The following is a 248,870-nucleotide window of genomic DNA, read 5'->3' on the forward strand; positions in this document are numbered from 1 at the left end:
AGGTTTTATGTTTTTAGTTGTAAAGTTTTAGGCTTTACTTTTTTTTTGTTCAGATAAATACGTTTTACAGTTGTTGGCTTAAATTTCAGGTTTAAAGTTTCTGTTTAGCTTCATAAGGGCATCGTTCTGGACCATTAGCAACATTACCAGTTCCTCATGAAACTTTAAAGAAGGGAAAAATAAGACCAGAAAAACAACAAACTTAAGATATACACAATGATTTTACTTCAAACACAAGAACACACATCATTCATGAGAATACAGATTATAGACATAAGAATCTATGGTCTATAAAAATGTAATAGAAAACAAATACATGAGAAATAAAATACTATAAAGTACGTGACTTGTTTTTGCATTTTGGGTTTAAGATTTTTGTTTTTCATTGACTTCTTTAGAGGATTAGATTTTTGATGTTTTAAATTTTTTACAATATGTTTAATGTTTTGCCTTTTTTAAGTATTAGGTTTTTAGGTCTTTAAATTTGGGGTTTTATGTTTATGGGTTTTTTGGATTAGTTTTTTTTTTTAATATTTGTTTTTGTAAGTTTTTGTTTTTGAGTTTTATGTTTGTGGGTTTTTATGTTTTTAAATGTTTGCAATGTCAAGTGTGGCTTTGAGTTTTTGCCTTTATTTAAATTTTGAGTTTTGGTTTCTAACTTCCTATTTGGTTTTCCAAGGTTTGTTTTTTTAAGCTTTTGTTTTATGTTGGACATTTTTGTTTTAGGTGTTTGGCTTTTTTAGGTTTTCGTTTTTAAAATTTTATTTTGTTTTTTTGGAGCTGATGCTTTTTAATTTTCAAATACATTTTTAAGTTTTTGTGTTTAAGTTTTTAAATATTTGAGTTTTTAAAGTTTTCATTGGAATTTTTCAATTTTTTAAAGTTTTATTTCTCATGTACATCATAAATAATATCTAATAAGACAGAATACACTAAGAATAACATAATATAAATCCAAGACCATGGAGGTAGGAGGGACCAGGTGCTGCAGCATTGTCGCATGTGATGGCACCGGGGGGCTGAGCAGGCATCTGCATCCTTTGGTTGGCAAGGCATCAGCTCAGGCCACAGTCAATCCTCCTTCAGTTTGGACATCTGACTCAAACAAAGACAGACAATAATAATCTATTAGCATCAGTAAATCAGTTAGTATCAGAAAAACAAAAAAGGACCAAACAGAAGTAAATAAAATATTTGGAAAAAGTAACTCATCTTAATCGGTGAATCGTGACATCAAGGCATCAATATCATCAAGAGGAGAATGGTACAGCTCAGATTTCCTGTCCTTCAGAGACATCCAGGACACAACTTCTCTGGGCCACAGCATCCCACCCCAATTGATCTGGCAGCACAAGAATCTGCTGAACCTACTGAAGCCTTGATCACCTCATGGCATCCTGCACCTATTCATCCAAGAAGTACAAAGTGATGTTTTCATTTCCATGTCATCTATCAACTAACAATGACTCAGGGTTCTAGTGGATTAGCCTAATTCGGCATAAACTCAAGTCCTTGTATTTAGAAATTAAAATCGTACCACTGTAAAATATATATATGTAAACGCATAGTGTGGGCCTTTGCATTGGTTGGACATCAGAGACAAGTATGTGTTCTTTAGTACACATTGAGAATGAGGGTCATTACAGGAATAGGGAGGTGGTCTAAAAACTATAATATACACAAAAAAACATTTTACTGCAGATTGGTCTGAAAAATAATCTGACATTACATAGACAATATTAGCTTTAACAGAGTTTTACTCACCAGTCTAGAAGAAACCAACATTTCAGCAACACACCATCTGCAGCAGCGGAAACCAATGCCACCGCACTGTTCTGACTGGCCCCTACATAAACCCACCCCCCCATGTCTGTCCATCTGAGATTGAATTGAAACAATGCCAAGACAGGTCGAAGAGTCAAACAGTAACAACTGTTTACTACAGACTCATCCATTCTAATCATCTGGACAACAACAACTGCTTATACTGGCGTAATACTTAGAGTACGTCACAACTTTGTCAGCTCTAGATGGGATTTGTCAATCTGTATGATGCAGTCGGTAAGAGACTAAAAAAAAAAAAAATGTTAATTAAGATACAGAAAACGCTGTCTATGTGGAAGGATTTGCAACAATCAAAAGACCACTCTGATTTTCATTGTAAATGATGTGAATATATCATTAAAAGCAAGTTGTAACAGCTAAAGTTGTATTCTCTGTTTCTATTAAACACAACACCTGTTAACCTTAAGAACTTCTGAATTCAGCCCACAGCATAATGTTTCTGTTGATAGGAAGTAACTCTGTAGGAACAAACTGTAAAATATGGTGTCAACCTGGTTCACTAGAGACAGGTTTTTATATGTCCTCATAAGTTAAACATACTCAAACTAAGTGTCCATCAACAGTTTCAGAATCATCTGAGTTGTCTCTGTCTGCCAGGCTTCCTCCCTCCCAGAGAATCCAGACGCACTCGTGCCTGTTAAACTTCCTACAGCGCAATAAACGGGTCCGAGGACAATCTAATGAACATATGAATCTGATCAAAATATCACAGGGTCAGTTGTTGCTGCAGTGAATATCAGCAACTGATGCTACTGTACCCTAGTGACTTAACGCTTGCAGGGGTGGCATAAATTCCCCTGCTGGGAGGCCTCCCTACACTCAGAAAAAAAATAAAAATCATACGTGTTCGAAATATTACTTCACCTGGACTACTAGAACTCAGAGACTCAAGATGGAATTAAACTTGGCAGAAAAAGACAAGACAGAGTTTAAACTCAAAATCCACTAAATGCTGAAGTTACAATTAATAGGAAACTATGGATGGGGATGATTTTGACAGAATAAAAAAATAAATAAATAAATAATAATAAAAAAGTACAACTATCTGAGTGTGTGTGTGTGTGTGTATATATATATATATATATATATATATATATATATATATATATATATATATATATATATATATAATTTTTTTTTTTTTTTTTTTTTTTTTTTTTTTTGGAGGATCTCAAATCTATCTATACCTAGCCTGTCCACATACCTCAACCATCTGATGATGGAATGCTGGAACCAGGCAAAACTACTGACTTAGAAGATTTCACATTTTATTTAGCAACATCACTCAGGTTTTAATGTATTCATAACAAAACATCATCTGTGGGCTGAACGACAACTGGAGAAAACCAAACTCAAACGCAGTAACAGTCAATTATCAGTCTAGATCAAATCAAGAGATAGTTATGCTCCATAATTTAAAACAATCATATAGAACTAATCAATAACATAAGAGCAGGCCATTATCAAACAGCTGAGGAGTAACAAGGGAACAAATACTCTACAGATAACATATTTAAAATATGAACAAATGTTCTTTGCATCAATTCTGACGTGATCTCAGATCAACTATAACCTAATGAGAAGGAAAACGTATCAACACCAACTATGTTGGTCAAATCACATCAAACAGCACATTTATCATCAGGAGCAGCTGAACGTTCAAATTCATTTCTCAGAGACAGAGGTGAGAAAAGACAATTCTAACCAGCAGTCTCAAACCAATCTCAGATGGACAGAGTTTCCCCAGAAATCATCACAGAAACCTCGACTGTCAAGATACCCGACTTAATGTAGCCGTTTAGGCTGTTTACCTGACCATGAACACCCCACAGAAACAGAGACAGACAAAGAGACAAACTGTCTGTATTCAGGCTGTGTTGACTGTCATAAAACAGAGGTAGCCTCCCTCAAGTTCCTCTCACTGCATTAACCCTGGTTTGGCTGCACAACAAACAATCCAACCTCACTGTCTCCAGGAGTCATTTCTCTTCAGGTGGCCTAACAACATTCACTGCTGCTGGTAGATCTGTAAAAGATCCATTAACTGATTCAGCATGACATATGTGTTTGGTAAGATGAGGCAACAGACTACTGACAAAGAAATAACCTGAAATGTTTGAACCAGATTCACCCAAATGATTAAAACAGATTCATCAACACAGTGTTTACAAGTCTACAAGTCTCTGTCTACACATCTGACTTCTGACGTGATTGAACAGCTCGTCTACAGAAGTAGTTCAGAGACACTGTAACCCAGCAATGTCACAGTCAGATCTTAAATTCTGTGTGTGGACACATCCTGACTGAGTAACCAATGTTTGGACTGAATTTAAAGCTACAGTTTGATCTACATCACCAAATCTGTCCATAAAACACTAAGATCATAACAGCATACCACAGTCAGCTGATTCACAACATCAGATGGATCCTTGTCTGGTTTTGGAAACAGCACAACTCAGTAGAGTCCATGATCTATACATGGACTAGAAAAACTAGGGTTTTTCCTTTTTCCTCTAAAAACTGAATAACTGTACTGACAGCATGGACTTCCTCTCACACAGAGAAGAAGGGGAAGGAGAAAAGCCTTGCCTTCTTATGATGCGAGTCGACTCATTTGACCTCGTTCTCTGTTGTGTTAACAAGTCCTGGTTCATTGAATCCAGGTTATGATTCACCACATTAGAAAAATGTGGAAAGGTTTGGTCCAAATATCACTGACTCTGTCACGACATGTGCACACAGAGAACTTAAGATCTGAATCTGACATTACCAGGTTACTGTGTCTCAGAACTACTTCTTCAGACATCCTGTTGACCACGTCAACGGCCAAATGTGTCAACAGCGACTTGTTGACGTGTGGACAGAGTGAAGACGAGTCTGTTGAAGCACTTTGACAAATCAAAGTCAAACATCTCAAATCATCTGCTTTGTCAATCATCTACGACCAAATCTCACCAAACACATACAAACATGTGGAATCAGGAAACAGTTCCTTTACAGATGTGTCAACAGCAGCAGTGAATGTTGAAAGGAAACCTGGAGAGAAAATGAGACCTGAGGACAATGCTGCCAACTCTCTGGACTGATCCATCTATGCTGAGAAAATAGGACTGATCTTTTTCTGAAGCGTTATAATGAATTTAGAATCTCACATCTAAAAGTTAAATTATCCTGCAAGACAAAGTACGCTGCACAAATCACAGCAAACACCACATTTATCAACCAGGAGCAAGGACAATAAGCAGCTACCTTCAGATCAAAAGCTTTTACCAAATATGAATGATAACTGATGTGAGCTAGACATTACTAACTTTCAGAGTATGAGCTGAGCAAGGAGAAAAACTAAACTGTCTAAAACCAATCAGACAGACAGTAATAATAGAAACCCTGACTATCAATGTGCCTGACTTTAATATTCTGAATGTAAATGTTAGCTGGTACATAGAGCTAAAGCCTTGAACACAGACAAAGAGACAAATGGAAGTTGGATGGATGAATCCAGGAAAAATAAAAAATAAAAAAAATAAAAAAAATCACAGCACAAATAAGAACACTGGCAGTTTTAGTTTGTTACTGTAAAAGACTTTGTAACTGACTTCAAGCTCTACATGAATAAAGTTTATTAGTAGTAAACCTCACCAGTAGTAAAGAAAGAAACTGCTTGTAGCCACAGTCACAGAGGAAACAGAGGCAGACAGGTGCTGCTGTGATTGATGGCAGCAAGGAAAAAGAGGGACAAACAAGAGATGGAGAAAGAGGAGCTCAGGCTTTGTTACAGCAAAGACACCTTCAATACACAACTGATGAGACTGACTGTTAATACAACATCACTAAAACATTCCTGTCATCATCAGCTGCAGCTCCCTCAAATCATTTACACTGGATCTCCTCCCTGTCTCACATGATTCAGAACTAATGATTTAAAGACCAGTGAACCATCTGTCCTCACTGAACGTAAACCCTGTCTGATCCTCCAGAGTCCTGAAACAGTCTGTTCAGACTCTGAACCACATCAGTCCAGCTCTGACCCAACACCTGATTCTTCCTGGTCTCACCATCACTGGCTCAGCAGATCCAAAAAAAAAAAAAAACGTCTTACTGCAGACACTGGTTAAATACACAGAATTTATGCCAAAGGACAGAGGACAGCAGGACTGACTGAGACTCATTCTGTTATCTGTATTAACAACAACCCTCAGCACTATTAAAACAGAAACAGCTCTTTGTAGATCTAAAAGTCTGATGTTTACAGGGAAAGATGAACAGGGGACAAACTTGGTCATGTTGGATGAACGAGGAAATGGATAGATTGTTAGATCGGCTCGATGGCCGAGACAAAGAGTGAGGGATAGACAGGAGATGGCGCTGTGGACCAAAAATAACAAAAAAAAAAAAAGTAAACAAAAGACGCAAACCTGATGATTTGTGGCTGAAAACTGTTGACCGTTGTATGTTTGACTGAGTTTCAGTTTGTGAATCAGTGACAGAGGAACAGACTGAGGGCTTTGGATCAACATGTTATCACATTATTGTGTTTGTAATTTTCTGCTACAGATACAATAAGTGAACACAGCAGTGTGTTAACTTGTGCAGCAGTAAACAGCCTGTTAGTTTTAATCACAGTAACACTGAGCTTTAAGTCTAACCCGAGCTGTCAGCTGATGTTTCTGGACACAGCTCATGTCTCTTTGTGCAGCTGCTGTTTATCACTGAAACAGGAGTTCATGTTATTTATCATGTTAACTGACAGAGTTTCTTTCAAAGGTCACATCTGGTTAAAAACCTCATTCACAGGTTTCTACACTTTTGTTCTAAACAGTGAAAATGATCAACTGTAACAACATGGTGGAAATGTTTTTGTGATGATGCATTGAGGAGTTTTCTACTCAGAGTTACAGTTAAACAGATACAACCTCAGATTTTATTACACACGTCTAAATAGAACAAGTCTAGAGTAGGACTGATCTGAAACATTTAAACATCAGGATTATTACAACAGATACTGTGATGAGTCATAAGGAATTTTTCAGTTTCATTTCTACTGAAGAAAACAAACATGAGTTTAACTAATATAATATTTAGATGAAGTGTTCAGAGGTACAAAAGGGACAGATGAGCAGCCTCCAACAACACCACCTAGGATTAAAGAGAAAGTGAGACTCACGGACTGTAGATTTGCCTGAAAAGGAAAAGTTAGTGTGGAGATATTGATCCAAGCTGATCAAACAGAACAGTAACGGCTCAGCAGCAACACACCTTCAATAAATACAGTTACCAGGCTGATTACAGAGACTCTGACTTTAACACAACATCAAACAATCTGCATTGATCATCATCAGATCAGTGAAGATAAAAACCCTCCTGTCTCAGTCTGTTCACTCTGAACTACATCAATCCAGCTCTGATCCAACACCTAATTCTTCCAGATCTCACCATCACTAACAGATCAAACTAAACAGAGACAGTCAGTCTTTTCTTTACTACACACAAAGAAACTGAATCTTTCCCAAAACTTTCAAACATTCTGCAGTCCTCTGAATAAACTCACTGTCCAAACAACACAAGATCACTACATGCTCTGATTGTGTTGAGGACATCTGTCCAACACCGTTAACAGCTCAGCTGTTGCTCACAGAGTGAAGACAAAGAGAAAGAAGACAGACAAATGAACGGGCGGCCATGTTGGACAGAGGGAAGACATGTTGTCAGAAGACAGACAGTAACATCACAGCAGCCGAACAAGGACAACAACAAACATCTGAAGCTGATTAAACAGAGACAGTCATGACACGGCAGCCATGACACCTTCAACAGAGAGACAGAATAAAAAGAAAAATGAGACTTACTGGTTCGTAGATCTACCTGGAAGAAGAAAAAAAAAAAAGAAAAGTTACTGAGTAAAGTCTGAAGTCTCAGACAGTTTGATCATTTCATCACCTTTAAATTCTCTCTGCACCATTAGAGATATTATATACAGACTAATAATTAATTACAGCTCTGTGCTCACTCTGACCACTTGAAATGACATTCATGTTAATGCTAACTGGTGGCTAACAGCTAGCTTCCAGGTGTGTCTTACCTTCTTGTGTGAGGTTCAAAGTTCCTCCTGAAGTTGGACAAGTTTGTCTCAGAGTCTCTTTTCTTTTCCAGTTCTATTCATTAAAAAGAAAAACATGAATTTAAGTCTGGTCTCAAACCTCTGTTTCCTGGTCCTGCAGCGACAGTTTGCTCATTTCTCCTCTTTGAAAAGTCACACTGAGTTTAGAAACAACAGAGTTGAGTTGAACAGAGTGGAAAACCTCGCCCGTCAATCAGCTGCTGATCAACAGTAGCAGAGAATTCATTCCTCACTGCTCTGACACGGAGCCTGTTCTGCCTGGCGTCCGCGTGGCGGCCGGCGGCCATGTTAACAGGTGAGAGCCGCTCACAGGCCGCGAGCCACAACGCGAGAAGCCATCAGGAGACGATCACACTGACGTCAGAGCAGCGACATAAAGCCAAATCAATCAATCAATAACTGATGTCCGTTATCAGAGTCAGAGCAGAAACATAGAGCCGCTGAACCACATTCACCTGAAGCTGCTGCTGCTGCTGCTGCACGTGCACAGGTGAAACACTCGCCTGTTTTTACCATCGTCAAATTTCTCCAGGTGAATCAGAGTCAGAGCTAATGAAGCTAATGAAGCTAACACAGGCTCAGTCGGACTCTCTGCTGTTACACAGTTTAAAAACACACGCTCACAGTTCAACATGACACAGAAACACGCTCACACACCTGATGTGACCTTAAAAAGGCGCACTCACCTGAGAGTTTTCTGAGTGGAGCTGGAACCGGTGTCTTAATCCACCCCCTTGTTCCGTCTGGACTCAGTCTCTTCCATGCACGATTTTAAATTCGAAGCCGCCTCCACACGACCAATTAACGCGTTTGGCGCCTGACGTCACGCACCTGTCCCGCTGTGATGCGTAGCCTAATTGATCTGTGACCGACTCGTGGAGCTGTTTCCTGCAGGAAACGATGAACCTGCTGTTTTTTTAATCATTAATTGATTTATTATTCTTGCGTCCGAACCTGTTTGATTATTTCCTGACATCAAGTGAACGTAGTGAGGAGGTGGATATAGTAAACAAGTACTTTGAACTGACTGGTTCATCTCTGTACAGATTAATATCTTTTACTGTTTTATTTATTTGAACTTATTCATTTTATTGTATTTATTTCCTCTGTGCTCATGTTCTTTGGTCTTCTTTCCATTTTATTTGTCTAGCTTTATTTTGTTAAGTAAAACACTTTGTAATATTGCTAAGAAAAGTGTTAGTAAGTGTATAAACAAAGTTTATTATTATTATATTTCATATAGAGCAGGTCTAGACCATACTCTTTAAAATAGGTATTTACAGAGAGAGACCCAACAGATCCACCATGAGCAGCACTAGGAGACAGTGGAGAGGAAACACTTCCTTTAAGAGGCAGAAACCTCGAGCAGAACCAGACTCAGCGGTGGGCGGCCATCTGACTCAACCGGTTGGAGGGAGGGGGGGTAATAGGGTAATAATAATGATAATAATAATGAAAAAATAAATAAATAAATAAAATAGTGATTACAAGCAGCAGTAATATTAGAAGCAGCACTAATTATAGCAGCAGAGTGAAGTTGTAGGAGCAGCAGGAGACTTGTCATCACAGATCAGACTCTACAGCTCCAGAGGCAGAAATACCTGCAGAAAGAGACAGAAGAGGAGAGAGAGACGGAAGAGCACAATACTACAGGAAAGCTGTGATATCAAGTTAGTAACATGTTTATGGGATCAAATGATCCTGTTAGTTCTCATCAAGAAAACTTGGTTCATTGAACACAAACACAGAAACAAATCAGCAGAGTGAAACTCACTGATGTTGACCTGTCTGAGCACTGCCTCAAACCTCTAATATTTCCTGCAGAGACAGTTTGGTAATCTCCTGACCTGGAAATTAATTCTGGTATCTGTGTGAGAGGGGGAGGAGAGGGGGAGGAAAGACACAGACAGGAGGGATGAGTCCAAACTGAGGTTTTAAGGTCAGATGTCTTAAACTTGCATCAGTCTGATGCTACACACATGTAAAGAGGACAGCTCTAATCCAGTGTTTTTGTTTGATTTCAGTGAAATTCATTTTGACCTGAAACTTGATGATGAACCTCTGATCCTCTGATTTTAACAGAGAAATGAAGAGTTCAGCTGCTATATCATTGATTGTTTGTGACTGGTTCTATATGAAACATCTTAATTTTACAATAAGTTATGTTGAAATTATACTGAGTCGTACTGCGAGAGTGAACCACTGTCAAACTCAACAGTAAAATAAACAGTTAATGTGTAAACTCTCACATCCTGTTAAACATTTAACTCTCAGTTCAGCTGTGAACTAAACTTTTCATCTGAAGATTTTTTTTATCAAATGACACAAGAAAAAAGGTTTCCTCACTGATATTTTTAATATTAAACTGGACACAAAACAGGTTCACTACTGGCAATAACACAACAAGTGACAACAGCACAACCATAGGAACTGAGGCAAAAACAAACAGGCTGGTGTGGAGAGAGAAAAAACCTGTAGCTCAGCCGGAAAAGAAACTAATCTCAGGTCGAAAACAACACAAAGAAACAAGCAGAGAAAGAGGAGGGAAACTGGTACCAACAGGTAAAGAGAAGTGGGCAGGGCAGACAGGTGGCTACAGACAGAAAACTCTGAATGTTAAATAAACTGTAAATAAAAGAAATAAAAATGACTGTAAGATGAAGATGAAAACATCTCGCTCTCAGGTTTAATGAGTTTGTCTCTGTGGGAACTGATGTTCTTAAACAGGAAGTGATTAACTGTATAAATCCAGCAGAAGAAAACTAAACAAACAGAAACATCCTGCTCAAACACAAACATACAAACTCCAGCTTTTATTTTATCTTCAAACACTTCCTGTTTGTTGAGAGCCCAGTTCAGAGAAACAGGCTGCTCTTATTTTGAAAGAACAGTGTTGCTCTGTCGAAGTCATAATAAATGTTTAAGTTGTGAAAGTGAAAATTTAAAATATATCAACAAGTGAAAGACATCCAGCTGTTGGTGCTGAGGAAGAGGAGGAGGAATATGATCAAGTCCTGCGACTCTGTTGGACCTGTTTGGACCTCTGCCGATACTCCGGCAGGTGATGGAGGATCCAGGCGGCTGGAGTCAACATGGCTGCCGCAAACACCGACATGACGAAGAAACTTTGCTGTTAGAGACAAAAAACAACCAATCAGAGAAATCCATCTGAAGGCTGAAACAAAACCTGTCTTTGATCATTAACTGTTAATTGATTTGAACGCATTGATTGTTTTTCTGAACACCTTTTTTTGTTCTTGTAGACCAGTATCTGGACCTGGTTTTGATAGATGATGGATGAGACTCACCACGGCTCCGATCTTGTTCCTCGGAGGTTTGCTGTAAATCATCTTCCTCGTCTCCGTCAGGATTTCTTTTGGACGAGTCCGTTTCATCACTGAAACATTTCCCATCATCCTCAGGACCCCGTTTACCATTGTCACAGCAACCAATACCTGCTCAGTCAGGAGAAACTGATTCTGATTCTGATTGGCTGATGTTTAGTCCCTGTTTGTTCTCAGTTTGATGTGATCAGTGTGAACTCCTCAGTCAGACTGAGGCTGAAGAAAGAGGAGGGGAGAGGAGTCGGGGGGGGGGGGATTAGACACACAGCTGACCGAGGTTTGTAGTTTGATGATCTGCAGATGAAACAAGAAAATAAACAGAGACAGAAAATAATTTATCAACAGAATCTGAAAGCCAACCCCCCTTCCCACCACCACCAGCTGCTGCTGCTGCTGCTCTGTTGCTCAACAATGAAGCTGATTAGATTTGCTCTGCAGAACAAACAGAGGAGAGGAAAAGCATTAAGAGGATGAAGGAGTGATGGAGGATGGAGGAGTGATGAAGGAGGGATGGAGGGATGGAGGAGTGGAGGATGGAGGAGTGATGGAGTAATGGAGGGTGGAGGTAATGAAGTGTTTGATGTTGCAGAAACAGAGCTGCAGGTTACAATCATCAGAAAACATCAAAGGATGAAAACGCAGAGCTGCAGAACTACATTTACTGTAATAACTTCAGTACACTACCTCAGTACTGTGCTGAGGTACCTATACTTGAGCATTTCCATGTTCTTGTGGTCTGTGTTACAACTGAGATTAATTCACAGATTTTATGTCAAACATTAAAAAGTTATAAACAGATTTTAAACCTTTAAATGTCGATTTTCATTTAAATGAACCTGTGAAGATTTGAAGCTCAGTCTGGTTGATTGATCCTGACATACAAGCAGACTCCATGTCGGTGTGGAGGTTCAGTTTTATTGGTTTTCATTAAAAAGAAAACACAAAAACAACACAAATGTTACTGTTGGTGACCTTTGACCTCTGAAACACAAACATTAAAAACAGGACGTCTCAAAGATTCAAAATAAACTGGTAAAAACTTTAAAATGTGCAGAAAATCCACAAATATCAGCTGATCGACAGGAAACAGGACAGGAAATTATGTGGGATGACCCAGTCAGGTGATTAGAAGAAGGTCAAAGGTCATGGTTAGTCGCAGGTCATCAGGTACAGTAGAAACGTCCAGCATCGACTCGTCGTCTCTTACGACTCTGCTGTTGCTCAAAGAACTGACGGATGTCATCAGGAGTCACGACCTATCAGAGAACAGAGTAAGAGTCATGTGACATCAGGTGTCAGGTCAGAGGTCAGAGGTCATGTCCAGGGTGAAACCAACCTTTCCTTCAGATGCGAATCTCTGCAGAAAATCCTTGAGTTCAGTCTTCATGTCGTTGTATCCTGAAACAAACAAAGTCATCAGAAAACAAACATGACTGACAGTAGTACTGCAGTACCACATCCAGTACTGCTGTACTGCAGTCTACTACGTCCAGTACTGTAGTATGGCTACGTCCTACATCCAGTTTTTATATTCAGCACTGTAGTTCTACGTGCAGTATTGTGGATCCATATGCTATTCTAGTTTAGCGTGTAGTGCTTGTACTTTTAGTGCGTATTACTTGTAGTTTAGTCTGTAGTACTTGTAGTTTAGCATACCGTGGATGATCTCGAGTTGCTGCACTCGGTTCAGGTTGTCGAGTGCTGACATCAGAGGATCGTGTCCTTGTTCTTTTTGTTCGTTGTTCTTTCCTTTTTTCTCGTAGGCGAGGACGGTGTCTGACTCGTCAAACAGGAAGGACAGATCGGCTTCAGACAGACGCTCCTGACAACACAAAGGTCAGGTACAGACAGGTGAGGTACAGACAGGTGAGTTAATTTGTGATTAAAGATGTGAGCTGTTGGTGAATGTTACCTGGCAGGTGCTGCAGGAGCAGAGCTTGGAGCGCCACGCTGACGGCCAGAACACAGCTCCTGATTGGACTCTTTTCTGACCAGTCTCCTGCAGTTCCTTCAGTCTGCAGCTTGACTCCTCACGGCTCCGCTTACAGCTGGGCTCGATGACATCATCAACCTGACAGATTATTGATCAGTTATCAATCACATTGATTAGAGCAAACAGCTCCTGTGCAGATATAAACAGATTGACTCATAATAGGTAACAGGTACTCTAACAGATACTTTATCACTTGTATTGTAACCACAGTAAACACAGGTGTGTCCTCATCAGCTCACCTGTTCTTCCTTGTTGGGAACATCTGTGTTTGAATCTCCTCCCGTTTCCTCCTTCACCGGTACTGCTGCACCTGGAACTGAACAGGAAGTACATCACACACAGGAAGTACATCACACACAGGGTAAGCTCATTATTCATTTACCTGCCAGGTGAGCAGCATAGGTCCAGAGGAAAGGGTTTTTGTTCATACAGGACTCACAGATCATCTCCTGCAGCTCCACACAGTCTGGAACCACACAGCCCAGGTGCTAAACACACACACAGGTACAGATACAGGTACAGGTGAGGACAGTGTGGGTGGACCAGCAGGGGGCACCAAAACAAGCTCACAGCTCCATCCAATAATCTCATCATGCAGTGCATCTTGGGAGGTAAAGGTGTTTTTTCCTCTCTCAAGTAGAGAGTCGTGCTCTAAGTCTGGACAGGTTAGCCATCTCAGTGGCTAACTGTTACCTCTGATAGTCTCTACAGCAGGTGTACTTCTGTTACCTGTGTTTGATGGACTCACCCTGCCATGCAGCCAGTCCTCACACACCACACACTGAATCATCTCATCCTCCACCTGCAGACAAAACCACAGTTTAGTTAAGAGACCAGAGTACACTTGGTGGACAGGTGAGCCTAACCTGTGTGTCTCACCTGATCATCTGGGTCTGGATAAGGCCGACTACAGGTACAGTAAATTCCAAAGAAGTTATGACTGTATTTGTTCAGACTGTTGACTTCATCTTTGTCCTGAAACACACAACACAGTGACATGATGAGGACATCTGAACACAACAAACACTGTGAGGACATCTGTTTACTTTGTTTAACTTTGATTTGAACTCACAGGGAAAAGTTTACACTGCAGCTCTGTGAACTTCCTGTTTCCACAGTCACAACGAAAGTTCCTGCAGAAAACAGAAGAAAATTAAAATCTGATTAAAAACTGCAGAGTCAGATTATCAGTGATGATACTGTGAGTTACACTATGTGTGTTACACTGTGTGTGTCTGTGTGTGACAGGGGAGCGCTCACCTCTTGGTGTAGAGTTCGAAGAGGTCATGCCCCTCATGACATTTATATGAACAGGCCAAACACACACCTGCTGCCTCTCCTCCCTTTGGTGTACAGGTGTTACAGGCGTACAGAGCCTGACGCTTCACATAGCCCTGAAAACACACACACACGCACGCACGCACACACACACACACACACACACACACACACACACACACACATAGTGTAACATGTATGAAGTGTATTTAAGACATATCAGATGAGTCACACTGATGATCTTGTTACCATGACACCTGTTGTCAGGTGCGTATGTTTTCCTAAATGAATGTTATGTCTCATCAGTGTGCTGACATCATCTGATTATTACAGGCAGTTCATCAATAATCACTCATGTTATTGATGATTGGCAATCAATTAGTCTGAAGATCAAAGAGACAGACAGGATCAGACAGACAGGAGCTCAACACGACTTTAACAGAAAAACCTGTTTTCATTTCCCAGTTAAACATGTCGAACAACAGAAACTGTCTCAGGGTAAAACCTGTCTAACTTCCACCTCTGAGCCAGAAAAAAATAAAACTACAAAAACTGACAGGTGGACTGGGGACAAGTGTACATCAACCCGTGAGGTCTGATCCCACAGAAGCTGAAAACCTTCAAGCTGCTGTGACAGAACCTGAACCCAGACCATCACAGACTGGTCAGAGGGTCCAAGTCAACTTTCTTTATATAGCACTAATTCATAGCAGAAGTTATCTGGAGGCACTGTACATATAGAGCAGGTCTAGACCGAACCCTTTATCTTAAAATTTAGAGAGAGAGACCCAACAGATACACCATGAGCAGCACTAGGAGACTATGGAGAGAAACAACTTCCTTTAAGAGACAGAAACCTCGAGCAGAACCGGACTCAGGGTGGGTGGCCATCTGACAGTCTATTTTAAGACGTAATAATAACAATAACAATAATAATAATAGTCCATGATGACCTCGGTCCACCACTGAGACCTCCTACAGTGGACAGGGTCAGACCTGGACCTTGGAGCTGGTCTGAGTCACAGCCAGGTATGTTGTTTACATTTCTTTGACTCACTCTACCTGAACCCTGTTCCAGACCAGATCCTCCTCCTCATACCAGCTGGACTCTCTGAGGACTCAGTCTCTTGGGATCATTGATCAGAAACAGTTTGGGGATCAGGACAAAGATTTAAAGGAGCTGACTCAGCCTCCAAATCCCCCAGATCTCAGTCTGATCCACGGAGGATCCAGAACTTAAGGATCTATGTTAACGGCTCCTGATACCACAAGAACCTTCTGGTCTGTGGAGTCCAGGTCTCAATGGGTTAGATCTGGGTGGAGGACACTCACCTGAGGGTAGGAGCAGTGGTCTGAGTCACTTCCTGCCAAAACAGCTGAAGCTTCTTCCTCCAACTCTTCATCTTCCTCCAGAACATCAACCAGAGACACCGTCTGCTCCTCACACATGGTTCTACTGATTAACAAACAACAAACACGGGTCAGAGATCAGCAGTAAACAACTACAGTGACTGAGCAGACAGAAGCTGCACACGTGTCTGTATCACACACCTGTTTGTCTCATAGGTGTTGGATCGTCAAACACCTGTTATTTAAAGAAAATGAGGCGAACAGCGGACCTTCAGTCTCTGTCTCTGTCTCTGTCTCTCTCTCTCTCTCTCTGCAGGTGACTATTAATCAGTCTAATCTGGTGATCGATCAGTCCGATCAGCTGCCGATCGTTCAGAAATCAGTTGGGGACAGTTAGCTGCTGCCTCCGTAAACACAACTGCTTCTGCTCTGTGCTCATGCTAATGCTAACGATGTTAGCTCTGTGAATAAAAACACAAACTCACCGAGTCGATCCGGGTCGTGAGCAGGAGAGTAACCGGACAGTTTCCACCGTCTGATCCGCCTGGAGAGCCGCAGATAAACCCAACAACAATAATCAATAGCTCTCTCTGTTGTTCGGCTGATCAGATCTTTGTTGTCAAATTGTTAGTTGCTACTAGCTGATGACAACTTCCGGTTCACTTCCGCAGGTCGTATTTGGCGGCATTCTAGGGTCCGAGGTCATCGAATAAAAGAACGGATTAAAATTAATGAAATCGATTAAAAACAGAATGGAAGAATCCGACAGAAGAACAGAGTTTAAATCTGATGACAAATAAACTTTATTAATGTAAGGATGAAAAATAAGTTTAACAACGTGATGACGTATATGTATGGCGGCTCTATGGTGCGTTTACGTACCTCAGAGAAAATCCTACAGTCGTTTATTTTCCTGAGATGAATAAACACTGATTAGTTATTTCATATTTGTAAAACAACACACACACACACACACACACACACACACACACACACACACACAGTTAAACAGTAACTGTAACAGTTAAAGAGTCCACTAATACCAATATTACTGCTACTATTGCTGCTACTGCTACTAATAATATGAATAAAAAGAAGAGGCGGAGGAAGAGGAGGAAAAGCACCCCTGAGACCAGAGAGTTGATCCTTGAATGAATTAAACCTTGGAAAGGTGACGTACGTAAGGTACTTGAAGGCAGCACACGGTGTGTGATGACGACAGCAGGAGGTCATAGTGAAGATGGCGGATGTAGCGGTGTTAGCTGAGCTGAAGTTCAGAGATGGACTGCGACAGAAAATCTGCGTCCAAATAGAGAATAACCTGAGTTCCCTCATCCGCGGAGTAAAAGAGCTGAACACGAACGTCTCACAGCTTCTCAGCGAGCTGGTGGAGCGGGAAAAAGCCCGCGGAGACAGAGCAGTAGGTGAGTTACCTGGTGGGAACTGTTACATATCACGTGTTATTGTTGTTGTTCAGACACGCGATTTGGCTAAGATCACCTGCAAGTTCATTCTTAGGGTTTCATGTCTGTTGTTCAGATAGACACACCTGAACATCAGGTAAACACACCTGGGCAACAGATTTCAGATTCACCTGTTTTACCTGTTACAGGTGAGGAAGAGGAGGAGGACAGCGATGAAGAGGACGAGGAGACAGGGGATCCTCAAAACTCTGAACTACAACCTCCAGCTAAAAGATCCAAGACCTGAAACACCTGAGGACACCTGAGAACTGTTGGAGAAAGAATGATGTCACAGTTTCACCTGTTGAACTGGAGATGATGATGATGTCAGGTGATCAGTCACATGAATCAGTAAAATAAAGCTGTTACAGCTCTGTCTCAGGTGAAGTCTAAAAATAAAATGTGATTTTTACAACATCTCCTGATCTCTGCCTGGACCCTGAATCCAAAACCAGTTCCAACCAGTTCAGCTGCTGGAGGTCTGGACTAGCATCTGTCTAATGTCCAGGCCCTCCTGCTGGGACAGGTACAGGTGAGTGAGGATGAGTTCACCCAAATAATAGGAAACATTTTGTATGAGAACCACATCAGGTGAACAGGTGTTTGTTTTAGTTCAGGTGAACAGAGCTCTGTTCCATGAAGCAGGATCATTGGTTACGATGGTAACTTCAGTCTGATGACGGTGGTTCACTTCTTGTGGCGGTAAATCTCGATGGTAACTGATGCTGAATGGCTAACCTGCTCCAGGTTCACTTCAGAGGATCAGATCAAACTACTGACCAATCAGATGACTGGAAAACTGTGGTCATCATTTCTGCAGGATCCTGACAGGAACAATAGAGTGACATGATAAAGATCAATAGATGTTTTTATAGATCAGTGAATGGTTTTGTTCCAGTCTTTGTCCTCAACAGAGCTTCTAACAAACAGAGAGTTTCTCCCACTGAATGATCACACACTGACTGTTAGATCTTCATGTTGATGGAACAAAGATGCTTTTCTCTTCACACTGTTGAAGATTTCTGCTGATTCTAAATGAACATTTCAGTCAGATGGAGCTCAGACATGAACTCTCTCCTCTCCTCTCTGCTTTGGCAGTAGAAACACTCTGACATTACTGTCACTGTTTATCTGCATCACATATTCACACTAACTCACAATAAACCACCATCACACTAAGGAGCACAAACACTCACTCACTGAAAACACTTGATGGACTTATTTACAATAAATCCTCAGCCTGACTTTGATCACTGCTGATTATTTCTACTGTTTCTATTCTAGTCATGTGATCATATTGTTCACATTTCACCTTGTTAAATGTCATGTTAGGACGTGGCTGGAACTGAAACTACCTGCAGCTCTCAGCCTGACTTTTCATAGAATATTAGGTTTCTTACTCATGGTTCAGACAATGCTGCTTCAACTAACAACTCCACCTCTTTACCATGAACCATCAGGAAATCCTGGGTCGACTGAACCAGGTGATAACCAGTGTCTGACACTCAGTCACTCTGTGGTTGTTATGTTTACTGAAGCCAGATAAAGATCCTGGATCAGTTCAACCTGCTTTATAGAACAGAGCTCAGGTGTTTGTCTGAGATTATTATAACAGCAATAAAAAGAGAAAAAAAAGATCAATTTAGACTTTTACAAGGATTTTTAATTAGTTTTTAAAGTTGTCATAGTAACCAGTGTATATCATGTGATTTGTGTTATTACAGAAAAGTATCACAGAAAATCAGACTCTCTGTTTGGCCAGAAACTATCAGGTTACCTCTGTTCTAAATGTTAAGCTGCAGATAGCCATGGTAACATCAGCAATGCTTCAGGCAACTGGTCAAAGTAAGTGTGGAGGTGCAGCTGTCACAGGACACCTGCTGATCCTGACAGTCAATGCTCAGGGTGGTACTCTTGATCCTGACAGTCCAGATTGAGGGCAGTCCTGTTCCTGACAGACAGAGTGGAGGGTTAAACATCCAACAGGAGTGTTTCTGTTAAAAAAGGCACACAGGAAGTGACATCACAACATAAACACAAACAGTCCAGAGCCCCGTGGCCTCTGTGATTGGTCCTCTCTACGTGTCAATCACCGACCCTGCCCTGTGATTGGTTGATGTCGGGGAGGCGTGGCGGCGGCTGCACAGCAGGGTGATGCAGACAGGAAGTACGCAGTAACCGACAGCTCGGGGGTCGGCTCTCGTGCACGAGAACAGGAAGAGGAAGAGCTGCAGGTACGGCAGCAGGAAGACCGACGCCCACATCCACACAGGGAGCGACGGCAGGTGAGACCAGGTGATGGCGAGGGGCGGGGCCGATGGGCTGAACCCACCTCTCTGGACCCGCTCCAAACTGAGCGTGTGCACCTCAAAGACGTAGTACACCGCCATGATGCTGAACAGCAGGTAGAGAGCCACGCCCACCCATCCCATCCTCTGACGGAAGTTCATCATCCTCCATACTGTGGGAGATAATCAATAACCAATCAGTAATCAGTGCCTTTAGTGCATGATCAATACATCTTCTATACCAAAAGAAGTAACAAGTGATCAATACATCATCCCATGTTAATCAATCAATATGTGATCATCCCCCACACAGTCACAAAAAAATCAAAAATCAATTTACGGTCAACTTTGAGGGTTCTCTTCCTGTTTCCACCGTCACAGTGACGTTACAGTGTAATGCCTGAGTTTCTCAGCTGAAGCTCATTCTATCGTTACATAATCAACACTAAAACATCAATAATAAATACATCCTCCATCAGTGTGCCAGACTCGAGCTACATTTCAGCTGATTTAAGTCTTCACTGTCGGAGTGTAAACCTGTTTATGTCCAGTGTGACATTACATCATAAACATATAGTTTCCGCCAAACTCCGTTAACTTTTCTCCTGATTTAACGCTGCTGGACGTGCAGCTGTCTGTGCATGACGTTACCAACATTCAATGTGAGCTGACCTCGGTTCTCTGTACCAGACTCCATTCAATTTCCAACAGTTTTAACTCTGATGAATCTCACTCTGATGTTTCCTGCCGACCTCCATCTTGTTTGCTGTTTATTTACACTCAGACTGTTAGCCTGTTAGCAGTGTGTTAGCCTGTTAGCAATCTGTTAGCAGTCTGTTAGCCTGTTAGCAGCCTGTTAACCTGTTAGCTCATGTGTTTATCAGCTTCTCACCTTCCTTCGCGCTGATTCTTTCAAATTAAAATTCAGCTGAGCAGACTCGTTTCTATTCTGCAGTGGATCCCGGGAGATCCGGGAGGTCTCGCTCCTCTCTTCTTTTCTTCCTGTTTAGTCACCTGACATCCCGATGACGTCACACACACATACTGTCGCCAGCAGGTGGCGCCTCGGTTATTAATTTTAATTTATTTTAACATCGGTGTCAATGGTTTAACTGTTTTTCCATCTCTGGTGCTCAGAACAGCGCGAGGAGAAATTAAAACTAAAACTAGTAAAAACTCAATTGTCTGATAAACCTAGAAAAAACAGTCACATTGATTCACTGTGAAATATTTCTCCACATGGAGGAAGACTGTTCCTACGAGTCTGTGTTGGTCGTTCCTGTCGCACACAAACACTTTAGACATGAAATACATTCCTCCTCTGGTCTTCATCCTCTTCACCTCCTCAGTCTTTTCACCTCCTCATCCTCATGACCCAGGTGATCCAGAATGGAAGACTTAGTGAACCAAACAGAGCCAGACTGAGCTGGACTCTCTTCTAGTCCAGAGCCCAGGTAACACTGTGTGAGCTGCTTCTCTCCTCACTGTGAAACCAGAAACACCAGGAGCAAGATCTGGTCTGATGTGGTCTGATGTGGACTGGTCCTGTTTTAAAGAGGGTCTGGGAAACTTGTGTTACCATGGAGACGTGTTTTACTCAGGTGAAGGTGACTTTCAAGAGTCGGTTTATCAGATAAAAGCAACTTTAAAGTAGATTATCAGAAAAGTTCAGGAACACAAACACAGACTCTCACACTCCAATAACACTAACAGTAACACTAACATTAACGTTAACATTAATATTAACATTAACATTAACACTAACACTAACATTAACATTAACACTAACACTAACATTAACATTAACATTAACATTAACACTTAACATTAACATAACACTAACATTAACACTAACACTAACACTAACACTAACACTAACATTAACACTAACACTGACCCTGCCCCTTACATTTGTCCACCCAATCACATTAAAGAAAAATGAAAAAAACGTTCTGTACATAAAAAGAGCCGATTCTGCTGCACAAACATTAGCAGCAGTCTGGATGGGAGGACTTTGATTTTGGGGATTTTCACTGGTAGTTCTGGTCCCAGTGGTTCTGGTCCCAGTGGTTGGGGGTCAGGGATATGGAGCGTCGTCAGAGTCTGGAGGAGCAGCTCAGGTGTCCCGTCTGTCTGGATGTCTTCACTGAACCACTCATGTTACAGTGTGGACACTCCTACTGCAGGTAAGATGAATGGGTGAGGATGGAAGTCACCTGTCCTCATCTGTTTTGTCCTCACCTGTCCTCACCTGTCCAGGTGTTGTGTGCGCTCCATGACGATGGACCTGCTTGGCCAGTTGCAGTGTCCTGTGTGTCGCTGTGCAGTGGATGGAGACAGTCCTCCTCCCAATGTTAGTTTGGCTCGAATCATTGAAGCTCTGCAGGTAACAACACCTGTGATCAGCTGACCTCTGAATCACCTGGGCAAAGGATCAGGCTTACTGAGATAAAATTCATCAACACAAATATAAAACAGGTTTTAATAAAACATCTGACTAAAATGATTTAATTCTTTCAGTATTAGTGATATTTTCTACAAATAAAATCCATATTTCAGGTGTGACTACATTGATTTATTTTCATTAACACACTTGTTCATCCTGACAGGAAGTGAGTGTTTCAGATGGAGCTCAGCTGGAGTCGTGTCCTCAGCATCACAATCCACTCAGCCTTTACTGTGAGGACGAACAAACAGTGATCTGTGGTTTCTGTGGAAGCATCGGCGCTCACCGTGGACACAAAATCACACCTGTGAGCTCCGTCTACAGCCGCATGAAGGTAGGACACAAATCACACCCGTGAGCTCCGTCTACAGCTTCATCTGCACAATCAAAAGATTTGTGTGTTCATGAAGTTCAGTGTCTGAGGTTGTGTAAAGGAAAAGCGAAATGATGTTATTGTTTGTTAATGTAAAAGCACAGTTATTGGGTTTGTGTAAAGTTCAGAAGTGTTGACTGAGATCAAAGTTAAACTCAGAGCAGATAAGCTGCCATTAGTTCACATCATATCATTAAACAGTGAGATTAAGTTTAAAGTGCGACACTAATCAAATATGACCTCACATGTTGTTCAGAACATGGATGTCTCGTGACCTTCCCCAGTGTCTGCCCTCTACCAGAAAGTTTTTATTTCCTGTTTGACTTTAGGTGGTCACCATTTTGGGTCAGATCTGTAAGCAGTGAGCTTAAGAAAATGTGTGCCATGATTCAGCTGCATTTTCAGACATCTGTTCACTCTGAGAGCTGTTTGAAGGGAGGTTATAAATTGAAACAGTGACATTAAATAACAAAAGACATTGGAGAACGTCACCTGAAACAGGGAGACCAGGGTCCTCCTGGAGCCAGACCAGGGCTGATAGTCTGGTGTGTTACAGTAACGTGGCTCTGAGGATGTCAGCTCTCTGGTAGAGAGTCCAACAGGGGAAGAGCAGCACCAGGAAAAGATCAATGAACCAGCTGTATTCTTACAGGGATCATGGAGGGTGCCAAGACTGTTACTACGAGTCTGTGTTATGGGTGTTGGTTGTTCCTGTCATACATTCAGTTTGTGGTTTTCATGAACAGGATCTGAAGGAGGAGGTGAGTTGAGGAGATTGTCGGTCTGGAGGTTCAGGATCCTATCCTTGTGGTTCCGTTGGTTCATCAGACTGGAACTTCCAGTCTGAGGTCCTGGTGCTCTGCTGGAAACCAGTGAATTGTTCCCTTCAGGTTGAGAGGAAACACCTCAAGTGAAGGAGTCAAAGTATCTCAGGGTCTGATGGAGGGGAGATCAGGAGGCTGGTGCAGAGTCAAGACTGATGTGGACTCTGTATCAGACACTGTTCAGAGGAAGCTGATCCTGAAGGTGGATTTCAGACCTGAGCTGTAGTCCTGGTCTCTGAGTGGTGACTGAAAGAAAGAGATGGTAGAGTCAGAATGAGTTTCCTGAGCAGGTCGTTCAGTGTGACACAGAAACAGAGGATGAAGAGTTTCAACTGAAACAGTCATCCTGGTTTTAATGTGACTCTCTGTCTGTCTGTCTCTGTCTGTCTGTCTCTCTCTCTGTCTGTCTGTCTTTGTCTCTGTCTGTCTGTCTCTCTCTGTCTGTCTGTCTGTCAGGAGGACATTTCATGTCTAATGACAGAGTTTCAGCATCAGAAGCGTAAACTGGAGGATCAGATCTGTAAGATGGCGTACAACAAATCCAGGATCACTGTGGGTGATTTTCTGCATTTACACTTTCCTGTTGTTACTGTTTGTGTTGTTAAACCTGTTAAATAAGTGCAGACATTTTCTCAGCCTCAGTTCTCAGCCAGTGGGAGGTGATGATGTTTGCTGCTCTCTGTCCAATCAGAACGAGTCTGATGTGTTGAAGTGGGTGGTGAGGAAGGAGTTTGGTGAACTACAGCGTTGCCTGGAGGTGGAAGAGGCAGGGTTCATGCAGCAAGTGGAGACGTCCGCTGCCGTACTCATCTCTTCCCTTCAGAACCAGACGGACCAGTTAAACCAGAACCTGAACCGGCTGCAAGAGGCCCACAACACCCTGCAGGACCTGAGCAATGAGGGACACCTGGACTTCATCATGGTACCGTCAGTCCATCATAAGATGTTTGAATCCAGTCAACATCTTTCCTTCATCTTTGTCTTCTTCTCTTTGTTTACAGAAGTATGGATCAATCGCTCCGAGGTAACAAACATCTCAACATGTCGTCCTTTACCTGTCCCCACATCTGTCCCTGTACCTCAACATGTTGTCCTTTAACCCAGCTACAGATAAAGCAATGAGTAATGTTTACGTCTGCAGGTTCAGAGAGAGTCAGGAGCTCCAGCAGAAGGAGGAGAGGCTCTTCAGCTCCGTCAACTTCAGACCAGGGTTCAACCACAATGACATCAAACTCACCGTGTGGAAGAGACTGCACAGAAAAGTCCTGCCAGGTTCACCTGTCCACGCACCTGTCCCCATACCTGCACCTGTCCCTGTCCCTGTCCCTGTCCCTCTGTCTGTCTGGCTTTGAGATCACAATCAGTTCACATGGTTCAACATTTTATATTTACAGTCTCAAAATCAACAGCTCTTCAGATTCTTAAAGATCAGGTCTCATCAGAGTCCTCACATAAAACATCTGGTTAAATGTCTCAGGTATAAAACATCTGGTTAATCACCTGGATGATTCAAACTCGCTGACACAGTTGAAGAATGTGAATGGAGTCTGGTGATAATGTCTCTATATTTAAATATTGTTGTCCTCGTCCAGCTCCAGAGCTGTTGAAGTTAGATCCTCAGACGGCTCACCCGATGTTGGAGCTCCATCATGGGGACACGGTGGTGGCCTGTGGGGCTCTGCTGCGGAGACTTCCTGATAATCCTGAGAGGTTCAGTTACAGTTACTGTGTCCTGGCCAACCGAGGCTTCTCTTCAGGAAAACACTACTGGGAGGTAAATCAACATTGATGAGGCTGAACACATTGAACACTTTTCTAAATAAAGTGAGTGTGATCCTCCTCTGTTGTCATGAGTTCATGTGATAAGACGCTCCTGTTAGTCAAGTCAATTTTATTTAGAAAGCACCAATTCACAACAGAAGTTATCTGGAGGCACTGTACATATAGAGCAGGTCTAGACCGAACTCTTTATCTTATAAAATTTACAGAGAGAGACTCAACAGACTACTAAGCTTAACTGATGCATTGAGACTGATCCAATCCACCAAAGGAAAAATGGTAACCTGAAATAAGAATCAGAATAATATGCTAGTCAAAAGTTAAGGCATAGAGATGAGTTTTTAATTTGGCTTCAAAGGCCTCAACTAAGTCAGCCTGTCTAATATCAATAGGGAGGTTGTTCCAGAGGAAGGGGGTCTGATAGGAGAAGGCCCTGCAGCCTGCTGACTTCTTTTTAACTCTTGGGACAGATAGCAGCCCTGCACTCTGAGCACGGGAGGGAATATAAGGGTTAAGAAGATCAGACAGGTATGAGGGGGCTAACCCATTTAGAATTCTATAAGTCATTAAGAGAACTTTAAAGTCTGATCTAACATGAACAGAGAGCCAATGAAGGGAGGCTAAACTGGAGTAATGTGGTCAAACCTTCTCGACTTGGTTAGCATTCAAGCTGCAGCATTCTGAACCATCTGTAGACTTTTAGTGCTAGCACGTGGTAGTCCCGAAAGCAATACACTACAGTAATCCAGTCTAGAGGAAACAAAGGTGTGAACTAGAATTTCAGCGTCTGCCATGGAAAGAAAAGACAGAATCCTAGCTATATTGCTTAGGTGAAAAAAGGCTTTGTAATGTCCTTAATGTGCTGATCGAAGGAAAGAGCAGGATCAAGTGTGACACCCAGATTCTTGGCTGTTGACTTAGAAATCACACAGTTGTCCAGGGATATAGTTACTTGATAAAACTGGTGTCTATATCACACCGGGCCAATAACCAGCATTTCAGTTTTGTCAGAGTTAAGAAGCAGGAAGTTTCGAGACATTCAGCTTTTAACAGAAGACAAGCAGATCTCTAGTTTCCTAATTTGAGAGGCATAGTCAGCCTTTATAGGCACATACAGCTGGGTATCATCAGCATAACAGTGAAAATTAATTCCATGACTCTGAATAATTTGGCCCAGAGGAGAAATATAAAGAGAGAAAAGCAGGGGGCCAAGAACGGAACCCTGGGGTACTCCATATTTCACATCAGAAAAGGCTGATATGGTGTTATTACAAGAGACACACTGAGTTCTGTCAGATAAGTATGTCCATGAGTATACAGTGGTCTATACTATCAAAGGCTGCACTAAGATCAAGTAAGAGGAGCAGAGAGGTGGAATCTGAATCCACAGAGAGTAGGAGATCATTTACTACTTTAGCAAGTGCTGTTTCAGTAGAGTGAAAGGCCCTAAAGGCAGACTGATAAGGTTCGAAAAGATTATTATTAGCTAAGTGAGCTGAAAGCTGCTGAGACACCACTTTTTCTAGTATTTTAGAGAAGAATGGAAGATTTGAAACAGGCCGATAGTTACTCAAAGACCCAGGATCAAGGTGTGGTTTCTTAAGTAAAGGTTTAACCACAGCTGTTTTGAAGTTAGAAGGAACAGTGCCAGTCGTCAACGATAGATTAACAATATTCAGCACTACAGGGCCCAAGACTGGCCAGAGATCTTTGGAGAGTTTACCTGGTAAAGGGTCAAGAAGACAAGTGGTGGGTTTAGAGGCTAGTACCACCTTAGATAATGAATCAAGACATACAGTGTCAAAATTCATCAGAGCAGAGACTCTTTGAGAGTCAGTATAATGCTCAGCTGGTTCTGCAGCAGATGCCAAAGAAAATGAACTGATTTTTAATCTAATCTCATCAATTTTACTGCAGAAAAAATTCTGAAACTCACAAGCAGTAAAGGGCAAACAGCTAAGAGGTGGATGCTTTTCAGTGAGTTTAGCTTGTGTCAGAAATCTAGGATTATGTTTATTGCTATTGATTAAGTTTGAAAAATATGCTGCTCTGGCAGTAGACAGTGCACACTTTATTCAGAACACCCTGGTGCCACTGGAGATACAGAGCTTCTGATTTTGATTTACGCCATTTGCGCGCCAATTTCTGGCAGGCCTGCTTCAGAGCACAGAAGGTTGTATTTAAATCCTAAAGTTGCATCAAATTTGATAAGAAAATAGTCAGAGATAACAGATGTGACAGGAGAGATAGTCAGATTAGACACCTCTATCCCACAGGAAAGAATCAGGTGTTGCCACCACAGTGAGTAGGTTCATGTACAGACTGTGTGAACCCAAAAGTATCAGTAAGTGCCAGAAAGGCTTCATTTAGAGGGTCAGAGGCCTAATTTAGGTGAATGTTAAAGTCACCCATAATTAGAATATCATCACTATATGTGACAAGACATGATAAAAATTTTCCAAATTCATCTAAAAACTGTGAGTAGGGGCCAGGTGGTCTGTAAAGTACCACAAGGTGGAGTGGTTGCAATCTGTTTCCCTGGTGATGGAGATCTGAAGCTACTGGAGAAGGTTTCAATACTACAGCCTCAAAAGAGTTAGAAGTGACATTAAGAGCTGAGGTTAGACCAAAGAAAGACTTATAAATTAAAGCAACGCCCCCACCTTTTTTCGTAGCCCGAGCAACATGTGAATTGGTATACTCAGGTGGGGAAGCTTCATTTAAAGGCAGGAACGTATCTGGTTTAAGCCATGTTTCACATAGACCAATCATATCCAGATTATGTTCAAGAATCAAGTCAATTATCAATAATGCCTTAGTAGAAAGTGATCTAATATTTATAAAGCCAAATTTGAGGATCATGTTGAGCCTGGAGCTGCCAGTAGCAGGTTGGCATGGCAAAGTACTGGTAGATGAAGTATTAATAGGAATGAGGCATCTAGTGTTTCTATTAGGAGATTTTGGTGGCCTTTTATTGAGTACTTTATGGGACATAGCACTGTCACCAGTGGCAGGAGTGGTGATTTGTACATGGTGGTTAAGAAACTTAGGAAACTTGTGATTAGTATGGCGGGGAATGGAGACTCGATGGAGTCTCAATGTAGTAGATCAGGCTATCAGTCTGAGCATCTAAAGTCTGCAAATTTTCCTAGTTAGATTTATCATCTAAGCTAGATGCCACCACACCACCTAAAGACCTAGCAGGCTCTCTAATCACCTGCGACCTGCCGATCACTAGGGCCCTAATGTCAAACCTGAAGAAGAACCTGACCTGTTCTTCCGAGAATGGTGGAAACAGCGTTCACAGTTAAAGATGAACTGCAGCAAACACACACGGAGACACATCTTTAGATGAAGTAGGTCCCTGTAAGTTATTCTGACCCACGTTATCATCAAATAAGACAAAAGAAGCAATGAATCATATTCTGGATGTTACCTAACATTTTGGTTAATAATTGGTGTTAACATATTTTTTCTCAGTGACTGTAATGGACTCAAATTACATGAATTTTTCATTTAATTATGTAATCCTGTTACATGTAATGAGTTAATCCCCAACATTTCCTGCTTCTTGTTCTCTCTGTCCAGGTGGAGGTGGGTAACAAACCAAAATGGCGTCTTGGTTTGATCAAAGGAACAACCAATCGTAAGTCCAAGCTGGTGAAGAACCCAGAAAGTGGAGTGTGGCTGATCGGACTGAAGGACGGAGTTTATGAAGCCTTCACGTCACCCAGAGTGGTCCTGCCAGTGTTGGCACCCCCCCACCGGCTGGGACTGTTCCTGGATTATGAGGGTGGAGGTCTGACCTTCTATAACAGTGACAGTCCTGACGAGCTGGGCTTCATCTACAGCTTCAGGCTGGAGGTCCAGGGGAAAGTCTACCCCCTGCTGGACGTCTGCTGGCACGACCGAGGAGACAACAAACAGCCCCTGGTCCTCCCCCAGCTGCACAGGGAGCACCTCCTCCCCCTCCCCCAGCCCCAGAAACAGGACAAGTGACAGAGAGTACTCCTTTATCAAACAGGTGTGAGTCAGTGTCGTTACTCCTGTAAATCTGAGCAGTTCCTGAAATGTAATCAGTGACTTTACTCATGTCTCATCTCAGGGTGTTTGTCCAGTTTAACCTCAGTCTGTTATTTTATCAGAGTGAATGTAAAGACGTGGAGGTTGGTGGTTTAATTACCAACCAATGACTTTGCTGTTTATTATAAATAATGACACATTCAACATTTCCTTTTGCTTTAATGACAAAGGCTTGTCAGTTGTATCTGCTAATTGAAAATGATTGAAAATAATTTTTGATTTCCTTCTCAAACATACATTAAAAAGCAGAATTAAACGAGAGAATTGTTGAACCAACACAAAATGACTTCAATGTTATTCATTTTTGTTTATGTTTAGTTTTTTTTCTTTCTTTCTTTCTTTTCTTTTTCTCTCTTTTTTTTTTTTTTTTGTTGTTAAGGGTGTCACACTCAATTTGTTTAGAATTTGACTGTTTCCTAATTCACACCTCAAATAAAGTTTATTGTGAATGAATCTAAATGTCTTAATTTTCTCATGCAACTAAGACTGATAATTATGGCAGAGTGTATTTTTTTCTACACTCTACAAATGAACAGATTCTTTATAAAAATCTGTTTAAACACTATCAATAGTATCAAAAACAAATCTGAACATTTACATATGAAACTGTCAGTAACATAAATTCCATTCACTTAAAAAACATTTGAACAGAAACAGCTGAGATTTTTTATTTCTGTGTTGTTGTTGTTACTGTTGTTGTTGTTGTTGCTGTTGTTGTTGTCCTTCTGTGTTTGTCCCGCTCTGTTCTTTCCTCAGAGGTTTCCTAACAGTAGAAAACAGTCAAAGTATAATAGTGTACTGTAGTAGTATAGTGACATACCTGCAGTACAGTAGTGTACTGTGGTTGTATACTGATGTATTAGTGGAGTAATTACTGAACAAACACTGAGAGTTTTATATGTTTCTATTTGAAGCAGAAAATGTCAGAGTAAATCAGAGTAGGTTAAACTCCCTCAGTAGTACTGGCCTCAGGTCAGTAGGTTAAACTCCCTCTGTAGACTAGTAGTAGTACTCAGGTCAAAGTAAATCAGGTGAAACATGTCGATGGTAAAACTCACCTCCTCAGTGTTTGATAACAGACTGTGATGATGATCAGTAAGACAACAGATACAGAGATTATGATGAACATCAGGATGAACAGATGTTCAGACCTCACAGCTGGAACAGCAGAGGGCCACACTGAAACACACCACAGAAGAAGAAAATCAGAACTTCATTAGAACAGTAATTCAGCTGCTTCTCTTCAAAATAAAAGATTTACTTCCTCTCTTTATATGAGCTTTATTTTGATGGGTACAGGTTATATGTTCATGTGTTCATATGTTCATGTGTTCACATTACTGAGACAGAATCAGGGTTAAAACACAGATTCTTTGTATTCATTATAATCAGTACAGTGATTATTTACCCAGAATACATTTTGTGGCCGATTGATTGTCAAAAAAAACAATGTGTTTCTGCTCAGAAAACATTATTATTGATTAATGATTGTTATTATTGATTAATGATCACCACAGGTGAGTCCCAGTCTGACAGTGAGGCGTTGACTGAGCTCTGCCATCAGATCAGCTGCCAAACAGATTATTAGTTTGTACTGCAGCTGATTAAGTCACTGCAGAGTTTAACATCAGAGGCAACGAAGGCATCATGTGATGAGTTTAATGTGACAGGGTGGAGGACAGACGATGATCTCCTCCTCTACACATCAAACAGTCCACAGAATTTAATCCGACAGGGACTCAGATTATAAACAAACACCTCTGATCATCTTAATGAGGCTAATTAAACTGTCAGATTATCAAAACAAACCTCCACCAGCTGTCAGTCAAAGAGTCTAATCCCACCCACACAGGTGGTCTAACATACACCTGAGGTCAAAGATCAAACAAGAAGTCTGAGGCTGCGATTTCACACAAACATCAGCTGATTAAACAGGATAGTTCCTGGTCAAATAATCAATAATGTGATCAATGACATGAATGCAGATTGTTTCAAAAGCATTAAACTAAAATATGAAAATCTTTTAAAGTCCATTCACGCTGTTATTATTACTAAAGGTCATGTGATGTGTAACTGGATGGATTCTGCTAACAAACAGCTGATCACATGGTATTGATCACTGAGTGCTGGGTGACAGGTGAGGCTCACATGGACAGGTTACCTGTGTTACCTGTGAACGTCAGCCCTCTGGGGGGAGGAGGATGGCGAGGGGGAGGAGGAGGAGGTAACAGGATGTAAGGATGACACCTGCAGCTAGTCTCCAGGTTATGTCCTGGAAATGCCCCCCAGCTCACCTGTAGACAGAGAGGAAACAGGAAGCAGGTGTTCAGTCTGTCACAAGGATTAAACAGTCTGCTGGTGAGGGAAGAAGCTGCAGACAAAACTCAGGGTTTAATCTACATTTCTAAACATGAAGTATCAGATCAGAAGGTTTTTAAGATTCATACAGAAACAATATTTATCATTTATCCAAAGTATCAGCTTCATACATCAGTAACAAGGTATTAATGAGGACAACCTCCTCCAGTGACACAATAATAATCCTAAATCCAAATAATAAATCTTTAAACCATAACTAGTCTGCAGCTGTGGGTGTTAATCATCAGATTGTGTCCAGATGTTCGGCAGCTGTTTGTCACAGGATCAAAGTGTCAAAGATAAAAACACAGATGTTCTTCTTCTCCATGACTTATTACTGATCTACAAAGAATCACTAATTACCAATAATAAAGATCTCACCTGGAGGAAAGTGAAAATCACTGCAAGGAAAAAACTCAACATCATCCTGAAGACACTCAGCAGACCTGATCCCAGATCAGCCCAGAATAGTCCAGATCAGTCCAGATTAGTCAGCACCACAATTCAGGATCAGTCCAGAGTCCAGATAAGTCAGCAAGGTTCTGGTCCACGAGCAGATACTGTTACATCTCTGCCTGATCCAGAAGTGAAGTCCCAGTAAAAACCCAGGAGGGGGGTGGGTGAGGGTGGGGGAGTCAAGTGCAGCTCCGTATTCTTACCACATAAAACACGTTGCTCCATCATAATCTGATTATTACTTTAAAGGACAACATCCCTCCATCACCCTGTCATCCCTCCATCATCCTGATGAACAGATAAAATTTCTCGTCTCTATAGAAGTGATTTTAAAATCCTCCAGGAACGTTCTCTTTAATGTTACCATGTTACCACAACACAGACTTGTAACCACAACACAGACTCGAAACGCAAAGATTTCTCTCTCTCTTCCACAGATAAACTCTTTTGTGTTCATGTTTGTAAAGACAGTTTATTAATGTTGTTGCTTTACATGGCTACTTGAACTCAACACCTTTGTTCTGTGTGATGTGTTCACTGTCCTGCTACTGATTCTATTGCTTTGCTGATTTCATTGTGTTGTTTGTATTTGTGAATCTGCTACTTTATAAATTCTGACTGATAAAACAACATAAAAAACTTTGTTCTTCAACCATAAATCTCAAACAATAAACATACATTATAAAACATATTTAACTCTGCTATTCAAATTATAAGTTGTCACTTCAATACTAAAACGAATAAAAGTGTATTAGCATCATCATCAGATTTAATATATTTGTATTTAAACAAACAGTTTCAGATTCTTGTAAATGAAATAAAATCTCAGGACGATTATAAAGTCAGTTTATCGATGACATGAAACCTTCCTTTGAGCAGATTTTCTCTCACAGTGTTGATGTGTTTAATGTCCTATACAACAGCAGTTTAAGGGGAATGAAGTCATCGATAATGTTCAGTGATTAAAATCCTCAGGTTCATGAGCGGTGATCAGCGTCTCCACTCAGACTGTAAACCTGTTAGACTGCTTTAATTAAAAAACACCTCAGGTCTGTTTAATGACACACTAAAACATCGGATTTCAGTTGCCATGGAGACTCGACTCATTTAATGTCTCATAAACACACTCAGCTCTGACATCACTGTGTGGGTATTGATCCAGCTGATCATTAAACAGATTGATCACAGTGATTCTGTTTCTGAGGTCTCAGGGATCAGATGGATCCTGTGGGTGTTAAAGACCGAGCTGAAACGCTGCTTCACCTACAGTCACATCTTCTTCATCATCATCATCATCATCATCATCTTCATCATCACCAACATAAAATTCATCTTGTTAGATTTATTTGATGACAAAAGTTTTAAAGGAAACAAATTCAAGAAAAAAACAAGGGAACATTTCAGGTGTTATTTAAGGTGTAGGTTGGAGGAACTGAATCTCCCTGGAAACTCCTGGAAAAAGAGATGGAAATATCTAACAGTGACTTCAACAAGCAGCTTTTAGTTTTTAGTCAAACCTTTTAGTTAGTTGAGTTTAAAAAATGAGCAAACTTCTTTTTACAGAGTTACAGTTTCTTCATTTTAACACCTAAAAGCACCTGGGAGCTCCTGAAAAATCCTGGAAACTCCTGGGACATGATGTGAGATTTGTGGATTCACTCACTGATTAGACAAACCAGTCTAACTTCATCTGTATGGAGGACAAACAAATTTTAAATAGTCTCTCGTCATCATGTCGTCCAGTAAACTTCATCGACTGGAAGAACTGGGTAAACTGGTTACATGTCATCAAGCAGTTTCTCCTGGTGCTGCAGGAAGCGGATCAGACCTCCAGGCAGAGGTAACCTCTTTATACGTCGACGTCCAACAAGCTGCAGAATCTGCAGCCTGCAGAGCTGCATGAGGGGCCGCGGGGGAGCTGAAACACAACACAGACCAGTAACTGCACTGGAAAAGTACCGGACAAACTGGTGACATCAGCAGACCTTAATCAGATGAAGTGAACCATTAGTTCAGGTGCACTCATCATGTTTGATTTGGTTTATTGGAATCAGCTGTTGCTACAATTCACAGTCATTGGCTCATTCATTCTCTGTGGTCCGGATTATCCAGTCATATTCATGGACCTATGCACTCATGAACAGCATGGATACTATACACCTGATACGGTCACTGTTACTGTGAGGTCATTGAGGACAAAAATGTCAGGATTAAAAACTCTATGAGTACGAGTATAGTACATATTAATATAATTTTTTACTTTGACTGAGGTCATTTTTAACGACCATCAGTCCTGATCATAATGACCACATATTCAATAATTTTCAGGCTTTAATACTTTAAATTACAGTTTGTTTTTCTTAATAAACTATCATCCACACACATAATGATGCAGGATTTTTTTTTCTTGGATCATCACCAAAATGTTGGTGTTAACTCATATTGGCATGAAATCATATACACTTGTAGTACACCCTAAGATGCACGCACACGCACACACACACACACACACACACACACACACACACACACACATACAACCTGTGTGTGCATGAAAGTGTGTGTGTGAGAGAGACGGGGGGTAGAAGTGGTGATCTGTAGGACAATACAATCTCTACCTCTCTAACTGTACACATGAACACACATATACAAACTCTGACATCCACAACATTTTAGTTGCAGACATTTATTCCATCGGCCTTCACTGGCTCCATAATACAGGAGGAAGAGAAATCTGGAGAACATCGTGTATCTGCCCTGTAAACTAAACATGAGAAAATGGTGCAATCTGATGGAAAATAGCAAATGTTACAATTTTGAGGCCAGGGCTCCAAGAATGAGTCTAATCAAGAACCATGAGTGATTTATTGTTGTAATGGCAGTGGGATAAACAATTACAGTTTTAATGGATTTCAACAGGGACATTTTTGTCATGAAGACACCCGTGTAATGACCTGGTTTACACTCTCTATCACAGACATTATAACTTAACACAGCAAAAATGTATGAAAATCAAAACTGAAAATAACAAAATTGTCCCCAAGGTTGCATAAAGGTTAATGAACAACATTCATGAGTATTGTTTAAGAAGAGATTCAGTCACTGCTCAGATTCATCAGAAGATTATTCATCAAATCTGACCATTAAACCATCTGATGGAAATAATCAGAATCAAGGCTGAATCATTCGTTATTGACTCACCTGCCTTCTCCTTGATGACACTCCAGTCAGAGTAACTGTCAAGGTGTTCTACCAGTCTGGAGCAGAGAGTCACATGACCAACGTAGTCCAATAGAACATCAATGATTGGCCCCGCCCACCGACAGATACTGGGGGCTGAGATCATCTCACAGAACTGTCAATCAATCAATCACAGAACTGTCAGACAATCAATCACAGAATCATATCATACAGAATTATCAATCACTCCAATAACAGAACTGTAAATAAATCAATCACAGAACTGTCAGACAATTAATCACAGAATTGTCAATCAATCAGTCACAGAATTGTCAATCAATCAATCACAGAACTGTCAACCAGTCACGCAATCAATGAAACATATTATGGTAACAGCTGACAAAAAGGTTTAAACCCAGGTCACCTGAACGCCTCTCCTCAGCTGGGACTCTGTCAGGACTCTACTATCGTCGTTCCTCTGTGATCGGGTGGTTTTGATCGGTGGATGAGGTCGGTTGCCATAGACACAGTCGAAGCAGGAGAGGGCGTGGCCTCCGTGGTCTAGCAGGTACTTGAACATGGGCAGGTACTTCATGGAGAACATGTAGACAGCAGGGAAGGTGGTGGGGTGGGTGGGGATGCCGGCATTAATGTCAGCTCCATGCTCCACCAGCAAGGTGATAGTCTGGATGCAGCCCTGCCTTGCCGCCACCATCAGCGGCTTAAACACATCCAGGTTCGGGTTGGCGCCAGCCGCCAGGAGCATGCGCGTGGCGTCAATGTTGTTATTGATGACGGAGAAGTAGAGCGCCGTGCTGCGGCGGTCCTCATACAGCTTCGACCTGTCTTCAGACAGCTGAGCGTTGACGTCGAAGCCCGCCTCAATCAAAGCCTCCAGCACATTGTCACGGTTACGCTCCGCTGCCAGGTGGAGTGGGCTGATGCCGGTCCGCCGGACTCTGGCCTTACTGGTGGCTGGGATCAACATGGAGACAATACTAGAAACAGGAGACATGACAGGAATTAGCCTGACCCCTGATCTCTGACCTGGAACTGACGTTACCTGTCACGAAACCAGCAGTAACTTCCTGACAATGAACAGGTGTTTTGTTGGCTCGTGAGAGGCTAATAAACATTTATAAGAATGTTTCTGTTCAATGTTATTAACACCACACAGAATAAAATAATAATATTTTATACGTGTCTTAAAGTTTCAGTTAAAGGTTCGTTAAATAAATATAATCAAATCTAATTATGTAAAAAGTTTATTAGCTCCTGTATTCTTACACTCTCCTTAAAATGTTTATATTCCAAATTTACTACAATACCATTTAATATAATATTGGTGAACATTTTAAAAACCTGAATATTTTATGCAGTCCTGAAGTTTGTTAATGTGTGGTCTGATTTCTGCCACCAGGTGGCGCCTTTTAGTAAGTTAGGTGGATTTGAACTACAAGAAGAACAGCAAACATGCTCCTGGTGAACTTCAGGTCTCCTAACATGATCTTTGATGAGGAATTCAGCAGTCATTTAAAGCTTTGATTAAACTAAGTGGTCAGTGTGCCTACGTGTCACTTCCTCTCTGGGCAGCAATGTGAAGTGGTAATAATCCGGTTTTTCCTGGTTTGTTGGCATCTGCATTTTGTGAGAGGAGGAGCTCCACAATTTCCTCATGTCCATTTTTAGCGGCTTCATACAGAGCAGTGGCTCCATCAGCAGCCTGACTGTTGACATCTGCACCTGCAGAGAACAGAGGAGGGTTCGGGTGGAGGAAGTACTTAAATCAGTTCAGTCTGTGAGGACATTAAACATCCATCCATCCATTCATCCATCTATCCATTCCAGTCATCATCCATCCATCCTTCCATCCACATTATTCTGTATTCATTTAAACTGGGAGAGGAGATCCATCCACTGCACTGCTGCTTCCACTGGCTGCCCTAAACCATCTATCCATTTTCTACACTTATTGATAAGAATTTCAGGATGACTGGAGCCTATCCCTGCACCCTGGACAGATCATCAGTCCATTACAGTGCCTCAAACCACTGAAAACAATCAGCATGTTATGTTACTATGGTGGTTCCCAACTGTGGACAGGAACCTTTGGAGGAACATGAGGCAGGCATGTTAGCAGTAGCAGATAGCAGTAAATGGACTGTACTTATATAGCGCTTTTCTAGTCTTTTCGACCACTCAAAGCGCTTTACACTACAGGTCACATTCACCCCATTCACACACATTCATACAGCACATATTCTATATATTTAATGTGCTTTTCTAAACACATTCACACACATTCACACACCGATGTGAAACACACACATCGGAGGCAATTTGGGGTTCAGTATCTTGCCCAAGGATACTTCGGCATGCAGACTGGAGGAGCCGGGAATCGAACCACCAATCTGATTGGTGGACGACTGCTCTACCTCCTGCTCTACCTCCTAAGCCACAGCCGCCCCAGCAGATAGCAGTTAACAGTAGCAGTAGCAGATAGCAGTTAGCAGTAGCAGATAGCTTTAGCTGGGAGAGTAGTAGCAGTAGCAGTTAACAGTAGCAGATAGCAGTAGCAGTAGTAGTAGATTAATCGCCCAGTCACTTTACCATGTTTAAGGAGGAAACGCAGGGCAGCAACCTGCCCGGTCTGAGCTGCACTGAACAACGCTGAGATGCCGTACATGTTGGTGAGGTTGTGTTTGGCTCCGGCCTTCACAAGCATCTCACAGATCTCCACATTGTTTCGAACCACAGCCTCCTGCAGTGCGGTCCAACCCAGAATACAAGGAGTGTTCACCACCGCTCCATGGTTCAGCAACATCGCCACCATTGCAGCACTGTTCCTCTCACATGCTGCAGAGGAAGAAAAAACTGTTCAGGCCAACAAAACCTCAGAAACACAGTTTATTAAAGGGACAGGCCAACAAAAACCTCAGAAACATGGTCACTGTCTTCCTCAGCTCCAGCTCCCCTTCCCTAAATGTAGATCACAACAGAAGAAATTATTTTCTTCTGGGGCCAATTTTTACTGTTTCAGACCTTTAGAAATATACACAGACCACAAGGAATCCTGTTCTCTGATTGTGTTAAGGTGTTAAAATCATATGATACAAACATAATTCAGGTGAACTGGAAACCACTGCTCTACATCAGTTTAATGTATTATGTATCAACAATTATCCTGACTTGAAGTGTCAGGGTTAGAACTCAAACAGGCTGATATCCTGAGTTTAGGTGGTGAGACTGAACTGAACCCTGAGTTCTTGGCATTGGGACTTGAACTGACAGAAAGTTCAGTGTCAGATACTCTGTCCTGTAAATTTCCCAGACGTGGGACTAATAAAGGATTATCTGATCTCTGTTGTATACCACAACCAAGAAAGTATGAGATGAAGGCAAAGTCCTCTAAAAACTATAAGGTAAAACTGAACAACATAATGTTGTATCAGAATATTAGAGGACTGATTCGTTATTTTGAGGTAACAGGCCTCAGAAGAGATTGTCACTCATGCCTCCTGTTAACGTCCATAATTTAAAAACTGTAACTTTTCCTGGTTCAGTAAACTGAACTGTGAACTGTGCCTCTGTAGCTAAGATGTGTTCAGATGAATCTGTTTTTTGGGACACTGACATGTCAATGCTGATGTTACCTTTATAAAGCGGAGTCTCTTTTTCGTAGTTTGGGATATCAGGGTCAGCTCCGTTTCCCAGCAGCACCTGAGCACATTGTTGCTGGTCTTTGCTGACAGCAACCAGCAGCGCCGTCTCACCGCGGTCTGTTCGCTTGTTGATCATCCCAGGCTGAGCTGAGCACAAAAACACAGACAAATGTCTTCTCTCTCCTGGACTCTGATGGGATGTCTTTGTTATGTGGAGAGAGGTTTACCTGACAGCAAGACTCTCAGACAGGTGTCCTGGCCATACCATGCCGCCTCATGAATGGCGAGCCAGCCCGGTTTACTCGGCAGCATCAGGTTGGTTCCCGGATGCATCACTAACGCTTTCACTCTGCTCGCATCTCCAACACGGATCGCTTTGAACAGAGGCTCCTCCTCCCTGTAGGGAAAATACCCATCAGAGATCTCTCCCACCTGACCCTACCCAACCTCACCTGACCTCACCTGACCCCACCTGTATCACCTGACTCACCTATCTCACCTGTCCAACCAGACCTCAACTGTTCCACCAGACCTCACCTGTCTGAAAAATGTACTGGTCATCATAGATCCTTGCTTTCACAACCCTTCATGTCTGATGGTGTCACTTACTGAGATGGTACAGGTGAATCAACAGGTGATACAGGTGGTTTCACGTACAGAGATAGTTTATGTACAGAATTGAACTCACTCTTCAGGCTCTGGAGCGATGTGGACCAGACTGCCATCAGGTCTGCGATAAGCCACCATCCTCTTTCCAGAACCTGTCATGAAGCGACTGATTGTCCCATCAAACGTCTTCCTGCCACAACAGCAAGACAACAGCCAATCAGAGCTTTAATACTTCCTCCAACAGTGTTTATTCTGCAGTATTTATCATTTAGGATTAATTATTTAACCCCCAGTTAAATTTTCAGGCCAGTTTTGTTTGTGGATGAGGTTGAAACCTGATACATTACTGAGAGAAACACAACAGTTTGACCATGAGCAGCAGTTGGTGATAGTGGAGAAGAAAAATTCCCTTTAACAGGAAGAAAGCTTTCTTATTGTTCGATTGTTGGTTGTTGCTGTAGGTTTGTGAGTCAGACCACAGGTTTAATCTGCCTGAACAGTAAAATATTCAAGAACTGAGCTCACGTACGGATCAGGAGGCTTTTCAGTCGGAGGGTTTGGAGAACTGTAGTGTGCAGTGGTCTGGGCAGGAGCTGGATTATGGAAGCTGAGATTGGGTTGGTTGGTGTTTCTGGCTGTAGGTTGGCAGTGAAGAGGTGTGGCAGCGGCAGCAGCTGTATTGCCGGTTGCGTTGCTGGTTGTGTTGCTGGTTGGGTTGGTGTTGGCACAGTGCGTGTCAGTCAGACTGCGTTCAACAGCGAGCTGCAGCAGTTCGTCATCACTCAGGTTACTGTAGATAGAATAATCCTCAAAGCTCAGACTGGGAGCTGCTGAGCCAGACTGAGAGATGCTGGCTGCCGCCATGATGGAGGATGACAGAGTTTCACCGTCAGAAACTAACTGAAGAAAAACAAGAGTTAAAACGGGATTAAAGAGCTGGTTTTAGACAGATTTTCCTCACTGCCTACTGAACTGAAGACAGGCTCGAGGTTTGTGTTGATACAAGATTCATGAACAGAGAGAAAAACAACAAACTCCACATAAAGTTGGACCAAGAGCGAAGAATGTTGTTTGCTTGCTGGTTATCAGAATACTGTCTATGTAGTTTTAGCTCATTGTGTTAGTATTAGTTTTAGCTTATGTATCTGTATATTTCCTCACTGTAACCATTGTGAGAATTTGAGTAGCAGCACAGAAACCACCACTAGGCTTTTTAGGACAGTATTAACTGAAAATACAAACAAAATACAGTGACTTGGGTTTGAGTTAACTGAAAAAATCAATGTTGAGTTTACATTACTCAGACAGATCAGATTAACAGTTCAATGATGCAGCCTGCAGGGGGCGCTAACAGAGTTTCAAACTGTTTGTTTGGTTTCATGTCGTCCGTCTGTGTCTTTAATAAACTGGGTTTTGACTTTTAAGCCAAGGTCAGATTATGAGACCTCAGACAGAAAAACAACAGCAAACACACTAAAACTTTATATCAACTCCTGAACTGTCAGTAAAATTTTATACAAACAATTGAAGTGACAGTAAAGCACCAAACAATCAGCAGTGAAACCAGAGTATGAACAACAAAGGTACTCACCTTGTTTTCAAGTTATTCTTTGTTAATACAGCGTTTCCCCCAAGTTAAAACGCGTCCATCTGTTTGTGTCTGTTTTCATTCTGTAATGGAGTCTGCACATGACACTGTGTGGGGGTGGGTGGTTGTTTGGGGAGGGTGTGGGTGCTACTTCAGGTTTATTTTAAGGACCTGCAGTCTGAGCCTGTTGAGCTGCTGACCTCTGCATTCAATCTAATGTTACAGGTAGAGTTATATGAAGAGTCAACACATCAGACCCTATTCATTTAAAACACATCAACACGTTTTATATAAAACAATGAATAATCTGTGTTGGACATAAACTGAGATAATAATCCCAGATCAATCTAGAAATATATGTGATCAATCCAAAGTTTATCAAAGAAAATTCCAGGGCTAATCTCTACTCCTGTGTGAGATTACATTAATCTGTGAAATGTGGAGAATTAATCCCAGATCTGTTGAGGTGCAGGTTAATCAGTTATCTGTCCTGAGTTAATCTGTCATCTGTTCAGGGTTCATCCCACAGTTCTCCATACTTAGTGTTAGATTTGGAAGAAAAGAAATCCCAGCTCTGTTCCATATTATTCTGTAATATGATTTAATCCCATCTGTGTTTTGATTTAATCCCCAGTCTCAGACTGAGCTCCTTGGATCAGTAAAGGTTCTGGTCAAACAGGAAATACTAGGTGAAATATGATGCAGGTGCGAACAGTAACTTTCATGAATCGGTATGCTGCATCACGTCACGTGATCATCATCTGGACCTGTGTTACACATTTCTGTGACCACCTGCAGGTTCACATTGTGGATGTGGGCTAGGATCTTGACTCCAAAGCAGAAGAGCACCGTGTTGATGACTGTGAAGATCTCTGTCAACAGGCCCAAGACAACTAGAGACCAAACAGCAGCTTCGCAAGGCTGAAAGAGGAGCATCAGGTCAGGAGCTCAACCAAGAGCTCAGCATTTTCTTCAACATTCGTGGGGTTGTGCACCATGAATTCATCCCCCAAGGTGAGACTGTCAATGGGGAGTTCTGCTGCATCATCCTGAGGCGTCTGAGGGAAGACGTTCACTGTAAAGCACTTGAACAAAAACATGGTGCACTGCAAAGAGAAGAGCCCCAGTACTGATCCTTGGGGAACCCCGGGCTGGGATAAAGATGTTTGTGCTTGCTGTGATACATTGAGTGTTTTGGCCAAAACGTCCATATTGGACAGGACAGGTAGCAGGATGAAGTGGTTGACTGTAGTCAGGCTGCTAACTACACCTGACTACAGGTGTTTAAATGTGTTCAAATTTTTGCAGTGCTGAAGAACATCACCATGTCAAACAATGGTTTAATTTCCAGATAGAAAACTGTAAAAACTGTTTAGTTCAGTTTGTTATTGTAGAAGAAGTAGCATCCTTATAGGTCAGATTTTTATCCTTTACATTTCATTTATTTTCTCCTGGTGATGTGGTGGCTCCTGTTTTTACTTTCAGTCTATGGTTCTGAATAAAAAAGAAACTAACAACTGTGAACTCTGAAAGTGCTGCTGTAGCAGGTTTTCCCTCACACACCTTAACACACTGACCTTTTATACATGACTCAGATTTAATTTCATGTCTGTCAGAAGACTGATGTCAACTTCTGTCTGGCGTGAAATGTGTACAACAACATATCTTTGGCTGAGTAAGCAGAGGTTTACAACAGGCGGACAGATTGAGGGGAAAAATAAAATAAAAACCACAGCAACACAGCAACAACTGTGCAGATTTCAGTTGACATCAGGTGACATCAAGTGACTTTAGGTGAGTGAGCAGTGGACGTCATAGTGCAGGAAGCGGATGAGTCGGGCAGGAAGTGGCAGGGTGTGGAGCAGTTTGAGTCGTCGGACTCCAACCACATGTCTGATTTTCAGCCTGCAGAGCTGCATCAGAGGATGAGGAGGAACTGAATCACAAACAGACACAGAAGGACGGGTTAGAGGTTTCATGAGTGAGTCTGAACAGACCTGATCCCTGATATGTGGTCCTTCTGATCTGTGGTCCAGGTTTTGCAACCCGGACTGAATTACCTGAACAAGTGTTTCTCATGAAAATAACAGACACAATTAAATCTACTAACATCTTTTACAGGAATTCTAAAATCCATCGGCTGGACTGTCAGATAGAGCAGGGATGTTCCCAAAAACTCCTACAGGGACAAGAAACCGTTCCCAACTGTTCCTTTCTAGAGACTCAGAAACTGTTTCAGAAGTGTTCAGGTACTTTTTCCAGTGCTCAGAGAGTTTTTTTAGGACCTCAGGAAAATTCTTTAGAGAGAAATTGAGAAACCTTTTAGAAAGTATGGATCCTAACTCAGACAGGAGACGAAACACAAATTCTGAAAACCATAATTACTGTTGCTATGACTCATGTACGTCAATGTCTCTGTTCCTTACGAGCTTTCAGTTTGATTGGCACCCATTCGCTGCAACTGTCCAGGACCTCAAGCAGCCGAGAGCAGAGATGGACGTGACAGACATAGTCCAGCAGCATGGAGATGATCAGACCAGTGACACGGCAGAGAGACATGCTGGAGACAGCCTCACAGAACTGAAACAAGATGGAGGACATCCAGAGGAGAGGACAGTCTGAGAGGGCAGAGAGACAGATGAGATGGAAGTCACATGCACATGTACTGATGGATCATTTCTATTCCTGACTCACCTGAATGTAGCGCTGCGGCTGTACATTTCTGCTGACCTGCATTTCTTCAACAGCATGTCGTGAGGACGTGACAGCGGGATGTGGTTTCTGGCCGTATGGACAGTCGAAGCAGGGCCGGGCGTCGCAGCCGTTGTCCAGCAGCAGCTTGAGCATGGGCAGACACTCCATGTTGAGTAGGATGGTGGACGGGAATGAAGACGGCTGTGTAGAGATCTGAGCGTTGGCATTGGCGCCGAACTTCAGCAGAAGCATCGCCATGTCCACCCAGCCAAGCCGGACGGCGATGAGCAGTGGGTTGAAGAGGTCCAGGTTGGGGTCGGCTCCGGCCTCCAGCAGCATCTTAGCGGCCTCCAGGTTCCCGTTGTAGACGGAGAAGTACAGCGCCGTGCTCCGCCGGTCCTCGTACATCCTGGAGCGCTCCTCCGACAGCTCAGCATTGATGTCGAAGCCAGACTCGATCAACAGTTCCAAGATGTTGTCCCTGTTCTTCTCTGCAGCGATGTGCAGAGGACTGATGCCGCTGTGCCGGATCCTGACTCTGCTGGTGACAGGGATCAGCATTGACACGATTCTGGAAATTCAAAATGTAGAGTTCAGGGTGTACAAATACATCTCCCTATCAACTATCAACTCTTTCTATTGTCTTTAATTAAAGAGATTAATGTTTATGATCCCAGACTTCCTTCTAAGCTCTTTAAGAGTCAGAAGCAGTTTCACACTCTTACAGTAAAATCTCTAACTGGGTCAGACCGTGTGTGGTTGTTCTGAACAGCCACATGAAGAGGCAGCAGGCCGGACTTTGTCGATCGGTTAGCGTCAGCTTTCAGAGAAAGGAGCACCTCCACAGCTGAAGTGTGACCGTTCTTACAGGCTTCATATAGCGACGAAGCTCCATCCCCTGCCTGTCCGTTTATATCTGCACCTGGACAACATGAAAACACTTTAACATCGGCTCCTGGCAGACAATCAAACAACTCGTGAACAGGTCTCTGTGGTGAACCTTTCTGTGCGAGCAGGTGGATGATGTCGACGTGTCCGTGCTGTGCAGCAATGAAGAACGGTTGAATACCGTAGATGTTCTTGGTTTGCAGATTGGCTCCAGCCTCAACTAACAACCTGCAGAGCTTTGGTCGTCCATATCTGCAGGCTTCATGAAGAGCAGTACCTCCCTGACTGCAGGAGTAATTCACCTGAGCTCCAGACCTCAGCAGCAGCTCCACGATGGCTTCATCTGGATGCTCACAGGCTAAAACACAACAACAATAAGAATGTGAAGCTTTTTTTTAAACCAGGAGAAGTTTAATTACATTTTCCATCAAATCAACCATTGTTTCTTCAAAGAATGAGCAGTAAACTGTTTTACAGCAGCATGTACAATATATGATATCACCAACATTGTTAATATGATGCAAAGTCAAAGAATTAGCAGGAAGGACAAATGCCAATGATAAAATAGTAAAATATAGAAAATACCAAATAAAAACAAACATGTTACAAACACATCAATGAAATGACAATGAATTTCAACACAACTTTTCATTAGTTTAATTTATCTGAGGATGTTCAAAGGATAAATATTCCTGTGAATGTGTTAATGACAAATGGATTTGAGTTGGCTCTGTGATGTCATGTGATGTCACCTGTGAACAGTGGCGTTTCTCGGTCCTTGTTGGCGATGTTTGGGTCGGCTCCGTGCCTCAGGAGAAAGTCGACACAGGAAATGTGTCCTCGCTCGGTGGCCAGTAGCAGAGCGGTCTGATTCTTCAAACTACACCTGTTCACTGACTTGGGATGAGCTGAGGACAGAGGTCAAAGGTCAAACTCTCACCAGAGTATGTGATACCACATGGAAGAAACAATCCAGATTATAATGTACACGACAGGAAATAATTATAAAACAAATTTATCAAATTTAATTTGACCTTTTACTATGAGTCATTCTCCTAAACCTGATCATCAACACACTGATCAATGTTCTCACAACAACAATATCAGCAGAAAACAAAACAGGTCCCAGTATGGATCCCTGAAATTAAAAAAGCTAACCCTAACCCCAGGGATGAGATGTGTGTGAACTGATGCAAAAAACAAATGTCAGCTGGGTTTTGTGGATGATGAATCTTAGAAAGTAACAACTGATTATCAGGGCAGCGTTCTACTTTATTACAGGGCATGAAAATCATTATGGGGTTTATATTGTGACATGAAAATAAAGTATAATCCTGTGGATCATCAGCAGTCTCACTCACCTCTTATGAGGATCCTGACACACTGTAGCTGTCCATAATAAGCTGCCTCATGAAGAGCGATCCAGCCTTCGTCATTTGGGTCCATCAGACTGCTGCACCTCCGTTGGACCAGATCCATCAATGCCTCAGCATCTCCACTGATAATCAGAGACTGCAGAGGACTGAACTGTCTGAGGACAAAGATAGAAAAACACCAGGAGCTGAGATGGAGGAGAGACATGAAGAACAGCACAACAAACAGCTGGTCTAAACAAACAACCAAAACCTTCAAAATCTGTTCAAGGACGGACAGAGTCTGTAAAGTCTGATCTGTGACGACAAGCTTCCTGCTGCTCCTATGATCCTGCTCAACACCTGCTGTTAGACATTATTAGCACTGCTTCTAGTATTATTGCTGCTATTGTTAGGAATCTGGTTCTGCTCAAGGTTTCTGCCTCTTAAAGGAAGTTTTCCTCTCCACTGTCACTTAGTGCTTCTTATGGTGGGACTGTTGGCTCTCTCTCTGTAAATATAATCTAAAAATACAGTCCTGCTCTGAACCTCAGACTACTTCTGTTGTGATTCAGTACTGTATAAATAAAACTGAATTGAACTAAATAGAATTAAAAGGTCAGAGAACGGCCAACACTCAGCAGCTGGATGTTCTCACATTTACCAGCTGTTTTTTATGTTTACAGGCCGTTTCACCTGGACCAACTCACCTCTTGAAACCTCTGTAGAGAAACTGCGACAGGGCTGTTGGGGGGTTTGCAGAGTTTGAGATGTCTGGAGGTCGGGGTGCAGGTGGAGGTCGGAGTGCAGGTGGAGGTGTGTGTCTCTGTCTGAGCTTTGGGTTTGTTTGGGTTGGAGCAGCTGAGGATGATGATGATGATGGAGGAAGGTGTGTGTCAGCCAGGCTCCTCTCTACAGCGATCTGCAGCAGCTCCTCATCAGACAGCTTACTGTAAATATTGTAGTCGTCCAGATTCTCCTCGGAGGAGGCCATGTTGGATCTAAGAGGTAGAGAGAGAATCAGCCGTTCAGTGTTTCCAGGCTGTTCAGTGAATCAGTGGTTACTGGGATAAACACCTGTTCTCCATGTAAACAGCCACAGGTCACTGGAGTCCAGCCTCTCTGAGTTTTGGCTGAAGCTGCTGCTGAATGTGAGATTGGTGAATGTGACCAGAGGCCATGGAGGTCAGTGGTGTTTCTTTTCTCTGTCCCGAAGCCAAAATATTCAGACACACCAAGAGCTCTTGATCTGATCTGCAGACAACACAAATATCACAGATGCATACTTCCTTTTTGAATTCTGTTTGAATCTGAAGGAGTTTTACTTTTCTGATGCATCTTTAAATAAACAAAAACTAACCCTAACCCTAACCCTGCAGCATCTGCTGATGATTGCAGCCATCAGCAGATGGACTGGACTATACTGGACTATAAACAAATTCCTGTTGCTACACAATCTACAGAGAGATGAACACAGTGGAATCAGGAACAGGTAGACGTGGTAGAGGTGAACAGTTTCCTGTAGAAACAGTCCAGGTGTTTATAGACTGAGGTGCAGGTGAGGAGGGACCAGGTGTGTGTAGTGCTGAGAGGAGAGGAGACGGGGGGAAAAGACCGGGACAGGAAGTAAAGTCACAACAGACACAACAAGCAAATGAATTTCAAAATAAAACAGGAAATAAACAAAGTGCTGCGACACAGATGACAGATCATGAAAATAACACAACAGCTACAAAAACACAAACACAGCAGCAGTACATGTCATTATCCAAACAACAACACACTGACTCAGGTCATGACTTCAGTCACCTGCATCACTGTGATCTCACCTGTGAAACGGTCCAATCAGAGTTTCAGCAGGAATCCTCTGTTTCAGGGTGAGAGTGGCAGCAGATCTGAGCCAGAGTCACAGCAGAAACACTCAGGGCTTCACATCATCTGCAGAGTCGACAAAAATCCTGAACCTGAAAATCTGCTGGCTGAACATCAAGAAACCAGAGGATTCAGAGACTTTACTGAGTCTGAGCTGCATAGAGAGGAGGTCAGAGGTCAATTCAATTCAATTCAATTGTATTTATATAGCGCCGAATCACAACAAAAGTCATCTCAATGCACTTTTCATACAGAGCAGGTCTAGACCATACTCTTTAAAATTTATTTATTTATTTACAGAGAGAGACCCAACAGAGCCACCATGAGCAAGCACTAGGAGACTGTGGAGAGAAAAAACTTCCTTTTTAGAGGCAGAAACCTCGAGCAGAACCGGACTCAGGGTGGGCGGCCATCTGCCTTGACCGGTTGGGTTGAGAAAGAGGGGGGGTAGGGTAGAGAATAGTGAGAGAAGAACATAGCATAGCATGGGTTCCATATAAAATGTAAGGTGATACCAGTAATACAGCAGTAGTAATGATAGTAGTGATAATTAAAGTATTAACTGCTAACATAGCAATACAACTAATAGCAGTATAAGTAATTTCTAATTCTAGCAGCAGGTGTTGAGTGGAGTTGTAGGAGCAGCAGGAGACTTGTCATCACAGATCAGACTCTACAGCTCCAGAGGCAGAAATACCTGCAGAAAGAGAGTGAGAGAGAGAGAGAGAGAGAGAGAGAGAGAGAGAGAGAGAGAGAAGCTCAGTGCATCACTGGAGATCTCCCGGCAGTCTAGGCCTATAGCAGCATAACTAAGGGATGGTTCAAGCCTGAGCCAACCCTAACTATAAGCTTTATCAAAGAGGAAAGTTTTAAGCCTACTCTTAAAGGTACAGAGGGTGTTTCTGCCTCCTGGACCGAAACTGGGAGAAGGTTCCACAGTAGAGGAGCCTGATAACTGAAGGCTCTGCCTCCCATTCTACTCCACCACCAGTAAACCAGCATTTTGGGAGCGCAGAGTCCTAGTGGGATTGTAGAGGACTATGAGATCTTTAAGATAAGATGGTGCCTGACCATTAAGGGCTTTGTATGTGAGGAGGAGGATTTTGAATTCTACTCTGCATTTGACTGGGAGCCAATGTAGAGAGGCTAACACAGGAGAAAAATGGTCTCTTTTCCTAGTTCCTGTCAGCAATCATGCTGCAGCATTTTGAATCAGCTGCAGAGTCTTTAGAGACGTGTTGGGGCAGCCTGATAATAATGAATTACAGTAGTCCAGCCTGGAAATAACAAATGCATGGACCAGTTTTTCTGCATCCTTTTGAGACAGAAAATGTCTAATTTTGGTGATATTACACAGGTGAAAGAAGGCAGTCCTAGAAGTTTGTTTTATATGTGAGTTAAAGGACATATCCTGGTCAAAGATGACTCCCAGATTCTTTACAGTGGAGCTGGGAGCCAGGGCAATGCCGTCTAATGGAACTACATCATTACAAAATTTATTTCTGATGTGTTCAGGACCAATTATAATGACTTCAGTTTTATTTGAGTTCAGTAATAAAAATTGCTTGTCATCTTTTAATGCCCCTAAGACAAGCCTGGAGTTTGGCTAGATGATTGGTTTCATTAGACTTCACTGACAGATAAAGCTGTGTATCATCTGCATAACAATGGAAATTTATGGAGTGTTTCCTGATAATATTGCCCAAGGGAAGCATATACAGAGTGAAGAGGATTGGTCCAAGCACTGACCCTTGTGGAACTCCATGTCTAACTTTTGTGTACATGGAGGAGTAGTTGTTAACATGTATAAACTGAAGCCTATCAGATAGATAGGACTTAAACCAGTTTAGTGCAGTTCTTTTAATGCCAATAAAGAGCTCCCGTCTCTGTAAAAGGATGTGATGGTCAATTGTATCAAAAGCAGCACTGAGATCTAACAAGTACAGAAGTTCATAAAATCATTGCTGCTGAGGGTTATAGGGATGCATGGATCTATAGAGCTGTGACTCTCTGTCAGCCTGGCTACAGTGATGAAAAGAAACCTGGGGTTGTTCTTATTATCTTCTATTAATGATGAGTAATAGGCGCCTCTTGCATTACAGAGGGCCTTTTTATATCTTTTGACACTATCCTGCCAGGCTAAGTGGGATTTTTCCAGTTTGGTGGAACGCCACACTCTTTCAAGCCTATGTGCTGTTTGTTTCAGTGAACGGGTTTGGGAGTTGAACCATGGAGCTTGCCTCTTTCTCTTTATTGTTCTCATTTTTAGGGGGGCGATGGAGTCTAGAGTAGTACACAGTGAGTCTGCAACACTGTACAAGATGATCAAGCTGGGAGGGAGTAGCTTCTGCTAAATTAAGATGAAGCACTGGATCTAAGTTAGTGGGAATCATTTCCTTGAATTTAACTACTGTATTATCGGAAATATTTCTAGTCAGGATGTTTTTACCTCTTTGTTCAGCAATATGAATTCAAAAATGATTAAAAAGTGGTCTGATAGAACGGGATTCTGTGGGAAAACTGTTACATGTTCAATATCAATACCATAAGATAAAACAAGATCGGATGTGACTGAAATAGTGAGTGGGTTTATTTACACACTGAGAGAAGCCAATACAGTCTAGTAATGAGGAAAAAGCAGAGCTAAGGCTGTCATTGTTGACACCAACATGAATATTGAAGTCACCTACAATAATAACTTTATCCGTTCTAAGAACCAAACTCAACAGGAACTCTGAAAATTCAAATAAGAAATCAGAGTATGGACCAGGAGGACGGTACACTACAACAAATAAAATTGGCTTTAATGTTTTCCACCTTGAGTGTGACAAACTAAGAACAAGACTTTCAAATGAATTCTAATCGAGTTTAGGTTTAGGGTTAATTAATAGTGGAGTTGAAAATGGCTGCGACTCCACCTCCACAGGCGGTGTCTCTGGGAATGTGAGTATTAATATGACTGGGGGGGGTTGATTCATTCAGGCTAACATACTCATCCTGACACAGCCAGGTTTCAGTCAGACAGAATAGATCCAGATGGTGATCTGATATCAAATCATTAACTAGTACAGCTTTGGATGAGAGAGATTTGATATTGAGTAATCCGCATTTAATTATTTTATTTTGCTGAACATTTGAGGTGGATGTGCTGATTTTTATTAGATTATTGTGACTATCGCCTCTTTTGTTGATCTTCGATTTAGTTAATTTAAATGGTCGGGGGGCAGACACAGTCTCTATGGGGTAATGGAGGGGTGACTGCTCTAAAGGAGGCACAGAGAAGCGTGTAAGACTGCAGCTCTGTCTCCTGACCTGAACTCTGGATTGTCAGGACTTTGGCTTCCTAATAAACTCTGTCAGATTTCTAGATATCAGAGATGCTCCATCAAAAGTGGGATGAATGTTGTCTCTCCTAACCAGACCAGGTCTCCGGTTAGGTCAGGTCTCCGCACCGGCTACAGGGGGCTGTTTAGCATTAACTGCTGAATTAGATGCCATGGTGCAGAGCCGGGATTCTAATTCACTAAGCCTTGCCTCAAGTACAGCAAACAGACTACATTTATTACACATACCATTATCATTAAACGAGGCAGAGGAGTAACTGAACATCTGACACGCAGAGCAAGAGAAGGCAGGAGAGGGAGAAGGAGAGGCCATGGTTAGAAGAAGTGACAGAATACGCTTCCCGCAGCACGTCACACGTAGTGATAGCGCTTGTACCAGGTCAGAGGTCAGAGAGAGGAGGTCAGAGGTCAGAGAGGCTGTTCATGGAAATAAATTCAGTTTATACAGAGCTGCGGGACTGATCCTAAAACCAGGAAGTGAGTTAGCATGTTAGCACTTCCTGTTCCCTCGTCCCAAAGTCAGTGTGTTTCTGGTCAAATGTCTGAAATAAGGTCTGTGGTTTTAACACAAGCTCAAGACATTTTCAGGTTTTATTCTCCGACATAAAATGGGTCAGTAAATCCCCCACTCCTGATGTTTGAAGCTTTTACATGTCTTAAAAAAGGCGGTTGCTAACGAGTGTCTCAATGAGACTACAAAGGTTGTCAGGGACGTTAACATGAAAACCCATCTACTCACCAGTCCACCTTTACAGCCTCGTTGTGTTTCTACTCACGCTCTTTCAAACTCTCACTAACTTTCTAAGAAGAAAGGCTTTTGTAGAAGAGCTCAGAGCTAAATGAAATGACCAGTTGGAAGCTTAGTGGTGGAGACGTTGACGTCATTTGACCGTGGTGTAGTTGGTTTATAGCCTAACATTAGCTTCTTACTTCTGGAGATTGGATTTAGGCTTCAAACATCAGAACAGTGGTGTTCATCTGTGAAGATTATCTGATCAACTAAACCTGAAGGATCAGAAACTTTAGCTGCTCACAGCTGATTTTATGTGGAGAAACCAGGCTGATGCTAACTTCTGGATCGGGATCATGGTGTCAAAGGTTCAGAAGATAGAAGACTAACCTGATCTGGATCAACACAGGTCCACACCTGGAGGAGACCGGTATCACATAACAACTTGAAACTGCTGCTCACAGCTCAGTGTTGTGTGTCGTCACTGTGATACACACACATACACACACAAATACACACACCTGTTATCACACTGTCTGTCCATCAGATAACAGATCACCTGTCTCCAGGTGGGGGCGGTGTCTGACTGATGTCAGGTGTCCAAAAGATCCATGTTTCCACGGTGATGATGAAGAAGATGATGAAGAAGATCTGGACTTTGTGAATGAATCTGGTCACTAACTGCCAGCCGTTTCCATGGAAACCGGTTCAGCTGCTGCAGTGCGGGGCGTCAGCCTCCATCCCGTCCGGTGCTGCCTATCAGCCGGTTCTGGTCCGGTCAGCCGGGTTTAGTCTGGGTTTAGTCCCAGTCTGCGGTATCTGCATTCTGCAGCAGATCACAGATCTCCGTTCAGATTTCTGACAGTTCTACCGGTTCACAGTCCAGCCGGATTAAATCCAGACTGCAGGATTTTATCATAAAATCCGGTTTGAGAAAATCCACCAAGACGCCGTTAGTGCAAATGAACTCTCAACTTTTCTAATGCTTGCCTCTGCTCGGTACCGCCTTCCGTGTGGGAGCGACGAGACGGACCTGGGTTTACAAAGATCGACGTTTTACTGAAATATTTCCTCGGTGGTGTTCCTGGTGTAGGCCGAAGTGAGTGGGTCGTACCGGTTTCTAACATCTCATTTTTGAAGGTTTTGTGGATCGGTGGGTTTTATAGAGGAGCACAGACGCATTACAGCACTAAAATTTTAACGCAGTTCGGCGTGACGCGCCTACCGCAGAGGACAGCCGAGCTGAAGCGGGTCAGGATTTTATCTGAACAAATGTTTTCTGTGTTGGGTGTGTGCCGAACCGAAGAGGAAATCATGTCGATTTGTTTTATGTCTGATGTTTGAGAATTTCTGATTATAAATCTCATTAATTAGTAAATAAATTATGTAATGTGATTTTTGAACGGAGTCTGGCGTGACGTTCCCTCCGCACAGAGGAGGTGATTTGACTGAAATCAGAGCTGCCGGCAGATGGAAGCGTTGATGTGTGATACTCGTCGGTTTTAAGTTTTAACTGAAATCAGCATTAAAACGTAGATTTCTTTTTTTAACGCAGTCTGGTATGAGGTTTCCTCCGCAGAGACAGCGCTCAGCTGGCTGTGGACCTGCCACCTGCTCTCACGCTGACCAACTGGGATTTTCTATTCAACAGATGTTCCCCAGAAAAGTGGAGATTTGACTGAAATAATCGCAGCTCGGAGGACAGAGTTAGAGCCGAACAGAGGAGCGGACGGTGTTGAGCTAAGAGCTGCAGGTTGGACCTCTGACAGGCCGCCTCAGCGAAGACGCCTTAAATTATTAGAATTCTGAACGGAGTCTGGCGTGACGCCCCCCCACCCCACCCCCACCGCTGGGATCTCCTTGGAAACCGTCAGTGACTGTGACCCCCTCCTCTCGCCTCTCATCAAGGATGGTCGGAACCGAGACCCGCCGCCCGCTCTCCCTCTAACCACCAGGACCGAACCGGGCCGCCGGGCCGGCAGTGAGCAGATGTTCTCCGGCTCCAGGATGAACCAGGCCGGCCTCCTGTACGGACCGCTGGACGAGCTGCAGGAGCTCGCCTTCATCGAGAGGCCGATCCGCAGGAGTCTCAAGGTAATTTTACACAAGAACATCACACACAGGTGGGCCAGGTGAGGGCACGCGCTGGGAGACATGAGAAGTGATAATGATGATGAAGGTGATGAAGGTGATGATGCTGTATGAGTCAGTGGGAGGAAGATCAGCAGCAGGAAGCAGAGGGAGACCCGAGATCTGCGCAGCGTGACGCAGTTTCTGTCTGTCTGTCTGATAGACAGGTGGAGAGAGAGAGACAGACAGACAGGTGGACAGGTAGAAAACCTGTCTCCCTGCAGGAATAAACATGGACTCAAAACAGTGAGTATGTACAGAGACCAGGACATCAGAGACCAAGACAGACATTAGAGACCAGAACAATAGAAACCAGGACAGAGACCAAGACAGAGACCAGGACATAGACCAAGACAGACATTAGAGACCAGGACATTAGAGACCAGGATAGACATTAGAGACCAGGACAATAGAGATCAGGACATTAGAGACCAGGACAGAGTGTGAAAGTGACAAATAAAGAGAAAGACGGGAGAAGAACAGACTGAACTCACTCGTCCACTCATTCACTCGTTCACTAAGTAGAGATCAGTAGATTCAGCTTTCAGACACAGGTACTGGTCGTTATCACTGACAGCTGCTCAATGGCATTTTTCTGAGCAGAGGTAGAAACAGTAGAAACAGTAGATGGGTGTTGGAGTGTGCAGTTTGTGGAAATATGGTGGAAACGCTTCTTTTTTTCCTCACCTGACTGTGGAGGTGGAGGGGGCGGGGCTTCAAGGGTGATGATGTGAGGGGGTGGAGCATGGAGGGGGTCTTCTTAAGGGAGGAAACCCCGACGTCATGATGACACACACACACACACACACACACACACCCATCTCCTCCCACACACACACACACATATATTTCTCTGTGTGTGGTCTTGCTGGTGTTGTGGGGACGTGTTGTTTTCTTTCAGGAGAAAAATCAGAAAACTGAGTTTCAGTTGTTGAAATTATTTATCATGAGATAATTTCACATCAGTCGCCTGTCTGAGGTTCTGGACTGTGGTCAAACTAAAAACTTAAAGATATCAATATAGTATTGATCAACTAATTGATTGATCACCTGGTTGTTCCAGCTGCAATGACGTCTTCTAACCAAACATCAGCTGTTTTTTCATGTAAAACCTGAATCTGTCAGTGGAAACTCTCAAACACAAACATACAAGTGTTCACATTAAAACACACCTGTGAACTGAGTGGTGATGTCACACAGGTCATCCCAGGTAAACAAACAAGTTATCATCATCACATCTAAACAAAATAAATGTAAAACACACAGCAGTGAGTTTGTGTGTGTTGTTTCCTGTCAGACCGCTGAGGAGATTGATCAGCTGACTGTGGACGAAGACCTGAATGACATTGAGAGAGCCGTCTACCTGCTCAGGTGAGAGCTGACTAATGCCTGTAGAAACATGGTCATGTTTTCTAGTTATTTAATGACTCATCACTGCAGTGTTACACAGACACACATCTGTGAAGCTCACCTGTACAGCTCACCTGTGGGCACTTTGATGGTTTCACAAGTCAATGACAGTCACACTCCGCCTCTCCTGCTGTATTCAAACTAGTTTCTGGTTGTTGTCTTGGGTCAGAGTCAAGACAAAGCCTGAAGAAATAAAAATCTTTTATTGATCCAAAGATTTCACCTGTCAGAGGCCTCAGGTGAAGGAAGAGACAGTTTGGTCTTCCACCTGTCCTCCACCTGTCCTCCTTCCCTGTGACCCAGTAAACTCTGAAGCTAATTAAACATCATGCTGCAGTCTGATCCCAGAGGATCTAAACTAGTTCACTGAACTCATTCAACGTCTGGACTGAAAATCTGAGACTTGCTGGAGAACTGGAGCCTGCAGGACTCACGGGAAATGGACTGAAGAGGATCAGGATCTGAGCTCAGGAACTCAGATGTGTTTCTGAAAACAAAGCTGGAAGTTGTTGTTGTTTTTTTTAAGTATTGTTTTTTGGTTAGTTATTAGATAGGACAGTAGAGAGAGACAGGGGAGACAGAGTAGGGGAATGACATGCAGCCAAGGTCTGACCAGATCTGGAGATGAACCAGGGTCCAGCTGCTCAGGGTACTGAGGCCTATGTGGTACGCACCCTAACCCGGCCATCAGTTCATCCCCACTGCAGGAGGTTTAACGACCAAAGAAAAACAGACTGACAATGTCTGGACTTCATGGATTCAGATCCAATGTCACTCCTATCCATCCATCCATTCATCCATCCATCCATTCATCCATCCATTCATCCATTCATCCATCCAGCAGCTCTGCTCTGAGCTCTTCACTGTGTCTTGTGAGTCCAAACAGTCAAAACTCATTTCACCACCTGAAGCTCATGACCACAGGTTTGGGCTGAAATGTAGATTGACTGGTAAATTGAAAGTTTCACCTTTCAGATCATCTCCATCTTCAGCTCAAAGGTCCGAAACAACGCATCACTGCTGACGCCGCACTGATCCATCCGCCCTCACTGTGAACGAGACCCTAAGCAGCTCACCCCCGACCTGGAGCAACAGTCCCATTTTCAGCAACCATGGCCTCAGACTTGGAGGTGCTGACCATCATCCCAACTGCTTCACGGTTCGATGTGCAGCGATGCAACATTCCCAATCTGGGCACTGTCCTCACCTCAGCTGCCCCATGAAATCCTGTCCATGTGGATCACAAACAGGATTGGAGACAGGGACAATCCTGGTGGAGTTTGACACCCTCTGATTGTTGTTCAGCTTCAGGCCCTCGTCCTCTTGATTTGTAAACATTCTCATATCAAATATTTTTCCTCTGTGTTTATATTTCTGTCAGTGTGGGTCAGGAGGTGCAGAGAGCGAGCGTCATCAGTAACCTGCCCGGTCTCGTCCGCCAGAATCCAGCTGAGACATTTCGTCGGGTCGTACCAAAGGTCCGGGTACGTGACACAAGTCAGACTGTGTGAAGGCAGGCAACAGAGAGCATTCTGGGAATTACAGGTCAAACAGGAATAACCTGTCCTGTCTGTGTGACTCAGGAGGTCCTGAACGGATCTGGAGCTGAAATCCAGCTGGCAGCAGCGGCATCGTTTTTAACCATCCTACAGGACGACATCATCCTGATCCACACCCACACCTACTCCATCCTGAAGACAGTCCTGCTGCACCTGAACCACCGAGACACAGGTAACATACCTGAGCCACCGAGAAACAAGTAACACACCTGAGCCACCAAGAAACAGGTAACACACCTGAGCCACCAAGAAACAGATAACACACCTGAGCCACCGAGACACAGGTAACACAGCTGAGCCACTGAGACAAGGGTAACATAGGTAACACAGCTGAGCCAGAGTTTCATAGACTAACTGATTTTTATGGCTGATCATCAGCCCTGAGGTGTTTTCCTGATTCTGACGTTGGTGTTGATATTGACGATGTTGATGTTAACGTTGTTGACAGTTGTAAGCAACGCCTGGTTAGAGACTCTGCTGTCGGCCATCAACGCATTACCCAAGGAGACCATCAAACAGGAGGTACGATGATCAGGGTTACTGGATCCACCTGTTAATTATTAATTATTGATCAGTTTTAAAGCAGTTAAAGGTACAGAATTACATCATCAGCTCAATCTGTCTTACTCTATACCTGTGTCACTCTGGAGCTGTCTCACTATGTACCTGTCTGTCTCTGCAGGTGTTGAACCCTCTCCTGTATCAGTCTCAGCTGTCTCACTCTCTTCAGGCTCGTCTGGCCAGCTGTCGCATTTTAGGAAAAGTCGCCTGCAAGTTTGATTCCCACATGTGAGCTTCCCTCTCTGAAAATTATTGATTATTGATTAAGCTGATACTGTTGATATCACACCTCGTCTGACACTAACAGGTGTGTTTTCTGTGAATCAGAATAAAGAAGGAGTTGTTGCCGTTAGCTCGATCTTTATGTCAGGACGTGGAGTTTGAGGTCAGATCTTGTATGTGCCGTCAGCTGGAGAGCATTGCCAGAGCAACCGGGTAAACATCACCAAACACCAAACAAACAAACAAACACCAAACAAACATCCTGCTGTGGTGAGACAGTGTCTCCTGTCTGTCCTACAGGGTGGACGACACCAGGACAGAGCTGCTTCCTGAACTGGTGGAGCTTGCTAGAGATGAGGAGAGCAGCGTTCGCCTTGCTGCCTTTGACACCATCATCAACCTGATGGAGATGATTGACAGCGGTGAGTCATTAAGTGAAAATTTTAAAACCCCTTCCTCTTTACAAACCCCACATTTAAAGTCTGCTCTTCTCTCAGATGACAGACTCCATGTGGTGGTTCCTCTGGTGATGTCGGTGTGCGAGGTGTCATCACAGGCAGACGAGGCCGTCATGGCCTCTTTGTCATTCCAGTTTGGGAAGCTTTGCAGTGGACTGGCAGGTGAGACTCATCACTGATGTCACACAATAGAAACAGCAAAGACAATAAAAACAGACTCTGGTCAAATTAGAGCAGAATAGGCCCAGAATATCCAGGTGAGGACAAGCTAAAACTGAATCCACACAACTATGAAAGAGCAACTTCAGGAAAACGCTGTCTTGCCAGGAAAAGGTAGACCAAGGTCTCACCTGGAGCCAGGCCCAATTGGGGTGCTCATCATTAGGACCCGGAGGCCAGGTTAGTCTTAGTGCCATGGAGCCTGATCTGGATCTGGAAGTTGTAGCCAACCAGCTTGTCGTGGCAGTAACCAAAGAACCTGCAGGTGAACACTGGCTGTGAAGGACGTTGTCGAGCTGAAGGAGTCCTTTCAGGCTGGGCGGTCCAGGGGATCACTCAGCCTGAATGTCAGATGGACTGCAGCTTCTGTGGTCACTGAAGTTAAAACTGTGAGTGACATGGAGTCAGGAGGGGGAGGCAGGGCTCAGTCCAGACTGTTTCCAGTGGGAAGGAGAACCACTGATCTGGATTGGGAATATTTTCAGACAATAGAAGGAACACTTGACTGTTTCGTCCTCCATAGAGGAGTCAGAGCTGGAAGATTTTAGGGACTAGCAGATGGTGGTTTCCATTTTAAAAAGGGGCCGGATGATAAGCTCTGAACATCAGGTCACACTGCTCAGCCTCTCTAGGAAAGTTTGTCAGGCTACTGAAAGGAGACTGTTGCTAATGTGGATTCTGCCCTGTTCCTGGATCAGTGGTCCAGATGTGTGGTCTTGTAGGGATCCTGGAGAGGTCATGGGTGTTTGACCATCCAGTCTACATGTGATTTGTAGACTTTAAGAGGGTCTATAACAGCGCCTAACAGGGTATCTTGTGGCGAGTACTGTGGGAGTACCAGGGCTGTTACAAGTCCTTTAGTCCTTTCAGAGGGTGTTGGACTCCACCAAGATTGTTTCAGTTTCAGTTTGTGGTTTTCATGAACATGTGGACTTTAGAACTGATGAGTTGCAATGTTTCTGAGGAGACGTTGTGTTGCAGGCTCTCTGTCAGACGAGCAAAGGGGCCGGTTGCTGCAGAGGTTTAAGGTGCTGTGTGTCACTGGTCTGCAGACTGAAGGAAACCAGATGGACATCAACAACGAGTCAAAGCTGATCCGCTGCAACTGCTGCTACAACTTGCCGGTAAATTCACACACACTCAGCAGAGCTTCAGAGTTCAGGTCAATCTTTTAGATGAGTGATGTTCCTTTTTACTTCCTCTCTCTCTGCAGGCCATGGTGGTGTTTGCTGACTCAGCCCACTTCCTGTCAGAGCTTTACCCATCTTTCTCTGGTCTTTGCTGTGACCCAGAGGTCAGCGTTCGACGAAGTGCTGCAGCCAGTTTCCACCAGGTCAGATCATGTGATGTTATGGCTGCTGCAACATGAACAAATAACATCACAATATTTTATCAGTTTTTAAAGTTTGAACAGTAGTGGAGTGAAAAATGTAAAGGTTGTCCTGAGGTGGCGCCAGAGGAAAGATCATGGAGTCATTTAAATCTGAAATCTAAAATCTAAATGGGTTATCCTCTGAGGAGCAAGAAAGAGATCAGGACATTAATGACCAGTAGCTGCTAAGAGATCATGGACATCCTTGGGTTCTGCCTCTCCTTGAAGAAATACAGCCACAAAATTCAGTCGACAGGAGATAAAACACAGAAGTTGTTTCGTAACTTTAATAAAAAAGTTCTTCTTCTAGTTGCTAATAGTGTGTAAGAAAAGCTGTTTTCTCTGATGTCACATAATGGCTTCCCCTCTTTCCATTGGCATTTCCCCCACCTGTCAGGTGGTGAAGTTGCTCGGTTCAAACGTCCACGTGGTCCAGAAAGAGCTTCTGGTTCTACTGCAGGACGATGCTCTGGAGGTGAGTCCACACTCTGTCCTTGCTGTTAGCATGTAGTAAAACATCAGCAGTATGTCACCAGAACACTGCAGTGTGTTGTCCTGTTTTTCGGTCTGGTTTTTGGAACAAGTTGTAGCTATAAAGCGACTAATGTTTTTTTCCTTTATTGAGGCCTTGCCGAGACCATACACACCTATATTTTCTCCAGAACATGTAGTTTTTTAAATTTCAGATGTCAGTTTTCATTGTGCTAAAACTTCCGTCATTGTTGAGGTGCTGGATGCGCTGATGAATCACCTAGAGGAAACTCTGGAGGCAGTTTTGTCCAGAGGAGAGAACCTGACACTGGACAGCAAGGTGAGAAAACAAACAGCCAACGTTTTTCTTTCTTTTCCCATTTCTTCTCTAATCTTAGTTCCTCTGTGTTCTTACACGTTCTCCTGGGGTTCTCTGTTGGTTCCTCATCAGTTCCCGGAGTTACTGTCAGCTCTTTTGTTGGCGGAGCAGAAGGTCGGATGTTCTCTGCGTTGGCGGCTGCATGAGAAGCTGCTGCAGCGTTACAGCTGCCTGGCGAGACTGCTGCCTGGAGAACTGCTGCACCAGAGCTTCTCCCCTCGCATCTTCATCATCCTCACCACCAATGTCAGCACCAGAAGATACCACAACACGTGACACAATACCACAGGTAAAACATCTGAACAGACAGATAAACTCTCCTCTGGTTGTTGTGGTTTCAGAAGGTGTTGCCTGTACAGAAGGAGGCGGCACGAACGTTCTGCACATTTCTGCGCTACAACCGCAAACAGGAGCAGCGTCAGGAGATGATGGAGCGACTGATCCAAGGTCAGAACTCCTCAGTCCTGCAGTCACAGGTGCTCTGAGTACATCACCTATGAACAGGTGCCCCCAGGTACCTCAGTGATGTATTTTTACATGCTTTTTAAAATCCACATCAAACTCCTGAAAGTTAAGGGATTTCTGCAGTTGTGTACGAGGCAGAAGACTCAGGTTTTGTCTTTACGTTGAGAAACACATTTTGAGAACATGTTACAACCTTTTCCAGTATATCAAAAAATCATTGATGGTTCATCTCGGTATGTTGCTGATCCTCAGATCTGGCTCAGGGTCGGAGCTACTGGAACCGTCTAAGGTTCCTTGACGTTTGTGAAATGGCCACTGAGATTTTCTCCAGAAAATACTTCAACAAACATTTCCTGATTCCGGCATTGGAACTGGTCCATGACCCCGTCGCTAACGTCAGGTAGTTCTGTCAGAACTCTGGCCAGGGAGGCAGCTAAAATCTGTCTGTCTGACATCAAATGTGACTCACCTGTCTGTTATCCTGTCTGTCAGATACAAGCTGTGTCAGTTGTTGCCCAGGTTACGTTCATCACTCCGACTGCCGGCTGATAAACAACTACTGCAGCAGCTCGACTTCTGTGTCCAGAAACTCCTCTGCAGAGAGAAAGACAAGGACGTGGTGGCAACCATCCGCAAGGTAACACCCACACTACCTGAGACCAGTCCAGTCAGTCAGAAGAGTATATAGGTCTGCGATGAATCTAGTCGACAGAGACCACTCCAGAACTTTGATGATGATGATGAATGGATAATGGATTAACTGTACTCATCATGTTTTTCAGACAGTGTTGGAACTGGACAAACTGGACCTCACAGAGCCTGTAAGCAGACTGTTTTATGAAGTCCTGTAGAGCTCAGCTCAGTGTTTTGTTTCTGTTACGTTCTCTACATGTCTTATGCTTTTATCTGCTGTCAGTTTCATAAGAGGCAGGAGAGGGATTTACTGGACCAGAAGAAGGAGAAGGAGGAGACTCTGTTGCTGGAGATGGTGAGTCTGAACCTGACAGTCCATCTTCAGTCCAAATCACTGTCTGTTTTGTTTTAATGACGCCTCCTCTGTCGTCAGGAACAGCTGGAGCGACAACAGAGTGAAGGGAAACCTAACTCTGAAAAACATCCAGAGAGAAAACGTGGGTAAAACTGTCTTATTTTTGCATGAAATGATTGACAGGTGTTAGAGGTTTAATCTGAGGATTTGTGTGTGAATGTGGATTACTGGGTTTCTTGATCTGACTGTAGTCCTGCCTGTAAACTGTTGGTCTTTGACAGGAAGGGAAAGTAAGACCAGTCTGTCTGCAACCAAATCCATGTCTGTGTCCTCATCTGGAGCTGCGTTGTCCTCTGGTAAGGCATAAATATGAATGGAGACGAGTTGTGAATGTGTTTGTCAGTGATACCACTGAACAAAAACTTCCAACAGAATCTTGTGTTTAGTGGCTGAGGCCTTTTCAACACACCTTCCCATTAAGACTGTAGATATACAGAGTATTATCTCCCGCAGGAGCAACAATGCACAAAATCAACTTCATGTAAATCAAAATGTGCCCTGAGAGTTTGGAGTAGTCTGGAATAGTTTAGGATTAGTTATCTGAACAGTCATAGTTTGGTAAATACTGTAGTAGATATTTTCTCATTTACATGGAGGTGTATCAGAACAAATTATTTAAATTATGTTCCTTCTTCTTACAGGTAAGGAGATGAGGAAGGCTAAATTGTCAAGGAGTCGATCCCTTAGCAGTCAGCCGACAACGTCCAAACCAGCCAATTCAGACAGGCCCCTGTAAGACCCACCAGACCTCCTTCACTTTAAACTGTCACTTAACACCAGCAACACGTTTAAGTATCTCAGGATTTTGTTGGGGGATGAGGGTAAATGGAAAATTAGACTGGCAGGTGGACTGGTACTGCGGAAGCTGTACTGGGCTATTGTGGCTCAGAGGGAGCTGATCCTGAAGGTGAAGATCTGGATTCACCAGTGGGGGTCTGTTCCAGACCTAAGCTGTGGTCCTGCTCTCTGGGTGGTGACTGATGGTGGTTCCAAGTGGCTGAAATAAGTTTCCTTGGCAGGGGGTCAGGACTCGTCTGAGAGATCCAGGAGGAGGAGAACCACAGCTCCTTCATGTTGAAATCAGCTGATGTGGTTCAACATCTGATCAGGAATCACCATGAAGAACTCCAGTGTTTTATTTGAACTGCTGATATCCGTTAGAAAACTTATTTCTGGTTTGAAGAACCAAAGACCATCTCAGTATAGTTGTACATTGCAGCTTCTCTCTGGAGCTCTAATAAGAAGCACTAAAATGCTCTGCTGTTTCAGAAAGAATAAACTTTAGTCACTGAGCTCTAATGTCTACACTCAGGAAGGCTGTGTAGTGATGTACTGGCTTCCTTACATAATAAAGTTAATAAAGTTAAAACAGCAATAAAAAAAAAGTAAAATGGGACTTTAACAGTTGAGCAGAAAATATATTTACTTTCTCACCTCTTTCTGAAGCTTCTTCACTTCTCTTGTTCTTCATTCCATCTTCATCACTTCCTCTCCCTCTTCTGTCTTGGACTTGGACCTTCTCCTAGGTCCTCCTAACAAACCTCTAACTGGCACCGTCAGGATCTTTGAGGACATCTGTCTATAACAGCCACCAGTTTCCAGCCAAAGAGGTGACGGAAACACAATTGGTCTGAATGAAACTTTTAACACCATGATGGCAGTCTGACAGGAGCAGAAAGGACATTACAATGTCCACCTTCTTATTCTCTTCTGACCTCTAGTGGTTTTCCCTTGATGTAGACGTGCACTCGGGGTGTGGTCGGGTGTGGACGGTGACATCACTGATGGGCAGGGTTATTCATGCTTGTCTTTAAGTCATTTTAAAGTTTTACCTGTTGGTTCTGAAAAACTCAGCTTTTTTCTGAATGTTCTGTTTTCTGTTTTCTGGTTCTGTGATTCAGAAAGGTCAAAGAGCTGAGCAGTGCATCTGGACCTGGAAAGTCCTCCATGTTACAGAGCAAAGGTACCACCTCTTCACATACACTTCATCATTAATACTGCCTAAGATCAGGGATCAGTTTTTAGGACCATCCCAGTCAGGACACCCCATGGTCTTTTTTCTTACATCACATCCTGTGTTATAGATGACTCCTTGAGGACTGCCCACTTCACCCTGGCAACCCAGGCCACCTCCTCCATGCCGGTCCTGATCCGCAGCAACACCACCAGCCTTCTGGACAGGGCCAGTACATTGGACCACAGAACTAGTTCCATAGACCACAGGGCCACTTCCATAGACCAGAGAGACCATAGAACTGGCACACTGGATCACAGAACCAGTAACATGGACCATAGGAACAATATGTTGGACCAGAGAACTGGTTCAATGGACCACAGAGCCAGTACCTTGGACCAGAGAGACCATAGAACCAGTACTTTGGACCAGAGAGAGCATCGGACCAGTACCTTGGACCAGAGAGACCATAGAACCAGTACTTTGGACCAGAGAGAGCATCGGACAAGTACCTTGGACCAGCGCAGTAAAACGATGGACCGGGGATGCGGGATTAAGGACAGCCAGTCCAGAAAGCTGTCAATGTGAGTTCTAGTTGAATCATTCTGGTGGTAGAACCCGACAAGTTGGTAGTTCCACATGGTTTTTACATTTTGGCACCCAAAGACCCGTCATACTGGCTTCAGGAGAGCTGGGATAATTTGATGTAGTTCTCATGCTGTTTTAGACGTGTTCTGGTTTAATCCAGATTAGTCTTGTTGACTTGGAATGGTTTAACGTGGTTCAGCGTCTGTCCAGGACAAAAAAGTCAGATTTTAAACTTTGTGTTTTCAGTTTTTAGAGGTTAATAATCTGACGTTTGTGTGTTTCTTGATTTTTTGTTTGTTTTAATCAACAGAAACAGGAAGTCGAACTCTTTCAACATCCAGTCGGGACGAGACTGAAGATGATGATGTCATCATACCTCCACCAGGCCATCAGCCAATCAACAGTCAGGGAGCGATTTCAGGACATTACTCAGAATGCAACAGGACATCATCTCTGCCTTACAGTGACAGAGACAGTAGAGTCTGACTTCTATTTGTATCTACTGAGCACTGTGTATTCTAATGATTTCATCCTATCACCTGATTGGTTCAGTAAATTCCACACATGCAAGCTGTTTCTGTGTTCTTATTGGTTGGTGATTTCATCTGCTGACGTGTAATTAGTTGGATGAATGCTGACATCATAGGACAGATGTTCCGAGTGTTTCTACTTCCTGTTAGATCAGGTTTAACAAAACGTTCTGATCTAGTTTCACTGATGTTCTGTTTTAAAGGGAGACGGATCATTATTTCAGACAAACTTCTTTTGTGTTACAATAAACAAACACAATCTGTTTTAACTGATAACAGAAATCATTGTTGTTCTCGTCCATGATGACAACATCAAACATTCACAACCTGAGATCTTCAAAATATGAATTGACACCATGAAGACAAACAACAAAACAAATCTTCTTTACTTTCCTTCATTAATCTGTCAGACTGTCGCGGCTCAAACATCTGTGCAGATGTTATTTCACCTAAAGCTTTGTGTCACTGTAACAATCAGAAACTTAGCTGAGCAAAACAAACTGCAAATCCTCACAATAAAACAACCAATCAGCTCTGAGATCAGTCACAGCCAGGTGTTTCCCAGCATGCACTGAGCAGCTGTCCTGACATCATGGCTGATGTCAAGGATCGATTGAGCCATGATGAGCCTCTGATTAAAGGTGCAGTTGGTAAAAATAACTCATATCCACAGAGGCTAGTTTTTAAATAAAAAATCATAACCTCCAGTTTGACCCAACTGTCGTTTTAAAAACTGTGAAAAAATTGTTTGAGACTGATCAGATCAGAAATCAGACAGCAGTCTGTGGAGTAGTTTTAGTTGTTGGTGACAAATCAAAAATGATGCAGCGTTCTATCTGTTGATTGGGTAGAAATATGTGATGTCACAGTGATGTTGCTGTGAGATTTGATGACATCATGTGTCACATCAGCGAGTTTTTACAGAACCAGAAAATGCAGTTGGAGGAAGTGACGTATTTTAATGTTTAATGTTTTACAGTGCTGATATACTGCAGGTGGTACACGTGTTTTTAACGTTGCTATATTTAAACAGAGTAAAGTGTTATGAACTATGCACAGCACATATGGTATCATAGTGGCTGTCATGCTAACATGCTAATTAGCTTTAAACATAAAGTCCAGGTGAGGCTGATGAGATGTCATCAGTTAGTGTTTTAACTCAGTTGGTATCAGAGCATACCTGTCTCACCTGACACACCTATCTCACCTGTCATCCAGGACTCAAAGAGCTGTAGTTACATCTGTGACTCACACTCTCCAATTCTGTGAGCTACCACTGAACTACAGGGAGCAGCAGTGGTTGGTAGTTTAAATACTCAGGGGGTTCAGAGAGCACAGGTTCCCTACAAAGCCTGACCTTAACCTTTCTGACCTTTTAAAGCAAAGCAGCGTCAACTTGTGACCCGTCGTCACTGGTTACAGCAACAACAACCAGACATTAACTGAGACCACTTTTGATTTATATTTCACTCATTTTAAATGTCTGAAAAGATAAAAATAAAAAGAGATTAAAAACACAGAGCTAACTGCTAACATCAGGAATAATGTTTACCATGTTCATCATCTTAGATTAGCATGTTAGCATGCTAACAGTAGATAATTAGCTGTAAACACAGTGTTCAGCTGAGGCTGATGGGAATGTCATTAGTTCTGTAAATAACTGGACAAATTAAAACATTGACCTGATGATGGCGGTAGAGGAAACCGTCTGTGGAGACTCCTTCATTGTCTCAGGACCGTTCAGATTTATCTCCTGACATCTCAGGGGGTCTTGACCCTCGGGCTGGGAAACACAAAGAGCTCCTAAAATATTAAACAGACCAGAATCTACTGGCAGTAGAATGACACGAGAACACAGTTAAGCTGCCATGTTATCATTTTAAACTGTTAGAAACATGAAGTTTGACAGGTATGACTCAGGGGGCGGGGCTTAGCAGCCTCAGGTAAACTGATATGGTTATTTCTTGGTGGGGTCGACCACTCGGCCCATGAACAGCAGATTGCCTGTGGTCTGCTGGTACACGATAAAGATGAAGGGTCTGTTGATGGTCAGTCGAGGAGGAAGAGTGGAGAAGACGCTGACTCCGCCCCCTGCAGTGATGTCATCACCGCGCTCGTCAACAGAGATGACAGATTTATGGAAAACCTGAAAATGGGAAATCAGAGAATTCACAGGTGATAAAGTGAAGTTCACCTGTGGAGCTTTTTACAAAGAACTGGTTAAACTCAGTGTCTTTATCATCCGAGAGAAAATTCACGTTACAGCAGAGTAACAAACAACATAACGAGATAAGGATGTTAGATACCCCTGCTGGACCACCAAAATACCCCCCAAATAGAAAACAGTATCTTTCACTCATTTTAAATAGGCTGCAGCCAGGAGACATGTTCTGTGTTTCGATGATCAGACTGAATCTTCTGTTTGTTTCTGGCTGCTAGCGTTAGCATTAGCAATACAGCTAACCAAAGCAGGAAACAACCTAAAGAAACCCTGATCCCAGAACTGTGACAACGGCAGAGTCAAACACCTGGAGCTCTGACGTTCACTCTTCTTCATCACCTTCACCTCCTCAGATGAGACTGCTCTTTTTCTTTTTTAAGGGTAGTTTCCAGCGACTGACACTTCCTCTTCCTGAGGAAAGCTACCAGGTAAAACAACAGCTCCCTCCTCTTCCTGTTTTGATCAGATGCTGTTCCCTACGATGGTTTCATTATTCTACAGCCGTTACACTCAACGTTTACTTGAAAATGATGAGTTCACCTCTCAGCACTCACCTGGTCACCGGGGGACTCAGGATTAAAGGGTTAAAAAACAGGTTTGTCTTTTTTTTTAATCTCTGCAAGTTTTCATCTGTCAGATCAAAAATCAGAGGTTTTGAACCTGGAACATTCTTACTCTTCACTCACCTGTGAGAGTCTGGGTCCTTTAGCCCCACCCATGTTGGTGATGTCAGCATTGTCCTGAAACACCTGAGTGATGTCAAGAGTTTGGAGGACGTCCTTCAGCGAGTAAGAACGTTCCAACAGGAAGCGAGGAAGCAGCACCTCCAACTTCCTATTTACAACATTTACACAACAAGGTTTTTTATCTCTGAAACTGAAGCATGTTTCTGTTCAACAACACACGACTGTAATTTATTTTTCCTTAGTTTTAGTTCTGTTGTATTAACATTTCTCTGTTGTTTATGTTGATGTGAGAGTTTCATAGTAAAGGAAACAGGATCTCACGTCTTCTTCAGCTGTTTGATCCAGGCCTGGATCTTCTCCGCTGTCACTTCCTCTTCCACGGTGGTGACGTCCACGTCTTCGTCGGGCAGCACGACCAACATGGCCATCCCGTCTGTCATTAGCAGCTTCAGCACGCCAGCCTTCACTGAGCTGTCGTAAGCCAGGAAGTATTTATCAGCCCTGAACATCATGGTAACCATGACAATGTGATACCTGTCCACGTAGAAACGCTCCTCCTGAGACAGGGACGAGTTAAAGGACGGACTGAACCGAGCTGAAAGAGAAAAGAAAAACTTTATTCGTATAGAAAAAAAAATCTGCTGGTCCTGGTCTTAGCAGAGTCCCAGGTGTTAGGGTTCCTCCTCAGTGTGGCCCCACCCCCTTCTCCGGTGACTCCACCCTACAAAAGGTAACAAGTGATACGTACCCTGGTATGAGGCGGCTGTGGCAAGCAGCAGCTGGGTCTGGGGGTCCAGGTTGGTCACCAGCTCCTTGATCTGGTCTCCAGTCTGCTCCTGGGCCCAGCGGTTGATGGTGTCGATGGCTTGCTCCGGTGATGTGTAGGCCAGACTTTGAGCGGTCCCCCCAAACTTCGTCTGAACCAGGTCCAGGTAGGACGAGGACACCTGGAAGCTCTGGGCGGGGAAGACAGCCACACCCTGCTGGAGGTTCATGGCTGTGCCCCCCTGCAGGATGGTGGTCCTCAGAGTCTGAAACAGATCTGAGAGCAGCAGAAACTCAAACTTCTGTCCCTCACCCACCCCACATCCTACCCCTGATCCCTTAGGCCTGGATCTACCTGGGAGAGTCTGCGGGTCCAGTCCGGTCAGGGTGAGTCCTTGGAGCAGCTGGTCCTGGGTCGGCCCACTGGTGGCATTCAGCAGTGCTGTCAGTCCGGTGGTCAGTGTGAACGGAGACAGGAAGACGTTGTCGTCAGTCCGGCTGGCAACAGCTCGGTACAACCGGGCAGCGAAGTCCAAGTTTCTATTGGTCAGGTCTGCGACGGATGGGTCAACCGTCTGAGAGGAGACCGGACTCAGAAGGTGGTGGAGGAGGAGGAGAAGGACGGAGGGGGTGGAGGGAGTCATGGTCATAGCGCCCACTGCAGGAGGAGTAAGGAACAGACACTGATCTGAGGTCAGGACCAGGAGCAGACTGGAACCAGAGGGCGGGGTCTGCACCGAACCGATCAATGACAACTGAAACATCATCGATCAGAACTGTGAGACTTCCGGTCCACGCCCACTGTTTTTTTCTTTTTAAACCGTTTTTCTTTGTGTCTGAGAGGTCTGGCTTTTAAAGGATTATTTTTTCCTGTTTGGATGCTGAGGATATTCCTGATCAGTCCAGACCGATGATATATCTATTGATCAGCTCTCTGCTGCTGTCTGCACAGCAGTAACATTACTCTGATCTGATCGCTCTGTATCGATGATGTAATCTATTGATAAGCAGCGGGTGACCTGCAGCCTGTCCGACAAACAACCGGAAACAAACAAACGTCATCAATCTCACCTTCAGTTGATCTTCGATCTTTAATTTTTGATCAGATGTCTTTCTGCTCTGAAGCTTCACGAGCTGCGCATCACCGTCTGGCTCGCGCCCCGATCACCGAGGGAAACAACTCAATTTCCTGTCCCCTCTTTTCAAAATAAAAGTCCCGTGCAGCCGCAGCCCCAGATAAAAACGGAAACTTCTCCTGAAAGATTATTCAACATTTCCTGTGTGTTTCAGCAACATCAAACAACAACAACAATAATCAGTCAACAACACAAATGTCTCAACAGAAACATACAATTACTGTTAATTATTATTATAATCACTTGTTTACTGGCAGAAATAATGACTCAACAAATTATGTATAACTAAAATGTCTCCTCGTTTCAGGTGATTCCCAGTCTCATCACTGAATCACTCTCCTGGTTTACTTGGCTTTCATCCACATCTCATGGTCTTCTTCAGAAGATGAAGGACTTTGGACTTTCAAGAAACTGATAGATTAAACACAAAGCCCCGAACAGTGGAGAACAAAACTATAATTCAACAGAAAAACAAACCCGACTCTTTAGCTAATTTTAGTTCAGAACAAACTAGAATTTTCCAGGTTTGATTTACAGGAAGTTAAATCTGAGCTGTTTTCACGCTTTTATTTTAAAAGGAACAAAGCAACATCCGGTTATCTATTGTACTCTACACCGTGCTTTACTGAAATCAAACCGCGCAGGCGCACTGACCGAAACATGACGGCATTTTCGTTATTCGACGTTAGCAGAAGAAATTAACAGGAGGAGAGTAGAACAGAGTAAACAGAATGAGGCCTCACAGTCAACTGTCCACACGTGTGTTTACATATAAACACACAGGTTGATCACTGAGCTGATTTCTGGTGAAAAGGCCTAATCCAGAAGTTCCATTAGAAAACCAGTGATTTTCAGTCTGATCAGTCTCAGTTAAAGAAGCAGCTCAGTGATGTGTTCAGACACCTCAGTCTGTGTGTTGGGTTAGGGTTAGGGTTAAAATACAGACTCTGACATTACGTGATTAATTTATTCCTACATCACCTCTCACACTGTGTTTGTAAACAGGAACATTTCATAAATGTTTCAAAGGGAGTTTTGAATGTATTTATAAACTGTGGTTTATCTGTCGACCCCTCGGACTCCCTCCCTCCACACGGCAGCGTCTTGTCCATCTCGGGCCAGGTGAGGAGCGAACACCACCTCCAGCCTGCGGAGGGAGCTGCTCTGGTTGCCACGGGTGATGGTCCCCTGGAGACGCTGCATCATCAACCGCACCATCACCTGATTGGCCCAGGCCAACCCCAGAGCAGGTGACAGGCCAGAGGACGGAGGACTGAGACGGGAGAAACGACAGGTTCATACACAGTGATCACATTTCAATAAAACCAGATCAATAACTGATCAATAAAAAATCAATCAATCAATATCATCAACAGGTTATTCAAGGACTGAAGGTAGAAGATCCACAGGAAGGAAGGAGGGAAGGAGGGAGGAGGGAAGGAGGAAGGAAGGAGGAGGGAGGGAGGAAGGAGGAAGAGACAAGGCAGAAACAACATGAAACGTGTCATAAACGTTAAAGGTTTTTACCCCAAACTGTCGTCCAATGAGTTGAAAACATCTGTGACCTGAAACAGACATGTTATTGATTATTGATCTGTGATAATCAATGAGGGGCAGAGAATCAGTGAACCGCACATGCTCAGTCAGGTGTTGACATAATCAAATAAAACCCAACGTTGGAGCTGCAGTACCACGAACCACCACAGGCTGAGTGGAGGCGCTGTGACACACCTGTGAGCAGGACCAGGTGTAAACAGATCAGCTCCACCTGAACTGCACCTGGATCACCTGTCTGACAGGTGACGTATCTCACTTTAAATCTTTTCAACAGTGTCAGAAACACCTGAACGCATCATGTTACATTCACTGGTGGCCGAGGATGAAACAAGTCACATGATTGGAGCGCGTCCAATCAGGGAAGAACAGGTTGATGCAGAGGACAGGTGTGTGTGTGTTACCTGGTTGATGCAGAGGACAGGTGTGGTGAACTCCTGGCTCAGGTGGTGCAGTGTGGAGGATAAGGTGAGCAGCTGTTTGTTCCTTTCCAGCCAATCATCAGTCAGGAACTCAGACCTGAACAGAGCTGCCACCGAGTCCACGACCAGGAGCCGGACCAGACCACGAGCCAGAAGGAGGGGGACCCGCTGGGACAGACACACCTGGAGGGAGTCCTGAGAGAGAGACAGGTGAGAGAGGGAGACAGGTGAGTAACCACTAAGTCCTCCAGCCTCTGATCTGGTCTGAGATCAGCAGTGGGAACTCACCAGATCAGCGGCGTGTTCGATGTAAACGTGGTCACTGAACTGGAGTCTGTTGATCAGTGATGGAGGAACGTCAAGGCGAAGAGACGACTGTTCTCTGATCAGCTGCTGTAGACGCCTGATGGGAAACGAGTCCTCAGTGCAGATATACACAGCTCCTGTTCAACAGAGACACGGTGCGTTCACTGACAGGAGATATACACGGCTCCTGTTCAACAGAGACACGGTGCGTTCACTGACCTGAGTCCAGCCCTCCGTGCTGCTGGGGGTACTGTACAGACAGGCAGAGCTGCAGAGCCAGCTGAGTCTTTCCCGCTCCGCTCTCTCCAGCGAGCTCGGTGACACCCCCCACAGGCAGACCCCCCCTAAGCAGCCGGTCTAGGATGGGACAGCCCACACTGAGTCTGAGGCCGGACTCGAACCTGCGACACTGTCCGCCATGGAGGAGGAGGGCTGAGAACACACACGCAGGTTAACACACATTATGACATCACACCATGACGTCCAATCAGACGGCGGCGTTGGCGGCCTGACCTGGGACTGGAGGGTGTCGTCTGCAGGCGGCGGCGGCGGCGGCGAGCAGCTGCTGGACGTCAGAGCGGGACAGACCGGTGAGTCTCTGCAGGTCCGGACCGGAGACACATAAAACCTCCCTGACGGACTTCAGGGCTGCAGGAGAGGACACACCTGGTTACCATGGCAACGGGTTTAGAGGCCGTCGCCTCATCTGCCTGTTTTTAACATGAGCTGAACCTCTGAGCGTCACGAGGACCTGATCCAGAACTTGAGGTTTCAGGGACCGTGTGGAGTCTGGATCTGTTACAGGGAGGTTTATTAAGACAAGAAGACTGAAACTACAACAGAAGCTCAAACCAATCTCCATATAAAATCTGGTGGTTTTCTGTAAAACATTAACATGAAGAATAACGTTAAAGGACTGAGTCAGAAACGTAATAAAGCCCTAACAGGATTAATACACCTGTTCATCTGGTCCAGCTTTTCATGAGGCTCAAAACAAACTGCATTTTAAAAAGTTATATTCAGAATGAGCCGATGTTGACACTGAGACTCAGAGTTTCAGACTCTGTGTTCAATAATGGTCTGAGGTGACCGCACTGGACGACAAACAGAAACCTGATGTTTTTGAATGGAGTCTGGTTCAGCGGCTCTCACCTCTCCTCGCGGTGGCTGCGATCCTCGGGTTCAGTTCCAGTTGATTCCAGTTCATCTCCCGGCTAAGGACATGCTGAACCGCCGCTGATCTCCAACTAAATCTACCGTTTGTTTGTTTGTTTTTCTGTCCGCGCGGCTCCACGACAGACAAACACCCGCCTGAACACTGGACGTCATCACTCACCGCCGGGTCGAACCATTTACGCGAGTCTGTGGGGGTATCCCGTCCTGGTTTAAGACTAGAGCTAGGTCCGTCTGTGACATCACACAGAGAAACGTTAGTCTGATCATAAACAGCTGCTGGAATATGACGTAATTGTTTTGACGTCTAGCAGCAAGGGTTCATTTCTTTCGTCATCGATCAACAAACTCCCAGCGCGAGCTTTGAGTGCCGTGACGTCACTACACGGCGCCACAGGAAGAAAACCGTTCAGAAACCGTTCAGAGATCAATCATCAGTATTTTAACGATCAGCTGTTTCAACGAGTTTCTAATGTTCGTCCGTGGTTCAGCCTGACGGACCGATCAAATGGATTCTACCGGGGAAATAAAGCTGACGTCACAGACCGCCGTTCCGCGTTTCTAACCGCCAAAGAGAACTCTGTTGTTTCCTACTGTGTGAGTCCATCAGCCGAACCGAGCCGGTACCGTTACCGGTTGATCCCACAACGTTGTTTCCATTATCGATTGATCAGTATTTGATCCATAAATTGTGAAACAGTTTTTAAAGAAACTGCTTCAGTCCATCGATCAATAAATGAATCATCTATAGTTTCAGGTGATTGATCCAGATCTGGCAGTGAAACAGAAACTGTCTCTGGGTCAACTCCAACCAAACTCCATTCAGAATCTGTGAGTTTTAAAGTTTCCCAGCCTCGGTCTTATTTTCTTTAATTCACCGATTCTATTTTTTTCCATTAAATATCTGTTTTACTGTGGAACAGGAAGTCTGAAATCAGAATAGCTGCTGATTGATTTTCCATAAATGGATTAATAAACTGTTACCGTTTATTAGTCTGAGCCTCTGCACTGTGACATTTAAAAACTGTTGGACATTAAATGGTCACTGATCAGTTTATTATGAACTGATGAACTCCGAATCATTGTGACAGTCATTAGCTGCGGCTCTAATGAACTGATTGTTCATTAAATCGATAGTTGAAAACAGAAACGTTTATTTTTCAGTATCAGAGTTTTAATCTTTAATGTTTCATTTATGTTTGATTACGTTTTTTCTGCTGCTGTGAATAAATCTGATTAATCAGTTTAAACTGACCTCAGGTCAGTTTGATCAGTCTCTAACCTCCTCCCCCTCCCTGTAGGTTTTACTGACCCCCTCCACCATGAGCTTCAGGGTGTGCAGGACCTGTGGGGGGGCAGACATCGATGTGGATCAGGCTCGGGGCAGCGCGGTGTGCACCGGCTGTGGTTCGGTTCTGGAAGACAACATCATTGTCTCTGAGGTTCAGTTCGTGGAGGGAAGTGGAGGAGTTTCATCTGCTGTGGGACAGTTCGTCTCTGCTGACGGTGAGACAAACGTTTTCTCAGGTCTGACAGTCAGAGCCAACGTCACCTGTACCACCTGTCGTTTACAGGAACATGTGAAGTCAGGTGCTGCTTGTTCACTACAGGTGACGGTAACCAATCAAGCACTAAACTGTCATATTTCTGTACGCAGTCTGTTACAGCGCTGTCTCTGTATGTCAGCCAGTAATTTAAAGGACAGTGTCAGCCTCTGTTAACTCTCTGCAGTTTAACAAAAGAAATGAACTCCACACAAACCAGAGTCCAACTCAGAGCTGAACAGCTTCAGATTTACAGACAAATGTTCTGATTAAAAAGTTGAGGCCTGAGTTTGTGCTCTACATCAAAACAGACAAATAACTTTGGAGAAAAATAAGATTATCTAATATATATTCTAGGAAAATAAGAGTCTGATGAATCATCTTTTAGTTATGAGCGATGTCACACTTACAGCTGTTGTTCTAACAGTGTAATCTGAATTTACCTGAGCAGGTAACACATCAAACAGGTGAATGTGAACAAACTGAACCTTTATTGAATCAGTTAGAAGCTCTTTGTTTCTGGTCTTCATCAGCTGATCAGTTTACCTAAGAGGAAAAACAACAGTCACATCCTCAAACACCTGAGTGAACACACGTCAGAGATAAGGAGGCTTCACTGGTTTCACTGGGTTGTACCAACACAAACAGGTCAACGCACAGAGACGGACTCACAACAGTATCATTTATCCATTTACCCTCATACTGCAACTGTATCTGTAAAATAATGTCAATAGCTGATCAATAACTTATTCACAGTCAATCTTGTCACAGTAACAAAATAATTTTAAGCCAATCGTTCGACGGTCCTTCAGTCCACAAACAGACACAGCATTTATTAAATTTTCAGTTGATTTTATTGACTTTTACTATTGAGGGATCTGTTCTGTTGTACTTATTTTTTCAAGATCCGAGATCTTTATGACCAAAAACATTTTATTTTGAGATGGTTTTAACATCTGTTAACGCAAATGTTTCTGCAGCTCTGCGTATTAAAATGATCAAACATCAGTTTACATTCATACCTCTACTTCTGCATCGTTTCCTACTTTTGCTTGTTTCAGGATTTTTTAAAATAGAATTTATTAGTGTATTTTATTTTAGGATGTGTGGTGGTTTCCATCTTAAGTGTTCAGACCTTCTGTTTCTGACCCAACTGAATCAGTAACATGAACAAAGATCTGAGTGCTGACAGTGTTGGTACCTCTCATGATGCCTTGGTGAACACTGGATCCATACGGACTGCCACAGTCTGAACTTGTGTGGATCACTGGGTCTGAACTCATATCAGTAGAACCATCAGGACCAGTATAACCAGCTCCTCCTGCAGTGGGATTGCTCTGTATGTTGGTATCAGCTGGTTTATATTCTCTAATGTTGACAGGAATGTTTGAAGTGTTCTGCAGAGTGGAGCTGACAGAGTCTGGGTTCTGGAGGTTCTGCAGTCTGGACTGGTAATGAATCTGGACTCCTCCAGACAAACCAGGACCAGGTCTGACTCTAATGTGAGATGTACCTGATGGTGGGGGATGAGAAGAAAAACTAAATTTCAGACTATTGGAAGAATCAATAAAAGATTTGATCAATGAGCTAGTGATTCTTTTCCCTACCTGTTGGATGAAGGACATTTCTCAGTGATGAAGCAAATTCCTGTCCCCCTCTGTTTCCTGTCTCAGCCACAGACTGCATTAGTATCTGCTGGTGTTTTTGATGAACCGGTTTCTGCTGGTGTCCCTGCTGGTTTGGGGACAGATCAGTGATCACTGATGCAGATTGATGTAGTTTGACTCGGAAACTGTGAACACCTTGTTCCTGCTTCAGTTTTTGGAAACCTGTTTTTCCAGGCAAATGTTCCTGTCTTGTGTTTGGACCTCTGTGGTCTTGAAGCTGCTGGGACGTCCAGTGGTTCCCATCATTGCTGACAGCTGTCAGACCAGTACTATACTGGGAGGGATTAAAGATTTGTGCATTTGTTTGTTTGATGACAGGTTTATGGTTCAGATGTCCAGAAGACACAAATTTGGTCGTAGGTTTGACTCTGATGTTCTGCACTCTGGACTGAAATGTCTCTATATTCCTCCTTTCAATGGACCCAGTTCTCTCCAGGTTAGGGTCAACTTGGCTGGTTGCAGTAGATGTCAGCTCATTGCTGACAGAGTCCTGAGTTCCTCTAGATGAATCAGGAATGGTATTTTTGTGTTTGGTATCAGCAGGAACATATTTCCGCTCTCTGCTGGGCAGGATTAGTTTGCTACCGGTTATGCTGTGTAGGTCTGGGTTGTCCTGAGTTGGTGATTGAAGGTCTTGGTGAAGATTGGAGGCTTGAAAAGGATCATACAGACTTTGAGGCTGGCTGGCCGCCCTCTCCTCCATGTTTGCCATTTCTGTCCCACCACCTGAGGACCCGTGATGGCTCAGAATCTGAGCAGAGCTTCCCAAGCTACTTTGCAATTGTTCAGAAACTGGAGAATCAGGAGTCCCACTTAAAGAATCCAAGACCAAGGCTGGGATATCATCTCTTGGTCCTGAATTTTCACCTTTCATTCCTGCAAAGTTGAGGCTTGGTGTGTTGAGGTTTGACAGCTGGATGCTGCTGTGTAGTACCTGGTCATACCTGGGAGCAAAACTAGATAAAGGGTTGAATATATTTTGGCCCTCTGTCTTGGACATGAGATGACCAGGATGAGATGAAATCTGCTGAGGGACTTGGTAGGCACCAACAGTTTGGGGATCAGGAGAAGGATTCAGGATTGGGAAAGTTTGGAGTTCTTTGGAGTATGAGACCAGCTTGTTATGTCCTCCTGGTACTCTAATGAAGTGGCTGGATCCCAGTTTGGGCTGAGGCCTGATGGCAGGGTGAGGCAGGATTCCACGTGCTGCAGGAGTTTGTTGGACCTGGTTAGTTGGGGTACTGATGGTATATCCAGAATCCTGATGTGAACAGTCATGAGCATCGACTTTATTTGATGAATCTGCAGAAAAATACGATTTTAAATCTGCCATGAAATTCTGCCATTCAACCACACTCCATTCAGATTGTTAATAACTCAGACTGTGACCTTTAAGGCTCTCAAAAACTTTGATTGAGCCAAATCCGGGAGTCTCTGATCTGAAGATCCTGTCCACAGAAAGTCTGTTGACTCCACTTAGTGGATAGAAACACCTCACTGTCAACCTGTTCAAGAATCAGACATTTCTTAATCAACACTCTTGAATATTTTTGTTTTAGCTCCTGGTTGCAGTTCAAACAGACAGCCTGGGACTACCAGGTTATAAAGGGTTCAGATCTATGGATGGTTTGTGATGTTCTCCTTACTTGAACTGAGATTCCCTGGAGATGAAGTTTGGTCCGTCCACAATCAGCTGTCTGTCATGGAGGATCTCGTTCTCATAGACCATGTACGACTCCCCAACCTGTTAAACTCTCTTCAGTTACAAAACTTACTATACCTTTACATTCACACATCTGGATATTCAGTATCTAAACTCTATCTGGAGCTTAATCTATTTACCTGGCCCTCCGCTTGTTCAGATACCCACAATGTACATTTGCAAATTTCCCACAAGTGGGATAAATAAAGTGTATCTTATAATGTTAGTTGTTGCCCTTTCATGACACCTACCCAATAACTTTTCTAATGAACTGATTGCTAACTCTACTAAACATCAGAGAAAAACCTAAAAAAGGATTCAGTTTACCATCTTCTACAACTGAGAAAACCAATAATTACATTTCAGACGATGGAACCAGTGAAATTTTGGTATGTTTGCTCAATTAAAGACCAATGATCAAAATTATTTCCAATTAATCGGCAACTTATTTCGGCCCTGTTCCTGCACTACGATGTTCCTGGCAACAAACCCAAGTTTCTACCTTTCCCCTCAGAGTCATACCATGGCTCTGGTCCCACAGGAGTCCACCTTGAACTCAAACAGGACTCTTGATCCGTCAACCTGTTTAGGTTCACAGGTGGGGTCCAGCAGACTGGTTCTTTCAGGCTGCACCATGGGCCAGGTGGATGTAAGAGTTGTTACCACTGTCATGGTCCCGTCTGCAGAACAGACTGAAACCACAGACGGTCAATGTTAGAGCTGTACCCGTCCAGACCAATCATGACTGTCAAGAGTGGGTAGATGAGTTTGCCCATTAATTTTGTCTGAACTTGGTGTTGAGTCTGTTTAATCTCAGCACCAATCCTCATTCATGTTCAGATTTAATTTTACTGCTTTTCTCAAAACCATTTGAGGCCTCTTGGGACAAGTGAGGATCATACAAATTCCCTTGTGAAATTCAGGCTCATTTTTAGGTTAAAATACAGCTTCTTCAGCTTCAGGGTAGGAGTGCATATTACCCATCATATCCTCTGTTTTGAAGAGGCAGCGTTTGGAGGTGGACGTCTGGACCTCCAGTGTTTTGGAGTCTCTCAGAAGAAGCTTAAATGTTCCATAAAAGTTTGCCAGGTTGATGCCCTAGGGGAAAAAAAAAAAAAAACAGGGCTCAAATATGGTTTGTGAGCAAGCACACCAAGTATCTCCAGATACTTTAACAGATTTGTGACATTGACTGAATCATGTCAAAAGGTGGACTGCCTTCTTTTGTTGCAGCTGCAACTTTCACCCACCTTCAAATCCCAAAATTTCCTCCTGAGACTTTTGGCACCGTTAGAAACTCAGGTAGTGTTTTCAGTAATGTAGTGGGCTGTCATGTGTTGTGGTCTCTTACTTCATATGTGTACCCAATGGAGAACACAGGGACTTCCAGGGTGGTTTTGTGGGCATCGTTGTGGAGGTGGTACCCTCTCTGGGCTGCCAGCTGTGATGTCAGAGGCTCATGGTTGACACCCACCTCCCAGAGACTCTTGGCTCGAGGCGGTCGAACCACACTGAAGGCGATTCCTCCATCAGAACACTGAGCTGTGATCTCTGGAGGGACTTAAAAGGAGAGTCTACATTTAGAACTAAGTCAGTGATAGTTTTACATGTTTTAGTGGTTACTATAGTGGGAAACGATGTACTTACATGCATCGAACACTTGTGCTGTGATGGATGTGTGGTGGTGGTAGGAGTCTCTCTGGGGCATTATTGTTAAAGTGAAGTTTATATCTATGGAGTACTGCACTACACCTCCACCCAAGTACTGTAGGAAAACACAGGTAGCAACAGAATGGACTTGAAATAACATTTATATTCCAAGTTTGTGAGATGACCCTGTGTCTGTCACGTCTCATTTTGTATGGTTAGTAACAGGAGGTATTAAATGTCAAAATAATAAATCAGCATAATTTGTCCACCAGTAGTTTCAGAACTAGATAAACACAAAGTGACATTAAAAAAACCCATCTGATAATCCATTTATGCTGCAGGAATGAAAACCTAACCCATTCTTCTGTGGGACAAAGCTCTGAGCTCTGCTCAGGAGCTGGTATCAAATCTAAGTTCGGGTACTTAGGTAAGGGATTTGCAGCACCAGTGCTGTCGATCCTGATTGGTCAAGCAGCATTAAAACATGGATGGAAACAATAACCACCACTAACAAAAACAGGCCCAAAGGAGGTGATCCTGATTCTAGTCCTCACCATCCAGTGGACAACGTTGTCTTCAAAGGGCAGCTGGAGCTTGTAGGCTCGGCTGCCGTTAGCATGAACCACAGGACTGATGCTGATGCCTCCTTTTATGCTCTCTGCTATCATCAACTGCTTTCTGTTGATCCACACTTCTTCTAAAATGACATCAGCAGGAATGTTTCCCAGGTAGATGCTGAACACCTGGTCATCACTGATGGTCTCTACGGGAAGAAACAAGTCAGACGAACTAATTTCCAGACATAATTAAGGAGTCTGATGCAGAACAATGGCAGATAAGACATTCATTTATTTTCAATTATTATTTTACTTTTTAAAATTGATTTTATTATGCATCTATTTATCTTTAAAATTTGTTGATCAGCACAAAAAAGTGTCTTCAGTTTCTAAAATTATTATTTCTTCAGTCTGACTAATTGTCCAAAACCAGAAAGATTCAGTTTAGAGTTTATATTAACACAGAAAACTAGTAACTCCTCAGTCTGAAGAGTGAAGAACCAGAGAATGTTTGGAGGATTGAGTTTGTTAAATGACTAAAGACAGAGTTGTTAGAGAAAGGTCATGGAGGCACAAGGATATGACAGGTCTTTCATTATGCCTTCACAACAGATGCAGATCAGAACACTGCAGATGTGGATTTATTCAATTTCAGTGTGTTCATTGAAGCAGCCTGAGGCCTTTAATTCTGTAAACTGGGAGACTTACGGTCGAGGCTGAAGGGTGGACGGCAGAGCAGCGGTGTGTCGAGCTCTCTGAGCATTCGGTGTCTGGTGTCAATGCTGCTGCCGTCTTCGTACAGCAGAGAGAAGATGTGTTCGTACAGCACGAAGATCATGTACCTCTCCTTGTACATGTTGTTCACCACTAAACTCTACAGAGAAGAAGAAATTACGTTTGTATGCAGAATCTGCCGTTGGTCCACATCGGATTCTATACAGGGACTTCTGTCCTCATGGTTGTCAGCCGTGATCAAACTAAATTTGTTTGTCAAAACCTCATTCCTGTCTGAAGTTTGGACGGGCCTGACTATACCTTCCAGTAGCCGCCCTCTGCCCCAAAAGGAACCCCGATCTGGACTAATCTTCCTTGCTGGACCAGACTGAAACCTCTGGTGGTGGCAGTGGGTTCATCCAGCAGGACACCCTCCACCCCCACACCAAGGCTCCGACTTTCAAACGTCGCTACTCTCTCGACCAGAGGGGTCATGACCCAGGGGATGTCCCAGAGCAGCCAGGCACCATCAAAAGAACCTGAATCTGAGGAAGAATAAAGACACATCGTCAGCACTGTTTATTGTTTGGACAGAAACCATCTTCCTGTGTCTGTGGAGGAGAACCTACTGACTGTGCAGGCCATGGACATGTCGATCATTACCACTGTTAGCTTCTTCTTAAAGAACAAAGAGATCTGTATGACCTCCACAGGGATGCCATCCACCTGATGACAAATAAAATTTTATAAAAAGGATTACCTTGGTGTACCTCAAGTACCAGTTTGACTATTATGACACGCATAAGAATGCCATACAGCATATCCAGGGAAATGAAATGTTCCCAGTGCAACATAGGACATTAAGGGCGAGGGTAAAACAATAGATACAGCATCTCACAAAAGTGAGTACACCCCTCAAGTCATCAACTATTTTATTATATCTTCTCAAGGGACAATACAATATAAATGATACTTTAAAGTAGTCAGTGTACAGTTTGTATAGCAGTATAGATTTACTGTCCTCTGAAAATAACTCAACACACAACCATTACTGTCTAAATAGCTGGCAACACAAGTGAGTACACCCCTAGTCATACCTGTACATGTTGTTCAAATATGCAAAGCCACCTGGCCTATTCACTACAATTCTCTCATACTGGCCACTGGATGTTCAACACGGCAACTCATGGGAAAGAACTCTGAGGATGTGAGAAACAGAATTGTTGCTCTCCATGAAGATGGCCTAGGCTATAAGAAGATTGGTAAAACCCTGAAACTGAGCTACAGCACGGTGGTCATGGTCATACAGCGATTGTCCAAGATGGCTTTCACTTGGAACAGGCCTCACCAGGGTCGACCTAAGATTTTGAGTCCTTGTGTTCTGCGTCATATCCAGAAGTTAGCTTTAAAAAAAAAAAAAAAAAAAAAAAAAAAAAAAAACACGAGTGCTGCCAGCATTGCTGCAGAGGTTGAAGAAGCAAGAGATTGACCTGTCAGTGCTCAGACCATACGCCGCACACTGTATCAAGTCGGTCAGCATGGCCATCACCCCAGAAGGAAGCCTCTTCTGAAGCTGGCTCACAAGAAAGCCTGCAAACAGTTTGCTGAAGACAAACAGTCCAAGAGCATCAATTACTGGAACCATGTCCTGTGGTCCTGACCAGACTAAGATAAACTTGTTTGGCTCAGATGGTGTCCAGCATGTGTGGTGGCACCCTGGTGAAGAGTACCAAGATAACTGTCTTGTCTGCGTTTCATTGAGGGAAATGTGAATTCCAACATGTATTGTGATATTCTGAAGCAGAGCATGAGCCCCTCCCTTCAGAAACTGGGCTGCAAGGCAGTTTTCCAACATGATAACAACACCAAACACACCTCCAAGATGACAGCTGCCATGCTGAGGAAGCTGAAGGTGATGGAGTGGCCAAGTATGTCTCCAGACCTGAACCCAACTCAGCTCCTGTGGGGCATCCTGAAGCAGAGGGTAGAGGAGCGCTAGGTGTCTAACATCCACCAGCTCCGTGATGTCATCATGGAGAAGTGGAAGAAGATTCCAGTAACAACCTGTGCAGCTCTGGTGAAGTCCATGCCCAGAAGGATTAAGGCAGTGTTAGATAACAATGGTGCTCACACAAAATATTGACACTTTGGGCACAATTTAGACATGTTCACTGTGAGGTGTACTCACTTGTGTTGCCAGCTATTTAGACAATAAATAAGTAAATCTATACTGCTATACAAGCTGTACACTGAAAAAAGTATCAAAGTTTCATGTCTATAGTATTGTCCCTTGAGAAGATATAATAAAATGATTGCTGAAATGTGAGGGGTGTACTCACTTGCTACAAAAAAAAAAAAAAAAAAATCTCACAATCTCAAGGGTAAGTGAGGGCACTCATAGCAACAACTTGGGTCATTAACAGCTGGCTCAAGCTGTAAGATGTTTGTTGTAAATATTACTTCTAAAAAAAAAACACTTGCATACTCCAGAACATTTAGTCTCCTCTGTCAAACGAATATGACAGCAGATTAATCCACGTCGAGTCTTGAAAGACTTGTGGACTTAAGGTGACATTCATGGAAAGTCTGAAAGTACCAAGAACTGTCCCAATCGTCCATAAAGAGGCTCAAGTAGACTTTCTGTGGACTCCCAGAGTCTGAAGACTCTTATTTTCTGAAAACTGAGGTTAACATTTCATTCACTGATCGCTGACTGGTGTCTGTGAACATGGTTACCCACCGTTATCACCTGGGCGTGCGACTGTTTGTATGAGGATCGAAGCACCACCCTCTGGGCGGTGGTGGTCAGGCTGTAGCCCCGGTTCTGGGCCTCACTGATGGACATGGAGGAAACTTGTCCGTCACTCTGCAGGAACATCAGCTGCCAGACTGAACTTGCCGTCCTCTTGGCCTGAACACCACCGACCAAATGCACCAAAAAACTACTCACTACTACTCAGACTCCAGTCTGGGTCTTATTTTGGTAGTTTAGCACATTGTCAAAGTGTCTGATACAGGTGAGTCTTCAGAGGCCATTATACAAAATGCAAAATTTGACTAGTCTGAGCAGCAGAGACATAGAACATCTGGGCAAATATTGATATTTTACTGTGAAAACCTCACCGTGAGCTTTAAAATAAGTGCTCCTATCCACAAAGATCATTAATGTTCATATTACCTGAGAGAGGGCAGCTTGCCACACCTGTCCACTCTCCCCCCACTGACCTCCACATGAAGACTCTCTATCCACGTTCACCTGGGCGACACCATGATACCAGATTTACACCATCACTGACAATCAGATTTCAGACTCGACCTCCCAGGGGGAGTAGGTGTTCTGACCTCCATGTAGTCCTCCTCACAGATGATCTCTCTGTGAGTCCAGATCAGACCAGAACAGACTTCAGAGACCAGGTGGCTGAGCCACCCACCACTGCCGTCACTCACTATCACATTAAATCTGAAGGTGAACACCTCGTCGTTCTGGAAAAAACAAACACAAAACCTTAGAGAAGCTGCGGCCATTTTGGAAAATCAGACATAGTGGAGCTCCCCAGCTGTGGGTGAAGTTACCTGACTGTGGGTGAAGTGAGGTTACCTGGCTTTGGGTGAAGCAGGAGTAGTATGAAGCTCTGAAGGTGGTGAAGCCGTCCCTCTTGAAGGTGCTGATGGTGTAACCACAGTGTGAGGCGAGCTGCTCGCTGATTGAGTGAACACCATTTCCATCTATGTCAGGACATTACACATAGACAGACAAACCGTGAGAGACAGACTGAAGTTTGTAAAGAGTCAGTTTTTCCTGAGTGAACATGAACTCACCTACAGCCTCGAAGCGAGGCATCTGTACCGAGGTCACCTGGATCCACAAGTAACGGTCCCGACACTCTGACTGAACAACAGTTTGCTTGAATCCTGAAAAGACAGAGTCTGAACTATGTCTACTGCAAGTATTTAGTCTAAAAAACAAGGTTAATGGTCATAAAGGCACTGCAGCAGCTTGTTCAACAGATTTCTGTAAACACTGTAAATAAACCAGTTAAACCAATTTACCTTCAGCTGCTGTTTGTTCTGTGAACTGACAGCAGATAAAGATGAGTCTAGAACAAAAAAGAAGTGAGGTTCAGTTTTTACCTGTCCAGGTGAAGTGTTTGTTTTACCTGTCCAGTAGAGGTAAACTGAACTCACCCGATGATGAAAGCAGCAGTTTTCATGTTCAAGCAGAAACAGAAAACTGAACTGTGTCTCTGTGTCTGTGGAGGGAGATTTCCCCTCTGCAGCCAGGTGAGCTAATCACCTTGTCGTCATGGTAACAGAGGGGACAGTCCCAGCTGAAGGTGATTGAGTCTGATTACAGGTGGAGCTTCAAACCAAACTGGTCCCTGAGGTAGAAAAAGGGAACTGATTAATTTACCAACAGGAAATGACATGAGCTGTCAATCAAACTGACTCTGTTAATAAAAAATTTTTTCACAAAAATCTGGATGTTTTCTTTTTACAATGTGAACACCTGACCAGCTGAGTGTGTTTTTACAGTGTAAACACCTGGCTAACACCTGTCCGCCTTCTCTTTTAGGTCCAGTTAAAGCTCCTCTTCTTGGTTCTGGTTTCCACACTAGTGTTGGTAAAGAGTCCAGAGCCCAGACCCTGCAGAGTGGTGAGTACCTTCATCTTCTTTATCATCATCATCATCACAGATCTCGTTTATTTGACATTAAACCTCATTAAAGACACATTCTCTGGTGATGTCACAGCTCCCCAGATCTCCCAGGTCAGAACCAGTTTGTACTGGTCACATGCTGCTGACACTGGACCAACATCTTTACACATCAAGTGATGAAAATAACAAGACATAAAACTATGTTATTAAAATAAACAGTGATAACCAGGTGTGCCTGTCTCCTCAGGAAAGCGTCAGATCCAGCAGTTGGGCAGTCAGCTGCAGTTGAACCAGCACTGTTTGGACACAGCCTTCAACTTCTTCAAGATGGTCGTCAGTAAACACCTCACCCGAGGACGTAAGACGGAGCACGTCATTGCAGCATGTCTCTACCTGGTGTGTCGCACTGAAGGGACCCCACGTATCCTAGCAACTGATCAGCTGTGTGTGATTTAATCTTTGTTTGAAGCAGGTTTTAGTCGAATGTTTAATGTCTATCTGGACCTCTGAGACTCTGCTGGTCTTCCTAAACTGTGTCTCAGACATGCTGCTGGACCTGAGTGACCTGCTGCAGGTATGACTGACCTCAGACCAGCTCAGACATGCTCTTACAGTAGATTCTCAGTAGAGTTTTACCCTGTTGTTTCCTGTGTCCAGGTCAACGTTTACATCCTGGGAAAGACATTCCTGCTGTTGGCTCGTGAGCTCTGCATCAACGCTCCCGCCATTGGTGAGAACTTTATTCTCTAAATAAATTGTCACTAAAGGTGAGATCTTTTATCTGAGGCCAAGCAGGAAGTTAAATCTTCACATTTCTGGTGCTTCATCATTTCACATGATGGAAAAATTTTGTCTTGCTTCTGTCAAAGATGACCAATGAAATCTTTTTGATGACCTTAAGAAGATCAAAACAACAGCACCACTGACCACGTCCATGTCTTAGTGAATTATTTCAGTAACCAGAAGTTTAATGTCCCTGTGAACAAACAGCACGCTGATCCAAACTCAAATTCATCATCCACACATCCTCTGAACCCAGAACTTTGATAGAGCTCAGACCATCACTACTGGCCACTGAAAACTAACAAAAACAAAAAGACGATAGTTTTACCTCAGAGTTGGAGTCAGTTGTTTCTGAAATTTCTTCTCATAACCGTTTCACATATTTGATATCACAGTTCAACCTGGTGTTCATTGACTTCAAATATGAACAAATGAATGGAAATCCTCCATCAGGAGCTGCAAGGACAAAGTTACAGAACCACATTGACCATCAATTACTCCGTTATCTAAGAGACCATCATGGTTTAAAGGATTAAGCAGTAAAATGTGGCTCCTTAGTAACATCTAGTGGCAGCTGCAGGAAACTACATCAGATATTTCAGGACTTGAAAAACAGCAACGGGTTTAGCTTCTGTAACTTCAGCTTTAATGTTCAGTTCAATTTTTCTTTAACAAGCAGTGACACACCATGCAGCCAATCAGCTTCCACCACCACTGCAACAGTCCAATCAGCTTCCAGTTCTAATACCACAGTCCAATCAGCTTCACTTCATGCTCATTCCTCCTCTATCAGAATCAGAGTTCCTATCTCTAACATCATTCCTGTGCTTATTGATCAATAAAAGGCTTTGAGTCCATCTGTTAGATTCTTGTTCAACAGTAGAAGACCAGTTCAGGGATCTGCCCCCCCTGCACACCGGTCCCATTGGTACTGTCCGATGAACACTGGAACTGGAAGGTCACTTTCCCACACTGCACCTCGGTCATCCCCTCCTGTCCAAAGTAACTCAGCTCGTTTCCATCCAGGATGGCACTGACAGTATAGAAGGTGTCCTGTTCCACCTGTACTGGATGTTCGAACCACACAGGGAAGGTGCTGCTCGACCCATCTGACAGGAACTGGGTGAAGTTCTGGGCCAGAACAGTTCCCTGCCTCTTCAGTTCGATCTTCACGCTGTACTCTGCCTTCCCGCTGCTCGACCCGTACAGACCAAGACCAGCCATGAAGATCCTCCGGTCCACTGCGAACTGGATGCTGTCGCAGCGCCCCCTGTAGCGCCACTGGTTACTGCGGTAGGCTGAGGATTGGAAGCGGTGGCACCTCTGTGGAACTAGGCCGGCCCGCTTCCCCAGAGAGAAGTCCACTCTAGGTTTGTTGGTGGCTGTGAACCACAGGAAGACATCACAAGTCTCTTTCAGTGTCAGGACGTCCGACTGTGCTGTCCCATCTGCAAACTCCTGCAGCGTCATGGAGGGGATCCGGACCAGGTACAGAGTCTTACCCAGCACTGCCCGCTGGTTCATGGGGGTCACTGCCAGGCCCTGCCTCCTACATTCAGCCGCTGCCCAGCTCAGTACGGCCTGGAAGACCACAACCTCACGGATGTTGAGTGTTTCTCTCTGGAGAATGATCTCTAACGTGGGCAGGTCAATCTCACAGAAACCTTCAGATCGTAGAGCGAGCTCGGCCTGCGCATCGATCACCTCCCAGCAGCGCTGTGTCAGCTCCGGCTCCTCAAACAGCCGACTCTGAGACAGCAAGACGCAAGCATTCTTCGCCTCCAGACTCGTCTCCAGGAAGGCGACGCACGCCTTCGCCAGAGCAGGAACGATGTACTTCTTTGCAGCATAGAGGGTAGCAAGCACAGTGTCGGCCTCCAGCTCGATCTCATCACTATACATGTACCTAAGACAGAGCACAGAGCAGGATCAGGACCTGTGTCATGGACCTGAGACCATCATCGTTAGACTGGTGTGAGGTCTGCTGTACTGAATTTTTGGAATTTTAACACAGAGTAAAGACATTCAAATTACTTTGATGAAAACTGGGAACTTTGTTACAGACATTTGAACTCTGGTGTCGAATAGTTCAGCCTCTTTTTGACCTGTTCCAGAATGTCCCTCATAGAGCACTGAAATCCCACAAGAATCAGTGGAGCCCTCTGTAGGACACTTGAGCCCTGGAACTCCCTCATGGACCACTAAGACTCCTACACTAATCTCTGGACCTTCCTTGAGGACTCTGAGATTCCTTAAGGCCTCCTGGGGGGCAGCTGTCACTCCAAGCAGGTTACATGTTAATCGTAAAGTTGGTGGTTCAATCCCAGAACCCTTTGTCCACGTAGCAAAGTATCCTTAAGCAAAACAAACTAAAATTAATGTATTTTAAGTCAATAATAGTCAAGGGTCCTCAAGTACCTGAAAGGTCCCCATTGCCCCTCAAGGCCCCTCTAATGCCACGTACACACCAGGAAGTGGTCTACTGAAGGTCATTAGCATAGTGACTATTCTCAGGCTGCTGAGCTACTGTAGCTGGAGAGCTAACCGCTAATACCCTAACTAGCCAACAACACACTATGTTAGCACCACTGAGTCACAACAGCCCTTGTGGACATGTGATTCAAGTCCAAAATGACTTGTTTGGTTTGGGACTCTGGTCTTGACTCTGCTCTCCAGACCAGACTCACTTTAACAGGATGAGGAAAGCAGCCGGCTCCACGTCAGGGATGTGAATCTCAGATTGTCCCTCAGCCAAATCTCCATAAAACATGGCTCCAAACACCGAGCTGCCCACCGCCAGGACGTACTACAACAAAAACAGGGAACCAATCAGAAACAGTCTGAGCCAGACACGACACAGAGGTCTGAGGACAACATAAGATGACAACACGTCAGGACACACCTCATGGCCTACTGCTGTGCTCCTGCCACAACACAATAAACACACAGTTGAGTTCAGGTGAGTCCAGGTATAATCTAAACCAGGTACCTTATGAGCAGGAACTCTCTGAGTTTCTCCTGGAGGACCAACAATGAAGTGAACATCAGCCATCTGCTCGTTGTTGAACATCACAGCATTCCTGCAGGGATACACAAGAACAAATAAACAACAACACTGTGGTTAGGAACAGGAAGGACCACTCACATTTATCTTTTAAAATAAAACTTCATCACATTCACAACACTGGAATCAAGAACAATCTTAAACATATCAGGCTGTGTTTTCTGGTCAGGGTTTTTCCAAACCTTCAATTTCACTTGGCCGACAGGAGATTCATCCACATGAGGCAGCACAAAGGTTAAAGGTCGTTCAGTCCCCAAACCAAGCTCTCAACTAAAATGTGATCATGTAATTTATCACCATAAACAGGTGATACACACACAGTGAACTGAAACAATGACTCAGGACGACCCAAAACAACAAGAATTCATCTCCTCAGACTGACGACTAACCTGAGGGGAATGTTTACTAAACCTGCATCATTACGACTGTGAAGGAAAATCACAGCTCACACAGTTCACTACAGTGAGAACTGGATCACCACAGGAGCTACAGAGGACCGAGCAGATAACTGCTGTCACACTGACAGAAACTACTTTAAAAGACTTTGATCAGACGTCTGAGACACATCTGTTTCTGGACCAACGACACACTGTGCTGTTAGAACCTCTACCTGTTAACGTCACTACCTGTCGTCCTGTCGTCCAATCAGCAGACAGTACTCACCTCTCCCTCAGGGTGGGGTGTGCTGCCTGCCAGCTGTCTCCCTCCTCTCCGACGTTATTGCTGCTGTTCGGCTGCTCGGCGTCTCTCTCGTAGATGTGTTCGGACGCCGGTTCCGGTTCGCTCAGTTGGATGAAACTCTTCTTCACCTCCACCTCCACCTCGTTTCTGTGGGGGAGGCTGGTGGAGAACAGTTCAGCCGCCATCTCCTCCTGCTCCTCCTGCTACTTACAGGGCGAGCAGCCAGGTGGTGACCTCACAGCATGATGACAGCTTCCTGTCAGAGATGAGGATTATAATCCAGATTATCAGAGAGCAGCTGACGACCGTTTTCATCGGCAGATTATTTATTGATTAATCATTCAGAGATAGACTAAACACCACATGAGAGGATGGAACCAGTGAATTTAAATCAGTGTAATAATTAATTACTGTCCATTAATCAACTAATCATTACAGCTGTTATGAGGTTTATGGTTTACATGACAGGAGGTTTTTATTCTGTCAGTTTATTTTAATAAAAACATGAGACTGGTTTCACTGCAGCTGATCTGGCTCCTATTTATTTATTCTGTTGTTTGTATTTTTCTGTCATGAAGGAAACAAAGTAAATCAAATTACTGCTGATTTAATGTCACAGTTGACTGCAGTTAGAGAGAGATCAATAAGAAGGTTTCATCCCTAACCACGAGGACCTGGACTGAGACCTGGCGAGTTCAGAGACCTGGACTGAGACCTGGACTGAGACCTGGGTAGTTCAGAGACCTGAACTCTGGATCTGACGGGTCACCGGTTCTGACTGCAGGTACCAGCTGAGTCCGGTTCGCTTCCGCAGCTCCTCCAGTCACTTATCAATAATCAATAATCATCCGGTCTGTTCGCTGTCGTTGGACCGACAGCTGCTCTGTCAGTCCGGTAACGCTGCAGCGGTCCGTTTCCCAGACGGACGGACCCGGAGCACAGACGAACAGACAGGTGCGTCGGTGTGTGCTTTACCTGTCAGACTCCCGCCGCCCGGTTATTCTCCCGTTAATGTTGAAAACAGTCCGACACCAGTGTCTGTTTGTGTCTCCTGCCGCCATTTTAGATCCCGTTCATCCGTCTGCACCGAGGTGCTCCGCGAGATGGCGACAAAGCGCGGGAAAACGGATTCTACATGTTTTTACCACAGATATCTTTATGTAAAGATATCACAGAGGAGGAGGGGGATGAATGAATGAATGAATATAAAGACATCTGTATATACAGTCTGTGGTTTTTACTGAAAAGAACAGGAGGTCAAATAAAGACGATAATTAATATTTCAAGGAAACAAATAAATATTTAAATGTGACATTTAAATTCTCCACTCCACCAACCCCCCCCACCACCACCTCTCCTCCCCTCCCCCTCTCCTCCTCCACAGACCCGTGTCTCTACATCCCTCGTTTCGCCCACATGTTGGAGTTCGGGGTGAAGACTCATGAAGTTTCCATGACGGCTCTTCGTCTGGTTCAGAGGATGAAGAGAGACTGGATGCACACAGGACGCCGACCGTCCGGCCTCTGTGGAGCAGGTACAACACAGCTGTTACCACGGCAACAACAAACATCAATAACAGCATCGTTTACATCATATGGTTTACAAACCATATCCCCCCCCAGCTCTCCTGGTGGCTGCTCGAATGCACAAGTTTCGTCGGACAGTGAAGGATGTGATCAGTGTGGTGAAGGTCTGTCAGACCACTCTGAGGAAGAGGTGAGACCCACAGTGGATCACAGTAGATTGAAGTAGATCATGGTGGATCACAGCACTCTCTCTCCCTCCCTGCAGGTTGACAGAGTTTGAGGACACGCCCACCAGTCAGCTGACCATCGATGAGTTCATGAGAGTGGATCTGGAGCAGGAATGTGATCCACCGTCCTTCATCGCTGCACAGAACAAGGCCAAGATGCAGCAGGTAGATCCCTCTGTCTGTGATTGGCTGCAGCCAGATGACAGTAAACCAATGATCAGTGACTAAACCAATCAACTGTTATCTTCCTCTGCAGCTGGAACAGGAGCTGGCCAGGAAGCTGGACGAGGTCGAAGGTCAGTTGCTAACTCTACAGGTGGGGTTGTTAAGGATACTTCAGAGGACTCTAGGAGGGTTGTTAAGGACACTGTGGAGGACTAAACTTTTCTGTTTTGGTCCCATCAGGAGAGATCAGCTGCTACAAAGACGAGATTGAGACGGAGCTGGAGAAGAGCCGACCCAAACTGAGAGGAATCTACGCCGCCTACACCAAAGAGATCGGTGAGTACAGATCCAACGTCTGTCCGTCTCCACAGAAACTGAGCGTTCACCTGCTCTTTTGTTCCTGATTTTCAGACCCTGAGGACGTTGAGGTTTTGTCCTCAACCTCTGAACCTGAAGAGCGAGAGGTTGAGGACGCAGAGCTCCAAGCCGCCACCCAGCACCTGACCCAGGACTTCCTGTGTCAGGTGATTCAGGAGGAGGAGGAGGAGGGGCGGGCTAATAAGACAGGAGACGGCGAGCAAGAGGTGGGGCCAGAGAAAGAGGGGGTGGGGCCTCAGCGTCAAGTGGCCCCTTTGGCTGTCATCCTGGGGAAGCTGCCAAGCAGTCTGGACCTCCAACAGACATTCCAGACCTTCAGCAAGTCAGAGACCTGCCACAAACCTGACGGTACCTCCATGACATCATCTTGACAAAATATTTTTGTATTATTTTTGAAAAATTTTTTATATATATATATTTTTATGTGTATACTACTTTTATCAGAGGCGGTCCTGGCCTCTGACCTCCCACAAAAAAAGGACTTCCCCCCAACCCCGCCACCAACACAACAATATATTATATTATTTGTATTACTTTTTTACATACTCTTGCACCCTCACATAGATTGCGCCCTGGGTGGTCGCCCACATTACCCCTAGCAAAAACCGGCCCTGACTTTTATGTTTACCTTGCTGCACCATGGGTCTAAAAGCAATGTGCGTACATAAGGCAGAACTGACAATAAAGATGACTTTGACTTTGACTTGACATCATCATTACATCATCAGAGGCAGGTAGGAAACAGGTGCAGTTTACTCTGACAGTCTGCTGTTGTTCCACAGATGAGGACTCGGAGAGTGGTGAGCTGGACCTGGAGGGTATCGATGATCAGGAGATTGAGAAGGTCAGTTCGTCAATCACTGTATTGATCCATTCTGCTCCTCAAACACAGTCGATGTATAACTCTAATGAACAGGGCCTGAAAAATAAAAACAGCTAAAGCTAACTAGCTTAGCATAACTCAGTGGCTGCCATCTCAGCTTTTACATGTTTAAAACTGTGAATTAATTCATTGTATTAATCTTATTATGATCAATAACAGCGCACAGATACAATCGATTAATTCCTATGACCGAATACATAAAATAAAGGTTATTCTGCAGTAACTGCTGTCTACCTGTAGAGGGCGTCTTACTGAGTGATTTGATGAGTATCTGTACCTCATGAGTACACGTCATCTTATATTGTGAAAGGACGTGTGAACAGGATGTGATGTGCGATTTTGTGCTGCAGTACATCCTGAATGATAATGAGGTCCAGGTGAAGACGGAGCTGTGGATGAAACAGAACGCAGAGTACCTCAAGGAGCAGCAAGGTCAGGGTCTTCATCATCACACATGTACACAGCACAGAGAGAATGTGATGTCATGGTGACAGAATGTGAAGTCATCTGCCTCACACGGGACTCAGTTTATTTACTGACTGTTTGTGTCAACAGAGAAAGAAGAGAGGATCAGGAAAGAGAAAGAACAGGGGACGTATAAAGAGAAGGTGGGTGTTTGTTTGAGGCACAGGGTTTCCCAGGCTGGAGGTCAGGGGCTGTCCCGGTCCACCTGATCACACCTGGTCCACCTGATCAGGTGGAACAAAAACCATTCAGGAAACTTAACTCCTCGTGATCACGATGACCTCCAGAGCTTTCATCCAGGTCTGCTGTTTTCATCAGGATCAGTTCAGTTTGTCCCTCTGGGTTTAAAGTCAATGTGATTTATTTAAATAAAGTTTAAAGTCATTGGATTGACTGCTGTGTATTTACAGAAGAAGAAGAAGAGTAAGAGAAAGGAGCAGATTGAGGCGTTGACGGCCGGTGAAGCGATAGAGAAGATGTTGGAGAAGAAGAAGATCTCCAGTAAGATCAACTACGATGTCCTCAGAGACCTGAATAGCCGAGGGACAGGGAGTGGGGGGGGCAGCAGTCCCAGCAGAGCATCCTCTGACCCCCCCGACCCCAACAACACCAACACCACCACACGGAAACGACTCAACCGTCGCCGCCGCAAGAAGACTAGTGAGGCTAACCAGGACCTTGTCACTAATGCTAGCATCATGGGGAAGAGGTACCATTGATCTTCTGTAATCTATAACCTATAACCTATAATCTATTACCAATAATCTATAATATGTATATAATCTATAACCTATAACCTATAATCTATAATATATAATTATAATTATAATCTATAATCTATCATCTATCATCTATAATCTATAAACTATAACCTGTAATCTATGTGTCTGAAATTCATTTTGAAGTTTATTTTTCTCTCCTTTTCAGGTTCCGTCGTCTCATTTCCTCCACATCAAAGAAGAAGAAAACAGCCCCTCAGGTGAGCAACCACGCCTGAATCTACCTGACTCCACCTGACTGCACCTGTCTCCACCTGACTCCACCTGTCCCCATCTTTCTCCACTTGACTCCACCTGCCTCTACCTGACCCCTGAATCTACCTGAGTCCACCTGTCCCCATCTGTCTCCACCTGACTCCACCTGTTTCCACCTGCCTCTACCTGACTCCACCTGAATCTACCTGTCTCCACCTGTGTCTACCTAAATCTACTTGACTCAACCTGTCCCCATCTGTCTCCATCTGTCTCCACCTGTCTCCACCTGCCTCTACCTGACTCCACCTGAATCTACCTGACTCTACGTGTCCCCATCTGTCTCCACCTGTGTCTACCTAAATCTACTTGACTCAATCTGTCCCCATCTCTCTCCATCTATCCCCATCTATCTCCACCTGTCTGTACCTGACTCTACCTGCCTCCACCTGATTGCACCTGTCCCCATCAGTCTTCATCTGACTCCACCTGTCCCCACCTGTTTCCACCTGACTCCACCTGAATTTGCCTGTCTCCACCTGACTCCACCTGTCCCTATCAGTTTCCATCTGTCTCCACCTGAATTCACCTGTCTCCATCTGTCTCCACCTGAACCTGACTCCACCTGTCTCCATCTGTCTCCACCTGACTCCACCTGAATCTACCTGACTGCACCTGTCCCCATCTGTCTCCACCTGTCTTTACCTGACTCCACCTGAATCTGCCTGTCTCCACCTGTCCCCAACAGTCTCCACCTCTCCCCATCTGTCTCCACCTGTCCCCACCTGAATCTACCTGACTCCACCTGTCTCCACCTGACTCCACCTGTCTCCACCTGTCCCCACCTGAATCTACCTGACTCCACCTGTCCCCACCTGTCTCCATCTGTCTCCACCTGACTCCACCTGAATCTAGCTGACTCCACCTGTCCCCATCTGTCTCCATCTGTCCCCACCTGTCTTGACCTGAATCTACCTGTCTCCACCTGTCTCCACCTGAATCCTGTTGTAGTTTAAACTCAATGTGTTTCACCTCTCAGGTAGAAACCTCCATTTCCATGACAACAAAGCCAACAGAGACTGCAGCAGAACCAAGTCCTGAACCTGAGCCAGATGTCAGCTCCACCCTCTCAGCTGCTCCTCCCCCTGTGGAGGAGGAGGAGGAGGAAGAGGAGGTAGAGGAAGAGTGTGTCAGCGCACTGAAACTTGTAGGAGGTCAGACCAGGCTTTTATTTTGAAAATCCAGGCTTTAAAAACACAGACTAATTTTAATGAGAAAATGTTTAGAGTAAGAGACTGATTATTGATTGACTGATTATTGATTGATTGATTGTTGTCAGATTACGGCTGTGAGGCAGAGGAGGAGGACGTCTTCTAGCTTCACCCTGTTGACCTTTGACCTTTCCGTCCGGTCTTTGAGGATCTGGATCTGTTGGACTGAGGCAGCTCGACTCAGACGGATCAATGTTACAAATATCAATAGAAATGATCAGTGATCAATTAAAGTTTAATTGATTGATCAATTGATCAATTAAAGTTTAATTGATCACTGATCATTTCTATTGATTGTATGACTCTGAACCCGTTGTGTTCATATAGTTTAGACATTTGTGTATTTTTATATCGTTGTAAATATTCAAACTTTAGATGAATGAATTGAACTTCAAATAGTTTTAATTCAGTTTATTGTTTTTCACGAATGAAGAGGAAGCTGTGGAATTCAGAGACAACATCGTCTCTTTAATGTTTAAATGTTTTTAGTCTTTGCTGTAAATTGTGTGTGTTTTAGTCTTTTCCAGTTGAGATTTAAAAACAAACCAAAATAATAACAAAGCTGAAAAAAGAAACGACATTCCCTCAGAGAATAAACTCTGTCCTGATCTCAGTGACTGGCCGATTAGATCATGTCCCGAAGCACGGGGGTGGGGGGGTGTCGGGTTTCATGGCAACTCGACCCCGGACAAGTGTCGAATTCAGGTCTGATCGTCAGTTTAAATAGAGTCAGAGGAAACAAAACAAGACGTTTGTCTGTTCACCAGTTGTTTATTCACAGTGAGTCAGAAAACATCAGATTTTAAAAGAACAGTTTACCCTGTTTACAATCTTTGTGCTAAGCTAGACTAACAACACCTGGACCTACCTGTGAAACAGATCTGACAGAGAACAACAGTGTTTGTTAAATGTCGGACTGAGGTTCAGTGTGAGGATCAGAGGCTCCAGTACGCCACCCTGAGGAACTCCTTGTCCCTGAAGCTTTAACGAAACGTTCCTTTAGTGACGTTTATCTCAGTTCATCTCTGTCGACCAGTCACCGTCCTCTCAGGACTGCCTGTCAGACTGGACTCAGGGTCCAGTATCTCATAGACGCTCAGACTGCCTGTCAGACCAGACCCAGGGTCCAGTATCTCAGAGACTCTCAGTACCCAAACGTTTGTTTTATGGCCTGGAAGTAAAACCGGGTCCAGCCCTCTCTGGTGGAGTCCTCCTCCCCCACAGGGACTCCTCGACACTCCATCCTGAGCTCGGTCTCGTCTCCTCGGTCCTCCAGCTCCAGACTGACGGTGGCGTAGTGCTCTGTCAGGGAAACAAAATGAACCTCAGATGTCAGAGTGTCCCTGAACGTAGCAGCAAGAGTAGCTCTGAAAACAAACCCTGTGCTCGAATGCATCACTACATCCTAACAGGAAGACGTACCGCTGGGCCACGTCCTGAACCGCCACCTCATCTCAATCCTCTGGTCTGGTACCTGGTGGGGGCGAAGCCACGGTCTGGTTACCTTGGTGATGTGACACAAACTTACCGCTTTCTGATTGGCTCAGCAGCCGTGACCTCACCAGCTGTATGAACTCTCCGCTGACACTCCCATCCAACATCTGGAACCTGCCTCCACGGCAACCGTCCACCACTGCCGCCGAGCGTGTGAACACCTGTACGAACTGCACACACGAGTACATGAAGTACTACAGTAGTACTGCAGGACTACACTACTACCACTGTGCTACACTACTACAGTACAGCACTACCACAGAACTGCAAAACTACTACCACAGCCAAGTGCATAATCTCCTGAACAAAGTACCCAAAGTACCTCTAACTGTACTTCTACAGGACTACAGGACTATTATCTGGTCCATCGTGGCTTAGATTTAGCCTGGTTTGGTCTTGCTTGTCCTGGTTTATCCTAGTTTTAGTTATGGTTTTAATCCTGGTCAGTCCTTGTTTGATGTGGTTTTAGTTCATCCTGGTCAGTCCTGGTTTGATATGGTTTTAGTTAGTCCTGGTCTGTCCTGGCCTAATGTGGTTTTAGTTCGTCCTGGTCCTGTCAGTCCTGGTTTGATGTGGTTTTAGTTAGTCCTGGTTTTGTACCTCCTGGTTGACGAAGGTCCGGTAGAGCTCATCGGCTGATGTCTGGAAGGTTTCCGTCAGGTTGAAGCTGCAGGTTGGGATACGAACACCTGTTGGACAGGGGGCGGGGCTGGAGGAACACCTGGGAGTGGAGCTGATCTGTGGGAGGTCAAAGGTCACGTTCAGTCAGCATTAACAGGAGTTGACAGAGTCCACCTGATGGATGGTTTTAGCTGAACTGAACTCCACCTGGGTTTTACTGGTCTTGATCTGGTTCTTCTTGCTGGGCTCAGGTGCAGGCGGTTTTGGTCCATTGGCGGTAGGAAGGATCATCCCCTGACTGAACTCTGTGAGGTCAGAGTTCAGGGGTTACTACATCATTGTCATACTCATCTGTGATTGGTTAGTCCTGATGTGTCGTAGGTAACAGACCTGATTTGAGCTGGTGAATGTACTCGCCCAGAATCCTCCGGACCTCGGGAACCCCAGTCCTCCTCATGAGGTCGAGGAGTGGCGTGTCAGGCTGGTCTTTACACAGAGACACCGAGATCTGCATGGGAGCACGGTTATCAATACAATCGTCAATACGTAAAATCGATCAATCAATACATGAAGACAACGTTGACTCACGTCAAGGTCGCCCAGGTCGTTTTCGTCCGACAGGTTTGACACCTCGATGGTGCCTCGGTACTTCAATCCGCCGCCAGACATACCTGCAGACAGGGAACAGTCAACACCACAGAAGAAGAGTAACACCACAATGTGACATCATTGGTGACATCACTGACCCAGCCAGCTGGCTCTCAGCTGCCACTCGTAGAAGAAGATGAGTTTTCCTTTGCGGTTGTTGATCGAAGCTTCTCCATCCAGTTTGATGACGTCTGTCAGCTGACACGCCCCCTCCGGTCCCTCCACCCGCAGCCCCAGCAGCAGCTGACGGAGACGCTCCGACGACCAGGCCGACACGTCGCGTTCCGTCCTGACATGACACAGACGACACGTCCAACGGGGAAAAGTAACAGAGTACATGTACTCCAGTACACTGCAGAGTAACCGAGTATTCCTGCTGGAGTTTTACTGAAGTTACATGAAGACACCTGTGTGAAAGTTTCAGACTGACAGAGTCCTTTACACGTTACATCTCAGCATTCACCTGAGCGTCCACAGGTGCATCAAGCAGCAGAGAGTAACAAACCAACCAACACCTGGTCTCAGGTCAGTTATTCACTGAGCATTTAACCTGCTGATTATTTTCTAATCAGAGTAACCGATCGATCCCTCGCTCTTCATGCTACATCACATGACCTCCTCTGTCACATGACCTCTACTCCGTCATTATCACCACCACTGCTGCACAGACCACCTGGCTTTTACAGGACAGCTCTAACCCCGCCCCCTCTCTGACATCACCACCTGTCATTTAACAGGCCTTTAAAAATATATGTACATGTGCTGAACCAGCTCTGTGTGTGTGTGTGTGTGTGTGTGTGTGTGTGTGTGTGTTGAGGGGTCATGTAACACACACACTGCAGTCCTAAAATAGTCGTCCAGCACCCCACCCCACCCCCACACACACACTCTTCGGATTATTCTCGACTCTTCTTCTGTCTCTGATGAATCAGGAAGAATCAGACAGACAGCTCTGTTTGATTCAGGTGTTTCAGGTGTGTCAGACACCTGCTCGTCCTGTGACAAACATTTTCCTGTGAAAGCAACATTTTATAAAGAAGATCTGAGGCTGTGAATTTCCAAATAAAGCGTTTAAATCACAGAGAAGTGGAAACAGCAACACAGTCTCGTTTCTACGGGACTGATCTGGGACCAGGTTTAACAGAGTCTAAAAGTCTCTGGATTCACCACAGGTCAGAACAATACAGCTAATCCTCATACTAATACTACTAATACTAATACTACTGCTATACTGATAACAGTACAACAGAGATAAACCACAGACCAGTGCCAGTTGTTGACGTTGGTGGCGTCAGCTCGCTCCTCAACAATCCATCGAGGATCTCCTTCACCCCATTTGGCCATAACTGATAAATAATCACTGATCACTGATCAATAGTGACTGACAGGCTGTAATAATCTACACCTCAGAGTAAACAGTACACAGAGTGGATCCTGTAGTACTGCAGTGTCCTGACAGACTGAAGTTGAGTCTGATCAGCTGTTCGACAGCATCTGAAACATAAACCACCAGACAGGAACTACTTCCTCTGATGACTTTCAAAATAAAACTCCACACATGGAGCAGTTTGATGATAACTCCTCTGCTTTTCCTGATATCAATAAAGTCTGATCAGATCTGATCAGGTCTGACGATTAGTCATAGGTCCAGGAATTCAGTCCATTCTCTGATCAATATATTAAATGTTTAATCATTAATTCATATTTTATTGATCTATTGATTTATTAGGGTTAGGGTTGATTGAAGTTCAGCAGGTGGAGGTAGAAGTACTTTTACCGGGTGTCAGAGGAAAATACTGCAGTACAAGTAAAGTACAATAACATGGAGCTGCTCTCATCCTCCGAGTACAAGTACCTCAAAACAGAACTCACGTCAGATCAGCTGTTTTCAGTCCACAGCGTCATTTCACTACAACTCCCAGCAGCCATCGCGCAGCCGGAAGTCGTGAAACTTCTGTCAAAAGAAGAAGAGGAGGAGGAGGAGCCACTGCAGCTGAAGGTAAACACAGCTGATCAATTCTGATTGATTATCAGTTTAACACGCGGAGGTTTTTGATCGGCGTCACTTCAGTTTAAATGTTAAATATCCGCGTGCTGACGTCACTATTCCCGCCGTTTGTCAGACTGAAACAAACCGTGAAATCCGCACGTTTCTGTTAGCCGCTAGCATGCTAACTAGCCTCCTGCTGCTGTCGAGAATACAGAAAATATATAATGAAACACACATACCTGGACGTCAGACAGATTGTTATTAACGTGACATTAGTTTTAATAATCTGTGTTAGCAGTAGAAGCTAACATGAACCAACTGCTGTTTGTCTGAGCTGTCAGTTTAAATAAAGTTTGTGTGTGTGCAGATGATGAAGAGTAAACCTGATGAGGAAGACTACTGGAACAGCTCCAAGTTTAAAGCGTTCACCTTTGATGATGAAGACGATGAGTTCAGCAGGGTAAGATCTGGTCCTGCACACATGTCAGGTGATCCTCAGAGATCAGGTGGGGGTGGGGTGTCTGTTTTGAGTTTTGAATATGAGCAGGTGCATCAGTAACACCTGTGTGACGTTCAGGTGTTGATGTTTTCAGTTGAAGGAGTCGAAACAGGCGGTGAACAGCATCCGTCGACTGGTGGAGGAAGATGATGATGAAGACGACGTAGAGAAGGTCAGCTGGAGCGGAGAACCTGTCGGGAGTAAGTTGTCATGGTGAACACCTGGACAGAATGCTGGGCTGTGATTGGCTGCAGGCAATCATCACTCTCCTGTGTCCCCAGGTATCTCCTGGTCGGTCAGAGAGACAGCGGCATCCAATCAGAGGACGGACAGAGAGCCCGCCTTCCCCAAGATCAACGCCGACACTCCAACCGTCAGCAGGAGTCACTCAGGTTACTCCCTGAGTTCCCTGTTCAAAGGTGAGACAGGTGATCAAGTCACATGACCAAAACATTAATGATGTCACTGATAATCAGTGAGTTCATGTGTTCACACACTTCATCTGTTTCTGCAGGAAAAACTAAAACAGGAAGCTTCCAGTTCTCCGACTGTGAGTCTGAGTGAATGAATGAATGAATGAATGAATTAATAAATGAATGAGAGTGAAGGAATGAATGAATGACTGACTGATTCTGTGTTTGTTTTTCAGCTCTCAGTGACTCGTCTGTCAGACTCTACGCTCCTGAGCTCCGAAAACCCAAATCTGAATACAAGGTAACTACTGGTAATCTGATTACAGTCTGACTGTATGTTTTCTGTTTCTGCTGTAAAATTGATGATGTCATCATCATGTGACGTCAGGACTATGTCAGTGATTGGTCGCCTGAGGAGACGGTTCACAGGATGCAGCAAGGAAAGGTAAGAACACCTGCAGAGGGTCAGTACACTGTAGTATTACTGTGCAGTACTGTGTATTATTACTGTGTATTTGTACTCTGTAGTATTATTGTGTAGCATTACTGTGTATTTGTACTGCGTCTGTACCTCAGGCTGTGTCTCTGGAGAAGTTCCGGTCTCTGCAGGACAAACTGTTGCTCCTGGATTTCTCCATCAGCGCTCACGATGGAAACGTCATCACTGCTGTAACTTTATTTACAATCACATTCACAGCAATTCAAATCTGTAAACTTTATCATCAACTTGATTTAAATGGCTGCTTGTTTTACAGGTGTTGATTTATTTGAAGAGGACGCTCAGTAAAGGTGAGTCTGCTGCTCTCAGATCTGCTGGTCCTGATCCTGGTCAGTCCTGATCCTGGTTCTGTCTGTGGAGGTCTGACTCTGTTCGTATGTTCAGAGGTTTTGTTTCGGGAGCTGGAGTCCAGACAGACGGCTCTGAGACACTTCATCCACTACCTGACTGAAACTAGAGACCAGAGGCTGCTGCTGGAGCTGCTCAGGTGATCACCTGTCACACCTGTTCACACCTGTTCACACCTGTTCACACCTGTTCACGCCTGGCCCTGGTCTAATTCTTGTGTTGACTGTTTTCCTCTGTTGGTCCTCAGAGCTCTGGGCAGGACGGAGGACATTGCGGTACGTAGCTCACACTGCTAATACACCTGCAGCATGTCATCACTGAAGGGACTCTGATGTCATTTCCTTTCTGTTTCTATGGCGACAGCTGCTGCAGTATAAAGAACACCTGAGCATCGCAGATGAAAACAAGAGACGGGACTTCCTGAAGAGCTGCCTCAGGTGAGTGACACCTGCAAAGCACAGGAGATAACATCATCATCATCATCATCAGTGATTTATGGCTGTTGTTGCTTACTGTTGTTGTTTACTGTTTGTCTTCAGTCTTCCATTTTCTCCAGAGGACTCGGCTCATGTTCAGGACCACTACACCCTGCTGGAGAGACAGATCATCATCGAGGTCAGAAACCGGTTTAAACCAGTTAAATCAGTTTAAACTGGTGGTTACCTCAGTTCAAACCCAGTTTAACTCCAGTTTCTCCACCGGTTTGTTGCTAGGCGACAGACCGTCAGGCTGAGCGTGGAGGGAAGGTGGAAATTTTCCAGAAGTTTCCCAGAAGAGCTTCGATCCTCAACATGCCGCTGATCACAACCCTGTACTACTGCTGCTTCTACCACTACACCGAGTCCGAGGTCAGTACCACTACAAATACACACTGTGTGCACACACTCTGTGTATACATTATGTATATATGTATATATACATTATATACACACCAAGATTCAAGTTGCTGCAGGTTGTCGACTTTACAGCGAACTCATCATCATGTTGAAGAAGCAGTTTGAGATGATCTGAGCTCTGTGACATGTGACCATCTGAGTCACAGCAGAAATCATCAGACCAGGTGACATTTTCCAGTCTTCTGTCGTCCAGTGTTGGTGAGTCTATGTGAACTGGTCTCAGCTGACAGGACTGACAGGACTGACAGGTGTGTTCTCTGCTGCTATACCTGCTTCAAGGTTCAGAGATGATCTTCTGCAGACCCTGGTTGAAACAAGTAGTTATCTGAGTAACTGCTAATTTCTTATCAGCTCAATCTGACCTCTGACCTCTGGTATTCACCCACTGATTGGCTGATGTTGTTGCTGTTGTTGTTGTTGCTGTTGTGTTTACAGGGAACCTACAGCAGTCCTTTGAATGTTCGTCAGACCTTCAGGGTGAGATCTCCTGTCAGTACATTGATCACAGCCTCAGTCTCTGACCTGGGCAGTTGACCTCTGACCTCTGACCTGTGACCTCAGATTTCAGAGAAGCAGTTCTTTGTGACGGCGTTGGCAGCGAGGGCGAAGCTGAAGGCGTGGGTGGATGTTGACGCTCTGTTCACCAGCAGGAACTGGCTTGGCTTCACCAGGAAGAAGTCACCCCTCGGCTTCCATCGAGTCGTCGACATCCTGCAGAAAAACTCCGCCCCCACGCAGGTGAGGTGGGCGAGCCGGATTGGGAGGTGGCAGCTAATAGGGCATGGACTAACAGGTGTGTGGTGTGATTGACAGGTGCTGCAGGAGTATGTGGGGCTGGTGGACGACGCCGAGCTCAGGATCAGTCTGGCTCAGAAACATAAATGTCACGACATCATCATCAATGTGAGACATGTTTACCTTTATCTGCTCTCTGATTGGCTGATTGGTTTAGAGGGTGGAGCTTATGTTAACCCTGTGATGTCATGATGACTGTGTGTCTCCAATCAGACGTACCGGGACCTGAAGGACCGGCAGCAGTTGCTAGGGTACCGAGGGAAGGTGGAGCGAGGATCAGTGGAGGAGAGAAAGATCAACGAGCTGCTCGACAACCCGGTGGGGGGGCGTGGGGGTCATCTTCATCATCGTTGTCACCATCATCATCGTCATGTGACCTGACTGTTTCTTGTTCTCTTTCAGCAAATCCGGTGGAAGAACTGAAACGATCCTAAAAAAAAAAAAAAAAGCTTCGCTGAAAGACTTTTATTTTGAAACAACAGTGACAGTTTCCTGTGTGGAGAAGCGTGAAGGTCGTCTGTCACTGTGACAACAGGAACGTCCAATCAACTCGCATCTGCTTCAGTCTCATTGGTCGAAAAGAAGAGGCCTGGTTTGACTCCTTCCCCCACAGAACACGGGGTGGGTGGAGCTTATGTTTCTCCTGACTCATCAATGATAACTCTCAATGACTCATCGATGAGTCATCACTTCAACATTCCAAGAGGACGTTTGTTTAAATGTGATGAATAAAAATATTTAAAAATGTGAACTGATCTGATTTTACTGAAGTTTTTAATGAAGGGGAGTGTGTGTGTGTGTGTGTGTGTGTGTGTGTGTTTTGGGGGGGCGGGGGGGTGTAAGAGGCGTCTCTCTGCAGTAACGGCTGATCGACACAAGATGGCGGACGTTCCTTCGTCTGTAAACTGCTTCTGTTTTACCGCGGGAAGCCGCTGAATAAATGATGATGACGTGATGAATTAAAGATGGAGGATGAATAAATGATGCTCTCAGACATGTTTTTGTGTTGTCACGTGACGAATCCGCAGAGCAGCTCGCGGCGGACAACCAGACAGCGCGAGGACACAGGCTGATGATGTGCGAGACCGGGGTGAGTTTTTACCTTTAAATCAGACCCGACCGTTACATTACTGTGGTAGTAGTTTAATATTACTGTAGTATTACTGTAGTACTACTGTATTAGAGGGTAAATATTACAGGTTCAGTCTTTAGCTCTTTAACGTTTTTATGTTAATAAAATTTAAATTAATTCAAAAATAAAAACCAAATCAATGAATAATATTCTTTCATGTCAACACTGTTCTGATAAACTGATGTAAAACTACTTCACATACTGTAGTACTAATACATCCTATAGTACTAATACATACTGTGGTACTACAGTCGATCATCTGAGCAGCAAATTCAGGGAATCATTGATTGGTTGACTTCATGTGTGAACTGATCAGTGATCAATAAAATTAAACTTCATCTGTTCATTCTTTGATTTTCTCTTTAAAGCCGTCACAGTCAGCGAGGTCAATAATCAATAATTAAAGCTCTGCCTGCCCACCTCTGACAGCCAGAGGATGTGATTGGACGGTGCTGTCTCTCACCATTTGATTGACAAGTGATACTTTTATTTGGAAAAAGCATTAACTCTTAAACGGTTTGAAAATCCAGAAGGAAAAGTACTGATACCATAGAGTATAAATACTCTGTTTCAAGTTAAAGTATTGATTAGCATTTAAATTACTTATTATTAAACTGTTGATGTGTTGATGTGATCAATGATTGATGATTGATCTGATTCTGACTCATCTGCTCCTGAAAACAGATACGTGGTTTATTAAAGGTCAAATAAACAGCTTTGAGTTTCTACTGTAGTTTATTGAAAACCTTGTATCTCCAGAACTCTGACTCTCAGTTTAATAATGAATCATTCAGTTTGTTTGAAACCACAGAAGAAACTCTGACTAAACCTGGAGAGACATGGTTTCCAGTCAGTTCATTATGTGTAACTGTGAGAACCCACTGACAAAAGAGCCGTTATTGTGGCGGGGTTTTCCTGTCAGACAGGAAGCAGTGACGATGCTGTGAAATGAGTTTTCAGCAGCTTCAGTTTTTCTCTGATAAAAATCAACACTCACTCTCTGAACTCATCACATCTGATTCTGATTCTTTCACAGGAAGTTTAACAACCTCATCCATTGATTGGTCGTCTGATAATCAATAAAAATCTGGTCACATATTTTAATATTTGTTAAACTCACCTGATGGTCCACTTAGCGGCAGTTCCAGACCTTCATCAGCAGCTGGAACTTCACATCGTTAAAACAATTTTTCCTTTAGAATGTGAGAAACGTAGAGTCAGTAAATTAGAAACAGGAAGTAAATGTAGAGAAAAGAGAGACGAGAACATTTACAAAACCTCTGACACGAGAAGATGCTGATGAAGACACAGGACATCTGTCTCTTCGTTAACGTCTCGGCAGAGACCAGTCGAACAGTCTATTGTCAGGGTTAGGGTTAGGCCTGTGACCCTTGTTTCTGTCCCCCTGCAGACTCAAACCTGATTGGTCGTCTCTGTCTCCCTGCAGACACTCTGACCTTGAACCTGATTGGTTGCTGACATCATGCATGAGCTGTCGTCTTCGACACCGGTGACTCTGATGACCAACGGGAGTTCAGTGGCGTGCATGCCACCGTATGACGACGGCCGCCTGCCGCTGGTGCTGCTGTACAGCACAGTGCTGGTTGTTGGGGTGCCGGCTAACCTGCTGACCGTCTACCTCACCTGGCTGCAGGTGCGCAGGAAGAACGTGCTGGGCATTTACCTGTGGAGCCTGTCTGTGTGCGACCTCACCTACCTGTTCACGCTGCCTCTGTGGGCGCACTACGTCAGCCGCGGTCACCTGTGGCCGTGGAGCTCGGCCATCTGTAAGCTAACAGGCTACATCTTCTTCAACAACATGTACATCAGCATCTTCCTGCTCTGCTGCATCTCCTGCGACCGCTACGTGGCCGTGGTCTACAGCGTGGAATCCCGGGGTCTGCGGCGGCAGCGCCATGCTGTCCTCATCGCCCTCGCCATCGTCCTGGTGGTCGCCCTCGGTCACATCCCTGTCTTTACCATGAGGGAGGGCGCCGAGGGCGACCAGCGCTGCTTCGAGCCCAGTCAGAGCAGCCTCACGGTGACGAGCTTCAACTACGCCCGCTTCGTGGTCGGCTTCCTGATCCCGCTGCTGCTGCTGGCAGCAACAAACCGCGGCATCCGGGCCAACGTGCAGCGTAGCACGGGGCTGCCGCGGGAGCAGAAGGACCGTGTCCGCAGGCTGGCGGTGGCTGTGGTGGTCCTGTTCCTGGTCTGCTTCGCCCCGTACCACCTGATCCTGCTGGTCAGGGCCTTCATGTTCCACTTCCCCCAGGACGGCGCCTGTCTGTTTGAGAAGAACATGTACACACCCTACACCATCTCCCTCGGCCTGTCCACTGTCAACAGCGCTGTCAACCCCATCCTCTACGTCCTGTCCAGCAACAACATCCGCAAAGAGCTGAGCCGAGGCCTCGCGCTGAGCTGCAGCCGAGCGCAGCTGAGGACCCAGTCCGACAGCAGCCAGAACAAGATTCAGCCCACCAAGAACTCAGAGCTGAATGCAGCAGCCAACTCTGAGAGGCACTGAGGAGAGAAACCACCAGGGACCTGACAGACCCTGCCAGAGTCTCCAGTCCCACAGACTCTGATGGACTTTAATGGACTCTTTGGGACTCTGTTGGACTCTGATTTTGGTCTTACAGTCGGAACGGTTGCAGATTTAAAGATGAACAGTTTGTCCTGAAGGTGGCGCTAGAAGAAACATGGAGTCACTAAGATCTACAGGCTCCATCCACTAGAGACCAGGACCTGTAAAAACCTGGATACCAGGACTATAAAAACCTGGAGACTAGGACCTGTAAATACCTGGAGACCAGGACCAGGACCTGTAAAAACCTGGAGACCAGGACCAGGACCGTAAAAGCCTGGAGACCAGGACCAGGACCGTAAAAACCTGGAGACCAGGACCAGGACCTGTAAAAACCTGGAGACTAGGACCTGTAAATACCTTGAGACCAGGACCAGGTTCCTGTAAAAACCTGGAGACTAGGACCTGTAAAAATGGAGACCAGGACCAGGACCTGTAAAAACCTGGAGACCAGAACCAGGACCACATAAACCGGGAGACTAGGACCAGGACCTGTAAAAAACTGGATACCAGGACCAGGACCGTAAAAACCCGGAGACTAGGACCTGTAAAAACCTGGAGACCAGGACTAGGACCGTAAAAACCTGGAGAGTAGGACCTGTAAATACCTGGAGACTAGGACCAGGACCAGGACTGTAAAAACCTGGAGACTAGGACCAGGACTGTAAAAACCTGGAGACCAGGACCAGGACTGTAAAAACCTGTAAATCTTTTTCTCTGTTGTTTTGTTGTTGATGAAAACTGTTTCCACTGTTTTTATTAAAAAGATTCTCGGTGTCGTTCATCCACAGCTGCTCTGGGACACGTCCAGATCACCGTGGTAACCGATGCTGCAGGTTAAGCTCAGAGGGAAACAGGGACAGTAGAGTTCACAGTAAAGAGCAGTAGATTCCAGTGTCAGTATAATCAGGTCGTTGTCATCAGAAACAGCAGTAAAGTTCAGGTGTCTCTCTGTTTCCTGTCGTGGTGGAGAGGACTTCCTGTCTGCATGGATTTCTCTGCTGAGCTGCTTCCTGTCACTTCGCTATCATGTTGCTGCCAAATCAACGAACCTGTGGTTTCCATGGTAACATCAGGTGGTTCAACCAGAGGTGACAGAACATCTGAAACTCATTTCATTCAAAAGAAAAGTCTGTGGTTCAGGTTGGAGTTTAATCTGAGATGTTTGTTGTTCCACAGATTAAACATGTTCAGATCAATGAACTGATTATTGATTATTATTGATCAGGTGATTAAACTCAGAGAACATGTTAAACTTTAAACGAGCTGAAGAGGAACTGAGTGTGCGAGTATGTGTGTGCGTGTGTGGTTTTAACACTGCTGTCAGTGTGTAACAGGAAGTCGTGTTGGAGCTGAGTCCAAGTTTCCTGGAAGAAAAAACAAACGTTCAAACATCAGTGACGTTGATTTTCTGTCTGAGCTGAGCAGAACCTGAGGTCACAGGTCAAAGTTCAAAGGTCAAAGGTCCTGGAGACATTAGGGAAAATTTGATGACAGATATGAAGAAGTGAAACTTTCCTCTGGAAACTTCTGTTTTACTGTGAATCAGATTCAACTACAGCTGTTCATCATCTTCATCATCTCTGATGTCACTGGTATGTGTTGTTCAGCTGTGGGTGATGTGATTGGTCGGTGTGATGAAAGTCACCTGTCTCAGGTGTGACCTGAAGACTTGGCTGAAAACCTCAGAAACATGTTACTGACCTGATTCCTGATCTGCTCCCGAATGGCTGTGCTGTCTCTCTGCTCTGATCCGGACACAGTGATTGGTTCAAGCCCAGTGTGTAAACAGGCCCCGCCTTCTCATTAAATATTCAGTGACCTGTCAGACACAGCTGAGGGATTATTGAATGATTAACGAGAAGCCTGACAAAAACAACATAGAGTCTGGAGGAGAGGAGAGGAGAGGAAGAGAGGAGAGGAGAGGAGGTGAGGAGATGAGGAGGTAAGGAGAGGAGGAGAGGAGGTGAGGTGAGGAGAGGAGAGGTGGTGAGGAGATGAGGAGGTGAGGAGAGGAGAAGAGGAGAAGAGAGGAGGAGAGGAGAGGAGAGGAGCGGAGGTGAGGAGAGGAGAGGAGAGGAGAGGAGAGGAGAGGAGGTGAGGAGAGGAGAAGAGAGGAGGTGAGGAGAGGAGGAGAGAGGAGGAGAGGAGAGGAGAGGAGAGGAGGTGAGGAGAGGAGAGGAGGTGAGGTGAGGAGAGGAGGAGAGGAGGTGAGGAAAGGAGGAGAGGAGGTGACACAGACTGAGGTGAAATTAAAGAAATCAACATAAATCAGCAAAAAACATAAAATATGGACGGGGGGGCGGGGGCGGGGGCGGGGTCCATGAGCTACACCAGCTGATCCTTCAAACACAGACAGGTTCTCTTCAGGTTTATTTTATTGTGTTTCGGTCGTTAACAGGTTTTAGTTACAAAGATCTTCAACTGTGATTCTGGAAGAAACAGAGCAGTAGTGTTCAGGTGTGACCCCCCCCTCACCTGACTCAACCTGAGCTCTGAAGTCAGGGGGCGGGGGCGAGGGGGGAGGCGCGACAGGAAAGATCATCACCGACACAAAATCAAAGATTATTTTTCTCTACAACAACGATGAAGATGATGTGCAACTTTAACAAAACTTTAAAATTAATTCAGTGTTTTTCCATCAGAGTGAGACCTCCCGTCTGTCAGTTAGCCACAGTTAGCTCGGCGGCTAACACCAGCTAAAGCGCAACAGGAAGTTCTTTAATAAAGAAGAAGAGGAGCTGATTGGTCCCACAGAACCAATCAGAATAAAGGTCAAACACACAGCAGCCGTCAGCAGAGGCAAGGTTAAAACCAGAGGGGCGTGGCTTCCAAGCAGGTAAAATCCAACAGAATAAAAGCAGCAGGAAGCTCAGACACACCCCGCCACAATAAAATCAGCAAAGTAAAACCCAAACTGTCAGTCAGCAGCCTGATTGGCTCGTCCAGCCCCCCTCCCCCCACCAGGTGTGCAGGGGGTAGGGCATCAGGCCTCAGAGTCCAGGCCGTCCAGGGTGAGCTGGCTGCGGTGGGGGGAGTTAGGGCTGGGGGGGCTGCTGGGGTTGGAGCTGTTGGAGGGGGTCGAGTGTTTGGTTGAGTCTGAGTCCGGCTGGGGGGGAGGGAGAGGGAGAGGAGAGAGAGAGAGAGGTTCACTGTGAGCTGTGGTTTTTCTGTCGACTGAATAAAATAAATAAAATAAAACTGATGCGAACGTTCTAACGTTTATTTATTTCTGTCTCAGCCTGAGAGAGAGTGTGAGAGTGTGCGTTACCTCTCGGTCCAGGTCCTGGTCTGGGTCACGGGGCGAAGCTCCTCCCCCAAAATCTAAACCAATAGAAACACAGATTCTAGATGACATCACTGAGAATAAGTGGTCACATGACACTGGTTATCACCTGGCTCAGATAACTGAGTTCTCCTCAGGATCATGTGACAGACCTGGAGCTGTTCAGAGTTCAGAGGTCTGAAGTCTGAGGCCTGTACTACGAAGAGAGTTGAACCTCCTCTGGTTTAACTCAGGTTCTCAGGTAAAGTCGGGGTTGACAAACCCTGACTGCCTCGATCTGTGTTAAACGGTACGACGGTGGTTCAGATGTGGGTCAGTTGAGTCGGTGTTAACTTAATCAGAGTTAGTGCGTGTTGATTAAAGGGGCGTGCACCGTATCTCTCAGATGAAGAGCGCACGTTAATTCTGTGGGTTTAGAGGAATTTAAAGAGACTCTAACGACACAATGTCAAACCAACAAAGACAGAGAGACTGGTCACATGTTCTCTGGATTCTTCATCTGTAATATGAGATGGAAGGACACAGAACATATGTGATCATTTCTCAGATACTTGGATTACAGTCAACACGTGGGTCACATGTCTGAGAATGAGCTGTTCCTGTTAATGATGTTCTGCCTGGAACACTCAGGCTGTATATGTATGAATGTAAAGCTGTTATGTTCAGTATGAACTTCATGTTAACAGTATTTCAGCCTCAGTGGAAACTGAACCTGGATCAAATAGAAACCTTCTATAAAGTGGTTCACATTCATATTTCCATCATTAATGCTGCATGTTTTGGTCTGTAGTCTACAATTACAACAGCCTGTCACATTAGATTGTCTTTCAGGACAATAACACCCCCCCCCCTCCCATTTAAAGGATTATTCACATTGATAATATGCAACACTGATGATGCTCAATTCTGACGGTCTTTAGAGAACCCCCGTCCTGCAGAGTCATTCTCTCTCTGCTGATTGGTTGTTCCACCTGTGGGGCAGAGCTTAGGTAGAAGTAACACCTGTAACACCGAGTTAACCACGAACATAAACTGCTCGGAGCAGTTTAGAGATGCAGCGTAAATTACCATGGCAACAGACCCCAGGTAAAACCTGTCCATCTTTCGTAGTACAGGTAAATCAGGAAGTTACACCTGACGTCACTAAGTTACTCCTGAAGTTAATCTGATAAGACAGTTACCTCGCTTCGTAGTACAGGCTTCAGGTGTGTATGTCCACTTGTAGATGTACAGGTGAGTTTACCTGAAGCCGTGCGGGTGATGTGCGTCTTGCTTCTCTGTTGGCGGGAGATACTGGATAGGGGGCGGGGCTTATCTCTGACAGAGTCATCCTGAGAGGAAGGCATCACACTCTACACACACACACACACACACACACACACACACACACACACACCACACACACACACACACGCACAGGATTTACAGGCTGAACAGTGTGCAGCGCCCCCCTGTGGTTGTATAAAGCCCAGCCCTCTCTGAGTCAGTATTTCTGTAGCTGAGACTCATGGGAAATGTAGTCCCTGAGGCTGAGATGATCCAGGATGAAGACAGTGTGTGAAAGCACAGGAACAGGTTAGAGAATGAGTAAGATGCGCAAACAGAACGGAAAGATGAGGATCAATACAGTTTCTGATCGATCACTGAATTATTGATAAGACTGAAACAGTTCGGGTTGAACTGTTCATGCAGTTCATCTCTGAACTAAACGTATTGATTAGTTGATTAATCGATCAGGTCATCAATAGAAAGAAACCTGACCACAGAATTGATCATCTATTGGCTCCCGCTCAGACACACCTGGTTGATTGATCAGTTGGTCGATTAATCTGGAAAACGATCAGCAGACTGATCAATACTGAAAATCATCCGGCTCTCTGCTCCTTTCAGCTGCGTTCACGTCACGATGACTGAGTTCTACCTGTGAGCAGCGTCACCTGACATGACCTGACAATCAGTACCTGATCAATAACTGATCAATAACTGATCAATACCTGGTTCTTGTTAACCTGTGATCATATTCTCCTTCAGAGCTCTGACTTAGACTCAGTATTTACATTTGTCTCATCAGACCAGTTCACCTGCACAGGTAGATTTGCTGCTCTCAGGTGTGTCAGGTCAGTCAGACATGTTGTTACATCATGGTTCCACATATTTTATTGGTCATGTGACATGTGGCATCTGTCTGCCTCACAGGTGAGAACACCTGGTCTGTCACACCTGACCTGAGTGCAGCCTGAAGAGGAGCTTCACACCACGACACGCTGACCACTGCAGACCAGGCAGGAGGGGGGAGTGTGGGGAGAGGAGGGTGAGCTTGGGTGAGGGAGATAGAGAGAAGCTGGCCTACCCTTCCCAGAGAGGAGGTGGAGGGAGAGGAGGAGGAGGAGGAAGGCTGCAGGAGGCTCTGCTGGGAGGAGGAGGAGGAGGAGGCGTCTTTCTGCAAGAAGGCGCCGGCCGATGCCGACGTCATATGATAGACGTGCTCAAAGTTGGAGGGGGGAGAGATGAGGGTGTGACGGGAGGAGGAGGAGGAGGAGGGGGAGGGAGACGGGGAGGGGGAGAGGGAGGTGACATCGCCAACCTGAACAATTGGGAAGGAGGAGGGGGTGAGGGAGGTGAGACAGGGAGGAGGAGGAGAGAAGAGAGGAGTCAGTGTGATGATCAGAGCTGTCAGAGGGGGGAGGAGGTGAGGGAGGAGAACATGCCGGCATGAGGAGGAGGAGGAGGAAGAGGAGGAGGAGGAGTTACCAGAGGGAGGTCCATGAGGACCTGCATTCCGTCTCCTGGTCCCATGTGGGCCACATGGTTAAAGTTGGTCGGGTTAGAAATCATCTTCGACCTGAGCTCAGGATCCCTCAGCATCTCCCTGACAACACAACCAATACACATTCAATACACAATAAACGTGACACAATACACACACAAAAGTTTAACGTACCCATCAGTGTATGTTTGTTTGTCGAGTCACTGTGAGATTTGTTTATTTTGTTGAGTTGTTCATTTTGTTGTGTTGTTTATTTTGTTGTGTTGTTTATTTTTTCAAGTCGTTTATTTTGTCTAGTTGTTTAGTCACCTCCTCTGCTGAAGTCGCTCCTCCTCAGGAACCTTGAAGAGAAACTTCCTCTTGCTGCGAGTTCGAACCATCAACTTCCTGCTGTGGTCCGACGTCTCTGGAATGGTGAGGTCGCCCTCTGTGGACAGACAGGTGGGACAGACAGGTGGAGACACGTTAGCTTCAGACATGTCAGCTTCAGACATGTCAGCGTGTAGTGTTGTTATCCAGGTTAGTTTGTGTGTTTGCGCTTCAGGTGTGCTTGCGGCTCAGGTGTGTGTGGTTGTTACCTGATGAGGTGTTGCTGAAGTAAATCAGACGAGGAGGTTCTGAACTCAGCAGGTTTAATGTCCCTTCAACGTTCAGAGGTCTGATCTGAGGACAGACAGAACCAGGTCCTCAACCAGTCCTACACTGTGATTGGCTGATTACAAGCTGTGCTGTGATTGGTTACCTTACGGAGGGAGATGGTCTGAACCCACTCTGTGGTATGAATATCAAATACATCAACTCCGTACTCACTGTAGACCGTCAGGTGGGACGAGTTAGAGCCTGGGGAGGAAAGGACCAGTATCACACCTGTACAGCTGTAAACATTAGACACTCACCTGACCACCACCTGGACCTGTCTGACCTGTTCTACCTGCACCTGTCTGATCTCACCTGATGACCACCTGCACCTGTCTGACCGGTTCTACCTGCACCTTCTCCTCCATGATGAAAATGGACCAGTAGGAGTGACATACTACATGCGAGTGGTGTCGCGGGCCACATCAGCTCCTGGGTTCTGGACCGGCGGCCCTGTCCATCCACGTAGATGCCGAGCTGGCTGAAGCAGAGCAGCAGCTCGCTGGATCCGACCTCCAGGGCATGCAGGGCGTCTAGCGGCTGCTGGGCTAGGAAAGCCAGCGATGGGTCAGCAGGGCTCACCAGGCTGATGGGGGACGACTCGCCCTGCAGGGCCAGCAGAGCAAAGCCCGAAGGGTACCCAACGCACAGCCGCTCCCTCACCATACCCAACCACTGCACCACACCTGGAGCCTGCACCTCCCACAGCCTCTTGTGGTGAGGCTTTGCTCGAGTGATCTCGTAGCACTGAACCTAGAGGAAACATAAACAGAAGCTCAAAATTAGAATGGAAGAGAACCAGAACCACAGGGACAGAACAGAGCTGTTCAGGTTCTGACCTGTCGTTTGACAGCAGCCAGCAGGCAGGCGGGGCCTCCAGGTCGGAGCAGCCCCGTGGTCAGAGCCTGGCAGCCTTTGGTATCTGCCAGCTTAATGTCAAAGGCCGGCTCCGCACCCTCCAGCACCCCCCAGGAGTGGAGGTGAACGTGACGGTTCCGACCACAGAGCAGAGCGATGATCTTCTCTTTTGGGATCAGATCGATCTGATAAACCTTCTTACTGTCGACTGCTCGAACGATCACTGCAGGGAGAGACAGAGGTTACTCATCTACCACATGTTTCTCAGCCTGGAAGAAGACGCTGATCGACTCCAGGTTCTCACCATCTCTGGTAACCTCAACCACGAACAGTCCATCCTCTGTTCCCAGGGCGATCCGCTCTCGATCTGCAGATAGAGAAACAGGATTATGAACCTTCAGATTCATGAAGGATCAATCTGAGAACCATGTGGGACCAACATGTTAAACCTAATTAAAACAACAAGAACATGAGAATAAAGAGAGGGTCGTGGTGATGGTCACTGACCAAGCACTGCGGCCGACAGCGTGGTCTTGATGACGGGAAGTGAAGCGTCGTAGGCCTCGTGCAGTACGTGGACCTGTCGACTCTTGAGCAGGTTCTTGGTCAGGATACTCTGCAGACCCTCAAGGATCCGGACCCACTTCCTCTTCTCGACCTCGCTTTCCGCCAGGACCAGCAGAGACACCGAGGAGAGCTGTGAGATCAGCTGCGACGATGTCACCTGATCACAACAACAACAATCATAATCAGGACAAGCTGCAGGTCAGAGGTCAGACAGAGGAGGGTTGGTGAAGACCTAGTCTCTTACCCTGAAAATGCAGGGGATGTCCTTCCTGGTGGCATGGATCACATCTGACGCCAAGACAGAGCTGACAGAAAACTCCTCATCTCTGAAACAGAAAACACACAAGAATGTGTTTCCCACATTAGCACAAGGAATTTATAGCTATCAAACATCCACAAGCTCCAGCACTACAAGAGAAAAGCCTCCTGAAAAACTACCCCAACCTTCTCAAAAACCACCTGCATCCTAAACTACCCATACCTTCTCAAAGACTCCTGAATCTGCCTTTTAAGAACTGAGACTGCCTCAGACTTCCTGACCTGAGGTTCAGAGGTTACCTGAGGTCGAGGACCAGACTGGCCACAACTCCTGGCTGGGTGGACTTTCCCTCTGGGATATCGTAGAGGAACAGTTTACAGTCAGACACCACAGCGAACGCTCGCTGCCAGCCCTTCTTCACTCCACTGGGCTTCGGAATCTGAGAGAGAGACAATGACATGTGGTTCTGGTTCAAAGTGGATCTGCTGTAGAACCACCGTAAAACTACTGTGTTACTACAGAACCACTGTGGATTTACTGTGTAACTACTGAGGAAATACTGTAGAACCACTGTGGAACTACTGTAGAACCTCTGCAGGTCGTACCCTGACGTAGCCCTTGTAGGCAGTGCCGATGCCTCTCTGGACGTCGATGCCCTGAGGCCTCTTGGCCTGCTCTGCTGGGATTGGACAGACCAGGGGGGCGTGGTCTTTACAGGAAACATGGCAGATGAAGGAACACACTGCAGAAAGACAGGGAGAGTTGGACTGGAACATTCTGTTTAGACGAGACAGAACCAGGTGACTGAAGAACATGAAGCTGATTAAACCAACTGTTTGCTCTGCTCTAATCTACGACCAGCTGTATCGACACACTGACACATGGCAAACGGCTGTAATGAGTCCTACAGGTTACTCTACCTTCACAGGCATATCCCTGACGAATGAGTCCGACCATCAGTGAGGTGCAGTGAGTGCACTGAGTTGGACTGGAGAAGGTCTTGATGCTCAGCTGATGAGCTTTGGGCTGAAAACACAAGCACATGTGATGTTTAGAATTAATGTTCCCTCCTACTCCAGGTAATGTCACACCTGGGGAAACTGTGACGTACCTTTGGTGTGGTCAGTGCTGTGCTCTGGTAAGTGGGGGAGGGGCTCGCTGGGACTGATGCGGCTTTCACTTCCTGTCGATACGAACAGACAGGGAATCTAAACAACACTCAAATTTACAGACACAGACCTGAACCTGAACATGTCTACGAGACTGACCTCGTGTTCAGAGGCGGTGGATGGCGAGGGGGGCGTGGTCTCTGACTTCTGGGGGGTGGAGTCTATGTCTGCGGTCTGCAGGTAGAAGGAAAGCAAACATTAACATCATACAGTGTTGATCCACCATGACAGGACCTGTCTAACTGTATGCACCAGTTTAACACCCGACCAATCACACACTTTGACCTGAGGAGTTTACCGAGTTGTGCTGCGTTCAGGAGAACGTAAAGATCAGGAAACTTCCGACCTGGGAGTGTTGTGACATCATCACAACAGAAATTAACATATGTGTTTTTACTGATCCACAAATAAATTTAACAGAAAATTAATAACTATTCTGGTAATTGATCAATAATTTTGAGTCAAAATTCTCTTGAATACAAAAGTGAATATTTTCTGTTGTCTGACAGTAAACTCTAGGACAAGACAAAGATAAAAACAGATAAAGGACAAAATAATCAAATTCATCAAATCTGCAGCTCTGAGGTAAGGATGACAATGTGAAAATAACCACAGTCCAAACATAACATGAACACAGCGTTTGCTGCAGTACGTCCTCTGCTTAGCACTAATGTAGAGATACCACAGTAGCACTACATTACTACTCTGTGTTCAGGGAGCTGGATGACAGAGGAGTTAACAATCAGACTTAATGCAAACGATGCTAATGACACAGGTCGACATGTGTGGGTGGGGCCTCATCATGAGGGCAGGGCTATCTGTGTGTGGTTGATTCATGAATGTTAAAATCACAGGAAACTGTCGAAGCGTCAGGAACAGCTAAGTGAAGTCGTGGATACTTTATGTGTCCTGCGTTCTGTGGGAGCGTGCAGTTCCACAGATGACCAGTGGGGGCAGCATCAGAAAGTAGCAGCTCTGCAGAATTCACTTAATGAACCATCCCCGCTGTTTCTGATGGGACATCATCAACACTGTTTCCTGCTCGAGTGTTACTGTGGTTTCTGTTCACGCTGGACCAGGTCTGATGATCCTGATCTGTCTCCTGGTGCACGTACGATTTCAGTACATCAGTACATGAACATGCCGGTAAAGATCAGGTGACCTCACACAGCCTCAGTTTCTCGTCACAGCTCGTAACGTCTTTACATGAATTTGATGTGAAAACTTCTGTCAGTGCCTGATTCTCCCGAGCCATCTGCTGATTGGCTGATATGAACAACACGCTGCTGAGGTCACCAAGGTTAAAGGTCACTACTCTGTGTCACTCTGAGTCTAGTAACTAGTAGCAACATGCTAACAGCTAAGACTGAGGTTAGACGTGATGGCTAGCTGCCGCAGGGGATTGTCTCCGTTGATCATGGCTTGGATCTTTTTAAACAGATGAATGAACGCGATTCATTGAACTGAAACTGTGATAACATGATGATCAGAGTGTTTCCAGCTCCTGACTCTCAGAGCTTCATCATGTCTCATCGTTGTCTCTGACAGAAGTTAAAGCCACTGTGGAAACGCCCACTAACAAAAACAAAATGGCCGCCGCCTTAGAGGAGACAGGTCAAAAAGTTGCTAAGGTCAGAGACAGAGAAGCTGCTACAGGTGTCTGTAGGTCTCTGTAACATCACTGACGGACAGACAGAGACCACAGACCACTGAAAGTCAGAACTAATGATCAGTTTGTTTTTTTGTCTCCAATTGTATCAGAATTAGAGATTAAATGAAACACTGTGTCGGACCTTCAGAGGTTAAAGTGTCCACAGCACAAATTCAAACAACAGAGGAAGGTGAACAGGTTTAACAACAGCTCAGAGCTGTCTCATCTCCACCTGAGCAGGCAGGCAGGCAGGCAGGCAGGCAGGCAGCAGACAGACAGACAGACAGGACAGACAGGTGACTCACTCTGAAGGTGAGATCTGGAGCCAGGGGTGAGGTGTTGAAATACTCAAAGATGGAGTCTTGGAAGTCTGGAAGCTTCAGACCTGCAGACAGACAGAGGGAGAGGGAGAGACAGAGAGACAGACAGGAACCTTGTTAGATCAGTGAGTCGTCTTTGAGCTCTTTGGTTCCTGTTGAAGACGTAAACCTGATCAATGTGGACCTGAGACTCAGGTGGTTTCATGTTGAGGCTCATCACTATAGTTTTCATCAAACCAACAGGAAGAGACTCCTGCTGAATGAGTACCTGGGGGGAGGGGCTTGTTTCAGGTGGGAGGTGTTAACAGGTGACTCTCACCTTTGTCAGAGCGAGAACGACTCTCCTCCATCTCCTTCTTCAGATTCTCCATCTGCTCCCCCATCTCCCTGCTCCTCTCCTCTGACTCCTTCAGCTTACTGCACACACACAGGTGAGACAGGTCACACAGGAGAGACAAGTCACACAGGAGAGACAGAGACAGGTCAGACAGACAGAGACAGGTGAGACAGGAGAGACAGAGACAGGTCAGACAGACAGAGACAGGTGAGACAGGAGAGACAGAGACAAGTCAGACAGACAGAGACAGGTGAGACAGATGAGACAGAGACAAGTCAGACAGACAGAGACAGGTGAGACAGACAGAGACAGGTGAGACAGAGACAAGTCAGACAGACAGAGACAGGTGAGACAGGCAGAGACAGGTGAGACAGGAGAGACAGGAAAGACAGAGACAAGTCAGACAGACAGAGACGGGTGAGACAGATGAGACAGAGACAAGTCAGACAGACAGAGACAGGGGAAGAAAGACAGTCTCTCTGTGACCTCTGACCTCTCCAGGTTGATGTTGGCAGCCTTGACTTTGCGCAGCTCCTCCTGGACGAGCTGTTTGGCTCTGATCTCAGCGTCCAGAGCCGACTGCAGCTCCAGACGGGCCGACATGTCCAACTTCTGACTGCGCCGCACCTTCCACAGGGGGTCCTACGGGGGGAAGGGGGACTGTTACTGATGGTCCTGGTAAACCACACCCACCATCAGGTTACCATGGCAACAACACAGATCCTTAATATATGACTAACAGGTGGAGCAGCCAGCCAATCAGAGCAGCCCAAACAGAGTCATGTGACCATGGTTTGGCTCCTGATGAATGATGTCACTGATGTTGGTGCATCATCGTACGGTACTCCTCCTCTGATCAGTGGGTCTGATCCTGGAAAACCTTCCTCAAGGTAAAACACCTTCTCAAGGACCTGAGTCCTCTATATGACCCCTAGAACTGACTCGATGGGTGCTGCTATCGACCAGTCACACCTCCAGGTCCCCTCAAATACTCATTAGACTCAGTGACTGCCTTCAAGACCACTACAGTCCTGTCAGGACCCTGAGACCCTCTAGCCTGAAGCTTCAGACTGAAAACTCTGCTTCTACCTGAAGGACTACCAGAATCCCTAAAACCTCAAGGACTTTAAAACCTCTTAAGACCCCATGACCGTACCTGACCACTGCAGTCCTCAGAGGACCACTGGAATTTCATCCAACTAACCATCCTCAAAGAGTACCACTTCAGGATCTTTAGGACCCTGGAACTCTCTCAGGACTCCCTGACCCCAGTAAAATGTCCTGCATTAAGGACTACTGGAGCCTATCAAAGACTCCTGGACTAAACAAGGAAGTCTGGGACTTCAAGAACCCCACTAACCCCTTCAAAGACCCCATGGCTGCTGTCAAAGACTACTGGAATCAGACTCAGACTCTGAAGACTCTGAACCCCCCCATACCCCAAAGACCTCCTGAAACCACTCAAGGACCATTAAAATCCTGTATCTCCCCCACAAGAACCAAAATGCAGCACGATCAGTGCCTACTTCTTCAAGGCTTACTGGATCCCCTCAGTACCACTGAACACCCCCTGCCCCCCTACCTGGACCACCATAACCAAAGGAGACTCAAGGACCTCCAGGACACTGGAATCACTGCAGATCTATTATGAGTGGCAGACATGCGAGCCAACAGCCATGCAAGCGTCTACGCCCACAATGAGTTAGAGTGAATCCTGACTGGCTGGAAGCAGTGACTGACACACTCACCCTCCTGTCTCCACCAATAGGAGGCCAGGGCTTCCTAGGAGGCGTGGCCACTCCTGATTCAGGCTGTGACAGGTTAAAGAACAATTAACACACAGGTGAAGGAACCACAAACAGAACCACAGACAGAACCTATGTAGAACACCTGTGTCAGTTACTGTACATGTGTTAAAGAGGAACTGTTTATAGACAAGTTATTAAATTCACACCTTCAACCTGAACAGGTGAGTCTGTGCCTTTAGTTCAGACAAACACACCTGAACAGGTGTGACAATACATACTGTAAACTCTCAAACAAGGGGTGGAGCCTTTGTTTACCTTACCTGAGGAAAGAGGCAGACAACACACCCTACCCAACAAAAGCCTGACCTGGTTCTGTACTGGTTCAGTGTGTAGTATCGGTGTGTATCAGTGTGTAGTATCAGTGTGTATCAGTGTGTAGTATCAGCGTGTATCAGTGTGTATCAGTGTGTATCAGTGTGTAGTATCAATGAGTAGTATTGTGTGTACCAGTGTGTAGTATCGGTGTGTAGTATCAGTGTATATCAGTGTGTAGTATCGTGTGTATCAGTGTGTATCAGTGTGTAGTATCAGTGTGTATCAGTGTGTAGTATCAGTGTGTATCAGTGTGTAGTATCGGTGTGTAGTATCAGTGTATATCAGTGTGTAGTATCGGTGTGTATCAGTGTGTATCAGTGTGTAGTATCAGTGTGTATCAGTGTGTAGTAACAGTGTGTAGTATCAGTGTGTAGTATCGGTGTGTATCAGTGTGTAGTATCGGTGTGTATCAGTGTGCAGTATCGGTGTGTATCAGTGTGTATCAGTGTGTAGTATCAGTGTGTATCAGTGTGTAGTAACAGTGTGTAGTATCAGTGTGTATCAGTGTGTAGTATCGGTGTGTAGTATCAGTGTGTATCAGTGTGTAGTATCAGTGTGTATCAGTGTGTAGTATCAGTGTGTAGTCTCAGTGTGTAGTATCAGTGTGTATCAGTGTGTAGTATCAGTGTGTGTATCAGTGTGTAGTATCGGTGTGTATCAGTGTGTAGTATCGGTGTGTATCAGTGTGCAGTATCGGTGTGTATCAGTGTGTAGTATCGGTGGTGTAGTATCGGTGTGTATCAGTGTGTAGTATCGGTGTGTATCAGTGTGTAGTATCGGTGTGTATCAGTGTGTGTTACCAGAGGTCTGGTTCCCAGGCTGGAGCTGCGCAGTGTTTCCAGCTCCTCCGTCATCTTGGTGGCCAGAGCCTGGAGGTAACCTCGAGCATCCTTCTCATCGCTCACCCTGAACACAACAAACACACTTGCTGACTACAGAGCTCCCCCTGGTGGTCAACCACAGAACTCCCGGTTCGGACGGTTCGGACTCACCACTGGATGATCTCAGCGATCTGAGCCTCCCAGTGAGCCACGCTCTCCTTCTTAGACGACAGGTCCTGAAGGTCGTCCTCCAGCTGACGGTTCTGAGCCGTCAGTTTGTCGACAAACGAGCAGAGCTGAAGGGAGAGAAAACACCTGGTGTTTAACCTGTATCACACACAGTATCACACACAGTATCACACACAGTACGCACACAGTATGTATGCAGTATCACACACAGTACACACACAGTACACACACAGTATCCATGCAGTAGAAGTACAACAGTAGAGTTGCTGTGTCACCTTGTCGGTCTCTGACGTCAGTTTATGGTTTTCTTCTGTCAGCAGATTTTTCTCTCGTTCATATTTCTCCTTCAGAGCTGCAACTGCTTCATCCATCTCTGTTTGTCTGCAGGGGGATACACAGAGACCTGGATCAGGACTCACCTGCCCCTGTGGTTAATCTGGATCAGGACTCACCTGTCCCTGTGGTTAACCTGGATCAGGACTCACCTGTCCCTCTTGGTCTTGTCCAACTTGTCTCGGAGCTGCAGCAGCTCCTTGTTGGCAGCGAGCTGCGCCCCCTCGGACTCCTGCAGGTCTTTGCGGAGGTTTTTGATCTCTGAGGAGTGGGCGGAGTCTCTCCTCAGCAGCTCCTCCTCGTAGAACAGGACCTTCTTATCGAGCTCCGCCTTCAGACGGGACAGCTCCTGCTGAGACTCTGTGCCCCCAGCGGCTGCTCCCCGACCCTGCTGAGACTGAGACAAGAACCACGATGACCCCCCTGTGTTTGGTAGTCTATCTTTGTGAGGACATGGTTACAAAGTGAGGACTAGAGTCTCTGCACAGTCCCTGCTTTATTGATACTGGAGCTGCAGCTAACAGCTGATTACCTGATCGATCAACTGATAGGAAAGTGACTAGTTTATAATAGTTTTTAATAACTAGTTTCATAATCTGTCACATATTTAATGGCTGCAGCTTCTTTCCTGAGAGGAGTTCATGTTTTTCTGTGTGATACATGTCATCAAGAAGCTGCAGTGTCCTCACTGTGTCTGTGTGTGACCTCTGACCTTTAGGCTCTCCAGCTCCGTCTCCAGCTGTTTGGAGTAAACGTCGCTGTGCTCCCTCAGCTTCTTCTCCTTCGATGCCTCCGCCTTTGCATCGTCCAGCTGAGCCTCCAGCTGAGACACAGACACAGACAGGCTTTTATTCTGAAGGTCTGAATGGACCTGAGTGTGGACCTAGATGTGGACCTAGATGTGGACTTGGTTGTGGACATAGATGTGGACCTGGTTGTGGACCTAGACGTGGACCTAGATGTGAACCTGGATGTGAACCTGGATGTGGACCTAGATGTGGACTTGGTTGTGGACCTAGATGTGGACCTGGTTGTGGACATAGATGTGGACCTGGTTGTGGACCTAGACGTGGACCTAGATGTGAACCTGGATGTGGACCTAGATGTGGACTTGGTTGTGGACCTGGTTGTGGACCTGGTTGTGGACCTGGTTGTGGACCTAGATGTAGACCTAAATGTGGACCTGGTTGTGGACCTAGATGTAGCCCTGGTTGTGGACCTGGATGTGGACCTAAATGTAGACCTAAATGTGGACCTGGTTGTGGACCTAGATGTAGCCCTGGTTGTGGACCTGGATGTGGACCTGGTTGTGGACCTAGATGTAGACCTAGATGTGGACCTGGATGTGGACCTGGATGTGGACCTAGATGTGGACTTGGTTGTGGACCTGGTTGTGGACCTAGATGTGGACCTGGTTGTGGACCTGGTTGTGGACCTAGATGTGGACCTAGATTTGGACCTAGATGTGGACCTGGTTGTGGACCTAGATGTGGACCTGATTGTGGACCTAAATGTAGACCTAAATGTAGACCTAAATGTGGACCTAGATGTAGACCTGGTTGTGGACCTGGATGTGGACCTAAATGTAGACCTAAATGTGGACCTGGTTGTGGACCTAGATGTGGACCTGGTCTCCTCCTGTCGTGTATGTGCTGGTGTTTGTCGCCCTCTGGTGGTGAACAGATGGAACTGCAGTTCCTCTGATGTCAGGATTGAACCACTGTGTATGGAGTCAGTGCAGTTCTCCCCCTCTGTCCTCCCCCCTCCTCCCCCTCACCTCCTTGCGGCTCTTCTCGGTCTTACGGATCTCCTGTCTCATGGTGTCCATTTTCTGCAGTAGGGCGTCCATCTCCTCCTCCTTGTCTCGGAGCTGTCGGGACAGACGCTGTTTGGAGGAGCGCAGCTCGGCCATCCTCTCCGACAGCTCTGAGAACTCCTGCAGGGCCAGCTTCCTCTGAGAGTGCGCCTCCTTCAGCTCCTTCGTCTGACTCCTCAGACGCTCCAAAGAGTCTGACAGCTGCTGCTCGGGGAGGAGGAGGAGGAGGAGGTGTTAGTGATTAGATATCAGGGCCCTCACCTGTGCATCCAGATGCGTCAGTAGTTTACCTTGTGGACGTCATCCTTCTCCTGTCTTAGCGTCTTCACCTGCTTCTCCAGGGTCTTCAGTTTGGAGGTGGAGCTCTCGTAGTCCTGTCTGAGTGTGACTGCCTCCTCCAGCTGGTGCTCCAGCCTATCAGAGTCTGCCACAGCAGAGGGGTGGGGCTTAACACCTGACTGATGACAGCCAACAACTAACAGGTAATAGCCAACAGCTACAGCTACAGCTAATGGGAACAGGTATCAGGTAACAGTTACAGCTAACAGGTAACAGTTACAGCTAACAGCTAACAGTTAAAGCTAAGAGCTACAGGTATCAGGTAACAGTTACAGCTAACAGGTATCAGGTAACAGTTACAGCTAACAGGTATCAGGTAACAGTTACAGCTAACAGGTAACAGTTAAAGCTAAGAGCTACAGGTATCAGGTAACAGTTACAGCTAACAGCTAACAGTTAAAGCTAAGAGCTACAGGTATCAGGTAACAGTTACAGCTAACAGGTATCAGGTAACAGTTACAGCTAACAGCTACTGGGAGTACCACTAATACCAGTACTACCGGTACTACTACTGCTTCTACTGCAGCTGTATGTTACTACAACTATTACTGTCAATGCTACCTGTACCAGAGCTGTTTTACCACAGAATGAAACCACATTTTCAGAAGTGTGACATTATGAAAACGGTCAGTACTGCAGTATTACTTTATTGTTACTGCACTATTTACTGCAGTAGTACTGTGTGTTGTCAGTAACAGGTTGACCTCTGACCTGCCAGTTTCTTCTTCAGCCGTTCGATTTCCTCGTTCAGCTTTTTGATCTCTTTGTCTCGAGTCAGAGTTCCTCCTCGAGTTGGAGCCTGCAGGGCCTGAGTCGACTCTACAGGTACAGACACAGAGGTCAGAGGTCACAGGACAGAGGTCAGAGGTCACAGGACAGAGGTCATATACAGCGTGTGAAGGGTCTGTCTCACCCTGCAGTTTACGGTTCAGCTCCTGTTTCTCCTGCTCCAGTCGGCGGATCCTCCTCTCAAACACCTCCACCTCCTGCCCCCCTCCTCCTCCTCCTCCTCCTCCCCCCTCCTCCTCCTGGCGGAGGCAGAGCCCCGCCCGGCTGACAGAGCCGTGGTCGGAGAAGCAGCTGTCGGTGGTGTACGTGAAGCCGACAAAGGGGAGGTGCTGACCGGTGAAACCAGTGTGAGACACTGGAGGACTGATGTCCTGCGGGAGGAGCAGAGAGTCAGACTGGACCACACATGTCACAGGTCACTGACCAGATGATCTGGTTTACACCTGGACTACGTCTGGTTACAGAGTGGGTGCAATGTCAGTCTCTGTCCTCAGGGGGTGCTGCTCTGATTTATTCTGGGTGTGGCTGATACTGGTCTGGTGTATTCTGGGTCTGGTTTATTCTGGGTCTGGTTTATTCTGGTGTGGTTGATACTAGTCTGGTTTATTCTGGGTCTGGTCTATTCTGGGTCTGGTTGATATTGGTTTATACTGGTCTGGTTCTGTGGTCCTCACCGGGTTCTTGAGGACGTCGTCGTCCACATCAAAGTTGGAGGTGTCGGTGGGAGAGGACACGTCAGGGATGTAGGGCGCCTCGGCGGACCGGATGTTGTCCCAGTCAATCCCGCTGAAGAACGGGTGACTCTTGAAGTCGGAGATCCCGTTCAGGCCGAGCCGGCGTTCCCTGGAGCACAGCAGGCGCTGGATCAGGTCTTTAGCGTCCTCGGACACGTCGGCCACGTGGGAGGGGAACTGGAACCGCTCCTGGAAACAAACAGGAAGGAGAGCATGAGGAGGGAGGACGGAGGAAGGACAGAGCAGAGACGATAACGAGAGCAGGACGCCGGCGTCCAACCACCGAGGGACGAGTCCAGATTTAGAAAAGAGGAAGTAGGACGAGAGTCTGGAGACGAACAGATAACCTGAAAACAGCAGAGAGGAGGAGACGACTGATCCCAGGTCAGTTCTTCAGTCAGAGACGGATCAGTAACAAATATAGTCTGACTGATCCAGGAAAACACAACTTTAACACTGAGAGAGACGGACAGAGAGAGAGACAGAGAGACAGAGACAGAGACAGAGAGAGAGAGAGAGAGAGACAGAGACAGAGACAGAGAGAGAGAGAGAGAGTCAGAGACAGAGACAGAGAGAGAGAGAGAGAGAGTCAGAGACAGAGACAGAGACAGAGACAAACAGAGAGAGACAGACTGGTCTGGACTCCTGGTCTGTCTCACCTCATGGTTCATGATCTTGCCGTAGGTCTCCACCAGCGACTCGGCGTAGAACGGCGTCTCTCCGTACAGCATCTCGTACATGCAGACTCCCAGAGACCACCAGTCACACTCTGGTCCGTACCGGCCCATCCCGTCCTCCATCGCCTGCAGGATCTCTGGGGAGATGTAGTCCGGGGTCCCCACAGCCACGGAGGACTGCACCTGCACCGAGACCAGGAGAGGAGGAGTCCAGTCAGACCGTCTCTCAGTAACAACACACTGGACTGAACTGATCTGAACTGAACCAGACTGGACTAGATCCTGTTAACTTAACAGTTAACAGTAGAATGATCTGGTCTAGACCTGGACCTGGGTGAGTCCAGGTCTGGATTTTACCGTGCCATCCTCCATCATGCGCAGACAGGAGCCGAAATCGGCGAGGCGGATGTGACCGTTGACGTCGAGCAGGACGTTGTCTGGTTTAATGTCTCTGTAAACAACAACAACACAATCAGACACAAACAGTGACAAGAGGAGCTGCTCACACCTGAACAGGTAACAGTCCTACTCCTGGTCTGAATGGGTCCCTTCACTTCCCATCATGCCTCAGTGACTCTGACAGGAACACAGCTGTGATTCACATCCTGAGCAGGAAGGAAGGCGGAGGCTGAACAGGATGTAACTACATTTCCCAGAGGACACTGCTGCCAGGAAGAGACCACTTCCTCTGCTGACACACACACACACACACACACACACACACACACACACACACACACACACACACACACACACACACACACAGACTGTGTACTCAGCAGACTGTGGTCCAGGACTGTTTACAGCAGAGTGATTATACCTGGGAAAAAGTCTTAAAGTCTTTGTTTGTGTTGGTCTGAGCTCTGACATTTACCTCATCACATCCTGAGAGGACTGAGGTTACCATGGAAACCAGAGGCCACGCTCAGCTGAGGCCACACCTCAGCCCTCCATGGTGTTGCTGGTGTATAACCAGTGTAACCAGTACCTGTGTATGTAGTGCTGCTGGTGGATGGAGTGGATGGCCAGCACCATCTCAGCCACGTAGAACTTGGCCATGTCCTCTGGAAGACGATCCTCAAACTTACTGAGCAGAGTCAGCAGGTCCCCGCCCACGTAGTAATCCATTACCAGGTACTGCAGTACAAGTACAACACAGGTACATCATCACTACGTACTGCAGTACAGGTAGCTGCATCATCACCAGGAACCAGCAGTAAATGCAGTATTAGTAGCAGTACTAACCAGGTAGTTGTCATCCTGGAAGGCGTAGTGCAGAGTGGTGATCCACTGACTGTCTCCTTTCACCAGGACGTCACGCTCTTCACGGAAACATGCCGTCTGTACACAGGACATGCTTACATGTCAAATACAACACGCTAACACCAGTCACAGTCCACGTGTTAAATACAACACACTAACACCAGTCACATGTTCAATCACCTCAGCTCTCTTTAACATCTCCCACTTGTTGAGGATCTTCATGGCGTAAACGCTCTCTGTGTGCTTCATCTTCACCACAGCAACCTGTGAGAGAAAGGGGGGAGAGACATTAACACACTAGGTGGACGTTGATCATCTATTGATTATTGATTGTGTATAGAGCAGGACAGCGCTGTAAGGACACTGTACCTGGATATAAGACACAGTGTTTATTATGAGAATCAGAGTGAACCTGTCCAACAGCTGATCGATCAAGGAACTGACATCATCCACCTGTAACAGCTGATCTCAGACCACGTGTGTTCAGGTGTGTTCAAACATGTTTCTCACAGTGAGGTGGTTCGTCTAGTTTGATCATTACTTCCTGACAGGTACCTGAGCTTTCAGGACTCTGATTGGCTGGTCTGGGTTACCTGTCCACAGTCTGACTCTGCTGTGTTTTGATATGAAATACCTGTCTGATCCACCTACACCACATTCAGGACTCCACCCAGACCTCAGAGCCACACCTGAACCTGAACCTGAACCCACACAGACTCTGAGCTGACCTGGTCCTGGAGCTGTGTTTCCTGTGTGTGTGCGTGTGTGTTTATGGTGTTTCTGTGTGTTTATGAGGACCAGGCTGAGTCTGACTGTCCTCACAAGTACAGTAACACCAACCCCACAGAGAGAGTGTGTTTACATCCTGAGGCAGTAACCAGGTGTGGCTCTGACACACCTGTCCTCTGGTATGTGGACAATGTACATGTACGTACACACACACACACACACACACACACACACACACACACACACACACACACACGCGCGCGCACAGACAGAGAGGAACGTGGGTTGAGGCTGATGTCCATGAATCTGTTGCCTCAGTGCATGCTGGGAGGTCCCAACACACCCACCTAATGTACCTGCAGTCACATAACCAGCATTCAGCCAATCACACACATCCTGGTCATGGTTTCTATGGATTATTTCAAAATAAGAGCGCAGACTTCCTCAGATCAGTGTGACAACGTGTTAGTCTGGATCAGTCTGGACTGGGTCAGTCTGGACTGGATCCACGTCCCTGCTCTGACACTCTGCTCTGCTGAAGCTAAGCTAAGCTAACAGTGTTTAAAGTGGAGCAGAGTGAGTGACCTGGTTTGGAAACAGAGCTCTCTCCTCTTATAGACTCACTGTGACCTGCTTCCACACACACAGTTGTCTCTATACACTACTGAGGACCACCACTCTGTACACAGGACCTGGACCTGGACCAGGACTTTAACAGAGTGTAATATCACACAGAATAAAATCTAATGTGTGTTTTACAGTGAGACTAGAGGTATCAGGGTCTGTGAGCACAGATCCTGACCCATCATGTGGTCCACAGGTCAGACTCAGGTCCTTCAGTCCTGTAGGTCAGTGTCAGTCCAACAGTCTGATTCCTCCTCTGCTTCTATCACACAATGAAATAAAAACATCTAATTGTTTCTCAGTGTCACTGTCCACCATGTGATCTGACGCTGAACCTCCTCTCACACCTATGAACCACAGCAGTCTGGAGAGTTTACAGCTCTACAACACAGCTCCTGATTGGATATGTTGTAATTATTTGATGATTGATCAGACTGATCAGCTGATGAAGAAACAGATCTTTTCAGATGATTCTTTACAGATGTTACATCTGTTTACAGCTCCTCGTGCTGCATTTATGTGCTGCAGGAAAACTGGGTATCTGTGTAGACGAGCTCATCACATCGAGCCCTCCTTCGTCAGTAAACATGATGTGTCTGTGTGGGCGGAGCTCAGGTGAAGGTACAGGTGAGCTAACAGCCACTAACAGGACCTAACAGTCAGTAACAGGAGCTCAGAGATGCTAACAGGAGCTGACAGCAGGTAACAGCAGCTAACAGTACGTGACAGGAGCTAACAGCAGCTAACTGGAAACCAAAACCAGTTCCAGTTCATCCTCACAGCCTGAACTGATAAAACCTTGAAAGACCTTGAGCCCTTCTGCAGAACCCTCAAGGACTTAAAGGAACAGAAGAGTCAAAGTGAACCTCTGAGTCATTAGATCAGGATTTTAGCTGCAATACAACGTGTAACAGAGACTACCACACCTGAGCTCAGCTCAGTGGGTCTGACCGTCTCTGGTCATCTGGAGGCTGGGCCATGACCAACAGTTATAATCACCAGGATTCAGGACTGGACTCAGACCCAAAGCTGCTGAACCTCTACATGTGGACTTTGGGTGCAGGTGGAGACATGTTGACGACCAACAGAAGCTATCCACAGTTTACTTAGAGAATAACCGAACCCCTCAGACTGAGCTCGTCCTCTGGTCCACAGGAGCAGTCTGTTAATCACTACTTTCTGTTCAGCTTCTACTTCCTGTCTGTCAGAGAGCTCTCACCGAGTTCAGGGTCCGACAACTCAGACAGGAGGGAGTCAGGAACAGGTGAGGGGGGGTCAGAAGTCAACAGGAAGTCTTACCTCTCCAAAAGCTCCTCGTCCAATCACCTTCAGCATCTCAAAGTCGTCTCTGTGCAGCCGCATGTCCTTCACTGTGGTGGTGAACGGTTTCACTGAGGAGAGACAAAACAAATACTCTGTTATTCAGGTACTCTGTTACATTAATACTCTGTTACTCAGGGTACTCTGTTCCCCATGGTTATGGAGAAACACACTGATACAATGTGTATAAATGTTGAACAGATATTATAAAGATATTTAGAGTGAGTTAGCTCCTGTTAGCTGCTGTTAGCTCCTGTTAGCTCTCGTTAGCTCATTCTCATCCTTTTCAGTGATCTCTACAATAGAAATGCTCCATCATGTTTTACTGAAGCTCGACTTTGTAAATTTATATGACAAATGAAATCACTGAATTATTATCCCAGCAGCACAGACGTCCACAGTCAGGCCTGTAAATCAGGAGGTACAGGTGAGCTAACAGGAGCTAACAGGAGCTAACAGCAGCAGCTGATTCACACCTGAGATTTACCTTTACAGTCCTGACAGTCAGGTGAATCTGACTGTCTCCGGACCTCAGGTCCTGGGTCCCTGAATTACACATCAAGACCCTGCAGCTCTGAGGTCACCACAGACCAGACCAGCTCCAAACCAGACCCAGATCAGAGGACCAGCTCCCTCTGATCCAAACTCAGAGCCTGAACTGATGAAACCCTGAGACCAGGACACCTTAAAAGACCTTGAGACCCTCTGCAGAACCCTCAAGGACCTCTGATCCCCCTCCAGGAGTAGTCAACATCTGATCTGATCCTGGACCAGATCAGAGATCAGTTTCCTCCTCACGCCTGAGTGAAGCAGCTGATCTACCTGTACAGGTGAGGTCTGAACTGATCCAGTCTGACACAGGACCACATGATCAATAATCAATAGTACTGATACAGCTGAGTGTGATGACGTCAGTCCACCTGTCGATCGGCTGACCTGTCAGAGCTGCTGCAGGTGTGTTCACCTGGTCTGACCTCGGTTCTCTGCAGCATCAAAGCTTCACGGTTGCCATGGTAACAGACATCTAGATCAATAGTTGAGTGATTAGTTTTATCATCCTGCATCATGTGACTCAGTCATGTGACCCTGACACTGGGATCATGTGATCATGTGACAGGTTTAGCTTTGTTACCAAGGTGACCTCCTCACCTCCACCTGTCGTCCTCGTCAACTGATGTGTTATTGATCTGCTGTCCTCAGTATTGATCAGTTATCAGACAGAATGTCAATGTGGATCAGGTCCTGGTCTGAACAGGGACAGATCCTGGACAAACAAACTGACTGATCATCGGCTCAGAGGTTATTGATCTCTGATTGATCTGATCAGCTTCAAAATATTTCTTTATTAGCAGGAAGAAGTCACTGATCAATAACCAGTATCAGTGATCAATACAGCTCAGAGATTAATCAGTCAGACCAGACCAGACGAGACCAGACCAGGACAAACTGGGACAAACCACCGGGACGAACTGGACCGCTGGGTTCTGCAGCTTCTTCTAATCAATCAACATATTGACCTCCTCAAAGACCCAAACCTGCCTGGAAAAACATTTAAGGATCAAACAGGACATGAACATATGGACATCCTGGAACAATTCCTGGAACTTTTCAAAGATTCCTGGATAGCTTGGAACCTCTCCAGGTCCATTACTGCACTTCAAGGACCCCAAACCTCCCTGATGCTCGCATTAAGTCCTGGAAAACCTTAAATACTCCTCAAACCCAGAACATGTGACTCCAGGTCTCTTTATAGACCCGTGGCATTAAACACACCTGCAGCTTTCTCAAGGCACCCTGGAATCCTGTAATAAATGACTGGAACTTCTTCAAGGACCACTGACACGTTTCCAGACTATCCTGGAAATTAAACAGAATTAAAACCCTTGACGTTTATCTAAAACCTGTTTAAGATCCTCGAGGGTCCAGAATCAGCTCCAAAACCCTCAAAGATCCCGAAGGCCCCAGGAGAACCACACCACAGACCCCTGAATCCTCCTGGAAGGTCATGGAACTTCTCTCAAGGAGCCTTGGGTTTCTCTAGAGTCCAGTGGAACCCCATCAGGGACCCTCAACCTGGAACTCTCTGGAATCTGTGTCAAGGTCTTTTCAAGGTTCCCTGATCTTTCCAAGACCTCACGACCCTTGAAACCCCTAGAATCCCTCCAGGTTTCTCAATGACCCTGACCTCACTGGAACCTCCTGGAACATCTCTCAATGTATGTCAATAATTCCTTCGCATTCCCAGGAACCTCTTAAGAACCTTCCAGGAACCTTGCACCTCCCTTGAACCACTCTGGAGCCCCACCTTACCCTCCAGGACCCCCCCACTCAGTCTGACCCCGAGGCAGCACCTGGAGCTCCGGTGACCTCTGACGGTACCGGGGCTCCTGTAATGCGTTCTAAGAATTAAAATCAGGTCCAGGATCGGGTCCAGGCTCTTACCCCACTCTAGGAAGTCGGTGATGTGCTTCTCCCTCTTCAGCGGGCCGTTGGAGCATTCCGTGTACAGGCACAGCAGCAGGTCGAGCAGCGCCTCCACGCTCAGACATCCCGCCGCCTTCTGCTCCAGCAGCAGCTCCTCCAGCCGCTTCAGACGGACCTGAGCCGACATCCTGACCCGGGGACGATCGCCCGCCGCTCCCGCGACGCCGGCCCCCGCCGCTCGGTCCGAGAGTACGCTGCCGCCGCTGCCGAGGCTCCGCTTCCTGCCGAGTCGCGCCGAGCTCAGCCTGCTAGCTGCGGCTAGCTGGTTAGCTCCGGGAATACATCCCCGACATTTTGAGCGGCTGGGTGTCGGTGTGTCGGTGTCTCTCCGCCGTTTACCGTCGCTCCGTCGCGCTGTGAGAGGTTCAGCCTGCGGGCCCGCGGCCGTCCGTGCTCCGCATAGGCGTTAATCCCGGTAAATCTGGACTTTCCTCTCGGAGATCGGGATGTCGGTCAGACCGTCGACTCTCAGGCTGACCGACGCTGCTCCATGTCCGCAGGTCGGTGATCAGCTCGGCGACATGTCCAGGAGCTCCGGTACCGGCTCGGCCTCAATCAAAATGTCCGTTAGCACCGAGAGAGCGCGCGGTGGGGGATTAGAGGGGGGTTTTCGGTAGTTTGAGGCGGGCTGCCGGTGTGGCTGGTCGGTGGGAATATGGCTGAATCCTGATCGGATCATCCAGGACAAGCTGGAGACGGAAAAACACTTCCTGTCCGGGAGAGTTTCACAATAAAATACACCCGACAGATTGACTCACTGTCAGGATCATTATCAATAACACAGTTTATTTATTTAAAATCAATCTGTTTATTTATTTTCATCCATTCGTTTCAAAATAACACAACAACGATTCTGTTCATTACTGATTATTTTTGAATCTGTTGAAACAGTGACATTAGATAATTAAAGGTAATTTCCCCGAGGGAGTCATCCCAAAGGGATCAATAAAGTCTGTCTAAGTCTAAGTCTAACATATTACATTAAATAATAAAGCAGTAAATCATCACACCCGATAACTTCTAAACTTAATTATCAATTCACTGATCAATAGAAAATCAGAATTGACTCATCATTAAAATAATTTCAGAGCAACATATTCTCTGATTCTGATTTCATTTATTTTAAACAGCAAACTGAATATGTGAATGTTTGGACAGAACAAAGAGAGAGAGGCTTACATATAAACGTTATTCTTTATTATTTATCGCTCAAACTATTTGATCAGTTAATCATCAACTGTTAACATCAACATCAACTGTTTTCACGTCATCAGTGTACAACAATAATTATCAAAAGTCATAAAAGTGTTTATGGTTCTGTCCCTGCTTTTACTTTGAAGGATGATATCCCGCTCCCGGAAGTTCGTACCTGCTGCTCTGTGCCGATGTGACTCACCTGTCTCTCCCTGAGGAACACGGAGGCCCCGCCTTCCTGCACCGGAAACGCTCCTGCTGTGTGACGTCATGGTGAGATTGGCAGGAGCTAGCACCGCCCCTCACTGACGTCATCGGTCTGACGTCAGGTTTTTTGTGTTTTTTTTTAAGTCTTATTGTGAAAGGTCACTTCCTGCAGAGACAGGAGGAGGGCTCCTCTTCTTCTTCTTCTCTCCTCCTTCCGTCATCTCTCACTTCTCACTCAGTTTAATTCAACTCAATTAATTAAATTCAATTCAGTTCAACTCAATTCAATTTAATTAATTCAGTTCAGTTTTACTTATATGGCACTGAATCAAAACAAAAGTCATCTCAAGGCACTTTTCATATAGAGCAGGTCTAGACCGTACTCTTTAAAATAGGTATTTACAGAGAGAGACCCAACAGATCCACCATGAGCAGCACTAGGAGACAGTGGAGAGGAAACACTTCCTTTAAGAGGCAGAAACCTCGAGCAGAACTGGACTCAGGGTGGACAGCCATCTGCCTCGACTCACAGTTCATACCTCAGGTTGTAGATCTCTCTGTGCTCTGTCTCACACTGAGACAACTTCAGACCACTGCAGCCTCTGAGCACAAAGAGGAAACCTCAACTGCTCCATAGAATCCAGGCCAGTGATTAAACTGTGGTCATTTTTCACACATCAGTATTCAAGTAAAGTTTCATTGATAGGTTACAGTTTGAGAAGTGTCACTCAGTAGAAACTGATTCAAAATCACCAGAACAACCCGTGAGTGTAGTAATAGGTGACTGTGATCAGCTGATCTCTGATGTCTGTGCTGTTTATCAAACTCTTGACTTACTTTTCTGTCAAAATCCTGCTACAAACTGTCTCCACAGCACATAGAAGACGTGGATTCACACACAGTTCAACAGTTTTCACTTCAAACAGCTTTTGGAGTAGTTTTAATCACTTTATCTCCACAGCTTCTTCATCTCATGCACCAGCTCCAGCTTTACACTTTAGCTTCCAACATTTTTACACTGAGCAGTTTTTTCTTCATCTGACCTTCTTTGGTTGTAACTACTCCTGCAAACTTTCTGCCACAGAAATTATTCAACTTTTAAAATTTACTTTTTACTGACATTTAAGCTTCCTTCTACATTTAGCTCTTTTTACAGTGTTTTCAGCATTGCTTCAGCAATCACTTTCAGCTTTCAGCATTCACACTGCTTTTTCACCAGGAAATTCATTTTCTAGTTCATAGTTTAACTGTGGAACCAACATGAGAAATAAAGTGTAAATTAAACAAATAATAAATCACAGACACAAATCTTCAACAGAAGTTTACAAACAAACAAACACATCAACAACATGTCGAGTCACTAAACCTCGAGTCTAAGTCGAGTTGAGTTCTGGACTCAAGGACAAAGTGGAGACTGAACATTAAATCACCAGCAGAGGGAGGAAACTAAACGTGGTTCCTCTGGGCCTCCGTAGCTGCTGATTAGATCCTGACAGTAACAACAGAGCGAACTGAGACTAAAATAAGAATCAAACTGAATGAAAATCATTTTACAAAAGTCTTCAAATGTTGATCATCAAAGTGATGAAATCAGACAAATGGATGTTTAGAGTCTGAGTCTGAGACAGATCTGCTTCACAGTGCAGAGTGTGTGTGATGGTGAACAGAGTCAACTTTAATTTCAGCAACTGACCTGGAGTCCGTCAGTGTTTCTGTCCACAGACTCTCACACCTACAGATCACACAGAGACACTGAGGAACCAGACCAGACTGCAAACCCAGGATACAGAGGTTCAGTGAATGTGGTGTTGAAGGTGTGGAGGTGGATCAGTTTGTCAGAGGAGACTCTGTAGAAGGACAGAGAGCCAGCAGGACAGTCCACATACACTGCTACTCTGTTAGAGACAGAGGAGGAGGAGGAGGTGATGGGTGTTTCTCTGTCATTGTGCCTGACAGAGTAACCATCATCTCAGCAGCTCAGACTCCAGGACTGATCATTTCTCCAAACACACAGTCAACATTGTCTCCTTTCCTTCTGATTCCTCTGTACTCCTCCTCTCCACTCGACCTCCCAGTAACAGCGACCAGTCAGTTCTACACAGCAGCTGAGGACAGTCATCAAATCTGTCTAGATGATCAGGATATGACTGATACTCACCTTCCTGTTGTTGTCAGACAGTTTGAGTTTTCTGTTCACTGTGTTTGTGTCCACTTCCAGTTCACAGGCGTCTGATGGAGAGAACAAGACACAACACAGCTGCAGTTTATCATCTGCTGATTTATTTACAGATTTATTTGTCAGCAATATTCTGCTTTTTGTTCTGGTGTGGACCCGAGGATGACAGCTAATGGAGATCCACATCAAAACACATGTAGTGAATAAAGTCTGACTAAAACTGGCTCATCATCTTCCACTGCAGCACAAAGAAGCTCTGAACCATCTGCTTTCTAAAACTGTTATTACCTCCACCACAGAGCTCACATTCAGCACAAAGTTCACACCTTTGACCATCAAACCTCAAACTGTCCTCTGCTACAAAACCTTTCACAACAGTTCTTTGGTCCAAAAGCTCCAGTCAGAGGCTGTGGCTCCACCAACTGACTTTAAGCTGCTTTTCATTGACCAGGAACCAGATGTAAAAACTCAAGTACAAAGACAGAGATGTGATGGAAACACAGCCTGAATCATGTGATTAATGATCCTGTAAACCATCACATCTCAGTCGTCATTATTAAGTTTACTGTGTTGTCATGGAAAAAGACTTTACAAAGTGCTTCACTATAATGAATCTAATGAAACAAACAAACAGGAAATAAAATGAGCCTCTAATGGAAATAAGACGAGAATCTGTCAGTCAGAGAGGAACTGGGCTTTACTCAGCTTTACAACACCTGTGTGACATTATGGTCTGTGGTGTTCACGACTTATTCTGATTTATTTTTAACATCCAGAGAAGAAAACTGAAGGTTACCTGAACACAACTTATGGCAGTCAAACTTGTGAATTACGAGCTTATGAGCAGTACCTGAAGGCAACACAACTCCTGAACACCTGAACATCTTTAAAGACACTGGCAAAAAACAGAAACTAAATCCTGAATGAAAAAACAAAGACATTTATCTCTGTCCTTTAAATCTAGTGGAACATGTGCAGCCGTGTTCTCATGAATCAAACTTAAAACACACTCACACTTCCTCACACCAGGTCTCAGTCTCTGAGGACCACCATGGTCCATCCTGGAGGAAGAGACAGAGTCAGAATCAGCTTCATTCACCTTCACTCAGATCCAACATGAAACATGAAGCAGAGTTCATTCAGTCAGAGAAACAGTGAGAGCTGCTGTCGTCTGTCCATCTGTTCTTACCTGAGAGTGTCCAGTCTCCAGTGTGGATCCTCCAGTCCAGCAGACAGCAGCTTCACTCCTGAGTCTCCTGGATGATTGTAGCTTAGGTCCAGCTCTCTCAGATGGGAGGGGTTGGAGCTCAGAGCTGAGACCAGAGAAAAACAGCCTTCCTCTGTGATCAGACAACCTGACAGACTGAACACAGACAGACAGGCAGGCAGACAGCTAGACAGACATTGTCACTGTCAGAGTAAACTCTCTACAATAAAAACTAGTTTCAGGTTAAACTTTCACTTTAGTCCAGTTTGAAACATCAGATGTTTACAACTGTAATAAGACTGTCAGGTTCAGGATGGTGAGGGATGGGGGTCATGGATGGCTGAGGGATGGTGAGGGATGGTGAAGGATGGGGGTCAGGGATGGTGAAGGATGGTGAGGGATGGTGAGGGATGGTGAAGGGTGGTGAAGGATGGTGAGGGATGGGGGTCAGGGACCCAAAAAGAACTAGATAACCCACTAATCTCTGTTCATGGAGCAGCTCCAGGTCACAGACTGTCCTAGAACCATGTTCCAGGATCAGGTGATCTAATGACTCAGGTTCACTATCAGTGAAGTTTAAACTTCCTGAGTGAACAGAGAAGTCAGCACTGGAGGATCCACCATGATGTTAACCAGACCCAGTATGCACCTGTCATAGGTGTGTTTGATTTGAGTCACTGAGCGTGTTCACCAGGTGGTGATAAAATACAGTTTGTGACTTTTTTTCTTTACCTGTGCCAAGATGAATTTCTGCTGACCTTAAAGTTCCCTCCAGACACGTCTGACAGGATGTAACATACTCTGACTAATGTTTAGTTTCACTTGGTCAAAATTAAAGTAACTAATATCTACCTCCTCACTGAGGAAGTAATGAACATATCCAACCACCACCCACTTGTGCTAGGCTGACCAATGAAAGAGCAGCAAGCATCAAGGTGAGCGTTAGAGGAAACATCAGACTCAGATCAGGAGTCTGTTGTGAACCAGAATCAGTGATTGTGGTCTTTATTAATGTGAGAGCTGATTCAGCATTAACACTATTGATCTTTAAATCTTTATTATTATTTCACTCATTTCTTCTCCTATGTTTTCTGACTCTAACTATACCTTCATACTTTCAGCTACAGAAACTATTCAACTATCAAAATGTTCAGCTCTTAAAAATGTTCCTGCTAATACTGAACTTATTTTTTCTTCCTCTACTTTATTAAATATTTAGCTTTTCCAAAACATTTGGAATGAGAGGACAAAATGTCCAAATCCTCGAGAATTTTCTCCACTTTAAACAGGGCTCTAGATATCAGCTATTAAACATGTTCTAAGCTTCTCGATATCCTGTACAGGTTTTCTGTGCTCTGTGGTCTATGGGAACAGGTTAGATGGAAATACTCAGCTGATTAATCTGCTCATGATACATCTGGTATCCTATAAAAACACGTGTTAACAGGGATTTTCATTGTAACTATAATCCATAATAATTTGATCCTTCATTGAACTGAGTTACTGTGTCTATACAGACAGAACATGTGTGTCTGACAGCGTCACCTGAGAGCTGGTGGTCTCCTCTCTGGAAACAGAGCTCTGCCCTTCAGCTGATTTATCATTTTTATTTTGTTCCATTCTCAGAGTTTTTCATGTGACTTTGTTTTGTTGTCTGTAACAGATATGACCTGACATGTAGTAAAATAAAATACTGTGTAGTAAAGTAATTCTGGTAGAAGCAGAACACCTTGTCCTGGTACAGTCCTCTCTCCTCTTTAAAGATCTGTGTGAACACTCCTGAGTACACTGAGGCTGCTCTGATATCGATGCCACACTCTGTCAGGTCTGATTCATAGAAGATCAGGTTTCCTTTCTGCAGCTGATCAAAAGCCAGTTTTCCCAGAGACTCAATCATCTTCCTGCTCTCTGGACTGTAGCAGTGATCCAGCAGAAGACATTAGACATGATTTGGAGGCTCCTCGATGTCTGGATATGAGGGATGATTTTGCTTACAAGCTTCTCATCTCTGCATTTCTTCCTGAAGTAGTCTAGTCTTTGAGATTCAGTGAAACCTCTGACCTCTGTCACCATGTCAACACACTCAGGAGGGATCTGATTGGCTGCTGCAGGTCGTGTGGTTATCCAGAGGCGAGCAGAGGGAAGCAGTTTCCCCCTGATGAGGTTTGTCAGCAGCACGTCCACTGAGGTGGACTCTGTAACATCAGTCAGGATCTCAGTGTTGTGGAAGTCCAGAGGAAGTCGACACTCATCCAGACCGTCAAAGATGAACACAACCTGGAACTCTTCAAACCTGCAGATTCCTGCTTCTTTGGTTTCAGTAAAGAAGTGATGAACAAGTTCCACCAAGCTCAACTTTTTCTCTTTCAGCACATTCAGCTCTCTGAAAGTGAATTGGAAATGTGAAGTGTATGTCCTGGTTGGCTTTGTCTTCAGCCCAGTCCAGAGTGAACTTCTGTGTTAAGACTGTTTTCCCAATGCCAGCCACTCCCTTTGTCATCACTGTTCTGATTGGTTCATCTCTTCCAGGTGAGGCTTTAAAGATGTCTTCTTGTCTGATGGTTGTTTCTGGTCTGTCTGGTTTCCTGGATGTTGTTTCAATCTGTCTGACCTCATGTTCATCACTGACCTCTCCAGTCCCTCCCTCTGTGATGTAGAGCTCTGTGTAGATCTGATTCAGAAGGGTTGGGTTTCCTGCTTTAGAGATCTCCTCAAACACACACTGGAACTTCTTCTTCAGCTTAGACTTGAATTCATGTTGACACTTAGTCAGAATCTCTGAATGAACAAAAACCAGTGACATGGATAAGAAGTTGTCACAGAAAATATGAATCATATAATCAAACAGTTTTTTTCTATTCAGTGGGAAGACTTGTTTTGTCCCTGCATGAGGTGCAATTCATTGTCCATGGTAAAATGGATATTGGTTAATGCCTAAAAGCTCAAGTATATTCTTAAAGACTCTTAATGTGAAGAGACTGGAGGGGGTGCTGACAATACATGGAAATCATTCTAAAATAATCTGAAACAACCAATCAGAAACATTTCTACTGTTTAGTCAAACAGAGACACAACACAATGTGATCAAAGTGATTCTGCTGATCAGACATTTACAGATTTCTCTTGGAGGATTCTCACCTGCTGAACTCACTTCAGGTCAACTTACAGACACTTTCCACCTTCATGTGTAGAGGAAACATTTGGAAAGAAGAAGCTCGTCATTGTCCCTCGTCAGTCCTGGAGTCTGAGTCAATCTGAACAGAGGACGACGTTACTTCCTCATAACTTCAGAGTCAAAGTCTGAAAACACGTCACTGACGTCAGAACGAGTCTAACCTGAAACAGAAACACTGTCAGTGTCAGATCAGACGTCAGTTGTAGTTCTACTATCTGTCCAGTAGATGGTGCTAACTGACCGTATAAACTCCAGGAACGTTCTCTGTGACTGAACATGTTCTGAGTTTTCAGCTGTTTCGATATTTTGTCTGTTTTATCACCACCTGTGATTCTGCTGCACAAACGCACCTGTACTTTGACCATAATGATCTGGAGTCAGTCCTGAGTCTGTCTCTCAGTTTGAGCTCCTCTACCATCTCTCAGCTCAACTCTGACATGACACAGAAAACCAGTCAGAGTCGCTGAGGAAGAAAATACACTTCTTGGTGAGTAAGGACCTGATAATTAAATAATGTCTGAAATCACTACTGGCAACACTAGGTAAAAACAAGGTCCTTTCCTGATCCTGCTGTTCATCGCACCTTCCGACATTAATTCTGTCGCTCCTTACAATGACAAGTTGACCAAGTCTGGGGGTCTTCCTGGCTCCTGCTGAATCACCAAAGGTCTTGTCTGTCTCACTGTACGAACTGTGAACCCAAATATCCATTCCCTCTGATCCTGTGCTGTACCACAGTTCATCTCACATTTATATACTGTTTGATCACTGCCCCCTGCCCTTCACTCTTGGTCAGTTTGCTATCTCAGACACACTGTGTCAGCAGACTCACCGTACTCTGGAATACCAATAAATCTACAGCAAACTTTGAATTAAGGACTTGAGAGTTTTTCTTCAACATCGCCATTGACCCCATTTTCTGTGTTACTCCTGCAACATACTGAACTCCAGGACAAATCACCTGATCAGTTTTTATTTTATTGGCCATTAAAGGTCACTCTGATTCTAATCTGTCTGATCAACATATTCAGAATATATTTTATCATCTGGCTTCACTGAGACTAACATCAGCTGTCCTCGCTTACCTGCATAATGACGCTGGTTATCACCTGTCTCAGGTAACTCTAGGTTCTCCTCAGGCTACAAGCTTGTTCATGTGACAGAACCATGAACAAAGTTGTGTTTGTTCAGTGTGTTTAGTCCTGTAAACCTGGTGAAGACAACCTGAGCATCTCAGTGACTGAGGAGGAAAGGTGATGTCAGACTCTGAATGTGTCCTGGTTGTTGGTCTGAGTGTTTCAGAAACTGACGATCTACTGGGACTTTCACTCACAACCATCTCTAGACTTTACAGGAAGTCAGAGGTCAGAGGTCAAACCACTTTGAGCTGAGAGGAAGGCAACAGTTACTCAGATAACCACTGGTTACAACCTGGAGTCTGCAGATCATGTGTGAGGGCTGAAGCAGAGACAGCAGCAGAGACCACTGCAGGAGTCAGTCCTGTCAGCTGAGAACAGAAAACTGAGGCTACATTTCACACAGAGTCACCAAGCCTGGACAACAGGAGACTGGAAACACATCGTCTGCTCTGATGAGTCTGGATTTCTGGGTCCGAATCTGATGTCAAACAACATGAACTCATGGATCCATCCTGCCTCGTATCAGCGGTTCAGACTCCTGGTGTGGGGATATTTTCTCAGCTCACTTTAGGCAGGATAATGCTCCATGTCACAGAGCTCAGATTGTCTCAGACTGGTTTCTTCAACACGATAATGAGTTCAGTGTAGAGCCAACACCCTGCAGCAGCTGAGTGATGCTTCATGTCGACATGAACCAAAACCTTCTGTTGAATCTATGACATGAAGAATTCAGGAAGCTCTGAAGGATAAGGGGTCTAACCTGGTACAAAGAAGGTGTACCTAATGAAGTGACCAGAGAGTGTAAATACACAGGAGATAATTAGTGATGGGACACAGGTGGGAAAGAGACAAAGACAGGAAGTAAAGAACATTAGACAAACCAGGAGAAGTAACTACAAAATAAAACAGGAAGTACTAAACAACAACACAGGAAGGATGAATTCCAAAATAAAACATCATGTCATTCTGGGGACGGGTCAAGACAATAAAACTGCAAATATATCAATATATCAATACTTAATCAGTGGGTCAGTCAGCAGTGTTTCCTGCTCTTTGAGCTGCTGAGACTCAGCAGTGAAATCACATGAATCAGCAGATTGTATTTCAGCAGATTGTATTTGATGAACTGAGGTCAGCTGCTTCAGGCCGCTCTATTTAATCTGAAGAAGAGGATTCATCTTCACTTGGCAGTTTTCAGACCAGAGTTTCAGTGACTGTAGATGGTGTTGTTGTAAAGACAGTAAATCTTTATTTCCTGCTCTGAATTCCTGAGCTTAGACCTGGTTTCTGTCTGTCAGGTTAGACCACTCTGTATCACTGATCATCAGGTGAATGACGGGTGATTGTTCAGGTGAATTTCCAGCGAATGTCAAACGTTTAGGTTCAGACAGGAAGTCTCAGTTCAGTTCCTGTGAATTTTGAGAGGAGTTTTCAGTCCATCATACAGATGATGGATTGAATGATGATTGATGATTGTCAGCGAGTCACACACTGATCAATAAGATGAGACAGACTTAATTTATCTCACTTGTGTGAAATTCAGGCATTACAGCAACAGTGAGAACAAACAAAAAGAATAGAAAGAGATGAAATAGAATAGAAAAGGATAAAAATAAAGTACAAAAAGTGGCATAAACTCTGTAATAAACATAAATGTGCAGTTTGTATACAGAAGATGATGATAATACTGAGGTAGTGAAGGAACTACAGTCTGATCATAAACACAACATGGACTGATCAATATGATGTAATAATGATGATACAGCTGATCACCTGCAGAGAGGTGAACAGACACACACACACACACGCTTATTTATGTTTAGACAAAGAGTTAAACTGAACATCCAACCATCCACCCTGACCTCTGACCTGAGAGAAATCACCTGAGTTCATCTGAGTTAACCTGGCCGAGATGAGACCATTGACAGAGTCAGTAAATAATAATCATCAGTTTGTCGTCGGCTCTGAATGAAGTTTGGATGTTTTTGTTTTCAGGGATGAATCCAGAGAAGTTTTAGACTCTGAGGTTTTTAAAACTGCAGCTCAGACCGTCAGTCATCAGATAGTGAAGCAGTGATATTTATTTGTTTATTTTTGTTTATATTTACTTATATTATATCCTCACACACTGACTCACATTATAAACGGATGTTGGTGATGATGATGGATTAAAGTTTAAATCAGTTCCCTGTGAATAAACAGGTTGGACCTGAAGGACTTGTTGAGTTTGGACCAGAGCCACTGAAATATGATCCACTGACTTCTCTCTAACTGCAGGAGGAAGTTCATACCTGACACACTCATCGCTCTGTAATGATTAAGTGTCTGCACACCTGAGGACAGGTAAACTGGAGCAGATGAAACCTCTGAAACACTGAAGGTGGATTAACGTGGCGATACTTAAACATTCTCTCTCCCTGTGATCTTGTTTTCATCACATGTTTAATAAATAGATAATAAATCTTATATATTTTTATATCTATGTTTTATATATTTTACAGAGTTATGTTGTGTTCAGGATGTTTCTTATTCTCTGTATAAATTATATAAATGTTATGTTCAGGTGCAAACTGTTGTGTTTGTATAAACCTCAGTATAAACAGACGTGGAAACCACACCCCCTGGTCAGACCCTCTATTGCCATGGTGACGTGTTTGGATTTTTTTGAATCTCAGGTTATGAGGATGAAGCAGCAGGTGAACAAACATCAGAGTCAGTCAGACGCTGAGAGCTGAGGTGTGTGAAGGATGAGCAGAAAGGTAAGAACAGCTCACCTGTCACCCTCTCTTGCTGCTCTTTTCATCTGAAGCTCCTGTAGTTGTTTATTGGTGTCAATAGGATTTATTTATTTTACATTTTCATGCACAGAATTTTTACTGTTTGATTAAAGTTGTGCCTTTTAATGTCGTCAGTGTGGTTATGAAGGCCTGAGGTTTCTTGGTTTGTCTCTGTAAATTACATTTAAATACTGAATCTTAAATGATTTTAATTGTTTGTTTTTGCCATTTTAAAACTGGAAGTTCATTTCGAAGAAAATGTGAGAGTGCTTGTCTGTTCTGACAGATTTAGAAACAGGGTTAGGGTTTCTTCCACATCATTATGAGGTTTTGTAGGTTTTTCAGGTTGTTCAAACTCCGTCTGAATTCTGCTCTAATGCCCCAACCTGGGGCAACACTATGGTGGAAGCAAAAGCTGGAGCAAAATTATTAAATCAAATAAAAAATAAACCAAAATACAGATGACTGATCTCAGGTCTGAGCTAAAAATCGTTGAAATCTGCACAAACAATAAACTAATTTAGAATATGCACTGTACCTACAGAGCTGCTGCAGCTCATCACTGACATGTTAAAGCAGACAACATCATGCTGACTGGTTGGTTAAACCAGCCAATCACAGCAGCTCACCTGCAGCTCATCAGACACACCTCTTGATAAGATATGATAAGATGATAAGATATGTTCCGTGTCCTTACATCTCATATTACAGATGAAGAATCCAGAGAACATGTGACATAATAACCCTGAGTTAAATCACAGGAGGTTAAACTCCCTTCGTAGTACAGGCCTCAGGCCTCTGATCTGTTTTGTCTTGGCTCTGTGTTTGTCTTGACTGTTTACCCACATAGGATGTTGTGTGTGGTGGTTTTGGAGTTGGCTTTGATACAACGATGAAATGTGCTTTTGTTTTCATTTAGGTGTACGTTCCCTACACCTGCGATAGTTTCTTAATCAGTGTGAAAGGAGGAGGGAATCATTGTGGTTTTGTTAGTCAAAAAGAATTTTGTGCTGTTAGAGTTCTGCTGTCCCAGGTCATCAGATCCGCAGCTGTCTGAGGACGGATCTCAGCCCAGGAGCCCTGTCAATTACATCCAAAACAGATAAATCTACATGTCACCATTTATGTTCAGCCACAGTTAAGAGTCAAAGCTTCAAATAGTAGAAAGTGTGAATTATAAAAAACAAAAAAATAGTAAAAGAAATCCATTCCTTCCATTGGACATAAGCCAGGGTTTCCCTGAGTCCACCAGTACACAGGGGGGTGGGGAAGGTTGTTTAACAGACATCATACTGGGTCTGCCGAGGGCACATTTCCACTTAGTCATACCTCACCTCTTAATGTGTTTTCTCTATCACGTGCTAGATTCACCTGAACTGACTACTTCCAAAGAAAACTGTTGGATCATAAATAACATTTCTCATGTCTGAGGGTTGGAATGCAGATTGACCAGTAAACTGAGAGCTTTGCCTTCAGGCTCAGCTTCACCACCACAGTCCCCAACAACTTCCACATAACTGCTGATTAAGCAACAGTCCAGATCTTGGGGCAGCAGTCAAGTCAAGTCAAGTCAAATTTTATTTATATAGCGCCAATTCACAACAGAAGTTATCTCGAGGCACTGTACATATAGAGCAGGTCTAGACCGTACTCTTTATCTTTATCTTTATCTAAAATTTACAGAGAGAAACCCAACAGATCCCACCATGAGCAGCACTAGGCGACTGTGGCAAGGAAAAACTTCCTTTTAAGAGGCAGAAACCTCGAGCAGAACCAGACTCAAGGTGGGCGGCCATCTGCCTCGACCGGTTGGGTTTAGACAGAAAGAGAGGGGGGTGGGGGAATGGGGTAGGAGAAAGACAACATTGCAGATACACAGACTAAGTCAAAATGTAAATAGTAGTAGTAGTAGTAATAATAATAATAATAATAATAATAATAATAATAATAATAATAACAATAATAATAATAATAATAGTAATAATTATTATTACAGCTAAAGGAATAATAATGACAAACGATGGTACATTAATAGCACTAACACTATCAATAACACTAGTAAATGTTTAATTATTGTTGCATCATGGGTTGAGCTGGATCATGGGAGCAGCAGGAGACTCTCCAGCTCTGGAGGCAGAACCCTGCATTAAGAGACAGTAGAAGAGAGAGAGAGAGAAGCACAGCCTGGGCAGTAATGTGCTTGAGGGAAGAACACACAGTTAAAGTGATGCAGCGATATTAAGACAGTTAATAGTAATCTTGTTGGCAGGACATCATGGACAACATTTACTAACTATTAATCTTAACTGATGCATTGAGACTGACCCAACCCGCCGAGGGAAAAATGGTATCCTGAAATAGGAACCAGAATAATGTGCTAGTTAAAAGTTAAGGCAAAAAGATGAGTTTTTAGTTTGGATTTAAAGGCCACAACTGAGTCAGCCTGTCTAATATCACTAGGGAGGTTGTTCCAGAGGAAAGGGGCCCGATAGGAGAAGGCCCTGCAGCCTGCTGACTTCTTTTTGACTCTGGGGACAAATAGTAGCCCTGCACTCTGAGAACGCAGAGCATGGGATGGAATATAAGGGTTAAGAAGATCAGACAGGTATAAGGGGGCTAACTCATTTAGAATTTTATAAGTCATTAAGAGAACTTTAAAGTCTGATCTAACATGAATAGGGAGCCAGTGAAGGGAGGCTAAAACCGGGGTAACATGGTCAAACCTTCTCGATTTGGTCAGCATTCTAGCTGCAGCATTCTGAACCATTTGCAGACTTTTAGTGCTAGCACGCGGTAGTCCTGAAAGCAAAACATTACAATAATCCAGTCTAGAAGAAACAAAGGCATGGACTAGAATTTCAGCATCTGCCATGGAAAGAAAAGACCGAATCCTAGCTATATTGCGTAGGTGAAAAAAGGCGGTCTTTGTAATGTCTTTAATATGCTGATTGAAGGAAAGAGTACGATCAAGTGTGACACCCAGATTTTTGGCTGTTGTATTTTGAGAGATAACACAGTTGTCAAGGGATATAGTTACATGATCGAACTGGTGTCTATATCGTGCTGGGCCAATAACCAGCATTTCCATTTTGTCTGAATTAAAAAGCAGGAAGTTTTGAGACATCCAGCTTTTAACAGATGACAAGCAGATCTCTAGTTCCCTAATTTGAGAGGCATTATCAGCCTTTATAGGCACATATAGCTGGGTATCATCAGCATAACAGTGAAAATTAATTCCATGACTCTGAATAATTTGGCCAAGAGGAGAAATATAAAGAGAGAAGAGCAGGGGGCCAAGAACAGAACCCTGGGGTACTCCATATTTCACATCAGAAAAGGCTGATACAGTGTTATTACAAGAGACACACTGAGTTTTGTCAGATAAGTAAGATTTTAACCAGCTGAGGGCCACGCCAGAGATTCCAAATCTATTTTCCAGTCGGTCCACGAGTATACGGTGGTCTATAATATCAAAGGCTGCACTAAGATCAAGTAATATGAGCAGAGAGGTGGAACCTGAATCTAAAGAGAGTAGCAGATCATTTACTACTTTAGCAAGTGCTGTTTCAGTAGAGTGAAAGGCCCTAAAAGCAGACTGATACGGTTCAAATAGATTATTATCAGCTAAATGAGCTGAAAGCTGCAGCTCCCTTCCAGCTCAAAGAATGGAATCAAGTTATTCTGACATCAGATGTGGAGGTTCAGACCTCAATTCCTGCCTCTTAACACTGAGCTCCTGATCCCACTGTGCCACTGGAGGTAAACTCAACCAAGGAGGCTGTGTTTTCACCATATTTATTTGTCAGCAGGATTACACAAAAAGTACTAAACTGATCTACACCAGACTTGTTGGAGGGATGGGGCATAGGCCATGGAAGAACCCATTACATTTGGTGCTGATCCTTCAGATTGCAGGATTGGTCTTTTTTTCCCCAAATTTTCATCAGTTTCTCAGGAAATAATGTTTGGCCCCTTGATGTAAAATAACAGATATTTCTGCTGTTGATTTATGAATTTGTACAATTTAGTGCAGATCTAGATTAAGATCTAGTGGTGTAACAGTTGTGACCTTGGTGAAGGTATGGCCTCTACTGAGTGCCATTCTAGTTTCTGTGACTGTATCATGCAACTGTGTGTTGGATTTTCTTTGGTTTTGGTAGGAAAGAAAGATGTCTGCAACAACACGTGAAGAGCTGCTCCTGAGAGCACTGAAGGATCTGGGAGACAATGAGTTAAAAGAGTTTAAGTGGTACCTGCAGAAGTCAGAGGTCCTGGAACGCTTCCCAGTAATCCCAAAGAGTCGACTGGATAAAGCAGACAGGACGGACACTGTGGATCAAATGCTGCAGACCTACTGTGAAAACACTCTTGAGGTGACCAAAAAGGTTTTGAGGAAGCTAGACAGGAATGATCTTGTGCGAATTTTATCAGATCCAAACTCAGAACCTGTAGTAGGTAAGTCATGGAATGATTAAAAGCCATCACATGATTCCTGGCGGCAGTACCTCTGTACAACCAGGCCAGAGGTACTGCTACGAGTAATCAAACTAGCCAGAAATCTTATTCTTATCATTGCTCTAGAAATTCCTGGTTGGCCAAGGAACCTGTTGCTCATCTGTCATCTGTTGTTTGGTCTTTCAGAGGGTTTTGCTGAGTGCCAAAAAAAATTTAAATCCAACCTCATGAAAAAGTTTCAGGATTCATCTGAAAAAGTCAAAAAAGGAGGAAAATCTAAAGTTCAAAATGAAATCTACACAGAAATCTACTTGACAATAGAAGAGAGTGGAAAGGTCAACATGGATCATGAGGTCAGACAGATTGAAACTGCATCCAGGAAACCATCCAGAAAAGAAAAAACTATCAGATGTGAAGACATCTTTAAAGCCTCACCTGGAAGAGATGAACCAATCAGAACAGTGATGACAAAGGGAGTGGCTGGCATTGGGAAAACAGTCTTAACACAGAAGTTCACTCTGGACTGGGCTGAAGACAAAACCAACCAGAACATACACTTCACATTTCCATTCACTTTCAGAGAGCTGAATGTGCTGAGAGAGAAAAAGTTGAGCTTGGTGGAACTTGTTCATCACTTCTTTACTGAAACCAAAGAAGCAGGAATCTGCAGGTTTGAAGAGTTCCAGGTTATGTTCATCTTTGACGGTCTGGATGAGTGTCGACTTCCTCTGGACTTCCACAACACTGAGATCCTGACTGATGTTACAGAGTCCACCTCAGTGGACGTGCTGCTGACAAACCTCATCAGGGGGAAACTGCTTCCCTCTGCTCGCCTCTGGATAACCACACGACCTGCAGCAGCCAATCAGATCCCTCCTGAGTGTGTTGACATGGTGACAGAGGTCAGAGGTTTCACTGAATCTCAAAAACTAGACTACTTCAGGAAGAAATGCAGAGATGAGAAGCTTGTAAGCAAAATCATCCCTCATATCCAGACATCAAGGAGCCTCCAAATCATGTCTAATGTCCCAGTCTTCTGCTGGATCACTGCTACAGTTCTGGAGGATGTGTTGAAAACCAGAGAGGGAGGAGAGCTGCCCAAGACCCTGACTGAGATGTACATCCACTTCCTGGTGGTTCAGTCCAAACTGAAGAACGTCAAGTATGATGGACTTGAGACAAATCCACAGTGGAATCAAGCAAACAAGGAGATGATTCTTGCTCTGGGAAAACTGGCTTTTGAGCAGCTGGAGAAAGGAAACCTGATCTTCTATGAATCAGACCTGACAGAGTGTGGCATCGATATCAGAGCAGCCTCAGTGTACTCAGGAGTGTTCACACAGATCTTTAAAGAGGAGAGAGGACTGTACCAGGACAAGGTGTTCTGCTTCGTCCATCTGAGTGTTCAGGAGTTTCTGGCTGCTCTTCATGTCCATCTGACCTTCATCAACTCTGGAGTCAATCTGCTGTCAGAACCACAAACATCATACTGGATGTCAAAGCTGTCGAGACGCAAATCTAATCTCCACCAGAGTGCTGTGGACAAGGCCTTACAGAGTCCAAATGGACACCTGGACTTGTTCCTTCGCTTCCTCCTGGGTCTTTCACTCGAGACCAATCAGACTCTCCTACGAGGTCTGCTGACACAGACAGGAAGTAGCTCACAGACCAATCGGGAAACAGTCCAGTACATCAAGGAGAGGCTTGATGACAATCTGTCTCCAGAGAAAAGCATCAATCTGTTCCACTGTTTGAATGAACTGAATGATCGTTCTCTAGAGAAGGAGATCCAACAGTCCCTGAGTTCAGGAAGTCTCTCCGATAAACTGTCTCCTGCTCAATGGTCAGCTCTGGTCTTCATCTTACTGTCATCAGAAAAAGATCTGGACGTGTTTGACCTGAAGAAATACTCTGCTTCAGAGGAGGCTCTTCTGAGGCTGCTGCCAGTGGTCAAAGCCTCCAGCAAAGCTTTGTATGTGAAAGGATAAGTAGATTTCATAGTTACAAGTTATGTATTAATATTTGATTTTTAAAAAAGTACTAATAATATTTTTATATGACTAAATATATTCCATATGTACTCAATATATGAACATTTTTGTTTGTTTTCAGAGTGAGTGGCTGTAACCTCTCAGAGAGAAGCTACAAAATTCTGTCCTCAGTTCTCAGCTCCCAGTCCTCTAGTCTGAGAGACCTGGACCTGAGTAACAACAACCTGCAGGATTCAGGAGTGAAGCTATTGTCTCCAGGGTTAGAGAGTCCACACTGTCTACTAGAATGCCTCAGGTCAGGGTACAGCTATTTGCAAAGTGTGATGCTCTCTGGAATTTCTGTTTGATGCCTTGACCCATTTGCCCCCAGTCCACTTAGGTAGATTCAAAGGAACATCTTAGATTGAAAAGTTCAGTAGTACTGCATATGATCATGTCATCACCAGCAGGATGATGTGGTTTATATAAAAGACATTAGTCTGCTTGTGCTGACTTTAAATTAGATGTCCAACAAAGTATTTTTTTTAACATATAACTGACTGATCTTTAGGTTAAGTGGTTGTAACCTGTCATGGAGAGGCTGTGAAGCTCTGTCCTCAGTTCTCTGCTGCCAGTCCTCCATTCTCAAAGAGCTGGAAGTAAGTAACAACGACCTGCAGGATTCAGGAGTGCAGCTTCTCTCTGCTGGACTGCAGAGTCCACACTGTAAACTGGAAACTCTCAGGTCAGAATTCAGCTTTTTAGTCAACTTATGGCCATATAAACGTTGTGTATCTTTATATTATTATGAGCAAATCCCATAAAGAGATCAAAACCAACCACAACATCTATCCTACTATCTTTGTAGCTACAGCCTGAAATAATCTATGCCACTCCACTGCTGTCAAAAAATAAGGACATATTCCTTGGGTGACATATTCCATGGGTAATATGTTTCTTGTGTCACGTTTCTTGGGTGTTCCTTGGATGACATATTTCTTGGATGACATATTCCTCGGGTACTTTTTGTGACATATATCAGACATATGTCAGGCTCTGGCTATGCAATGAATGAATTTGTTTGTCTTCTTGTCCGGTCCCATGACAAAATTCAAAACAAGTAATTCTTATGGCAACAACTGTAGTGCAAGTTCAGAGAGAAAAGAGATCTGTGTATAAATCTGAATCACAGTGCATGCTCTCAGATTTGTCAAATGTGCCCTCAGATGCATGCATTAAAACAACATTGTTTGTGAGTCAAAAGTCTTAGTGTAGTGCCACCTTTGTCTTCACATTAAGTAAGGAAAAGTGATGTTTGAAGCTTGAAAACCACTTTATCCAAATTTTACTGTAATTCCTCTGGTCCTGAGCAATGCCCCTGTTGTTTGACGTTGATGGGATGAGTGGTTGTCATTATGGTTGTTTCTCCATTTATAGTGAGATCTTACTCACATGATTATCTTGTGTCACCAGGTTTTCCAGTAATGTCACTGGTCACTGAAACTTCTGGCCCCTTTCTACAGCATGGTAGTGGCTCAGTTTGATTCTGCTCACCTTTTTTGGTTTTCCATTGGGCAAAAGTTGTGGATAGCACCTTGTGCCCAGTATTATTATTTTTTTCCTCCCAGGTTCCAAACAAGCTAAGGTGATACTTAGAGCAGATGTGAAAATACAGCAGACTACTGACTAGTCAGAGTGAATCGTAACTTCTGCATCATCATTGTGTGAGACAGGATGCTCTGAACAAACCCACCATCTTTAAACAGCCAAGCTGCTGGTAAAAAGTGAATCACGTTGAGCTGGTAGAATTTCTAAGATTATTTAATCAGTGATGGAGAACCATCCAAAGGTACCATGACAACACTAAGCAGAACATTTATTCAACAATTTTGTGTTGGTCTTTCACTGTGATTCAGTCTGTCAGGCTGTCAGGTCACAGAGGAAGGCTGTGCTTCTCTGGCCTCAGCTCTGAGCTCCAACCCCTCCCATTTGAGAGAGCTGGACCTGAGCTACAATCATCCAGGAGACTCAGGAGTGAAGCTGCTGTCTGCTGGACTGGAGGATCGACACTGCCGACTGGAGACTCTCAGGTATTGAGAAAAAAGAGCAGAACACAGTTAGTGCTCATTGTGGGTGGAAGGTTATCAAATGGTCTTGTGTCTGAAATCAAAAGGAATAAGTTGGTTTCACTGTATTTCTTGTTTTAGGGTGGACCATGGTGGAGAGCAGAGGCTAAAGCACGGTCTGAGGAAGTGTAAGTAACATTCCTTGTCTTTCTCAGTTTCTACGGTTGTGTGAGAAATCCACTTTCTATCATTATTACTGGAGAAACAGAAAAACAACTTCATGACTGATAAATACAGACAACAATTTTACACACAAACAGCAGATAACAAGAGACAGCAGCAGCATCAGAGCTGTACTCTCCACTGTACTGACCTGAGGTTTATATACTAGCTGTGCAGGTTTGGTAAATAAAGAATAAAGCTAACAGTGCTTTTAGAAGATAACCTTCTGGTTCTGTCTTATTGTTTCCATCAGACGCCTGTGAACTTGAGCTGGACATAAACACAGCACACAGGAACCTTAAACTGTCTGACAACAACAGGAAGGTGACAGTGGTGAGAGAGGAGCAGCCATATCCTGATCATCCAGAGAGGTTTGACCACTGCTGCTGGCAGCTGCTGTGTACAACTGGTCTGACTGGTCGCTGTTATTGGGAGGTGGAGAGGGAGGGATGTGTTGTTATAGCTGTGACCTACAAGAGAATCAGCAGGAGGGGAAAAAGCGCAGACTGCAGGCTGGGATGGAACGATCAGTGCTGGAGTCTGATCTGCGCTAAGGATTGTTACTCCTTCTGGCACAACAAGAGAGAAAAAGTGGTTCCTATCTCCTACGGTTCCTCCCCCTCTAACAGAGTAGCAGTGTATGTGGACTGTCCTGCTGGCTGTCTGTCCTTCTACAGAGTCTCCTCTGACAAACTGATCCACCTCCACACCTTCAACACCACATTCACTGAACCAGTCTACCCTGCTTTTGGTTTTGGGTTTGGGTACTGGTCTTACGACTCCTCGGTGTCTCTGTGTGAGCTGTAGAGAGCAGAGAGACACCCACAGACCAACACATCATGTAGAGGTGGTCTACAGAGGGAAAATCAGCCCAGTATCCTTAGTGGATGTGAGAGTGTGGAGGTCGGACTAGAGTCCATGTCCCATCAGAGACCTGATGTTAATGTTTTAAATGATTTAAAACATTAGATATTTTTTAGATGTTTCTGGAGCAGTAAAAGCTGAAGATTTTGAGCAGCTTTAGATTGAATCTGGTATAAATTCAGAGCTTTGTACCTGCTGTTTCAGTTCCACAGCACTGACTCTGTCAATACTCTGCTGAGAATCTTTTAACTCTGTTTTAGTCAGATCACATGTTCATAATCAAAGCTTATACTTTCAGTTTATGTTGTTTTCATTATTAGTGCAGGTAAATCTGTGGAGACAGGTGTTTGGATCACACCTGGCCCAGTGCTGTGATCAGTAACCACTGACATCAGGATTTATAAAGCATTGTTACAACAGTTTGTTTGTTTGAAGGAAATATTACAGAACCCTGACACACTGTGATTTTGGTTTTAAAGAAACGTATGTTAAAGGCACTGATTTGAATCTTTTACTTTTGTAAAAACACATTGATTGAAAGGAGCAGATTCATACAAACTAAATTTAAGTCTTAAGAGATACATACTGTTTGTTGTCAGTTCAATTCTTTGTGTTTGTATTATGTTGGCAGAAATACAAAACCTTTGGATTAAGAATTTTTAATAAAGAATCATAAACTGACTTTTTGTCACATTGTGTTTTTGTCTGTTTGATGACTTTGACTCTGAAAATCAAACATTTATATTTTTTTATAGAAGTTAAACTAAACAAACAAATTAGAAAAAGTAAAGAAAAGAAACAGGTCTTATGTCAGTGTGGTGTGAGTCTGTGTTTATAATGAGTAATGGTGTGACTGGGATTATTATGGAGACATGTTTTGTTTGGATGGATTAATCCCATATCTCTGTACTCACCAAGCTCAACAGCTGAGATCTGGGACATTTGGGATCCAGAAGTTGTCACATGATCAGGCAACCGGTGATCAAACCAACAATTCAGTAGATTATCTGTAAAACAGTTTTTACAGTAAGTTACAGTTTAGTCTTTCACCTTTTATCACCACACCAACACTCACTGCCCTCTGCTCAGTTACACCACCATGTTAACTATCAAACTCATCATTCACTGCCCAGTTTAAATTAGTATAACTGCAATATGATGAATCAGTAATCATCACATTGTAAACACTGATCATGACCAAACCCGTATTCTAAGAAGACAACAGCTCTTCACTCGCTCCTCTTTGGTCACCTGACCTCCAGAAAGAGGAGGTGTAGTTATTTCAGACTGAAGTAACACCTGCGGTACACTCGTTTGACCAGCAGGTGTCACCAGTCTGAGGATTTGCAGACCTGCTCCATCTGAAGAACAGAGGTTTACTCAGTTTCAGCTCAGCTGCTTCTACACAGCTTCACCTCTGCTTCAGTTTTAAATCCAAAACACTGACAACCGTTTCATCAAACTACTCCACATCTTCCCGAGCCGATCTGTAGCTGATGAAATGGCCACTTAGCTCCATCTAGTGGACAAACAGTAGAACTACATCTGATGTCTGATCTTTCTGAAACTGACTGGGTTTCTGCCTCAGGTTCCTCTGGTTTGTTAGTCTGATGTTTTGTTTAGACTTGGACTGTGAAGTGATGTATTTAATATAAATATATTTTGGTGTAGTCTAATTTAATACAAATACATTTGAGGGTAGCTTCATTAAAATCTATTTTAGGACACTTTTTTAACATAGACAGTGTTTTGGGGACATTTTACTTACACTTTACACTGATGAAAACTACAGTTAAGATCTGAACAAACAGTGTTTGAGGATGTTTTACCAAATTTGAGGATTATTAAGAGAGACAGTGTGATATACATGATCCACCGTATTCTCCTCTACCAGGTCTACATGGTGTAGAATGAAGATTCACTGTAGTGTGGCCTCCTGCTGATGGTCCAGCTGGTGAATGGGGGGGTTGGAGATTTCTCAGCTTATTACAAGGCTGATTAGCTGTAAGGAGATTAGAAGCATGGAACAGCAAGTTAACAGGCACCTGAAAACTGCTCTTCTCAGCCGCAATATTTGCTTCGTGGCTCAAACTGTGGCCAAACACAGGCCCGAGGATGATGGGGAGTCGGAGGGAAAACAGACGAGCAGCTGGAGTTAAAAGGTACAATTTTTTATCTTCAGCTTCTCAAAGGTTGGTTGGATGAGTGGACCTGACGTGACTGGTACCAGGCTGTTTGTCTCATTTGAGCGGACAATAATCTCCATCAGTTGAGGTCAGTGTGCCCATAGTGTCACAGAAAGAAGTTAAAATCATCTGAGGCAGCTTTCTTGTTTGTTTAATTGAAGTATATGAACCATTTAAAAAGATTTGATAATCAGTCCTGACCGCAGCTGAACCACTGACTCTGTTACTGATTTACTGTGGTTTAGTATGAAAGAAGTTGGATTAGAAAGTCTCTAAACTCTGCACATTCACAGAAACAGTTTCCAAGCTATCTTGTATCTTTGAAATTGAAGTTTTTATACTTTGCAGTGAACAGACTGACTCGTTAACTGTGATAGATGTCTTACTGTTGGGGGAGTAAAATGCTTCATGTTCATGATGAGGTTCAGTTTATCGGCACCAGTTTTGTTAAACTTTGACCTTCTTCGCTGCAGCAGTGACATCCTGGTGTTAGGGTTAGGGTTAGGGTTAGTTGTGGACTGCAGTCAAGAGAACCTAAAATACCTCATTAAGCTCCTTAATGAGCGCCTTATGACGCTCTGCAGAGAGCAGTCACCGGCCTTCTCCTTCCTCTTCACTCCAGCTTTTCTTCAAACAGAGGCCTTCCCTGAACCCTGGACCCTGACTCCTAAGCCTCTAGGACCCCTGTGGACTGGATGTGAGGACGAGGGTGAAGCAGACGAGAGGCAAGTGAAAATCTAAACATTCTTAACCCGACTGATGCTCTAGTGCCTTCATCGCGACTAATTAATGTTGAAGACATTTTATTTAATATCTCACAGAGAATGAATAAACGTGACATTTATCATCTACATCTGGTTCTGGTTCTGAATATTTCACTTCAGTGCTGTAAGAACTGGAACAAGAAACTTGGAGGCAAATTAAATAATAATCAGGCGTTGGGGGTTGATATCATATTAATGGACTAAAAATTTTCAATAGAGACACAAGCAGTCAAATATAAATTAAAATATAAATTAGTTACTGGGATCATTTCGTGTAGAAAATAACTTTTTATTTCTGTCGAGAACACCACAGAGGTTATGATGCAGCACCTAGTGGTTGTATGTGGCACTGCACCTTAAGGCACTACAGTTTTTGACAATGATTGTCAGTGCTTGGACGTGATCTACGTAAAAACCAGAGGACATGGCAGTCGGTAAGGTGACCTTCACCAAGGCGGAGAGAGAGAAGCTAGCCGAGGTCCTTTGGCTGCTCAACTGGATCTCTGTAGTGACGGGAGCGATCCTCTTTGGCCTCGGCTTATTCCTCAAAATCGAGATTCAGAAATGGCAGGAAGTGATGTCAGACCAGGGGATCCTGTATGTACCACATATGCTGATCACCACAGGCCTGGCGGCCTGCTGCATCAACTTCCTGGGTGGGAAGATCTGTCTGGACTGCGCTGACACCAACAAGTTCCTGCGCTGGAAGCTGGTGATGATGCCGTACGTCGTCTGCACCTTCTTCTTCACCTCCTGCGTCCTGGTGGGAGCGCTCATGTGCTACAGCATCCGCAGTCAGCTGGAGGAGTCTCTGTTCCTGGGCCTGAGGAACGCCATGCGGTACTACAAGGACACGGACACGCCGGGCCGCTGCTACCTGAAGAGGACTCTGGACCTGCTGCAGATCCAGTTCCACTGCTGCGGAAACACCGGGTACCGGGACTGGTTCCAGGTCCAGTGGATCAGCAACCGTTACCTGGACATGACCAGCAGCACCGTGGTGGAGTAAGTGGAACCAGATCTGCTGGGAGTCTTTGGGTTTGAGAGGATGTTTGTTGGTTCCAGTTAACCTGCTGGATTCTTGTAGATTCTCTCTCTGTTGAGTAGATTCCATCAGATTCTACTGGATCCTGGTTTAAAACATGATCCATCTGAATCTGGGTAATTCCTTTGGAGTCTGGTGGAATCTACTGGATTCTGTGGGACTGGACTTGATTTAAGTAAGAAGCTTCATTTCAAACTGATTCATCCTGAGTGAACAAATCAAGTTGATCTCGGTTTGATTCTGTTTGATTCTACTTCATGAATTCATCAACACAGTTTGTGTGTGTTGTTAGCTGGCTACAGCTAATGTCAGTATTATCAGTTGATTGGCTTCAACGTCAAACCTTTTGCTTTGTCTGAGGAAACCTTTATAGATTCTCAGATTTTAGTGGATCATAGTGGATTCCAGTTCAATCAAGTCTACAGGACTGGTGAACCCAAAACAACTAAAATCCAGTGGAAGTCAGATATTCTTTTGGGTTTTAGTGGATTATCCTAAATTATTTATTTTGTATGGCCCATTCTAATGGATCTCCCTGAATCTAAGTATTGGACTCTTTATTCTGGTGAGTCCAGTTAAATTCTATTGTGTAACAATGGTCTCTACTGTACTACAAAGGAATTTAGTGGATCCAGCTGAACTGCAGTGGACCTTAGTGGTTGAGTTTTTAGTTTTACTATAAAGCAGCCTTTCCTCCAAAGTTCTTCCTGAGCTCTGACTATAAATCACACCGATACAAATATGACAGAAACACAGTCATTAGACACAGTATTCTATTAAATAAATATAAGTGTAGTTTATCTGTTGATATTTGTAAATGTATGGTTGAAGTTTACCTCTGGAGAAGCTCAGCTTGTTGGTTTTATTAGTGAGAGGAGCTCTCTGACCTCACTCTCAGCACTACATCTTTCAGTTTCATAAACATCTGATTCACTGAAGGAAACCTGAATGAATAAGAAATATTAGTAATGATATTTCAGATTGAGGCCACTGGTCCACTGCAGCTAAGGCTGGAATCTATTGGGGTCAAATGTCATGGGATTAATTAGGCTTATCCAGCAGAGTTCGCTTCAGGTTCCAGTGACTCGATATAACCTGTCTGCAGGATTTAGAGACAATCTGTTTCACTGTATTCAGCCCCGAGACAACAGACAAGTTTCTGAAAACAGACGTGTTCACCACACCTCATACTTTACACTCATATACAGTACACCCACAGTAACAACTGTAGCAGTATGTTAGTAGCTCCTGTTCTAACTCCTGCTCCTTCCTGGCAGTCGTCTGAGGAGTAACGTGGAGGGGAAGTACCTGATGGATGGCGTTCCCTTCAGCTGCTGCAGCACCTTCTCCCCTCGGCCCTGCATCCAGCAGCAGGTCAGCAACAGCTCCGCCCACTTCAACTATGACCAGCAGAGCCAGCAACTGAACCTGTGGAGGAGAGGCTGCCGACAGACCCTGCTGGACCACTACACTGGCATCATGCAGTCCATCGGCCTCACCGTGCTCCTCATCTGGCTGTTTGAGGTACTGCAGCCTGACGACTCACTGAGTCCAAGACTGTTTTCACACGTGCAGTCCAACATTAAAGTTCAGTCTCTGACACCAACACACTGTGTTTCTGTTAATACGCTAAAGATGCTGTGTTGCTCTTCTCCCTCCAGCTGCTGGTTCTGACAGGAGTCCGTTACTTGCAGACGGCCATGGAGAATGTTCTCCGGCTGGGTGATCCAGAGTCAGAGTCTGATGGTTGGATTCTGGAAAACAGCCTGGCAGAGACGGCCCGGTCCAACTTTAACATCATCAAGAACCTGGGGAAGTGTTACCAGATTGACGATGACCCGAACATCAATGTCCCGACCGCCACTGCTGAGCAGGAGGTGCCGTCCCAGCAGGTCCAGATCCCTGTGACCAGCATAGCATCCAGACTGAGGAGTCACTGAGCTCTGAACAGATGACAGGATGAGCTGGACCACCTCAGGTCCAAAACCTCAGAGGCCTCGAATGATGCTCTGACGATGCCTCCTCAACTCAGGCCATGAAATTCCATCCAGGTCTCTCTGGACTCTGGGAGGAACTCAATAGTTTCATCCTGAGGAGCCAAAGAAAAGCCTAACCTGATGTAAAATCCAGAGCTCTGCAGGTCTGGTTTCATGCCTTCAGGTGGATCTAATGCCTCAACTCTCAGCTTCAGCGTTGCTGAGGTTTTATAAGGTCCGCTGTTTAAAACATCAGAGGACAACATGATTTTTCAGTGAACTGATATTTAAACTTCTGATAAAACTTCTGACATTTTCAGGGTGTTCAGTTTGTGGTTCGTCACATTTCACTAAACTGGACAAAATAAAAATCTATGATTACATCTTCCTCTAAAGTTCATTACACAGCAGAAAACTAAACTTTCACCAGAGGAGAGGAAACTGTAGAGACACCAGAGGGAAGAACAAGCTGTTAATCTTCTGTACGGTGGCCTTTACAGAACATCTCAGACCTACTGCCTGAGGAACACAGATCTGACAAATTCCGGTCTTTTAAAGGTGCAGATGAAAATATTTCCTTCTTTTGTAACTGAGCACTGATAAGTGCAGTTCTCAAACCTACAAATGAAAATGACCTGATGGTGGTGCTACAGGAAGCACTGGAGATGTGTTGAACTGGTTTCTCTGTGTTTGTTTCATCTCCTCTATTCAGACCTGATGCCTTCATCTATTTTCCACCTTTTCTTCCTTTTCTTCTATGTTTTCTACTGAGATTTATCCTCAGACTCACGTTGTTCCTTTAGGATCTGTAGCTGTTTATCACTGACAGGTTAGAAAACATCCAGACAATCAGGATCCAGCTCCCTCAGTGATTCTGGTCTACGAAGAGCAGCAGGAGTTTAGATCAGGTTAATCTCAGAGTATGAAGATTGGTCTATTATCTTAGCTTAGCACAAAGACTGGAAGCAGGGGGAAAGGGTTAGCCTAGCTTAGCACAAAGACTGGAAGCAGGGCTAAAGGGTTAGCCTAGCTTAGCACAAAGACTGGACGCAGGGGGAAAGGGTTAGCCTAGCTTAGAACAGACTGGAAGCAGGGGGAAACTGTTAGCCTAGCTTCATCCAATGAAACAGGATTATTCCTCAAGTATCAGAGCGCTGTGTTGAAGTGATGATGGTGATGAGGAGCTGCTCTCTGTGTTCATGTGCTTTATTATAATTCTTCACTTAATAAATTTCAGTCCGATGTGGGTTAAATATTATGTCTGTGTGTGTGTGTGTTAATGTAACTGGAGCTTCAGTCGTTCACAGTCGACACTGACAGTTTCACTGAGTTCTGCAGGAAGGAGTTTAAAACCTGGAATAAATCCTGAAGTCTGTGGATTTTATTCAGATGTCTGAAATAAGGTCTGTGGTTTTAACACAAGCTCAAGACATTTTCAGGTTTTATTCTCCGACATAAAATGGGTCAGTAAATCCCCCACTCCTGATGTTTGAAGCTTTTCCGTGTCTTAAAAAAGGCGGTTGCTAACGAGTGTCTAAATGAGACTACAGAGGTTGTCGGGGACGTTAACATGAAAACCCATCTACTCACCAGTCCACCTTTACAGCCTCGTTGTGTTTCTACTCACGCTCTTTCAAACTCACTAACTTTCTAAGAAGAAAGGCTTTTGTAGAAGAGCTCAGAGCTAAATGAAATGACCAGTTGGAAGCTTAGTGGTGGAGACGTTGACATCATGTGACCGTGGTGTAGTTGGTTTATAGCCTAACATTAGCTTCTTACTTCTGGAGATTGGATGTAGGCTTCAAACATCAGAACAGTGGTGTTCATGTTCTGATGCTACATCAGTTTGTTCTGGAGTCACAGTTGGAGGAGGTTCACCTGGACAGGACCAACATCACACTCACACACACACTCACACACACACATACGCTGGTCCTGGTTCAGCCTCTATCAGGATTCTGAAGAACCAGACTGGATCAGGTTCCTCTGGTCCTGAACCTCCAGCAGGTGCAGACTCACACCTGTACGACAGTGACATCCTGGGTGGGTTTGATTGTTTCAGTCTGCGCACATAAAACTAGTGATTAACTCATTTAGATTAATCCAGGATAAATTAAACCCAGGATAAATTAAACCTGGATAAATTAAACCAGGATAAATAAAACCTGGAATGAATAAAACCTGGGATGATTATTATTATTATACATTTACACTTAATGGTTTGATTTTCATTTTAAATTTACAAAAACAAGCTCTCATTTTATTTAGACTTTAAATGAAAAGTAGGTATAAATATGTCGACACACAGGATGTAATCTATTACATCACCATCACTGGACAAACACTGAACAGAGTGAACTCCCGACTTTGTCCATGAGAGGGCGACAGAGACAAACTGATTCACTGAGCTCTGTCTGCACTTCAACCAAAACTCAATATCTAATCAATATCTAATTGATATTTAATGTTCTCTGTCACTGCTGATGGTACTAATCTTACTGTTCATACAGGGTCTGGTGGAGGATCAGACCTGGTTCTGATCAGTCTGGACTCCTCTGTCCCTCCAGCAGCAGCCAATCAGAGCCCTGCTCCTGTCTGACCCGTACAGGGAGACGGTCACCATGGTGACGGCCACGTGGTCCTCAGTGCCCCAGATTACTCTGCTCCTGTTGTCTCTCCCCCTCTCCTTCCTTTTCTGTCTTCATCACTTATCTCACCTTCGTTCATTCCTTCCTTCCTTGTTTCCTTACTCTCTCCTCAGTTCTTCACTTCCTTCCTTTCTTCCTTCTGTCTTTCCTTGTATTTTTCTTTCCTTTTGTCCTTACTCTTACATCACAGCACAGAGAGGGCGGGGCCTGATCTCAATCAATAATCCCTCTGAGTGTGTGTGAGAGCTCGTTGGTTGCCATGGTGACAGGGATTAAACCAGATCATTTCTAAACGACTGAGGTCACCTCTCCGTGTCCCACAATGCACCTGGAGTCTGTGACAGGCTGTTACATAACAGAGAGCTCAGCCAATCACAGCCTGAGATGACCTCACACAGATACTGTGAAAACTACTACTGCTACTACTACTAATACTACTACTACTAATACTATTACTAAAACTACTACTACTACTACTAATACTACTACTACTACTACTAATACTACTGCTACTACTACTAATACTACTACTACTAATACTATTACTAAAACTACTACTACTACTACTAATACTACTGCTACTACTACTAATACTACTACAACTAATACTACTACTAAAACTACTGCTACTACTACTACTACTACTACTACTACTACTGCTACTACTACTAAAACTACTACTACTACTAGTAATACTATTACCACTACTACTAATACTACTACTAAAACTACTACTACTACTAATACTACTACTAAACCTACTACTACTAATAATACTAATTCTAATACTAATACTACTATTACACTACTACTAATACTACTAGTAAAACTATTACTACTACTGCTACTACTACTAATACTACTAATACTACTACTACTAATACTACTACTAAAACTACTACTACTACTACTACTACTAATACTACTGCTACTACTACTAATACTACTACTACTGCTGCTACTACTACTACTACTACTAAAACTACTACTATTACTAGTAATACTATTACCACTACTACTAATACTACTACTACTACTACTACTACTACTACTAATACTACTATTACTACTAATACTACTACTACTACTACTATTACTAGTAATACTATTACCACTACTACTAATACTTCTACTAAAACTACTATTACTACTACTACTACTACTACTACTACTAATACTACTATTACTACTAATACTACTACTACTACTACTACTATTATCACTACTACTAATACTAATACTAATACTAATACTACTAAACCTACTACTACTACTAATACTAATTCTAATACTAATACTACTATTACCACTACTACTAATACTACTACTAAAACTACTACTACTACTACTACTACTCTTACTGTTAGGACTATGCATGTAATCCTGTCCAAACTTATTGTTTATTGTTGTTGTTTATTGTTATTGTTTGTTGTTGTTTATTGTTCATTGTTGTTGTTTATTGTTTGTCGTTGTTTGTTGTTATTGACATGCTGACTGTGTCTCTGAACTCATCACCACCCTGTCACCCCGCTCACCTGACGTCGTCCGTCAGTCAACGACGTCTTCGCCCAGGAAGAGGAGGAGCTTGGTGGCGGCCATTTTGACAGGGACGATGACGTCACAGCTGCTGAAACAGAAGTTCAGACTCTGAGGAGCTGCTCCTACCTGAGGATCCATCAATCAGACCTGACGATCAGTGATCAGTGATCAATGATCAATGATCTGATCTCAGGATCAACTGAACAGAGTCTGTGTTTTCATGTTGTCATGACGATAAACTGTCAGACTGGAGCTTTAAAGGTTCAGGTCAGATTCTTTTCTTTCTTTCTTCCTGTCGTCTCCTGATAAACAAAGCGGTCGTGGGGTATGGCTGCTGGTTGCCTGGTAACAGGTCCTAGGAGACCTAAAGTCCAGATGAACCAGGCGACAGTGAACGCTGCATCAGACCGCTGCCAACAGCCTTTGTTCAAACACACCAAACTTTATTTAACATGCAGCTCCAGCGCTCACACAGCTTCCTGTGTTCACTCATTCATCTGTTGAACCTGCAGCTCCTCCACCAATCACTGCTGTGGGATCAGAAGGACACGCCCACCACATTATCATATCAGAGGACATCACATGACTGTGCTGAATAAATCACCTGTGTGTTGTGTTCAGGTCCTTCTCTTCATGAGGCATTCACTGACCTGCTGCACGTGAACCCCTGGCGTTCTGTTGACATCACACGGCCCTCCTTTGCCTCGCCCTCCTCTGATTGGCTAAAGGCAGGAGTAGGGTGAGCGCACGTCGGCGCCGGTGTCGGCTAAGACCTTGTAAGTAGGAGATGTTGGTTTTTCCTGTGGACAGAGAAGGCAGCAGGGAGATACAGGGTTTCTATAGCAACAGAGAGGAGGTACCATGTCCCCCCCCCCCCCATCCCCATCCTCTTGTCCTTGTGTCTCTCTGTGTTCGGTCATGAATAAATGACAGTGAGGGGAGGAGGGGGAGGAGGGGAAGGAGTGCTGAGTTGGGCTGCAGCCTCTCTACATGCTGATGGAGCAGGGGGAGGGGGAGGTGAGGATGGAGGGGGAGGGGCAAGGGAGGATGGAGGGGGAGGGGTGTCTGGTTTGTATTCAGCTCTCACCACCTGACTCCGAGTCCTCACTGCAGAGACTCCTCTTCATTTCTCCTCCTCCTGCCCCCCCCCCATCTCTCCTGGTCCAGATCTCCAGTAGATCCTAGCACACCACTCCAGGATTCATTGGATCTAACAGATCATATTCACGGGATCTGGTGTGTTGAAGGTAGCATTGATTCCAGTTGATTTGTTAAATATCCATGTGCATAAGATTACAGTCCAGTGGGATCTAGTAGATCTCTATAGATTCCAGTTGATCTTTAGAAATTCAACAAAATCAGTATAACTGATATCTGGTAACTGGATCTCCCTCGGGTCCAGTGAATTTCAGTGAATCTTTTCTACATCACAGTAGATCTTAATGGGTAATGTTGGATTCAGTTGATCCTAATAGATCATCTTGGATTCTGTAGATCCAGTAGATCTATAACATGTGTGTTTAATTGTTTTGATGATTCGGCAACAGAGCTTCATGACCCCCCCCCCCCCAACACACACACACACACACACACACACCAGCATGTGATGTCACAGCAGGAGTGGGCGGGGCCTGTGATGATCTGAAAGATTATACAATCTGCAGGTTTAAGGAGGAATCGCTGCAAACAGACTGTCACTGACGTACGGCAACACAGAGAGGACAAACAGTAACCTCACCCCCTACTCAGACCACTTGACCCCCCACTCAGACCCCCTGACCACTCAGACCAGCTGAGAGACGTCTCGCTGCTAAAAACCACAGACCTGAACATCTCTGATCCTCCCTCAGTCAGAGTCAGTAGATCCCTTTATGATCCAGTAGATACTCACAGACGACAGTGATCACAGATCACTTCCTGTTTAGATCTCTGTTCGTGATTCACTTTGAGACCATCAGGATCCAGTAGATCCTCTTCAGGTCCTCAGAGAACACAGTAGATCCCAGTGGATCCCTGTAGATCCAACACACAGACACACACACACACACACACACACACACACACACACACACACACCACGCTCCAGGTGATGAATAATTTAAAGCTGCAGGAGAAAGTGCTCTGACCCGAACCACCCCCCCCCCCACCCCTGTTCAGCTTCCTTATCAATGACAATGATTGATAATGAATTGATCAGTATTATTTTAGTAACTAATGTTGCATTCACTGTCAGAGGAAACTGTGGGAGATTCTCTTCACTGAGAGACATCCACAGTCCAGCTCCACGCCTGGACCTTACAGGGACCACTGAGAGACATCCAGAGTCCAGCTCCAGGTCTGGACTTACAGGGACCACTGAGAGACATCCACAGTCCAGCTCCAAGTCTGGACTTACAGGGACCACTGTGGGCTGATGGGGCTGCGGGATCTGACCGACATCCTCCTCCTCCTGATGTTGCTCAGGGGCACTGCGGCAGGACTTGAACCTGTGTCAGCGGAGAGCGAGGGAGAGAAAGAGTGAGAGACAGACCACGTGACCCCCAGCGGCTCTCCGACCAATGGAATGAATGGACTGTAAATAGGAGCCAATGAGGAGCGGGGGGCGGGTATAAAAGCCTGAGAGCCGCTTTAATCCGCAGCAGCAGCAGCAGACCCAGACCCGAACCCGGACCCGAACCCGGACCCGCATCAGACCACATCACCGTAGACCGAACCGACAGGTAGGGACACCTCTCACCCTGACCAATCACAGTGCTGCTGCTCAGCTTAATACATCAGGTTATCATAAGAGGGGCTCGCGCTCAACAAAATCAGACAAATCAGAGGGAGTCAGAGAGACGGTGGGTTAAAGAACAAAGGAGCAGCTGGGGGGGCTGTTACCGGCTGGTTATTGGTTGTTTACCGGCTGTTTACCGGCTGTTTACCGGCTGGTTACCGGCTGGTTATCCACCCTGCAGCCGCAGAGAGCCTGTCTATCTGCAGCCTTTCTGTCCGCCTGTCTGTCTCTGTCTGACCTTGCAGTCCGTCCTGTCTGCAGGTGTTGCGCAGTCACCGGCTGCGGTTTCTCCGGTGGATCCTGTTTGATCTGATCTCAGGTCAGAGACACGGACTATCTGAACCGGCGGGTTTCAACAAAAGGCCTACTTAAATAAAGAAATCCACCTTAAATCCAGTCAGGCGTGAAGGGTCCTTAATGTGCGTGATGAGCCTCCATCACACCGACTCTTCGTCTCCTTTGTAACGGCATTAAAGCTGTAAACAAACACCCTGCGCATGCTCAGTGTGATTTTAAAATTCTTATATTTCATCTTTAATCAGCTGCTCAGGCCTCGTCCCGGGTTTCATAACGACACACGTCAGAAACACGGTAAATTACCGTCAGAAACCCGGGTAATGAGGCGGATGGACCGGCCCGGACCCGGTTCGGGTCGGTGCAGTCCGTCGCGTGCTCCGTGCAGGAGGTGCTGAAGGTGACCGGGGCGTCGCACGGTGCAGCAGCCGCGCTCTGAAGGGTTAACCCCGGTCTGCTGCTGCGTCACTCCCCGCGGCCTCCGGTACATCATAATCAGCCTCTGTCCCGGTTTACACACTGATCCCCTCCAGGGTTTCCTCATCCAAGCCGAGCCGAACCGAGCCTCAGACTGATGTTTAAACCTCAGACCAGATCCCGGAGCTGCTCGGATCTGAATAAGGACAAAGATCATTCTCACTGTCTTTAATCCATAAAGATGCTGAGTAGGAAAGTAACGGAGTACATTTACTCCATTACAGGTTTGATTTCTGTTTCCTGCTGCAGCACATCTGAAATCACACTTCTGATGATGCTGAAGAATTCAAACTTTAAACACCTCTGGAAATAAAATAAAAATATTTCTCAACGTTTCAGTCTGAATCAAAAATACTCTGATTACTTCTGATACTCCAGGTATATTTAGCTCAAGTTCTGAGGGTGTAGTTTTCTTTTAACATTTTCTTTTAAATTCATATATTATTTATCAGTAAAATTATATTAAAAATATTCAGTAGAAAATAGAATTCAGTTTTCAGGCTGTGATTCTTTATTTTTCATCCTGATTTGTTTTATTTTTCATTTCAGGCAGGAAACATGAATCAGAATAAACAATAATAAAATGATAAAATGAAGAGAAATGACTCTTAATTTAACTAAAAGCTAAAAACAACATGTTTAAAACCTGACTGTATAAATAATCTGTTTATATATAATTAATAAACTGTGGCGTCAGTCAAATGTCTGATTTCAGCTGAGACGTTCAGACTGAAGAACACTCTGACTTTGATTCTCAGTTTGACGTTTCCTGAACACACCTGTAATCATCATCATCTCTGTTCACCTGATCCCAGGTCAGCCCGACGACATCATGCCTTTTGGAAACACCCACAACAAGCTGAAGATGAACTACTCGGCGGAGCAGGAGTACCCTGACCTCAGCAAGCACAACAACCACATGGCCAAGGTGCTGACGCCTGAAATGTACGCCAACCTGAGGGACAAGGAGACACCCAGTGGATTCACCCTGGATGATGTCATCCAGACTGGCGTTGACAACCCAGGTAACAGCCCCAGACCAGGTAGACCAGGTGACCACTCCCCTGAAACACCTGTACCAGGTAACCCCATCTCCTTATCACAAAAGTCTTCTATAGACCCAAAAGCAAGGAACTCCTTTTTCAGACCATGCCACACCCCCCACCCCTGGTAAGTCCTTCCCTAAACCACATAACCACCCCTCCAAACCAAGTGGCCCCTCCCCAGACCAGATATCACCTTACCCAGGTAACCCTTCACCAGACTGGGTAACCCCTTCCATAAAACAGGTAACCACTCCCAAGACAAGTTCCTGCTCCTCAGACAATCAGACTGGGTGGACCCTAGCCCAGACTGGGTAACATTTCCCCAAACCAGACCACCCATTCCCCAGACCAGGTAACCCTGCCTCCTAATCCAGGTAGACTTCCCTATACCAAGTGAACCCACCCCCTGGACTAGGTCACGACTCCCCAACCAGGTGAGTCCATCCCTCCTCGTATTGTTTGTCACCTTGACTCCGAGACGTTCTGTTCTGGAGTTCAGCTGCTACTTGATAATCAACTCTTTAATTGGATCGACTCGTTAGATCAGGTTAATTTCTGCTTGTTAATTCCCGCACAGGAAACGAGGGAGGGTGTTTGTTTATTTTCTGTCTGATCGCCTGATCCTCCTCATCAAGTCCAACTTCATTTAGTTGACAGCATTTGTGCAAAACATTGCAAGACAATGTGACGACTGCTCAGAAAGTCAGTGATGGGCAGGAAATGATTGGCCATTTTGTGCCCCTGCAGGTCACCCGTTCATCATGACGGTGGGCTGTGTCGCCGGAGACGAGGAAACATACGAGGTGTTCAAAGAGCTGATGGACCCAGTGATTGAAGACCGCCATGGAGGTTACAAACCAACAGACAAACACAAGACGGACCTGAACTCTGAAAACCTGCAGGTAAACAACAACTAACTGACCTGAGGTCTGTACTACGAAGTAAGGTAACTGTCTTATCAGAGTAACTTCAGGAGTAACTTGGTGACGTCAGGTGTAACTTCCTGATTAACCTGTACTATGAAAGGTGGACAGGTTTTACCTTTACGTTTCTGCTGCCATGGTAATTTACGCTGCATCCGTGGTGTTACCAGTGTTACTTCTACCTAAGCTCCGCCCCACCGGTGGAACAACCAATCAGCAGAGAGAGGCTGACTCTGCAGGACGGGGGTCAGTGTCTAAAGACCGTCAGTCCCCCCCACCCTTTCTAGGATGTTTCTATTTGATCCAGGTTCAGTTTCCACTGAGGCTGAAATACTGTTAACATGAAGTTCATACTGAACATAACAGCTTTACATTCATACATATACAGCCTGAGTGCTCCAGGCAGAACATCATTAACAGGAACAGCTCATTCTCAGACATGTGACCCACGTGTTGACTGTAATCCAAGTATCTGAGAAATGATCACATATGTTCTGTGTCCTTCCATCTCATATTACAGATGAAGAATCCAGAGAACATGTGACCAGTCTCTCTGTCTTTGTTGGTTTTACATTGTGTTGTTAGAGTCTCTTTAAATTCCTCTAAACCCACTGAATTAACGTGCGCTCTTCATCTGAGAGATACGGTGCACGCCCCTTTAATCAACACGCACTAACTCTGATTAAGTTAACACTGACTCAACTTACCCAAATCTGAACCACCGTCATACCATTTAACACAGATCAAGGCAGTCAGGGTTTGTCAACCCCGACTTCACTTCAGCTGCTTTACTTTACAACAGTAAAACTGAACACTTTCTGCAGATGTTTCACATTAAAAGTTTTTCCTTTCCAGGGAGGCTTTTAATGTGAAATCTGCAGTGATGATTCTTGACACAGGAAACAATGATGGTATTTGATGACTGATAAACTGGTTCTTCAAACACTGATTCATTGATAATGTATCTTTGGGATGAACTGTAGCAACTCTGAGGACTTTTCCTCCAGCGCCACCATCAGGTGAACAGATAAATCAGTCCAACTTTGGTTTAGGACTAGGTACCTACAGGGTCTGGAGGCTGGTTTCTTTTTAAACCACAGATGATCAGGGCTCAAATCCATCAGAATCAGTGCTGCAGGAAGTCTATCACATCAGATCACAGGAGCCTGAACCTGACAACCTACATGCCTCAAAACTCAAACTCAACTTTCACCTGTTTACCTGTCATATAAACATCCAATCTAATCCTGGATCTAATCTAATCTTAAACCGCTGGTTCTGGTTTAGTGTCTGACACCATCTTCTGACAGGACAACTGATCTCGTTCTCTCCTGTGTGTTTCAGGGTGGAGATGATCTGGACCCAAACTACGTTCTGAGCTCTCGGGTTCGGACAGGACGGAGTATCCGTGGCTTCTGTCTGCCACCGCACTGCAGCCGCGGAGAACGACGCGCCATCGAAAACCTCTCCATCGAAAGTATGAGACGCAGCTTTCTGCTGTTTCATCCATTAGTCTGTCAGTGTCAGGTTTTGTCTGTAAAATGGTCCATCCTGCTGCAGACACATGATCCATCACTTTCACCTGTCTGATGGTGCGTTCAGGGACACTCTGATGACAGAGGTGTTTCTGTTCCTGCTGACTCACTGAGGCTGAGGAGGAACAGTCTCTCCATCAGCCTGGTTTTATTTAGCTCTGACTGCAGCTGAAAACGACCCATCTTTATTTAGATATTTTCCCATCATGCCTCAGTGAGCGTGTCAGTGAATGCAGCAGCAGCAGATCAAACTGTTACATAACTGTGAGCTTTGTGTTGTCCTGCTGAGACTCCTAATGAGGCCGAGAGCTCCGTCAGTCTAAAACCACCTCTTTCAAATTCAAATGAGACTGAACTGAACTTAACTGAACTGAGCTGGACTAGACTGGACTGGATGAACCCAGCAGACCAGAGTCTCTGCTGCCCCCCATTGTCTGAAAACAGACAACACAAACAATACTTTGTTATTTAACAGAAAGCAAAGAATCAGATGAAAAATTGAAGCCTGGCTGATCTCTGATTGCTGACGATCACACACTCAATTTGCTTTCGTAAAACTGGACTAAAGCGTTTGGGAAATTAATTATAACATCTGTTGAGTTTCTCTTAGGAACTGTGAGAGACTGAGGGAGGGTTTTCCCTGAGTTCAGCCTCTAAGGCATCAAACATATCCGGCCTCCTTCTCACCTGACAGTCCTGAAGTTGGGTTTATGATCTCCTGTGTGTCTGACCTCTGACTTCCTGTTTGTTGCAGGTCTGGACGCCCTGGACGGGGACTTAAAGGGGAAGTACTACGCCCTGAAGAACATGACGGAGGAGGAGCAGCAGCAGCTGATCGATGACCACTTCCTGTTTGACAAGCCCGTCTCCCCGCTGCTGCTGGCATCCGGCATGGCCCGCGACTGGCCTGACGGCCGCGGCATCTGGTCAGTGAACACACCACGATCTCTGAATAGAAAACAGACACTCAGAGTAAAACAGGGTCCAGGTAAAGAGATTCTGAATCTGGAGGACTGACTGTTTATTCTTGGTCAGAATGATGGAGTAAAGTCGTATCTGGAGGCTGAACGTGTTTTGGTTGAACGGTTGTTGATTAACTTCCTGTTGCGTCTCGTCTCGTCATTAACCCTTCACTCTCTGGTCCACCTGTAGGCACAACAACAACAAGACCTTCCTGGTTTGGGTGAATGAGGAGGATCACCTGCGCGTAATCAGCATGCAGAAAGGAGGAAACATGAGGGAGGTGTTCACCCGCTTCTGCACCGGACTCACCAAGGTGAACACCTGCACCTCACCTGTTCACAGGAGTCCTGATCTCAGCTGTCCACACCTGACCACCACTCTCTCTCTCTCTCTGACAGATCGAGGGTTTGTTTAAGGAGCAAGGTCACGAGTTCATGTGGAACGAACACCTGGGCTACGTCCTCACCTGTCCATCTAACCTGGGGACGGGACTGAGAGCCGGAGTCCACGTCAAACTGCCAAACCTCAGCAAGCATGAGAAGTTTGGAGAGATCCTGAAGAGGCTGAGGCTGCAGAAGAGAGGAACAGGTAAACAGAGAGAGAGACAGGTGGTTTGACAGGTAGACAGGTTTGTTCTGAGCAGAACCAGGTTCCACACAGTCTCATCTGTGACCTCTGAGCTCAACATGGACCAGGTTCTGTTCTGGTTCCTGAACCTAAATCTGAACCGTTCTGAGTGTTTACACCAAAACTAAATCAGCTCTGAACCTGAAAAGTTGGTTCTCAGCTGGAACCAGATTTTCAGGCGTGATCTGTGACATCATCAGTGGGTGTCTCCTGTTCTCCAGGTGGGACAGAGAGGATTGGAGTCTAATCACTGATCACACTGGTTCTGATCTGGACTGGAGGAGACCTGGAGTGGGTCTCTTAACAGACACGGTTCAACAACCATAGTTAATTTGGAGTAACAGGGGAAACAGCAGCAAACTGAATCCAAATGTCCAGACGTCACAGCAGCAGAGTCGAGGTCTTTACAGTTGCCAGGAAGTCCAAGAGTGTTGGGGGTGGTCCAAATCCACAATTCACTGAGTCCACAAGGGACCTGAAGAGGACTTCCAGAGGACCGAGAGTCCACTTATGTAGCAGACTCCACTCAAATTACCCATAGTTCAGTATAGGTGGGGTACAGGTGAGATACAGGTGAGAAAGAGTCCATACAGGTGAGATACCTGGTCATGGTTAAGGCTGAGGTTAAATTTCTGACGTCAGACATGAGGCATGGAGATGGAGCTGCAGATTTATTTCTCTGTGTCACAGAAATGTAAATGTCAGAGAGGTATAAGAAGCACCTTCAAATTAAAGGTAGACAGGTGAAGGTGTTGAAGCTGGAGTCTGGTGGTTTGGATTCAGGGAGAACTGGACTAAAGGTTCCTGGTTGTCAGGAGCTCAGTGTGCAGTCCTGCCCCCATTACATCACTTCCTGTCTGTGTCTCAGGGGGCGTGGACACGGCGGCGGTGGGCGGAGTCTTCGACATCTCCAATGCGGACCGTCTTGGCTTCTCGGAGGTGGAGCTGGTCCAGATGGTGGTGGACGGAGTCAACCTGCTGGTGGACATGGAGAAACGTCTGGAGGCCGGCGAGGGCATCGATGACATGATGCCTGAGCAGAAGTGAACTGTGACCTCACTGTAACCTCTCACACCTCCCACCTCCTCACCCCTCACTCCCCCTCCTCACCCACTCCCCCTCACTGTAATCAATCAGAAACCGTCCTGAAGCAGCAGGACGTTTAGAGCCGCTCAGTTAGACTTCAGTCTTCCAACATGTGAAGGATTTTCTATTTCCTGTCTGCACCTGTTGGACCCATCTAACACCTGAAATATCTAATAAAGTCTCTGTGGCCCCGAACTGAAGCTGGTCCTGTCCTCATTCAGCACACATCCACCTTCCACCAACTGCTGACGGCATCATGGACAGGATTCCTACAGCGCTTCTGTTAAAGAGGAAGATCCTTTTAGTTTAACCAGAAACATCAGTATCTAGTAGCTAAAAATCAGATGCAGGGATTTTGATCTCAGTGCACCTGTGCGTTGTAACGAGTCGTAACATGTTCTAACACGAACCCTTAAATGAATGTTGCAGCACAAAAATAAACATCATAACTTAAACCGTTTTCTCCAACTGTCCTTTTTCCACAAACGTTTTGAAGCCCCCTCATACATCACCACCAGACTCCACTGCCTCCACCTGTTAGATCGCTGAGTTCACTGTTCCTGATCAATACTGAACTGATTCCAGAGATTTCTGTCTCTGTTGATGTTTTACATGGAAAATAAGGTCCAAGTTCCAGAATACCAGAGTTTTCTGTTCAGCTGATCAATCAGATAATCAATCGATCAGTTTACATCTCTTCTCTGCTGTGAACCAGATTCCATCAGACCTGAGGAACTGAATCACACAAACACTGAACAGAGACCAGCTCTGATTCTGAGACCTGGACCCACACAGACAGACCAGGTCAGACACCAGGTCTGGGACCAGGTCAGACACCAGGTCTGGGATAGAGTCCCAGACCTGTTTCTGACTCAGTATACTCAAAATAACTCTACAGATCATCAGTCATCAGTCTGCACATCTCTGACCTCACTGATGATGTCACTTTACAGGAAGTGACCTGCAGGTGGACCTGACACCTGAGTGAGGTCATTCTGACCCTCCATGACCCCTCCTTCTGTAGTCCTTCAAAAAACTCCATCCAGACAGGAACTGGTGCTGCGTTCAAGGTGTTTAATGAGACACAGGTGAACCTGAGGTTCAGGTAACAAACAACAACAGCAATCACCCGCACATCAGTCATTGATCAGCCGTCGATCAGCTGATCACTCACATGTACAAAAGAGGAAACAACATGAAAACAAGGTGAGTCTGTCAAACTATTTACATTCACTCCACCTGTCTGGGCTCCTGACTCCACCCCCTTCAGTCTGACCCGCCCCCACCTGGTGGGCGGGGCCAAAACACCTGCAGGTCAGTCACTGCAGAGCCTCTTTCAACATAAAACAAAAATGTCCATCGCTGCAGTTTCTGGACTCCAGGAACTTGATCCTTTGCAGCAGTCGGCCATGTTCAGTCAGGTAGCAGAGCGATGGGGAGCTGCCCCTGCTGTGCTGGGAGCAGGTGAGGAAAACCCCGCACAGATAGATAGACAGTTTAATATGAGAGAGAGAGTGATGTCATCATCAGTGTGTGGTCATCAATAATCAATAATCACTGATTATCAGAGAGCTGAAACAATCAATTATCAATAAGAGCAATCAGCTGAGCATCAGTCTGGTTTCACTCTCAGGTGACTGAGACAGGAACAGGTCAACAGGTGAGATCAGACTGACACAGTCCTACAGAGAACTGATGATCAGTTATTGATCAATTGATTTAATCTGATCAACAAAGCCATAAACTGATCAACAGCTGATCACACAACTATAACACACCTGCCTCTCACCTGAGAACAGACCTGTACACATCTCTCTCTACCCCCCCCCTACAGTTTGAGTTCGTTGGCGATCTTGGAGGCGATGTTCTTGAAGGCGATGGACGTTCCTGAAATGCGTTTGAAGCGGACGCCGTTGAGGGAGAGGCGGGGCAGTTTGCAAACCTCCATCTCCCATTGGACGAGGCTGTCAGCGTGTCCGTCTCCGTGGACACAGAGCAGCAGGAAGCGCTCACGCTGCTCGTAGTCGCAGTTGTTGGCATCCAGGACTTTCCTGATCTCCCTCATCATGTCTAGAGGCTCCATGGACGACGTGGTCTTCATGCTCCAGGTGAACCTCAGGGAGCGGGGCTTCGACTCCTTCAGGTGAGGAGCTGCAGGTGAGCCAGGCTCCTCCTTCTGATCCGACGCCACGTTACGACTGGAGAGGGGAAGGAGGAGGAGGAGAGGGGGGAGGAATGTGTTAAAGTGATGTGACTGAAGGTGACTCTGTCTCTGAACTTTATCTCTCTGTGTTTGTGTTAATGAGCAGGTAAAAAAATAAAGAGTTAAAGAAACAGAAGGAAGAAGTTCTGGTTCAGACTAAGTCCAGGTAAAAGTGACGCCTCTCACCTGTCTCACCTCACCTTTCTGTCTCACCTCACCTGACTATCTGACCTCCTGTGGTCCCTCAGATAAATAAAATCAACCTCCCATGATGCCTGGCGGTGCGTACCTGCGTGTGAGTTTGGAGGTGAGTTTGGAGAACAGGTTGGTGGACCCTCTGGCTCGTGAATGGGCGAGGGGCGTGGCGTCGTGGGACAGGCTGGGGGAGGCAGGGGGGCCGTTGTAGGTGGCAGTGCGTCTCTCTCGGAGCTGACCGCCGTGGAAGGTGCTGCGACTCGCCGTCCCCCGCGGGAAACGCAGCCGGTCAGGGGGGGTTGCCCCGCTGCTGACGCTGTGGGTGGAGGCTCCGCCCACTGACCTCTGGGTGGGTGTGGTCACTGAGCTGGAAGGGGAGGGGCAAAAGCCACGTGACTTTCATTTCTGATGATGTCATGTACCTGTTTTCTGACCCTCAGGACTCTGCCCCACCCCCCGACCCATACCTGTTCTCCTTGCCGTTGTGGACCACAGAGTGTCGGTCGGTGGCGTTCCTGTCGCTGCAGACGTAGGTGTTCCTCCTCGTCATGCTGGATCCTCCCTGATACAGGTAAACAAACCAATCAGGTCAATCTTTAGTCACATGATGATTTTAACCGAACACCTCCGCCCCCCAAACAATATGGCGGCAGAGTTGACGCATCACTTCAATGACTGGTGTTACCTTGTCACACCTTTAGTTTCTGCCCTGTTTTTAGCCCTGGTGTTCTCAACAGAACTCACCTGTCACCTGAGATCATCAGAGCAGCAAACAGAAACTGTTCATTCTGACAGACCGTCGACCAATCATGTAGCTTCAGTTTGAGAGTGTGAGTGATGTCAGAGAGTCGACGTACCTGAACCTGACCAGGTGACAACACCTTCTTACTGACCTTCTGAATCACGTGTCAGTGTCAGGCTGTGATTATTGATTATTACTGATCAGCTGAGTATTTTCTCTATTGATCTGTGACATGTTTTTGTCAGAGGCTGAAAACAATAGATGAAACCACTGATGATCACAATTGTCAGTCAGCCACTGTTCACACCTGCAGGGTCACACCTGTCACACCTCACACCTATGTCCACCAGTCTCCACCTGTGTTCACCTGTGGTAAACATGTAAACTCACAGTGGGCGTGGCCGACGTCTTCCTCCGCTCAGGGATGTCAGCCATGTTGGGGTTGTTGGCGCTGCCCAGCAGAGGACTGCCCCCCTCCACAGGACTGGACTTCCTGTTCTGTCCTCCCCCCTCCTGCTTCACCTCCCCCTCTGCCGCCGCCGCCTGACTCCTCCTGGAGTGAGGAGCAGCCGAGGACACCGGACACACTGAGGAGAGAGAGTGTTACTGAACAGACTGTAACTGTGATCTGGACTAAACCCAGGTCCCGGTCCCGGTTCTGGTCTGCACCTTGGTCGCTGTACCTCCTCTGTTTGGAGGAGGAGGAGCGCTGGACGAGGAGGTGAGCAGGAGACTGAGTGCTGCTGCTGGATGGACGAGGTTTGAGCAGGGAGTCGCCCGCCTCCACCTGAACATCAAACACACATCAGTTACCACTGCTGCTCAGACCAGGTGGTCTATACACCTGTTGTTATCACGGCGACCTCTGACCTCAGCAGCCCTGCGCCCCAGCAGCAGGTAGGTGGCTGTGATGTCATCGTACTTCATCTTGGCGAGCGAATCGTTGATCTCCTCTCTGGAGTAACCCATCCCCACCATTACATCTGAAACAGAGGATCAGTAGTTACAGATATAACTTTCTCTCTCTCACCTCAGCTGGTTATTACCACTGTCTCCTCTTCCTGTGACCATCCTTTCAAATTAAAAGTCCTCTGCAGAGTTGCGTAATTGCAGCGGCGACAAGAAAATTCGCTACAAAACAGTGGAAACACTGCAGACATGAAGATGGCGTCTTGTTCACAGCTCAGTTATGAAATCCTACAGCAGCATGTCTCTGCTGTCGGGCTGCTGACACGGTCAGTTTCAACTCGCTCTAACTCAGGTGGGTTCTGTTTTAGCTGCACCCATTCCTACAACAGGCTATGCTAATAACTCTGATCTTAAACCAGATTCAGGACTTCAGTCATCAGACGTCTGGATCGTCAGTAATCAGAGAAACAGGCTGAGCAAACAGCCGCTCTAAACATCTGACATCCTCACCTGTTTTATTCAGCTGATCTACAGATGAAACACTGTGAGTTGAATGTGTTGTTGAACAGTGTAAAAAACAACTAGTGTTGAATTGTTGACATTAAACAAACTAAATATTGTCCTGTGTGAACGTCAGCAGGTTTAAACTGGAACAGTGACACAGGACTGAAAACAGCTTCAGTAAAACACTGAGTCACAGCTGTTCCTGTTTCAGGCTCTAAACCTTCAGCTCCGCCCTCAGACACAGACAGGTATGTGCACCTGGCGGATTCATACAGAGAGGTTAAAGAGAGTACCGATCCTCTTCTGGTCCCTGATGTCCAGCTCCGGCTCCATGAATGGCTTCAGCTCCTCCTCATCACAACCAGCATTGATCCACCGATCCTTCATTATTTGCTGAAGAGGAAACGATCAGACAACGATCACACGACACCAGAACCAATCTGATAATGTATTGATGAGGTATTGATGTATTGATGAGGTACAGCTGTTGCTCTCTGACCTCCAGAGTCCCTCGTTTCCCCGGGTTCAGGACCAGGAAGCGTTTCAGGAGGTTCTCACAGTCGGTCGACATGTAGAAGGGGATTCGATATTTTCCTCTCAGCACTCGCTCTCTCAGCTCCTGCAGGAACACACACATCACACACTGCTGCTAGCTAACAGGGCTAACAGCTAGCTAAGCTAAGCTACAACCGTCTGACTGTGGAGAAGATCCTGGATGTTCCTTTAAACCTCTGCACAGTTTCATATAAAGATCAGAGGCTCCATGAGGCTGTTAAACAGTGGACTGCTCCTTTAACGGTGCTCTGTTCACTGACCTTCAGATTCTGTCCGTCAAATGGCAGAGATCCACTGACCAGAGTGTAGAGGATCACACCCAGACTCCACACATCCACCTCTGGACCGTCGTACTTCTTACCCTGAAATACACCGAAACATGCAGTATAAATACACAGTTACACAGTACAAATACACACAGTTACATACAGTGAAGCCCTGACTGGTTCATCTCTACACTGAAAACCATCAGAACCAGGTGACAACTACAACTATACAGACACATAAAGGGCTGAGTGAGTGAATGGATGAGTGAGTGAGTGAGTGAGTGAGTGAGTGGGTGAAAGGATGAATGGATGAGGGTATACCTGGAAGAGCTCAGGAGCAGCATACGGAGGAGAGCCACAGAAAGTGTCCAGTTTCCCACCGACAGTGAACTCATTACTGAAGCCAAAGTCTGCGATTTTAATGTTCATATCAGCATCCAGGAGGAGATTCTCTGCCTGAGGGGGAGGAAGGGGGGGGTTGACTCCAGCAGCAGGTCATGTACATATGTTCACAATGTGTTTAAGTTCAGCTGGGAAATCAGAGTGTATGTGTCACTGTGTTTTACCTTTAGGTCACGGTGAACTATGTGCTTCTGATGACAATACTGGACTGCAGACACTATCTGTAGAGACAGACAGGTTCAGACAGACAGATTCAGACAGACAAGTTCAAACAGGTTCAGACAGACAGGTTCAGCCAGACAGGTTTAGGTGTTGTGCTGCCTGGCTCAGAGGCACTGAGTCTGAACCAGACTCTCCATCTGTTTCACTGCAGTATTATGGGATGCAGGCAGCTGCAGGTTGTTACCATGGTAACAGCAGAGTGTGTGTGTGTGTGTGTGGTGTGTGTGTGTGTGTGTGTGTGTGTGTGTGTTACCTGTCTAAATTTAGCTCTGGCCTCCTTCTCCTTCATCCTCCCATGAGCTACAAGGTAGTCGAACACCTCACCTGCACACAGACACCACAGTCACCTGACTGAACCTGAACCTCACACAGGTCAAAGGTCACAGTGACAAACATCGTCTCATTCACAGCTGTCAGTTAATATTCTATCGATCGACTTATCAATTAATCAATCATTACAGCTCTTCACAGAACACAGGTATGGATCCACATCTAGACCTGGATCCAATGATGGACAGGTTTAGACCTGAGGGACTGACCTCCACTGGCGTACTCCATCACCAGGTACAGAGTCTTCTCCGTCTCTATCACCTCAAACAGCTTCACTGCAGACAGACAGGCAGAGGGTGAGACAGACGGAGACAGATAAAGGGTGAGACAGGCAGGCAGAAGGTAGACAGACAGAGGTGAGACAGGCAGGCAGAAGGTGAGACAGGCAGAGGGTGAGACAGAGTGTCTGGTGTTACTCACCGATGTTTGGGTGATTTAAGATCTTCATGATTCGAACCTCTCTGAAGAGCTGAGACAGAAACACAAACATCAGCACTGATCTGAGGTTCTCTAAGATTCTCTGAGGTTCTCTGGTGTTCTCTAAGATTCTCTGAGGTTCTCTGGTGTTCTCTAAGATTCTCTGAGGTTCTCTGGTGTTCTCTAAGATTCTCTGAGGTTCTCTGAGGTCCTCTGTTCCAGCTGAAATCAGTGATGTGTTCAGTGTCTCACCTTCTGCAGGCTGGTCGGGTTCAGCTGGGTCTTATCAATGATTTTGATCGCCACCTGAGAGACAGAGAGAACGGACAGTTAGAGTCTGATCCAGGACCAGAATCTGAGTCTGAGTCTGAGTCTGACCTCTCGTCCTGTCAGGATGTGTCGAGCCAGTTTGACTTTAGCAAAGTTTCCCTTCCCGATGGTTTTCAGGAGGCGGTAATTTCCAACATGCGGTGACTCGTCTCCTCCAGCGGACGATGAGGTTTTACAGCGAGTTGAGCGGACGGAGCGGGACACCACACCACGCCCATCATCCCCTGAGGCATGCTGGGAAAAATAAAGACATCACACAGACGGTGTCAGTTACATGACACAGTCACTGTAGCTGCTGATTGATCATCTGATCAATAACTGATTGATCCATGAGGACAGTGTTCATCACCTGTTTCCTCTGTGAGGACTTTGTTCTTTATCTAATCTATCTCCACTGGACTTGAACCAGTGATACTGCGATCAGCTGATCAGATACCTGGAACACCTGGAACCTCCTCACATAACGACTCAAACCTCATGAATGACCCTGTAAACCTTCCAGACCCACCTGGAACCCTGTTAGAGGAGATCTCACAGAAACCTTAACATAAACATCTAGAACTTCTTCAGGGACACATTCTCCAGGACAAGACCGTCTCAGCGACCCTACAAACCTTAAGATACATTTAAACCCTCCACAGATCCAGTTGGAATCACGGGACCAAAACCAAAAACTTTCTCAGGACACCTGGGACCAAACACCTCCTGCAGGAGATCTGAACCATCCACAGATCCACTGAAATCTCATCTACCACAACTACAACCCTGTTAGCTGCTCCTGAGACCACCACCCAGGACACCTGGAGCCGTCTCTGTGACCCTACAGAGGTTCTCAGGGACCCAGTGGACATCCCAACAATCTCCTGGAACACCTGGAAACTCTTTTGAGGACTTTAAAAACTTATCAGGTGCTGTTGGAACCCGTGCCTGGACCCCGCTTTAGGAGAACCGTAATACTTTCCAAGACACCTGGAACCGGCTCTTGGACCCTTCAAACCCTCTCCAGAGAACCCTCCTCGCCTCAGAGACAAACCTGTGAACTGAATAAAACACCTTCTGAGGTAAACCCTGAACCAACCTGGCGGGTGTATGCACACCAATAACCCGGTAAACTATCAATAAATCCCGGGTTAAACCATGAATTAATCAATAACTCAGGATATCAGATTTTACAGCAGGTTGCTGATAAATACCGTGCTCATTTGATCCTGTCTTGTTGATCTAACTTTAATAAAACAGTTAAAGCTGAGTGAAATGTTGAGTTAAACTCACATTTTCGGCGTCCCGCTCGTTGACAGTTGGCAGGGGGGTCCTGGTGGACATGTTACCCGGGTCAGTGTGAAGGAGGTTCGGTCATGAAGCCGCCTGTCCGCCCCGGAACACCTGCCTAAACTTAGCGGACTGTCTACGGGCTGCTTTCGCTTCAGCTCGGGTTTATTTCAGCAGGTCTTCCCCCAGCATCACTGGCTCCAGTCCTGGCTACAGGACCAGGGGGTTATCTGGCCCGGCTCGGCTCGCCTCGGCTTCTTTTCCGACAGTTTTTATCCGACATCGATCCAAACTGACCCGGAGCAACAGTTCCTCTTTGCTGGCTAAGTTACCCGGCTAGCTCGCTCGCAACCCGGCAGGACCGGGTGAGTGTGTTTCTGGGGCCAGAGCGGGTCTGGGAGTGCCTGCCGGTCTCAGTGTGGGGTCGGGTCGGTGGGACGGTCTCGGTTCGGTGAACTCAGCAGCGGGTCCCGGTCCGTTCAGCTTCTCCTCATCCTCTCCGGACAGACTCTGCTAGTCGCTCCGCTAGCCACATCCAAGATGGAGGACTAACCAAACCCAGAGCGCTGACAGGATGTGACGACAGCAGCAGCGTAAGACGTGATTGGTTAGTCAGGCAGAGCGGCGGCGTTTGTTGTTGCTAGGGTGACTGGACAGAGTGGACGGTACAAACAATAGAGTCCGACTGAAACCATGAACCTGATATAAAATATATTTAAATTAAGACACAGTGTCAGAGTCAAGTCAACACATTTATAAAGAGTCATTTTAAATTACTGACAATAATACACTGTTATACTGTAACATATAAAATATTACCAGGGACACACACATTAACACATCTATACGAGATGAGATTAGTTAATGTAAAATAAACAACTTTAAATATTCAAATATGTGATAATATTAAAATATTGGAAATATCCAACATGAAAAAGGCCCCAGCCCTCCCCACTCTGGAAGAAAACCCCAGCCACAGACACACAGAATGACGACAACCTACATTTTGTCTCTTTTTGTGGTCGTTATGGTTCACGGTCAGCAGGGCACAGTTTATCAGGTGAGTCCAGCTGAGGTATGAATTAAAAAAACAAACGAGCCATGTTATCATCCAGACCTGCTGAAAACTGAAGTGGGTCAGAACCAGAATCCAGGACAAACTGAAAACAACAACCCCCCTGAATCATATTCATACAGCTGGGTTGTAGTAAACACTGAGTGTCAGACTGAGGACACACCTCTTCCTGGTATAAAGTTAAATCTGACACAGTTCATTCCTGCCACACACTTCCTGTTTATGACAACCGTCGCAGGTCTTTCGGTTGACGTTTTACTCGTAACACCAGGATCTGACCGGACCTTTCACCCCAGACCAGGAGCAGACCCTGAACAGAAGAACCAGAGCTCAGCTGTTATCTGTTGAGAGGAAGTGAAAGTCTGAGACGTTCAGTGTTTCAGTGAAAATGTCTCAGCTGGACCGAGAGAGGTTGTGCTGTCCAATCTGTCAGGATCTACTGGGAGATCCAGTGACTATTGCCTGTGGTCACAGCTACTGCATGGACTGTATTAAAAAACACTGGGATGAAGAGGATCAGAGGAGAATCCACAGCTGTCCTCTGTGCAGGAAGGACTTCATACCGAGGCCTGTCCTGGTGAAAAATACCATATTGGCAGATTTGGTGGAGGAGCTGAAGAAGACTGGACTCCTGAATGCTCCTCATCAGAACCGTGATGCAGGACCTGGAGATGTGGCCTGTGATTCCTGCACCAGGAGGAAGCTAAAAGCCACCAAGTCCTGTCTGCAGTGCATGGCCTCTTACTGTGAGCACCACCTCCAGCCTCACTATGAATTTCTGACTTTTCAAAAACACAAGCTGGTCGAAGCCTCAGCGAAGCTCCAGGAGAACATCTGCTGTCGTCACGACGAGGTGATGAAGATGTTCTGTCGCACTGATCAGAGCTGTATCTGTTACCTCTGCTCTGTGGACGAACACAGAGGCCACGACATCGTCTCAGCTGCTGCAGAGAGGATTGAAAGACAATGAGATCTGGAGCTGAGTAGACAGAAGATTCAGCAGAAGATCCAGGACAGAGAGAAAGACATGGACATGCTTCAGCAGGTGGTGGAGGCCATCAGTCGCTCAGCTGATGAAGCAATGAGGGACAGCGAGACCACCTTCAACCAGCTGCTCCAACTCATCCAGAAAAGAAGTGGTTGTTACTGTCTGAGGGGAACAGGAGAGTGACAGATATGGATAGAAAACAGTCGTATCCTGACCATCCAGACAGGTTCAGTGACAGGCTTCGGGTCCTGAGCAGAGAGGGTCTGACTGGACAGTGTTACTGGGAGGTGGAGTGGACTGGACTGGTTTCTATAGCGGTCACCTACAAGAGCATTAGCAAAACAGGAAGTGAGAGTGTGTTCGGAGACAATGATGAGTCCTGGACGTTGTTGTTTCCCAATAATGAATTCAGACACAACAGGACCATCACCTCCCTGTCAGGCCCTCAGTCCTTCAGGATCGGGGTGTACCTGGACCATGGTGCAGGTATTCTGTCCTTCTACAGGATCTCTGAAACCATGACCCTTCTCCACAGAGTCCAGTCTGTGTTTGTTCAGGATCTGCTGAGCTGTGTCAGCTGCAGTAGACAGAACTTATTTCTGTCAATGCTGAGCTGTTTCTCTACTTCCTGTCAGTCAGTCTACAAAACTGTCAAAGCAACAAACAAACACATATAACTTTCATAAAGTGAGTATAAGCATCAAAGAATACTTAAAGTACCAAAAGTACTCAGTACAGAATTATTATAGTTAGTAATAGTTATTATTTTTGTGTAATTTAAATTTTTGTTTTTGGGTGTGATTCTATTCCTCTCTTTGGTTCTGTGTTTAAAATGTGTTGTGTAAATAAAGCTACAACCACCACAGTTAGAAATGAATTTTCATTTTGCAGTGAAGAGAGTGACCATGAGGGGGCAGCAGAGAATAACAGACAGCCACATCACTGCTTCATTTCTACACAGTGAACAGCAGATCATCACCTCTTATTATCTGTGGAAAAGTTTTACTGTTCATGTTTTATTTCTCGGGTTTCAGGGTTTTTTTTATTAACTCTCAGCAGATTAATGAAATGTCTTTAACCATGATGGAGCAGCTGTTAATGAAGACAGAGGTCAGCTGACCAATAAAAACAGACAACATTTGTCTCTCACCTTCAGTTCAGTGGTTTTAGTCATGAGATCATATAGAAGGTTTGGAGTAAATAACAAATTTCCAGGGTCCTTGAAAGGTTTCCAGGTATATTCAAGTAAGTATAATGTGTATTTTCCTCTAAGTGTAGTTTGTTCACATGACCAGCAGGGGTCAATACAACACAACGCTGCTGAGGCTGCCGTTAGAGATCACATACAGGTTAAGTCTGATATATGATCAATATTTACAACCTGATCAGACTTATTGATCCACCTGGAGCTGAGCTGATGCTGAAAATATTTCTCCAGAAGGAGTCTGCAGAGTTTTTGGAGGTTTTGGAGAGTCTGGAGGTTTTATAGGTTTTGGAGAGTCTGGAGGTTTATGTTTGGAGAGTCTGGAGGTTTTGGAGGTTTTGGAGAGCAGCAGTGAGACTGACAGATGGAAACAGTTTGCTGAGGAATCTGTTGGAGGAAACAGACTGGAGACGTCGTCAAGTTTAAAACAGCAGCTCAGACAAAAACTGAAACTCATTCAGTGTTCATCAAACAGTTAAAGGTTTATTATTGATTTATTGATCAGCTGATTGAACTTGATCTTATCCATATAAACTGTGTGGGGTCTAAACAGATTTAATTGTTGTTAACCTTTTATTTGCTGTATTGTCATGGATTGTATTCACTATATTTAGGCATTTATTTACTGTTTAACTGTTTTACTTATTGTGTTAGTTTATTGTCATTAGTTGTGTACCTTTTATTGTATTTAATTTTATTGTATTGTAATTATTGTTCAGTCTGATGTCTGTCACTGATGATCTGACTCAGTCATGTGACAGTCATGTGACTCATAAGTGGCAGTAAACCCTCTGACAGATGATGAATGACCACTGCTTCATGACATTCACTGTGATGTCACCATAGTGGGAAACCCTGGACCCTGATCCAGATCACGTTTGGTTTTTGTGGCTGGTTTGATTCCCAGAGAGATCAGCAGGTCAGACTGGAACTGGACTGGTTTAACTGTTAACTGTAAACCTCTGAGTCTAACCTGTCACCTAGGACAACACCTGAGATAAACTGAGATAACCTGAGATAACCCGAGATAACCTGGTAACTCTGGGTAAGGTAACTCTGTCCATGGGAAATAAAAAGCCTGTCCCTGGTCCCTGTAAATACAGAGGACTGTGTCACTGTGTCTGAATCTGATTCCTCTTACTGTGACAGGTTTTATCCCTGAGCTTCATTTAAAAATGTCCGACCGGTCTTCGTTAGATAACGGTGTTCAGAACATTTAGTCATCACTGTGGCTTTAACTGCTCATCTGCAACAAAGACTCAACAGACACAACAAACAATAAACACACAACAACAGACTCTATTATTTGCTTGTATGGCTGTTTATTATATCATTACACTGGAGCAGTGGTGTTGTGTTTAACATGAGCACCCTCTGCTGGGTCCCTGCAAACATGACTGGTAAACCCCAGACTCAGCTGTGTCTCATAATGCATTCACCAGAGTTCAGAACTGGGAGTGACATCACCTCCGACCTAACAGCGTTCCAGGTGAGAAGTCAGAAAAACATGGATGCTCACAGAAAGAGTTTAGACAAATTTCAGCAGTTCAAATTTAACTGTTTGAAAACGTAACATTAAACCATGAAGGTGAATTGACACAGCAGCAACATGTCCACAGATAAAAACTGAACAGTTCTATGTGTCTGACTGACTTCATGTGAAACTAATGAGACTGAGCTGCTATAAACAGGAACATTAGCAGAGAGTTCACTGCTGTTGATGCAGGTTGGGTCAGTCTCAATGCATCAGTTAAGCTTAGTAGTTAGTAAATGTTGTCCATGATGTCCTGCAGATGAGATTACTGTAAACCGTCTTAATATCACTGCATTAAACTGTTTCTCTCTCTCTCTTCTACTGTCTCTTACTGCAGGGTTCTGCCTCCAGAACTGTAGAGACTCCTGCTGCTCCCATGATCCAGCTCAACCGACGGTGTTACAACATTTAAACATTTATTAGTGTTAGTGCTGTTAATGTTTCACTGCTATAATAATAATTATTATTACTGCTACTACATTTTGACTTAGTCTGTGTATTTGCAATGTTGTCTTTCTCTTACCCCCCCACCCCCACCCCTCTCTGTCTAAACCCAACCAGTCTAGGCAGATGGCTGCCCACCCGAATCCGGTTCTGCTCTGGGTTTCTGCCTCTTAAAGGAAGTTTTTCCTCTCCCAGTCTCCTAGTGCTGCTCATGGTGGATCTGTTGGGTTTCTCTCTGTAAATTTTATAAGATAGAGTTTGGTCTAGACCTGCTCTATATGTACAGAGCCTCCAGATAACCTCTGTTGTGAATTGGCGATATATGACTAAAATTGACTTGACTTGACTTGTGAGGAGTAGCCATCTTGAATTCTGATGTCGGGGTTGATGGAGTTGCTCTGACTTTCTGAGTTGGAAATCTGACTTCAGGAGGCGCTCAGGTTCAAACTTCTAACAAGGAACTAAGAAATTCAGACTTCTGAGTTCAGCTGGAACGCAACTATGGTGGTTTTCTGTTTGTTAAAACTAACTTCTGAATAAACAGATCAGCTTTATATACACAACTATTAAAACCAGAACAGAATTTTCTGATAGTTTTGTGGACCCAGGACTGAACCCTGGGGAACACCACATCAGACTGATCTCAGATCCGAAGGGGTCTGTCCTTCAACATGGCCGCCTGTAACCACAAACAGTGACCTTCAAAATAAAATGTCCATCTTTAGTACCATGGTAAAGCAACAACACTGAAACACACTGTGACTAATACTGCTAACATGCTAACGGGCTAACATGCTAAAATACTAACAGGCAAATATGCTAAAATGCTAACACACTCAGCTCTACAGCCCCATCTGATTGATCTTGTTGTTGAGCCACTTGACTTTGACCTTGGAGAAGAATGGAGGGCTGTGATTGGTGGAGGGGTCGAGGTGGCGGTTCTCCTCCACGCTCCGCCTGATGGAGCGAACGTCAGCGGCTGATAGGCCGGTTTTCAGAGACAGCAGTGCTGACACGTGAGCGTCACTGAGGAGAGGAGGCACAGATCAGAGAAACACTGAGATCTGAGTATCATTTGGTTCTGAACAGCTTTAAAAACCATCAAGACCCTGCAACTGCCCCCTGCTGGAGTCCTGCGGACCTGTCAGAGTCCTGCAGACCTGTCAGAGACCAGTCAGAGACCTGTCAGAGTCCTGTCAGAGACCTGTAGACCTGTCAGAGTCCTGTCAGAGTCCTGTCAGAGACCTGTAAACCTGTCAGAGACCTGTAGACCTGTCAGAGTCCTGTCAGAGACCTGTAGACCTGTCAGAGTCCTGTCAGAGTCCTGTAGACCTATCAGTCCTGTCAGACCTGATAAGTCCTCAGTCTTATCAGGTCTGACCTGTCCAAGTGACCTGAGGCCTCGTGTTAGCTCCTCCCCTGTCTGTACTTTTCCATTCACCTCACACACCTGTGACACCTGAGCTCCACCCGACCACACCTACTGTCTCCCACAGCAACCAGGTTTTTCTCACACAGCAGATCCAGGTCACAGCGTCAATATTTGCATATGAAAACTGATAAAACCCATGAGACTACCACAGGACAGAAAACCACCTCCAGGACAGATGTGCTCAGGTACACCTGGTCTTTAGCGTCCTCCGACTCTCTGACATGTTTTGTTGTTGTTGTCAGGGTGAGAGACAGCATGGTGAGATGAAGTCAGACTGATCTGTCTGATACATGATGAGACGTGGAGGAATGAAAGTAGAGCCTGACAGACCCCACTCAGGGCAGCAGAGTCACATCTTCACTGAGCAACACTAACACCTGTCCTCTGTGCAGAGGCGACAGGTGACAGGGTAATGTTTGCTTTAGGTTTAAACAGGAAACAGACTGAGTCTGCTCTGCAGCAGGAAGCAACTTCACTGCTTCTGTTTCTCATTTTATTCATTTATTCTCAATTTATTTTCTGTTTGATCAGCTGAGAATAAATAATTAACTGGACCCTTCTCCTCCTCCTACTCCTCCTCTCATCTCTTTCTGTTTTTTTCTGTATTTTAATGTTTTCTGCTGTTTCTCTGAGTTGCTGTAAATTCTCTGTGGATGAAATGTAGAAAACAAACCTGGTCTGATACTAAAATCAGCCTTTTCTAAACACAGACTGATTTAAACACTGTCAGGACTGAAACCTTTTCAGGCCTGAGAGACTGAGCTGTTGAATGTGTGGGAAACAAAGTGAGTCAGTGTTTCAGCTACTGTGGTCTGAATATTAAACAGATGACATCATCAGCACACATCCAATCAGAGGGCTCCGCTGGTGGGCGACAGAGATGAATGAGTGATTCATCCACAGATCTGAGGTCAGTCATGTTTCCGGTTACTGAACTACAGACAGCCACCAAGCCACTCTGCTGGGGTGGGGAACATACCTGAGGTCAGGGGAACATACCTGATGTCAGGGAATGTACCTGAGGTCAGGGGAACATACCTGATGTCAGGAAACATACCTGAGGTCAGGGAACATACCTAAGGTCCCGGGAACATACCTGATGTCAGGAAACATACCTGAGGTCAGGGAACATACCTAAGGTCCGGAACATACCTGATGTCAGGAAACATACCTGAGATCAGGGAACATACCCGAGATTAGGGAACATACCTGAGATCAGGGAACATACCTGAGATCAGGGAACATCCTAGCCAGACTGACCATCTCCAGCTGGACACTTCCTGGGTCGTGCAGGCGGAGAACCTCAGCGATGCTGCAGAGGACGTCTGCGATCCAAAGGGACTCAGTGCAGCCCTGAGGAGACACGTGAACATCAGGACCAGAGGAACCAGGACTCCTCCACACACCTCACTGAGCACCTGTCTCACCTCCTCTCTGAAGAAGTCGTTGATCTTCTGAGCGTCCTCTCCCATCCTCTGAGTCGCAGCCACCTGCAGCTCTCTGCTCTTCATCCTGCTCCTCATCATCCTCTTCACGTACTGAAGGACCACGTCCTGATGGAGGACGCTCAGCAGGGACTGCAGAGAGACAGGTGGTCAGACCACCGGGAAACACACAGGTGAACAGGTAAATACTCAGTCTTACCTGTCGACAGGCTGGTTTCAGGTCAGTCAGGTCCACCAGCTGTCGGCTCAGAGAGTCCAGCACCGAGTCCATGACAGGAAGTGACCCATCCAACCAGACAGATGTCCACAGGTGACTGTAACACACCTGAACACACACAGTTTAGATGAGGCCTAGCCAGTAACTCAGTGAACGATAGCCAATCAGGAAGCAGCTGACTGAAGACGGAAGCACAACAAACAAGAGACGTCGTTGTCCGCCATGTTTGTTTCCTCTCACGTGGTCAGATGTGAGAGTCCAGACTCTGGTTGTTGCTGGTGAATCTGTTAGTGTGTGGTGTGGCTGTGTTGAACACCACACACTTTAAGAACACACCTGTGACAATCTGACGTTATCTGTCCTCAGGTGTGTGCTCTCTCCTGTTTTCTACATCAAGTAAGATTTTAAAAATATATTTGCAAAGACACTGAGATCAGAACACGTCTGATATTTATACCAACTCACTCTGGTACCAGGTCTATAGATCTCCTGAGAGACTGAGAGAATAACAGGAAGTAGAACAATAACTGTGTTTGAAGAACAGGACATTGATCGACCACAGTTCTCACGCTGCCATGTTCTTTCTGCCCACTTTCCCTGCACGCCACAATAGGGGGGTGGGGTGGGGGGTGTTGTGGTATATCACATGTATACTCAGTATTTGTACCTTCAGCTGGACGTGAATGGGACAGGTGAAATACCTGTACCCACAATCCCTCAGAGCAGACAGCGTGTCCAGACAGCGGCGGCTCTGCAGCTGAGACAGACTCGCAGTCGCACCTGTGATGTAATCCCTGGGGAGAGTCAGAGACATCCAATCAGCTCTCACCTGAGTGAGGGCACCTGCAGTTTACTGTAAACTGACCTGCAAGTAATGACAGGTGTGTCTGACGTCAGCAGGTGATCTCACCTGAGCTGCTCCTCACACACCAGGTGAGCTTTGATCACAGAGCAGACGTTACTGTGGTTTCCCTTCACAAACTCCTCCATGCTCTTCTTGTAGCTGCAACACATTTCACATATCAACACGCAGGTCAACGGCCTCTATGATTGGGCTGAGTGAGGTGGGCGTGGTCTACCTGCACAGGAAGCTCTCCAGGTGAGCTGTGATCCTCTGAGCTTTGCTCTGGTCTCTGATCACACGGCTGAACTCGGTCAGGGAGCTGTCTATCACCTGGAGACACAAACACCACGACATGCCCATCACCCTGAACACAGAGACTGTGGTAAAGTCCAGGTAAACACACCTGTTCAAATCACTGTCCCCAGCCTTACTTAGTGTACCTGTATCTCACCTGTACTGACTCTATCTCACTTATATCTCACCTGTACTGACTGTATCTCACCCGTATCTCACCTGTACTGATTCTATCTCGCCCATATCTCACCTATATTGATTCTATCTCACCTGTGCTGCCTGTGTCTCACCTGTATGACATCTACAGCCAGTGGGCTGAAGTAATAGTGGTCGATGAGTTCAGGGGTCTTGCTGCTCAGCCAGCGCTCCTCCTCTTTCTTTAAAGCTGTGCTCAGCCACAACTTCACTTTGTCCTGAAGGAAAGAAAGCACATACACCTGTTCGTTGACACACCTGAACCAGGTGAAGTAACAGTCAGAAAAAAGATACTGTGGTGCCCTGAGTCTGAATATTAAACTCTGGTGTTTGAGCATTGTAATAAACATAAAGAGGTTAACTTTTCCTCTGCCATTTAGTGCTGTGCAGGTGTTTACCTCTCTGTGGGACAGGTACTGCTCCTCCAGACGGTTCAGGTCGTCCTGCAGCAGCAGAGAACCCAGACAGGCCGTCTTTATCTTTCCATCCAGGTCTTCATGTTTTAATATTGTCCTGAGGAGGAAGAATAGACAGGACTCAAACACACCTCAGAGCTGCTCATGTCTCTGACTTTAACAGAAAATCACAAGAAAACTGCAGCAAACTCAGTCTGAAGTCTTTCAGAGGAGGCACACTGCTAGTTTTTCAGCTGCGTGTTTCTGATATTTGTGGTGCCCCCTACGGGTCTGGCTCAAAATGTTTTGGTAACATGACAGAAAATCCATAATGGTGGACTTTTATGGTCCATGTTTAATTGTGGAGCACATTGATCTGGATTTGGGTGTTAAATTTGGTGTGAGGTGCATTTCTGAAAGTAAACTACAGCGCTACCACCTGGTCAACTGAATTCATGTTTCTTTGGAAGCACATGTATCATCTCCAGTTATTGGGCTGAGTTTCATGTTTCTAAAAAAATAATAATAATAATAATAATAAAGTAACACAAAAACAACAGTTCTGTCCCTTCAGGGCTGGAACCCTGATAAAAGAAGAAACTCCCTGTAGACCAGACCAGATCCTGAGAGAGTCTGGAAGTGTTTTACAGTTCAGCTTAACAGAAACATGGAATGATTTAGTTCTTATTAAATCCAGCTGGGACCAGACTGCTGACATAAATTCTCAGAGTGGAAGATTTTTGTTCCTGAGTTCAGGACTGAACCGAAGTGAACTCAGTGTTGCTCCCCAACGCTCTGGCTGCTCCTACCTCCTGGTTCAGGACTGAAGTGGGTTTTACAGTCAAAGTGAAAACCTGAGGCTGAAGAATCAATGTCACTTATTAAAACTTCTCCTTTAACACACCATGTCTATTTAATTAGGGTTTTTTAATCTTTTATTATTGTTGTCTTTTATTTTGAAATGTCTGACTGTATTTGTCCTGAATTATTTTAATACCGGTTCAATCAAACCTGCTCTGAAAAACCTTTGTCTAAGAATCTGTTTATTTACAGATGTGAACTAGTTTTTCTGACTACAGACTGAAATAAATTCTGTGCTGCTCTAACACCTGTCAGCAGGGACTCACTGTGGGTAGCAGTGGTTGACCCAGAACAGCAGGTAGCTGCAGTCGTCTATGTCCAGTCCAGAAGCAGCGAGTTCAGTCAGCCGGGTGGAGAACCTCTGGTGGTAGAGACCAGCATAGACGTTCAGGATGTCCATCTGAGGAGGGTAACAGTCCTTCACCGTCCTCTCCACCGTCAGCAGGTCGTCTTTCACTCGTTTCCCCAAACGACACACCTGCAGACGTTTGGTAGAACCTGAACTACAACTGAGCACCACACTGATGAGTTTTATATCTGAACATCAGGGATGGCGGCTTAATCTCTAAACACAACAATCACACAGTTACACTCACACAGTTACATCCAAAAACTAAATACTTTGTCACTACAAGTGTGAAGTTCACTCCCATTTTATCTTTAAGAATATCACCGATAAACAGAGAGAACACTCCCTCACTACATTCACTTGTTCTAAATGTATTTAGTCGATTGTAACTGATCTCTTCAGGTTTAAAGTGTGATCAATATTTGAGGAGGTAGAACAAGGAGAATAATTTATTAAAGATGAAATGTGGAGTGAAACTAATGTTTTTCTAGTTAAAAGTGGTGAGTGACTGAGGTTTTAAACGAGTCGTCATTGTTTCAGTGGGAGGGAGGGTAACTTGTTTCTAGAGATGAAACAGGAAGTGAAAGTCGTTCCTGAAGCGTCTGGTCAGGTTGGGGACTCACCTCCCTCTTCACAGGTGAGGACAGCTCCTCGGTTCCACTCAACTCGTCCTCCGCTGCCTTCTTCACTCTGGACTCCACTATCTTCTGCAGTAGGTTGTTGTGAGTACTGATGCACTTCAGAGGACGCCACACTGGGACCCTGTCCTCAGGACGCCCCGTCCAGAGCCGGTCCTGCACCTCCTGCTGCTGGATGGAGGCCACGGCGCTCCTCAGGATGTTCAGCTGCTCCGAGGAGGAGGAAGTGAAGGTGTTGTGGATGGCCATCCACATCTGCAGCTTCAGTTCCTCGAAGTCTTTCAGCAGCTGGTCCTCCTCCTCATCGGGAGAGTCCTGACTGAAGAACTGCTCCTCCCTGAGGATCAGCCTCCTGCTGACCTCCTCCAGCTGCTCCTCCTGCTGCTCCTCCACACAGTCCCTGTCATTCTCTGCACGAAACACAACACAGGGCCTGTTTCTAGCTGTTCTTACAGAACCCGAACCTGTGAGAACCTGAAACAGAACCATAAGACCTGGAGGTTCAGTTTAAAACCTGCACAGGATCATAATGTTCTAAATACTATCTGAAGTTCTGTTGGTTCTGGTAGAGAACTGATGTTTCTATCTGAGGTTCTTGTGGACATTTCTGTGTTCTAACCAGAGTTCTTTTGGTCTCTACCTGAAGTTCTGTTGGTTCTATCTGATATTAAGCTTGAGGTTCTGTTGTGAGGTTCTACAGGGTGGTTCTAGCTTAGCTTTGATTTGTTTTAGCTGAGGTTCTGAGATTTCAGACTGAATTCTGTTGGTTCTAGCTGTGGTTTTTCTGGATGTCTTTCACAGTCCTCTGTCTCCTTAAGGTTCTGTTGGTTCTGACCTGATTCTGTGGGTTTTACTGGGCTCTGACCTTCAGTGTGGTTGTTGTTGTGGTTCTGCTGTCTGCGGTTCTTCCACAGCATCGCAGGGTTCTTCAGTTTCGGCAGCCTCCTCCTCTGACCTCCTTGGTTCTCCTCTCCTCCTCCTGCTGAACAGTCAACACAACAACATGTTCTCAGTCATTACCACTTTCTGTCTCCTTCTGCAGACTCCGGAGAACATGGTCAAACATCCTGAAACATGTTCTCTACAAGTTCTTCAAACTTTATCACTGGAAGGATTTTAACAGTTTCTGAAGAGTTTCAAAAGAAGAAATAAAATAAACCTAACTTTTATAACATTTATATCAAACCTTCAGTCAGAACAAACATCAGACCGTGAACAGATCAGGGTCTCAGACAGATCAGGGTCTCAGGACTCAGACATCTCAGACTCGTTTTACATCAGCTTCATAAAATCTGAAAATTAAACCGCGTCGTTCACGAGATCCGAAAATGAAGTCACCGCATTTAAAGCCGATTCACGCAGATCAATAACCGATCACACAGGAAACAGCTGATCCATGAAATAAACTCCTTCACAATAAACCTCCGACATTAAAAACAGAAGTTTTTTTAGTTAAATCGACGCCCCGCAGCTTTTTCCTACCTCTCATCTCTGGGCCGTTTGATTCTGTGACGGAGCAGCCCGGAGCACAGGGTGGGGTTAACTCATGATGAGGTGGAGTCATGTGACGTTCCGATGCAGAGCACAGACAGACTCCTCTGAGTCCTCCTCACAGACCAGATACTGATCCAGAACATCCTGAGGTGATGGGCGGGACCGGATGTTTGTTTGTTGTTGAATCACCTCTGATCAATAATCAATAACCAGTGCAGCTGAATCAGCTGGTGGACAAAATAATAGGAACACCCCAGGAACACACACACACACACACACACACACACACACCCCTGTTCTCACCTTCTCTGCTCTGCTGACTCCTGCTGGACTGAAGGGAGCTCCACATCTTTCAGGACCAGGATCCAGATCAGCCAAAACCTGCACAGGACCAGAGACCAGAGATCAGAGGATCCAGGATCTGCTGCAGCTGAAAACCAGTGTCGACTGAGACGTCTCTGAGCATCTCCCCCTCCCTCCCTCCGTCTCTGAGACACTTTCACTTTCAGCTCCTTCTTCACCCCCCCTAACTGTCCCTTTAATCTTTCACATTCACGCTCATTAACATTATTCTGACTCGCTGCAGTTGCATCATGGGTAATCTGACCTACCTGTCTCTAACCTGTTGTCCAGGTCCTGAGTGATGACGTCACATGACTCGTAGCCAATCGGATGCGGAGCTGAGCTGCGACTCTGTGATGTCACTGAGCTGTAACCCGATCGATCAACAGCTGTTAATAATCAATGCTCCTGATCAATAATGGATGGAGGAGGCTGATCAGGTCAAAGGTCACATCTCAGATGGAGAGGGGGTGGAGCTCCAACCACCTGCAGGAGGAAGGTGTCTGTCAGCTCACCTGTCTCACCTGGTCATGTGACATCATGTCATAATCAAGGACCATCTGAGGTTTCCTGTGGTCTACATGGAACCAGAGTCTCATCATCCTGGACTCTGTGTTTTTCACTTCCTTCTCATGTTCACAGAAAACTGGATCTGGAACATTTCCTTGAAAACATATTGGAGTTCAGCTGAGATAAACTTCCTCCTCGTACAAGGACGTCACAGTTTGACTTTACTGCTCCTTCTACTTCATTTTACTAAACTCAGACCTGTTCTCCTCATTAGCTGAAACCTTACAGAGTAAAAACAAGATGGCGTCTGGACATTCACAGTTTGGAGTCTGGACGAAGGAAAATGTTCAGAGCCACAAAACGTTCAGCAATCAGAGGGAGTTTAAATGAGTCACTGAAATAAACACTGATGACTTAAAATGACTTCCTGTTCAGAGACGTTTAGTTTTTATACTGATCAGGTCCAACTGATCCGAACCTGCAGACAGCACCAACACTCAGCTCTCAGGAGGTTTACAGTCAGAATCTGATCTGTTTACTGAGACCTGGAAACAAATCACACCTGAGTCAAGTCAGGACGACATGCAAAACACACACACACACACACACACACACACACACACATACTGAGACAGGAGGAGACACCTGAATCAGCAGCAGAGTCGTCTGATCAACAACAAGCTGCACGTCTGACGAGTCTGAGGATTTAACTGCAACTCATCATCATCATCATCATCATCATCATCAGCAGCAGCAGCAGCAGCAGGTGGGTCACTCTTCTTCTTCTTCACTTTATTAAAGTCTTTATTATCAGTTCAACCTGATGTTTGACTCTCTCTCTCTCTCTCTGTATAACTCATCATCACTTCATCAGCTCATGTATTTCCTCAGTTTTAGACGTCACTGCTGCTTCATGAACAGAAAATAAAAGTGTTGACTCATTGTGAATCTTAAAACTTTCGGTTCCTGGAGGATTATAAATATTTGAAGATGTTTGATGTCTGTGGTCATAAACAGGAAGTGTGGAAATCCCTACATTAATCTAATGACATGCTGGTTGTCATGGTGACATTGCTGCTGGTCTGTCAGCTGCGATGTGTTCAGGTTCTGTTTCTCTGCTGGAAAAAAGAGCTCATTAATGGTGTTAAATAATCCAGGAGTTTCCAAAGGTTTATCTTACCTGTCTAATCTCATCTCACCTGTCTGACCTCAGTCCACATCAAACCAGGATCTGACAGTGAAACTACAGCAGCAATTTTTATCATCTGAAAGAGGAACGCTGTAAAGAAACCACAAGAACAAAACTCTATGAAGGAGAGATAGGCAGGCGCACCACACAACACAAACACGTGCAAACGACCTGAGCTTCCTGTTCCTCTGACCTGCTGTCTCCTCAGCTTCCTGTCTGCTTCCTGCCTCCTCTCTGATTGGCTGAGACGACAGAGGTGATGAACACCTGTGACTCGGCGGTGGGCGGAGCCTCCGATGAGGACGCCGTGTCTCTCCAGGTGAGACAGCTGAGTGTTTGTTGTTGTAAAGTGCTTCCTTAATAAAACCAGGTGTACCAACAGGTGAGTTCACCTGAGGTTTCTCTGATTGGTTGCTCCTCCTCTCCTTCTCTTCAGGTGTTTCCAGACTCTGTGGAACATTTTCCAAAACTTTCCAGGCACCTCCCGTCCATCGTGGTGGAGCCGACAGACAGAGGAGAGGTGGAGAGCGGAGAGCTCCGTTGGCCTCCTGATGATGTCAGTGATGATGTCACAGAGAGACACAACCAGGTGACAGGTGAGGTCGGCACATGTTAAAGGAACATTCCACTTTATTTATCCTCATGGGTCCATTGATCAGGAATATGTAATAAAACAGTGTGTGTACCTGGAGTGACATCATCAGGTGTTTGTTTTCAGGTGTACCTGTGGAGGAGGCAGAGCCGGAGCAGCAGGTGACAGGCGGGGTTTAAAACCTCCGGACTGACACGGCTTCATTCTCAGCCAATCAGTGTGAAGATCTCTGTGATGATGGGAGGGGGCGGGGTCAGCCCCACCTGCACACCAGGGGGGCGGAGTCAGACCAGGAGAGACTGAGCCAATGAGAGAGGAGAAAAGCACAGAGACATTTAGACGTGAGGAGGTGGACAGAGCTGATGACGAGCAGTGGGAAAATATAAATACTGAAAATCAATAAACCTGATCAAAGTGACTGATCAGCGACTGAAGACACTGACGAGTCTGTACCTGTTTGATTTCACCTGTATCACCTGTGTGATGATGATGATGATGAAGATCAGTCAGGGTCTGTTGTTTCTCCTCCAGCAGGTGACTCAGCCACAGGTACAAACAGACAGACAGACCTTCGACCAGAGAAACAGTCTGGTGACACCTGGTGGGCAGGTGAAGCATGACAGGTGACTGTAGAGGAGGAGAAACGGGGGGCAAACAATTAATGTATTTACAAGGAACATAAATAAAGTTACAATTAAAATGTAAAGTGTACAGTGTGTTAATGTAACGTGTAATGGGGGGGGGGGTTAATAATGAATCATTAATAATTAATAATAATGAAATAATGAAATGAAATATGTTCAATATGAGACTTTTAGATTTTATCAGGACGGAAATATTCAAATTCTGTTAGAGACGTTTAGATCAACATCATCACACAGACAGACCGGAGCCAGGAGAGAGAGAGTGTGTGTGAGTGTGTGTGTGTGTGTGTGTAGGTTAAAGGGGCTGTGAGATCTGCACACACTTCGCAGCTGAGTTTGTGGCCGTGATGGGCTGCTCTCTCTCGGTGAAGGACCCGGGCTCCGGGCCGCCGGGCGGTGCTGAGGACGGGGGGGAGGATGAGGTGGCCCAGGTGAGTCTGAGCGCGGAGGAGCGGCAGGTGATCAGACGGAGCTGGACTCAGATGCAGGAGGACATTAGCAGGGTTGGCGTCATCATGTTCCTCAGGTGAGTCCCTAATCAATCCTAAACAATCGATATCCAATAAAACGCGCCAGAGGTTAATCAATGATCAACTCACAGGAAAAAGTTTTACACGGCACAGGTGATATTTATAAAGTGAAGCAGGTTTCCCGCCTTTCTGTGGCTCGTGAAGCAGTGATGTCATAGACCTGATCAATACTGTGATGTAAAAGTACAGTAACTAATAATATTGATCAATACTGTAACCGATCAGCTGTTTGATCAGTGACTTTAACACATGGATCCACCAACTCTTCTCACCAATAATCGATCAATAAGAACCTGATCAGAGCTCAGCTGTTATCAGTCACTCATCAATAAGTCATGACGTCACTGAGGTCATCACGAACAGAGGTCAAAGGTCAACAGGTTCAGTCAGGTTGGTTTGAGTGAACTGTCTCTTTAACAGCTCTGAGGTGTCCGGCTGTTTGTGTTACCTGTGTTTACCTGAGTGATGTCACAGCTGCTTTATGCAAAACCTGATGAACACTGTGTTTGTTTCCTCTGTGACCTTTGACCTCTGTGGTTTTACTTCATTAAACCTGGGTCCAGATTTACAGACGACCAGAGGGTTCCACAAACGTCTCCTGTTACACACGAAATACAATTAAAACTGTCTGACATAGACCTGGTCCTGTAGACCTGGTCCAGGACCAGACCCCCCATCCTGACCCTTCTGAGGATCAAAACCAGAACACAAAGAACCGGTTCAGATCCTGACAGTTTTTCTTCTTCTCCTCTGAGGTTGTTTGAGACTCACCCTGAGTGTAAAGACGTCTTCCTCATGTTCAGAGACCTGGACGATCCTGAGGCTCTGAAGGCCAGCAGAGACCTGAGAGCCCACGGACTCAGGTCTCACACACACACACACACACACACACACAGAGAGAGAGAGACACACACACACAGAGAGAGAGAGAGACACACACAGAGAGAGACACAGACACCTCCACCTGCAGGTTTTCAGATTGTGGTCTGGTCTCTCTGCAGGATCATGTCCGTCATTGAGAAGATCGTGGCCAGGATTGACCAGGACGAGCGTGTGGACCAGCTGATCCTGGATCTGGGCAGGAAGCACTACCACTACAAGGCCCTGCCAAAATACTTCACAGTCAGTCTGAGCTGCTGTCAGCGAGCTTTAATGTGTCTGTTCACACCTGCTCTGTGTCTCTGCTCACCTGTACAGTCACTGAACAGGTGACGAACAGGTGATATTTGAGTCAGAGTCAATGTTTCCAAACAACGTTCGTGTTTCACTTGATAAAAACCTGGTGGAGGAGCTGAACGTCTGCAGAGGTGTGACTCACCTGTCTGCAGTGATGTCACAGTGTGCTGAGGTACACTGTGACATCACTGTGACATCACTGCTCTCTGGAAACTCAAAACTCCCGTCGTCTTATCTGTTTGCTTTAACCCCACCCGCCCAGAGCTGTGCCTGTGTGTTTATTAAACAAACTCTCTCTCTCTCTGTCTTCAGTTTGTGGGGGCGGAGTTTATCCGGGCGGTGCAGCCAGTCCTGAGGGAGCGCTGGAGTCCAGATCTGGAGGAGGCCTGGAAGGTAAACAGACCTGCCCGGCAACCGGCGTTTGATTGGTCCTTCAGAGTAAACAGAGGAAAACGAGCCTGATAAAAGATGATTAAAGATGATTCAGGGAGCTTTAATCATGCAGCAGGGCACAGGACGAACAGAGGAAGGCTGCCTGTGTGCAGCAGCTGGGTGCAGACCTCAGGCTGGGAACCATGGTTTGACCCCCCTAACCTAACCCCACGTCCCAACTGATCAGGTTTTTAAAGTCCTCCACAGAGACTGTGTATGAGGACACCAGGTCAGGAGGTTTACCTGTGGGTCCTGACTCTGGAGCAGACCTGGTTCCATGGCGACAGAAACCGTCAGTTTGTTTCTGTTGAGGCTGAAACTCAGAGAATTGAAAACATTTTCCAGGTGAAACAGAAACAGGTGGATTTAAAGAGACAGAACGTTTCACCTGAAGCAGAAACAGTGAAAACAGTGTAATGTCCCTTTAACACAGAACCGCTCACACACCTGATTTGAATGTTTATCTGTTCACCTGGAGTTTATTTACCCAACTCACCTGCACAGCTCAGTCTGCTGAGCTCACACTGCCCCCTGCTGGACCCCCAACACACTGCAGCTCAACCCGAACCCACACACCTGGGGGAGTCAAAGTTAAAGTTCTACTCACAAACAGAGTCTAAATGTCGTGGTTTAAATGTGGATTAGTTTGAAGCATCTGACAAAGGTTTATATTGATGTTTGTGTTTGGTACAGTTTGTAGAAATTACCACTAATTTACAGCTGCAAAGTTTCCAACCAGGAATATTTCCAAAATTCCCCAGTTTAACTTCCCAGGGAAACTTTCTGTAAATTGACCTGAAGGTTTCGGCTCATTGACATGATGTGGTGTTTTCATTCATCCAGACTCTGTTCCTGTACATCAGCAGCACCATGAGGAGAGGCTTCAGGCAGGAGGAGGAGGAGGAGAGGCTTTGAGGAGGAAGAGGAGAGGAGGAGAGGCTCTGAGGAGGAGGAGAGGAGGAGGAGGAGGAGGCGTTTCTAGTTTCACTCGAGGTTTAAGGTTTTGAATGTTTTTGTCGATGTAGCATTCTGCTGTGAGCTCTTATTTTGAAATCGCTGTGTTTCATTACCTGTTGAAACATCTGTTTCCTGTTGGTTGATAAAAGAATAAATCTTGATTAATCCATCAGCTGCTGTGTTTTGATCCAGATGTTCTGCAGCTGTTTTCTAGAAGAAGGTCAGAGGTCAAAGAGACGTGAAGCAGCAGAGTGCATGAAATCAGTTTATTACAAATGAGGTGGTGATACAGAGAAATCCAGTGGGTGATGAACACATGAGTCCAGACGTGAGAGGATGATGAAGAACTCAGGACTTTTATTCTGGTAGAAACAACCGTCACATGATTGATGCATAAAAAAGGTTTCAGAATAAATATGAGCCGCGCGTTCTATAGCTTCTCATGCACTGTAACAAAAACACAAACTGCAGGTGGACCGCTCTACCTGTCACCTGTAGCAGCAGCAGTTACATCATCACAGCATCAGCCAATCAGGTTTGTGATGTGGGCAGGTGATAAATTAATACATTCTGGACGGCGGCAGAGCACGAACACACAACGACTGAAGAAATAAATCCAGAAGAATCTCAGCTCAACCCATCTCCACAAATGAAAAAGTGCACATTTGGTGAACTAGCCGCAAACTCTCACCTGCCTCAAGCTACAGGAAACATGCACTTTACAAAATAAAAGCCTGAAATATTCAGTTTCTCCACACAGACACTTAGACACAGCTCAGTGAAATCCTCCCTTTCTCTGTTTCAGCTGCAGTCGGTTAGCTTAGCTTAGCACGACATCCACCTTCACATGATTTTATAAGATTAAAATGTCTGAGAGGAGAGATGAGCCTGTCAGTCCAAACTGAGGGATTCACCTGAACACAGCTGCTCAGACCTGATGTTAACCACATCTCAGTGGCCTGACTAAAAACAGCAGATTACCAATGGAGGTTCTGAATAGAGCTTTGAGTAGCTAGGCTAACAGTTTCCCCCTGCCTTCAGTCTTTGTGCTAAGCTAAGCTAAGATAAGCTAAGCTGAGCTAACCCCAGCCTGGACCTCTGACAGCTCCACAGTGACGCCCCGACTGCTTCACAAAGACACACACAAACAACACATTGAGACTACAGCACACACACACACACACACACACTCTACACAGGTGTTTCACTTCCTCCTCTCTCTGCAGAAAAGGTGAAAAATGTAAATGACTCAATCATAAAGCACTTTTTTTTCCTAAGCCTGTGATGGACACTGAATCTAAACAAACACAACCCCTGAACCTGGAAACTTCTCCAGAGGTTTCAACTGACACCACAATCCTGAGAGGTGGAGGTGACAGGTGGAGATAACTCCTGTCTGTCCCTGTGAAGACTGTCAGATCGGGTTTTAGGATCTGTATGTACAACAGCCTGGCCTCTGACCTCTGCAGCTGCAGGTGATGCCTCAGTGAGGAGCCTTTAATCCACTCATTAGGACAAGACCTTCATGGTCACCTGATCTTTACCTGTATATATGAGACGAACAGAACTTCACCTGTGACTTTGTTCACCTGGAAAACACCTCAACAGTTTCATTTGTCATGTGACTCTGACGGAAACATTTCTGTCTCTGAAACGTCTCATCAGTTCATCAGGTCATCAGTCACTCATCAGCCAGTGTTGTGTTTCTTGTTTTCATTCATTGTGATGGAGGAAGGCGATGTGTTTAAGGACCAGCAGGACGTTGGATCAGCTGATTAGTTTGAGGTCAACAGACGTTTCACAGAGAACTCTCGGACATTCAGCGACAGCCGACCTGAAGCAGATTCACAGTAATCACAGATGAGACGTCACAGGACAGGCAGCGCAAACATTCAGTAAAATATAGCATCACATCTTTGTACTTCACAGACTGGCGGAGACAGGGAGGTTTCCTGTCTGCGAGGCAGAGGCGTCGGAGCAGCTTGGACCTTCTGATGAAGCTATGACCTTCACCAGACACACAATCTATCATCTGTTCAAACGCAACAACAGATTATCAAAGCACAAAGTTTATCTATATATACGTTTGTACATCATCCACGACTACGGCGGCATGAGCAGCTGCTTCTTTTTGTAGCTTCGACTAATTGTGTTGAGCTTGTGCGATGTGGAAGCAGTTCTACATGGTTATATTATAGTTGCCACTCAAAATGCTTTTGTTCTCACTGACTGGATCACTGGATACAAATGAGAGGTTTGTTTGGACAGTTTCTGTGAATCCACACCAGCAGCAGCAGGGAAACACCACCAGTCCAACACCAAGTCCACGTCACCGTGGACCGACGCAGAAAAACGAGCGCAGCAGCGCGACTGAAGTCAGTCTGTGAGGGTTAAAAATACTGTGCTTTGGAAATCTAACAGTAAATCTGAATTAGACTTTGGCTGATATGAAGCGTCCGGTCAGATCAGAGCTTTACAAACTCATACGTTAACATGAACAAAGTTTGAAGCTCATTAAAACCTATATATGACCTGAACGCAGCGTCAGTCTCGTCAGTTAGATGAATCTGTGTCTCAGTCTGGAGGTCATCTTCTTTAAAGGATCTTTAAAGACTGATGGTGGGTCCTGCAGTTTAGAAGCCTGGTCCTGTACTTCAGACAGTCTGTGGCTGAATATGAAAGGAACTGACTGATACGACCACAGAAACCTTTTCTCCTACAAAGTGTAAAAAGACTGAACCATGACTGAGATATCTACAGCAGCTGCAGGGATTCACAGCCTGTTAACCCATGACAGCATCGACCAGGCTGCAGTTTTTTTTGTCCGACACATTCAGTTTGTTCCCACCTCAAATTTAAATCAGTCCAGATCCAAATGAACAGTTGGACCTTGAGTTCAGATCTCATTTCTCTCAGTGCTGAGACAAACTCACACTGGAAATGTGACCTTTGTAAGAGACGTCCTCCTGAAGCAAGACACAGCTTCTATGTTGACCACAGAAATAACCTGTCAGCTGACGAGTTGGGCGGTCTAAAGACTAACTTCACAATCAGCTGACGTCGGTGCTGAGCTACATCTCCCGGTGTGGCTGCTGATCTAAACACCTCTGACTGCTACAGAAACAAACTATCACTGACGATCGGGGGCCTGTGGCTGCTGAGGGTGTGGATCTACAGTTCCTATCCAGAGGTGCTACGGTGGCCGGCTCAGGCCATGTAGTGGGCCCCGTCGGGTCCACGAGGTGGTCGTTTGGTGCTTTCATTGGCATTGGAGGAGGGGGGTGTGACCCGGGGTTTGGAGGAAGGCTTCTTCTCTCTGGAGGACGGGCGGGTCTGACTGATGGATGACGTCCCAACGGCTGCAGTTTGAAGACCCCCACTAGGCTCTACGATGGTATTTATTACTACGGCAAGAAGAAGAGGACATTCATGAATCTATGTCTGATTCAGTCTCAGACTCTATGACAAAGAAAGGACCAGGATGTTTCCAGGACACCAACATGTACCTTCAAGCTGCCTCTGGACTCTTCTCAGCTCTTTCAGAATGGAGGTAATCTCCTGTGACAGGAAACAGAAACAGAACAGAAGGTTCTAGCTTCACTCATTTTAAAACCTGACTGTTATTAAAAACAAGAACTGAGTTTTCAGAGGAACCTTGTTGGAGGTTTTTAGGATGGGGACTTCATTCTCAGCATTGATCTTGGCCTCAATCTCCTCCCAGACCTCGGCCTTGTTCTGGAACAAAACCCTGAGACAAACACACTGCAGGGTTAAAATAAAGGAGCAGACTCTGACGAGCCCAATACTGGACCTGGACAAACTTGGCCTTATTAAGAAATGTTGACTTTGTTCTACACATGGAGCGTTTCACAGCCTCAAATCTGGACTTTAAATATCACAGAAGGATCTTTTCTAACATCAGTTGTGTCAGTAAATGTAAATGTCCTTACTTCATCTTCTCTGCCAGCTGCTCTGTGTTCTCTCTGATGGCCTGAGACAGCTGAGACACTGGATTCAACATCAGGTTGTCCAGAATCACCTGAAACATTCAGATTCAGAGACAGAGGAAGTGGTGTGATGAAGACGAAGACGTCAGACCTGAGCAGCAGTTTACTTCCTGTTTTCCCAGCGCACCAAAACTAACTGCAGCACTTCAGTCGTGTTAAAGTTTCATTGTGAACTGTTGATGTTTGGCTACGTTCACCCTGCAGGTGTTCAGGCCCAGCTCTCCATCACTTTACAGAACTTTTTATCATCTATTTTCTGTTTACCTTGTGAGGGGCAGGGCCTAAAGATGGTTGAGTCATATAAATCATGGCGTTGATTTTCCTGAACCTGGTCAGTGCCTAAATACTCATGCAAACTAACCAGCAACTAGCTAACTAGCTAGGAACATGCTGACATTGGCCAGAGATTTGTTTCACTGAAAGTCAAACACCGCTGCCTTTGTGACTGCCAGATTTAGTCTTAAAAGATTTGTTGTCACATGTTGTAAACTGTTTTAACTGAAAATAAATTCACCAACTGATAAAATCATCAGTAAATTCAGGCGTCTACAGCGTAAAGACTTAACTAAAATGATCAGGTGTCAGCTGAAGAGTAAAGGTCAGATTTGTGGCACACTGAGCTGCAGTGTGAACGTAGCCTCAGTGGGATTAGACAGTGACCTCTTCACGATTCCACGGACGGCGCTGCTTTGAACCGGGCTCCGGCTCATTCATGTTTGTGTCCAGGTCCGAGATGGCAGCAGAACCTGGAGGAACCTTCTGGTAGTTTAAACTGGCCTCAGGGATATGTTGGACCAGCTGGAAAGAGAATAGAGGGAGTCTGGCTCTGGTGATGCAACCTCTGAATATGGGTCATCAAACCAGCGAGCAGTTGGCCGGTAATGGCGGTGCTCTGTGAATGCATGCACCAAGTCAACATGCAGCTGCGATGGTGGAGGCCAACAGTGTATGCAGTGAATTTTAGTACCGCTGGGATACAGCGAATTAACGACGACAGGGAGACGTGGGAGTGCAGGAGGATCCTACTGGTCACCAGCTACAGCTCCATGAATGGTCCCACAGTAAAACCAGTTCATTAATGTGCAGGGCAGTGGAAGCCTATTGACAACAGAACTACAGAGCGAGCACAAAACAAATCTGAGCAAGAACCAGTCTGACAATCAAGGTCTCAGGGAAAGCAGGAAAGGATTTTAAAGGTAGATGAGAGTAGGACACAATCAGATGGAGTTAAATAAAGTATTGTGGTGTCCGTCAGAGTTTGGGTCAGGTTCAGTGGAGCAGGGCAGGCTAGAGCTGGTTTGGGGAGAGGTGTAGTGTAGGGTGGAGGAATGTCAAGTACAGTAGAATGGAGGAGCACAGGACAGAGATTAGTTGGGTCAGGTAAAGTGTGATATACTGGGTTTGGTTGAGATTAGAGTTATGCTACATCCACATTAATACCTTTTAGTTAAACCTCATCACTGTCGCTGTGGTTACACCTGGTGTTTGGAGTTTTTGAGTCTCTAAAACAGAGACTTTTGGAAACACTGCTGCTCCTGTTTTAGTTTGAAAACTCTCTGGCTGTGTTTTAGTCTAGACAGACAGAAATGATGATGCAGATGCCCACGTTCACTTCCTGATTGGTTCTGATCACGCGCGACATATCCTTCCCCGATTGGTCATGACCCAATCATGTGACCCATTTCAGCCTCGACCACCAGTGGTGAATCTAACATGGAGAATGAATTGAAGTGTTGCTGACCTCAGTGTCTTTGTTGGGCAGTTGAATTCTTACTTTTCACCTTTGTTGTTTCTTGTAGTATTTTCTACAGCTGCAGAGTAAACATGTAAGTTGTGAAGTGAATGGTCATGTGATCCGTGTCTGTAGGTGTGTTTGTATGGACAGAGATTACTTCTGCTAAAACACTTGTCTGGACGGAGACTATTTTCATTTTAATTTTTTAGTAGAGCAGTGTTGGGCCAGGTATTTAGATTTATTTAGTTAGAGTTGGATCAGGTCGGTACCAGAAGACTAATTCCAGTTGGTGTTTGTTCCAAACAGGACCAACAGTCATTAAACCAAGAGCAGTGTAGAGCTGTCAGTACACGTCATGTCTGTACACCTGATCGTCAGTTTTCGACCCTACAGACCGACTCCAGCTCAGATTTGTTTTGTGTTAACTCAGTAGTTTTGTTAATAATCTTCTGGACCAGACCACTCAATCAGACAAATCTTAAATTTATAAAAATCTAATGTGCTTCAGAACAATCCAACACAGGTGAGAGGGGAGTGTTAGGATCAGTCATGGGAGGGGTGGGATGGTGGTGGAGGAGAACCAATCACAGTGCAGGAGGATTGATGAGCTGGAGTTAGACACCTGAGATGGTCGAACCCCACGCAAGTATGGATAAGATGGCGTCTGTGCAGCAGAACAGAGAAATGAATCATGAGAATCCAAAGCGTGATGATCGACCTGCAACCCGACATTCAACTGCAGGAAACAGGACTTTTCCTCTCAGCTCACCTCTGATGCTCTGAGTGTCATAATCAACAGAGATGATAAGAAGACCAAGATTACAGAAAACGTCTCTGATCTAAACTAGGAACACACCAGAAAACCTTTAGAGTAACACTGACCGTCTTTGCTACCTGATTCAGACTGTCCCCATTATAAAATCATTGATTATGGACAAATCACTAATATAATGAGGTTTATAAATCGTGTTGTGTGTTTCCAGTTTTAGAAGCTGCGGTACGTGTGGTGGTTGTGGTGATATGTTTGGGATGTTTGGCGGTTCGTGGCCCACCTCCTCCCTGGCAGAGATGGTGGAGGCTGGTGTGTTGGGCAGCGAGCTGGGTGAGGTGGTGGTGCCCATGCCAGAGCTTGGTGAGTCTCCGTCACCGGCAACATCGTGGATTTCCTTCGCCAGGATGGCCAGGTCTTTGGCCAGGTCCTGACTGAGCCTGGGGGGAACACAAACAGAAGAAGGAGGTTTGAGTGACCTGGGGACAGTTTGGATTAAATGTACATTTAGATGTATCTTTGTTTTTTTTTACTTGGCGATCTCTGCGCTGTGTGTGGACCAATTCTGGTAGGGGTCAACCTCGTTCTGGTCTTCGTCCTCCTCCGTCTCCACGGAAACAGACTTGGATCGAGTGGCGACCGTCCGGTGACCACGGGGAGTCTGAGCGGAGGTGGAGGGATGGGAGGACCGTTTGGCTTTAGGAGTACCAGCAGTCGTTTCATATTCTTCCTCAGAGGATGAGGAGAAGTCTGAGCCCTTCTGTCTGCGACGGGAACCTGTAAATATTTTAATTTAGATGAATTTCACCAGGTGATTGTCTGTCAAATCATTTAACAATGTGATGGAAGTGAAACACTCCTGGTTCAATCATCACGACAAACAATGAGCTGGTGTAAGCATCATCCAATTAGAGAGCTTCAGAGTCTGTTGCTGTGCAGCTGATGGCAGATGAAGTTAAAACTTGACATTTAAAGAACTTGTGCAGACATTTGACTCAATTGACTTTTGGTTTTTGCATCAGTTTTAGTTTAATATGTTATTCGGAATATGAAACAACTGAGGCGTCTCCATAGCAACAGCTGCTGAGGCTTACAACCAACAGAGAATTTACTACTCGTCATAACATTGCTTTGACATTTGCCCTTAGTTAGAGCCAGGATATGGATTTATACAGTGAGGCACAGTCACATCCTAATTCCAGACATGACTGAGGTTGATGGAGACTGATGCTGTGAAGCTGTGTTTCCATGGTAACAGCAGCAGACTCTACAGGCTCGGCAGCAGTAACCCACCAGGGACTGAAATCTGACGTGATCCACAGTGATAATAAAAGGGCAGACGACACTAACTGAACACTAAAACAAAGCCTGGTTAAATGAATCTCTAATGTTGTTAAATGTGTTGAAATATCTGTGCTCAGCTGCTGTGCTGTCACATGGTTAGAAACTCAGTTTATCAGGTGGTCGTCAGACTGAATCACAACATGGATGAAAATGTCCCCTCTTCACCTACTGAACTGAGGATCTGTCTGGTCAGACTGATTTCTTATCTTCATCATTTAACAATTTCTCTTTTGTTCAAAGAAAAAAGATTTTGTAGAAAAACTATTTTATATTTCTCAAAGGAAAGGGCAATACACATCAGTGAAGGCACATGGAGTCATATTGTTTGACAGCTGTGGTAAAAAAAATATCATATTAGTGTCTGCACCCAAACTCAGCAATGATATCAGCTGATATCACAGAACCTAACCTCAGGAGACTGAAAAAACCTGCTGGTGACACTGAGGTGACAGCTGCATTAAAAGAACTTTGAGTTAGTCTGAAATGTTACAGTGCTGATTAAAACTGACCAGTCTGTTAGATAATCCTCATGGAGAGAGACAAGACCACATGACTTGCTAAATAAAACAAAACAATGCAATGCATTAATGAGACCTGGAAACCAGACCAGGCAACAGCAGAATCAACCTCTGTTCCTCATCCTAGATCAGGAGATTACAGTTCAAATCATTGATACTCAAACAATAAGATGATCTGGCAACCACAGATTGAAGAAAAGTAGGAAAAGACAATGTATGTATTTCTAAAACCTGAAAACACAGTCAGTCAGGACTCACCAGTGTTGGGGTACTTGGCTCCAGTGGACCGGGTACGGGTCAGCGGCTGCTTCCCTGGAGCTCCAGTTCCTCTGCTAGCTGCCTGCCGGGCATCACCCACTGACGTCTTCCTGGTGGTAGGAACAGACTCTGAGTTCCGATTGGAGAAACCGGACCGGCCCGTGGAGGAGGACGTCTCGTTGTCACTGGGAGCTGTGAAAGACCCGGTCCTCTTCCTGGGCATGGCTAAGATGTCCAGCCTGGACAGCTTCTTCCCCTCAGCGGACACTTTGGTCGGTGCAGTAATATTGTCCGAATTCTGGGACCCCCGGTCAGTTTCGGCACCTTCATTGTCTGAGGCCTCACCCAGTCGTGCCCGACGAAGCATGGATGCTCGGGTTGGCCGTGGTGCTGACAGGCTGTTGGAACGTGTCAGAACCTGCTGAGTCGCTGTCTTGGGCATCTTTCCATTGTCTTCTTTCTGAAGCGGGGCAATGAGTTTCTTGCTGCGGCTGGACAGACGGGAAGTTTCATGGTCAGATGATGTAGTTTCAGTCCATTGTGGACCAGAACCCTGCTGACCCTCAGACAGATCCAGAGAGCCACGATTCCCTGCACTGCGGCGCATCTGGAAGCGCTTCGCTGCCTCTGCCTTACTTGATGCATCAGCAGTCGCCTGGCTTCGGCGTTTCTCTGACAGCCGTTCACGGGCAGTGAGCTGCCGTCCTTTTTCTTGGATGGACGGGCTGGAAGAGGACTTCTCCTTCTGAAGGCTGCTGATGGCCGGACGCTTTTTAGAGGAGCTGACTGGAGCATTTTTGCTACTCACTTGGCTAACGGTGCTTGCTGTGTCCACATCCGACTCACCAGAGAGGGAATCGTCCATGTGGCTGGAGGAGCCGCCCTTCTTTGAGCTGCGACCAGAACCAGATGAGGGGAGCTTGGTGTCCAGAGAGGACAAAGTTCCCTCAGCCTCCTGTAGGAAGGACTGAGTTTCCTGGATGTTCTCCCTCCTCTGCTCCATGTCTCTGATGGACGGGTGACTGGAGATGTGGGGGAGTTTCTTCATCTGGATGGTGTCACTGGGCCGGTCTTTGGTGAAGCTCTCCTGCCGGACAAAGGAAGACATGCAGCTGTCTTTAGTTGGGACAGAATCCTTGTCCTGTGTTTGGAGGTTTGGAGCAGAGCTGTTGGGTTTGACTCCTGTCCTTCTGGGTTCATGCCCACTCAGGTGTCGGATCAGGACTGTGGTAGGGGGAGTTTTTGCTGGGGGCTCTCGTGTCCTCTCAGACTGTACCGGGCTCCGGGACTGATCAGGTTTGCCTGGATGGTCTTCAGAACCAATGTAGAAGGAGGTGGATTTGGTGGATGGAGACACCTTCTCCTGACCTTTAAACTGTGGACCAGTGACCCCTGGAGACGTAGCTCCAGTCCTGGCCTGACTCTTCTTTGTTTTCTCCAGAACAGGTCCATCATCTGAGCGGCTGGCATCACTCAGGCTGTCTGGATCCACATCGTCCTGAACGGACAGGCGCTGGGTAGAGTCTTGTGCGCGGGGAGGACCGGAGACTCTGTCCAGAGGTTCCTGGCCTTGGTAAGATTCATGGCGAATCAGGATACTTGGGGCAACACTGTCCAGCTTTTCTGGAGGCACCTGGGGCAACAGTCTTCTTGTCCTGGAGCTGTGACTGGACTCTGACTCAGAGTTATCGTAACTGTAACTTCCCATTGACCGACTCATCAGGCGCAAATCTACAAAAACAATTTGGTGCATTATCTTGACTTTTCATATTAATGTCTTTGATTGTCTAAAACATTTGTTTTGTATCTCAAATAATGATTATTTTAGTCCTTAATATATGTCCTGCACCTTTTTCACCCCAAAACATAAGATCATCAGTCCACATGATGGAGAGGATCTGAGCTTGTGTGTTAAGTGGTGTTTTTCTATACCAGTGTGAATATTATAGCATTGGATGAACTAGTCCACATCTGGGGAATGTGGTAAATCTGAGATAACAAGAGATCTCATTATTACCAAGGGGTGACTGCAAAAGCCTGTGATCAGATGTTATCATCCAGATAATATATCCATCATTGTATATAGATCTCATGTTAATACCAGGTGGAAATGGGGTTAGAGAGTATGGAGGTTTCATACCAAGCCATTAACACATCACATTTAAGTTGATTTATAACAAAATACTCAAACAAAAGTTTCACCTTCTAGACATTCCCCTTGAGGTGGAGTGGAACCAGGTTCAGCATAACTATCTGCCAGACTGGCCCAACGGGAAACCCACTTAGGTCCTTCCAGACCTGCTGCATGAGCAGCTGGAACCTAGAAAACAAAAAACGATGAACGACATTACCAGACATTAGAAATGTGGGACCAAAGAGTCCAACAAGACTTGACAGATTTAAATATGTATCAGGAGAAACTGAGGGAATACCAGTCTGCATGCACTGGGATCAGAACATGCTACACAGGGGTTTTTCCAGGTTCTGTTTCAGTTTTCCAGTGGTTTTTACCTGTATGGGGCCTGTTGGGGGGCCGCTGATAGCAGCTGGGATAAAGCCATGCAACGGGTCCACAGTGCTACCATCACTAGGCAGGTTAGCTTGCTCATCCTTGCCATCATTTATAACAGGTCTATACACTCCTGTGTTCACACCACTGTACTCTGGAGAGTCGAGGACACCAAACACCTGTCAGAGCACAGGGCATGCATGAGGAGGGGGGGCAGGACCACGGCAACAGGAAGGAGCAAGGACAAGAGGTTTCATGCATCCCTAAAGCAATTTAAAATGTACTGTATATAGGCATGTCTCACATGACAGTAGTTCCAGTTTTAAGTTTTGTCCAACACTGACAAGGGTCTCTAATCTGTGTTTATATTGACTATGTTACTGTGGACCACCTAATTCGGGGAGGCAACTCAAGGTTGGTCAGTCTTTTGCATATTATGACAGTATGGCTTTATATTTCCACTAGCCTCAACAAAGAAACAACTGTAAGTTTTTGTGTTTTACTTTTGTTAGTTCACCAGTAGCAACAGCAACAAGAACATTTGGTAATGCTTGGGACTGAGAACACATCATTTGTGATGAGCTGTTGCATTTGTACACAGGTAAAGAATCTCCCTACCCATCAGTGCTCAACACTATGAATGCTGCTTCACACAGGAGCCTGTGTGGCTGAAAACACTCAGGGTCGTACTTTAAGATCACTGTGAGTTCACCTGATCGATCATGTTGCGAGCCTCCTCCACCTCTTTGTCCTGTGACTCCGTCTCAATGGTGTAGGTCCCAGCGTCACTCAGACTGTCATCCTCCTCGTTCCTCACCATCCTCTGGGAACCTTTTGTGTCTCCTGCACGGACGGTCAGGGGCAGCATCGAAGACATCTGAGGTCCAGAGGAGTGGACCGGAGAGGCGGTCTGGCCAGCATTGTTGGGGAATGAGGGCTTTGAGATTGCTGGAGGCTGTAAGGGGGAGGATGGATAAGAGACTGAAGACAGCCCTGGAGGTTCTTGTGGGGAGGGAATTCTTGCATGAAGAGGCGACACCATCACTGGTGGAGCAGACATCGGTGGAGGTGACATCTTGTCCCTTGTTGGGGAGGAGTCCTGTGGACTTGAATCCTTCAGGAATTCAGCAGCGAACTCCTGGGCAAGCTTGGACTTCTTCCCGACGCTGCCGAAGGGTCTGATGATGATGCCAGAGGAGGAGCGAGAGGAGGAACTTGACGAGGCCACCTCCCCCTCTGTCTTCTCCCTCTTCAGAGAGCTTGACCTCTGGGGTCCGCCGTGGCCCTGACCCTTCAGAGGCACCGTCACCTGCTGGGTGGGAGGGATGTGGCCATGCACGGATGCTGGCCTCTCGCCACCTTTCCGCCGCTCTAGCTTGGCCTTCAGGGCGGAGTACGAGTCAGCGTGGGCGGGGTTGTGTGTGAAGGATTGTGAGCGCTTTTTGCGTGGGTTGTCGTCAAAGAACTCGATGATGAAGGCCTGCTGGGTGAGGTGCTCAGGGGGCCCCTGCTTGGGCATCTCTGTAGTGGGGGACGGAGGCTGAGGAGGGCTCTGGGACAGGGGCCGCTCAGGGGCCACAGGCGAGGCTGGGGCTTGTCTGGGTGGAGAGTATTGCAGTGGCTGGTGAAGCTTCTGCGTTGGAGCAGGGGTCTGACTGAGGACAGACTGACCTGATTGGACTGTCTGCTGCGACGCCTCAGACTGCTCTGATTGGATGGAGTGGTGAGAGTGGACAGAGTGGTGGGATTTACTCCTTCCTTTGAGAACTGGGTCCTCTGAGTCACTCTGGGTTCCATCCTCATGATGGTGACCTGGCCAAAGGAATAGAAATACAAAACCATTAATCAATATGTTTGATTTGAACATGAGGTGAGTTAGACCTGATGATCCCACTGAGAATCAACAGTCCACTCTGCACCAAGTAGCTTTCAGCTCTCTAAGGCTTACACCCTGGCAAGTCTCTCCCCTCGCTGTCTGTCATCTCTCCAAACTCCAAACAAAGTAGACACAAGTAGAACTAAAGTAGACTCTGCAGTTATGACTGACCTTTGAGGGTCTTGATGTTCATGGCGAGGTCGCTCTTGGTGCTGTAAACATCTTCACATGTCGGACGTCTCCTCATCATGCTCACATCACTGTGGACCAGCCAATCAGCCACCTTGCTCTCTGCCGACATCACCTCAGCAGGTGTGGCTGTGATGGTCGTCTTGGAGGGTGGAGCCTGCTGCTTCCTCTGGCGGGTGGAGAACTTGGTGACGTGGTCTTTGATCTTGATCTTGCCGGGCATGCAGTCGTCGAACTCGATGGTGAAGGAGGCGTGGCTTTGAACAACAGGTGGGGTCGGGGTGGGAGGGGAGGGTGGAGCCGGAGGTGTGTCCGTGTCCTTGGTGGGGATCTCGTGGAGCTCTGCCCCCGAGGCTTTGGGGTGTTGGAAGTCCTTGGTGGGGATCTCGAAGTAGCTCGGTTCACGGTGGTATGAGGGGAAGATGGTCTTTGGTTGGGAGTCTGACAGAGATCCAGAGAAATCTGGATCCACAGACGGAACATCTCTCTGCACTTCTGACGGAAACAGAGACGTTAGCAAAGACAAACAACAACAACAATAATAAAAATAATGATGATAAATGTATTTATTGTCTTTACCTGGATGTGGTTCATCGCTGGTCTGAACTTTACTCCCATAATCCTCCTCTCCCCACCAGGATGGCTGACCGTACAAAGGAGTGGGTCGACTCACTGGAACCTCTGAAACACACAGCGTCTTGTTATTTACAGACTTTATTTTATCTTTGTCTTAAATTCTGATTTATCACCTCTCCATTATAAACCTGTGACTCACAGACTGATCACATTAACATCAGGTGATAGAAGTGTAAATTTAAATTAATCTTCTAATGAGAAACGTATTAAACCATCAGATACTAAGACACAGATCACATCACTCTTTGTTATTTTGTGTTTAATTTTCCACTGATCACAGATCTGAACTCAAACTAAAAAACAGTGAAATCATCAGAAGGTTAAAACCTCAGGATCAGCACCAGCACAGCAGCTTGTCACAAAATATAAACCACACAGACGTCACAACATCCCACGCTGACCTCTGACACTGAACACCACAAACCTTTCAAAATAAAATGTACTACAGTAGTGGTCTTAAGTGCTGAAGTTGACGGCAACTGGACTTCTTTTAGGTTCCTGAAGACGTTTCACCTGTCACCTGAAAGACTTCTTAAGTTCTGAAAACTGGTTGAGTCCCAGGTATTTAACCTCTGGGGTGGTTATGGGAGTAAAAGACCCACCTGGTCGTTATGCGAGTCGTTAGGGTCACATGAGCCCAGGTGTGACTCTAGTGGCGTAGTAAGTGTCATACAACTGTCTGAGAACTGCTGATAAATCAGTGAGAGATTCCTGCTGTAGGATTTTATCTGTAGTACTATCTGCAGTATTATTTAAAGTAACTGTGTAGTATTTCCTTTTTGTAATGCATAGGGTTATTTGTGGTGATATTTGCAGTATTATTTGCAGTATTTCAGTTTGTGTGGTACCCTGTGTCAGAGTCTTGGTACTGGGAGTTTTTTCGGTTCTCGTTCGATCCTCCAGCTCCGACTTCTTCCCCTCTGAAGCCTTCAGACTCATCTGCAGCTGACTGCTGTACTTCTCATGCTGAAACAACAGACAACACACACCTCATCAGACCTGACAGGACCCGGATCTGTGTAGGAGTTCTGGTCCACGGACAGTTTTCAGTGTTTTCAGTCAGTAAAGTCTGAATCATGGTTAAAAACACAGCAGCTGTCTGAGTTAAACCTTTTCCAGTGACTGTATGAAAAGATGGATGACATGACAGCTCTCAAAGGTGAAGCTGAAACATCTGATCGCCCCCTGGTGGCTGGCTGCAGTACAGATCATAAACCCCGCCCCCTCCATGTTAACTAATGAGACAAACTAAAACCTTAAAGTAAAGTACAGTGTCCATCGATCACTGCTGCACAGACTCATATCCAGGATGTGTGGACATGTCGGCCATCTTTATATACCCAGAGCCAATCACTGCTGACCACTGTTTCAACTTAAAGATCCAGCTACACACTGACCTTCAGAGCCTCCTCTGGGACTTTGTGTTGACTTTTCTCCAAAACGTAGACATGAGAATGTGGAGAGAGAGTTAAGAAAAACACTGTCATTAAAAACTAACAGACATACAGCGAGAGGCGATGGCATCTAAAGGATATCGTATCCGAAGCGGATGATGTCAGACAGTTTGAGGGTGATGTAGGTCTGATCAGGAATCCTGAGGTCATTCACGAACGTCTGCAGAGACAAAAACAAACCACATCAACCACATCAACGCTGAAAACACTGAGAGATATGGAGGCCCAACTGTGCCAGAAAAAACAGATCAAATGCAATAAATGACAAAAAATAAATAAATAAATATAATAAATATAAATAAAAAAAAAATAAACATGAGTATTGTATGTGTGTTGTTGTTGTGTAGTGTGTGGCTGTCTCACCCCATTCAGGCTGCCCAGGTCTTTGACCAGGTGTTCGTCAGTTGTTGGGTTGTAGTTGATGACAGCGTGTTGTTTGTCCAACACTGCGAGACTGAGAAACAGAAACAGACCAACAGTCAGACAGACCCTCTCACCTGCAGCTCACCTGTCTAAAGGCTGTCTCACCGGTCCACAGACTGTCTCACCTGTCTACAGACCACCTCACCTGGTTTCAGACTGTCTTACCTGCAGCTCACCCGTCTACAGACTGTCTCACTGGTCCACAGACCACCTCATCGGTCTACAGACCGTCTCACCTGTCTCTAGAATGTCTCACCTGCAGCTCACCTGTCCACAGACCCCCTTACCTGTCTACAGACCACCTTACCTGTCCACAGATTGTCTCACCGGTCTACAGAGCGTCTCACCTGCAGCATGAGCTCGCAGTCCTCTCGGCCCACAAAGATCATCTCTTTGGGGAGGCGGTGTCGAGTGCCCGAGCTGCTTACCAGGAACCATGATGTCACACTCATCTTCACAGGCCTGCTGGGAAACCCCAGAGCATCCTGGGAAATGGAGGACAGACAGAGAGTGAGGAGAAGAAGACGATCCACGTCCTGTCAGACTGATGACGGAGGTCAGAGACAGAGATGCCGATTCACCAGGAAACACCTGAGCTCTATTTTATCTGTTGGATCAGGTTTTATGTCGATGTTTGAAACCAGCTGGGAAATTATAAATTAGTGATTAAAACGAGAGAAGGTTTGAGACAAACCGTCGAGAACATCTTCTATGTTTGTAGTTAAAATGTAATTTTACAGATTGAACTTTATAATAAACAGCAAACCCAGAGTGAGGGAACAAAGGAGCAGAACCACCGTGTGGAAATCTACAGGTTAATGATGCGTTCATGTGCTCATCAGTTTGAGTGTGGAGCTGATTTCAGTGACTTTATCATCTGCAGAGAAATCATCATCTGGTTTTAATAATCAGAGTGCGTCAGGTTCATAGTTACGTAGTTACTCAGTCTGAGTGGAAACAGCTGCTGTGATCAGTTATCAGGTGATGATGACCCATTGATCCATTGATCTGTCTGTTAAATGTCAGGTAATAATAACCAGGTGCAGCTCAGTGGTTCAGTGGTTGGTTCTGTTCCGGGTTCTCTCTGGTTCTCTCTGGTTCTCCAGAGTCCTCCCACAGTCCAAACACCTGCAGGTTAATGATGTGTAGGTGTGAATGTTAGTTTGTCAGATGACAGATGTTTTCTCTCCTGATGTTTCAGTCGCTGTGAGACAACTCTGCACCTGACTCAGGTGTTGAGTCGATCGACAGGAAGCCAGTTTCCTGGTCCAGATCCTCGGTCTCATCTAACTGATCATTCATTGATTATAGATTGTTGATCAGATATTTTATTGACGAAATGATTCATTGATCACAGCTCTGAGATAAACCTGCTGCTACAGGTCCAGGACCTGGACCAGGACCTGGACCAGGACCTGGACCTGGACTCAGATCTATTCCAGGTCTTAACAGGACGTCGTGTTTGTCTGTGACAGGAACCTGCTCTCCTCAGCTGCAGCTGTAAATAACAATAATCAATAATCAGCTGATTAATCAATAAGAAAATAATCCTCTCTGCAGCGCTGATGTCATTTCATGTGTTTTATCTAAAGACACACTCAGGTACAAATACTCAGGTATTAGTACTCAGAGGTACAGAAGGTACTCTGAGGTGTAACCTGTGATTCATCACATCACGTGACTCTGACCTGACAGGAAGTGTCCTTGGAGCGGGTCAACCTGTTCACCTCTGTGACATCATCATCATCTTCATCATCAGCCCAGCTCACCTGAACCGAGCCACACCCGGTACAATACACACACACACACACACACACACACACACACCGGATGCTGGATGAACCGCAACGGCTCGTCAGAAACATCCCGCCGGGCCTCAGCGCCTCATCCTCGGCTGGAGGCCGGACAGGAGGAGCCTCTTCGCCCCGGAGCCGCGGAGATGCGCCGGTACCGGAGAATAAAGACAGACAGAGCGAGCACCGGACAGACCACCGGACAGACAGACAGACAGACAGACAGACAGTCCGGTCCCCGCTCCCCCTCCTCCACGCCCTGCCCCCCTCCCCCTCCTGCAGCTCTTACCTCCGCTCCAGATGCCGCCGCTGCTCTCCGCCGATTAAATCCCGGACTGACGCGCTGCGAGGCGGACAGAGCATGAGAGGCGTCCCGGAGCGGAGCGGAGCCGGTGCGGACGTGTTCCCGGGGACAGGAAGCGGATCAGAGCGGAACCTGGACCAGATTCTCCCACTGATGCTGCTGCTGATGCTGCTATGGCATCTCTCTGTGTCCGTCTCCTCCTGACGCACCAGCTGCCACCCGCTGCGTCAAGACGCACCGCGGAACCACCGCGACACAGGAAGAGCAACACCGCGGCCTTCAAAATAAAAGCCTCGGTCAGAAACCACAGACCGGAATCTGAGACCATCAGACTGTTCTGACCTTTGACCTGTTTAAATATAGGAGAACCAGGAGGTGGAACTTGGGTCTTATTGACTTTTTCTTTGAGGTTTTACTGTGAAGTTTCAGCTGCAGAAACACATAGTTCTTCAGATCAGTGATGAAGCTGAACACTGTTTACAGAGGACTCAGAGTTCAGTCAGGAGTTTCCTGTTTATCTCATCAGATTCACACTGAGACCGAAGGTTTAAATAAAGTAGATTCACACAGAGTTAAAGTGTGTCTCTGACAGACAGCTAACCACAGGAACACCTGAGCTCAGACGGCTCCTCTCAGCTGCTCTGTGTGCCGGCTCTTATTCTGAAGGCCGCCCGACTTCCGGTTTGAGTGTCGGTAAATTAACGGGTCCTCAGCTGATCATCAACCTGCTGCAGGTTCACACACACACCAGCCATCAATTTATTCCATCAGATTATGATCAATATTAATTATTAATAATAACGTCTCATATTTTCTGTTGGAGTCACGTGATCTGTCGGTCAGGCTCCTCGCGAGGGGAAGCTCCGGTTTGGGATGACGTCACCTCACTGTTTACAGAGTCAGCACCGATAAACAACAACAACAACAACAACAACAGTAGATCAGCATGGGTGACGTGGACCTGGATCTGGTCCCGGACCTCCTGACCCCCCCAAAGTACTGTCAGAGTAATCAGAGTACTGGTCGTTAAGGTAATGACTGTTACCGGCTCATTAATGCTGATTCTATACAATTACACAGGAAGTGGTCATTAGGAGCATTAACACACACACACACACACACACACACACACACACACAGTAACTTTCACTGTTTATTTCCTCGCAGCAGTGCATTGTGGGAGAACAAACAACACAGAGCTGATTTTAAAACATCTTCAGACTGAACCTGCTCAGACAACTCTGCTATTTACAGACAGTCTGTAAATGCCTCATCAGGTTAGACAAACATCTGGAGCTGAAACTAAAACCCCTGGAACAAACTGGATCTGATTCAGTCCTGTTGCCGTGGAGACGAGTCCTCCTCCGTCAACACTGAGGAAGAAAAACAGGAAACAAATAAAAAGAATCAAGTAAAACCCTGGTTGAAACAGTTTGTTTTTCCCTGAGCTCAGTCTGACAGGTGAGAGGTTCAGGTTCAACTCACCTCAGTGTGAAACACAGCCTCTCTTAGTTTTCGAGTGTTTGGATCCAACAGGAACGTCTGCTGCTGGAGGTCAAAGAAGAAGAGTTCTGATTGGTCAGTTTGTAGACAAAACACACACAACACACACGCACCACCTTTACTGGATTACACTGACCCACAGAGAGCCGGTGTCTGAGCTGAAACCAGGCTGGTTTGTCCTGATGATTTTATCTAAACACAGACCTGTTGAACTGGTCCTGGACTTGGCTGGTCTGCTTGGACCAGGATCTGGGTCCTTGTCGTGTTCGGTAGTTCTGGCCTCTAACGATGTGATCTCCTCAAACTCAGACTCCTCGCTCCTCTTTACCGTGTATGAATCGTCCTCTGTTCCTGGACCCTCTGGTCTGAGCTGGACCTCCTCTGCTGCAGGATCTCTGGTCTCTGGCTCAGGACCAGAGTCCACCTCAGAGTCCTGGACTCTGGTCTGGCTCTGGTCCCCCTCTGTGTCAGCAGCAACAGGAGAGGAAGAGGGTTCAGGGTTCTGGGGCTCTGAGCCTGGTTCTGGTCTCGTTTCAGGTGGTGGACCTTTGGGGACCTGGACTGTCTGTGGTGGATCTGTGGGCCTCTCTGATTGGCTGGAAACAGAGGAGTCTGGCTCATCCACAGCCACTAACCTCTGCATGACCCCGGGATGATCTGACAACAACAGCACAGTCAAATTCAGAGTCAGACTCAGAGACCAAAGGTCAAAGGTCAGAGACTACAGAAGACCAGCACAGCTCACCGTGGACTCTGCTGCCCCTCTCGGCTCTGGGTCTGGTCTTCTTCAGGTTGTAGCCCTTCCTGATCTCGGCCAGCAGGTTGTCGATGATGCAGCCGCCGTCCTGTTCAGACACGTCCTTCCTGACTGAGGACCAGACCCGTTTGTTTATGTTTGTTTTTCTTTGTTGTGTATTAACCTGTGTGATGGTTCAGGAGAGTTTCTGTTCTGGTTTACAGAAGAATCTGTAAGTTGCTGCTATCGCTACATAGCTAACGTTAGCATTAGCGGCTGTTTACTGAGTAGTCTGAAGAAACGTGAGTTCAGCATCAAACTTAATTCCTTCACTCACCAGGAGCTGAGTCCAGAGGAGGAAAACAACACCAACGTTTGCTTCTATTTCTATCACTTCTTTTCCTCTACTGAAGTTAGCATGCTAACCAGCTAGCTCCGTCCTGTCTCCTAATGCCACTCTGTGACAGTGAGTCTCTGTAGTGTCCACTCTGTCCTCAGTCCAACATGAGGAGAAGACGTAGCTCTGCTCAGATGTATTCTAACCTCTGCTCTGTTAAACACAATGATGGCTGAAGCTCTTGGTGAGTAAACAGCTGTTAATGCTAACATTAGCGATGTAGCAATAGGAGACACCTACAGATAGCACCTTTAAAGGAACAAAGTGAAATGGGATCAGACTGAGAGGTGACTTTAAACAAGTCATCTGGATCTCTCAGAACAGAGTCACCGGACAGTGAACCTGATCACCTGCAGACTGGATTTAAGGTGGAATTACTTACTGATCTTGTTGCTGGTGTCTCCTTTGTGTTTCCTCTCCTCCTCCTGCTTCTTCCTCCTCTTCTCCTGCTCCCTACGACTCTCATTCTCCTGAAAATGATCGGATTAATTGAGTTAATACAAGTTTTCACTACAACATATGACGGAGTTAAATGTGAAATTGTGCACCGCTGGACTGGGATCAGATTCTGCCTGCTTCCCTTTTGTTTCTCTGCACCTGCAGTACAAATGTTCTGATCAATAACATGAAGATATGAGCATGATGGAAAGTATCAGTGACGACTCTGTTCTCTGATTGGCTGCTGACCGTACTACCCTGTGATGGGCTGACCTTGATGGCTCGGAGGAAGAGTCCTCTGAAGGTCTTGATGGTGTTGAAGAGTTCGTTGAGGGAGAAGCTGCAGCTGTCCTCACACAGGTAGATGGACAGGTCTGTCCTCCTGTCCTCCACTGAGGACAACAGCTGCTGCAGCTGCTCACAGGCCCGCAGGCTCTCCTGAAAATACACCACCATAGAAGAAGATGACAAAACCATCTCGGTCTGTTAGTGAGCCAGAGAAGTCAGAAAATAGCACTGCTGGTTGAATAAAGGTTAATAAGTCCTCCTGTAGGGGGTGCTGTCTGCTCTGTCTCACCTGTATGGTGGACAGGTACTGCTCCCTCAGATCCTCGGACGAAGAAGAAACTTTGGTCTCAGCATTTTTCAGCTGTTTGGTCAGAGTGTGTGTTTCAGACTGAATCGACTCCACGTTACACCTGCAGAAAAAAACACAACTGAAAAGGATGTTCTCAGAACCCTGTTAGTGTGGAGAACCCTGTTGGTGTGGAGAACGTCTGAACCCTGTTAATGTGGAGAACGTCTGATGTCAGAACCCGGTTAGTGTGGAGAACGTCTCCTGTGGAGAACGTCTGTGGTAGTTTACCCTGCGGCTTTCTCACAGATCTCCAGATCATCAGGAAGGTTCAGCAGGTCCGGGTGGTTCTCCTCCACCTCCTGTTGATGACACAGACAGAACAGTGATGAAGTGTGATGAGTGCTGGTTCTGGACCAGTCTGGTTCCAGGTCTGGTTCCAGTTACCTGCAGAATGTGGTGCAGCAGGGTGATTCTGGACTTGTTGGCTTTAGTTTCTGTCAGTTTGAGCAGAGTACTGATCTTAAAGCCCTCAGCGTTCCCTGTGTGAGTCCCCTGATACACAACAACAACACACAACATGACTGACACTGACAGTTCAGTCAAAGATAAAACAAAACCTGTTGACAGGAACTTTTCCAGAGTTAATGACCACAGGAGGCAGCAGGGGGCGCTGCAGAAGTGACAGAGTGTAGCTTTAAATATAAAGTTATCTGTCAACAAACAGACTCACATAGTTGAGAAAGTTTCCAACACTCAGGATGAGTTTACAGAAGCTGGGCAGCCGAGTGCTCTCCCTCACACCTGAACACAACACGACACAACACGAAATAACACAACACAGTAAAAACAGAGTGAGAAGTTAACAATGATGAACACAACAGTTTCAGTATCAGTTTCATCTGCTGCTCTGATGCTTCAGTGTCCTGATTGTCTGATCAGCACAGCTTCAGTTGTATCGATTAGCTCAGTTAACTGATCGATCAATAGAGCAGCAATACGTGGAGCTGGTTGTGGATTTCAGAGCACCCTCTGCTGGACCACAAGGTGAACGACCTCAGACACAGGTCACTACAGTTCAGATGTTTAACTTCCTGTTCAGTGTGTGTGTTCAGTGTGTATTCAGTGTGTATTTAGTGTGTGTTCAGTGTGTGTGTTCAGTGTGTATTTAGTGTGTGTGTTCAGTGTGTATTTAGTGTGTGTTCAGTGTGTATTTAGTGTGTGTTCAGTGTGTGTGTTCAGTGTGTATACGGACTCTGACAGGCTCGGTCCAGCAGCTCAGCTTTGGGCTTCAGAGACTCCAACACACAGCTGCTCTCCTCACACAGCAACATACACTCTATCCTCAGAGAGTAACTACAACACACACACAGGGAGACACACTCAGTATTAATCAATAAACCTGATCAGTGGTAGATGTGTCTGAACTGCAGGAGCTCTGTTCTACCTGGGAACGTCCAGCAGCTGCAGGTAAAACTGGTCCACTGATGCCAACTTGTCCCTGTCTGCCTGGTGAGACTTAAGATTCTCAATCTAGGGAAGGACAGGTGAGACAGGTGAGACGGGTAAGAGACATGGTGATACAGGACAGGTGAGATAGAACAGGTGAGGAACAGTTAGGACAGGTAAATGCCAGGTGGGTAAAAAAGGAACAGATGAGAGGTGAAGCAAAAGAATGAGTCAAGGTGAGAAGTGACAGGTAAGAGACAGGTAACAGGTGAGACAGGGGCAGAACAGATAGAATTAAAACACACTCCCGTGACCTCTGACCTCATGTTTCTCCGGCAGCAGTTTGATCAGCTGCTTCAAGACCTCCACATCAAACTTGGACCTGTCTCCTCTTTGGATCAGAGACACAAAGTCCTCATGGGAACTGAAGCAGACACAAACAGGAAACAGGTGAGACAGGAAACAAAGCAGGTAAAGGACAGGTGAGACAGTAAGGGACAGCTGGCAGGTAAAAACCAGTAGAGAGTGTTGTACAGTGCCGGTGAAACAAGAGACATGTGAGACAGGTGAAGGTGTTAAAAAAACAGGTAGAACAAATGAAACAAAGATGAAGGACTGATGAAACAGGACAGTTGAAGGACAGGTAGACTAAGAGGGACAAGGTACAGGTGAGACAGATGGAAAAGGTGCAGCGCAGGTGAGACAGGTAAACGATAACGTGTAAAATATGAAGTGTACAGGCAGGACAGGTGACAGTTCACCTGTCCTTTACCTGTCTCAGGTGTGTTAGGACTGAATGTGATGTCATTGCAGAGATGTGTTTCTATTGGCTGAAAGGCTTGAGGATTGAGAAAATGAAGGAGTCACCATCTGAACTGCTTGAGGAAGATGTTGAGGTTGAGACTTTTCTTGGCGTCGATGAAGGAAATCTGTGGACGGAGACGACAGATGTTGACAAAGAGACGACAGAAGAAGAAGACGCTCAGTGACTTTATGTTGCTGTTTGTACTCGACCAACAGCTGAGAACAGGTCACTACATTTACAGTCCCTTAGTCCGACTTAAAACTGTGGAACCTCTTTGGGTTCGGTCTTGGCTTTGGTCCTAGTCTTGGTCTCAGTTGGAGGAAGACTGAAGAGCTGCTCGATGCTGCAGTAATCTGGTTCAACCCCGTCTGAAGATGTTGACGTCCACAGGGACTGATGAGCTGCAGACAGAGACACAGTCATGAACACTCAGTGGTCCACAGGTGAGGACCAGAGTCCTGGACCTGACCCTGAGGATGGACTTACCTGTCACCACTCTGGATGGGAGTTTCTGCCAGTTCAGCTTCTTCATGCGGAGGGTGGGGCAGGGGGCGTGGCTTATCTGGGGGGTGGGGCTGTAATATGACCTGCCCAGACCTTGAAATGTCTGGGCTACGATGATGTCACCTGGAGGGGGAGGGGGCGGAGCTCCCATCCCAGGGAGGGGAGGGGGAGGAGGAGGCGGAGCCCCCATACCAGGGAGGGGAGGGGGAGGAGGAGGCAGAGCTCCCATACCAAGTAAGGGAGGGGGAGGGGGAGGAGGAGGAGGAGGCGGAGCCCCCATACTAGGGAGGGGAGGGGGAGGAGGAGGAGGGGGAGGCGCTTGAGAGGACACAGCTGAAGCTGGTGTTGCTGAGGCATCTTTCATCAGTGTCTCTGATTGGCTGGGGGGGCTGTCTGGTAGGCGAGTCTGTACCGCCCTGTCAATGGTTCGGATCTTCTGATTGGCTGAGGTGGACTTTTGTGGGAGGAGCCTCTCCAGCAGACAGTCAGCAGTCTCCAAATCAGCTACAACCAAACACACCAGTCAAATCCACAGTTATTTTACTGGTCCTTGTTAGAAACTAGACCTAACTGTGATACTGAGGACAGAGAGCAGTCCAGAGGACTACCAGATCTGGTCTGACTCTGAGGACTTCATCTGCTGAAGTCCTGATCCAGACTTACGGTCCTGGGCCAGCAGCGTGGCTCGGTCAGCCAGCAGCTCCAGAGCCGACCAGATCTCAGCTCTGTCCGGATCCACCATCAATAAGGCCTGAAGGATGGACAGCAGCTGGACGGAGGACGGACTGCTGGACATCTGGAGACACAGAGGGACAGACGAACAACGTCACTAATATAAGTACACAGACTGACGGAGGAGAAAGTGGAGGTGAGGAAGTTAAAGGTGGAGATGGGGAAAGTAAAGGATGGAGGTGAATGTTTTGAAAGGTGAAGGTGTCCGTGATGTGTGTGTGTGTGTGTGTGTATGTGTGTGTGTGAATGTGGAGGGGTTGATGATGGAGGTGGTGTGGGTGCAGGTGGAGACTGGATGTGAACATGTGGAAGGTGGAGGTGAGTGGGACTTTGGTGAAGGTTTTGAATGTGGTGTTAAAGGTGGAGATCTGTGCAGGTGCAATGGATCACGTTTTTTTGAAGGTGGAGGTGCTGATGTTGAAGGTGGAAGTGAGTACAGCCTCTAAGCATTCAGGTGGAGTTGAACCTCACTTTGTTGAAGGTGGGGGTGGAGGTGACAGGTGGAGGAGGAGTTACAGGTGTAGTTACCTTGGTGAAGAGGGAGGTGAAGACCTGCTGATGGCTGCTCATGTCAATGCCTCCGTACAGTCGCTCCATCTCCTCCTCATCCTCCGTCAGAGAGTCCTCGAACGCATCACACTGGATGTTCAGCTCCTTGTCCTCCGTCTCCCTGGAGACAGAGACGTCACAGACTGACGGACTCAATCTGATTATTGATTATTGATTATTCCAGAGATGAATTGAAGTCACTACCTCAGTCTGGGCAGCAGGTCCAACAGCTGCAGGCCTGTAACAACAGGAGCCCCAGTCAATCAATAATCAATAATCTGACTGTGATCAGTGATGTATTGATGAGCGGTCGTACCAATGAACTCCTGTCGCAGTCGGTCCCTCTTCCTCAGGTCGTCTTGTCCCAACACGAGTACGTTGATGACGCTCATAAGCGTCACCATGAACGCCACGTTATCGGTGGCGTGAAGCTCGTTCATGATGACACTGAAGCGGTACTGCTGCTTCTTCACACTCTGAACAAACAGGAACACAACCTGTCACACTGAAATAAACATCTCAACACCTGAGGTTTGAAGACAGGGTTTTATTTTAAATACATTCACAGATGAAGAATAAATGATCGTTGGACGATGTCTCTCTACAGGACACCACATGTAGTTTTTAGAAGAGACACTTCTTCTTTAGAAAGGATGGACAGGTAAGTTCTTGCCTACATGACTCCAGTGAGGGCCGGTATCCCATCATGCCTCAGTTCTGGGCACAGAGCAGTTGAAAACAAGCCTGGGTGAAGTCAATGACACCTGATGTGAGGTGTTTGTTCTGAGTCTTATCTGCAGCCACATCCTGCTGCTACACCCTGAGCGATAACTGAACAAAGACAGAGCTGATACAGTCTGTCCTCACAGTCCTGAGCTTTCTGCTGCGTCATGCTCTTCACTTCAGTCACTTTAGCATCAGATACTTTACTGAACAGTAGAAATACTCTGTAACAACTAAATGTATGTTTAGTTCACACGGCCACAGTCTCACACATTCACACCACAGACTGCCCAGAACAACCAGTGCAGCCTCAGAGTTCTGGGGCAGTTACCTTGTAGTTGTCGAGGGCATCCAGAGCCAGGTGGTGCCCCCGAGGGTCAAACAGAGTGAGAGCTGCCAGCAGATCAAACACCTGCATCTTCACCATGACGTTGGACGTGTCCAGAGCTGAGAGGACACACAGGTGGACACAGAGAGGTCATATGACTCCCAAACAACCAATAAGATCACATGTCATAAAGCAGGGTCAGAGTCAGGAGTGTTCACCTGACGGGAGGAGGAAAGTGAGGAAGGATCTCTTTGATATTTAGGACCAAACTGTATCGACGTGGAGAATAAGAAACAGAGACCTGACAGCACCCACCCTGGGTCAGGGTCCTGACGTAGCCCTCATTGTCCAGGATGAAGTGCAGTCCTGCGGAGGAGTTCATGACGGCTCGGATGCAGGCGACACAGGTCAGCTGCAGCAGGGCGTCGGCGAGGCGAGCGCAGCCGCGACCAGACAGACGCTCCAACGCCTCCATCAGCAGGTCCAGACCTCGCAGCTCCAGGAACTGCACCATCCAGGACTCATCGCTGGCCTCCAACCGCCGCCGCAGACCAGAGTAGTTCACCACGGTGGGAACCTGGAGGGGGCGCCGAGAGGCCAGGGACAGGTTCACTGATTTACTCTGAGGTTTAGGTTTTGTTTAATTAAAATTAAAATCAAAGCTCATTTATCAGACAAACAGTCCAGCAGGTGGAGCTGTGGAGCAGCTGTGATCATTAACAACCACAGGGGAAAACTTCTGTTCATATTCAGTTCATGTCTCAGCTGTAGTTCCTGTCCTGACCACCGGGTGTCAGCGGTCGTACCTGCAGCAGTCGGATGCACAGCTCGGGGTCAGCGTTCTCCAGATTCGCCTCCAGCGAGGCGTCGGGGTCGTGGGCGGGGCTTCCAGTCACACGGTCCTTCACCGCCCCCCATTTGGTTTTGGCTGCCATAATGACAAGAAACTGCAAAGAGACGAGACAGAGTTTTACTGTTTAAAACTACAACTAGGTTCAAAAGTCCTCCAGTTAATCCTGTAAATGATTATTTATCACAGTGAGCCGATCAGTTTTCTGTCACATCAGCTCTAATGTTCTGTATTTTAGCATCATTATTGTGACATAAACACTGACTGGTGCACTGATCCATGACTAAATGAGACATTATGAAATAAATAATCCAGTAAAAGTTTGACTCATTGTTGTGAAATGTTTTTTCATTGTTCAGTTTTCATTCAGCAGTTTTTCTCCAGCGACAGTTTAATTTCCTCACATGACTTTCCTGAATATTTCTTCCTGTTCTGAGCTGCTGATGCAGATTTCAGTCTGCTGAGTCCTCAGAGTCTCTGTCCTGTGACTCTGACGACTCACATATTTCTCTCTATGAATGAGTCTTTATGAGGCGTTCATGACCTGAGCTCTGCTGCTATTTAAACATCATGTAGTTCCTGTGGTTGGTTCTGTTTCTAATCTGTCACTCACTTCTGTAAATGGATCAAAACTCAGATCTGGACAGAAAACTATTAATCAATACATATTCATCAATATAGGTCTGTCTATCTCAGGTGTGTCTCAGGTGTGTCTCAGCTGTGACTCAGGTGTGTTCAGGTGTGTTCAGGTGTGTGTCTCTCAGGTGTGTCTCAGCTGTGTCTCAGGTGTGTGTCTCAGGTGTGTTCAGGTGTGTCACAGGTGTGTTCAGGTGTGTTCAGGTGTGACGACAGACTGAGTGGGTGGAGAAATTCCTTCTCGCTAGCTGAGGTGAAGCTGAGTTCAGTCTGTGTCTGTTTCTCTTGTCGTCGCCCCGTCAGTAAAGTTTTAAATCAACAATAACTTTATAAAATCACGTTTAACGAACGACCTGAAACCAACCGATGGGAAGTGAAGTAAAAACAGGAATAAAGACGAGAACAGTAAAACTGCTGATTTCAGGTTTGATGTGAACCTGAGGAACCTTCTGTCCTCAGACTATAATAAAGTTTTATTCTGCTGCTCCACTGACGTCTCTGGACTCGTTCGTCCAGATGTTTTCCAATAAAAACATTTTCTAAACCAGTTCTTATCTCTCCATCGGCTCAGGAGGGAACCTGACACCAGAGACCGAAGCTGTGGTTTCTGCTGAGACGAGGTTTGTCTGAATTAATGAGAGAACAGGCAGCGTCTGATCAATCACTGATCAATGATAAGACGTCAGATCAGAGCAAAACAAACGTGTCAGTCCTCTGACCTCCAGAGAAATACGCTGCAAAATAACTGAGTCAAACAAACTTTCCTGATATTATTCTGTCAGTCAATGTTCAAGTTCAGATCTGATCAGGATCAGATCAGCGTCTGTTCACAGGAGAATCAAGAAAAACTAAACTTCATAAAGTCCTGAAACTGGTTTAAGACCCTGTTCACAGCTGGTGTTAAAGTGTGTCACATTAAACCGACAGAAACATCAGGAACCAACTCCTCCTCAACAACAACCAACAAACACACCAAGTCCAAGTTTACTCACTGATTAACTGAGACTGGGCTGAAAACAGCAGACTGGATTCATCTGATCTGGGTTCAGTCTTTGGTTGGTAAATCACTGCCTGTGGTGTTGGAGACAGACGGAGCCTTGAGGCGGTGGTTTCTCTCCACCCACAGGACTGGCACCGTGCCCAGCCTCTCTGTCCCGCCCTGCTCTCTCAGAGTCCAACCAGGTTCCGTTCAAAACTCTCGCAATTTAATGTTTCTTTGCACTTAAGGAAAAAATCACACAAATTGGAACACGGTTTTAAAATCTGTCGATATACTTGGAGTAATCTGGTGAACTCGGCAGAGAAATGATTCATCAAAACATCCTCATTTCTATAAAACTTCATTTTCAAATCGGATTGAAGTAACATCACCAGGCAAAGCAGATTTATACGTATTTTTAAATGAACAATTCAGTAACAATGTATGACCAGTAAAAACCTGCCGATTAACAGAGTGGCCAACAGTGATTCAGACGCTGTTTTCTCTTTAATAAATCAGCAGGTTTTTCCCGTGAAGTACTTGAAACTTTAGTTTTTCAAACGGAGTTCGGCAGAAGCGTCTTAACGTTTCACCCCCTCAGACTTCGCCATGTTCTCTGACTTTAAATCTGAACTTTTTAAAATGAGTTTTGTATTTAAAGTTGCTCCTTACCGTGAGAACCGGAGGACCGGAGGACGGTCTGAGTCTCCCCGGCTGTCCGTCGGTGAACCGCCGCCTGAAATCCGCTAACGTCCACCGGGGGGTGGGCGGGGTCATAGGTCACCGCGGTACCAGCCGCCACATCTGCGCGGGTGCATGTGCGCAGGCTTTATTATTATTATTATTATTATTATTTTTAAATAAAAGTTACCTGTGTAACCACAGTTCTCTGGTTGTTCTCTGAGAGATTTCTGTGCTCTACTGAAAAATAAAGTAAAGAAAATAAAAGTGCAGTTAAACAAAATTAAGTGTAAAACTTCTTTTTCTCAGGTCGAGATTTAAGTCTCAAAATAAAATTTATTTGAACAAGCTTTCTGTGTTAGAGGTTTTATTCCGGAAAACATAAATGCAAATACAGCTAGCATCGTAGCTAAGCTAACAATAAAAACTGCAAAGGCTGCTAATTCGTTCAAGCCCATTCCCATACTATACTATATCGATCTCAGTTATTGTTCCATACATCACCTACAGTATGGAATCATTGGGAAAAGTATGTACAACCATATAAATCTAGTTATCATGTAATTTCAAAAGAACCATTATAATTATTACCTAATTAGCTTAACATAAACTCTACAATTTAAAGCTAAAGAACAACAAAGTAAGTTGACCTTGAGTTGAGATTGTTTCGTCAACTACAGATTTCTAATTTCTTTTAAATGACAAACATTAAAATTTAGACAACAGCACTGCACAGAAATGATTTTCAAACATGTTTGAAAAGAAAAAGAGTGGCATCATCTTACATATGTTTAAAATATTAAGAGTTAAAATACATACAAATTCAGTAAAAAGGATGAAATCTGTAAGATCAGGCTGATCTAAAAAGATTATTCAAAAACAGTTTTACACACAAATACAAAAATGGTTTGATGTCCTATGTTAATGAATGTAATGTGACATAATGGCCAAGTGTGTATATGAATATCAGTGCATGCACATACACACATCTGTATCAAAACTAATGTTTTTAATCAACTAATTCAAAGATGATATTTTTTGGTATTGTGAGGAGGGTGGGTGCAATCAGATGTTCGCTCACGGCTGTGATCTCTTTTTGACATTGAATCATTATTATTTTGTGGAGGGGGTTTAATGAAGAGTCGACTGACGTCCACATGAAGCTCACATTACTGACAGACTGGTTCCACAAAGTCAGCGTCCTGGATGAAGACGTTCCCTGAGACTGTGAAGTTCAGGTTGTTCCAGTTGAGGAGGTTCCCTGGAGAGAAGGAACCCTGATTCATGTAGGACCTGATATCACATGCAGTCACGACGTGGTCCCACATGTGAAGGTCAGTAATGTCCCCTTCAAACGAGTCGTCTGTTTTGAAGCCTCCTTTAAATTTGTCCTGCTCCTGGCCGATGATGATACTCAGCTCACCTCTTACCACAGACTTCCCCAGCAGCTTCTGGGAGGTACGAAGTCCATTCAGCCACAGCTGGGTCAGCCCTGTCTGAGAGTCCCAGGTCCAACAGACCGAGTTCCAGTCCAGGAGGTTGGTTGGGAGTTTATTGTAGGTGTAGGTATCACTGCCTGTATGGACCTTGTACGATCCCAGGCCAACCGTGGTCAGTATCAGAGAATTGGAGTGTTGAACGGTCGCCAAAGAGAAGAGTCCCTGTGTTCGGTTCAGGTGGGAGAAGAAGCGAAGGTCATGGTGGAGATGGAGTCAGTTTTAGCATGAAGAACAATGTGGGGCTCCTTTATACCATGAGGATCACTGGGAAAAGTGAACTGCTTACTGGACAGATCTGTGAAGAACAGAAGAAAGGTCTGAGAGGAAAGACTCTTTAAGAGTAGTTTAGACTACTTAAATTCCCTGAGGGAGTCATCCCAAGGGATCAATAAAATCTAAGTCTGAAAACACATTACAGAATCAAAACATCAGAGAATACTGGACCAAACCAGGTCTAAAACACCACAGAATATTGGATCGGACCAGGACTAAAACACAGAAATACGACAAGAAAACAGAGCATCTGACAGACAAGACAGAAACACAGAGAATACTGCAGACAGTAAAACAGAGAATACTGGACCGACCAGGTCTAAAACACCAGAGAATACTGGACTGAACCAGGACTAAAAATCTCAAATTTTCAGAGCTTGTTCAGGAAACTCAAATAAACCTAATGCTTCCTAACAGAACATTCAGCATATTCTGCATTTTTTGTCAGACCCATTCCAGTGAAATATTCAGTTCAACATAGAAACACACAGAGTTGCATCATATCGACTTCATATGGCTGTAACCAGATTAGTACTGAGGAGGAAAATCTACCATCTCACCTCGAACTTCACAATATCCAATGGTCCAGAGAAGACTGAAGAACAACAGCATCTTCATGATGATGGTCTCAGCTCAGTCAGTCAGAACCTGAAAATATTTCACAACATAAGCTCACATTTTGTTTTACTGGATGTTAAGTTACTGTATTTGATTTTAATGTAAAGATTCTCTGTGGTAAATCACAGTTCCAGAGAACTAGTTTTTTCAAGTAGAAAGCTGTGGAAAAAGTAAGTGGGCCTTGAGTGGTCATGGTTTTGACAGACTTTTAAATTTCCAGACTTTTTTACAGTGCCTCGAGATACAGTAATTTCTGTTGTGAACTGGCGCTATATAAATAAAATGGACTTGAAATCACAACTACTGAGGTCATGTCCATCTCCACAGCAAATGACTGTAATCCAATCCTTGATGAAAATGTGTGATATGGTAGAAACAGTAAGTGGAACTTGATTTTGGATCTTTCTTTTTTTTACTCATAAAGGTATTAAATTAAATACCAGTGACATCCATTTACTTTATAAAAAATATAATAGTTTGTATTTTTGTTGATGTGGAGTTGAGGTTAATTATTTGGATTATGTTTCAGTTTACAGCCCACAGATTAAGCAGGACAGGGCACCAGTGAAATACTAACATCGTAAAAGGGACTGTGTTATTCTACAGCCCCTGTAACTGAACAGACTGTTACTGCATCAACCACTGACATTCAGAGTCATCAACACTAGCAGTACTTGAATTACTCATTTTACAGCTCATACCGTTAAGTCCTGGACTTTTACTGTGAATATAATATTTACTGTTATTAGTAAAAGAAGAAGAGTTGTTCTTCTAGGAGTGAGGTTGGTTAAATTTACCTGTAAGTTGACAGTTTGGACCAGAGTTCATCGTCTTCTCCCAGCTGAAAGAATCCTACAGAAAAACTGATGATGAGCTTTATATTCAGCTGTTTGTTCTGTTTTTTTTTCATTATCACTAAAGTGGCAGCATCATGTTTTATCATCATTTTCTTAGGAAATTCCTTAAAAGAGACGTGATAGACTTCCCTGTTTTTGTGGTTTCACTGTTGAAGTGTCAGCAAAACTGTGACGATGTTTTTCAGATGACGTGAAAAAATTTCATATAATTTAATAATGGAGAAGGATGGATTAGATGATGTTCTTGTCTTAGCTTTTGGTGGATAGTCTTTGATTTGGGGGGTGGACAAATGTAGGAACCTTTCATGTGTCACAGTTACATTAAATTAGAGAAAACACATTAAAGAAATTTTAGCAAATTCCACAGGTGGAAGAAAGCTACCCTTGAAGTTTGTTTTATGTGGGAGCTAAGGGACATACTCTGATCAACGATAACTCAGGGTAATGCCATCTCGCATAACTATGTCATTAGAACATGTATTTCTGAGGTGTTCAGGGTCGAGTACAATAACTTCAGAGTTTAGTGATGCTAATGCTGGTCATCCAAATTTTAATGTCCCTAAGTTCTGATGTTTAGCTAACTGATTAGTTTCATTAGCTTTCATTGACAAATATAGTTGAGTATCATCTGCATAACAATGCAGTTTATGGAGTGATTCCTGATAATGTTGCCTAAAGGAAACATGTACAAGGTGAATAGAAATAGTCCAAGCACTGAGCCTTGTGGAACTCCATGTCTAACTTTTGTGTACATGGAGGATTTGTCATTAACATGTACAAACTGAAGCCTATCAGATAGATAGGACTTAAACCAGTTTAATGCAGTTCCTTTTCTGCCACAAAATACTTTTACTCCACTACATTTTTACCTGACAGCTGTAGTTACATGGTTGATTTTCAATTTTGACTTTTAAACAAATAGAATGACCATATGATTATTAAGAAGATGAAAGCAGTAGTTTCCAGAATTTTTGTCTTGTGACCTCTTTTATAAAATCAGTGCTGGAAAGTAAGTGAGTACATTTATTTGAGTGCTGAGCTTAAGTAGAATACTTGTATTAAGTAAGTATGTAAGTTAGTTACTTTATCGATTCGGTCAAAAAAACAAACAAAATATAGTCAATAGATTAATGATGGTATTGTATTACAGTTTAAGAAAAAACTTAACTAAAACTTGAAGTCTCTTTAGCAGAAAATAACATGTAATCAGCTCCACCTTTACCTGCTGCAACATTAAACAGTTGTTTATACATTAACCTCTTCAGAAACCAAGGAGGCCTACGTTCCAATGGCTGACACGACTGTTGTTGTGCAGATGAATTAAAGCTGTGGAAATGGATATTAGGCTGAATTGATCAAAACAACAGGTAAACATGGAGAAAGTTTAACACTCAGTAACATTTTATGGACAATAAAATGATTTTCAGTTGGTTTTATCTGTTAACCACTGACAACAACACATGGAAATCATTCTAAATAACCTCCAGAATATTTGTACCAATGAGAGTCAGAAACATTTCTACTGTCCAGTCAAACAGAGACACGACACTTGATGATTCTGACTTGATTCTGTTGATCAGACATTTACAGATTTCTCTGGGAGGATTCTCACCTGCTGAACTCACTTCAGGTCGACTTACAGACACTTTCCACCTTCATGTGTAGAGGAAACATTTGGAAAGAAGAAGCTGCTCATTCTCTGTCAGTCCTGGCTGGTGTAATTCTACTGTTTGTCCACCAGATGGAGCTGACTGACCATCTAATGAGCTACAGATCAGCTCAGCACAGAAAGATGTGATGGAGGATGTCATGCATTCAGCACTGTATTGTAGACATGTTGGTTTGTGCAGATCCTGATTCCTAACAAAGGACCAGAACCTCCAGAACCTCAGGCTGAGTCAGAGAACAAACACTTTTCTTTAAAGTCCTTTTTACTCAAAGCTGTTTATTTGTTTTTATCATTTACTTTTCATTGTGTTACAACAGTCACCGCGAGTGAGGGGTTTTTGAATAATAACAACACACAAAATAATGTCACTTTTAAAGACTCCTGGGCACTTCTCTGTTAGATGTTTACTGACTTTTGTGATGGACTCTTCTTCAGATAAACCTAGAATATAACTGTATAAAATCTGAAGTCATTCATTTTTAAAGAAACACTGCGAAAATCACCTTCAATGTTAAAAACTGAATTTCCTAAAGACCTAAGTAAAAAAGAAAGAAACTTAATGTCACTTTGCAGTTCATCAAACACACATGGTAGAAAATTGCTTCAAATATTTTATAAATGCATTAGACTGTTTAGATGAATCAAATTTCACTTTCCTCTGTGTTTTTTGGTGGATGCTGATACTCAACAAACACACAGTAAAACTGACTGAGATGTTCTTTTAAAAAACACAATGAAACATGTTTACAAAAAAGAAGAGGATTTTTAAAATGCTGAGGTTTGGCAGCAAAAGACTCCGTTGAGAAATAACAATGAATCCTCACATTTGAATAAACATCAGTGTGACAGAGCTGTTAGAGTCTGAAGAGCAGCTGATTGTTCAGCTCAAAGTGACTGAGCACAGTCTTTTTGTTAATGAATTATGTATATTGCAGTTTACAGAGCATTTCCAATTTGTTTGTCGGATTATCATCATTAATGAAAGCACAGTAAACAACATTATCATGATTTGTTACGTTTTATCAAGATAAATGTGGTTTATTTTGTTTTGACAGTGAAGTTAGAACCTCAATGTCCACATGAAGCTCACATTACTGACAGACCGGTTCCACAAAGTCAGCGTCCTGGATGAAGACGTTCCCTGAGACTGTGTGGTTCAGGTTGTTCCAGTTGAGGAGGTTCCCTGGAGAGAAGGAACCCTGATTCATGTAGGACCTGATATCACATGCAGTCACGACATGGTCCCACATGTGAAGGTCAGTAATGTCCCCTTCAAACGAGTCGTCTGTTTTGAAGCCTCCTTTAAATTCGTCCTGCTCCTGGCCGATGGTGATACTCAGCTCACCTCTTACCACAGACTTCCCCAGCAGCTTCTGGGAGGTATGAAGTCCATTCAGCCACAGCTGGGTCAGCCCTGTCTGAGAGTCCCAGGTCCAACAGACTGAGTTCCAGTCCAGGAGGTTGGTTGGGAGTTTTTTGTAGATGTAGGTGTCGCTGCCTGTGTGAGCTTTGTATGATCCATCACCATCTTTGTTCAGCATCAGAGCGTTCTCATGGTCAACAGTCGCCAAAGAGAAGAGTCCTTGCATCCGGTTCATCTGGGAGAAGAAGCGAAGGCAGACGGTCATGGTGGAGATGGAGTTGGTTTTGGCATGAAGAACAACGTGGGGCTGGTTTACACCTCGGGGGTCATTTGGAAAAGTGAACTGCTTCCCGGACAGATCTGTGAAGAACAGAAGAAAGGTCTGAGAGGAAGGAATCAAAAAATACAGATAACACATTACAGAGCCAAAACACCAGAGAATACTGGACCAGACCAGGACTGAAACATCAAATAATACTGGACCAGACCAGGACTAAAACATCAAATAATACTGGACCAGACCATGAGTAAAACATCAGAAAAAACTGGACTGAACTAGGACTAAAAGACGAGACAGTACTGGACCAAAGTGAACCAAACCAGGGAAAGAAAAACAAGAGAAAATAGTGTTATTTCAGAGCTTGTTGAGGAACCTCAGATAATCAGGAGGTTCCTCTTTTCAACCTCCGAATCCTTCCTTGATTCTCCTCTGGAATTTCAAGAAAATATTTGGTGCAGTTTAAACTCTGCCTCTGCTCTGACTGTTGACACATCAACATAAAGAATTAACCACTGACATCATCGTCACGTTTTGAAATAGCTGATTTTGTCTCAATCACTTTTTCAAAGCAGATTTTTTTTTATTCTTCAAAAGACATGTCAACTAACAACTGAGGACACTTTGAGAAAGGTTAAGCTCAGGGTCAGAGGGCTGTGTTCAGTCCAGACCACTGAGGCCAGTTACCAGCTACAACCCAGGATAAATTAGTCCCAGGAAACCAGTGTGGTAACAAAAGGTTAACATGTTCACAAATCAGTATTCTAACCTGATGATTGGTTCAACTCAAACTCTGTTTCTCTAACATTAAAGAAGCAGCATCAGAATAAAAAGGCAGTTTAACTGGACATTTAAAGGTTGATGGTGTTACTTGTGTTGTCAATATTTTTTGTGTGTTTTATGACGAGTCAGAACCAGATCAGTTCTAAGTGGAAAATCCACAATCTCACCTCGGACTTCAGAACATCCAGTGGTCCAGAGAAGAACGAAGAACAACAGCATCTTTGTCTCCATGGTGATGAAGATGATGGATTCACAGTTTGATTAAATGATAAGAGCTGTTTGAGAGTAACAATCAATTAACTAATCAACCAAGAACAACACGGAGGATGCTTTTGATGCCTGGAGATAAAGTTATTAGCTTCAATAGTGAAAATACTAATATCACTGAAATAACACGAGAGCAGTATTTTTACTAAACTTATTGTCAGCAGTGAAAGATCTGAGTCCTCCTGTGATGGTGGCGAGTTCAGTTCTGGTTGATGACCTGAACTCTCTGGACGTTATATCCAGCTGCTCAGGGTTTTCTTCCCTCATTTGACTCCCAATCTCTGAAGTTACAACATCGTGATTTACCATCACTTTTTATTTCTGAAATTCCTGGTGACTGTGTTCTCGACAAAAGAGAAGTTGAGCACTTCCCTGTTTCTGTGGTTTCTAACTGTTTTCTCTTCTGAGTTCCTCTTTATACTGCAGATATGTGTTCAGATCCATTCATCCATTCATTCGTCCAGGTTTGAAGATATATATATATATAGTTTATTCTCTGTGTTTTCACATCGTGTCACATTATCAGGTTTTAATACTCAGAGTGAAATGTGACAGAAGTTTTCCAGCCACTCTCAGAAGCTCAGTCCTGATTATACCTGAAGTTTGGACCTGCTCTAGGTTCTGTCTCAGACTGTGGGTCATGAATACTGAGCTGTCCTCCACCACAAAGCCAATCACTGTCTGTGGCTGCAGGTAACAGACACAGCTCAGGTAACAGGCCCAGCTCAGGAAACAGGCCCAGCTCAGGTAGAGCTCTGTGAAGCTCCTTCCTCCAAATCCACACCACCAGAACCAGGATCAGCCTCCGCTGACCAGGTGGACCAACAGACACATACAAAGTGTGAGGTCAGAGGTCAGAGGTCAGTCCAATAAGTAAACAGATGAAAACAGATGTTTAATTGATGAACTGACCTTTAACCCTGACAGACTGACCTCAGGTCTGCAGACACACACCAAACATTCAACACCTTTATCTCTGAAACCAAAACTAAACAACAGAAACATTTTTCAGCTGCTGAAACTGAAACTAATGATCAGACATAGTAAAGTAAATCCACAGAGACTGACACTCTGCACACACCTCATGTTATTTTGATGTTTTACTTTAAAACAAAAATGTGAAATCTGATCGATGATCAATAAACCATCTCCCCTTCTGTTCAGCTAAAAATAAATTCATTTTCTAAGTATTTTTATATATTTTCACTCTGTCACTGACAGATCCAGTCATATGTTCAGACAGGTGAGATACAGACAGGTGAGGTACAGAGAGGTGAGATACAGACAGGTGAGGTACAGACAGGTGAGATACAGACAGGTGAGATACAGACAGGTGAGGTGAGGCCTCAGGTATCGGTCTCTTCTCCTTATTTAACAAACAGCAGCAACACACAGAGGTCAACCTGAGGACTGACTCACCTGTTAGGTAAACTCTCTGCTCTGTGTCAACAGTGTTAGGTTAGATAGTTTGGGCCCGCCCCTTCAGACCGAGCCAATTTCATTACAGATACTGGGTCAGGGGGGCGGGGCTCTACAGAATTCATCCTCTGAGTATTTTGTAAAAGTACAAATGTTCCAGTTTCCCACAAACCAACAGACAGTGAATGCAGCAGCTTCACAGATTAAACCTGATCAGAGTCCAGTTCAGACCAGAGAATCCAGGTCCTCCTCTGACTGATGGAAACATCCAGGTGTTGTCCAGGTGACAGGTGTTCTCCAGGTGACAGGTGTGGTCCAGGTGACAGTTCCCCAGCCCTGATCAAGTGGTCCTAAACATTTCACAAACGTGTTCTCACTCCTGTTGAACTGTCTAGAACCACTGGACCAGAGAGGATCAGCAGAGTCCGTCAGGATCCAGAGTGACGCTCTTACCCAGGTCCTTGGCCTCTTATACCTGAATCTGAGGAATGAAGGTCTGACCAGTCTGACCGGCTGGAGGGGTGGTTACCTGTTGGGCCAGGTGACGACACACCTGAGCTCAGCTCACGTGGCTCAACTCACCTGCTCCACCTGTTCACACAACCACCTGTCTGAGCTTCATCAAACCTGACTAATGAAGGCCTGGTTTCACAGAGTCCAGGCTGAGCTGGATCTGATCTGTTACCAATCACTGTCTAATCATTGATTATTGATTATCAGTAAAAACCTGGGGACAGGTAAACTCCTGACGCTCATAAATTCTTTTCTTTTCTTTGAGTTATTTTAAATTCTGTTGTGATTTGTTTAAAATCTTTATTTCATTTCTGAAAACTTTTATTTTGACAGGGTCTGATCTGTGGTGGATCAGGTGTGTCTAGGTCATGTGACTGAGTCCTCCTCAGACCAGGATCTGGACCTCTGATCAAAGTATTGCTGAATCTGAACAAATCTCACCTGTGGTCAGGTGCGTTCAGGTGAACAGGAAGTTAAACAGGTTGTTGTTTGGCTGCATTCCTCTGATGTCATCACACAGGTGAGTCACACCTGTGTCAGACAAACCCATGACGAGTCACAGCTCAATTTAACAGACAAACTGTTTTTGTTGGTTCTGACTCAAGAGGAAATAACAAAATAAAAGTTCTACTCACAGGTTTTTATCATGTGAACATCTGTCGCAGGTGAGACTGAATCCAGATCAGTTTGTAACAGTCTGAGTTCTGGTCACACTGAGGACAGGACACTGAACATGTCTGTATTTGACTTTACATTTATTTTCTGCTCATGGACCGACAGTAAACAAACAAACAAACAAACAAACAAACAAAGATCCTGGTTCTCGTGTTCTCTGGTTCTGAGTAAAGGTCGGAGGTGAAGATGGAATCAGAGGAAACAGGTTGAACAGAGAGAAACTCTGAAACTAGAAGGACAGGAATGAAGAGGAAGTCAGAGCTCATCCTACTGTTGGGTGTGTGTGTGTCCAGAACCAGATCTTGGAACTGCGTTCAGGTGGAACGAGTCAAAGTGATGTAAATACACCTGGCTGTGATCCATCAGACTGGGTCCTCGGCCCAGTTCTGACCCTGACCCAGGTCTCAGCGGTGGAACCGGGTCATTGTGTTTGTGTCCCTGATGAAAACTCCTCACAGCTCCAAGTACCTGCTCAGGTGTGACTTAGGTCTTTGAATCAGGTCAAAGGTCAGAGATAAAAACTGCTCTGACAGGTCTGAGGAAACAGGCCCTGCAGGATCAGCTGATATACACCCTGTCCCCTGGTTTGATCTGGACCCGGGTCAGATCCTCCTCCTCGCCTGTCAGAGTCAGTGTTTCCCCCCAGACAGAAACAAGCTGCTTTTTTTCTCTGTGACAGTGAATGCAGCGTCCCAGACGTTTGAGGTGTGAAGGGAATAATCTGTGAGACGCCACTCTGACTGATGCAGGACATCGTCTCCTCTCAGAGACAGTTTGACAGAACGTGAGCTGTTTCTCTTTCTGCTTCACTCTGAGCTCAGAGGTTCATACAGAGTTTATCAGTCCACAGCTCTGCTGCTGCCTCAGAGGAGACAGGAAGTGACCCAGTCACATGACTGACCACAACTGTCCATGTCTCAGTCATCAGAATAAAGACGACAGTTAAAGATGATTAAATGATTCACTGATCAAAGGAAATAACAGATAACTCATCCTGTGGTGAGATAAAAGTCAACAACTCAACAGGTCTGAAAACCAGATCCAGACCCAGAGTCCCCCTGTAGACCAGGACCAGAGGTAGACCTGTCACAGGTTTAGTGGATCAGGGTGAAAGCTCCAGTCTCAGAGGGGCGCTGCAGACAATGATGTGATGTGGTTCAGGTTTCCTCCAGCAGAGGTCAGACTGACTCAGAGATAAACATTGACACGTCCTGACCTCCAGACCCACAACATTCTGTCCTACATTTCCCATCATGCATCTAGTCTCACATTAAGTCAAGTCAGTCTGCTTTGAATTGTTCCATGTGACTGACAGCTGTTATTTCTGTGTAGAATCAGAATCAGAATCAGAATAGACTTTATTGCCAAGTAAGTTTGCACATACAAGGAATTTGTCTTGGTATATTGGTGCTAAAGGACAGTTATAGTAAAAGAAAAGAGTGAAGAGCAAGAAGCAAGAACTATATTTACAAGGAACATAAATATACATAATTAAAAAGTAAAGTGTAAAGTATAAAGTGTAAAGTGTAGAGTGCAAAAATGTTAGAAGGTGGAGACTCACAGAGACAGTGACTGAGACTGAACAAGTCCAGAGTTTATTTCCAGTGTGTTCACACACATGAGCAACATTCAAATATAATATCAAATGAAAGTTAAAGATTCAATAATAATAATGGTAATGAAAAGCAAATGAGGATAATAATAAATGAATATGAATATATATGAATAGTAATTAAAAACTAATGATAAAAATGAAAAACAAATGATGATTTAAAAATCAGTGAATCAGAATAAAAGCAAATGAACACAAGGGATAAAATGAACCAGTGGTTAACGTCAAAAACTGAGGCTGAAACATTTCTCCAGGTTTAAAGTCAGATTAAACAGAGAGCTCTGTCTGATCATCAGTTAAAAATATACAACTAACCTCCCTCTTTATAACCTCACCACAGTGAACCACAACAACTCAACTAAAATGACCAACAATCAATAAAAAGTAGAGACTCCATCATCCATCCATGATCTATATCACTTATCTGTCAAGGTAAACTTAAGATGTAGCAAAGTACCAAACACAACATGAAATATTATTTAGGTCAAAATAATACAAAGTACAAAAACCCACATTGTTACAGTAACGTGAATAAATGTAACCAGCTGCTACTGAAGTTTACAGAGATCTTTAAACAGCCTAATATTTCCATAACCCTCTGTCCAGTGAAAAACTGTTTGTCTTTGTAATTATCTCTGAAGGGGAAATGTTTACTGTCATCTTGTTTTCATCGAACCAGTTATGCACAGCTTGTTATTCAACTCTTAACTCACAGATTAACTCGACGTACAGCTGAGTGAACGTTGACTCTGAGTGAACAGGTCATTTTCCTCAAAGTACTGTTGAATCTGTTCACTGATCACTGACTCCATGACTCTGCTTAAGACAGACAGGAAACTAACAGGTCTGCTGTTCTCTGCACTGAGGTTTGCAGCTTTGTTCTGTGGAACTGGGATTATTGTGGATTCTTTCCACTGAGATGGAAAAACACCAGTTAAAAGACATCTGTTCAAAATGTGACATATGGGACCAGAGATGTTCCCAACATAAGGTTTAAACCAAGAGTTGTTACTGAGTGATGACATATCATGTTTTACAGAAGTATCTTTACTGAGTGTTTCCAACAGTTCTTTAACTTTTTTAACATCAACTGTCCTAAAACTGAAATGTGAGTCCTGGTCCTGGGTCACTGTGGAGACCAACCTGGACTTAAGTCAGTGTCCCAGTCCTGGGTCACTGTGGATGGAGGTCTCTCTCTGTGGAAAAAAAAAAAAAAAAAAAAAAAACACAAGACCATGACAAACACGCGACCACTAGATGGCAGCGCAGCATGTGTGAGAGAAGAACAAGATCAAGACAAAAATCCAGTGACAGTATCTGTCCATCTACAGCAGCAGAGCTCATCCAACCACACCAGGGTCAGATCTACACCTGGGACCACCTGGAGTCAGAGGAGTCTCCATGTTAATGAAGATTCACACGTGTTTATTATTCTCTCATTTATCACTGGATGTAAATATCAGACTTTCTGCTGCTCACACTCATGTTTCTACATAGTACAGTCTGGAATGTCTGTAAATGTCCACATGTGTGGGTGGAGTTAAATCCAGGCAGGTGAAGGCTGGTCTTTAGTGAACTGAACTGCATCTGTTTGGAGACTCACAGGTTCACAGGTGAATCACCTGGAGTCCGTCAAGCGTCTACTTCCGTTTCAGCCAGTCACATGATCGGAGAATGTGAACATGACGTCATCACGTTCCATCTGCAGAGATGACGTAGCATCTATCACCATCATCAGGTAACAAGTTAGCTACATGATGCTAATAGACAACCTAGCATCACTGCTAGCTGACCAAGGCTTTCATAACTCAAAGATATTAAATCAAGCGCGACAAGAGAGTTATCACTCACCTGTTCACCTGTTTACCTGTGCCCTTACCAGCCATGTGGTAAACTAAAACACGGTCACCTGCCGTTTAACCGTAACTTCATCTCCAACCGACATTAACGGTACTCTTTCAAAATAAAAGCACCAGACTTTCTATCGTAACTGACGGGACTAAATGAGCCCAAAGCTAATATCTATAAAGTGAATAACCATGAAAAACAACACATTTACACAGGATGTTACAGAGTGACAGGGAACAGGTGGTGAGCTAAACAATGTTGGCACATTGTCACTCGCTTGCTAACTTTAACAACAGTGCTGGTAGCTGGTTAGTTTACTATTTTTATATCATGTTTTACTCCATATGAATTTCACACAATAGCTCACCTTAGCTAGCTGACGCTAACAGTGAACTAACAGTATCTACATCCAGCTATAATCATTATGAAGTTCATGTTTACTGTCTTAACTCTTATTATCACATGTTGCAGCCTCAAAGCAGAGGAGGGAGATGAGCTAACCCCTGATCCACAGCCTGAACCCAGCGTTTGGTTTATTAAAGTAACTCTGTTTTAACAGTTAGAGTGGTGAGACCAGAACAGATGACAGACAACAAACCTAAATATCTCAACCTCAATCCAACTCCTAACCTTGTATCACAAGGAGATAATCTTTAATAGGCCAAACACATGAGCAAAGCATCATGGGATGACAATATTATGTCAACCATAAGTTAGAACAGTAAAAGCAGACTATGGGAGGGTCTAAATGATAATTGAACTGACCATGGAGACTTTGTCATGGGAGTTTGCTCAGCAGTTCCTGGGGTTGCGCAGTGTATGGGACACAGGACATTGCTCTACAAACTGGGGGAGTCCTTCCTGTCCTCAGGGTGACTGTGAAGGTACCACATTGATGTGACTGGTCCCTATCATTCCTGATCGAGACATCCAGGACTGGATTTTGAAGATGGTATTTGGACTCTGTTGGAGAGGAAACCAGTGGACCTCAGAACCTCAGTCCTGATCGGCCAGACCAGAGCAACCTAACGAGTGTTAGCAACTGGTCTATGTCTGTCCTGGGGGTAAGTCATTTGTGATCTTTTTTTCTCTGCTGTCTAATCCTGTTCCTAACTAACTGGACTGAAACAACTTCAACTCAGGACTAGAAACGTAAACAAAACATGAACCTACAAGGCGAAGAACACTGATCAGTGTCTACACAGTGAGACTCAAACCATCGAGTCCTGAGGTCCAAACCACAGCATGAATACAGCTCTCAACTTTATTTATACAGCTCCTCTCATACAAACACACAGCTCACCAAGCCTTCACACAGCAAACACAATAATATGTGATAAACTAATAATAATAAAGACAAAAAATTAATAATGAAAAACAAATAACACTATTAATGAAAAAATGACAATAATGAAAAACAAAAAATGGTAAGACGTAAAATAAATCATAAAAATATTTTTCAAATAATATTAATAAAAAAACAAATATTGATTAGAATTAAATACCTAGAACAATATTGATGTAAAACAGATAATGAAATAATAACAATAATGATAAAAACCAAACAAT

General features: G+C 45.0%; 27 protein-coding genes, 3 long non-coding RNA genes and 1 pseudogene across 58 annotated transcripts; 11 read left to right on the top strand and 20 right to left on the bottom strand.

Moving 5' to 3' along the window:
* Nucleotides 1-10,307: 10,307 nt before the first annotated feature.
* On the bottom strand, nucleotides 10,308-12,086 carry si:dkey-85n7.8 (COX8 domain-containing protein). The gene is made up of 2 exons (XM_018686760.2): nucleotides 11,272-12,086; nucleotides 10,308-11,093 (listed from the first exon to the last, which is right to left on the bottom strand). The coding sequence occupies exons 1-2, from the start codon at nucleotides 11,398-11,400 to the stop codon at nucleotides 10,971-10,973; spliced, it is 252 nt and encodes an 83-aa protein (XP_018542276.2). The 5' UTR covers nucleotides 11,401-12,086; the 3' UTR covers nucleotides 10,308-10,970.
* Nucleotides 12,087-12,204: 118 nt separating this feature from the next.
* ubr7 (ubiquitin protein ligase E3 component n-recognin 7) lies at nucleotides 12,205-16,599 on the bottom strand. Of its 4 annotated transcripts, none has more exons than XM_018686840.2 (12): nucleotides 16,414-16,599; nucleotides 15,911-16,031; nucleotides 14,561-14,694; nucleotides 14,373-14,433; nucleotides 14,180-14,275; nucleotides 14,049-14,102; nucleotides 13,683-13,788; nucleotides 13,540-13,616; nucleotides 13,220-13,378; nucleotides 12,964-13,129; nucleotides 12,644-12,705; nucleotides 12,205-12,563 (listed from the first exon to the last, which is right to left on the bottom strand). In XM_018686840.2, the coding sequence occupies exons 2-12, from the start codon at nucleotides 16,025-16,027 to the stop codon at nucleotides 12,471-12,473; spliced, it is 1,125 nt and encodes a 374-aa protein (XP_018542356.1). In that variant the 5' UTR covers nucleotides 16,028-16,031; nucleotides 16,414-16,599; the 3' UTR covers nucleotides 12,205-12,470. The 4 variants fall into 4 exon arrangements, with proteins under 4 accessions (XP_018542356.1, XP_018542358.1, XP_018542357.1 ...); XM_018686842.2 differs by having other exon boundaries at nucleotides 13,740-13,788; nucleotides 15,911-16,034; XM_018686841.2 differs by having other exon boundaries at nucleotides 13,540-13,610; nucleotides 15,911-16,034.
* Nucleotides 16,600-17,127: 528 nt separating this feature from the next.
* Nucleotides 17,128-17,808, top strand: si:dkeyp-55f12.3 (uncharacterized protein LOC568418 homolog). The gene is made up of 2 exons (XM_051071536.1): nucleotides 17,128-17,352; nucleotides 17,541-17,808. Exons 1-2 carry the CDS (start codon nucleotides 17,169-17,171, stop codon nucleotides 17,636-17,638), a joined length of 282 nt encoding a protein of 93 aa, XP_050927493.1. The 5' UTR covers nucleotides 17,128-17,168; the 3' UTR covers nucleotides 17,639-17,808.
* A 1,224-nt stretch (nucleotides 17,809-19,032) lies between these two features.
* Nucleotides 19,033-20,731, bottom strand: tmem251 (transmembrane protein 251). Of its 3 annotated transcripts, none has more exons than XM_018686844.2 (3): nucleotides 20,572-20,731; nucleotides 19,489-19,852; nucleotides 19,033-19,342 (listed from the first exon to the last, which is right to left on the bottom strand). In XM_018686844.2, exons 2-3 carry the CDS (start codon nucleotides 19,842-19,844, stop codon nucleotides 19,285-19,287), a joined length of 414 nt encoding a protein of 137 aa, XP_018542360.1. In that variant the 5' UTR covers nucleotides 19,845-19,852; nucleotides 20,572-20,731; the 3' UTR covers nucleotides 19,033-19,284. The 3 variants fall into 3 exon arrangements, with proteins under 3 accessions (XP_018542360.1, XP_018542359.1, XP_018542361.1); XM_018686843.2 differs by lacking the exon at nucleotides 20,572-20,731 and adding an exon at nucleotides 20,352-20,495; XM_018686845.2 differs by lacking the exon at nucleotides 20,572-20,731 and adding an exon at nucleotides 20,352-20,489 and having other exon boundaries at nucleotides 19,033-19,852.
* A 787-nt stretch (nucleotides 20,732-21,518) lies between these two features.
* On the top strand, nucleotides 21,519-29,140 carry LOC108890015 (E3 ubiquitin-protein ligase TRIM50). The gene is made up of 9 exons (XM_018686753.2): nucleotides 21,519-21,865; nucleotides 21,939-22,065; nucleotides 22,289-22,459; nucleotides 23,779-23,874; nucleotides 24,014-24,244; nucleotides 24,324-24,346; nucleotides 24,464-24,594; nucleotides 24,915-25,096; nucleotides 28,690-29,140. Exons 1-9 carry the CDS (start codon nucleotides 21,765-21,767, stop codon nucleotides 29,098-29,100), a joined length of 1,473 nt encoding a protein of 490 aa, XP_018542269.1. The 5' UTR covers nucleotides 21,519-21,764; the 3' UTR covers nucleotides 29,101-29,140.
* A 3,609-nt stretch (nucleotides 29,141-32,749) lies between these two features.
* asb2a.1 (ankyrin repeat and SOCS box containing 2a, tandem duplicate 1) lies at nucleotides 32,750-41,512 on the bottom strand. Its single transcript, XM_018686815.2, has 10 exons — nucleotides 41,041-41,512; nucleotides 39,979-40,349; nucleotides 39,529-39,639; nucleotides 39,068-39,237; nucleotides 38,832-38,987; nucleotides 37,789-38,034; nucleotides 36,750-36,921; nucleotides 35,603-36,176; nucleotides 35,200-35,353; nucleotides 32,750-33,916 (listed from the first exon to the last, which is right to left on the bottom strand). Exons 2-10 carry the CDS (start codon nucleotides 40,311-40,313, stop codon nucleotides 33,777-33,779), a joined length of 2,058 nt encoding a protein of 685 aa, XP_018542331.1. The 5' UTR covers nucleotides 40,314-40,349; nucleotides 41,041-41,512; the 3' UTR covers nucleotides 32,750-33,776.
* A 1,103-nt stretch (nucleotides 41,513-42,615) lies between these two features.
* LOC108890054 (ankyrin repeat and SOCS box protein 2) lies at nucleotides 42,616-47,986 on the bottom strand. 4 transcript variants are annotated; one of them, XM_051071538.1, is made up of 9 exons: nucleotides 47,801-47,986; nucleotides 46,682-46,972; nucleotides 45,981-46,150; nucleotides 45,372-45,527; nucleotides 44,732-44,977; nucleotides 44,482-44,653; nucleotides 43,732-44,302; nucleotides 43,464-43,617; nucleotides 42,616-42,973 (listed from the first exon to the last, which is right to left on the bottom strand). In XM_051071538.1, exons 2-9 carry the CDS (start codon nucleotides 46,963-46,965, stop codon nucleotides 42,828-42,830), a joined length of 1,899 nt encoding a protein of 632 aa, XP_050927495.1. In that variant the 5' UTR covers nucleotides 46,966-46,972; nucleotides 47,801-47,986; the 3' UTR covers nucleotides 42,616-42,827. The 4 variants fall into 4 exon arrangements, 3 of the variants coding, with proteins under 3 accessions (XP_050927495.1, XP_050927496.1, XP_050927494.1); XM_051071539.1 differs by lacking the exon at nucleotides 47,801-47,986 and adding an exon at nucleotides 47,049-47,183 and having other exon boundaries at nucleotides 43,732-44,269; XM_051071537.1 differs by lacking the exon at nucleotides 47,801-47,986 and adding an exon at nucleotides 47,049-47,181.
* A 4,415-nt stretch (nucleotides 47,987-52,401) lies between these two features.
* ppp4r4 (protein phosphatase 4, regulatory subunit 4) lies at nucleotides 52,402-65,327 on the top strand. Of its 2 annotated transcripts, XM_018686811.2 has the most exons (26): nucleotides 52,402-53,016; nucleotides 53,569-54,011; nucleotides 55,345-55,418; nucleotides 56,839-56,941; nucleotides 57,041-57,188; nucleotides 57,465-57,538; nucleotides 57,699-57,805; nucleotides 57,905-58,012; nucleotides 58,100-58,221; nucleotides 58,297-58,419; nucleotides 59,458-59,600; nucleotides 59,690-59,809; nucleotides 60,246-60,323; nucleotides 60,576-60,659; nucleotides 60,771-60,944; nucleotides 61,040-61,145; nucleotides 61,416-61,563; nucleotides 61,656-61,800; nucleotides 61,946-61,984; nucleotides 62,080-62,151; nucleotides 62,230-62,293; nucleotides 62,433-62,507; nucleotides 62,853-62,943; nucleotides 64,113-64,174; nucleotides 64,296-64,749; nucleotides 65,064-65,327. In XM_018686811.2, exons 2-26 carry the CDS (start codon nucleotides 53,907-53,909, stop codon nucleotides 65,107-65,109), a joined length of 2,865 nt encoding a protein of 954 aa, XP_018542327.1. In that variant the 5' UTR covers nucleotides 52,402-53,016; nucleotides 53,569-53,906; the 3' UTR covers nucleotides 65,110-65,327. The 2 variants fall into 2 exon arrangements, with proteins under 2 accessions (XP_018542327.1, XP_018542329.1); XM_018686813.2 differs by having other exon boundaries at nucleotides 52,402-54,011; nucleotides 62,236-62,293.
* Nucleotides 65,328-66,222: 895 nt separating this feature from the next.
* Nucleotides 66,223-70,187, bottom strand: serpina10a (serpin peptidase inhibitor, clade A (alpha-1 antiproteinase, antitrypsin), member 10a). 2 transcript variants are annotated; one of them, XM_018686831.2, is made up of 6 exons: nucleotides 70,027-70,187; nucleotides 69,311-69,613; nucleotides 68,939-69,232; nucleotides 68,512-68,785; nucleotides 68,191-68,338; nucleotides 66,223-67,429 (listed from the first exon to the last, which is right to left on the bottom strand). In XM_018686831.2, the coding sequence occupies exons 2-6, from the start codon at nucleotides 69,603-69,605 to the stop codon at nucleotides 67,241-67,243; spliced, it is 1,200 nt and encodes a 399-aa protein (XP_018542347.1). In that variant the 5' UTR covers nucleotides 69,606-69,613; nucleotides 70,027-70,187; the 3' UTR covers nucleotides 66,223-67,240. The 2 variants fall into 2 exon arrangements, with proteins under 2 accessions (XP_018542347.1, XP_018542348.1); XM_018686832.2 differs by having other exon boundaries at nucleotides 69,311-69,638; nucleotides 70,027-70,149.
* A 457-nt stretch (nucleotides 70,188-70,644) lies between these two features.
* On the bottom strand, nucleotides 70,645-73,720 carry xrcc3 (X-ray repair complementing defective repair in Chinese hamster cells 3). The gene is made up of 7 exons (XM_018686833.2): nucleotides 73,526-73,720; nucleotides 72,887-73,021; nucleotides 72,593-72,805; nucleotides 72,356-72,510; nucleotides 72,050-72,262; nucleotides 71,619-71,656; nucleotides 70,645-71,364 (listed from the first exon to the last, which is right to left on the bottom strand). The coding sequence occupies exons 1-7, from the start codon at nucleotides 73,578-73,580 to the stop codon at nucleotides 71,151-71,153; spliced, it is 1,023 nt and encodes a 340-aa protein (XP_018542349.1). The 5' UTR covers nucleotides 73,581-73,720; the 3' UTR covers nucleotides 70,645-71,150.
* Nucleotides 73,721-73,928: 208 nt separating this feature from the next.
* On the top strand, nucleotides 73,929-97,064 carry brf1b (BRF1 RNA polymerase III transcription initiation factor subunit b). Its single transcript, XM_018686814.2, has 19 exons — nucleotides 73,929-74,143; nucleotides 74,848-75,052; nucleotides 85,954-86,034; nucleotides 86,285-86,458; nucleotides 86,580-86,611; nucleotides 86,695-86,767; nucleotides 91,950-92,099; nucleotides 92,188-92,281; nucleotides 92,357-92,483; nucleotides 92,575-92,614; nucleotides 92,724-92,819; nucleotides 92,895-93,209; nucleotides 93,644-93,705; nucleotides 94,095-94,176; nucleotides 94,300-94,352; nucleotides 94,620-94,918; nucleotides 95,137-95,188; nucleotides 96,220-96,394; nucleotides 96,520-97,064. The coding sequence occupies exons 2-19, from the start codon at nucleotides 74,869-74,871 to the stop codon at nucleotides 96,555-96,557; spliced, it is 2,127 nt and encodes a 708-aa protein (XP_018542330.1). The 5' UTR covers nucleotides 73,929-74,143; nucleotides 74,848-74,868; the 3' UTR covers nucleotides 96,558-97,064.
* Nucleotides 75,563-85,931, bottom strand: LOC108890048 (uncharacterized). Of its 2 annotated transcripts, none has more exons than XM_018686810.2 (20): nucleotides 85,566-85,931; nucleotides 85,431-85,477; nucleotides 85,200-85,292; nucleotides 84,979-85,106; nucleotides 84,723-84,863; nucleotides 84,559-84,636; nucleotides 84,121-84,246; nucleotides 82,010-82,106; nucleotides 81,702-81,925; nucleotides 81,375-81,540; nucleotides 80,664-80,872; nucleotides 80,107-80,224; nucleotides 79,811-80,019; nucleotides 79,440-79,557; nucleotides 78,982-79,151; nucleotides 78,404-78,501; nucleotides 78,147-78,262; nucleotides 76,698-78,059; nucleotides 76,292-76,603; nucleotides 75,563-75,636 (listed from the first exon to the last, which is right to left on the bottom strand). In XM_018686810.2, the coding sequence occupies exons 1-20, from the start codon at nucleotides 85,589-85,591 to the stop codon at nucleotides 75,620-75,622; spliced, it is 3,855 nt and encodes a 1,284-aa protein (XP_018542326.1). In that variant the 5' UTR covers nucleotides 85,592-85,931; the 3' UTR covers nucleotides 75,563-75,619. The 2 variants fall into 2 exon arrangements, with proteins under 2 accessions (XP_018542326.1, XP_018542325.1); XM_018686809.2 differs by having other exon boundaries at nucleotides 84,121-84,291; nucleotides 85,566-85,930.
* LOC108890057 (BTB/POZ domain-containing protein 6-B) lies at nucleotides 87,444-91,678 on the bottom strand. Its single transcript, XM_018686830.2, has 5 exons — nucleotides 91,541-91,678; nucleotides 90,548-90,821; nucleotides 89,810-89,900; nucleotides 89,508-89,626; nucleotides 87,444-88,726 (listed from the first exon to the last, which is right to left on the bottom strand). The coding sequence occupies exons 2-5, from the start codon at nucleotides 90,748-90,750 to the stop codon at nucleotides 87,694-87,696; spliced, it is 1,446 nt and encodes a 481-aa protein (XP_018542346.1). The 5' UTR covers nucleotides 90,751-90,821; nucleotides 91,541-91,678; the 3' UTR covers nucleotides 87,444-87,693.
* A 138-nt stretch (nucleotides 97,065-97,202) lies between the features above and the next one.
* LOC108890060 (activator of 90 kDa heat shock protein ATPase homolog 1) lies at nucleotides 97,203-100,755 on the bottom strand. Of its 2 annotated transcripts, XM_018686835.2 has the most exons (9): nucleotides 100,479-100,747; nucleotides 99,313-99,503; nucleotides 99,155-99,237; nucleotides 98,957-99,074; nucleotides 98,774-98,871; nucleotides 98,546-98,683; nucleotides 98,014-98,115; nucleotides 97,874-97,925; nucleotides 97,203-97,753 (listed from the first exon to the last, which is right to left on the bottom strand). In XM_018686835.2, the coding sequence occupies exons 1-9, from the start codon at nucleotides 100,556-100,558 to the stop codon at nucleotides 97,596-97,598; spliced, it is 1,020 nt and encodes a 339-aa protein (XP_018542351.1). In that variant the 5' UTR covers nucleotides 100,559-100,747; the 3' UTR covers nucleotides 97,203-97,595. The 2 variants fall into 2 exon arrangements, with proteins under 2 accessions (XP_018542351.1, XP_018542352.1); XM_018686836.2 differs by lacking the exon at nucleotides 97,874-97,925 and having other exon boundaries at nucleotides 97,980-98,115; nucleotides 100,479-100,755.
* Nucleotides 100,756-101,093: 338 nt separating this feature from the next.
* vipas39 (VPS33B interacting protein, apical-basolateral polarity regulator, spe-39 homolog) lies at nucleotides 101,094-105,405 on the top strand. The gene is made up of 19 exons (XM_018686829.2): nucleotides 101,094-101,213; nucleotides 101,572-101,664; nucleotides 101,798-101,903; nucleotides 101,985-102,122; nucleotides 102,218-102,253; nucleotides 102,353-102,417; nucleotides 102,505-102,561; nucleotides 102,693-102,785; nucleotides 102,872-102,905; nucleotides 103,000-103,102; nucleotides 103,211-103,238; nucleotides 103,327-103,400; nucleotides 103,503-103,578; nucleotides 103,677-103,811; nucleotides 104,295-104,336; nucleotides 104,421-104,597; nucleotides 104,673-104,762; nucleotides 104,868-104,972; nucleotides 105,057-105,405. Exons 2-19 carry the CDS (start codon nucleotides 101,572-101,574, stop codon nucleotides 105,075-105,077), a joined length of 1,473 nt encoding a protein of 490 aa, XP_018542345.1. The 5' UTR covers nucleotides 101,094-101,213; the 3' UTR covers nucleotides 105,078-105,405.
* Nucleotides 105,406-105,515: 110 nt separating this feature from the next.
* On the top strand, nucleotides 105,516-109,575 carry LOC108890018 (probable G-protein coupled receptor 132). 2 transcript variants are annotated; one of them, XM_018686758.2, is made up of 2 exons: nucleotides 105,516-105,744; nucleotides 107,198-109,575. In XM_018686758.2, exon 2 carries the CDS (start codon nucleotides 107,270-107,272, stop codon nucleotides 108,314-108,316), a length of 1,047 nt encoding a protein of 348 aa, XP_018542274.1. In that variant the 5' UTR covers nucleotides 105,516-105,744; nucleotides 107,198-107,269; the 3' UTR covers nucleotides 108,317-109,575. The 2 variants fall into 2 exon arrangements, with proteins under 2 accessions (XP_018542274.1, XP_018542273.1); XM_018686757.2 differs by having other exon boundaries at nucleotides 107,234-109,575.
* Nucleotides 109,576-110,736: 1,161 nt separating this feature from the next.
* cdc42bpb (CDC42 binding protein kinase beta (DMPK-like)) lies at nucleotides 110,737-135,169 on the bottom strand. Of its 4 annotated transcripts, XM_051071541.1 has the most exons (39): nucleotides 134,426-135,169; nucleotides 131,963-132,054; nucleotides 129,491-129,574; nucleotides 129,293-129,388; nucleotides 129,036-129,184; nucleotides 128,405-128,498; nucleotides 128,030-128,230; nucleotides 127,311-127,559; nucleotides 126,761-127,007; nucleotides 126,559-126,666; nucleotides 125,799-125,932; nucleotides 125,470-125,712; nucleotides 124,405-124,515; nucleotides 123,845-124,089; nucleotides 123,635-123,740; nucleotides 123,342-123,466; nucleotides 123,150-123,255; nucleotides 121,975-122,037; nucleotides 120,720-120,868; nucleotides 120,209-120,306; nucleotides 119,875-119,954; nucleotides 118,018-118,092; nucleotides 117,861-117,932; nucleotides 117,670-117,775; nucleotides 117,355-117,491; nucleotides 117,049-117,188; nucleotides 116,735-116,816; nucleotides 116,431-116,647; nucleotides 116,228-116,290; nucleotides 115,905-116,146; nucleotides 115,464-115,818; nucleotides 115,172-115,269; nucleotides 115,008-115,092; nucleotides 114,739-114,856; nucleotides 114,414-114,531; nucleotides 114,013-114,246; nucleotides 112,906-113,014; nucleotides 111,648-111,700; nucleotides 110,737-111,485 (listed from the first exon to the last, which is right to left on the bottom strand). In XM_051071541.1, the coding sequence occupies exons 1-39, from the start codon at nucleotides 134,592-134,594 to the stop codon at nucleotides 111,363-111,365; spliced, it is 5,376 nt and encodes a 1,791-aa protein (XP_050927498.1). In that variant the 5' UTR covers nucleotides 134,595-135,169; the 3' UTR covers nucleotides 110,737-111,362. The 4 variants fall into 4 exon arrangements, with proteins under 4 accessions (XP_050927498.1, XP_050927499.1, XP_018542353.1 ...); XM_051071542.1 differs by lacking the exon at nucleotides 121,975-122,037; XM_018686837.2 differs by lacking the exon at nucleotides 114,013-114,246 and having other exon boundaries at nucleotides 134,426-135,168.
* LOC127142624 (uncharacterized) lies at nucleotides 124,571-125,307 on the bottom strand. Its single transcript, XR_007813527.1, has 3 exons — nucleotides 125,236-125,307; nucleotides 124,816-124,959; nucleotides 124,571-124,719 (listed from the first exon to the last, which is right to left on the bottom strand). It is a non-coding gene; the product is annotated as an uncharacterized LOC127142624 (long non-coding RNA).
* A 517-nt stretch (nucleotides 135,170-135,686) lies between the features above and the next one.
* Nucleotides 135,687-141,966, bottom strand: LOC127142625 (uncharacterized). The gene is made up of 3 exons (XR_007813528.1): nucleotides 139,234-141,966; nucleotides 139,059-139,105; nucleotides 135,687-138,097 (listed from the first exon to the last, which is right to left on the bottom strand). It is a non-coding gene; the product is annotated as an uncharacterized LOC127142625 (long non-coding RNA).
* Nucleotides 141,967-145,895: 3,929 nt separating this feature from the next.
* Nucleotides 145,896-156,606, top strand: LOC108890030 (NACHT, LRR and PYD domains-containing protein 12-like). Of its 2 annotated transcripts, none has more exons than XM_051071611.1 (9): nucleotides 145,896-145,945; nucleotides 146,241-146,324; nucleotides 150,503-150,797; nucleotides 150,984-152,769; nucleotides 152,910-153,083; nucleotides 153,339-153,512; nucleotides 154,684-154,857; nucleotides 154,975-155,021; nucleotides 155,309-156,606. In XM_051071611.1, exons 2-9 carry the CDS (start codon nucleotides 146,313-146,315, stop codon nucleotides 155,860-155,862), a joined length of 3,216 nt encoding a protein of 1,071 aa, XP_050927568.1. In that variant the 5' UTR covers nucleotides 145,896-145,945; nucleotides 146,241-146,312; the 3' UTR covers nucleotides 155,863-156,606. The 2 variants fall into 2 exon arrangements, with proteins under 2 accessions (XP_050927568.1, XP_050927569.1); XM_051071612.1 differs by lacking the exon at nucleotides 145,896-145,945 and adding an exon at nucleotides 148,026-148,126 and having other exon boundaries at nucleotides 146,292-146,324.
* A 2,546-nt stretch (nucleotides 156,607-159,152) lies between these two features.
* Nucleotides 159,153-165,058, top strand: LOC108890038 (photoreceptor outer segment membrane glycoprotein 2). Its single transcript, XM_018686797.2, has 3 exons — nucleotides 159,153-159,874; nucleotides 161,192-161,438; nucleotides 161,576-165,058. The coding sequence occupies exons 1-3, from the start codon at nucleotides 159,294-159,296 to the stop codon at nucleotides 161,852-161,854; spliced, it is 1,107 nt and encodes a 368-aa protein (XP_018542313.1). The 5' UTR covers nucleotides 159,153-159,293; the 3' UTR covers nucleotides 161,855-165,058.
* A 618-nt stretch (nucleotides 165,059-165,676) lies between these two features.
* On the bottom strand, nucleotides 165,677-168,579 carry LOC127142632 (uncharacterized). 2 transcript variants are annotated; one of them, XR_007813561.1, is made up of 4 exons: nucleotides 168,473-168,579; nucleotides 167,969-168,090; nucleotides 166,728-166,877; nucleotides 165,677-166,607 (listed from the first exon to the last, which is right to left on the bottom strand). It is a non-coding gene; the product is annotated as an uncharacterized LOC127142632 (long non-coding RNA). The 2 variants fall into 2 exon arrangements; XR_007813560.1 differs by having other exon boundaries at nucleotides 165,677-166,877.
* A 106-nt stretch (nucleotides 168,580-168,685) lies between these two features.
* LOC108890037 (creatine kinase B-type) lies at nucleotides 168,686-176,259 on the top strand. The gene is made up of 8 exons (XM_018686796.2): nucleotides 168,686-168,797; nucleotides 170,440-170,649; nucleotides 171,418-171,572; nucleotides 172,938-173,070; nucleotides 173,883-174,054; nucleotides 174,281-174,404; nucleotides 174,490-174,679; nucleotides 175,587-176,259. The coding sequence occupies exons 2-8, from the start codon at nucleotides 170,457-170,459 to the stop codon at nucleotides 175,763-175,765; spliced, it is 1,146 nt and encodes a 381-aa protein (XP_018542312.1). The 5' UTR covers nucleotides 168,686-168,797; nucleotides 170,440-170,456; the 3' UTR covers nucleotides 175,766-176,259.
* A 599-nt stretch (nucleotides 176,260-176,858) lies between these two features.
* LOC108890031 (MAP/microtubule affinity-regulating kinase 3) lies at nucleotides 176,859-184,722 on the bottom strand. Of its 2 annotated transcripts, XM_051071613.1 has the most exons (18): nucleotides 184,152-184,721; nucleotides 183,229-183,919; nucleotides 182,928-183,113; nucleotides 182,802-182,855; nucleotides 182,553-182,601; nucleotides 182,342-182,407; nucleotides 182,056-182,126; nucleotides 181,745-181,801; nucleotides 181,500-181,634; nucleotides 181,173-181,274; nucleotides 180,857-180,976; nucleotides 180,651-180,750; nucleotides 179,815-179,927; nucleotides 179,614-179,731; nucleotides 179,335-179,531; nucleotides 178,670-178,764; nucleotides 178,297-178,569; nucleotides 176,859-178,002 (listed from the first exon to the last, which is right to left on the bottom strand). In XM_051071613.1, the coding sequence occupies exons 5-18, from the start codon at nucleotides 182,578-182,580 to the stop codon at nucleotides 177,633-177,635; spliced, it is 1,845 nt and encodes a 614-aa protein (XP_050927570.1). In that variant the 5' UTR covers nucleotides 182,581-182,601; nucleotides 182,802-182,855; nucleotides 182,928-183,113; nucleotides 183,229-183,919; nucleotides 184,152-184,721; the 3' UTR covers nucleotides 176,859-177,632. The 2 variants fall into 2 exon arrangements, with proteins under 2 accessions (XP_050927570.1, XP_018542296.1); XM_018686780.2 differs by lacking the exon at nucleotides 183,229-183,919 and having other exon boundaries at nucleotides 184,152-184,722.
* Nucleotides 184,723-185,423: 701 nt separating this feature from the next.
* LOC108890044 (E3 ubiquitin/ISG15 ligase TRIM25) lies at nucleotides 185,424-187,366 on the top strand. The gene has a single exon (XM_051071635.1). It carries the CDS (start codon nucleotides 185,612-185,614, stop codon nucleotides 186,191-186,193), a length of 582 nt encoding a protein of 193 aa, XP_050927592.1. The 5' UTR covers nucleotides 185,424-185,611; the 3' UTR covers nucleotides 186,194-187,366.
* A 1,349-nt stretch (nucleotides 187,367-188,715) lies between these two features.
* On the bottom strand, nucleotides 188,716-198,048 carry tnfaip2a (tumor necrosis factor, alpha-induced protein 2a). 3 transcript variants are annotated; one of them, XM_018686789.2, is made up of 13 exons: nucleotides 197,861-198,048; nucleotides 196,929-197,045; nucleotides 196,049-196,473; nucleotides 195,343-195,554; nucleotides 194,219-194,333; nucleotides 193,916-194,038; nucleotides 193,567-193,661; nucleotides 193,398-193,490; nucleotides 193,155-193,281; nucleotides 192,470-192,595; nucleotides 192,253-192,402; nucleotides 192,054-192,178; nucleotides 188,716-190,419 (listed from the first exon to the last, which is right to left on the bottom strand). In XM_018686789.2, exons 1-13 carry the CDS (start codon nucleotides 197,904-197,906, stop codon nucleotides 190,236-190,238), a joined length of 1,938 nt encoding a protein of 645 aa, XP_018542305.1. In that variant the 5' UTR covers nucleotides 197,907-198,048; the 3' UTR covers nucleotides 188,716-190,235. The 3 variants fall into 3 exon arrangements, with proteins under 3 accessions (XP_018542305.1, XP_018542304.1, XP_018542306.1); XM_018686788.2 differs by lacking the exon at nucleotides 197,861-198,048 and adding an exon at nucleotides 197,546-197,659; XM_018686790.2 differs by lacking the exon at nucleotides 197,861-198,048 and adding an exon at nucleotides 197,250-197,539.
* Nucleotides 198,049-201,006: 2,958 nt separating this feature from the next.
* On the top strand, nucleotides 201,007-204,899 carry LOC108890021 (neuroglobin-like). Its single transcript, XM_018686762.2, has 5 exons — nucleotides 201,007-201,360; nucleotides 202,120-202,227; nucleotides 202,366-202,486; nucleotides 202,853-202,933; nucleotides 203,816-204,899. Exons 1-5 carry the CDS (start codon nucleotides 201,182-201,184, stop codon nucleotides 203,885-203,887), a joined length of 561 nt encoding a protein of 186 aa, XP_018542278.2. The 5' UTR covers nucleotides 201,007-201,181; the 3' UTR covers nucleotides 203,888-204,899.
* cep170bb (centrosomal protein 170Bb) lies at nucleotides 204,270-220,132 on the bottom strand. 3 transcript variants are annotated; one of them, XM_018686807.2, is made up of 18 exons: nucleotides 219,988-220,132; nucleotides 219,588-219,670; nucleotides 219,306-219,384; nucleotides 219,168-219,226; nucleotides 218,619-218,736; nucleotides 217,714-217,815; nucleotides 217,117-217,629; nucleotides 215,782-216,881; nucleotides 215,072-215,248; nucleotides 214,763-214,880; nucleotides 212,561-214,291; nucleotides 210,974-211,217; nucleotides 210,724-210,880; nucleotides 208,597-208,734; nucleotides 207,880-207,968; nucleotides 207,584-207,677; nucleotides 207,436-207,487; nucleotides 204,270-207,333 (listed from the first exon to the last, which is right to left on the bottom strand). In XM_018686807.2, exons 1-18 carry the CDS (start codon nucleotides 220,097-220,099, stop codon nucleotides 207,137-207,139), a joined length of 5,163 nt encoding a protein of 1,720 aa, XP_018542323.1. In that variant the 5' UTR covers nucleotides 220,100-220,132; the 3' UTR covers nucleotides 204,270-207,136. The 3 variants fall into 3 exon arrangements, with proteins under 3 accessions (XP_018542323.1, XP_050927505.1, XP_050927506.1); XM_051071548.1 differs by lacking the exons at nucleotides 219,168-219,226; nucleotides 219,306-219,384; nucleotides 219,588-219,670; nucleotides 219,988-220,132 and having other exon boundaries at nucleotides 217,117-217,626; nucleotides 218,619-218,989; XM_051071549.1 differs by lacking the exons at nucleotides 208,597-208,734; nucleotides 219,168-219,226; nucleotides 219,306-219,384; nucleotides 219,588-219,670; nucleotides 219,988-220,132 and having other exon boundaries at nucleotides 218,619-218,989.
* Nucleotides 220,133-222,884: 2,752 nt separating this feature from the next.
* LOC108890029 (inverted formin-2) lies at nucleotides 222,885-233,739 on the bottom strand. 6 transcript variants are annotated; one of them, XM_018686778.2, is made up of 25 exons: nucleotides 233,620-233,716; nucleotides 232,961-233,189; nucleotides 231,289-231,429; nucleotides 230,798-231,059; nucleotides 230,486-230,601; nucleotides 229,748-229,907; nucleotides 229,636-229,669; nucleotides 229,411-229,552; nucleotides 228,814-228,946; nucleotides 228,133-228,654; nucleotides 227,917-228,047; nucleotides 227,709-227,770; nucleotides 227,163-227,265; nucleotides 226,840-226,925; nucleotides 226,648-226,748; nucleotides 226,126-226,196; nucleotides 225,840-225,947; nucleotides 225,684-225,754; nucleotides 225,396-225,516; nucleotides 225,092-225,256; nucleotides 224,763-224,850; nucleotides 223,993-224,115; nucleotides 223,384-223,904; nucleotides 223,230-223,292; nucleotides 222,885-223,117 (listed from the first exon to the last, which is right to left on the bottom strand). In XM_018686778.2, exons 3-25 carry the CDS (start codon nucleotides 231,415-231,417, stop codon nucleotides 223,112-223,114), a joined length of 3,318 nt encoding a protein of 1,105 aa, XP_018542294.1. In that variant the 5' UTR covers nucleotides 231,418-231,429; nucleotides 232,961-233,189; nucleotides 233,620-233,716; the 3' UTR covers nucleotides 222,885-223,111. The 6 variants fall into 6 exon arrangements, with proteins under 6 accessions (XP_018542294.1, XP_018542293.1, XP_018542292.1 ...); XM_018686777.2 differs by lacking the exon at nucleotides 232,961-233,189 and having other exon boundaries at nucleotides 223,230-223,289; nucleotides 223,452-223,904; nucleotides 233,620-233,739; XM_018686776.2 differs by lacking the exon at nucleotides 232,961-233,189 and having other exon boundaries at nucleotides 223,452-223,904; nucleotides 233,620-233,739.
* A 239-nt stretch (nucleotides 233,740-233,978) lies between these two features.
* On the bottom strand, nucleotides 233,979-236,846 carry LOC108890042 (serum amyloid P-component-like; annotated as a pseudogene).
* Nucleotides 236,847-238,800: 1,954 nt separating this feature from the next.
* Nucleotides 238,801-242,065, bottom strand: LOC108890041 (C-reactive protein). The gene is made up of 2 exons (XM_018686801.2): nucleotides 241,135-242,065; nucleotides 238,801-240,267 (listed from the first exon to the last, which is right to left on the bottom strand). The coding sequence occupies exons 1-2, from the start codon at nucleotides 241,196-241,198 to the stop codon at nucleotides 239,636-239,638; spliced, it is 696 nt and encodes a 231-aa protein (XP_018542317.1). The 5' UTR covers nucleotides 241,199-242,065; the 3' UTR covers nucleotides 238,801-239,635.
* Nucleotides 242,066-248,870: the final 6,805 nt, after the last annotated feature.

The sequence above is a fragment of the Lates calcarifer genome, linkage group LG7_1 (genome assembly GCF_001640805.2).
Source record: "Lates calcarifer isolate ASB-BC8 linkage group LG7_1, TLL_Latcal_v3, whole genome shotgun sequence".
In the NCBI taxonomy this organism is placed as follows: Eukaryota; Metazoa; Chordata; class Actinopteri; family Centropomidae; genus Lates; species Lates calcarifer.

What these genes read in the sequence shown, in the direction of transcription:
- si:dkey-85n7.8 (XM_018686760.2), bottom strand. Translation starts at nt 11,400, where the DNA reads ATGGTAAACGGGGTCCTGAGGATGATGGGAAATGTTTCAGTGATGAAA. An exon ending in GGAACAAGATCGGAGCCGTG is followed by an intron (nt 11,094 to 11,271) that starts GTGAGTCTCATC and finishes TGTCTCTAACAG; the next exon opens with CAAAGTTTCTTCGTCATGTC.
- ubr7 (XM_018686840.2), bottom strand. Translation starts at nt 16,027, where the DNA reads ATGTGTGAGGAGCAGACGGTGTCTCTGGTTGATGTTCTGGAGGAAGAT. An exon ending in TGCAGTGTAAACTTTTCCCT is followed by an intron (nt 14,276 to 14,372) that starts GTGAGTTCAAAT and finishes TGTGTGTTTCAG; the next exon opens with GACAAAGATGAAGTCAACAG. An exon ending in ATCCAGACCCAGATGATCAG is followed by an intron (nt 14,103 to 14,179) that starts GTGAGACACACA and finishes TTTTGTCTGCAG; the next exon opens with GTGGAGGATGAGATGATTCA.
- si:dkeyp-55f12.3 (XM_051071536.1), top strand. Translation starts at nt 17,169, where the DNA reads ATGGCGGATGTAGCGGTGTTAGCTGAGCTGAAGTTCAGAGATGGACTG. An exon ending in CCGCGGAGACAGAGCAGTAG is followed by an intron (nt 17,353 to 17,540) that starts GTGAGTTACCTG and finishes TACCTGTTACAG; the next exon opens with GTGAGGAAGAGGAGGAGGAC.
- tmem251 (XM_018686843.2), bottom strand. Translation starts at nt 20,376, where the DNA reads ATGGAGTCTGGTACAGAGAACCGAG. An exon ending in GTCTGGTACAGAGAACCGAG is followed by an intron (nt 19,853 to 20,351) that starts GTCAGCTCACAT and finishes TATCTCCCACAG; the next exon opens with TATGGAGGATGATGAACTTC. An exon ending in TCAACCAATCACAGGGCAGG is followed by an intron (nt 19,343 to 19,488) that starts GTCGGTGATTGA and finishes TCTGTCTGTCAG; the next exon opens with GAACAGGACTGCCCTCAATC.
- LOC108890015 (XM_018686753.2), top strand. Translation starts at nt 21,765, where the DNA reads ATGGAGCGTCGTCAGAGTCTGGAGGAGCAGCTCAGGTGTCCCGTCTGT. An exon ending in GAATCATTGAAGCTCTGCAG is followed by an intron (nt 22,066 to 22,288) that starts GTAACAACACCT and finishes TCATCCTGACAG; the next exon opens with GAAGTGAGTGTTTCAGATGG. An exon ending in GACACCTGGACTTCATCATG is followed by an intron (nt 24,245 to 24,323) that starts GTACCGTCAGTC and finishes CTTTGTTTACAG; the next exon opens with AAGTATGGATCAATCGCTCC.
- asb2a.1 (XM_018686815.2), bottom strand. Translation starts at nt 40,313, where the DNA reads ATGGCGGCAGCCAGCATCTCTCAGTCTGGCTCAGCAGCTCCCAGTCTG. An exon ending in ACTGAAAAGCCTCCTGATCC is followed by an intron (nt 39,640 to 39,978) that starts GTACGTGAGCTC and finishes CTGTTGTGGCAG; the next exon opens with GAAGACGTTTGATGGGACAA. An exon ending in ATCGCTCCAGAGCCTGAAGA is followed by an intron (nt 39,238 to 39,528) that starts GTGAGTTCAATT and finishes TTTTCCCTACAG; the next exon opens with GGAGGAGGAGCCTCTGTTCA.
- LOC108890054 (XM_051071537.1), bottom strand. An exon ending in AGCCGCAGCGCTACATTCAG is followed by an intron (nt 43,618 to 43,731) that starts GTGAGTCAGGAA and finishes ATCTTGTTTCAG; the next exon opens with TTCTGTGAGGCTGTCTCCAG. An exon ending in GCCAATCAAACTGAAAGCTC is followed by an intron (nt 42,974 to 43,463) that starts GTAAGGAACAGA and finishes TTTGTGATTCAG; the next exon opens with TTCCTCCTCATCCTCTGATG.
- ppp4r4 (XM_018686811.2), top strand. Translation starts at nt 53,907, where the DNA reads ATGTTCTCCGGCTCCAGGATGAACCAGGCCGGCCTCCTGTACGGACCG. An exon ending in TGGTGGCAACCATCCGCAAG is followed by an intron (nt 61,801 to 61,945) that starts GTAACACCCACA and finishes CATGTTTTTCAG; the next exon opens with ACAGTGTTGGAACTGGACAA. An exon ending in GCCAATTCAGACAGGCCCCT is followed by an intron (nt 62,944 to 64,112) that starts GTAAGACCCACC and finishes TCTGTGATTCAG; the next exon opens with AAAGGTCAAAGAGCTGAGCA.
- serpina10a (XM_018686831.2), bottom strand. Translation starts at nt 69,605, where the DNA reads ATGACCATGACTCCCTCCACCCCCTCCGTCCTTCTCCTCCTCCTCCAC. An exon ending in ATCAAACAGCTGAAGAAGAC is followed by an intron (nt 68,339 to 68,511) that starts GTGAGATCCTGT and finishes TGTTGTAAATAG; the next exon opens with GAAGTTGGAGGTGCTGCTTC. An exon ending in AAGGACCCAGACTCTCACAG is followed by an intron (nt 67,430 to 68,190) that starts GTGAGTGAAGAG and finishes TCCCATTTTCAG; the next exon opens with GTTTTCCATAAATCTGTCAT.
- xrcc3 (XM_018686833.2), bottom strand. Translation starts at nt 73,580, where the DNA reads ATGAACTGGAATCAACTGGAACTGAACCCGAGGATCGCAGCCACCGCG. An exon ending in CGCAGCCACCGCGAGGAGAG is followed by an intron (nt 73,022 to 73,525) that starts GTGAGAGCCGCT and finishes CCTCTCCTGCAG; the next exon opens with CCCTGAAGTCCGTCAGGGAG. An exon ending in GCACGGAGGGCTGGACTCAG is followed by an intron (nt 72,511 to 72,592) that starts GTCAGTGAACGC and finishes TCTGTTGAACAG; the next exon opens with GAGCTGTGTATATCTGCACT.
- brf1b (XM_018686814.2), top strand. Translation starts at nt 74,869, where the DNA reads ATGAGCTTCAGGGTGTGCAGGACCTGTGGGGGGGCAGACATCGATGTG. An exon ending in CATCAACGCTCCCGCCATTG is followed by an intron (nt 86,768 to 91,949) that starts GTGAGAACTTTA and finishes CCTCCTCCACAG; the next exon opens with ACCCGTGTCTCTACATCCCT. An exon ending in AGGGGACGTATAAAGAGAAG is followed by an intron (nt 94,353 to 94,619) that starts GTGGGTGTTTGT and finishes GTGTATTTACAG; the next exon opens with AAGAAGAAGAAGAGTAAGAG.
- LOC108890048 (XM_018686809.2), bottom strand. Translation starts at nt 85,591, where the DNA reads ATGAAAACTGCTGCTTTCATCATCGG. An exon ending in CGCACGCCCAGGTGATAACG is followed by an intron (nt 82,107 to 84,120) that starts GTGGGTAACCAT and finishes ATTTGTCATCAG; the next exon opens with GTGGATGGCATCCCTGTGGA. An exon ending in CAAAACAGAGGATATGATGG is followed by an intron (nt 79,152 to 79,439) that starts GTAATATGCACT and finishes CTGTGGTTTCAG; the next exon opens with TCTGTTCTGCAGACGGGACC.
- LOC108890057 (XM_018686830.2), bottom strand. Translation starts at nt 90,750, where the DNA reads ATGGCGGCTGAACTGTTCTCCACCAGCCTCCCCCACAGAAACGAGGTG. An exon ending in CACCCCACCCTGAGGGAGAG is followed by an intron (nt 89,901 to 90,547) that starts GTGAGTACTGTC and finishes GTATCCCTGCAG; the next exon opens with GAATGCTGTGATGTTCAACA. An exon ending in GCTTTCCTCATCCTGTTAAA is followed by an intron (nt 88,727 to 89,507) that starts GTGAGTCTGGTC and finishes GCTCTGTCTTAG; the next exon opens with GTACATGTATAGTGATGAGA.
- LOC108890060 (XM_018686835.2), bottom strand. Translation starts at nt 100,558, where the DNA reads ATGGCCAAATGGGGTGAAGGAGATCCTCGATGGATTGTTGAGGAGCGA. An exon ending in GGACCTTCGTCAACCAGGAG is followed by an intron (nt 98,116 to 98,545) that starts GTACAAAACCAG and finishes TCGTGTGTGCAG; the next exon opens with TTCGTACAGGTGTTCACACG. An exon ending in GTTCAGGACGTGGCCCAGCG is followed by an intron (nt 97,754 to 97,873) that starts GTACGTCTTCCT and finishes TTTCCCTGACAG; the next exon opens with AGCACTACGCCACCGTCAGT.
- vipas39 (XM_018686829.2), top strand. Translation starts at nt 101,572, where the DNA reads ATGATGAAGAGTAAACCTGATGAGGAAGACTACTGGAACAGCTCCAAG. An exon ending in AACCCAAATCTGAATACAAG is followed by an intron (nt 102,418 to 102,504) that starts GTAACTACTGGT and finishes ATGTGACGTCAG; the next exon opens with GACTATGTCAGTGATTGGTC. An exon ending in TTCCTGAAGAGCTGCCTCAG is followed by an intron (nt 103,401 to 103,502) that starts GTGAGTGACACC and finishes GTTTGTCTTCAG; the next exon opens with TCTTCCATTTTCTCCAGAGG.
- LOC108890018 (XM_018686758.2), top strand. Translation starts at nt 107,270, where the DNA reads ATGCATGAGCTGTCGTCTTCGACACCGGTGACTCTGATGACCAACGGG.
- cdc42bpb (XM_051071541.1), bottom strand. Translation starts at nt 134,594, where the DNA reads ATGTCGGCTCAGGTCCGTCTGAAGCGGCTGGAGGAGCTGCTGCTGGAG. An exon ending in TGACGTCAGAGACCGACAAG is followed by an intron (nt 123,467 to 123,634) that starts GTGACACAGCAA and finishes CTCTCCCTTCAG; the next exon opens with CTCTGCTCGTTTGTCGACAA. An exon ending in GCCAACATCAACCTGGAGAG is followed by an intron (nt 120,307 to 120,719) that starts GTCAGAGGTCAC and finishes GTGTGTGTGCAG; the next exon opens with TAAGCTGAAGGAGTCAGAGG.
- LOC108890030 (XM_051071611.1), top strand. An exon ending in AAAGCCTCCAGCAAAGCTTT is followed by an intron (nt 152,770 to 152,909) that starts GTATGTGAAAGG and finishes GTTTGTTTTCAG; the next exon opens with AGTGAGTGGCTGTAACCTCT. An exon ending in TGTCTACTAGAATGCCTCAG is followed by an intron (nt 153,084 to 153,338) that starts GTCAGGGTACAG and finishes ACTGATCTTTAG; the next exon opens with GTTAAGTGGTTGTAACCTGT.
- LOC108890038 (XM_018686797.2), top strand. Translation starts at nt 159,294, where the DNA reads ATGGCAGTCGGTAAGGTGACCTTCACCAAGGCGGAGAGAGAGAAGCTA. An exon ending in ACCAGCAGCACCGTGGTGGA is followed by an intron (nt 159,875 to 161,191) that starts GTAAGTGGAACC and finishes CCTTCCTGGCAG; the next exon opens with TCGTCTGAGGAGTAACGTGG. An exon ending in TCCTCATCTGGCTGTTTGAG is followed by an intron (nt 161,439 to 161,575) that starts GTACTGCAGCCT and finishes TTCTCCCTCCAG; the next exon opens with CTGCTGGTTCTGACAGGAGT.
- LOC108890037 (XM_018686796.2), top strand. Translation starts at nt 170,457, where the DNA reads ATGCCTTTTGGAAACACCCACAACAAGCTGAAGATGAACTACTCGGCG. An exon ending in GACTGGCGTTGACAACCCAG is followed by an intron (nt 170,650 to 171,417) that starts GTAACAGCCCCA and finishes GTGCCCCTGCAG; the next exon opens with GTCACCCGTTCATCATGACG. An exon ending in CCTGACGGCCGCGGCATCTG is followed by an intron (nt 174,055 to 174,280) that starts GTCAGTGAACAC and finishes GTCCACCTGTAG; the next exon opens with GCACAACAACAACAAGACCT.
- LOC108890031 (XM_018686780.2), bottom strand. Translation starts at nt 184,202, where the DNA reads ATGTCCACCAGGACCCCCCTGCCAACTGTCAACGAGCGGGACGCCGAA. An exon ending in CCAGAGCTAAATTTAGACAG is followed by an intron (nt 181,802 to 182,055) that starts GTAACACACACA and finishes CTGTCTCTACAG; the next exon opens with ATAGTGTCTGCAGTCCAGTA. An exon ending in CTGCTCCTGAGCTCTTCCAG is followed by an intron (nt 181,275 to 181,499) that starts GTATACCCTCAT and finishes GGTGTATTTCAG; the next exon opens with GGTAAGAAGTACGACGGTCC.
- LOC108890044 (XM_051071635.1), top strand. Translation starts at nt 185,612, where the DNA reads ATGTCTCAGCTGGACCGAGAGAGGTTGTGCTGTCCAATCTGTCAGGAT.
- tnfaip2a (XM_018686788.2), bottom strand. Translation starts at nt 197,627, where the DNA reads ATGACTCCACCTCATCATGAGTTAACCCCACCCTGTGCTCCGGGCTGC. An exon ending in AAACGGCCCAGAGATGAGAG is followed by an intron (nt 197,046 to 197,545) that starts GTAGGAAAAAGC and finishes TTGACTGTTCAG; the next exon opens with CAGGAGGAGGAGAGGAGAAC. An exon ending in TGGCTGTAGATGTCATACAG is followed by an intron (nt 193,662 to 193,915) that starts GTGAGACACAGG and finishes TTGTGTCTCCAG; the next exon opens with GTGATAGACAGCTCCCTGAC.
- LOC108890021 (XM_018686762.2), top strand. Translation starts at nt 201,182, where the DNA reads ATGGGCTGCTCTCTCTCGGTGAAGGACCCGGGCTCCGGGCCGCCGGGC. An exon ending in CCCTGCCAAAATACTTCACA is followed by an intron (nt 202,487 to 202,852) that starts GTCAGTCTGAGC and finishes CTCTGTCTTCAG; the next exon opens with TTTGTGGGGGCGGAGTTTAT. An exon ending in ATCTGGAGGAGGCCTGGAAG is followed by an intron (nt 202,934 to 203,815) that starts GTAAACAGACCT and finishes TCATTCATCCAG; the next exon opens with ACTCTGTTCCTGTACATCAG.
- cep170bb (XM_018686807.2), bottom strand. Translation starts at nt 220,099, where the DNA reads ATGAGTGTGACATCATGGTTCCTGGTAAGCAGCTCGGGCACTCGACAC. An exon ending in TCCTAAAAACCTCCAACAAG is followed by an intron (nt 207,488 to 207,583) that starts GTTCCTCTGAAA and finishes TTCCTGTCACAG; the next exon opens with GAGATTACCTCCATTCTGAA. An exon ending in AGTCCAGAGGCAGCTTGAAG is followed by an intron (nt 207,334 to 207,435) that starts GTACATGTTGGT and finishes TTCTTGCCGTAG; the next exon opens with TAATAAATACCATCGTAGAG.
- LOC108890029 (XM_018686775.2), bottom strand. Translation starts at nt 233,724, where the DNA reads ATGACCCCGCCCACCCCCCGGTGGACGTTAGCGGATTTCAGGCGGCGG. An exon ending in CCAAGACCGAACCCAAAGAG is followed by an intron (nt 227,771 to 227,916) that starts GTTCCACAGTTT and finishes CTCCGTCCACAG; the next exon opens with ATTTCCTTCATCGACGCCAA. An exon ending in AGACACCAGCAACAAGATCA is followed by an intron (nt 224,116 to 224,762) that starts GTAAGTAATTCC and finishes TCTGGTCCTCAG; the next exon opens with TCAGGAAGGACGTGTCTGAA.
- LOC108890041 (XM_018686801.2), bottom strand. Translation starts at nt 241,198, where the DNA reads ATGGAGACAAAGATGCTGTTGTTCTTCGTTCTTCTCTGGACCACTGGA. An exon ending in TGGATGTTCTGAAGTCCGAG is followed by an intron (nt 240,268 to 241,134) that starts GTGAGATTGTGG and finishes TGTTCTTCACAG; the next exon opens with ATCTGTCCGGGAAGCAGTTC.